The sequence below is a fragment of the Canis lupus genome, chromosome 8 (assembly GCF_011100685.1).
Source record: "Canis lupus familiaris isolate Mischka breed German Shepherd chromosome 8, alternate assembly UU_Cfam_GSD_1.0, whole genome shotgun sequence".
NCBI classification, from domain to species: Eukaryota; Metazoa; Chordata; class Mammalia; order Carnivora; family Canidae; genus Canis; species Canis lupus.
In genome coordinates, this window is record NC_049229.1 from 32,115,729 (window position 1) to 32,404,086 (window position 288,358).

General features: G+C 40.1%; 1 protein-coding gene, 1 long non-coding RNA gene, 1 other non-coding gene and 1 pseudogene across 4 annotated transcripts; all 4 read left to right on the plus strand.

Annotated features, from left to right (window-relative positions):
• Positions 1–16,552: 16,552 nt before the first annotated feature.
• Positions 16,553–17,118, plus strand: LOC100687828 (annotated as a pseudogene).
• A 7,422-nt stretch (positions 17,119–24,540) lies between these two features.
• Positions 24,541–201,942, plus strand: PELI2 (pellino E3 ubiquitin protein ligase family member 2). Of its 2 annotated transcripts, XM_038544799.1 has the most exons (6): positions 24,541–24,684; positions 77,903–78,032; positions 179,399–179,500; positions 189,163–189,360; positions 195,555–195,743; positions 201,268–201,942. In XM_038544799.1, exons 1-6 carry the CDS (start codon positions 24,608–24,610, stop codon positions 201,832–201,834), a joined length of 1,263 nt encoding a protein of 420 aa, XP_038400727.1. In that variant the 5' UTR covers positions 24,541–24,607; the 3' UTR covers positions 201,835–201,942. The 2 variants fall into 2 exon arrangements, with proteins under 2 accessions (XP_038400727.1, XP_038400729.1); XM_038544801.1 differs by lacking the exons at positions 24,541–24,684; positions 77,903–78,032 and adding an exon at positions 141,223–141,277.
• Positions 201,943–254,234: 52,292 nt separating this feature from the next.
• LOC111097220 lies at positions 254,235–264,102 on the plus strand. Its single transcript, XR_005362876.1, has 5 exons — positions 254,235–254,305; positions 256,746–256,921; positions 257,917–258,055; positions 259,397–259,465; positions 263,882–264,102. It is a non-coding gene; the product is annotated as an uncharacterized LOC111097220 (long non-coding RNA).
• A 3,257-nt stretch (positions 264,103–267,359) lies between these two features.
• On the plus strand, positions 267,360–267,467 carry LOC119873173. Its single transcript, XR_005363954.1, has one exon. It is a non-coding gene; the product is annotated as a U6 spliceosomal RNA (small nuclear RNA).
• The last annotated feature ends 20,891 nt before the right edge of the window (positions 267,468–288,358 follow it).

The window sequence follows — 288,358 nt, forward strand, 5'->3', positions numbered from 1 at the left end:
CCTAGGCTCAGTACTGATTACACGTTACTTCATTAGTTATCATCAGAATCCTGGGTGGTATCCACTATTATTATTGCCCCCCTTTAACTACTAAAACTTAACAAGGCTAAATAACTTGCTTGGCTTAATCAACTGTCAAGTAGGAGATAGGAGAGTTGAACCTCCATCTATTTGATTCACAAGTATGAGCACATAATCGCTATATTTCCCTGTCTCTGTATAGAACATTGCTGCACTATTTTATAGAATCGCATGATGGGGAAGGGAGTGCCAATGGCCACCATGGGCCACCTGAGTCAGTCATTTGAAAGTCTTTTCAATAACATCCCCAGCTTCTTATAAAAAATTTCCTCTTTGACATTCAATTTAAATTCCCCATACTGTCCTTTCAAACTCCTAGCTGTCATGTCCTTCCCCCTGCACAATTAGAAGCACAATCAATGTGACCCTCTTGCTTCTTCAAAGAAAATAAAAGTAAAGGTGTGTCTTATAGTCTTCAAATCTCCTTAATTAGCATCACCTAGCTCCCATCCAGCTGTGGATGAACGCCTTCACATTGTCTCATTGGCGTACCTTCCTGTGATGGTGGAGAACCTGTGGTTCTCCAAAGCCTGGACTCCTCAACCAAGTGACTTTAAATACTATGGTGCAAACCACTGAGAAGAATGTGTAAGTCCTCTCTCAATGTCCTCACATAAATAAGTTTTCTTTTCAAATACTGCAACATGGAATTTATACTTCAAATGTTTTTGCTGAATACAGGATTTCCTAGTCCTGATGGATTAAAGGGAAAATGCTAATTTTTTTGAAGCTGTATTTCTGTATTTGAAAGAGTGAGGTGGGGAGGGGTGGAGGGAGCGGGAGAGAGAACCTTTAGCAGCCCAGCCCAGCCCAGCACAGAGCCCCACACGGGGCTCAATCCCATGACCCTGAGATTACTACCTGAGCTGAAACCAAGAGTCAGATGCTTAACTGACTGTGCCACCCAGGTGCCCCGAAAATGCTATTTTAAAGACTTACTTTTCTGATATCTACAACTTTTTACGTTCCCTCGTTTCTCTCCCGACACCCCATCCCATCAAGATTTCTTAATGGCTTTATTCTCCACAATACTGCTTTTAAATCGAATGCACACTTTGTAGTAACAAGAGCTAAAGAGTGATGTGTGTACTGGATTGATTTTTCAGTTTCTTTTCAAGAGAAACTAAGAAAGCTTGGCTCAAAAGAAGGGCAAAGAAATAGAACATTGTGACATTTCTCTCTCAACACTCAGTGCTTAGTTTTGGTTCCTTATTTTTTCCATCTTTGACTCTTAGTACACATTTCAGACTATAGCCTTACCTGGGCTTGACCTGTCAGTCTTGGCCAGTCTCCAGTGAATTCTGTTTCTGTGACATAATATTAGAAAAATGAAAGTACTTTGTCATCTCAAGCACTAGCAAAGTGTGCCGTTTCCTTCTCTTATAACCCTCTCTCTCCCGTCTTTCTCTCCTACTTCATTAAGTTTCAGAGCAGCTAAGTTTTCATTTTAAACGAAGCTCCCTCAAGTCCAGAGAAAATAAAATGAATAGATAAATGATGTCTGTCTTTCCATGATGGCTTTATCCGTTTAAAGAGCCACAGGAAGCTTCAGGTTGCATTTCCATCTCATGAAAAATGGTATAATTTTTTTTTGTAGCTGTGTCACAAGTTCCTCTAAATTTAAATATGTGGGACATGGAGAATCCAGAGTTAGATTTTCTGGCTGATTTCTATAGCAACTGGAATATAGTGCTAGATACAGGGGAGCCCCTCAATAAATACGTGCCAATTTCAGCACCTCTCAGCCTTACAAAGACGCTGGAGCATTTGAGCAGTTCCGAATGGATGTAGATGAGAAAGACAAGTATACAAAGGCAAGAGTGATGCGTTGTTGCTGGTATCTTAGGCGCCTGGAGCGTCCATAGCTTATGAGCATGTGAGCTGATGTCATCTACTGATTGCTGTGGAAAATTTAAGGGAGGTCTTAGTGAATCCACTATGGAGAAAATGCTTCCACGACATACTGAAGTATATGACTGGAAACATAATCGCTATTGAAAATTAGAGGATGGGGAACTGTGACCGCAATTTGGTAATAATCATTTAATTAAAAAATATGTGTAAGCACAGAGCACGATGATGGAATTAACAGCACTACTAAAGTGTGCATTCACAAATTAGAGACGGGCCAAGATATGGTATTGGCTGAGCCTGGACAAAGGAGCATGCATGGAAAGGGAAGTAGGAAAACCATAAAAATGATGTTTTTATGTTTTATAGTGTGTCGGGCAGCCTTGCTTCCTTCCCTCTTCTCTCGGAGTCAGCCACGATGTGACAGCCAGGACTCAGGGGCCCTGTGTTCTGCAGACACAGTAGCAGAGGAAGGGAAGTAGAAGGAACCAGAGAAATGTTTCTGCCAGTCAAAAACACGTTGGAACCATAGGCTTCCCTTTTAAAATAGAACGAACAGCAATCTAGAAACTGATGGTGTAGAAAGGCACAGAAGCAACTGTTGGAGTCCTAGGTCTCTGACAAGGGCAAGTTACTGTACCTTTCTTAGTGTCAGATTCTTCACCTGTCAAGGTGAAATCAGGTATCTGCTTCTTCACTCCTTGGGAAGAGTCATTAAAATCATGGACAGGGAAGTACCCCATGCTCAGTGGGCCTCAGGAGTATGGTGGTTGGGTGGGGTTGCTGGAGATACTCATTTCCTGGGGCTGCCATAAAAAAAATATCATAAACTGGGTGACTTTGAACAACAGAAACATATTCTCACATAGTTCTAGAGGCCAGAAGTCAAAAATCAAGGGGTCAATGGGTCACGCTCCCTCCGAAGGCTCTAGGGGAGAAGCTTACCTTGCTTCATTCAGCTTCTGGTGGATGCAGGTGTTCTCTGGCTTGTGGCTGCCTCACTCCAATCTCTGGCTCTGTCTTCCCTATCTTCTTCTCTTGTAAAGTTACATATCATTTGAGATCGGGCCCATTCAGGTAATGCAGGGGGACTCTCATCTCAAGATCCCTCAGGTGCTTATGCCACAAAGACCTTTATCCCAAATAAGGTCCCATGTACAGCTAGTGGGGGTTAGGACTTGGACGTATTTTGCAGGGTGGGCCACAGTCCAACCTACTGCACTACATTTCTAAGTCCCAAGACTTATTGGTCATTTATAGCTTACTGTGAGTTAGTCTAACCAGAGAACAAATGTCCATAAAGAATAATGAGTGTTGCTCTGCTGAAGACTGAGGGAAAGTCTCTTGGAGCTTGGGACATTTGGGGGGCAGGACATGAGAGTGGAGTACTGCTGAGCATGGTGGGACATCGAGGATCCTGGCACTGAGAGAAGGGGTGCAGGGGAAAAAAACTGAATAAAAGGTGAAAGACAAAGTTCACCTTCCTTACATTCATTCCTAGGGCCCTTGGTATGTTGCTGCTGTGTGCAGCCAACAAAATCAGTTCGGTGCTGCTTTGGCACACGTGGGCCACCCGGGTGTTAGGTCTGGCCTGTGACACGAATATGAAATGAGATACACTGTTCTCCCTGAAGAACAGGCATACCTTGAAATCAGGTGTACAACCCCTGTGGCCTATGTGCATGCAATTAGTAGGCTGTCAGGAGAGTTCCTTGCTCTGGTGAACAGAAGTAAGGGTGTATCTGGATTCCTGAGCCTGTGGGAGGATGCTTTCTCTTGGTCCATGCATTCCCACTGCCTAATCCTGCTGGGAGCTGCAGCTGACACATGGCACCTCTTAAACCAGTAATGCATGACCCAGGTAGGGGCCTGAGCTCGGCAGAGTCCATCAGCAGGGTCTTAGGTGCTCTCCAGGAGTACTTTAATGGGCTTGGATGGCTGTGCCTATTCCTAACACTCCTGGAATAACTGAATTCCAAAGAACATCTTAGGGCGAGGGATCTGGGGTCTCAAGTTCTTTGTTGTAATATCTCTGATAGATACTCATTTTTTCTATGTAATAGCTAAAATGGAGCAAACATTTAGTAGTACTCTAGGCATCATTCTATCCCTATGATGCATTATTTCTTTAACTCTCATAAGAATCTTGCAAGGTAGGCATATTATTGTCTCCACTTTTAAAGTTAAGAGATTATTGACCAGAGAATTTAAGTAACTTGCCCAAAGTCACACAGCTAGTAGGTGGAGGAGCCAGAAGTCAAATCCCAATGTCTCTGAGAGCAAAGCTCTTGCCACACAAACCATAGACTCTGGGGGTGAGAGAGGCAAGCCGTTTCCATGTTAGGAAGTAAGGACGGCTCCACGCAAAAAGCTTCTTAAAAGAAGAAAGGCTTGGAGACCTAAGAAATGAAACTGGAGAATTTTCAGACCATGTGGCAGGTACAGTTCCATCGCTCCTCATCACCCTAGCCATCATCGCTGTCAGCCCACAGCCTCCTTCAAACACTGAAGGGACAAATGGGGCCACCCTCAAGAAGGTGGCAGAAGCTGACAGTGTGACACACACACACACAACAGGACAGATGGTTGTTCGTAGGAAAGCTGCCTTTAAGAAATGGGATTCTGTGTCCTTATTTCACACAGTGCAAACCCTGTCTTTGTCTTGCCTCGCTATCTAGCTACAAGTACCACAACTTTTTTTTCTTTTTTTTTTTAATTTTTATTTATTTATGATAGTCACAGAGAGAGAAGAGAGAGAGGCAGAGACACAGGCAGAGGGAGAAGCAGGCTCCATGCACCAGGAGCCCTACGCGGGATTCGATCCCGGGTCTCCAGGATCGCGCCCTGGGCCAAAGGCAGGCGCCAAACCGCTGCGCCACTCAGGGATCCCGTACCACAACTTTTGACTGGGACACTGGCCCCAGCAAGGTGACACTCGCTGCCCGTGGTGGAGAGCTGGTGAGCAGGAATGCAGGCGCCTGTGGGAGTGCGCGTCGGTAGAGACCCTTTGGCCATTTTAACAAGTTGCTGTGAGTAATTCTGAATCTGAGAGCACTCGCTATTTAAAATGCTCAGCAATAATTGAATACAGCTGTTTGAACATTTCTAAATGATTTCGATTTCAGAGTTAGGAAACACCAGAAAGATTTTGTTGCTCCAATTACAAAAAAGGAATTTTTTCTAGGGAACTTTAGTTCTAGAAAAACAATTGGACACGTGTTGGGGGAGGGAAACCACATCAACCTTTTTGACATATAATGTATAATCACTGGTTCCAGGCCTTGCCCGTCAACTCATAAAAATATATATAATTTGAGATGCCTATTTTTCAAGTTCCTCCCATGAATTAGTATGAAGAAGACCATATTTTATGTTCATCAAAAAATAATTTTTCTCGCATGTTGACTCCAGAAAAGCTTTAAAATAATGGAACTTTCTCCTTGGAAGAAAGTGTATAGTTAGCTACATAATAAAAACTATCTCAAAATATAGCAGCTTAAAACAACAACATGTTTAATACGGTCGCAGGTTCTCGGGATCAGGAATTTGGATAGGGCGCAAAAGGGTTGTGTTGTTTCTGCTCCGTGGTGTGTGAGATCTCAGCTAAGAAGGCTTGAAACCAGAGGGCACCATCAAGGCTGGAGGCTGGAATCCTCCCTCCAGCTTTGCTGCCGCATCGGGCACCTGCGCTAAGCTGACTTAGTGAGAGCTGACAGGAGCACCTCTGTGTCCTCTCCGTGTGGTTTGGCTTCCTCACAGCATGGCAGCCTGGACCCCAAGGTGAGTGTTCCAGCAAACAAAGCAGAAGTGGACTCACCTGTCGTGACCCCTACTGGCACTCCCACCATACTCCCTTGGCCAAAGTGGTAAAAGGCCCACCCAGATTCAAGGAGAGGGGGACTTCTCCTGCCAATGGAGAAGTGACAGGTCACATCAGAGAAGAGCCTGAGAAGTGGGACTTATTACCTTAGTCATCTTCGGAAAAATACCATCTGCCCTAAGAATAAAAAATGCCACAGTGGTTCAAAATGCACATCACCCTGAGTTGACAACTGGAGAGAATACCTTACCTGGAATAAGCTCCTTGAAGGAATATATGTTTTTTATCCAGGACACAGTTAACAACAATGATAATAATGATAGTGACTAAATTTTCACTGCATACCAAGCATTTTCCCAAGTGTCTGTATTAATTCAGTTCATCCTCAGTGGAAACTGGGTTTACAAAGAGGTTAAGTAACTAGCCCAAAGTTACACAGCTAGACGTCAATAAAACCAGGCCTTGAGCCCTGGCAGTTCAGCTCCACTTGCTGTGTGCTTTAACCACTCCACTGTGTTGCCTCCCCAGTCCAATGGGAGAAATAAGTAAAGTGAAATGAAAAGTAAACCATTGGGCAGCCCGGGTGGCTCAGCGGTTTAGCGCCTGCCTTTGGCCCAGGGTGTGACCCTGGAGACCCAGGATCAAGTCCCATGTTGGGCTCCCTGCATGGAGCCTGCTTCTCCCTCTGCCTGTGTCTCTGCCTCTCTTTATCTGTGTCTCTCCCATGACTAAATAAATAAAATCTTAAAAAAAAAAAAAAAAAAGAAAAGAAAAGTAAACCATACTTTGATGCCTGTTTCTAGGCCATGCTAGGGAATGGGGACCAGGATTTATTGATTGGCCAGCCCACCCCATGCCAGGTATTAGGCACCACATACTCCTTCTCTTGATTCTCACAGTGACCTTGTGAAGCAGGTATTACTACTGTCATCTTACTGAAGAATTATTTGGAGGTTCAGAGATGTGAAGTAACTTGCTCAAAGTCACAGAGCCCGCAAATGGTGGCCCCAGAATTCAGATTTATTAATTAATTTACTTAATTTGTTGTTTTTTTTCATCTTTCTATAGCTACAGTCTACCTACTCTCAAAGGTTTTTGCATCCGGGTCCATTTGAATCCTAGCTAAAATATTCACTATGGAGTGTTTTGTTTCTCAGTAAAATGGCATTTGGAGGACGTAACTGAATGATTCAGAGCAGCTAAAAATCCCTTAGTTTGATTATGGAGCTTGGGGACCAGTACTGCCACATTTGTGTTTATCTTTATGAATTCCTACTGGACATGAACCATGACTTTTATCTTAAATAATAAGCCTGCATTCTGGAAGGATTTTTTTTTTTCTAAGAGTATGCTTTATCGAATACCTGACATTTTCAAGAATTTATCTTTTGCCCTATCAGACCATTAAGTGAGCAGTAACTGCTCTGAAAAGGCCTGTGTTTGACTTGGTCTTCAGCTATAATTTGAGAGGCACTCAACCATAACATCATGATTATTAAGCACTTAGGGAGGACTGTGCATCTGCAAGATGCTTTCTAAATATTTTCTCGTCTTGTGTTTTTCCCCTCCAAGTCTCCAGTACTAATCGTGCTGGGGCCCTTAATGGGTTCTAGGAGGGTTTCCTGAACTGCTGTGGAAGAAAGAGGTGATTCAATGTTGGAATCCGTAGATATTTGTATATCTACTTTATTCTACTAATGTGACTGACAGCTTCAGCTCTTGTGCCAGATTGCACTCTTTTGACTTGCTTTCTACGCGGACAACTAATGTTTTAACTCACTCTCGGTCTGTGGATTCAGCGGGTTATGACATTTGCCCTTTTCTTCAACAACAAAAATAGCATGAAATACATCATGACTTGAAGACTGGCTCTACGTGTTCCAGGGCTAGGGCTTAGCAGACTTTCCTAGGCTTTACCCACAAAGCAAGTGGAGGGGTTTCGGTTATAATGCTCTTATCAAGTTATAAGGACATTATTTGGAATCACATCTGTTCCTAATGGGATAGAATTTAAACTGATGACAAGAGAACAAGGAGATGTCACAAAGTTCTTAAATAGTTACTGAATTCATCAACACAACATTCAGACATCACTACAAAGAGGAAGCTAATGAGTGAATGATGTCTCTTATGTCATATAAAAGGATATAAAAGCCATTTGGATGTATTTATTTTAGTTCACTTTCTAGTACAAAAGCTCTTTGACAAGGAGCCAAGCCTTTTTCATCTTAGTGTTTGGTTAGTGCCTAGCACATAGTACATTTTTAATTGATGTCTGTTGACTTGTTCAGAATTACCTCAGAAACTTACTCACAAGACTTTGTTTAAACTTGGAAGCCCTTGCCAGAGAAACTCAGGCAAGTGAGAGCTGGATTTTTTGCATGTACCTCAACCCCACCCCCCAACTCTCCAGGCCAGTGCTCTCCATATGAAATCATCCCTAGCACTCAGTGGACTAAGGTATGTTATATAATAACTGTAATTTACTCATAGTCCTCCTGGAAACCTTATTTATAACTCACCTAATCTCCTGGGGGCTTCAGAACTGTGCACAGTACTTAGCACATATAGTGGACACTCAATATAATTTGCTGAATGACTGCAATGACTGAATCATCCATCTTATTAGAAAAAGCTTTCCTATTAAGTTACATCCTGGTCACAGAAGTTACTCATCAAATCCCATTTCGGATGAAACTGCTGTTCTTTGCAAATACGTAAGATATGCATGCTCTGGTGCTTGCTTTCAGTTTTTTTTCAGGGAGCACTAGAAGAGGTGGAGTCCATCCCCTTTTGTCTTTTGAGGACTATTAAACACAGTCTTCGTCCAGATTGAAAGCATGCATGCAAGAAACAATTATCTTCATCTCATTACAAGAAAAAGAAATACACTCGAGCTAGTAGAAATAAAGAGGAATTTATTATAAGGGTCTGAAGAAATTTTTGAATCTGATGATATGGCCAGGGACTCAGGGGAACTCAAATATCTACAGGCAGGTTAGTTTTCTTGGTCTTTCTCAGAATCTTGTCTTTACTTCTCTTTGCATGTCAATTCTATCTTCCCCGTGGAAATCAGCCTCTCCTACAGGCCTTTTGGGGTCTGCTTTCCCGTGACTTCAGATGCATTTAACTTTTATGTTAGTTATGTTTTTAATTTGGCCAAGAAACCAATTCCATTGCAAAGTTTGTATGACCTTATGGCTCTAGAGCCTAAAATGTAGATGATTTGGTCTCTGTTTCAATTTACAAAATTTCTAGGATAATTTGAACTGGTTAGCTCGAGTCATGTGACCACTCCTGGTCCAATTGCCAAGAGGATGAGTCATACCCCTTTAGGGCTGTTGGCAGGAAAGTTCTCCAAAAAGGGGTGTGGGCAAGAGAAAATAATGGATATATCTAGATCAAGAATCTTCAAAAATGTCCCTGAAAATCTGTCTTTGGAAGAAGGAGATGCTTTTGTTTAGGTTAATTGTCATGACAACATTTAAACTAAAAATGATGAAAATTCATTCTTATTCTTTGTACCTAATACTATACTTTTTATTGCTAAAATACATCTTCATCTCTGAATCTGCTATTTTTCTCCCACAAATTATCTTTAGAGATAATTTGGTGAACCCTGGCCTTGTAGGTCCTAAGTTAGAAGCCAAATAATAAAGATAAATCCTTCAAACATTTCTTGTTGCTTCTAGCAGTTTCATTTGTAATAATCATTTGGTCTAAATTAAAGTGAGGTTGGAGCTAGTGGAAATCAAACTCTAGGAAAAGGATTGTAAAAGCTGGGGACACTTTTGAAGCTTAAGTAGATAAAAGAGATTGTAAGTAGCCTTAAATCTTTATCTGATAACTTACTCATTTAAAAGTCTGCTTTCTTCAAAACTAACACATGAATTTATTGAAGAACCAACTTTGTACAATATGGATAATCTTATGTATCAAAAATTAAAATAAAGACTGACTAGAAATGATTGTAAATTTGAAAATTAAAAAGTTATTTTAATGCTGTAATTTTAATTTAGTTGTGTAAAATGTATAATGTTAATACCCTGTTACCAAGAGCTTGCTTCAGGTCAGCCCCAAATATCCCACCTGCATTAGACATATTTTTGGTAACTGCCAACCCATAGTAGCTTCTAGTGAGGCTAACTCTACTTGAAAGAGAGAGTGAGAGCCATTGGCAAGTCATGTTTTCTATCATTTGATTCCTTCTTATCACCACAGCTGACTGGACCAGGAGAGACCACCCAGCCTAAGGCTGAGCTGCAATCCTATTACCTCCCTCAGGAATGTGAACTAGGGAATGCCAAGGAAAGGGATTCAGGAAATATTATTAGGAGCAGAAGCTGAATTATTATAACATGGAGGGACTTGATTTCCAATGTGCTCTGCAAAAAGTCGAAGTGGGAAGAAATAGGAGTTAGCAGAGGAAACCCACCTAGACAGAGAATGAGAAACGTAGTAACACATTAGAAATCAAGGGCCTTCTGAAGGATCTACCCTATAGCTGCCCCAATTTTGCCTTTAACCCATGTGGAGACTTAGAACAAAATCTCCTTTTTTCTTGGAGTATCACGAGCGGCTCTCTGCTTCTTGTAACTCAAAAGACCAAACTTTAACACCATCTTATCCTGGGTTCATTTAAAAAGGCCAAAGGCTGCCAACTTACATTAGACCATGAAACTTGATAATTTGATATTTATTACACTGACATTGATCCTTTCAATAATGAAATTTGAGCAAATTGAGGGTTAGCAGCCCTGCAAAGCATTTTAATGTTGGCCTGCTTTCTCAGAGCAACAAGCTTGGACCTCTCCCTCACCCATGCTGATGTAGGCAAACTTAACCCACTGGCTGCAGTAGTCCCTCTGGCAGCTGGGGCAGAAGTGATGTGGGAGAAAGCTGGATATTCCAGTCCTTCTGTAATAATGAGGAGAGCAGACAGCTCATCCATCCACAGCGGAGTATGTGTGTGTGTGTGTGTGTGTGTGTGTGTGTGCGTGCACATGCATTCACATGCATGGTGTCAAGGCAGTACAGCAGTAAGCAAAGATTGAGCCTCTAATCACTGGTATCCACCAGGAAAGAAATGGCTCCCTTGCATGCTCAGGGAGAGAATTGGGTACCTGAAATGACCTCAAGAACTTTAAGCTCTTATTGGAGGGTTGACCAGGACAGGTTATGACCCCCTGCCCCCAAACCATGGTATATTGTGAATAGGGATCTTTGGCCCTGTGCTTTTGGTCACTTTAGGACAGGGAAATATATCCAGTTAGTTAAATGGTTCTACATGCTAAAGCATATGTATGACACAAACTGCTGATGACTGTAGACGTATAAAAAGACATTCAGCCAATTCCAAGAGGTATAAATTAAAATATTTTAAATTCAAGAAGTAACTACAGGACACCATAGCATATTGCATGGATTCTGGAATTAGATATCTTGTGTCTAAAATAAAGTGCCACTGCTTACTACCTGTATAACCCTGGTTAAGACACTTACATTCTCTATATCTCAATTTCTTCATCTATATTATGGGGATCATGATCTTTCTCATCTGGTTATTGTAAGGATTAAATATGTTAATTTGCATAAAGCCTGTACAACAGTGCTTGGCACATAAGAGAGTCTCAGTCCATCTTATTTTTTTTCCCCATCTTATTATTAGTACCTACTGCACTTTGAGACTAAGGCTTAGATGAGATACTTATTGAAGCCCATATGATGATCAGCCACAAAGTTCCTGTTTGACATTGGCTTCTTTTTTAACACTAAAAAACCCCCCAAACTTTGCATTTCTCATGATTCTGTGGAAGAAGTGTGATATTACCCATATTTATCTTTAATTATAGGTGGAGAATGCTAAAGAATGAAAAGTGAAATTTTATACTAAAGTGATGTTCCTCTCTAAATTTGCCTTTTTTTTTTTTTTTTTGTCATTGAGCTGTTCCGACTTCACTGTCATTCTCTCTGCAATAACACACAAGAGTAGAATCCCTTGGCAGCCCTCCAGGCAGCGTATGCCCTTCAGATGCTCTAGAACCACACCACTCAAACAATCCCAGGACTCATCACAAGGTCTGGCACCTAGTAGACACTCACTGTCTATTTACTTATTTTAAGTGATTGAATGTCAATATCTCTCCTGCCATGTTGACCCCATCCCCTCTTGTCTCAAAATCTTCAGCAGGATTTTTTCCAAGTTTGAATTATTCATCCTGCATTTCAAATCTTCAGAGATCTCACCTGGGATGAACTTCCTTCTCTCCTTTTATGCAGTTGGCTGCTTTCACTATTCCTTGCCTACTCTAGTTAATGTGTCTTCTTTGCCTGTGTTCTTCTTACTCATTTTTTAATCTCACATGTACTAAATATAACTCTTTCATATTTTAACATTTTGTTTACACTCAAATGTTTCTGCTCTCTTTCCATTGGAATGATAGTTGTAAGAGACAATTGGAGGTATTTCCCTAGCTCACATCCTGCCTTCTCACCTGCTTCTATAGCATCTGTGTTAGAACTTCATGACCAGCACACTACAGCCCTAGTGATGGGAACAAGGGTGGTTTGGGATTTTGTTTGAAGCCACTAAGTTTTTTTTGAGGTATTTTGTTTTGCACTAATAGATAGCTCGTATATCATTCTCCTCAAAAGTTGCTGAATAAAATCTCTAATTGTGAATGAAAGAACATGCTTCGAGCTATAGACATTTCAACGTAATATCCATATGATTTTATTATAAAAAGATTATGGAATGCAAGAAACTTCTCTATTGAATATGATGTATAGTAGCAAACATATGGTGAGTCTATGATAAATGCCAGAAAGATGATGAATTTTAAAATGCCTAGAGAAGGAGGGGAGGGCAAGGGATTTGATTTTTTAAGATTTTTTCTTTTTACTTGCTTTCAGCATCATAGACAAGGACCAGTTAATAAAATGCTTAATGTGTAATAAAATGTTCATTATTTCATAGAAGAAGTAAATGTGGTTAGTTTGGTGAAGATTTTTTGCTTCCCTGTTGTGTATTTATGGCTTGTTTTTGGTCAACTGCAGGTCTTTCTGGCATGTTGACTCTTGCTAATCACAACATAAAGATTGAGTACAACAAGAGGGGAAAGACCCCCTCACTTAAGTGACCACTGACCAAGCAAAGAGAAAGGCCGATAGGACCTTCAAGTTACCAGGTGGGTGGATTTACACTTTTGATTTTGTGGGTCTTAAAGTGTTTAATTTCCCCTTTACTGTAAATAAGCTGCAACCTTGGTTTATATTCTCTCAAAAGATGTCATTTTGCCTTATTATTTAGCTGAGGGGAGTAGTTATAACTTCTACCTGTTATCTGTGCTCCTTGCTACTTTAACTATTGACTGTGGAGGTCAGTCCCATCTGTGCTGAGCTGTCTGGATCAGCATGCCCTTGGCTTTTTCATGTGAACTGGCATGCGGTAGTGGAGATTAGGTCATTCTGCTTCATGTGTTGACTCTGCAGCTAATCATATCACATATGCAACTATAATAAAAAATTTAGACTTAGCTTTCTGATATCAGCTGATCTTTTAGTACTCTCTCCTAATCATGCCCCTGTATAGAACCTTACAGTTTAGAAAGCATTCTCATTTGGATTAATTTCTTATTTAGATTCTAAAGTTCTAGTTGCTACAACTGGAACATCTCACAGTAAGCAGGAAAGCCACAGATTGTGCAGACTCAGCCAACCAGAGTCCCTACCCTCCCTCTCTGTCCCTTGTTTCAGGATTAGATATTTATCTCCCAAATGCGGGCCCCTGGGATTCCTGGTTCCATGCTGTCTTACGTGTCTTCTTGTTAGGTGAAAGGAGGTAGCTATAGAATACTGTGTTTCCATTTCTGGGTACTCTATCATTAGCTGTGTCTATAATGGTGCCTTAGAATGAGAGGTCCTGGGGCACCCAGGTGACTCGGTTAAGTGTCTGCCTTCGGCTCAGGTCATGATCTCAGGGGATCGAGCTCCACATCGGGCTCCCTGCTTGGTGAGGAGTCTGCTTCTTTCTCTTCCTCTCTCCCTGCTTGTGCTTTCTCTCAAATAAATAAATAAAATCTTTTAAAAAAAGAATAATAGGTCCTAAGTAAATATTTATTAAATTGACTTATTATTATTGGGCTGCACAGAACAAGTACAGGAAGCTTTTAACACATTTATTGACTCATCTTTATTTAATATTTCCACATCGTCCCTTCCACAAAATTCTTCCTGTAGTTTTATTCAAAAAAAATGACAACACTGTACATGTTTTCATGCTTTGCAGCACACAAGTTACTGTCACATGCATTATCCCATTTGATTTTCTCAAAAAACCTTGAGAGATATATAGGCAGGCAATGATCGTTCCTATTTCGCAGATGGGATAAGTAAGGCAGGAATAAAGGAATTTGTGATGTGGGGATCCCTGGGTGGCGCAGAGGTTTGGCGCCTACCTTTGGCCCAGGGCGCGATCCGGGAGACCCGGGATCGAATCCCACGTCGGGCTCCCTGCATGGAGCCTGCTTCTCCCTCTGCCTATGTCTCTGCCTCTCTCTCTCTCTCTCTGTGTGACTATCATAAATAAATAAATAAATAATTAAAAAAATATATTAAAAAAAAAAAGGAATTTGTGATGTGGTACTGAGCTCTCTGGCCACTAAACTAGCCCTTTGTCTACTCTTTTTAGATGCTTTTCTTCTGCTTCAGTGTAACCTCTGTCCTTGTGTCCCTTTCTCAGTGGTGATTGACAGCAGGGAGGCTCTCTTCTGGGGCTATCTCACGGCTACAAGTTCCCTTCATTATTTGTAGTTACTCTGGCCTTGGGCTGAGAATGACAAAATAAATTCTTTTATTCAAAAATCATTTATACTGTAGCTTCTAAAATGTGTACCTTGATTTTGCATTTTATGGTCTTATGATATCTATGTAGGTAACATTATTAGTTGATTTTGTTTTTCACCATTTCAACAACCATATCCAACTCTCCAGAGATGTACAGTATCAAGGAGGAGCAGATCGGGGCAGCCCCGGTGGCACAGCGGTTTAGCGCCGCCTGTAGCCCAGGGCATGATCCTGGAGTCCCGGGATTGAGTCCCATGTCGGGCTCTCTGCATGGAGCCTGTTTCTCCCTCTGCCTGTGTCTCTGCCTCTCTCTCTCTCTCTCTGAATAAATAAATAAAATCTTAAAAAGAAAAAAAAAAGGAGGAGCAGATCAAATGTTCACATCATTATCCTGATACCCTGCGTCATCTGGCTTCTACCCATGACTTCAACTTTATTTCATAACCCTTTCCTGCTCATTCAGTAAGCTCAAACATCAGGGAGTTAGTTCCCCCCCCTCCTAAGATAAGTCAAACTAATTTCTACCTGAGGGCATTTGTCCTTGTACCTTATAGATGGAATATCATTGTTCCTGCAGGTCTCCCACAGATCTTGCACCAGGGGCTTTGTCTTCTCATTCAGGTATCTGCTCAAAGGCCTCCTTACAGAGGCCTTTCCTGGTCTTCTTGTTAACTGAAAGGAGGTAGCTATAGAATACTGTGCTTCCATTTCTGGGTGCTTTCTTAAATATTATTCACACAAATATATACAAAGAATAGCACTGGAAACTTACACAAGAAATTGACAACAGTGGTTTCCACTGAGAAGAATGACAGTGGGATGGATGACGGATTAAAACATTTTTCACTCTTTTGTATTATTTGGATTGTTTACTACCTGTATGTGTTACTTATTACAATAATTAGAGCCTCTTTAAAATAATGAGAAAAAGGAACACCTGGGTGGCTCAGTGGTTGAGCATCTGCGTTTGGCTCAGGGTGTGATTCTGGGGTCCCCAATCGAGTCCTGCATCCGGTCCTCGCAGGGAGCCTGCTTCTCCCTCTGCCTGTGTCTCTGCCTCTCTCTGTGTCTTTCATGAATAAATAAATAAAATCTTAAAAAAAAAAAAGAATGAGGAAAAAAAAGAGCTCATTGGATTGTCTAAACCTAGTGAATTGGAAATGTAATAGGAATTTAATAATTCACTTAGATTCGGTAATTCAATTGTACAGGTACTGGTGAGATGCATCTTGCTTAAAAGCAGCTCACCTGACAAAAAGCTAAAATTTTATTGACCACAAGCTCCATATGACCCAACAACATGGCATAAAAAGTGACTACTTCCACCCAACAATAGCAGAATGCACATTTCTCAAGTACAAATGGAACATTATCCAGGATAGATCACAGATTAGATAACAAAACAAAGCTTAACAAATTTAAGGAGAGTGGAGTCATGCTCACATCTTTGCTGACCACAGTGGAATAAAACTAGAAATCAGTAGCAAATAAAATTAGAAATTCACAAATATTTGGAAATTGAAGACATATTCTTGAACAATCAATGGGGCAAAAAAGAAATCGAAAGGGAAATTACGAAATATCTTGAGACAGATGAAAATAAAAGTACCATATACCAAAATTTACAGGATGTAGCAAAAATAGTACTAAGAGAGAACTTTTATAATGATAAATGCCTACCCTAAAAAAGACATAGAATCTTAAATGAGCAACCTAATTCTACACCCCCAGGAACTAAAAAACAAAGAACAAAGTCAGAGGAAGGCAATAAAGATTAGAGCAGAAATAAACAAAAAAGAAAATAGAAAAATCAACAAAACTGAGAGTTGGTGTTTTGAAAACATCAATGAAATTAACAAGTTTTTAGCTAGACTAGCTAAGAAAAAAAAGAGAAAGACTCAAATAAATTAGAAATAAAAAAAGAGGCTCTTCCCCTGAGTGGCCTGAGGTGGTCTGAAAATGGTTCGCTACTCGCCGGACTCAGAAAACCCTACAAAATCATGAAAATCGAGAGTTTCAAACTTTCATGTTCACTTTAAGAACATATGTGAAACTGCCCAGGCCATCAAGGGTATGCATATCCAAAAAACCACCAAGTATCTGAAAGATGTCACTTTGCAGAAGTGGTGTGTGCCATTCCATCGCTACAGTGATAGGGCGATAGGGTTGGTAGGTGTGCTCAGGCTAAACAATGGGGCTGGACACAGGGTCGGTGGCCCAAGAAGAGTGCTGAATTTTTACTGCACATGCTTAAAAATGCAGAGAATAATGGTGAACTTAAGGGTTTAGTTGTAGATTCTCTGGTCATTGAGCACATCCAGGTGAACAAGGCCCCCAAGATGCGATGTAGAACTTACAGGGCTCATGGCCGGATCCACCCACACATGAGCTCTCCCTGACACATCGAGATGATTCTTACTGAAAAAGAGCAGATTGTTCCTAAACCAGAAGAGGAGGTTGCATAGAAGAAAAAGATATCCCAGAAGAAACAGAAGAAACAAAAACTTATGGCCCGGGAATAAATTCTGCAGAGCATAAATGCAAATAAAAAATAAATGAATAAAATAAAAGAGACATTATTATCACTTCTTCAGAAATAAAAAGGATTATGAGAGTACTAAGAATAATGGTATATCAACAAACAGGATAACCTAAAAGCAATGGACAAATTTCTAGAAACAAGTAACTTACCAAGATTGAATTGTGAAGAAATAGAAAATCTGAATGGACCAAAACTACTATGGAGGTTGAATTAATAATCAAAACCCTCCAACAAAGCAAATTCTAGGAAGATGGCTTCACTGGTAGATTCCACTAAACATTTAAAGAATTAAAGCCAATTCTTCTCAAACTCTTCCAAAAAAAAAAAAAAAAATGAACAAAAGGAAGCATCATTATCTTGATTCCAAACTCATTTTATGAAACCAGATACTAAAGCTAGAAAAAGACACTATTAGAGAACTACAGGCCAATGTCCCAGATGAATATAGATGAAGAAATACTCAACAAAATACTAGCAAACTGAACTCAACAGCACATTAAAAGGATTACGCACCATGACCAGGTGAGATCTATTCCTAGGATACAAGGATCATTCAATACCAGATTAGCAAAACAAAGGATAAAAATCTCATGATACCCTCATGAAGAAAAAGCATCTGACACCCTTTCTTGATTAAAAAAAAAAGCCAGAAATGAAAAGAAAATAACTCAATGTAAGAAAGATCATGTATGAAAAGTTTACAGCTAACATCATGGTGAAAAATGGAAAGTTTTCCTCTAAGATCAGGAACAAGACAAGGATGCCCACTTTTGCCACTCCTATTCAACATAGTACTGCAAATTCTGGCCAGAACAATTAGGCAAGAAAAAGAAATAAAAGGCAACCAAGTTGGAAAAGAAGTAAAATTATCTCTGCTCATGGGTGACATGACCATATATGTTGACACACATAAAAATTCTACCAAAAGAGCTGTTAGAAGAAATAAAAGAATTCAGTAAAGTTGTAGGATATAAAATCAGTATGCCAAAATTAGGTGTGTTTCTATGCACCAACAATGAGCTATCTGAAAAGGATGCTGAGGAAACTGCCATTTACAGTAGCAATCAGAAAGAATAAAATACTTAGGAATAAACATAACCAAGGAGACAAGAGTTTTACACTGAAAACTAGAAAACATTGGTGAAAGAAAGGAGAGAAGGCACAAATACAGGGAAAGACATCCCCGGTTCATGAATTAGAAGACTTAATATTGTTAAAATGTCCATACTACACAAAACAATCTATAGATTTAATGCAATCTATCAAAATCCCAATGGTATTTTTTTTATAGAATAGAAGAAACAGTTTTAAAATTCATATGGAGGGCAGCCTGGGTGGCTCAGTGGTTTAGCACCGCCTTCAGCACGGGGCGTGATCCTGGAGTCCCGGGATTGAGTCCCATGTCGGGCTACCTGCGTGGAGCCTGCTTCTCCCTCTGCCTATGTCTCTGTCTCTGTCTCTGTCTCTCTCTCTTTGTGTGTGTTTCTCATGAATAAAGAAATAAAATCTTTAAAAAAATAAAATAAAATAAAATTCATATGGAACCATAAAGAACCCCACCCCCAAATAGCCAAAACAATCTTGAACAAGCTGTTGGTCTCATACTTCCTGATTTCAAAACATATTAGAAAGCTACAGTAATCAAGACAGTATGCCACCGGCATAAAGATAGACGTATAGACCAATGGAACAGGTTCCAGAAACAAACTTACACAAATATGGCCAACTGATCTTTGACAAAGGTGCTAGAAATACACAATGGTAAAGGATGGCCTCTTCAATCAGTGGTGCTGGGAAAACTGGATATCAACATGAAAAAGAATGAAATTGGACCCTTGTCTTACATCATACAAAAAAATCAACTAAAAATGGATCAGAGACTTGAACATAAGACCTGAAACTGTAAAAACACTAGAAGAAAACAAAGGGGAAATGTTTTATGATATTGGTCTTGGCAATGATTTCTTGGATTTGACACCAAAAAGCACCAGCAACAAAAGCAAAAATAGACAGATGGGATTGCATCAAACTAAAAAGCTGTTGCCCAGCAAAGGAAGTAACGCTATAAAAAGGCAACCTATAGAATGGGAGAAAATATTTGAGAAGGAGTTAATATCTGAAAAGCATAAAAAACTCCTATAACTCAATAGCAAAAAAAAAAAAAAAAAAAAAGGAAAGAAATAACCCAATTTCAAAGTGGGCAAAGGAACTGAACTGATATTTCTCCAAAGAAGATAAATAAATACAACTGCTACAAGAAAAGATGTTGAACATCACTAATTATTAGGGAAATGCAAATCAAAACCACAATGCATATCTCACACCTGTTAGGTTGTTCATTATCAAGAAACCCCCAGAAAATGGCAAATGTTGAGGAGGATGTAGAGAAATGAGAACCTTTGTACCCTGCTAATGGGAATTGAAAATGGTGTTGCCATTATGGAAAATAAAATGGAATTTCCTCAAAAAACTAAAAATAGAACTACCATATGATCTAGCAGTCTGACTTCCAGGTATTTACTCAAAATAGCTGCAATCAGGATCTGGAAGAGAGTTGCACTTCCCCGTTTCAAGCAGCAATCTTCACAATAGCCAAGTAGCGAGGACACCCTGAGTGGCCACTGACACATGAATCGATTTTTAAAAATGTAGTATACATACACGATGAATATTATTCAACCATAAAAAGAAGGAAATCCTGTTATGCTATGTCATAAGTAAGCCCTGCTAAAAAATAAGCCAGTCACAGAAGTAGAAATAATGCATGATTCCACTTAGATGAGGCATCGAAAATTGTCAGACTCACAGAAGTAGAAGGTGCCCCGGTGATTGCCAGGGCCTCGAGGAGGGAGAAATAAGGAGTTGCTCTGAGTAGAAGGCTTCAGTCACGCCAGATGAAGAAGTGGCGGAGAAGAGTTTAGAGTTAACAATACTGTACTGGGCCCTGAATTTGTCAAGGGCAACTCTCATGTTTGGCATTTTTTACCACAATAAAAAAAAAAAAAGTGAATGAACTTCACAATAGTAATCAAAGAAATGCAAATAAAAAATTATCACCTGTCACATTAGAAAGGGTTTAAAATGCTAGTGAGAGTTCCCTGAGGCAGGCTCTCTCATTTACTGCTAGTTACAGTGTAAATTGGCAGGCATAACCGTTTTGAAAAACACTTTGGAAATATGCATCAAAGGGTCTTAAAAGTGTTTATACCCTTTGATGTAATAATTTTACTTGTAGGACTCTCTTCTCGTGCAATAATAGCAAATGTAAATATGTTTGTTATTTATAAGACCAAAATTTAGAAATCTTCCCAATGTTTCACGAAAGAGGAATGGTTAATAGATGTTGACATTTATGATGAAACAACAAACATGTTTATGAAGTTTATTGACAAGAGAATAATATATTCTCACAATATATTAATATATTATGAAAGTTAATAACATATATAACATCATGAATATTACATATTATATAACATATAGATAATATTACTATATATTATTAATATAATAAAAGGGAGGATAAACTGTATAAAGGGTGATTACACATGATATTATCACTACTATGTAAAAAATTAAAAATAAAAAAGATGAAGGAAATCCACAAAAAATGTTATATAGGGATATTTCTGGGTAATGAGACTAGGGATGACTTAAGATTTTAAAAATATATTTATTATATAAATACTTTATGTTAACTATTTATATATTTTATATGTATTTTAAGATATATTTATATATAATTTTAAAATGAAATGTGATTTAAAGTTTCTTGAGGAAAAAAAGACCAGTTTGTCCAAACATACATTTTCTAAAGTCTTACTCTTTAAAAGCCTTTGCAAACATAACCATGTAAGGTAGAATGTAATAACCAAAAATTAGATTCTTCATTCTAGAAATACTGGAAGGTATGTAATTGGCTTTATTCAAGATATGGTTAAGACAGGCAAAGTTCTAAACGTTTTCATTTTAACTTAAAAGAGGTAGACATAACAGGGAGAGAAATCAAGAGATAGCCTTACATTATTTATTTGTGCCAAAAACATATGGCCTTTGGTAGCCCAAGAGATAGCATCAACTCCCTCTGGGATGCTGTGGGTGGGTCATCCTCTCCAGGAGAGTGGTTTAGGAGAGATATAAATGGAATGGTAGGCAGGGAGGGAATGGGAGGATCTGCCCTGGCAGTTAGGTCACTCAAACCCACCGTGGTTTGCAGTGGATTGGCAGATGGCACAGCCAGATTGTCCCACCAGCCTGAAGCTACTAACTAAAACAATTATATTCAAGAAGAGATAAATTCATGCTACAATCAGATTCCTAATATTAACTAGGGATGGTAGGGGTAATATTCTAATTGACTTAAGTTGTGAGCAGAAAACTAAAAAGGGATGGGTAGAGAAAGGTGCAAGCTGCCTTCTAAAGGGACATTAGTCACTGACTCTCTGAAGAAGTTAAATTTATGCCCCACCACTCTGCTCCCCCTCCCAGCCCTGCCATTTGATGCCACTTAAAGGTGTTCTTTTACTTATACTCCTAAATGTTTCTTGAAATCAGAGAATGTAAATTTGGGGAACTTGAGCCCAATGTAGAAAACAGACATAGTTTTAGTGGCCCCGTGCTGTGTTTAAAACAGACAAACCTGAATGAGTTGTTTGACAGTTCAAAATTGGGAGATTTGGCATAAATTTCAGGATTCGGGCTTTTTAAAAAGTTAAAGTTAGCAGTAGTGAGCTGTTACTGTCACATGGTAACCATTTGCTGGCGATGAGTGGCTGGTGCTCATTTTAGATGGCACTGGCTCACCAATTTGCCACAGTCCCCACTCAGCCCGTGTGCTCACTTGGATTTCAATTCCTGGTCTCTGTATACATTCCTGAGGCTTTTAGGTCTCAGAGTGATTTACAAAACTGGTCTGCCAGCCCTGAACTGCCTACAATAAAAGTATCCCCTGATTAAAAAAACAAAACAAAACAAAACTCATTCAAAGCAACACTTCCTAAATAATTCTGATAAAGACAGAGCTGATTCAGAACCATAAACATGCTCGAAGACATGCTGGGAGGACAGAAAGAGAGCACTGCCCCTCTGAAAGTCAGGGGCGCCATGGGCAGGCAGCTAGAATGGAGAACCTGCAAAGACTGGGACATCCTATGGGAAACTCTCAGCCTAGCGTTTGGAATACTTAGTAGGAGGTTAATAAATATTTGTTTCTATCTTCCTAAGAGCAGATGCAGAGCACAGCAAGGAGGAAATGGAGCCAGAATAGTGTAATGCAATGCACAAAAGCACAGCATGCCAAGAGAGAAGGAGGGAGGAGGTAATTGTAGCCCAGGGAGCAGTAGCGGCAACAGAACAAGCCTAGAGAAGTTAGAATGACAGAGCCAAGTACTATAATAACAGGGGACTGCGTAACCACGGCATGATTCTGATAGATCTTTGCTAGACACACATCTATATGGCAAGTAGAAGCAGAGCGTACGTAGATAAGGTAACGTTAATCAAACAGAAAATTCAGACAGAAATTCATATCAAAAGACAAGTGAAGAGAAAACATTCAACTCGTTAGTGAAGGATTGTGGGTTAAAACTACAACAGAATATATATTTAAAAATACAGAGAATATATGCAACATGCAAAATAGCTGCATTTCGTTGAAGTATAGGGTTTCTATACTTAGCTGAAACAAGTTAATGGTTTAAATTTTTTTTGTGTGTTTGGCTTACCAACCATGCGGCTAGAGTTATTCTGAAATAATTTATTTCTAAAGTCACAATTTAAAAAAATCAGTTAATAACTGAAGCAAAATTTTCTGAAGCATCATGTCACTATAGTAATAACCTGTCAGAGAATGTTGGGCAAAGGGTGTTGAACCGCAGGATGGAAGGTTGCAGATGTAATTATTATTTTTTTTCTAGCCCTTTCCTTAGGGTCATGGCTAATCAACCAGTCACTGTTTATACATAGGGTAGCTTTTGCAGTATTTATTTCTCTAAATATGTAACAGTCTTGGGAGGCAGTGACTGCCATTAATACGTCGTTTCTAGCATGTTATGAGTCCTTAATAAATGGTAAAACAATAAAATCTTGCATGATGAAAAACCACGGTCAGTATATCTATTATATTCTGAACCATTTTATCTTTTTTTTTTTTTTTTAAATTATTCGTGGGAGACAGAAACACAGGCTCCATGCAGAAGCCAGAAGTGGGACTCGATCCCACAACTCTAAAATCACACCCCAGACGGAAGGCAGGTGCCAAACCGCTAAGCCACCCAGGGACCCCTTGCTCTAAGCCATTTTAAAGTAATAACTATTTAGCAAAGCATTATAAGCAGACACTGCATTGAGTCAATTACCATAATAAAGGAACATTTCTAGTCACTAAAAAAGTTCACCCAGGTAATTTCCTCTTAACTTCTTAGGGAGATGAGAGAAGGTATGGGAAGAGTGTATGGAGTGTGAATTAAAAACAACTTTTTTTTAATTATTATTATTTTAAATCCCGTGGAACCCTGCTGCTCACAAATCGGGTAGCAACATCCTATACACTGGCGGGGTGTTCCAATGCCTTCAAAGCTCAAAACACCCTGTAAGGCGGCGGCAACGAGCCAACTGTCCAGAGTCCTAGAGGTCTTCAAGCTTCGGAGGACCGGGTTTTGGAAGAGGAGGCGCCCGGGGCTGGGCTCCTCGGCGCGGTGACGCGGGCAAGGCAGACGGGCTGCGACCCCGGGAGGAAGTTCTCTCCGGGCCTCTGACCACCCGCACTACCGGGCTAGGCTCGGGGACCCGGACTCCTGAGTTTCCGGGATCCCCCGCGGCCTTGGGCTGCAAGGGCTGGGGACCCTGTGCTGCAAGTTTGGGGAAGGAAACGAGAGAGAGCGAGAGAGAGAGAGAAAATAGAGCTGCTCCTTTAAGAACTTCCCTTCCCTTTTACTCTATGTTTACATAACACGGGGCCGATCCCCCGCGGGGCCCGAGGGGGCGGGGCGGGGGGCCGCGGGGCTCCCACCTGCCCGCGCGCCTGCGGGGCGGCTCTGCGCTCCTGCCCCCGCCCCTCCCCCTCCCCCTCCCCCGCCCCGCCCCGCCCCGCCCCCGCCCCTCCCGCGCTCGCGTGCCCCCTCCCCTCTCCCGCGGCGGGGCTCCGGCGGCGGCGGCGGCGGCGGCGGCGGCGCTCGGCGCGGGCAGGTCCCCCTGCTGCCCGGTCCCGTTTGTTGCCGAGTCCGGCTCGGAGCGGCAGCGGCAGCGGCAGCGGCGCGCGGAGCTCCCGGGAGCCCGGCGGGGGCCGCCGCACCGCCACGACGGAGCAGCCCCGGGACTGGCCGCCCCGCGCCCCCTTCGCCGCGGTGCCCTTCCCCGGCGCGCTCACCCCCTTCTCAGGATGGGATTGTAGCGGCGGCGCGGACTCGGCGGGGATCGCGGCGGAGGCGGCGGCGGCGGCGGCGGCGGAGGCGGCGGCCGACCGGGGCTCCATGTTTTCCCCCGGCCAGGAGGAGCCCTGCGCCCCCAATAAGGAGCCGGTGAAATACGGGGAGCTGGTGGTACTGGGGTGAGTGCCGACATCGCCCACCGCGGGAGCCCGCATCCCCGCGCGGGGCCGGAGCGGTGCTCGGCCGCTCTCCGAGGGACGCTGGGGGGCCGGGGGCCCGCGCGCGGGGATGCGGGGATGCGGGGACCGGCGGAGCGCGGCGGCCGGGGGCAGGCGCTGTGGCAGGCAGTGTGGCGCCCCCGCGCCCCGGGGCGCTGCGCTCGGGGACCGGGTCCTCGTCCGGACCGGGCGGCGGCGGCGGGGAGAACCCTCGTTCCACTTCCCGCGCGCCCTGGGTCGGGGCGGGGGCGGGGGCCGGGGCCGGGGCCGGGGGAGACCCCTCAGTTGGCGAAGCTGAAAGGCCGGTGGGGCCGGGTCCCCGGGGGCCCCCTGCCCGGCGGACGGCGACCCCGGGTCCCGGAGCTCGGCGCGGTGGGCGTCCGCGGGCGGCGCTCTGCATCTCGTTACGGTGACCGCCGTGGGCAGCCGCAGCCCGGGGGCAGTGAACTGTCTGTGACCCGGGCGGGCAGGCGGGCCCCGGGCTCCGCGGCGGCGGTGTCCGGGAGGGGGCAGGGACGCGGCTGCGCGGGCCGGGGCCGCGGGGGCGCTGGGGGCGCGGGGGGCGCGGGGGGCGCGCGGGGCCGCATCCCCACCGTCCCGGGCCGCGGCCTCGCCGAGGTCCTCCTGGCGGCGGGGAGCTCGCCCGCCTCGGCTCCCTCTCCGCCTGTGAAAACCACATTTTGAAGATAGTAATTATCTACAATCGTTAAACGGCAGCAATTAGAGACTTCATCTACTTCCTGAGTTTCCTTGTGACATTTCTATTGTTTACCCTTAATAAGCCGGGAAAGAGGCTTCGCAGGATTAAAACCGGATAAAGTGGGCAGTGAAAGGGGAGCAGCAGCATGGGGAGGAGGGAGATGCAGGAACACTCGGGAGAGGGAGCAACTTGGATTGAGTTTTTGGAGAAGAAAGCATTATTTTCCGCTTCGGGATGTGTCACTCCTGGGATCCCGCGCTTTTGTCCTCCGTTCAAAGACTTGTATTCAGACGGTCATGGGTGCTGATAGGTAGGCTTAGCCCACGTCCCAGGAGCCGAGGATATGGACAGACTCAGGGAACTCTGAAAACCGTGTTTTGATGACTGAATACCTTGAAGTAAGTGCAGACTGAAAAATAACTTGGAAGAGAGGAATTTTTAAGGGAAGCTTCCAGACACAGTACAGCTGGAAGTTGTCTAGTTCTCCTCACTTTGTTGCTACAGCATTAAGGGGAGTGTGATTGGAAATCTCATTACCTATTTTGAGGTTTGCAGATAAGCGGTTTTTCTCACCTGCGTGGTAATTGCACTGAAAAGACAGATGTCAGGGTTCCCTGGAAGGAGAGCTGGGTGACAGGGGAAAAGCAGGAGGTGAGCCTGTCTTATGTAACCTCAACCCAACCTAATTTTGTGGAGTTTGGTTTTGTTTGTGTGTCTGGCTTCAAAGTATGTTTAACATACTTTGTGAACCTGACACGAGAGATTAATTTATGCCAGAACCTTATTTCATTATTTCCTTTTGAGGAAATCATTGTTGAGATGTTTCAGAAAAGCAGTGTGCGAGTGGGCCTGGAGAGGTTTTGTGTTTATAGCTGGAAGTGCAGGGCGTTGCAAAGCTGTGGAAGGGATTTATTTATACCCAGGATTGTCCTGGTATCACAGGCTTACTCCGAAGTAGGCTGTGTAATTACATTGCTCATTGCATGTGCTTTGTCCTTGACTGGGTGGCTTTCCAGGAGACACTTAAGTGTGACATAGTTGGCACTTTCATATTTGGGGGCCAGACACTGAGCAGTTATTTGTGCACGTAATATGTGCCAGCACTGCTGAGGCACTGAGGATCCAGCAGTGAGCAAGGAGCTTTCATTTTAGTGTGGAGTGGTAGTCATGAGCAGAGAGAAACATGTAAACAAATGAATAATACATGGCAATCTCAGGTGTTGCTAGGTTCTCAACAGAAGGTGGTTAACTTAGGGAATGTCTGCCCTAGATGGGTATTGCTTTCTTTAGCTGGCGTTCCAGGCAGGTCTCTCTGAGGAAGTGAAATGTGAGCTGACATCAGACCGCTGAGAAGATACTGGTCAGATTATTGAATACTTGAGAAGAATTGTGGTCTTTTTTCTTTTCCCTTTTTTTTTTTTTTTTGAGAGTAGATTTCAGACTTTCTAGAAATATTGGACACATTGAAGAATGCTGGGGAAAGAGTGAATAAATAGGTAGACTTAAAAGAGACCCTTACTAATTTGTTTCCTACCCTCAGGACTTGAGGAGGCAATGCCCTCCCTCTTAAAACAACAATAACAATCAAATAATTAATATCGACTTTGCATATCTGATCACCTGGGACATAATATTGATAGAGAATTTCTAGTAGGTTTTATTGATAAAATTAATCTTGACATCTAAGAATGGCCAATACTGATGCTGATACAAGCTTTTTCTTTTTTTTTTTTAACTTGTGTAACTACCTTTCTGTTCTCTTCTAAATTTCTTTTTTTCCCCTCTTCTATTTTTTTTTCTCTTCTAAATTTCATAGTTAGAATTTTAGAAATCCTGGGGAGCAGACTGAGGAACTATATATATACATATAGTATATTTGCCTATATATGCATATATATGTATTGTGAAGAGCTATATATGTATTACGTCTATATCCGCATGCAGATATATGTCTTTTCATGCATTCTACAATGTTAAGGGAATTGCCAGGTAGTTAGGATGTTAGTAGGGTCATCACCTTCTCAGTGGATTAGTGGAATTTCATTATTTCTGGATTCCAGTCAGTGAATGTATCATGCCACAACCCTTTGTTGTACCCATTATGTAATTCAAGGTCGAGAAAATGACTGGTCTAACTGTCAGGTCTTTCTTGCTATTCATTTTAAAGCTGGCTGATGTGTTAAAGTTGGGAAGACGTGTCTGGATTTGAGAGGGAGTTCAGTATAGTGGGGAGAGCATAAAGGAACAATCAGGAGACCCAGACTAAATCTCTGCTTTCTTGCCAACTAGCTTTATGACTTTGTCTTAGTCTCTTACTTTGTCTCTGTTTCTTTGGAGGTAATGAAATATGATTGGGTTCAGTAATCTTTAAGGGCCCTTCCAAGTCTATACCCTGTGATACTACTGCTCCTTGGCTCAAATATGGAAAATGCAGTTTACATTCTGTTAATACTCTTAAGGTGATGGTGTTAGGATTCTAATGAGAATGGTCTTTAAATAGCAGAAAAGACCAATGCAGTTACTTTTTTTGAAATAAATATGTACAAAACAGGCTTTTTTAAAAAAAGTTGTAATGATATGCATATATTTGGCTCATTGGTGTCCAGTTATATGTGAAGGCATTCAAATTTGCTAAAACTTTCTGTTCTAAACTTAAGAAAGGCACAAATGTTTTACAACTAAGCTAAATAGGCTGGAAAAGCCAGCTTAAGAAAGAGATCATCTGGATGAGATTTTCAAAGTGAAGGGGCCTGAGAGGTCCTAGTTGTACCTTTAGCCCTTTTATTTTACTGATGAAGAAGAAACTGAGGCTCCTGGAAGGAAAGAGATTTGTTCAGGTTCACAGTTGAGCTGGATCACCGGGTCACTGTTCCCCACTTTAGAGCAGATTCCAGTGATGCTGTTAGCTCCTCAAAGCTTCAGATTTTTTGTAACTTGCATGGGGGGCGCTGAATCCCTTTCTGGATTCAATCTGAGCATGCAGCTCTCTTGCTGACTAATGGCCCATCATAGGTTTTTGGAAAAATATTGCTTACTTTTAGTTCCCCTCACCTCACAGTTGAGTGGATAATACATTATACAAAGCTTTATTTTTAATTTGATGCTTCACCAAATGTATTTTTATTGGCTCTCCCAAACAGGATCTTCAGATGGAATTCAGGAAATCCTTAAACTGGGTTGGGGAGGAAAATAAAGGTCTATTTTCCCTATAGTCAGAGTGAAATTTAGCAATTGCACTCAATTATGAGCATAGGCAACAAATAGAACTGCTGCTAGATTTGCTATTTACCACATTAATACAGAATTGCTTATATTATTGTGTCATAACTTAAAACTATCTTGATAACTAAGCATAATTATTTTTACTTGTAATTCTTTGTATTTTATATTATGCATTTAAACCTTTTTTTTTTTTTTTTTTTGAGAAGGGTTCAGTAGGCTTTACCAGACTGCCAAAGGGATTCTTGGCACAAAGATGGGTTAAAAACCTCTACAAATGAATGCTTATCAGTATGACTGAAAATGAAGTATTTTAGTGGAAATTGATCAAGGTCTTCAAAAGACTAAAAGGTCAGGATTGGTGGTGGGGGAACCTACCTTTTTTCCTTTGGATGGTGCAGCATTCTATCAGATAGGACAAGACTGTTGCTTGAAGAGTTTATGGTCTTTTCTTTTTTAAACAAGCAGCTCCCGATTTCTATATGCTGTTTTTGTTTTAACCTTGGCACTTTGCCTTGACTACCCCTCCCTTTGGTAGTAATAAGAAACCTTAAAATATACCCTAATACTTTTCCTTTTCTCATCCTCCTCTCTAATTTGGGCCCAAAGACTTCAAACACTGGTATCCTTTATAGACTAAAAGGTCTTTGAACTTTTTTTTCTTATAAAAAACAAAATCTTTACTGTCACTCGGCATGTGGGGTGATCTGAAGAGCTCAGATCTGTTTGTGTGGATGAAGTATCTAATTCTGTAGGCTATTAATGGTCATGATGTTACTAGCTTTGGGTTGCTATATTTTCCTTTACTAACTTTAGCCTTGTTTGGAGTATGTGGCTGTCTATGTGGTTTCTTGTCTGACTTTCTCAGATTTATTTGTTTCTCTCTTTGACACATCAAGACTGACAGCTTCATTAGGACTTTTCATTTCTGGTTGTATTTCATCATGTGATCCATATTTGGGGATGCTTAATATAAACAAAGCTAAAACCAGGTTGGTTCGGGTCCTAGCAACTTTACCAAACATATTTTGTTCAAGAGATAAAGCACACACCCACAAAACACTAACCCCCCCTCCCCCCACATCCCAGTTGCTGTATTTGAGGGAGAGCAATCTTGTCACACTGGGGCAATGATTTTGTATCTGCTGTCAGGAATCAGCAGCATAGCGTCCAGAAAATAAGTTATGTGGGGCTGTTGGTTGGCTTTTGAATGGAGACAACAGCAGCTTGGTGGATCTCGTTGGTGTGAGAAAAATAACTGAAAAGGAAATTTGAATGTTGTTTGACTTAAGATTTCTCCTGGGATGTGCAGAGCCTATTTTATAAAAAGAAAAGTGAAGCTAAGAATGATTCAGTTATTAGTTCTCACTGAGCTTATTGTCGTCTTTGGCTTCTGGAAAATAAAATGATAAGAGCAGAAGGTACTTCATATTTTTTAGCTTTGTCTAAATCAGCAATTCTCAACCACTCTCAAACTACCTCATACATAATGATCAATTTTGAGTTACATGTCCAGTAATTTATGACAAGTAATCAAATGTTGATCTTTCAAATGATTCTGAGATGCCCCTTTAATAATGTCCATTTTCACCCACTTGCATTCTGATGTTTTCTCAAGTAGGAGAGAAAGGGGTGGAGCTAGGTCAGGCAAGCCAGGAATGTATTCATTCAACAAATATTTATTGGGTGTCTACTCTTCCAGACACAGAGAAGTTAGGACAATCACATTCCCTGCCCTCGTGAACTGCTATCTTATTCTTGTCACAGCTCCTCAGTGACAATCCAGTGTATAGTGGATTTATTTATTCTACAAATATTTGAGCATCTCCTGGCATAGGGTGCGGTGCTTGGCACCAAGGGATAGTGCTGAACAAGACTGGTACGGTCCCTGCCACTTTCGAGCCTGTAGTCCAGTTAGAGAGATAGAAAACAACCTATAGAATGTAGGGTCACCTAACACTGTGCCTGGATGAGAATAAGATGGCCGGGAGCAGGTAAAAGGGAAAGAGAGTTCTAGGCAGAGGACACCCAGTGTTCCATGACCCAGAGGTAAGTGAGTGTGCATGCTCCTTTGAGGAGCAGAGAAAAGCCCTGCGTGGCCAGGAAGAGTGATTGAATTAAATAAGTGAGCCATGAGGAGGGGCGCAGGTCATAATGAACTTATAAATCATTGGAAAGATTTTTGGATTTTATCCTAAGGGCGTGGGAGACCAGAGTAGGGTTTTTAGCTCTGAAAGGAGAGTGGGGAAGGTACTTCTATGAAGGGTGATGCAGCCTAGGTCAAAGGAAAAAGAGGTGGAGGGAAAGGCAGAGGCCAGAGCCCCCAGGAGACAGGCAAGGAGGGAACAGTGTGAGCCAGCAAGCAGCTGTTTTAGTTCCAGATTCTGGTTCCTGTCCCTCCTGAAACCTAGTTGCACCCCCTGTCCAGAGCTCTGTGTGTTTGGCCATTTGTGCAGTGCCTGCTCCGGCATTGTCACATACAGAAGCCGATGAGACAGACAACACTTCACCGGGGGGGTTGGGGGAAGAGGGGGGCTTACCTTTTAGGGGAGGGGTGGGCTGTGTACCCGAGTCAGCAAACAGATAGCTGAAACGTGTCATTTCAGAGGGTGCTATGAGGAAAATAAAGCAGGACAAGGGGGAGAGAGTGAGTGAGGGGGTGGGGTAGGGGACTAGCAGGGTAAAGAGCCAGGGACCGGGCAGTGGGAGGCCCTGGTAGGCTGAATAATCAGGGGCGGCTTTTCCAAGAAAATAATCCCGTGTCCTCCGAGAGAGCCCACCTTGTTCAATTTTTATTTACTTTTTTTTTGTTTAAGCCACACTGAGTGGGTTCCGCTCTTACAGCCAGAGCATTATATTAGCGAAGGAGGCAGAGTACATAAACACATAACCGAAGGGAAAATAGAAGTGTAAACAAACACAGGACCTATATTTAACATCCCTAGAGACAAACGTGGTTCAGTCCACTGTGCTCCTGCCGTGTGCCCAGAGTGGTGGTCGCGTTCCTCTAGGCTTCGTTGAACTGCTCTGGTTTCCCCGTGACGCTGGCCGCTGCAGGGCGGGGACCCTGACTTGGCCCTACCTCGGGGTGTCAGGCGCACCTTTCCAGGTGCACAGGAGGCACGCACCGAGTACCTGGCAGGAGTGGGTTTGTGTGGCGCGCTCCAGTGCCCCTCTCGGCACAGAGGAGCCCCGGGGCTCAGTGAATGGTTTTGGATATGGAAGCATCGCACCAGTTCTGTAGCACAGCTGCGGTTTTGTCAACAATCCTCCCAACCTTAAGGGCCCCAGTGAAAGGCTCCCTGCTGTGACACTAAACACGGACTTTACCGACATCAGATATTCCAGTTTCAACTTTTGTTTGTTTTTCTTTTTGTCAGTCACCTAACAGTCATTTTGTCACCTGCAGAAAGTTCTGCCTTGAAGGGAAGCCGGCCATCTGTTCTGATTCCACCAGCTGCTCCGAGCTGCATTGCAGTGTGCCATGGTGGCGTTGAAAGGCTGTGGTCATTAGTGCCTGTTAATGATGGCTGGAAATGCTATGGAATACAAGCCTCTTGGATGAAAAACCTAATAAATATGCATCAGGGGTATTTTCAGCGTCAGGTTTAAGACTATTGCAAGTCATTCTCGATTGAGGTTTTATTTCCAGCCGTCCACAAAATGCATCTCACTCTCAAACATTTAACTCTGTTCATTCCCTGCTTTTGTGCTCATGCAGGCTCTCTTTTTAGGATAAGAATCATTATTCCAAGCTTTGTGCTTCCATTCTAATTGGTACTGGCTTAACAGAATCCAACCAAGCAGGCCGTTGTGTGTTTGGCTTCTAGGCTATTGGTGTGAAACTCCTGTTTACTATTATCAGGGGCCTCCTTTCCCGTCTACCCCTGGAATTCTAGTGCTTCGTGCTATGTGGTTATAGAACATTCTTTTGACAATCAGAATTTGGGATGTGTGAACAATTAGGGTCTCTGAGGTACTTGATTGATGAACTGATTACCTTAAGGAAAGGCCCTTTCTACACAGGGACCATAGACACAAAGGAGTGTGCTTCACACCAGATCCCAGAATTTGACACAGACCAGATCTGTGCCAGAGTACATTAGATTACACTGTAGTTTGGGTACTTTTGTTATTACATGCCTGTGGATAGAATTCAGAATGGAATTTGTACTTTTGCCTAGTAGCTATTTATCAGTTATATGGGAAAGTTATAGTACAGATAACTGTGCTATTTGTCAGCACTTTATACTTCTCAGTATATTTTTTCACATGCCTGAACTATTTCCACTTGATAAACATTTGTTGGTTTGACCTTGAAATTGTCCAGTGGGAGAATTGTCACCTTGTAGCCATGTTGTTGAGACAGACACAACCCTACTTTCCCAGTGGTCTTGTAGTCAGTTGGCAATCAGGTAAGAGAACTTGGGGTTTTGACTTCATCCTGTGTTCTTCCCCTGTAGTCTTCAAATATAGCCCATAGGCGTTCCCTGTGTGTCCGTGTGTGTTTGTGTGTGTGTGTACGTGCACTGGACCTCCCATCAGGAGGCATATCCCTGCCCCCTTGAATCTGGGCAGCTTTTGTGATTTGCTCTGACCTGCCCATGTGAGGGAAGTGACACTTAGTGACTTTTGGATGTTGCCTTAAGGGGTGTTTGTTGTGGCCCATGTTTTTGTCCTCTGTGTTAGTTGGCTAGAGCTGCCATAACAAAATACCACAGATTTGGCGTCTTCAACAATAGAAGTTTATTTTCTCATGGTTCTGAAAGCTGGACGTCCAAGATCAAGGTGTTGGCAGGTTGGGTTTCTCCTGAGTCCTCCCTGCTTGGCCTACAGACGCTGTCTCTCCGTGTCCTCAGCTGGCCTTTTTCTCGGTGTGCCCACCCCTGATGGCCCTTCCCTTTGGTTTTAAGGACACCAGGCACATTGGGTTACAGCCCACCCATATGACCTGATTTCACCTTCATTACCACTTTAAAGACCCTCTCTCCACATACAGTCACATTCTGAGGTGTCCTAGGGGTTAGGACTTCAATATATCAATTCAGTCTATAATATCTGCTTAGAAGACAGCCTTTAGATGAAGTCCTACTGCCCTGCTGGAGAGACTGGCCCTAGCAGGTGAAAGATTGCAAGAGAAGAGGCCTCCCAGCTGAGGCGGCTGACCTGGGATTGAAGTTGTTTTAGATCCTTCAGCCCATCAAGCTGCCCGGGCCGCTACATGGAGCAGAGGTGAGCCGATTCTCCCAAGTTTTGCATATGAAGGAACCGTGGGTGTCTGTTGTTTTAAGCCACTATGTGTTGAGGTGTGTCCTTACACAGCAGTGGACAATTCAGATACCACCATACTCCACGGCATGTGATTCTGCTGTCAGACCTGACAGACTGATAGGAAATAATTCACTGAGCCTTTGTTGAGTTTTTTTTGTTTCCTACAGGTTATTGATTATTTTAATAAGCACAATTTCAGCCTTTTAGATGAGTTATTCCAGACACTAAGCATTGTACGGTCTGAAAATCTTAGCTAACGCATTTGCGGAATAACTTTATCATGTGTAAGTCATCTCCGAGTCTCTCTGCATTCGTTAATCTCCATAATCAATATTATCTCCTGAAATTCATTGAGAGCACGGCAGGTGAAGAATGGCCCAGCTTAGCTGAGAAGCACGCTTCTGGTACGCTCGAACATAAGTCGCTTTAACCCAGGGAGCTAATGCATGACACAGATTTTTAGGCTTTTAAAGGCCACCTGACATGAAATAATAGAACCCATAGAGATTTGAGTAGGGGAGGTAATCTGTACCAGTATCCTGCAGGTACCAGCCGATGGATGGGCCAGAAGAATGTTTTAACACTGCAGTTGGGTGGTGAGATGACAGGATGAAGAGCTCATTTGTGTCAGATGTACCTGTCTGTGGCTGTCAGCAGTAAGAAGGAAGCATCGTTCCTGAAGTACTTTACAGGTCTCATTCGCACCACGGAGATGGATTATGTGCGGGGGGAGAGGCAAGCAGAGGCAGCCGAGCTGCCCGCCACCTGCACTGTTCTCACACCACCACACATGTAGCATCCCCCAGTTACCACCTCCAACCGAGCACCTTGCCGTGAAGAGAGAGAAAAAGAGATTCCTTAAAAAAAAAAAAAAGAAGACTTTATTTATTCATCAGAGACACAAAGACACAGGCAGAGGGAGAAGCAGACTCCCTGCAGGGAGCCTGATGCGGACTTGATCCCAGGACCCTGGGATCATGCCCTGAGCCAAAGGCAGACACTCAACCACTGAGCCACCCAAGTGCCCCAAGAAAAACAGAGTCCTGTAGTAAAGTGAATATAACTTCTTGAATTTCCCTAAATTCTCTTTAGGGAACTTTAACATTTGCCATTTTTAATCAGAGGACCTAAAACATATAAAATGCAGAGTTTTGCATTCAAAATGTATAAATTCAATGTAAAAGGATTTTTAAAAAAAGATTTTATTTATTCATGAGAGACGGACAAGAAGAGGCAGAGACACAGCCAGAGGGAGACGCAGGCTCCCTGAGGGGGGAGCTTGATGCAAGATTTGGTCCCAGGATCCTGGGATCATGACCTGAGCCAAAGGCAGATACTCAACCACTGAGCCACTCAGGCATCCTTGTACAAGGAATTTAAGTAAAGTTCTAAATGATCTGTTTTATAGAAACAATATAATCCAGTGGCTTTTAAAGCTTACCACTACACTAAGACTTTTGGGGTACCAAATTGAGAGATAGATGTGTTTTATCTCATGTATCCTCTGTGTATGTTTAATTAAAAATAGGAGCCACTGTACACGCTAGAGATTAAAGCACTGACAGACACACTAAGTATCAGCCACACAGGAGGGCTGAGTTGATGCTGCTGTTATTGCTGTTTTGATGCTGCTGCTGTTCTCACATGTAGGAACCCACATAAGCAATGCCCTCTAGGGGCATACAATCTGAGGTCAAGATGCATAACTTAGCAACAAACCACACTTGGTGTAGAGGGGGGCTGGATGGAGGCAACTGTTATTTCCAGTGCACTGGGTGCTGGATTCTGTTAGGGGTTTTGCTTGATCTGTCCCAGGAATTAGATTTTATTATTCGGAAAGGGAAGTGAGGCTCCAGTTCCAGTCATTCACCTCATCAGTGCTGGGTCCTAATTTGAACGTAGGTATGTATGTATTGCTTAGAAGCTTCTTTCTCTCTGCCAAGGTGAAGGTCAGAGACGTGTGTATTCCTGAAAGATGGGGAAGGATACCCTGGAGCAGGTGGCCTCAGAGTGGAGTTTTGAAGGGTGACCTGGTGTTTTATAGGGCAATAGTAGTAAAGACATGGGGTGTTTGGCTGGAGGCTAAGGTGCTTGAGGAAGGAGAACTGTCAGCGCATCAGCAGCTAAGGATGCAATGGGTAATAGCTGAGTGGTCCCTGCCTTCATGGAGCTCATAGCCTGGCACAAAGGACGGACTTTAACCAGATGAAGCCTGGCAGGTGCAGGCAGGAGATGCAGGGTTTCATGGGGCGGTAGCGCAGGGTAGAAACCTGGGATGTGTTAGGAGGGAAGGATTCCATTTAGGCTGAGATGAGGAGGGGAGTAGGAATTAGCTGAGAGTCACAGGGGGAGAGTGTTGTGTCTAAGATACATTTAGAAGCTGAGTGACATCTGGCGAGTTTGGAAATTGGGGGGTTGGATGGCCAGTGTGATGAGAGAGACGTGAGAGGAAGGTCCCCTTAGGGGCCCTGTGAAGATTTCAGGCCTCTGGGATTGGGAAGCCTTGGCATTTGGGGAGGTAGTGCTTGTGGAGCTGGCAGGCAGTTTCAGTCTTCTGAGCAGTTGTCTTAACTAATTCTCGGGACTGGTTGGATCTCTACTGGATCTGCATTTTCTCTTGTAGATCATGTCCCCCCTCCTTGTCTCCAAGGGACAGTGGCTCCCACCAGGTCTAGCGATGAGGCATAGTGGTGATGGATAAAGTGATCATTCATTCACGTACTAGTGTGTTTGGGAAACTTACGCAGGACCCATGAATGTGTTGGGGCCGGACCCCACCGGTCGGAGCAGATCCAGATCCTTTAGACACTCAGCCTGCTGTCCTCTGGAGCCACTTTCCCTGAACCCAAGGTTGGCATGCCTCGCACATCGATCACCGGGTAGAGAGGACGCACAGCCCATGGCCCTCCTTTCCCTGCCCCGGGGGGGCTGCGTGTGCTAACCTTGCGGTGAATCCCTGGGGCTCGGCTGGCTCTGGCTGAGCCGTGCCGACAGCAGAAGTGTGGGCACAGGTGGGACCAGCATGGCCCATAGAGCAGCGCCTCTCCTGTTGCCAGGAGAGGGGAGCAGAGCAGATTCCTGTCCTTGTAGTCCATGTGAGGTGTCTGCCGTCTGGCCTGTTTGCTTCCCGTTGCTCCTACATCAGCTTCTGCCTCACCTACAGGGCGCTCTGCTGCTTTTGAGTTGAAATGGAGATCCCCTATCAGAACTGGGTGTTGTTCTGTATGTTGGCAAATTGAACACCAATAAAAAATAAATTTATTATTAAAAAAAAAAGAACCACCATTTAAAATCATCATTAAAGAGGGAGCATTAGCGTCTGAGCTTTCGCTTTTTTTTCTGCATGGATGAGGAAATTCCAACTAGGCTGTTGCTTCTCAGCCACAGGTTCTGTTTCTTTGGCGCACAGAAGTGCGCAGAGGGCCTGTGCATCCGACGTGGTGGTGATGTCTCACTGCCAGGTCCTGTGCAAAGTGCTGCTCATGCATTTAAGTTCTGACCAAGGCAGATGGGTGCCATCACTAATCATTTCATAGATGAAGAACTTGAGCCATGCATGCCCGCCAAGATGCTTGTCTGGCATCACTGGACTATCGTGTGACTGAGCTCTGACTCAAACCCAGGCCTGACTCCAACACCCTTGTTTGTAAATCCTGTCTCTCTCGTGTGTGTGTGTGTGTGTGTGTGTGTGCACGTGTGCGCATGCAGTTTTGCATCTTTATTTTTTAGACAAACCCTTTCCATACGGCATATTCTCATTAAACACAGTGACTCAGAACCTCACTCATTTAATGAGGTCACTAGTGAGGTTAAATGTGTTTTTTTTTTTGAATGTTTACAACTTATATGAACCTTTTTTGGGGGAAATTGCTTACATATGTGCTTTGCCCACTCATGTATTATGTTCCTAGTTCGCTTAAAAAAAAAAAAGTATGCGATCTCTAGGGAATAAAACACGAATCCTCCTATCTGCCACCTTATTTACCTGAATATATTACAGTTATGTTCAAGAAAGACCTGCTTTATAATCTGCAATAATTCCAAGTTCATTTCTCTAGTCTTGAAACCACTTTGTCGAGTTATTCCTCCTTCCTTGAGAAAAGCTCTATAACCTCCTTGGTTGTGGCATGTGCTCCTGAAGGCTTTTTTTCTTTTGCTGTTGGTGATAACAGGCTAGCATTTACACTTTGTTTATAGCTTGGAAAGGGGGCTTCAAGCTCTTGCCCTCTCAAGTAAAGGTCTGTCTTTGCTTATTTTTTTTTTAAGATTTTATTTATTTATTCATGAGACACACACACACACACACACACACACACACAGAGGCAGAGACATAGGCAGAAGGAGAAGCAGGCTCCCTCTGGGGAGCCTGATGCAGGACTTGATCCCAGGACCCCGGGATCACCACCTGAGCCAAAGGCAGACGCTCAACCACTGAAGCACCCGGGCATCCATCTGTCTTTGCTTAGACACTAAAGTCGCTGCACGTTGATGTTTCCTTCCCTGCTTGCCAGTCTTCCTGTTAGTATCGATTCAGGGAAAAGACTTGGTGGCTTCCCTGCTGTCTCCTCTCTATCAGTACCTCATATCATGCTTCTAGGGCGGCCCTGGGGTAGCTCATCTGAGAAGCATCGGGCAGCAGCAGTCCAGGAAAAGTGCCTTTTATTTGCTATTCTAGGTGTTAACTTGGACCAGATGCCAACTTTAAGGCTTTGATGAAACTGTTGGCTTAGACCCTTCTGGAAGCTGGTGTAGCTTTACACTGTATGTACTGTTTCAACCTTCCTGTGAGGGTGGTTAGCCTGTTTGGTCCCAGACGTGGTAAGGTGCATATGACCTAGAGTTTCTGAAAACAGTGTTCTTAACTAGCAGGCATCCTAGGATACCAGGTGGTAAAATACAAAAGGACAAATATAGCATCTTGATAAGCAATATTATGTATTATATGGGGGGAACCAGACACTTGGAAGTGTTGCAGGAAAGTAATTCAATCAGGAGGTCCTGATAATGTAATAAACCACACAAGGGTGAAACTCATGGTTTACACTCACTAGAACGCCCTTCAGTAGAATTTATCGGCTTATGGTGGTGGTCTGCCCATGTTCTGTGGTTTTAAATATTAAATAACACAACTCACTTTTTTCCCCAGGCAGAGAGAAGACACCACCAACTTTCATCACCTCAATCATTTGTGTGCCCTCCTTTCCACTGCATCCCCCACCCAGAGCTCTTATGTGAGGTTATTAGTTGGAAGTCCTGTGCCCAATACTTAAGTGTACAGACTTCGTGTTGTATAAGAAATAAAACTGCTCCTCGATTGTGCCAAGTACAGTTGGTACTGTGGTGACAGGCCTTCAGGCTGTCCTCTGAGGGACCCCTGTGGAAGAGGAAGGAAGAGGAGAACCTGGCTCTACTCTGAATCCATGCTTCAGGGGCAGCTGTGCAGAGTTGCTCCTTCTTTGGGAGGTAGCAAGGGGCTGAGCAGGGGGCTTTCCCTTAGCTTTCTCCTTGCTGCTGCACCGTTCACTGACTGCAGGAGATAGTGAGAACTTGGGGTCCCTTGCATGGTGTGGGAGGCTTGCCATACTCCATTTCAGCAGGACTCTGAGGATGGGATGTTGTCTCCATCAGAGAAATGGGGAAGCAGAGATGATGGGAGATCCTGCCCTGAGCCTGCACAGCCAGGAAAGGATTGGGAAGCTCAGGAATTAGAACCCAGATTTCAGATTCTCCTCCAAAAGCTCGTGTGTCTATACCACTTGTCCAAGCCTATAACCCACATTACCATGGTCGGTAAGAACCTTTAATAACCATGCAAAGGGTTACATTAAGGATGTAACTCTTCTTGCTTGCATTAGGGTTCTGAAGTTGTGGTTATAATGGAAATGCTGGCGAGTTCTCCCAGGACCCCATGGGAAGGGATAGACAATGGTGGAGGCGACAACTCTGCAGGGAGCCAGCCCCTCCTTGCTGCTTGCTGCTTAGCCTGCTTACCCTTCCCTTTCTGCTCTTCCCTCACAGGGAAAGGGTCAGAGGATGCCTCCCTGTTTTTCCTGTTACCTCTGCCCAGATCAAGTTCAGACAATGGAGCTCCACTCCCCCCGGAGAAGGGCTCTGCGTGGCTCCTTAAGTTCATCTGAAGTGAATCTTTCTCTGATCTAAGTTTGTTTTTTTTTTAATCCACTTGAATACTCACCGTTTTAGTTAACATGAATCACATACTCTTTGATTTTGCCTGGGTAATTACTTCACCCCCATTTCTCCTAGGGTTAAGCCAGTTTTAAGTTTGTGTCATAGATTCTCATAATTTAGACATTAGCATCTAATCATTGATACCAGTCGTTATGCTTTCCTCCACTGATAAACTTGTAAATGCAGATTTTTTTTTTAAGGCAGACCATTATATTCAGGTAAAGTGGAATTAATCTTAAAAGCCTTGTGCTAAAATTATATATAAAGAGTATTAATGAAAAATTTGGAAGAAGGAAGAAAAATCATCCATATGCTAATATTATGTTTTGTGCAGTCACATCTAGTCATTGTTCACATACAAAAATATTTTACGTGCTTCATTTTATACATGGTGTATGTGCTGCTTTAGAAGAGTAGCTAACTCACTTTTGTTTTAAGGGAATTTGATGACTGCTGGGAAAACATTTAAAGTAAGCCACATCTATTTTTTCTTGACCAGGCCAGTTATTTGCGAATGGGTTATCTAACATAAATTCTGTAGGTTTGTTTTTTTGATGGGGAGGTTGTTGCAGAATGAGGAATTGCCATGTGATTTCTAAGGCCTCTGTTTTAAGGAAGTATATGGGAGGAGAAGAAGTGTTATTCACTGTTTGAGATCTTTAAAACGTCTCTGGAAGACTGGTATGCTAAGGGCAGGACTTCTGCAAATAAGTTTCTTAGGAGCTTAGAGAAAAGGACACTTTGAAGGACACTAAATCCTACACGTGTTGCCTGGTCAAGCCCAAGATTACTTATTTCCTTGCCCTTGAGGCCTACCTTCTGGCTTTTTCTCCTGAACTTTGTTCCCCCTCTTTTTCACTTGTGCTTTTGCTCTGGCATTCCTGGTCACCTGCTAGGATTTAGTTCAGGTGTTGCCTCCAGCATGCTCCCCTCTCTGACTTCTCCTCTTCTCTCTAGCAGGGAGCAGTTATTTCTAGTGCATTCTCTTTGCTTTCTTAAGGAGTCCCCCTCTCCCCTTCTGGGGCCATGGCCTTAGCTGCACTCTTTCCTAGCACTTTAGCACCTCGTGGAGCACCTGGCAACTTGGTGGATGGTGCAGGGTGTGGATGAATAAATGCTGGGCTGGAAATGTGAACATTCTAAGATGAATGGCCACTTCCCCCTTTGTTCCGGTGTGAGTTTTAAAGAATGGATTATTCACTTTATTTTTTTTTAAAGATTTTTATTTATTCAGAAAGAGAGAGAGACACACACACACAGGCAGAGGGAGAAGCAAGATCCACACAGGGAGCCTGACGTGGGACCCAATCCCCAGTCTCCAGGATCACGCCCTGGGCTGAAGGCAGCGCTAAACCGCTGAGCCACCGGGGGCTGCCTGGATTATTCACTTTAAAATAGGCACTGGGACACCTGGGTGGCTCAGCAGTTGAGCATCTGCCTTCAGCTCAGGGCGTGATCCCAGGATTTGGGATCAAGTCCCACATCGGGCTCCCTGCATGGAGCCTGCTTCTCCCTCTGCCTATGTCTCTACCTCTCTCTCTGCATCTCTCATGAAAAAATAAATAAATCTTAAAAAAAATGGGAAGAAATATTCCCCAAAATCAAAAAATAAAATAAAATAAAATAAAATAGGCACTTCTTGGAGAGGATGTGGAGAAAGGGGAACCCTCTAGCACTGTTGGTGGGAATGTGAACTGGTGCAGCCACTCTGGAAAACTGTGTGGAGGGCCTCAAAGAGTTAAAAATAGATCTGCCCTACGACCCAGCAATTGCACAGATACAGATGCAGTGAAAGACTGAGACACCTGCACCCCAATGTTTATAGCAGCAATGTCCACAATAGCCAAACTGTGGAAGGAGCCTCGGTGTCCATCGACAGATGAATGGATAAAGAAGCTGTGGTCTATGTATACAATGGAATATTCCTCAGCCATTAGAAACGACGAATACCCACCATTTGCTTCGACATGGATGGAACTGGAGGGTATTATGCTGAGTGAAGTAAGTCAGTCGGAGAAGGACAAACATTATATGGTCTCATTCATTTGGGGAATATAAAAATAGTGAAAGGGAATAAAGGGAAGGAGAGAAAATGAGTGAAAATATCAGTGAGGGAGACAAAACATGAGAGACATCCTAACTCTGGGAAACGAACAAGGGGTGGTGGAAGGGGAGGTGGGTGGGGAGTTTGGGGTGACTGGGTGACAGGCACTGAGGGGGGCACTTGACGGGATGAGCATGGGGTGTTATGCTATATTTTGGCAAATCGAACTCCAATAAAAAAAACTAAAAAAAAATAAAATGGGGACTTAGCTTATTTGTATTTCTTTCATTGGTTCCCAAAAAATGTTCACCTGTTTGCCTCTCCCCAAGGTAAATTGCAGAGTTCCTAGTCATTTTGAAAATGGACCGTTTGGGCCCCAAGAGGAGATGGTGGCGAATTTAAAATTTTCCTTTTAAACTTTAAAAAAGATAAGGGGTTAAAGTGGGGGAGCATCGGGAGGTGGTCCAAAGCTGATAGTAATTTCAGCTTTAAGCCATCTTTGTATGTAGTATTAAAAACCTGATGAAAAGAAAAAAAATCTCCCTAGAAAAGTAAAAAAATCCAAGCATATTTTGACAGTGATAAACCTTTATTTTTACTCAAAAATTAGTTGCTCTGGTTTCTTATCTTTCCACTCTAAAGTCACAGATAAATATTCTTTCCATTATGTTTTCCTGATACTTATCCCAGCTGGTTTTTGTGTTTGTATGCTGGCTATTTGTGTGCTTTTTCACCTGTATCTTTAACTTTCCAGCTCCTTTCCTTTGACTTTTTTTTTTCTTTCTCAGAGCTTTATGCTTGTGTATGGGATGTCTGCTGTTTAGCCAATTTCAACGTGTTCTTTTCTCATGTTCTTACAAACATACTTGGCTGTTTGTTGACTTTTCCCCTCCATCACGCCACTCTGAGTACAGCTTGTTAAATATTTGAAGCAAGACAGCTGGGGTACTCTGGAAGCCAACTTGAGTTTATTTTTTCATTCCTTTTATTTTTTAAAAAAATCAGCATCATGAGGAACCAGAGATCATGCCATTAAACGGCTTCTTTTTACTAGAAAGGGTTGTGTATGGCAGAGGTTGTGTATGGCAGAGCTGTCTTCTCCGGCTGCCTCTCCTCCTGCCTCCCTGCTCCCAACTTGTACAGTTTACCACCCTGCCCGATTCAGTCTATAGGAGCCTCACATGAGTATTCTTTTTCCATTCCCACTCAAGTTCTTATAAGGACCGTAGTAGATAATGAAATGTCTAAAATTCAGGTTATTCAGGGGATTGATAGCAAATAAAAAGGGAGATGTGATATTAAAAAAATTACATATGTATTGGAGAGAAGTTTAGTGGCATAAATTATTTTGAATTAAGGTCCTTATTCTTTGTGGGGTATCTGCAGCCCTAAAGCTGTATTCTAAGTATAAAATATACCTGGATTTGATTCTGTAAACATGTGTGCCCTCATGACTTGCCAACAAGTAGAAGGGAAATGGTCTGTTTCTTTCTTCGTGTGCACAAATCCTTGGGAGCAAGCTGCAGTCCATATGATTTGTGAGTTGTGGTTTTGTAAAGTGGCTTAATGAATTTGTTCATTTAATTTTGATTGGATTACAATAAGAGACTGTATGGTATTTGGCTGATTATTTTTGCCTTGCAGATTTTCTTTCATTATGGGCACCTGCTCTCAATAAAAAATGATACCAAAATTGCAGGTATTTTGTCAATATGAGAAATGTTCAGGGATGGTCGCCCAGAGATCTTGGTGGAATGTTGGTGGTTGATGAGTCCATTTGTTACTGAAGATCTGTCTAAAGTGAGATTTCTCCAAAAGCTGACATTTTGGGCCTTGTGTAATAAATGTATTAGCTACACATGGTTACTATTATTAAATTGAAAACAGTCTTTCTGATAAAAAATATTTCAAAAGCTGGAACTTGTGTCTATTCTGGACCAGAAGTAAAGGGATAAAAAAAAAAAGGGGGTTAAAAAAAAAGACTAACAAAATGCTGCATTTTCTGCTCACTAGGAACATTTAGTCAAGTGTTTGATGTTAGCTTTATGCTATAAAGATCTCAGTTAAGCATAATGCTTCAGAAGTGGCATACTTAAAGACCATGGGGGCTTAGGTTAACTTGTAAGTTAAGTAGAAATCTCTGCAGAGGACTAAAAAAAAACAATCACCATTCTGCTTTTCCAAATACAATATATGGGGTCTGCTTGACTCTTTATTTGATGGGTTAGGCTTGCCTTGTTGATCCTTTTGAATTAGTAATCATTGAATAACAGTGTTCATTTATAAGGAAAAAAAATGGGACCCAGGGAAATCCTCTGAAAATCTTTTGCAAATATTTTAGCCCATAAATAAAAAATTGTGTTATAGGTAACTTGGCTCTCTAAGGGCAGGTTGCAGGGAAGGCATTTGTGTTGGCCGAGGGCTTCACTGGTACACTTAGGTTCTGCCCATTTGGGGTTTTCAGTATCTCCCAGTGGGGATTGGGGGGTGGGGATGGTAGACTGTTGAGGTCCATAGCTTCTTTGGTCCTGCCCAGAGGCTCTGGATTTAGATAGTGTAGCCACAAAATAGACATGTCTGCCAGTGAAGCATATAATTTAGAAACTAACCCTGCTAACTGCCAAATTATATTTTTAATCTTTTAAACTGGTGGTTCCTCTTGAAGCATTGGGCTCTCAAGAAAGACGTAAAATCAAGGTTTTAGCTGGGGAGAATTGGGATCAGTGCACAGCTAGAGGTGCCCTATGTGATCTCTCCTCTCTCAGGGCTGCTCAGTGAGTGGGATGCCTTTTGTTCAAATAAGAATAAAAATAATTGACTACTTCAGCCCACTGACCTTGCTAATTGTGACATCCTCTAATGTAATTTACTGAGTGCCAAGTGTTTTTAATTGGTCTATAAAGCATGGAGTTCATACGGGACACCTGCCAATGGTGTCTGGCGTTGAATGCATGTCTTTCTTGTTCTTGTCTTTTCCTTCTCCTTCCCTCCCCCTTCTCCCTCTTCTTGTTTTATGTGTGCGTTCTGAGATCATTCCTTTACTGGGAGACGTTGGCAGTTTGCCTTGGGCTGCTTCCCCTATGAGTGTCATGGGAAGAGCCCACCACTGTAGAGTTAGTCTTTTTTTCCAGCTCCCCCTTGGAAAGCTGCTTCACTCTTCTTGCCTTTTGGAAAGAGGTGACCACTTGTTCTGGGCTGCTCTTACAACAGCTGGGAAGGTTTGGTTGGGTGTCAGCACAATAAAGTGAATTTCACCCACTAAGTAGAAACTTGTTTTCATTGACTTACTGTTCTAGAGGTGAGGGCATCCAGTGTACACTGAAGAGTCCAGAATGGGGTGAGTAACCTCTTGGAAGAAGAAGTTTATGGCTTTTCATTAACATAAGAATCCTGTAGTAACTTTTCTTTCCTTGGGAGAGACTTAGGTGTGCATAATAAGATGATTTTCTCAGTGTACAACGTAAGAAATCTCTTTTCTGTTGTTGGAGTGGGCATAAGATAAAGCTTTTGGAGCCACATGACCATTCTGTCATTGCTTGGTATCTGGATTCAAGTTGGGGAAAAGAATGAAAACCTAAGCTGCCTAGAGCTTAGTAGGCCATTGGTCTGTGGCTGGCACCACAGCCTTTTTTCCAGGTTCCCCCAAGGGTATCCCGACCCTGACTCCTTATCACCCCAGAATGCTGCTGTGAAAGTCTCAGGTTTGGTTCTAATGCTGAAGATGAGGCACACGTGTAGAAAAGGTGGTTTGTGCACACTTCCCCTTTGTAGGGTATTAAGTGATAGAGTTGATGAAAAGCTGCTACTTAGACTCTTGTGTGCTCTAACTTTATTATCGGTTGCTTTAAACAAGATTGTGATTGAATTTGAGCCTGATGGTTTGAATTTAAGATCTTAAACTGTTCTGAGTTTAAGTTGCTGATGTGCTTTATTTGGGCAGTTAAACAGATTCATCTTTGCAGAAGAGTTCAGAAAACTGTAAGAGTGATGCTTAGATCATTCTCCTACAAATGTGACTTGATTCCAAACATTTTGATCTTTTTTTATTTGAAGGTTTTATTCATCTATTTGAGAGAATGAGAGGGAGGGAGAGAGAACACGAGCGGGGATAGGGGGGTGCTGAGTGACAAGCAGACTCCTTGCCCCTGTCTAGTGGGGATCTCTATGCAGGGCTTGATCCCAGAACCTTAAGGTCATGACCTGAGCCGAAGTCAGATGTTTAACTGACTGAGCTACCCAGGCACCCCGCCCCCCCCCCCCCCCCCCCCCCGCCGCACAGTTCAGTCTTGAAGTGGGGGACCACAGGCTAATCTCTGCTGGGCTGCAGCTTACTGCCTACCATCCCTTCTTTTTACCTGTGCAATTTCAGAGAGGCTCCATGATGTGTGTTTTGGAGGGCAGCCTTGAATTGCAGCCTTCCCTGCATATGGTTGGCGGGGGATGCTGCTCTGCTCACTCAAGTGCTCCTGACCCTCAGAGAGGACTCCTGCCTGCCCCTCCACCCCAGCTCATCCCTCTGGGTCTCCATGACAGCTCCCAGGCAGCCTGTGTCTGCTGTGTGCTCACCAAAGCGTTACAATGCTCAGAAAATTGCTTTTCCCAAGAACTGGCTGTTTTGTTTGGAGTAGTCCCTTTTTTTTTTTTTTTTTGAGGAGGTAAAGGTAATGTCAGGAGTATTCTTTAGAAATTATACACCCAGTTAGTAAAAAGTGCTAAGTCCCAAAAAGTGTTTTTTTTATATGGGTTTTGACACAAAGCATCTTATATTGGGAGTTTCAGTCCTATCATGGAAATAGCAAAAGCCATTTTTAAGGATTTGAATATTCCCTCTCCTTGAAGTCACCCACAACTTTCTGAGCAATTGCAGGTGGTTCTGTTTGTTGTCTTTCATAGATGGAAAAATATTCAAGAATTCTATAGCATCTGTACAGGAAAAGACAGATGACAGTTGCTTAATAGGAATACTATATAATTGAGTATTTACAAATTTGAATCTGTAAAGTTCTGAAACAAAAGTTTCAAGAAACTTTGTTTTTTTTTATATATATTTTTATTTTATTTATGATAGGCACACAGAGAGAAGAGGCAGAGACACAGGCAGAGGGAGAAGCAGGCTCCATGCACCAGAAGCCCGACGTGGGATTCGATTCCGGGTCTCCAGGATCGGGCCCTGGGCCAAAGGCAGGCACTAAACCGCTGCGCCACCCAGGGATCCCCAAGAAACTTTGTAAAGCAATCTATTTGGCATGCTTAAAAAGTCCTCTTTATTGGAGATGTGTGAATAATTGTGGAATATTAAAATTGTAAAGATTTGATCCCAAGTTAATAGCATTTAGTTTATTTCCGACTAATTGGTGGCATAGCTGAAAGAGCTAGTGAGCAAATTGTTTTCAAAATAATTGTCCATCTAGTGATGTCTTTATTGTTCATTCATGCAACTTGTTTGAAGTCTTAGTAGCATGATGATGGAAGTACTTAGTTCATGTTGAAACAATTATTTCTCCTGTGTTATTGGTGTGTTTGTTTTCTCAGGTGCCTTTTCCCAGCCTGGTTTTCACTTCTCTCCTGCTGACAAAGTCGAACATGTGGAGTGGTGGGCGGGGCAGGGAGATGGGGGAAGGATGGGGGTTACAAAAGTAATTCAACTTGGTCTGCCCACGGGGAGCTGGAGGGGTTTTCAGAATGTGGGCAATAGGCTGGCAGGGACAGCTGGGTGGAGGTGGACTCATTGGATAAGCCACAGAATCCTTCATTATGTGCCCATACGCCTTGCTTCTTGGACACCCTCAACGATAGGGCATTAGGTATCTGCTTATTTTCCTTGGTTTGGTGTTGGCTGGTGGGGTAGTGGAGGCTGGGAAGGGAGACAGATGGGCCAGGAAGGCGGAGTGGGAGGGGAGAGGGTCGGAGCAGAGCACCCTGGGGCTGCCTTACAGAGGGGGATTGAAAAGTACTGGGTTTTCTTTGTATTTGGTAGTTTGGAGATTTAATTGTCTTCTACCAATTTTCATCACAGTTTCATAATTAGTCTATCTGTATTCTGTGTGAGAGTGCTTCTTTCCTAAGTGTACCCTGTAGGTTTAAGTTCAGCACCATTAGGGCAGCCCGGGTGGCTCAGCCGTTTAGCACCACCTTCAGCCCAGGGCCTGATCCTGGAGACCCGGGATCGAGTCCCACGTCAGGCTCCCTGCTCTGCCTCTCTCTGTGTGTCTCTCATGAATAAATAAAATCTTAAAAAAAAAAAAACAAGTTCAGCACCATTAAAGTTCATTTCTTATCGAACCAACTCCTTTTCTCCTACCTGTCCCTCCTGCACCCTGTTAATGTTCCTTTTTGTCCTCTCTTTGGGTATGATGATATTTTGCTTTATTTTTATTTTTATTTTAAGTTTACTTTTGAGTCAAGCACCTGAAGGCCTGTGTGTGTGTTTTATGCTCACTGCCTCTTTTGTTTCAGCTTGCCATTGTTACTGTTCTTCTAAGTTGCAAAAACTTTTTAAAAATTTTCTAAGAATATAATTCTGATAACCAGTGAGCCTCCATAGCACAGATGAAGCATAGAGAAACTAGAGCTAATAGGGACAATGATCCGATCCCACACCTCTCCCAGTCAGCAAGCTTTCTAGTTGCTAAAATTGGGTTCCTTTTTTTAGAAAGGGTGGTGCACACAACATCCTTATTAAGGTAGGAGAGGTGGGATTTTCATATTCGAGGCTTGTCATTGGTAGGGCATTTCATTGCTGTGTAAATTGGCTTTCATCAGAAACGAGTGAAAACAGGCCTTTCTTCCTTTCCCTTTCTGTTTCCTTCCTTGTTAACATGTTAGCGTGTGTCTGAATGAAATGAAAATACAACCGTGTTGCTTATGGGTAAATCATGCATCATGCCTCAAACATGTGGCTGACTGGGGTGACTCTGTAAAGTTGGTGACTTTACAGAACTGATGCATCTTTCCCATTAATGTCTTTGGGACCTGTAAAGAATAGTTAAGAACACTCCCCTCTCTGCAAAACACACACAAACTCCTTCCTCCAATCCCAGATATCCATTTAAAATAAATTTAAAACCATTTAAATGGTTGCTTTAAATGAACCATTTGGGTATATTCTTATTAGGTGCAAATCTAATTTTTCAAAAGTAGTAAAAGCAACAGCAAATGTAACAGTATTGTATCTTTATAGTGAAGTCTAAAAAGAAAAGCATGTTGAATTTAAGCAAATCTTTGAAAATGACTCCTTTGAAGTTATGAGCATTTCTGGGTAAAGATTATTGTATTAAAGGGTTCTGTGCAGACACAGCACAGCCCTCAGCAGATCGCTAACCTTTAAGAGGGTCTTTGTCAGCCTCTCCTTATCAACTGACCACAGGAAAAGAGAATGTTCAAGGCTTAAAATTTTAGTTTTTAACCTGATGCCAAGGACTTGGTATTTTGAGTTGGAAATTTTGGTTCAGCTGCAAGACAGGGAAAATTTGATGTTAGAACTGGAGTTGAATGGGGTCTAGTGGGCACACGGACAGTTGATTTCTTACCAGGAGATGACTGTTCTTTCCTAGGTGGGAGGGAAGGCCAGGAGAATGGGCAGATGCTTGGAGCTTGCCAGGTTTGCTGGCCAGAGCATATAGAAGTGGATGCAGCTGCTGAGTGTCTTCTTTCTCTTTCTTCTCATACCTCCCACTTGAGTAGTCCTATCAACTGAAGTGCACATGACTTCAGTAACAGAAAAACCATAGTCGTTGCTGATTTGGTGGCTACCCAAGAGGCTGCTGGCAAGGCTTGGCCCATTAGGCAGGGATGGCAGTTGCATAGTACTATTTCCCTGTAAGTCAGGGCTTCCCTTGGATGAGATAAAAGTAAAAAATTTTTTTTCCCCTGTTTGGTTTGTTCTCTTTAAGTTTTGAGACCGTTTGACCTAAAGCAGTGCAAGTTTAAGGTATACAGAATAATCCGTTGACTTTAGATACATTGCAAAATGGTGACCACAATAAATTCAGTTACCACCAATCCTCTCCTCTAAAAGCACAACTTGTTTTAATCAGTGTAAGAGTGATAATCTGATTGAGAAATGAAAATTTTTAATACTTCTCAGGCATTGTCTACTATGTGTATAGACCTGGAAAACTAAATGTGGAATACCTGTTAAGCCAAAGTCTTGCGTGAACCTTCAGTGCTCTTGCTTCAGAAATGTGTGTGAATGACCAGTTAAACGCAAATAAACACTCATTTCCCTGGTAGGCTAAGATATTTTCTGAGGTGGAATTTGCCTCAGTCCATATTCATGGATTTGAGGGATTTATTATAAGGAAGATGCTTTGTAGCGTTGTATCAAGGCATTGGCAAAGCTTTAGCAAACTCGGGACATATTGCTCATAGCCATTCAGTACAGTATCAGCGTAGTTCTGCCCTTTCCCAGTTCCAGAGAGTTCTTTTGTGAACAATGATGTCTAACGTGGACCTGAACTTGTCCATCTCTCATCAGTGGCCTTTGAAATAAGAGGTAGCTGTGGGCTCGTGTGCAGAACCTCAGCTATCGATAGTGGCCTTTGTTCTACCTTTAACATTTTTGCTCATGCTTTAAAGTTAAAATAAATCCAAGTTTTCTTCAGGTAAATAAGCAATAAATTACCTACTTACAGATCTTGGGGTGAAACTGGGGCAGGCTACACCTTTTTTTTTTTTTTTTTTTTTTTTTTAAAGATTCTATTTGTTCATGACAGACACAGAGAGGCAGAGGGAGAAGCAGGCTCTCTACTCGAAGCCCAATGTGAGACTTGATCCCTTCTCTAGTTAAGAGAGATTCAACTTTAGAAACATTTGGAGTGTGTTTCATATAGCACCACTTCCTCCCAAATTGGAAAATGAAATTTCTGTTCTTTACCTGAGCAATGTTCTTAGAAGAAAGGTTTATAATAGGAAATCCCAAGGTTACTAGAAATGTAAGGGTAGAGCAGTGGCAAATTGAGGTACCTCATGTCTTGTCTTGTCTTTTCTTTTCCTTTCCTTTTCTTTTCTTTTCTTTCTTCTTTCTTTCTTTCTTTCTTTCTTTCTTTCTTTCTTTCTTTCTTTCTTTCTTTCTTTCTTTTTCTTTCTTTTCTTTCTTTTCTTTCTTTCTTTCTCTTTCTTTCTCTTTCTTTTTACAAGTGCCTTTTCTTTAACTTGTTCACTGTGGAAGATGTGGAAAACAGACCTCTATGTGAAGGGAGAAGGAAAGTACTCACAGGCTCCATCACACGAGACTGCCTCCTTCTCCATCCCTTCCTGCCCCTTTGTAGGGCTTACCCCCAGGGCAGCGGGCGGCCAGCAGGAGTTGGATCTGCCTGTCACATAACCTACACTGTTTGGTGGCTTCTCAGGCCCTGGTGATCTGGCATATGCTGCTGTATTCTCTCTCTCACCCTGATCTGTCACAACATCCTGTGACCTATATTCTTGTTTGTATTTATTTTATATCTGTTTATTGGGTTTTGTCTCCCTCCCTAGAATGTGAGCTCTGAGAAGCAGGAGGACCGTGGCACAGTAGGATCCTATCGCTGGCAAATGCCTGGAATATTGTCGGGGCTAATTAGAAATTTATTAAGGAATAAATGAATCGATGGATCTTTCAGGTCCTTCTCTTTGCGTTCTTCTAAAGACCATAATTACATATATATTTGTCCTTTACAGAATTCTCAGTTCAGTTCCTTTTTTACAGATTAGTAGTTTTGTTTTCATTTTTAAATGAAGAGATTAAGATTATAATGGCATACTTAAAAAATGTAAGATTGACAGTTTTTAGTAAAAATAAGAGTTTAGTCTTCCTCTCTCTCTCTCTCTCTCTCTTTCTATATATATATATATATATAATTGGAGTTCAATTTGCCAACATATAGCATAACACTCAGTCTTCCTCTTAAGTTAGATCTAGACTACTGCACTACATTTAAAACTTTTTAAAAATATGGGGCCAGATTTAGATTTATTTTTGAACCACAGCTCTTCTTTGAATAATTTTAATCTTCTACAAAATCTGCAAAAATAGTAGAGTTCATGTACATCCTTTACCCTGCTTCCTCTAATGCTATCATAACCATAGAACAATGATAAAACCCAGAAACTAACACTGGTACAATACTGGGAAACTATAGACCTTATAGGTACTTCATTAGATTTCCCCTAAGTGCCTGTTTTCTAGGATTCAGTCCAGGATCTTCCATTGTATTAGCCATCTTATCTTGTCTCCTTGATCTCCTTCAGTCTGTGACAGTTCCAAAACCTTTTGTGACCATGAATCTTTTGAAGATTACTGGTCAGGTATTTTATACATTGTCTCTCCACTGGGCTTGGCCTGGTGTATTCTTATGATCAGACTGAGGCTAGAGGCTATGCAGTTGAGAAGCACATGGAAGTAACGTGTGAGGGTAGCATGTATCCAGAATACATGAAGATGAAACGTCTTCCCTTGATCATTTGGCCAAGGTGATGCAGGATTTCTCCTCTGTAAAGTTGCTTTTTCCTTTTTAATTGATAAATATCTCCAGGGAGATACTTTGAGACTAGTTTTTGTGTTTTTCCTTAAACTTTTGCTCCCTGATTTTTGGAGTATCCGTCAGTGAATTTTGCCTGCCATGGTTATAGCTGTGATTTTGGCCTAAGTATTTCCTTCATTCCTTTTACATTTCCTAATTGGAATTCTTTTGTGAAGAAGAGTTGTCCCTCCTCCATTTATGTATTTCTTGTTCATACCAGAATGAATTATGGATATCATAATGGGTTACAATGCACAATTATTACTGTTTTTTTTTTTTTTTCCTCCATTTGTTCCAGCTCTGGTGATCGAGAGCTCCTTCAAATGGACTCCTATGTCCTTTTGATATGTGCACCCTTGTCAAGCCCTTTCTTCTTTTCTGACACTACAGATGTTTCCTGCTTATCTTGATTTTTTTTCTCTGCTCCAGCCCTGGAATCTACCACTTTTCGAAGGAACCTTGTGTTCTTTCATTGGAGAATGATGTTTAGAAATTAAGACCTGGGTGTTAAGTAAGCTCAATGATAGTGGCCTGTCATTGCTCCAAGGCCCTCTCAGTAGACAGAGTGAGGAAAACTCGGTATATACTAACCTACACTTGCATATACTTCTCTTTCTACATTCGTGTAAATATATCAAGTGTTAGTTTGTACTAACGCCTGAGTCCAGTCCAAGACCACACACTGTACATTCTAGGCTTCCCTCTTCTTTCTTTTTTTAAAGATTGATTGATTTTAGGCGGAGGAGGGGCAGAGGGAGAGAGAAACCCAAGGGGACTCCAGGCTGAGTGCCAAGCCCAAAGCAGAGCTTGATCCTAGGAGCCTAAGATCATGACCTGAGCAAGCAAGAGTCAGACGCTTAGCTGACTGTGCCACCCAGGCACCCCAACTCCTCTCTTGTTTCTAATTCCTCTCATAGGCAATGAGAAACCTGATTCCTTTTGTCCACAGTGTATCCGGTATTTGTTCAGTCCAATTATATCCTTGAGGGCTCAACCAGAGAGACAGAACTTGTAGAAGGCCTATTAAAAGATTTGTGGCAAGGAATCGTCTCCTGTGATTGTGGGGGTTGGTGCGGCACGGCTGGAATCCAATGGGCAGGCTGGTGCTCTCAATGGGGCAGCTGACACTGCTGTCCATAGACACAATATCTTCAGGGAAGCCTTAGCTTTGTTCCTAAGGCCTTTCCACTGATTGAACCAGTCCACACAGATTATCTAGGATAATTGTCCTTACTTAAGATCACATGTGGGGGGATCCCTGGGTGGCTCAGAGGTTTAGCGCCTGCCTTTGGCCCAGGGTGCGATCCTGGAGACCCAGGATGGAGTCCCGTGTACCCGCGTCGGGCTCCCTGCATGGGGCCTGCTTCTCCCTCTGCCTCTCTCTCTCTCTCTCTCTCTCTCTGCCTATTTATCATGAATAAATAAATAAATCTTTAAAAAAAAATCACATGTGTATGGGTTTCAATCACATCTCAACAATATCTTCCCAACAACACCTAGAGAAGCATTTGAATAAGGAATTGTTGTCTAGTGGAATTGATGTACAAAACTGACCATCATACCTCCTAAGTGAATGAAGCAGTTACAGAATTGCTAACCCATACCTTTGATGAGAAACAGATCGTTTGATTTTTTTAAAAGCCCTATTTCCTATGTAAAATTTATAGATAATGAGTATAGAATAGCAATTGTCAATCTCCACTTATCCCTGTTGTTTATAATCTTGTCTGTTACCTTCCTCGCTGGACCTCAGTGGACCTCACTGGACCTTCCTCAGTCTTGCCCTGTGTTCCCAAGACTTGGTATGGTTACTGGTACAGTGACTTGCTGTTGAATAAACAAAATGAATAAAAATCATCCATCCTAATATTTCTTTATCACCAACTTTCCCCTTTGCCACTTGTTTCCCTTAAGCAAGAGGAACAAAGCTGTAATATCCAGCTTGGAAGGGGGCAGAAAGAGACCACAAGATGGATTTTGGGTTAAATCCTGGATTCCAAGGAAATGTTTGACAAACATGGTCTTTACTTTTGGGTTTATACTGAAATAGTTCACTGAAAGACCAAACTCCACTTTCTCAGAATCCCTGCTTTCTTTCTCTTTCTTTTTACAAGTGCCTTTTCTTTAACTTGTTCACTGTGGAAGATTCCTCCACTCCTTCTCCCACCCCTTCTACAATTTCTGTGTGGTTAGTTTCTCTACCTTGGAGAAAAGGCTACCTTCCAATGGTTTGAAGCTTCAAAATAGATTAGTTCAGGGTATTATCAAACAGTAGCAATTCCACTTATTTGCTGTTTTGAAGTCCTAGCATAACACAAATTGTCATCTCTTCAATCCTGTCTTTTGAGTGTTTTTCCTATGCCAGACTTTGGGCTATACAGAGGAAAAGATAAGGACTCTGCTACTAAAGCATACATATTCTAGTGTTGTTTTTCTGACTTCAGTAATGCACGCTTGCGTTTCAAAGGGGAAAAAAATTTATCTGGCATCCCCGGTGTTACATTACTTTTGTAATGTTACTTACATATGTACAACTATGTCACTAGGAATAAACTTATATCTCCTACTGCCAATTTTTGATGAACTATAAAACTAGAGGGTCCCTGAAATCCAAATTAACTGCATTAATTTGACATGACCAATGATATTGTTTTGCTAATGCAAAAGCACCATTTGTGATACAAAATACTGCATTGACTCATAAGGGCCAAGGCTTTTGAATTTGGCATGCCTCTACTGCCATGGCATGACTCAGACTTCCCACCAGCAATTTGCTCTTGGAACTACAGAAATCTTTGTTCTGGATTTCATTTGGCCTTCTATTGACCCAAATGCATCATCTGCATAGTAGGTCTGCCTCTGTTGGTTTCTCATTAGCGCCAAACAATTCAAGTGATAATAGTTTGCCCCATCTTGATTCTAAATACAGAACAAGTCAGGATGCTGGAAAAGAAGATAGAAAATCCATTGCTTGATCCAGACCCCTAAGAAAATGTACATGAATCCCTGTTGGAGAAACAGTGGTTTAGTAAAGAGAGTTGTGCAAGCATAGTTACCATGTGATGACTTGGTGCTGTACTGGAGTTGTGTTTGAGGTGCCCAGGGTGGTGGACAAGGTGTTGGCATTTGGGGCAAAACTTGAAGGATGAGAAGGAGCTAGAGACTGAGCAGCATGGGAGACTATAGGGGCAAGGTGGCGTGGGTGATTCAGTACTGTTGGGATGTAATGTGTTTTGAAGTTCTAACAGCATCCTTACAGAATTCTGGTGTTTACATGCCGAGAGAAATTTCCGTTGTTTTGTATAACACTCTAGGATTAAAGTCTTCATTTTTCTGTGGATGAGTAGTCTCTTTTTTACAGCTTGAGCTATAATTTCTATCCCATTCCATTTACCTATTTCAGCATACAGTTCATTGGTTCTGAAGTTTGTATATTCACTTACAAATTCATCACTACAATCCAGTTGCAGAACATTTCCATCATCCTATAGTGTTCCCTCATGCCAGTGTAGTGAATTCCTCCCGCCCCTAGCTCCAGGCAACCACCAGTCTGAATTGTCTCTAATTTTGCCACTTCTAGAGATTTCATATCAATAGGATCATATAGTATGGAGTCTCTTGTGTCTGGCCTGTTACATTTAAGTTTTGGAGCTTCATCCTTCTTGTAGTATGTCAGCACCTCATTCCTTTTCATGACCAAATGACGTTCCATTGTGTGGATGTACTGTGTTTTACCCATTTACCAGTTGATGGGCGGACACTTGGATTGCTTTGGATTTTTGGCTATTATGAATAATGTGGTTATGGACATTTGCTTGCAAGTCTTTACATGGACCTAGGTTTTAGTTTTTTTTTGGTAGATACTTAGTGGAATTATTGGATATAAGAAGTATGTGTTTAATTCCTTTTTAAGAAACTGCCAAGCTGTTTTTTCAGAGATCCTGTACTGTCTTACTGAGTGTCTGGTCTTATTGGCAACAAGTGATCATGTATATGGGGCAGAGGGAAGAAAGGATGTGAAAATCAGTGTGGTGGGATGGGTTGCTGCTCTATCTCCTGCTAGGTGGTCTGAATTCCCACAGCACCACTGAGTTGTGCAGGATGGCATTCAGAGGATCTTGCTTTTTTTTCTGTTCGATGTTTTTCTCTTTATGAGCTCTGGTTTCATGTGAACTTACTGTCTGACATGGGAATGTGGGAAAAATACCCATTTGATCTCCATCTGGGTTAAAACAACACCCTCCTGTCTGTCTGCCTTATGATGGAATAGTCTGGCTTAGATTTGAGAAAGTTCAGGAGAAGCCAGCAATGCAGAGGAGGACACGTGGATACTGAAGTGTGTGGTTTAGGTGTGTGTTGAAAAGGAAAACTAGAGTATCTTTCCTCAGTCCTTCCCAGTGCAGTGTTTTGACCACAGCATTAAAAGTGTGACAGGTTGTCTTGGAATCAGATTTGGTACGAGACTGGATGTTTTATGTGTAAATAGCCTGCAAACACAGGGGTTGAGGTTTAATGTTTTAATAGCATTAGATGGGAAGTACAGATTACTGCATACCTTTCAGTCACAGTAGAAAGTTCACCAAGATTGGTGTATCTCTTCCCCTTAAATCTGCTGCCTTCCCCTGGACTTCCTGTCTGTAATTGGCGTCACAAGCCATGATGCCAACCGGGACCTAGAAATCAGCCCAAATGCTTCCCTCCCACATGCTGTGGGTCAGGAAATTTCCAACTTTTCCTTTATTCGGACTCCTCTTTGCTGTCCCTGCCAGGTCTGTTGCCTCTTGATTCCTTTACTTTTCTCCATTTCAGTCCTTCCAACATTCTGTTGCTTCTGGAAAGATCTGTTAGCAATAAAAAGCAACTTATGTGACCCTGTTAGGATTTGTGTAAAATGTGTGTGGTGAGGATGAAGTGTAAATGTTCGATGGTGTGCAAGGGCCTTCATGGTGGGGGGCCCCCGTCTGCTTCAAGCTCCCCAAGTACATCCCACAGCCTCGTGGAACGGCTCAGGGCTGCTCAGATGTCCCTGCATCTCTGGAGCTTCCAGCCTTTGCAGATCCTGCTCTGGTTGTTGGGGAGACCCATCCTTCCCCACCTTTTTCCACTCTGAACCTTGAAGTTCATTCTTCCAAGACTTCACGTAGGTGCCCAGGCTACCCAAAACCTTTCTAGATGTCTTTACCTTCCTCCTCCTGCTCCGCCCCTCTCTTCCTGTCACCTCCCTGCACTTTTACACGCCTCTTTATGGGATGTGGTCCCACAGTACTGTAATCAGCTGTCAGCTGCTCTGTCCCCCACCTGGACTGGGCTATGTACTCCTTGGTAGCAGGGAGTGCTCTTAAGTTCAAGACTCTGGCATCTAGTACAGTGCGTGGCACCAGGGATGGAATCAGTAAGGACTTGCAGATAAGATGCTGAGGAGTCTGAGTGAAAGGTGGGTGGGAGCAGTAGATACTGTGGGAAGTGAGAAGCCATCCGTGAGAGCACTGGGAGGAGGCAGGATAGGTCTCTGTGCCTTTCAGGTAGGTTTAGACCCAAGCCCACCTGCTGATTGAAAGAGCTTGATAAACAATACTACATCCTTCTGTTGTTTCAATAATTCAGAAGCCCTCATGCTCAGAAACTCTAGGATTATATTTTACCAAATCCTTTGTACTAGGATTTAAGTTTTTTTTTTTTTTCCCATTAGCTGTAGTATATGCATGGATCCTTCTGTGAAGGTAAATAAACATTTAAACTGGCACTGTAATAAAATTGAAACAAGAGTTGCGAAGTTTGATGCCAAAATTTATGAACCTATTAAGTAAGCTTTAAACCACATACCCATAATTATTGAAAAGTGAGGGCTTTGCATATAAGGTACTTCTTTCCTGTTTAAATTTCTCTTCATGTATAGTTCTGCTTCATTCTAGTTAGCTATTCTGGCCAGTGCAGTTCATTCTTTATCCTTTTTTATTTCTACGACTTGCCAAGTGTAATCACATGTGGAATTAGGCTTTATAAAATAATACCTGCCTGAAGGAGCCTGGGAGCCCATGAAGACAATGCTATGAGGGTAGAAATGTAAGCATATATCTCCTCACCAAGTTTTTCTCCATTTGGCTTCAATAGTTTCAGTTTCCTTGGAGATCGGAGCTCACCTTTTCCTTTTCAACTGTATTACAATTGTGAAAAATCTTTTTGTCCTTCTGCTAGATTAATTTTTACTCAATCTTCGGGAGTGTATTGCCTCCGTTCATTTCCAGATTATATCATTTTCTCATACCTTTGCAGCATCTGTGAATAAAGTGCTCAGATCTCTATTTAAAATATTGTATACATTAGGTTTCTCTTGGTATAAGAGCTCAAGAATCTTTCAGAAGACAATACAAATATTTTGTTATTTTTATTTAGTTATTTAATTATTTTATTTATTTATTCATGAGAGACACACACAGAGACTGAGAGAGAGAGAGAGAGAGAGGCAGAGACACAGGCAGAGGGAGAAGCAGACTCCATGCAGAGTGCCCGACGTGGGACTCGATCCTGGGACTCCAGGATTATGTGCTGGGCTGAAGGCAGGCACTAAACTACTGAGCCACCCAGGTGTCCCCTATTTTATTATTTTTAAAGGACATTTAATGTCTTTCCTCTCATGTACAGGACATACTCCCCCACCCCCGCCCCGCCCCGCCTTCTTCCTTTCTCGGTGGTAGTGGGAGACTTCACAGATATAACTTTTTCTGCTGGCCTTAGCTATGTTGTGGACAAGATCAACGACTTTTCTAGCAAAGTGTGCGATAGATATTACCAATATTAAGAGGAAACTTTAGTAATTTAGGTCTCTTGCTACCTTCCTTCTTGAGGCAGGTGTAAGGATAAATAAGGTAAAGTACTTTGACCTTCTCAAAAGCAAAAAAAGTTTGAAGAGAAAATACTATGGGGATTATGTCACTGATGAAAAGCACTATGTAAGTGTCAAGTGTGTCTTGTGGTTAACATGCAGATCCAGTGTTAGCTGCCAAAACGCCATCTTGAAGGAAATGATTTCCCTATGTACAGCCAAAGTAAAAAATTCAAACAGAGTTTGAGAATGAAGATGTATTTTAATCAGTGCCATCGTATGTTGATCCAATGTAGTCTTATAATTGACCGCATTGCCTTTTACCCTTTCAGGGTGTTTTGTTTTGTTTTGTTTTTTTTACCATTTTAAAATCTATTCAGTAGTCACTACCTTTTTCAGGTTAGACTCTTTATCTGATGCAAGACTGAGCGGTGGAGTATTTTTTAATGAATTTTGGGAGTAAAGATTTTACATCAATAAGAATGTTTAGGGATGCCTGGGTGGCTCAGTGGTTGAGCATCTGCCTTTGGCTCGGGGAGTGATCCCAGAGTCCTCGGATCGAGTCCTGCATTGGGCTTCCTGCATGGAGCCTGCTTCTCCCTCTGCCTGTGTCTCTGTCTCTCTCTGTGTCTCTCGTGAATAAATAAATAAAATCTTTAAAAAAAATAAGAATGTTTAAATATCTGTTTATACATTTTGAGGTATTTACAGTACTTGAAAACCATCTTACCACCTTTTATTTTCACCATTCTAAATATCTAAAAGGCTGTCAGGTAGGAAAGGGGAAGCTTCCTTTGTATTGTTTGGAAAGGCCTGATCCAGTCACTGGGTAGACACAGGAAGGAAGCCCCCAGTTTAACTTAAGGAAGACGTTTCAGAGATCCCTGGGTGGCGCAGCGGTTTGGCGCCTGCCTTTGGCCCAAAATGATCCTGGAGACCCGGGATCGAATCCCCACATCAGGTTCCTGTTGCTTCTCCCTCTGCCTGTGTCTCTGCCTCTCTCTCTCTCTGTGTGACTATCATAAATAAATAAAAAAAATTAAAAAAAAAACTTAGCTGTGGATAGATTAAAAAAAAAAAAAAGAAGACGTTTCAGTAGAAACCTGGCCTTCCCTGGTGCCACATCCCAGCAGTGGGTGGCTTGCGGCCTGCTGTCTCAAACAGCAGCGTGCACTTTTGCCAGCAAGGGAGAGGCTGGGCCAAGCAAATGCCCAAGGTTGCTTCAAACTTTGCAGATAAGACTGAAGTCTAAGGAGATTCAGTGAGATTACCTTTTGGACATTAAGAATTTAAGAAAATGAGAGGTGCAGGCACTTTTGTCCTGTTGACAGCTGGAGCGTAGGAAGGGTGCAGTGGGATGGAAGGGGGCTCTTGGGTGCTGCCGGCTGGTACGCTGTGGCGGTGCGGTGAGGTGCACACTCGCGGTGCCACATGCAGCATCTTGGAAGCATCTTTGTAACTCAGAGAGCAATCGCAGGGGCTTAAGGGCGCACAGCCCTTGCCGGCACAGTTCCTTCTGTTTATCCTTGCCCTCATCTTCCATTTCCTGGGTGAATTTGTACTGCCTATCCAATGCATCGCCCAGCAGTTTTCTTCTCTGTAAACTCTTCAGACTCTTGTTTATATTTACGTCATGCCTAGCCGGGCCAGGTGCTCCATCTTCGGTTACTCCCTTAGCACTAAAAGCAGGCCTGATTTAGAACAACACTCTGTATTGTAAATGGTGTACCTTTCTCAGGGGACTGCACTTGCTAGAACATGTTTCATGAACTTGACCATACCTCAACTAATGGGATGTACCTGTTCAGCTAGGACTTAATCAGTGTGTTCAGATTTTTCACCCCAGCTGTGCCACCTCTCAGCTCTGTAATTGTGGGCAGGTTGCTTAACCAGTGCCTCAGTTTCTCCTCTATTAGATGAGGATATTAACAAGCTCCCTCCCCTCTAAGTTTTTAAGAAGATTAAGTGAGTTAGTAAATGTACAGTGCTTAGGATAGTGTCAAGTAAGCATTTAGTAAGTTATAGCTGTTACCTGGATCAAAGCCGAGAATCGAATAATTAAGAAACAAACTACTAGTAGAGTTTAAGAAAATGGAACAAGTTTGAGGCTAAAACCAAAATGATACTTAAAGATACTCCAAAATATTCCCTAAAATAACATAACTGAAATCTAATAGGTGCTTCCTTTCTTGAAATAGCCCCCGATCGGGCTGTAGTTCATGGTGACTGTAGTTCATAGGGTCATTCAGGAGGCCTAGTTCCTTTTGTTTTCTGACTCAGAGTTGATGTCAACATAGTACAGGCTGTCCTATTTCCCATCTGTGTTCTAGCCCTTAGGGAAGAGAATGGTCGGGGAAAGTGGTCTCAACTGTAAGAGGAGCTGGAAATTGTAGACGTCATTCATGGTCCTATTCCATTGCCTCAAACAGTCACCCGACCATACCCAGCTGTAAGGGAAACCAAAGGGGTTCTAGCTATGCCACTGAATGGCTGAGAGACTTTGGGTAAGTTGCTTACCCACTCTGTGCCTCTGTTGTGGTCTTTAAGATGGGGGGTATCTGTGTCATCAGATTGTAGGCGGGATTACATTAAGTTAACATATGTAGATCATTCAGGACAGTGCCTGGCACAAAGGAACCATTATATACATGGCAATGATTGCGATTATCTCACTAAAAGGAAGAAGGGAGAATGAATGTTGAGGGACAACTGGTTTCCTGCATGGGAGGAAAAAACCAGAGCCTGGGGTTCTCTGGCTGCCCTCATTACGAGAGGTTTCTGGATGGCCAGAACTTCATTGTAATTACTGTAGGTCCCAGGAACCTGGATGCTCCTGTCCTGTGCAGGTCTTGTTTAGACCTCTGTTGGATCAGTCATGAGAAAGGTTTAGGAGCTATGTTTATGGTTTTGGCCTCCCCACTTTTCATTTCTAGTTCCTCCTTTACTGTAGCTTGTCATCAATTGTTATTAACTTACCAAGGAAGTAAATTAAAGGAAACCTTGCATTTGTAACCATATTAACTTAGAATTTTAACATTCATTCTCTCATAGCAGATGTAGTAGTAAAATGATGGCTATAAAATGAAGTTTCCTCTACTGAAATAGATTCCTAATTGATGTCAATTAGAAAATGTGTATTAATGGAAAGGCAGTATACAATGCAGTGGCTTGTAACTCCTGCTATTTTCTCTAAGCCATCCTTTGCATTGGTAATAACCCTAAGCAGTGTGACACATCTACACACCTATCTTGGCAGCTCCCAAACTGGAGAGCACAGTTCCAGGAAATAGTTATGTACATACCATGACTGCGGGACCTGAGGCCCAGTAAATTGGGGAAAATACTGTTTGTTGTCTGTTCCACTTGGAGATTCACAGGGCATGTTAGCATATCAAAAGCTGTGAGAAGGATGACAGCAGAAAAGCCTGCTTAATTTTCTTTGTCAAATGAACCAAACTGCTTTCAAAATGAACTTTTGGATTTCTTGGCTTGCTATAAGTATTCTGGAAGACCTGGTTCTGTATGTACGAGTTTTGGGAGTATGGGAATCTTGATCTGCCTCAAAGTTTAATATACAGCCAAGTTCTAATTCTATGAGTTGCCTGCAATTCCTGCTTTTGCTTGTTATCAGGGTGTAAATAGCAAGCCTAATTCCCTATTCATTTGCAGAGAAAGTAGCAGGAAAATGGCCACATGTGAGAGAAAGGAAAGCTTGTTGCCTGATAGTGGTGCTGAATGTTCTTCTCAAATTAGTTAATCCAGGAGATTTCAGATTTAAAATCTTCAAAGGACTATGTCAGTAGGCCCTAGAGACCAATTTTGTACTCTAATGATAATCAAATTTTTATCTTACATAATTTAAGATTCTACATAACAGAATTAAGCATATATGTCACAATATCTATAGTAGAAGTAGAGAACTTAATTTCTTACGAAATACAAGAATGATAGGTGCAAAGACCTTTTCGTAGGTAATAAGCTTCCCAAACTATGGAAAAACCAAATTCTACTTGTATGCCAGAAATATCTGTGCACAAGTGGTATTTGTGAATGTAGCCATTTAACAATTTAAGATCCCTCGTGGCCTTCTACTGAGCATAAATTTAAATCTTCCCATCCTCAGGGTTGATTTATTTAAAAAATTTTTTAAATTTCTGGGTCCTGTTTCAGATTCTAAATTGATCAGTACTGTGCAATTAGAAATAAAAATGAGGCTACCTTATTTCATATATGCTTTTTAAATGTTTAATTCTGATCTTAGTGTATGTGCTGCTGAAGCGAACACAATAATTCTGATTTTAAAAATATGTTCAACACAGGCCTTTGGGAGATACAGAAAAATATAAAATTACATAATTATACTGTCTAACCATCACCACTTAATATATTGGTGTGTTTCAGTTTTTTCTATGAATATTAAATACTCTGACCATATTAAAGGTACATTTTGTATTGTTTTTATAATCCTTTTTCACTGCTATTAAAATTTTTTAGTAAATACAATTTTATCGTCTAGAATTACAGGATCTACTTAATCCATTATTACGGAATATTTAGGCTATTTGCAGTTTTGCCATTATAAATAATGACATCATTAACATCTTTGTGCATAAAATTCACATATCAAAATAAAGTCCCGAGAATAGATCTCCCAAAATAGAATTAGATATCAGCTTTTTTCCTTCTAAAAACATTTACCTATTAAAGATATTAAGTTTTTGTCAAATTATTGCCAATATTCTAGCTTTGAATAAGTAATCTTAAAATTTTTGATATGCAGAATTTCAGATTTTTACATATTTAAGTGTACCAGTCCTTTTTTATTTTGTAATTTTTTTCCACTGTTTTTAAAAAGATTTTGTTTGAGAGAGAGTGAGAGTGAGTGGGGGGGGGGGGGCAGGGGGGGGGGATGGACCCAGAGTGGGCACTGAGCTGAGGGACCCTGTGATCATCACCTGAGCTGAAACCAAGAGTTGGTCCCTTAACTGACTGAGCCATCCAGGCGCCCCACCACTGTTTTAGAACATTATTTTTCATATCCCTGATTCAGTGATCAACTTTGTTTAGTTTTGACTGTTGTTCACATTTATCTCTTGTGTATTTCAGAATTTTGTGGTAGAAGTTAGGCTGTAGCTCTAAACATTTTTCTTTCTCTTAGTTGGTTTCCTTACACAATTGATTGAATAATCCAATTTCTTTCCTATTGACTAGCTGTCCTTTCTTCTATTTCCTACATAGTCAAGGTTCTATTTCTGGAATATCTCTTCTGTTCCATTGGTTGGTGGTTCTTGTTCTCAAGTAATACATTGTTTTAATTATTATAACAATAACGCTTAGTTCTAGATCTTTTCCTACAATTAATACCCCTTATTTCTAATTCAAAGTTTTTAGTTAGGCAAGGACTTTTAGAATAGTGTTTATAAAAATGGTAATAGTAAGCATCCTTATTCCTGTTTTTTTTTTTCTTATTCCCGGTTTTTAATAAAAATGCTTTTACTATTTTACCTTTAAGTAATTGTGGGAAGGAAATATTCTTCTTGGCTCTTTAAAAACATTAATCTGGACTAAAGAAGTTTATCAAATGCCTTTTTGGTATCTGTATGAAGTCTTTATTTGGAAGTTGTTTATAAAGTGAATTTTTATAAGTGAATCATACTTTGTGAGAACTTACATCGCACATTCCAGAGTGTGTCCCTAGAGAAAATGCTTAGACCTCAAGCAAAATACATTTTATGATGTCAGAATCATTCCTTTCCCTCAAAGACAGTAGGACATTTTCTTAATTACCGGATAGAAAAACCTCTTCTTCAAGAAGAAAGATGGAGTTTGAGAATGTGTTCTAGATGCTGGCGTTATTCTGAGAAATTCTCAGAAACAGTATCCAAAAACTTTAAATTCTAGAAATCCTGAGGGCTGAATTTGAACTAGGGTTCAGGATCCTACCAAATGGCTAGGTGCCTTGAAGATGCTTCTTGATTTGACTTGTTTGAGCATCTGTTCCAGCACTGTCCAGTCAAATTTTCTGGGCTGATGGAATGGTTCTATAGCCCTGCTATCCACTTTAGTAGCTACTGGCCACATCTGACTATTGAGGACTTGAAATGTGGCTAGTTCTTCTTCAGGAAGAACTGAATTTTTAATTTAAGTTCAGTTAAAATTTAAATAGTTACATGTGGGGGCTCCTGGGTGGCTCAGTCAGTTAAGTGTCCAACTCTTGGTTTCAGGTCAGGTTGTGATCTCAGGGTCATGAGATCAAGCCCTATGTTGGGCTCTGTGCTCAGTGTTGGGGGCTGAGGGATCTGCTTGAGATTCTCTCCCTCTCTCTCTGCCTCCCCCCCCCCCCCCCCCCCGTACACTTGCTTTCTGTCTCTAAAATAAATAAATAAATCTTAATAAATAGCTGCATGTGGCAAGTGGCTACTCTGTTGGATAATACAGATTTATACAACAAATCCATGTATATCTGAGGTCAGTCATAGCTCTCAAACTGTGCCTCTCTGAATATGGCTGGGAATTTCCTAAGAATTCTTTTATTTCAAGAATTTTTAAATTGAGAGATTTGTGAAGGAAATCTGTATGTTCTGATTTCTGAATTCTTGATAGGATACTCCCTGTATTCAGATTATATACCTGGCTGTTGATGGACTTAGTATACATTTAAAAAATAATCTATTTGTGGTCTTTGACAAGTTACTGTATTCGTGGTGAGCGTGAAATATTTTTTCCCTTTGTATTTGGTGGGTTAATATGCCAAACCAAAATTAACTTCTAGATCATATGCTTCTGTAGCACTGAAGGTTGATAGTTAGAAAAATCATTTACTACAGCTACTCAGAAACCCTTTTGTGTAATTGACCTGATTCACCTCCTACTTCTGCTGTTACAAAATGTGGTTTTAGAGTACACTTCCGTTTTTTGAAGTAAACTTGATTTTGTGTATATTCTAATATTTTCTAATTTGTATTTCAACTATTATACATAGGTCTTCTAGGAATAAAAGAATCTTTAGAAAAGTCATGTGAAAGGATATGAATTCATGTAGCCTCAATATGCACAATGCATGTGAAGACATCACTGACTTTATGCTTTGTAACTCATTGAAGTATTTGTATTTGGTGTAAACCCTGCCCTCTCCTCCCCCTCCTCCTCCCCATTCTGTCATGGGTACTTGATTAAAGTGAATATATTTATAACCATCTTGAATGTAGTTGTTACACACTGTATCAATTATATATCTCTTAATTTGTCAGGGTATTGCCCAGCAAGTTTTCAAAAGTTGGATTTGCTTGCTCTGACACGTCTATATTTCTAGGAATTTCTAAGTTGCGTGTGTTTATGCCAAAGGTTTACAATAAACATTGGTAAAGGTTACATTAGTGTGATTCTTTTTAGAAGAAATTTTGAAAAAGGAAAAAACATTTGAAGTAATTATTTTAGTAGTTAGGAATAGCTATAACTTCTGAGACGGAGGAGATTCCAATGCTAGTTTCAATTTCAAGCTTTAACAATTTGGGCTAGTAATAAAATCTTTGTACCTCAAGTTCTTTATTTGAAATGCCCATAGCTTTAACACATGTTAGATGGTGGGCCTAGTGCTAGTTTTAGATGTTCCCTTTTTTGGCAACCTTTTGAGATGCTCACTCTTTAGAGGCCTCTTACTATGGTGGAAATTGAATATAGACAGATTTAAAAGACTCAGTGCTTTGCCAAATAGACACAAAAGAATTAGGATAAAATTACTAAATTTGATTTCTTTCTTTTTTTTTTTTTTTAGAGAGAGAGACTAAGACCTTATTACACATATTACACATGTAGCTTTCTTGAGGGACCACAGTTTTTAATTGACACAATTTATTGAAAACAAGACCTACAATTTAATATTTTATCCCTCCCTTTTTTTTTCCTCCCTTTTTAAAGAGTATACACATTTAAAAAAAATCAATTTTTCTTAAAATTTTCTTTAAAAAGGGCACATTTGGAATTCTAATCTCTTTCCTTCAGAATGGAAGTCTTTATATATAAAACTTTGGGTGTATATATATATAGAATGTTTTCTGTGTCTTTTAGACCAAAGTCTTTAGGTACTGAGGAAGCTACTTATGTTAATTTGCTTTTGAAAATCAGAGCATTATTTCATTTTTGCCCTATAATGCTATGTTACAAATCATCCCCAAACTCTGTTTTTTTTTATTTATTGTTTTTAAAATATTATTATTCATAAGAGACACAGAGAGAGGCAGAGACATAGGTAGAGGGAGAAATAGGCTCCTGATGGGGAGCCTGATGCGGGACTTGATCCTAGGACCCTGGGATCAGGATCTGAGCCAAAGGCAGACGCTCAACCACTGAGTCACCCAGGTGCCCCCCAAACTCTGACTTATAAAACAACAGTGAGGTGTGCCTAGGTGGCTCAGCCAGTTAGGCAGAGAACCTGCTTCTCCCTCTCCCTCTGCCTGCCACTCTGCCTAATATGTTCTCTGTCAAATAAAATCTTACAAAACAAACAGTGATTTATTCTCATGAGTTGGTGTGTTGGTTGAGACAACTCTGATTTAGGCAGTGATGGAATGGCTTTGCTTCATGCTGCCTTTATGTGGTTTGGATCTTCAGAAGTGTCTCTCCTCCTTGGTAGGCCAGCTGGTACATAGTCTTCCTGTGGCCATGTCAGAGGTGCCAAAGGACAATCCCAACTACCAAGCATATCTCAAGCCCCTGCTTGCATTGTACTTGTTAACATCCCATTGGCCCAACCCAAAATCCAGGGCAAGGACATTAACTGGAGATATAAAGTCATGAATGGCTCAGAGCATATCTTCAAGGAGGAGTGAAGAACTGGGACCAGTATTTTAGTCTACCATATACAATTTATATACCTGATCATCTTAGCTTAGGTAATAAGAAGCTAAAACGAGCAAATGTTAAAGTGATAAAGAAGGAACATTTGGGATTTGGTCTGTTTTTCAAAATGGTTGAAGATATGAAGAAGTGTAAGATTGTACTAATTCAAGAATAAGGTAAATTTTTATTTGCTAGAGAGAGAACACATATGCGCACTCACACAAGCAAGGGGAGCAGGAGAGGGAGAGCCTGAGCAGGGAGCCTGATGTAGGACTTGATCCCAGGACCTCAGGATCATGACCTGAACTGAAGGCAGACACTTAAGTAACTGAGCCACCCAGATACCTCAAGACTAAGATAAATCTTTTCATGGTTATCTTCACCTAATGAAGTAAACAAGAGATTCTCTGCCATAAAGCATTGAGATTAATACACATTAATTGGAGGTGTTTTGGACTGCTGGAGCCAATGGCAGAATAAAAGAAGTAGTCTTAGATGTTGTGAGGGTAACATAAACAGCTTTCTCTATTCCTTATGCTTTGTATATCTTTAAGTATTCAGTGAAAAATGCTCTGCTATTGGCCCCCCAGCAATGCTTAAAAATCAAAGATTCAATACAGTAAAAATTTTTTTAAAAAGTCTTATGTGATTTAGTGATGGTACCAATTTGAAATGAAAAAGGGCAGAGGAAAGACTTCAATTGAGCAAATGGCTAAGTATGAGATGATAATGTTCTTTTCATAAACCGTTCCTTTGTTTTTTAGAGAGACTGGGTTTGCTTCGCAGCAAGTTCATTTTCTTTTGAATGGCCTGGTTGGAGGAAGAAGTCCCTAAAGAGGTGTCACCCTCTTCCTAGGAATTGAATAAATGTCAGAAAGGAGCAATGGCTCAAGGGTCAATGTAGGTGTGGCACTAGTGAAGGTGGGATCCCCACCTCTCCTGAGCTCTGCTCCCAGCACACTGCAGCAGAATCCAAACTAGAATATCAGGCCTTCCTCCTTGATGGGGAAGGACAGTAAGCTTCTGAGAAGTTCAGGGACTTGTGCAAAGTCCTCTCTGGGATTGGATGCAGGGCCAGGATGGTTCTCCCTGTACTTCCTACTGGATGGGGGGCTGGGTGAGAGTGTGTGGGTGTACAAACCCCGGAGGAACAGCCTGAAGTTTCCTTGTGTGGGGGTAGTACTGTGTTTCTGAGAAAAACTTTTTAGTATTTCACCTTGGGAAATATTTTGGCATGGAAAGAAAAAAGAAAAAAAAAAACCCTCAAGATAAGAAAAAGGGCAACCTGAAAATACAACTACCCAGAAGATGTGGGAGGCTTTGGAAGTGTGGTGGCTTCAAAAGCCAGGAGTTTCCATAACAGCCACAACCTTCATGTTCCTGAGCCAGGACAACAGGTTTTTGCTGGGTGAAATGCCTTCCCTGTCCATACATACTCGGAATGCTTGAAAGAGGCTTTGGGAATCTTCTTAAAGTTGAATTTATAATGTTGGGTTACTCTCTTTGTAGTTGAAGAAACAGGCCCGTCTTGGGTCCGTTCCCAGCACCGGGTAGGAAAGAGTTGGAGCAGAAACTCCTGCGTCCTGATCCTGTACTATTGTCATTATCCCTACACTAATACGGTGACTGTTACTGAGCCCCTCCTCAGTTTTAGGTACCAGGAAGAAGTAGAGAGACTTAGGCAAATACAAAGGAAACTTTTTGAAAAATCATCCAGTCAAAATGGTGTAAGACTAAGGGAAAATTAACTTGTACCATCCTCCAGGTCTGGTAGAGCAGACCACCCCCTTTTCCTTTTTTTTATTGGAGTTAGATTTGCCAACATATAGTATAACACCCAGTGCTCATCCCTCAAGTGCCCCCCTCAGTGCCCATCACCCAAGTCACCCCCAACCCCTGCCCACCTCCCTTCCACTACTCCTTGTTCGTTTCCCAGAGTTAGGAGTCTCTCATGCTCTGTCACCCTCATTGATATTTCTCATTTTCTCTCCTTTCCCCTATAGTCCCTTTCATATATTCCCCAAATGAATGAGACCATATAATGTTTGTCCTTCTCTGATTGACTTACTTCACTCAGCATTATACCCTCCAGGTCCATCCACATCGAAGCAAATGGTGGGTATTTGTCATTTCTAATGGCTGAGTAATATTCCATTGTATACATAGACCATATCTTCTTTATCCATTCAGCTGTCGATGGACACCGAGGCTCCTTCCACAGTTTGGCTATTGTGGACATTGCTGCTATAAACATTGGGGTACAGGTCCCGGCATTTCATTGCATCTGTATCTTTGGGGTAAATCCCCAGCAGTGCAATTGCTGGGTCGTAGGGCAGGTCTATTTTTAACTCTTTGAGGAACCTCCACACAGTTTTCCAGAGTGGCTGCACTAGTTCACATTTCCACCCACAGTACAAGAGGGTTCCCCTTTCTCCACATCCTCTCCAACATTTGTTGTTTCCTGTTTTGTTAATTTGCCCCATTCTCACTGGTGTGAGGTGGTATCTCATTGTGGTTTTGATTTGTATTTCCCTGATGGCAAGTGAATGACAGGCCCAGGCCCAGAGGGCAACAGCAGTCTCTGGACTCTTACAGGTCACAATGAACATGTGAAATCTAAGCAGAGGAGTGACAATAGTAGGCAGTACTTTAAAGGATTAACTGGGTGGAATAGAGCAAAAAAGGACAACCACATCTCACAGAAGGGTTGGAGAGGCTTAAGGCCACAAAGCAAATATCTCCCCTTGGACTGAGCAAGTTCCTCTGGATTCGTTCCTTCTGTAAAACCTCACCAGCACCCAGTAAATACAGTTTTTGCTTAAACAAACAAACAAAAAGCCCCACATTTTCTCATGTGCTTGTTGGCCATGTCTGTGTCTTCCTCTGTGAAATTTCTGTTCATGTCTTTTGCCCATTTCATGAGAGCAGACCACTCTTAAGGTTCCACGACTCAGAACCCCCATGAAGGGCATGTGGCAAGGTGTGCTGCTGCGTCCTGGTTCAACCCTTAATATTCAGATTTATTTTTTCACATTGTTTTCTAACTCCCTTTCTTTAGTTTGTCAAAATTGTATAATTTTGTTACCTTGTCTGCCTTCACTTCACTCTCCCAAGAGGCAAGATATCTTGTCAGTATCCTTAGCTGGTGGCCCTGGGTCCTGGCTTACCTCATGAGCTGCATTCCTGAGAGAATATAGTGTTTTCATATTGATTGGACCTTAAGTAGCTACTTGAAGCAAAGACTATTTCCAACCAGGAATGGGACATTGAGAATTCTCATTTTAAGGCCAAGCCCAGGAAAATTTTCTGAATGAACTGATGTTTAAAAAGCTGCAGCAGGTAATCACCCGAGGGGATAGACTGTTTTGGTGCTGCCATACTTATTTTTTTGGTGAGAAATGAAGGTTTATTTATGAAACTCTACACTATGCAGCATTTGTTAGGTGCAGAGGAATATACACTGTTGGGTCCCAGGGTTTTGTCTGGGACCCATTTGGGCGAGGCAAGTCCAGATGTGTTGTGACAGAGTAAATGATGAGTTGGGGCTGCCATAATGTCAAGCTGGTGTCAGGCACTTGGTGGCTTATGTGCGTTTTCTTACAGTTGCACTAGTGCTTTCACTCTCCTGGTGAGCTGGTGTGCACTGTGTTGAGGCAGGTGCCATGCTGCAGGAGTTTACTAGACTTTCTTTACATCTTGTCTGTAGTGTCACTGACTTGTTCATCTGCAGCGTACAGTTTACTTTGGTTACAGCAGTTGTTTGCAATTTATCTGTGCAAGTGACAGAAATGTTGCTTTTGAGAGAGAGCAGAATGTTCAGACTGCAGTGGGAAGCCAGGCTGCCTCTGGAACATGGTCCTGGGATGTTATACCCCACATCCTCTTTCCCATGGTCACGTGGATGCTGCTTCAAGTTCAGGCTGGTTAAGATCAACTGTGATGCCTCTAGAATGTGACAGGGAGCCCCCAGCACACCTCTCTTGCTGTTTCCTATAGAAAATTCTTTCTGACAAATGCACTTTCAGGTGGCAGGCATCCTCTCATGCCTTGAATTTAAAAATTGTCAGTATCTTCTGGAAAGAATGACATTTGGAGTCAGACAAAGCAGATGTGGATTTGGTTCTGTCTGCCCTTTCCTGGTAGGACAAATTTGTGTGTGTATTTTAACCATTTATGCTTGTTACCTGCCCACTGAGAGTGCTAATGCCTCCCTCAGAGGGTTTCTTGTCACATAGTAAGTGCACAGCAAATGCTAGTGAAAACGTGAACTCTGAATTTTAAACCAGGAAAAACCCTTCACTTGTGATGTTTCTTATACAGGTTTTTCATTGTTATTTGTGGCATCCAGATACCTTTACTGTTAAGACCAACTAGTTGTCCTGCATATGCGAACAGTTAAATTTTCATCGCACACTTACTGAATAAGTGGATGTTTTTAAGGTCTCCGAAATTTTTTTAAAGATAGGAAGCTTGAAAAGCAACTTACGGGTTTGCATCAGAATACCCCTGTTCAACTAAAACAGGTATCAGCAGCATTTGGAAATATTTCTACATACTTATTGGCTGAAGAGCTTGCCAGGCCAGGGAAGCCTTTCTGACCTTTCTTGGAATGATAACTTTTTGCCTTTGTAGGCCAGATCCCACCTTTGGACTCTATTCTACTATATGAGAGATGACCCTTCTCTCTTGTCATGTGGTCATCCTGGGCAGGTATCAGGTCCTGGGGGTGGACGGGACGTTTTGTGGGGGAAGCTGGGCTCGATGGGAAGGCAGGAGGTAGGAGGGGAGGATTCTGTGATCCTGTTCAGGAAGAGCTGTGCTTGACAGATCAGGGGACCAAGACAAGGCTGTGATTAGGGAGAAGGGAGTATTAGGGCTTGTTCTAAGCACCTATTCCTCTGTAACCAATTACCCCCACATAGTGGCTTGAAACAGCAACCATTCTTATCTCCTGTGCCATTCTGTGGGTTAGGAATTTGGACAGTGCTCAACTGGACAGTTTTTCTGCCCCACATGGTATCATGGTCACTTGGTAACAGTCAGCTGGGGGATAGGTTGGTCTGGAAGGTTCAAGACTGTTCACATGACTGATGCCTTAATGGGGTGGTTGGAAAGGCTGCGTTCAGTTGAGCCTGCTGCCCAGAGCACCTACATATGGCCTCCCCCACGTTGTGGTCCTGAATCTCTTCTGTGGCAATTCAAACCTCACCAAAAACCGAGGCAGAAACTGCAAGGCTTCATCAGACTTGGCTCTGAAAGTCTCAGAACATCACTTCCTCTACCTCCTGTCAATAAGTGAGTCACTAAGGCCAGCCCAAATGTAGAGAGAGGGGAATTAGACTCCCCTCTCCCTGGGAGAAGCTCTGGGCCTCTGTGGTCCTCTCTGATCTGCCATGCTGATATGAGAGCCAGTGGGAAACTTTCAGGGTGGGGTGGAGGTTGGACAAGGTGGCTGCATGACACATGGTCTTTGATTTGGGGCAAAGATAAAATGATAGTGAATTGAAGTGTCTAAGAGTATCAGAAGCAGTACAGTGGGTGAGGAGCACTCTGCTGAGATTCTCAGCCATGAGGAGAAGATGAAATGGGAGGGGAGGTTCAGAGGGAGACCCAGGGGTTGGGGCTGGCTTGTGTTTACTTGGAGATGGGTGAGGTCCCCAATGACCCAGATTTTTCCAGATTATGGTAATATATTTTTGTTCTATGAACTGGCCTTTTAACTGCTTAAACACTGTTAATTCTCTTGTCTTTAGTGATAGAACTTTCTCCTGTTCCTGGCCTGTGACTAAGAAGGGGTTATTTTCTTTAAATGGTTGCAATTTCTAGGGTCTCTTTATTTTTCTAGGGTCACTTCTTTATTCTGCACTTTTTCTGGCTTATCCCATTTGCACTCATGATTTCAGCTGCCACACTTGTATTGTAAAAGCACCCAGGTCTGTAAGTTCTCTTGCCTCCTGGATGTCTTTCCCTGTATATCCCTGTAATTCCTATTCAGCTTCCTAATAATTCTTTCCCCCTTCCCTAGGCCAGAAGCCTGTATGCCATTACCTTTCTCTCTCCCTCCACTCTGTGCAGCCAATCAAGTCTCCGAGTACTATTGATAATTTGTCTTTAAAACCAGGGTGCTCGACCATAGCTGCAGGAGCACATCCCTGTGGAACTCTGACAACATGCACACTTGGAGCCCTGTACCAGAACTACAGACTCAGAATCTCTTGAGACTTAGGCATGCATAGTTTTGTAAAGCTTCCCAGGAGATTTGGATGCTCCCCTAGCACTGTAAACAACTCTCTGAAATTTTTGTTTGATCTTCTAACTCCTTTCCTTGCTGTTTTGGTTGAGGCTGGTGATGTTTCCTGTAGCTATCAGGACAAATTGCCACCAGTGTGGTAGCTCAACACAGCAGAATTGATTCTCAGGGTTCTGGAGGCCTCAAGTCTGGAAGCACAGTGCTGCCAAGCCATGCTGTCTCTGGGGGCCCTGAGGGCCCGAGTCCTTCCTTGCTTCTTCCCACTCCTGGGGGCTCCAGGCGTTCCTTGGGTCGTGATTGTCAACTTCCAGTTTTGCCTGTGTCCACATCGTCCTCTCTTCTCCCTGTGTGTCTATTCTAAAGACCCTTGTTATTGAATTCGGGGCCCTCCAGTAATGTAGGATGATTTCCTCTCCAGAGCTTTAACTACATATCAAAGACCCTTTTTCCAAAGGATCTAGGATATGGACAAGTCTATTTGGGGGCCGCCATTCAACCCACACTTCCTCTATTGTTTGGCTAGTTCTCCCATCTGTTCATTGTGACTCTCATCTGGGTGTCTACTCTTCACTGTGCTGCCTTAGCGATTACTTTATGTCCAGTTGTGTTGGTCTGTTGCTTCAATGTTACTGGCTCCCCGTTCTCCTTAGGGTAAAAAGCCATGCCCTCATGGAATGCCAGGCTCCTGTTGTAACCTGGCCCCTACCTTTTACCCTCCTGGCCCTCTAATTCTCTCCCATTGAACTTGATGTTCCCACAGTACTGAACTACCCTTGGTTCATACTGTTGCCCTACATTCCCATTTAGTCTTGTTCACATTTCAAGACCATTGACTCTTCCATGAAGCTCTCCCTAATAATGGCTCTTCCCATGTGCTTTGTGCATTAGTACATCTTGTCACATACGGGTCTTATCACACTTGTTCTTATGCCTTTCTCTGCTTTCAAGTGTAGAGATCTGAAAGCCAGGAAGCTGATACTCATCACGGTAGCTCTAGTACTTGGCATTATTAATATTGAATGAATGACCATGTAGCTTAACCTAATTAGAAACTTGACTCATTGTGACACTGGTTTTTCCACTGTTACCTTAATTATTTCCAATAGGATTTTTCACTGATCATTGTTTAGCTGTATTGAGCAAGTAGGTAGTGGGTATGTAGACTGACATATTGTTTGCTTATCCTTAACATTTGCTTCTGTGCTCAGGCAACTTAACAAGTTTTGCAAATGTTGAGGTGACACTAGTTTTTGTGGATCCCTCCCCTTTATATTAGATAGGACTTTGGGGTGTTAGGTAGCAGAAAGCAACCTGAGCTAGCTGAAACCAAAAAGGATTTCATGAACAAGGGTCAGCATACAACTGGGCCAAGAGAAGCCCTAAGGATCCTGTTCCTTTCTTGTGGCTTGTCTCTGCTCATCTGCTTCATTCCTCACTTCTCTGCTGCTTCATCACCTAACAGGTTGTGACATCCCCACAGTTGGTGCACTTACACAGCTCTGGCCATTTACAGAGACTGGCTGCTTTTCTCTCAGTCCCAATTTTGTGTTTTCTGCGATGAGCATGTCTTTGGCCCCTGTGGGCCAGATGTCCAACTCCAGCCACTCAGCTCCAGTGTGATTTGGAGGGTGCCGGCCTGGCCATTTCATTCACACGTGGTGCTGGGGCTCACCTGAGGGGGTTATGAGATGGGTTCCTGAAAAGGGAGTGTAGTTGGGAGTGGATCCCTAAAAAGCTTCTGATTCACTCTAGTGGGTTAGATCTTATCAACCAGCAGCATGTAGTTGAAAGATGCAGCAGGGAGCCGGGTAGGTGGGAGAGGCACAGGAAACCCTGCCGGATCTTGTACTGTTTGCCTCTAGGCCTCAGCAGTGAAAATATTCCTCTGAATTGTTGAGAGTCCTAGCTTTAATTGATTTACATATGTTTCTCTTAATACAGGATGTTCATCTTGATTTAAGTGATCTGGGAATATATTAAAACAAAGTGGGTTTATGATGGTGGTTTACTCATGGCTACGTTCATTATAGTAGCGCTCGCTCACAAATATGTGTAAGAAAACAGTGCCTGTTTTGATCTTGCCTCAGAAAAAGGAGACTTGAAATAAATCATCTCTGTATTCTAGAGACACTTTTATTTAGTTGATGTTCTTTTGTGATGGAAATGGGAGCAGATTAAAAACACAGCAGGAATAACTTCAAGTGATAATTTAAATCCATTGCCAAACTGTAGCTACCAAATTATAAAACAAAAAATCCCTTTGTTCTGACTTTTACTGTTCCTGAGCCTCTGGGCCCCCTTGCAGGCCATACTGGATACCATGTTCTGGGTGTGACTCAACCAGAGGCAGAGCAAGACTTTCAGGAGAGGAACGAGTCACCAGATGTGGGCTTGGGTGTTCTGAGGGAGCTGTCCTATTTATGCACAATTTAAAAGATTCCCCTCCCTTCTTGTTGTTCTCTTTAAAAGAACTTCTCCTATGAAGGTGATAGAGAACAGTCCTGTGAGTATGGCAACAAGAGACATTGGTCAGAACATACAGGGACCCATTAATCCAGAGTTAGAAATACAATTGAAAACAGAAACACTAACTGTAGTCCCGCATTCCTTTTAAACACTGGTATTAGGTTAAGATACTAATGTGGGAAATCTGTGTAAGGACATTGTTTTCCAGATGACTTTTTAAGTTATTTCACAGTCTGGACTAAAACTCCTCTTTTTTTACTTCTGGGCCTCTCTCTGGGCAACCTTCTTGTGAAGTCCTATTTTAGCTTTAATTTTCACTAGAGATTTTTGCTCACCTGACAGTTTAAAGGTTCAAATAGAAATGAGAATGAATGTGGAGAATTCAGAACTTTAAAGACTGCAAGTAACTAAATTTGGTCTTCTTACAAATAAAGATCCTAAAGACATTAACATGATTTGGGAGTGAGAGATGAGGTTTAATTAGTATGCTATTTTCTAACTAGTTCATTTAAAAATATTTCTTGAGTGTTTCTCTGGGGTCCATTAGAACAACGCTTGCTAAATTGAGCCAGCACTAATACAGCCTCTGCAGAATTCTCATTTGCTTATTTATACTGTCTCTTTCCAGAAAGATTTGAAGAGTCTGACTTTATAGAATAGGAAACCTATAATTACTTTGTACATCACTCTTAAATTAAGTTTCTGGAAGTGATTTGAATTTCATTACAGCTAAAGCCTGTTTTGTAGTCCGTTTATTCTACAAGGGGTGTTTAGTGGGCAATTTCTTGTGACCATCCCTGTCTTTTCCCTCATTCCATCTTATTTTTTTAAAACCTTAAAAATCTACAAATAAATGAATTTTCATCTTTCTTTGTAGGTACAATGGTGCTTTACCTAATGGAGACCGAGGCCGGAGGAAAAGCAGATTTGCTCTTTATAAGCGGCCAAAGGCGAATGGAGTCAAACCCAGCACGGTCCATGTGATCTCCACGCCGCAAGCGTCCAAGGTAGGTGGCTCCTGCAGCATGGGGAAGGCCTTGGCAGTTGGTGACTCGTGCTTACTTGTCTTGGCTGCTCTTTTCTTTCAGCCTCTTTTCTTTTCTTCTTGGCGGGAAAGTTTCTTGATCATTGGGGCCATATAGTTTTTGGTTGTGAAGGGTTGTTCCGGGCTTTGTGTGTTTAGCTGCATCCCTGGCTTGGACCCCCTAGATGCCAGTAGCACATCATCCCCACCCCCAGCTGCCACTGTTGTTCGGGCAACCAAACAGATCTCCGGAATTGCCACATGTCCCCTGAGTGGTGGTGTGGGCAGACCCTCCCCTCCAGCCCCTGCTGCCCATGATGGACCACTGCTTGGAATATAGTAGAACCAATATGTGTCAATTTAGAATAGTTGTGGTAGAAAGATAAATGATGTTCTTTATCCTAAAGGGTTTTGGTATTAAGTCTTAGTATAAACCTCATTAAGATTTGTTATCTTCCTTCTATTTATTGAGTAGTCATTTTCACATAATCTCTATGTACATGGAATTGAATTTGGGTAATTATTGGAAAGATTGGAAGTAAACAGAGCTAAGTACCACAAGAAGTTTACTATATTTCCTCTCATAGGTTTGAAATATATAAAATGTTATTTTTTATGACTACTTTACTTTCTGATTATATAAAGGGGGAAAAACCCTGAGTTTCCATTCTGGTTGATATGTTCTACTTATTTAGATATGACAATTTTGTAATTAAATTAACATGTAACATAGTTTCCTTTTCTAGAAAAATTATATTCACCTGAAATATTTCATATGATGCATTGGCTATACATGTTTATCATAATGGGTTTGGACCATCTGGAATAAATAAGACTTGATTCCCATTTTTACTGAAAACCCATGTTTCAAAGAAATGAATAACTTTAAGGAAGCATGCATGGTATTTATATTCAGTCTTAGAAACAGATCACCTTGGTCAATGTTTTCTATTAAAAAAAAAACAAAACAAAACTCCTGTTGCTGTTTCTGAAGCAGCACCATGGAAAAAGTTTGCTAGAATGTACCAATTAAGATTGTCTTGTATTAATGAGGAAAAGGTTAGATCCAAAAATATCAAACACCAAGGAAACAGGAAAGACTAATATTGAGCAGCCAAGTTTTTGTCTGGAGAAAGGGAAATAAAGTAAGTTCTGGAAATGGAAGGACGCTCAATAGGGAAAACAAAGGAAATGAGCTTTGCAAAGATTCTGAGAAAAGGGGAAGTGAAGTAACAATATTGGAAGGTTAAGGAAGTAGGAGAAATATTTTATAGTCCACAAATATTTGGAGAATACCAAGATGAAAGTTTTTAAGCATGTGATAAGTGCCAGAAATATTCTGATATTACAGACCTGGTCGTCACATTTGTCTGTGTATGGACATTCATTTTTTCATCCTTTAGCTCTCTACCTTTACTTTCCGTAAACCTAGATTTTATATTGACACAATGCCTTACAATATTTAAAAACATTTTTTATAGAAACCTTTGAATACTCAGGCTGCATGTTGTGATAGAATGTGAAATCTGGTTGGAATCTGAAATACATCTTTCCTGTAGCTACTATCAGAAAATCAGTGGCTTTTTCCCTGATTCATTACCTACCTCCATGGGCTCCAGTTTTAGCTTTTTATAAAACTTTAACCTCTTATACCTAGATTTTACCTGAAGTTGTTTGAATTATAAACCTTCTGGTCTAAATCTGTGTTTATGGTCTACATGACTAGTAGTCAGGAAATTGGTTTTCAGTTTTGTAAGCTGGGAAAAACCTATATTCTCGGGGCCTCTTGTTTCTTCCTATACAAAATGAATGAGTTGGCTGTAGACAGGAACTGTGCTGAATCAGGCAAGATATTTAGGTTATAAGCAACAAATGATTCTGGCTTAAGAAAAAAAAGAGCAAAAATGGAGAAATTATTAAAGGTTAGATAGTAAGAACAGCTCAGAGAGAACCAGAGTACCAGCAGGGGTTAATGTGGATATTCTTGAAAGGGTGTTGTGAAGTGACTTGGCTCCAACTACCTTCTGTTTCTCTTAGAGGTTTTTAATGGTCAGGAAAGGGAATGTGCTAGGCCTGGCTGGTCCATCAGCTATGACTAAGGGGGAAGAGTAGACCAGATAAACTTCCTGTGCGCTGGTCAGCTAGCCCTTACCGCCTTTCCCTTACACATCCTACCCATCCTGGAACCTGTACATGAGGACCTCCTGCAGTTTTCCATACTACCGAGCACCTTGGTCACAGATTCCTCACTCCGGGTCAGCTGTGCCCTGCCCCTCCTGCTGCCACCTGCTCTGTTGAACCCCAGACAAAGTCTCATATACATTTACTTAACCTTTCCTTCAAATGTTCCTCCTCCTGCCTCACCTTAACTGAATGCTGATTTCTTTTTTTTCATCGATATAGTCTTTTTCATCTTTTTTTCCTCCATCTCTCCAGTTTATGGAACTAGAAATGATTTTGTTCTGTTTCCATTTCCGTCCATTCTTTAACCCTACATTATTGGCACAAGCCGCCTCTTCCCCTGCTTCTCTTGACCTCCCTGACCTGCAGTCTACTCTTCTGCATATTTTTGTGACTCCATACCTTGTCCCATCTGTTTCCCCCAACCCTTGTTAAACCATATGTTGGCATCCGTGGGTCCTAATACTTGAACTCTTCCAATTTGACTGTCACTTCACTTTTCCCACTGGTCTAGTGTATCTTAGTTCACTGTCACTTGAAAGTGGCCATAGTCTGCAGTACATTCTACTTATATAGGCTTTCTTATCTAAAGACCTTTAGTCCTTTAGGCTGTCCTTGGGATGGTTGTTAGCTCACTCGGGTTTTCCAGTTACATGTTGACTTCACCCTGGATTCCCTTTCTCGGATACCTGTTGGCACCCTTCTTTGTGAGTGCCCACCTCTGGGCCCATCCTAGGCCCCGCTGGCTTGTTTTTACTCCATTTTTGCTCACCCCATTTCCTGTCAGAATGCCAGGTTATGTGATGTACTTGGCAAAAGCTGTTGGACCTGAATCAGCAGTGGTTTTTCCGCTCTGGAATTTCTGATTCTGCAATATGGGTAATGAAAGGGTCATCTTCAATTTTGGACTTGTAAACGGGAGACCTAGGAAGGTGGATGTGGCTACCATTGTTAGTCAGAAGACCAAGTGCTCATATTCTACGTTGTTTTTTCCCTCTGCCCCACAACCTGGGAGCATACCAAGGTATACCCCTTTGCTGGAAAATGGGGCATCTTAGTCTTCATGCCTGCCATTGTCCACGCAAAGTCAGATGAGGATGGTGATTGTGTGCTACTGTTGTGTAATCTTAGTTTGTGTCATCTCTACTCATGTGTGATTTGCTCTTGAAATAGTAATACTCAGATATTACACTTATGATATAATGTGTTTAAAGAAAACCTAAAGTAAAACCTCTTTTTACTTCTGGCAGTTCTGTTTCATAGACTTGAATATTTAGCAGTTTATTTACCATTTGTTTATTCAACAACTGTTTATCTAGCACTAGGGGCCAAGCCTCATGCTAGGGGTTGGATATACTGCAGTGTGCAAACTTTGCTTGGAACAAATTATCTAGTGAGGAGGCAAACAGTTCTCATGCAAACACATGCTTAACTGCATGTTGTGAAAAATGCAGGGCAGGAGAGGACAACAGAGCTATGAGAACAGGGGGTGAGGGCTTGGATTGGGAAGACGGCGAAAGTGCTCTGAGGGTATGGTATGTGTGTGCTTCGAGGTGAGGGGTTAGGAGTTAGCCAGGCTAGTAGGGAGATCTGGAACAGAGCTTTGGGGTTTTTTCCTAAAAGGAAACCTTGAAGAGTGATAAGTGGTGGACGTGGCATAACAGGACTGAGAATTTAAGTCTATTTTTGTTTGTTCATTTCCTTTTAAGGCTGTGGGGCAACTGTTTTGCTCCTGACCAGTAAATAGGATGGTGGTGGCAATGGTGACTGTTCTGGTAGCAACGTGGTTTAAATTTAGCAACATCACTGAGGAGAACACTTCATCATGGTTTTCCCTTCTAGGCTGTGCTTTATTGAAATCTCCTTTTTTGGGCATTTTTACTTCTCAAAAGTGACTGAGTCTCACTTTGTTCCAGTTGGCATATTTCAGAATGGAAAATATCAGTGGTCTTGGAGTGACAGTTTAGAGAGAAATTATAACTGTTTAGTGGGATTGTTGCAACCAGGACTGCCCTCGAGCTGTTCCCACTGTAGTGGCTCTCCTAGTTGATATGGACACTCTTCTTTATCAATGCATAATTCAGTAGTAACTGAGAAGTGGTAATATAAATTTCAGTGTAAACTCATTCATTCAAGCTAATTTTGTAGGTTCTACTGTGGTCTGCTTTTGAAGTACTGTCTGCCCAGTCTGGGTCTTGGTGCAATGGGTGGCCTGTCTGCTGCACAGTCATTCTAAAGCTGTAGCCTTCTGTGCTTTGGAGTCCTGTTTATCATTATACTCAGACTATTTAATGCAGTTTTTAAATAGCCTTTTTTTTTTAGGTTAACTTTGTTTTCTTTCATTGTTAATGGACTAATTCTTGGGTTCCTGGTATCTGGTGTTTTTGATGTTTGTAAATTCAAGAAATTCCTTTTATTATAAAGGGGCAACAAAGTTTGGATAAGTTTTATCCTTTTAGATACCATAAATGTGAATATTCTGAATCTATCAGAAAAAATTAGTAATAAACTGCAGTCCACAATATCTTTGGGTACTATACAGAAATACCAACCTAAGGTAATTTGTATTTATAGAATGGAATCCATCTTAATGATTTTTAACAAAATATAAACATAAACGACCTAACTTTATACCTCAGGGAACTAGAAATGGAACAACAGACTAAACCCAGAGTTAGTAGAAGGGAAGAAACAACAAAGATCCATGCAAAAACACAGGGAGAAAAAAAAAGCCAGTAGAAAAGATCAACAAAACTAAAAGCTGGTTTTTTGAGGAGATAAAGACAACTCTTTAGACCCACCAAGAAGAGAGGACTCAAAATTAGACATTACAATTGCTACCACACTAATAGAAAGGATCGTAAGAGATAACTGTGAACAGTTATATGCCAACAAATTGATTAATGTAGAAGAAATGGATAAATTTCTAGAAACACACAACCTGCTGAGACTAAATCATGAGGAAATTGAAACTCTGAACAGACAGGCCCCCCCTAGTTACTAGTAAGGAGGTTGTTTGGGGGTTTGATTGCTAATTGAACGTACAGGACCAGAAATTCTACCAGACATTTAAAGGAGAGTTAATACAAGTTCTTCTCACATTCTTCCAAAAAATTGAGGAGGGAATATGTCAAACTCCTTTTATAAGGCCAGCGGTACCCTGATACCAAAACCAGACAAGGAAAATACAAGAGAAGAAAATTAGGTGCCAATATCCCCGATTGAACATAAATGTAAAAATTCTTAAAATATCAACAAATCAAATTCAGTAGCACAATAAAGAATCATACACCATGCTCAAGTGGGATTTATTCCTGGGATGTGAGAATGATTCAACATCTACAAATCTGTGTGATATATACTACATTGACAATATGAGAGTAAGAATCCTATGATCATCTCAACAGATTAAGGAAGAACATTCAAAATTCAACATTCACTTCGGATTTAAAAAATCATCAGTAAACTGGGAACAGAAGAAATGTACTTCAACATAATAAAGACTATGTGTGACAAGCCCACAGCTAACTTCATGGCCAATGTTGAAAAACTGAAGTCTTTTCCTCTAAAATCAGGAACAAGACCAGGATGCCCACTCTGGCCACTTTTGTTCAATATAGTACTAGAAGTTCTAGGCAGAGCAGTTAGGCATGAAAAAGAAATAGTCATCTAAATTTGGGAAGGGTCTATTTGCAGATGACCTAATATCACATATAGGAAACCCAAAAGACGACGCCCAAAACTGTTAGAATATCATACAGTTTTCAGTGGACATATCTTTTACCTCCCTATAAACATATTCCTATTTTATTCTTTCTCCTGTAATTGTGAATGAGAATTAATTTCTGAGTTTGTTACTGATTTTTGTGTACTGATTTTGTATCTTGCAACTTTACTGAATGTAAATTAGTGCAGTCCCTGTAAAAAACAGTATAGAGGTTCCCCCAAACTAAAAATAGAACTACCAGTATGATCCAGCTATCCCACTTCTGAGTATATAACAAAGGAAATGAAAACTGCATCTCAAAGAGATACCTGTACTCTCATGTTCATTGCGGCACTCTGTACAGTAGCCAATATGGGATCAACCCAGTGTCTGTCAGCAGTTTGGTTATAAAGATATGGTACATAGTTGACTCTTGAACCACATGGGTGTTAGGAGTACCAACCGCTCCCACCACCAGCCACACTTGAAAATCTTCATAAAAATTTTGACTCCCTTGAAACTTTACTAATAGCCTATAGCTAACTTGAAGCCTTACTGATAACATAAACAGTCAATGAACCCCAAGTTGTATATGTATTATATACTATATTCTTAAAAGTAAATTGGAGAAAAAAAAAGTTAAAATCCTAAGGAAGAGAAATTACATTTACAGTACTGTACCATATTAAAAAAAAATCTGTATGAGTGAACCCACACAGTTCAGTTCAAACTTATGTTGAAGTGCCAACTGTATATGTATATACACTGTAATATTGTTGAACCGTGAGAAAGGACATCCTACCATTTACAACAATCTAAATGGATCTTGAGGGGATTATGCTAAGTGAAATAAGTCAGAGAGAAAGATAAATAGTACGCATCATTTAAATCTGGAATCTAAAAACCTGAACCTCTAGAAACTGACTGAAATGATGGTGCCAGGGGCCAAAGGATTGAGGATATGGGGAGATGCTGGTCAAAGTATATGTATACTTAAGAAACCTCCAGTTATAATTTGAATAAGGTTTGAAGATCTTATGTACAGCATGGTGATCATAGTTAATAAAACTGGCTTATATACTGAAAGTTAAAAGTAGATTTGAAACATTCTTACCACAAAAAGGAAACGGTAATTATGTGACCTTATGGAGGCATCTGCTAAGGATATGGTGGTAGCCATTTTGCAATATAGAAGTGTATCAAGTTAACATACTGTGTGTCTTACACTGAATGTTCTATGTCAAATATATCTCAAAGCTGGAAAAAGTATCAACCTAATTTTCAAAAAAAAATGGAAATCACTCTGAAAAACATTTTATCAAAAAGTATTGCTAAAGCAGAGGAAAAAGTATTTGAGATACCAACAACATACTGCATAGTTTAAAATAATTTTATGATTTAGTGTTTATTGAGACTTTAAAAAATAGCTCTTATCTGAATGTACCATGGCAGTTTAGAGTTACAGTCTTGATTGTTACAAAACATACATTAGATGATAGAACAACTTCATAGAAAGCTCATAAATCAGGGCAGTAAAATTTCAGTCATTATTGACAAAGCCCCAGCCATTTCACATAGAAATGATTTAACAATTTGCTTAAAATACAATATTCAAGACTTTGAAGATAGGTGATGGTTTTTTATTTCATGGAGCTAGACAGAACAAAGTCTGAAATATATTAAACTTTACTGTCACTCAAGAAAAATGGTTTCAGTGAGATGGGCAGCTTGTGGCATTATTGATGCAAACTCAGTTTGGAAGTCGAAGACCTGAATATTCACTTTAATAGAAACTGAGATAGCATTTAGATGATTAAATACTTTAAGAGCTTTGGCTTTATTACATGCTGTTCTAACCTTTCTTATTTCTCTGGTTTTAGAAGAAAAAAATTTCAGTTATTAAAATGGATAGATTTACTTGACAAATGAGTGATAGAATATATAAAATCAAAAATGGAAAACTGTGACAGAGAAGCAGAGCATAATTAGAGAAACACACTTGAAATACAGCAAAATATTCCTAGAGAAAAAACTATTAAATTATCCAAGTTACATGAAAATACCTATTTAATATTGAATCTGAAGAATATAACTAACTTTTAATTAATTAATCTTTGGAATTTGACCAACTAATGTTTTCAAAGCACATAGATCAAAGGTGAACAAAATTTTATAAAAGTAAGCTAGATAATTGAATAGGGCAGTCCAATAAGTGGTTTTCATGGCTTAGGTAATAATAGAAATACTGACTATAAAAATCATTATTTGGGACTAGAAAAATATTAAACTTAATGGATACTTGTTCAACCAAAGGTAGTAGTAGGTTTACCATGAGCAATATTATGTTACAGGAAAATCTCTATATCAAGACTCCATTTATTCATTGGCTCTCAATTAAATGGGGGAAGTTATTGGAAGAGTTTAGTTTGTCATATGAAATACTAGCTCTGACATTGCTTAGTTGTGATCGTGACGTCAAGGAAAGGATCATACCATTAGTATCTAATGATTAACGTATGACTTGGAAATATATTAGCACGGTCTGGTGAATGATTGGCACTCTAACTTGCAGCATCATTTGAGGACAGTTTTATATTATTTATAGCTCATGTTATTCAGACCATGGAATGTTTTACAATTTTTGACTCCTTATACTTATTATAATTCTGATTGTTAAATATTAGCACTCCTAACATGAATAATCTTTACAAATCTATCGAGGTGTTTATCTCATTTTATGATTTATATCATAGAAGCTTTAACATCCAGAATTGGTTATTAACTACTATATTTCTATAAATTTTGGCTAACCAATAGTTTTATGGTTTTCTAAGGTTTTTGATGGTTTTGCCATTGCAAATAGTGTAAGTTTGGTAATTTGTGAGCTGTTCTTTCCCCGTTTTTGTTTTAGTTTTGACTTCTGTTCACAAAGTAAACAGTAGCCTTTCTTCTGTAAGGACACTTTCTTTCAAATCCCCTAAATGTTGACATCTCTACTGCTGTGTTTAAGCTAGACAGTTTGACTTATACTGGTTGAAGATCTTAAACAGTAATTGTTTATCGCCATTCCCCCATTCAGATTTGTGTGAGAGGCTTTAAGATAGGTTTTAAGATACTTTATAGTATTCTTAAGATTAAACTTTGAGGTATGATTCGCACTAAATAATCCCAGAAATCTGAAGTTGATTCAAAACATCACATTTTTCTTAGTCTCTGCTATTAATGCAGGTGGGCACTAACATTTTTGTTTTCTTTTATTCTTCTAATATATATTTTCATCATCAAGCACTAACAATGAATGGTGTGTGTGTGTGTGTGTGTGTGTGTGTGTGTCTACAAAATAATCACAAGGTCATTGCTGTTGTCTTTCATATTCATCGATATTTAATCTGTCTCTGCTGCATGGTATGGGCAGAAGAATTACTGTTTCCTCCCAGAAGATATTTGTCTTTTACGTACTTATGATGTAGTTGGCAGCATGATACTCCCTCCCCACCAAAGATGCCCCTGCCTTAATGTCTGGGACCTGTGACTACTCTCACTCACATGGCAGAGGGGACTTTGCATATGGAACTGAAGTCATGGAACTTAAAACAGGAGGGTTCCACGGGGGCCACGCCATTACTCCAAGATCATCACAAGAGTCCTTAACAGTGGAAGAAGAAGGAAGCAGACTCACGAGAATGTGCAGGAAGGAAAGGTAGGAAAGTTTGAAGCATGAGCGGGACTCTACCTGCTATTTGTTGCTTTGAAATTAGAGCCAGGGGCTCTGAACCAATGATCTCAGGCTGCCTCTAGAAGCCGAGAATGGCTCTGGCAGTAGCAAGGAAACCAGGACCTCTGCCCTGTCGTCACATGGAACTCTGTCTGCTAACAACCTGAATATCCCTGGAAACCTTCTTCCCTAGAGCCTCGTCGAGGAACACAGCCCCACTGTCCCCTTGATTTCAGCCTCCTGGGGCTCGGCAGAGAAACCGGCCAAGCATGTGATCCAGCAGGTCCTGAGATAACAGATCTGTGGAGCTGCTAAGTTTTGTGGTAATTTGTGACAGTAGCACGAGAAAACTAGTATATACTACTGTGGGAAATTAAATGCAAAATACCATGTTTTACTGAGAAGCCCTTGACCTTGTATTGGGCGAAATGAAAAGCTGGGGAAGCCCTCCTGGCACTGGGAGGCAAGAAGAGAGGGTTTTTTTTTTTTTTTTAATTTATTTATTCATGAGAGACACACAGAGAGAGAGACACACACAAGCAGAGGGAGAAGCAGGCTCCATGCAGGAGCCTGACGTGGGACTTGATCCCAGGTCTCCAGGATCAGGCCCTAGGCTGAAGGCAGGTGCTAAATGGCTGAGCCTACCCGGGCTGCCTGAAGAGAGGGTTTTGTTTCTTTTCTTTAGTTCTCTTGGATCCACGAGGAAGAGACTTGTTGGAAAGCTTGACTCCGGCACTCAATAACTTAATTATCAGTGTAATTATCTGCTTTACTGACATATAATAATTTTACTATTGACTTGATTCATGTATTAGTTGGAAAAATCATATTTAATTTGTGTTGTCCTTAAAGCACACTTTTATTAAAGAGTTGCTTTTAACATGCCAGTGTGGGAGAATACTTGTGTTTATCCTTATAATTATGCTATTACTCAGACTTACTTGAATTATGACTGATTCGGGCACTTCTGCTCATCCCGTCTTTCCCTGGAGGAAGAGCATCTTTTGCCTGTAGCATTCCTTTTTAGAAACCTGGAATGTGGAAGTTGGAAGGAACCTTCTGCCTTCTGACTCTTCACTTTACACACGAGGGACTTGCAGCTCTGAGAAGCCCAATAAGTGGTGTCGGGTCACGCAGCCGGATGTGGTGCCCAGGACCGGAGACTATTAGGCTGTTGCTGTAGGGAGCAGGTGGAGAGGGCACTGAAGGACAGGAACCAAGCTGAATATTTGCTCCTGATCCTCTTACCTGCCAGGAGTGCGGCTTGGAAAGTCCATTTACTTCTAAACTAGGAATGCTGTAATGAAAAAATGAATGAAGAGGACATTTGGTAGTAAAAGTGGAAGTTGCTTTGTCAACTTAATGATTATTAGCACTGTTAGGATAAGCTATCCAGTGTGGGATCCAGCTCTCTGGAGAGAGCCCTCTACAAAAGGCACAGAAATGGAAGCTTACATTTAATAGCTGGTTTGTTTGAAGTGGTACTTACAACAGCACGTAGTGGAAACTACATCAAAATAAATTCTGTGCAGCTGAAAAGCAGTCATGACCTTGGAGGGAGGGTCACGGAGGTATCATCCACTGTCTGCAATTTGCTGGTGGCGTCTTTTGTTACACCTTTGCCTTTCACACTGAAGTGTGCTGTTGACCTCTTTTGTGAAAAAGTACTTCAACCCCTTTGAAGTCCTATGCTGCTGACTGACTCGCAGAGATACCTACTTACAAGTTCTTTATTGATCACACCCACATCGGGGTGAGGCCTGAATAAAGCGGCTTCAAGAAACTTTGGTGTTTTTTTTTTTCCTTACGGAAGTTGAGTTAAAGGGAGCTTAGTGGAGCCTGGCCGCAGGAGCTCTCTGATAGATAAGCTCATTCTTGCTTTGTTCTTCATCCTTATTTTGCTGCCAGGTGAGCCCTGTGAAACTGGCTCTGTATTCTCTCACATGGCAGAGGGAATGTGACACTAGTGTCCACATAGTCCTGACATTCCAGATAAATTCCCTGGGTGGCCATATTTTTCCTCCCCTGCTCCTTTGATATTCTCATCTCTTAGAATGTACTCTAACCTTGAATACTAACCTATACTCCCACCATCCTCTAAAATATGGCCTAGATGTCCTTTCACCTAGGAACTCTCTCTGATATTCCTCTCTCCTAGTGAAAAAGTCCTTTTGTGAACTCCTAAAGTTCAAAATGTGTATGTGTGTGTGTGTCTCCACAAGTGCCCTACACTGTTAAAAAGTTGCTGGTGTACTGTCTTGTCATGCTAGGAAAGTAAGTCCCTGGAAGACAGATCTGTCCTGTCTATTCCCAGTGCCCAGCCCAGGTTGCAGAATGAGTAGCCAAATGCTGTGGCCTGCCTTGGGCATAGGGTGGGACAGCTGGTTGTTCTAATGGGTCAGTAACTAATGTGTTGGTATTCTGCAAGCCCACGTCCCCAGGTCTGTTTAGATTGCAGGCACATTTAGTAAATTAAAAATTGTTTCTAAATTTTTCCTATTATAAATAATGTGATAACTTGCTCTGTATAAAAACTTGTGTTAATTTCTGATCTTTTTTTCCTTCCAGTCTAAGGAATCACATATTTGAGAATTTAAGGGAAAAATTGTTTGTTTTTTTTAGTTTATCTATTCATTTAAGGAATCTCTACACCCAACGTGAGGCTTAAACCCATGACCCTGAGATCAAGAGTCACACGCTCCTCCGACCAAACCAGCCAGGCGCCCCATTAATAAGTTTTATAAATTATAAAAATAAGAATGAAATGAAAGTGTGGGTCTTAGAGTTTCAACTTCCTAAATTCCCAATTTTCCCCATTTACTATCTGTAGATTTGGGCAAAATACTTTTCTCACATTAACTCACATTCCAATTTTTTATAAAACAGATTTATGTCCATATAGGCCAACTTATCCTACAGTAATAAACAACTCCTGAATCTCCGTGGATTTATGGCAGCACAGCATATTTATTATTTGTGTTTCATGTCCATTGTGGATGCTAGCACAGGAGCAGGGTTCATAATGGGAATTCAGGGATCTAGATAGAGAGTACATCTTGACTTCTATTTCAAAGATTGTGGGAAGAGGTAAGAGAATACAGCTTTTACAACATCTGCCTAGAGGTGACATACATATTTCACTGGCTAAAACAAGTCTTCTGACTGAGTTCAAAGGTTGGGATGCATAATCCTTTGGCAGAGAGAGGCATCAAAGATTTGCAAATGGTAGTGCAGTGTGCCTCCAGGTCATGCATGGCTCATGAAAGGAAATACTTGGGAATGTATCACACATAGCTAGTACATGGTGGCAACTGATGAATGTGAGCTCCTATTAGTGATTGGTTTCTCTGGGAAGTATTAATTGTCTGTTAGAAGATATAAATGGGCTTAGGATATAATTGACACCTAACATCCAGAGTAAATTATTGGCAATTTGATTATATTAAAAAAGCCTTACTTAAAATGTACTGATAAATGGTGTTGGGAAAATTGGACAGCCACATGCAGAAGAATGAAACTGGACTATTCTCTCACACCATACACAAAGATAAACTCAAAATGATTGAAAGATCTAAATGTGAGACTAGATTCCATCAAAATCCTAGAGGAGAACACAGGCAACAATCTTTATGAACTTGGCCACAAACTTCTTAACAAGACACAATGATGAAGGCAAGAGAAACAAAAGCAGTAATAAACTATTGGGACTTCATCAAGATAAAAAGCTTCTGCACAGTATAGGAAATAGTCAACAAAGCTAAAAGTCAACCTACAGAATGGGAGAAGATATTTGCAAACTACATATCAGATTAAGGGGGTAGTATCAAGATCTATAAAGAACTTATCGAACTCAACACCCAAGAAACAAACAATCCAGTCAAGAAATGGGCAGAAGAAAAAAAAAAAAAAGAAATGGGCAGAAGACATAAACAGACCTTTCTCCAAAGAAGACCTACACATGGCCAACAAGCACATGAAAAAATGCTCCACATCACTTGCCATCAGGGAAATAAAAATCAAAACCACAATGAGATACCACTTTACATTGGTGAGAACGGCTAAAATTAACAAGGCAGGAAACAACAAGTGTTGACGAGGATATGGAGAAAGGGGACTCCTCTTGCATTGTTGGTGGGAATGTGAACTGGTACAGCCACTCTGGAAAACAGTGTGGAGGTTCCTCAAGAAGTTAAAAATAAGCTACCCTACAACCCAGCAATTGCACTACTGGGTATTTATCCCAAAGATACAGATGTAGTAAAATGGTGGGACCCCTGCACCCCAATGTTGATAGCAGCAATGTCCACAATTGCTGCTATGTGAAAGGAGCTGTGATGTTCTCAACAGATGAATGAATAACGAAGATGTACACACACACACACACACACACACACACACAGGAATATTACTCAGCCATCAGAAAGGATAAGTAACTACCATTTACATTGATGTGGATGGAACTGGAGGGTATTATGCTGGGTGAAATAAGTCAGTTGTAGAAAGACAATTATATGGTCTTACCCATATATGGAATATAAGAAATAGTGAGAAGGACTATAAGGGAAAGGAGAGAAACTGAGTGGGGGAAAATTAAGGAGGAAGACAAACTATGAAAGATCCCTAACTTTGGGAAACAAAGGGTTGCAGAAAGGGAGGTGGGTGGGGGCTGGGGTAACTGGGTGACAGGCACTAAGAAGGGCACATGATGAGATGAGCACCAGGTATTATACTATATGTCGGCAAATTGAATTTAAATAAAAATAACTTCTATATCACTGGGTTGGGAAGACTAAACAGTGTACTGCACATAATCTGTATACTATTAAAAAAATGCACTGATACATCAAAGAAAACTCTGAAGCTTTGTGATTTGAATACAGCTTTTCTCTGTAAACTTACAATTTTAAATTTATATTTTCTTTAGATCTCAGTCACAAAGTTTTAATGAATAGTTTTTGAGTTTTGACCTGACTAACTTTGAAGACTAGTCTATTTCCTTACCAGAAAACTTATCAATTACAACATTTTGATAAGCCATCCTTATGTCAAAATGCATCTGTCCCGAATCCATTTTGGTTCCTCATGCAATCTTCAGACTGCCAACATTCATTTCATTCTTTGCTTTTTGAACAAAGGAGTAGTTTTGTATTTTTTCAACGTAGAGTTAAATCTTTGTTTCATATGAATGGTTTAGATTAGAAAACCCCTTTTAAGTCTTTCCATGGTGCCTGCTCGACACTAACACAAATATCGGGATTTTTCCCCCAACACTTAGAAAAAATTATTTTACTCTACAATCCCGTATAATAAATCCAAGAATGTGATTTTTAATTTTTTTAAAAAAGATTTTATTTATTTATGAGAGATACAAAGAGAGAGAGGCAGAGACACAGGCAGAGGGAGAAGCAGGCTCCATGCAGGGAGCCCGATGTGGGACTCGATCCCGGGTCTCCAGGATCAGGCCCTGGTCTGAAGGCGGCGCTAAACCGCTGAGCCACCCGGGCTGCCCTGATTGTTATATTTTATATAAATAGGATCTGTAGTGGGCACACTTTTGGTTTCTTTCATTAGAATTATGTTTGTGAATGAAATATCCCATATTAGATATGTTTGTTCACTGCTATATAGTATTCTGTTATATGAATATTCTCTTACTCAGTGTGCATTGAAATGTTAATCACACTAAAATATCAGTTGTTTTTGTAAATGAAAGAGTTTTTTTAGGTTAACTGTTTCACTTTCAGATGTGAAATCAAAATAAACAGAATAGCTACCAACGTCCACATTTAGAGCTTGCAGCAGTTGAAAACATAGCTACCTATTATACAAGTAAAAAATGTATCCTCAGTTTGAAAATTGGTTGGCCTGCTGAAGCAGTAATGATCTTATAGAATTGGATATTTGGGTGAAGAACTCTTAAGTTAATGCTAAATTTTTAATGTTGTGGTGTGTTGTTTTTCTCTCAAAAAACAAAAACAAACCAAGACATACCCATTGTAACATAGGGCCTGCATCCCAGAGTCTCCTCCATTTTCACATTTATCACAGAGAGGCTGCCCTTCTGAGGGGTGTTGCTGGTACCCAGGAGGACCTTCTCTCTCTGCCTCTGCCCCCTTCCATGCCTGTGAGATTAGACAGGCAACATGAATTCCCCTTGGAGTCACTACCCCACTGTAACCTTCAAAATTTGGCAACCCAAAATGTAATTTTGAGAACAGTTCTACTTGAGCTGTGATATAAAATCAGGTTTTGTTTTTTTAATAAGCTCTGAATCTGGTTGCTTTCTCTTCTTTCTTTCTTTTAAAAGAATATAGCCTGTTTATTTTTGTTTAGTGGGGGAAAGGATTTTTGTTTGCTCTTGAAACATTGAACAAAGGTTTTAATACCAATTTACTGATTTTTTTCCACTTAGTTCTTTATTATGCTGATGTAGTTCTAGTTCTGTGTGTTTCTTTTTAAAAATATTTATGAAAGGGAATTTTGCGTTGTGCATACATCAGAGCAGGAAGATAAAATTTTTTGATTTTGTATCAATTTAGTAACTCTAAGTTGGTGTTTGTTGGAAAAAGATTTTTTTAAATTGAAGTATAGTCACAATGTCACTTTAGTTTCAGGTGTACAGCATAGTAGATAAATTTATGCCTTATGCTATGTCCATCACAAATATAGCTACCATCTGCCCCATTACATCATTATTACAGTATCATAGACTGTATTTCTTATGCTCTATTTTTTATTCCCATGACTTTTTCATTCCATAACTGGAAATGTATATCTCTGACTCACCTGCACTCATTTTGCCCATTTCCCAGCCCCTTCCTCTCTGACAATTCCTCAGTTCTTTGTATTTATGGATCTGTTTTTACCTTTTTTTGTTTTTTAGATTTTACATATAAATGAAATCATGATATTTGTCTTTCTCATATTGACATAGCATAATACCATCTAAGTCCATCCATCTTGTCACAAATGGCAAGATCTCATTCTTTTTCATGGCCAAGTAATATTCCATTATATGAGCATGTGTATACACACACCACGTTATGTATCCATTCATCTATCAATGGACACTTAAGTTGTTTCCATATCTTGGTTATTGTAAATAATGCTGGAATAAACATAGGGACACCTATATCTCTTTGAATTAGTGTTCTTGTTTTATTTGGGTAAATGCCTCATAGGCATGCATTACTAGATCATATGGTAATTTTGTTAGTTTTTTAAAGGACCTCCATACCATTTTCCACAGTGACTGCCAATTTCCATTCCCACCGACAGTGCAAGAGGGTTCCTTTTTTCTCCACATCCTCGCCAACACTTGTTTCTTATGTTTCTGATTTTAGCCATTCTGACAGGTGTAAGATGATACCTTATTGGGTTTTGATTTTGCATTTCTCTGATTAGTGATGTTGAACAGGTTTTTGCTTGTTTGTCATCTACAGGTCTTGTTCGGAAGAATGTTCAGGTCCTCTGCTCATTTTTTAATCAGGTTGTGTTTTTGGTGTTGAGTTGTAAAAGTTCTTTATATGTTTTGGGTACTCACTCTTTATTGGATATACCATATGCAAATATCTTCTCCAATGCAGTAGGTTGCTTTTTTGTTTTGTTGATGGTTTCCTTTGCTGTACAAAGCTTGTGTGAGTGTGTGTGTGTGTGTGTGTAGTCCCAGTGGTTTATTTTTGCTTTTGTTTCCCTTGCCTTAGGGAGACCTACTTAGAAAAATGTTGCTAAGGCATATGTTAAAGATTGGTGCCTATGTTTTTTTTTTTCTAGGATTTGTACGGTTTCATGCCTTATATTTAGATCTTTAATTGATTTTGAGTTTATCATGTATTTTATGAGAAAGTGATTCCTTTTGTTTTGTTTTGGTTTGGTTTTTTTGCATATTGCTGTCCCTATTTCCCCAGCACCATTTATTGAAGAGATGGTCTCTTCCCCCACTGTATGTTCTTGCCTCCTATGTTGTAGATCAATTGACCTGTACGTGTAGGTTTATTTCTGGTCTGTCTCTTCTGTTATCTATGTGCCTGTTTTTGTGCAGTGTTATACTGTTTTGGTTACTACAGTCTTGTAGTATATCTTGAAATCTGGGCTTGTGAGCTCTCCAGCTTTGTTCTTCTTAAGATTGCTTTGGATTTTTGGGATCTTCTGTGATTCCGTATAAGCTATAGTATTCCAGTTCTTGAAAAAATACAGGTATTTTGACAGGGATTGCATTGATTCTGTAGGTTGCTTTGGGCAGAGTGGACATTTTAACATTCTTACCATCTGTGAGCATAGAATATCTTTTCATTTGTGCCATCTTCAACTTCTTTCATCAGTGTTTTATAGTTTTCAGTGTACAGATTCTTTACCTCTTTGGTGAGGTTTGTTACTGGGAGTTCTTTTTGGAGCAATTGTAAATAGATCTATTAATTTCTCTCTGCTACTTTGTTATTAGTGTGTAGAAACACATCCACTCTCTGTGTTTCTTGTCCTTCATTCTTTACACTGAATCAAAGCAAACAGTGGTAAAGGGAGAAAGATTAAGAAGTTTATGAATACTAATTTTAGATCACGATTTCTTGACTTCAGCCCTATTGACAGTGTGGTCTGATTATTCATTTTTATGAGGCAGCACTGTAGAATTGTAGAATGTTCAGCAGTATCCCTGGCCTCTAGCCACTTAATGGTAAGAGTATCCCCTCCTCCCAGTTGTGACCACCAGAGCTGTCCCCAGATATTGCTGAATGTTCTTTTGGCAGGAGGGATGACCCTAATGATGACTACGGATTTAGACTCCTGAGTCTGGTCAGTATGTCACATGATTCAGAGTGCAGGCTCTGGAGTGAGAGTCCCAGAGTTGACATCCCAGCTCTTCTTTGGCCACGTGACAGTGACGCTATTTTCCTCTTGTAGTGATGAAAAGTAATATTCATCTTCTAGGTTGGAGTGAGTGAGTTAATACCTGTAAAGTTCTTAGCATTTAGAATGGCACCTGGCATGCTGCAAATGCTGAGTAAAGGCTAACCCATAGCTATTGATACTGCTTATAAAAACATTGGGTATCCTATTACATCTTTCTTTTTGCTTATTTTTTCACTGGGTCACAGAATAGAGACCTAGGGGGGAATCATAATTGAGTAAGGGTTTCAACAAATTAATTTCTTTTTAAAAAGCTGTATTGCCAGGTGCTGTGGCTGGCAGCAGCAAGGCGATGAGTGCATAACAGACTCTCCTGACAAGTTCCCTTTCCTTCAGTGATCGTGTGCTGCTTAGCAGAAACCATTGTGTAAAATCGGGCTTGGTGGAGGTAGAGGGGGATACCTTGCACACTGACTATCTTTGGCCTAGATTAAGAACTGCTCTCTGTTCTGGTCTCTGTCCCAAGCCTCTCTCTTCCTCGGGTTGGAAACACATTTAGACCTTCTGTCCCCAGCCCAGGATGGAGCATGGTAGAAAGGCTTCCAGATAGAAGTGTGGGCTGGAAGGGATGTGTTTCTTTTCCGTTACTCTAGTCAGCTGAAGCCCCCCTGCCTTAAATTTCACCCATTATCTAATCTGACACAGACAAATTCATCTTGCCAAAGTCTTGATTGTGGCAGTGGTTGCTAATTCCATAGAATAAAAAAAGCAGTGTAGGGGGCCAGGGTGGGTCAAGGGTGGGGGGAGAGTAGGGGCTTAGATGGGGGGAAGGAGCAGGAGAGATTTTTGTGGAGGAAAAAAATTTCTCTACAATCTGAGAATGGAAAAAGACGGAGTTGTAAACAAATATGTAGTTATACATACTAGAAGGGACTTGAAACAATTTAAATACCCAGAATAGCTGCTTGGATGATACATGCAATTGAATTGTACGGTTTATAGGTTTTTAAAAAAACCATTCATTAATCCCAAATGTGTTAATGACAGATGTTCTCTTAACATCTTATTGAGTCTGAGTCTTAAAAATACACTTTTGATTTAAAAAAATGGGAATTTTCAAAAACTTAAAATTTTAAATTTTAACAAAATATCTTTTTCAATTTAAAACTTCAAGTTAATATATAATTTTAAAAGGCAAGTCAGCTTCCTGTTTTGCCAAAGAGTATATAATTTCCCCCTGATTATGATACCATTTTTCTGTAACATTAGGAAGACTCTAGGACTACCTGGTCACACTATTCCTAGGAGGAAAACTGAGGCCTAGAGTTACAAGACCTTTCTAGAATTGCTCAGCTATCTTGAGCCTAAGGTTCTTAATTGTTAGATTTCTATTGGATTTTAATTTGATTTGAGAAATTAAATTTTTTACCACCTTGTTCTTTTTTTCTTAGTAAAGCAGTCATGGTTTCTGAACACTGTGGACTCTTAGGTGGTAAAAACACTTACAAGAACCACAGCTGAATGTAAGATCCTTGCATTGCGTGGAGTATGGGGTACTGACCATGAGTACTCCCCCCGTGGTAATAGCGTTTCTCCAGTGACTCTCTGCCCCTCCCTACTAGAGTAGTATCTCTGTTCCTGAAGCATCTTCCTTCCATCCTACTTGCTTCTGAACTTCCTGTCTTTGGCTCTAGTCTATCACCACCTACCCTGTAGTCCAAATGAGAACCTAACTTTTCCTTCCTCTGATACCTAGGCACCTCCCCCAAGAGCCTGCACAATGTACATCTACATTGACCCCATGCTCCCCTCCTTCCCATCTCTGTTGCCAGTCCCTGGTGCTGATGTTTGCAGTGGGTCTTGAATGGTTGGATGGATGAAGCCCTAACAGTTTTTCCTTTACTCTAGGCCATAGACTCTTCATACCTCTTAGATGCCACTGAAGTGCTAAAATGCTTTTAAGGTGATAAGCGCTGTGTCTTCCATAATGCGGTGTCTGTCCAGTGCCTCACCTCACCCAGCTGAAAGCTCCGTCATACACAGCAGCAGGCCCCATTTTCAGAGAATGGCTTATGAAGTCTTTCATAGACTGGCCCCCGTGCCTTTCCAGCTTCCTTTTCTCCTCATTGAAAATGGAATCAGTTGGGAATTATAAGGGATTAGGACATTAAGATCTTGGCGTTCATGCATGTGAAACTGAGGACTGTGTGTTGGTCCTGTTGTTAGAATTTGGGGCTAGCTGTGTAAAATTCATGTAGCCCTGCCCCTTATGTATGGTGACAGCCATAAAATGCAGGGGAGCTCACTTCCCACTGATAAGGGGGTAAATCCGAAGCTATAAACTGGATGATAATTAAATTAATGTTTTTCTTTGATGCAAGTTTCTCCAGTCAATACAAAATATTCAGGTACCCATGTAGGTTCAAGGATGCATGCAAGCCAGGAATAAATAGTCTATAAAAGGAACAGTGTTCCTTTCTGATATTCCTCATAACCTGTCCTTGTAAAAATACCCTGTAACCATCCTAGTGAAAAGGGGACCCCCTGCTCAGAATAAAATCTACCCCCGGCTAAGTCTCCTGTGGCTCAGTCTTCACACTGTGTCTTTGTTTCTTACCATTTCACCAGTGCCTTGTTTTCTAGTAGGGCTTGGTGATACCAACACTCCAGCGCTGCTCCTACCAGGAAAGAGTTGTGCTTTACCATCCACATGTAGTATTCTCCTGAGGTGCCATTTCTCTTTTTTGGGTGATGCTTTTTTGGATCATCCATTCTCCCCTCGCTCACAGCTGGTTTGAGGCCGAAGCAGTTTTCAAAAGCATCTGTTCACTAAGGAAGCTCTGAAGCTAGTCGGGCATTTTAATGGCCATAAAACAGAATTACTGTGTGAAAGACCTTTCAGCAATTTAGCTAAAGGCTTTCAAAGCAGTGGAGACATTTTCACTTATGAAAATTGGCATTAAAGAAACGTGGTGGAGATACCTTTCATCTAAATGCCACCACCTTCTATGTTAAATAATACAGACCACTCATCAGAGGAAACTTCCCCACCTTCACTGTTTTAGTTTATATTAAACCATTTCTTAGATTTTAGAGTGCTTCCACAGAGATCCTTTGGTTATTTAATATGAATCAGACCCATTGCCATCTACAGATTCAATTTAATAGGAATACCTATTAAAAATCCAGTGGCATTTTCACAGAAAGAATAAACCTGAAACTTGCATGGAACCACAAAAGACTCTACTCTAACCAAGGCAATCATGAGGAGGAAGCACAAAGCTGGAGGGACCATGCTTATTGATTTTAAACTATATTTCAAAACTGTAACAATCAAAGCGGGATGGTTTTGGCATAAAAAACAGACACCTAGACCAATGGAACAGAGTAGAGAGCCCAAGAATAAACCCACACATATGTTGTCAATTTATGACGAATGAGCCAAGAATAATCAATAGGAAAAGATGTTCTCTTCAATAAATGGTATTGGAAAAATTGGACAATCACATGCAAGAGAATAAGACTATCTTAAACCATACACAAAAATCAAAATGTATTTGAGACTTACATGGAAGTCCTGGAACCATAAAACTCGTAGAAAACACGGAGGGGTGGTAAGCTTCTTTACATCAGTCTTGGTGATGATTTCTTGAATTTGACACCAAAAGCAAAGGCAACAAAAGTGAAATAAACAAGTGGGATTACATAACTAAAACGCCTCTGTACAGCAGAAGAAACCATCAACAAAATGAAAAGGCAACCTACAGAGTGGGAGAAAATATTTGCAAATTATTTCTAAGGAGTTAATATCCAACATACATAAAGAATTCAAACAACTTTTAGCAGAAAACAAGCTGATTTAAAAATGAACAGAGATACTGCATAGACACTTTTCCAAAGAAGGTATCCAAATGGCCAATGGGTCCATGAAAAGATGCTTGACATCACTAGTCATCAGGGAAATGCCAATGAAAACCACAGTGACATACCACCTTAAGCCTTAAGCCTATCCTCAAAAAAGATAAGTGTTTGCAAGTATGTGGAGAAAAGGGAACTCTTATGTACTGTTGGTAGAAATGTAAATTGGTGTAGCCACTATGGAAAACTATATGGAGGTTTCTCAAAATTAAGAATAGAGCTATCGGGCAGCCCGGGTGGCTCAGTGGTTTAGCGCTGCCTTCAGCCCAGGGCGTGATCCTGGAGACCTGGGATCGAGTCCCATGTCGGGCTCCCTGCATGGAGCCTGCTTCTCCCTCTGACTGTGTCTCTGCCTCTCATTCTCTCTCTGTGTCTCTATGAATGAATAAATAAAATCTTTAAAAAAAAAAAAAAGAATAGAGCTATCATATGATCTAGCAATTCCATTTATGGGTGTATATGCAAAGGAAATGAAAACAGGATTTCAAAGAGATACCTGCACTCCCATGTTATCTGAAACACCATTCACAATAGCCAAGATGTGGAAAGAACCAAAGTTACCTGTCAATAGATGAATCAGTAAAGAAAATACACACACACACACACACACACACACATATATACACGCTATAAAATATTACTCGGCCATGAAAAAAGGGACATCCTGACATTTATGACCACATAGATGGGCCTTGACATTTATACAGAGTGAAATAAGTCCAAAAGACAGATAGTATATGGTATAACTTATACGTAAAATCTAAAAAACCTAAACTAGAAACGGAGACTAGAACAATAGTTATCATCTGGAAGGTGAGAGAAATAGGGAGATGTTGGTGAAAGGCACAAATATCTAGTTATAAGTGCTGGGGATCTAGCATACAGCATAGTGATTATAGTTAATAATACTTTATTATGGAAAAGACTACCAGGAAAGAGGGAGTAATCTTATATATTCTCATCCCCAAAAAGTTGTGGTGATGACCTGGTATGCTGGAGGTGTGAGCTACAGCTATGGTAATAATCCTTTTGCAGTATATGTGTATCAAATCAACATGTACGTCTTACACGATGTTATGTCAGTCGAACCTCAGTAAGCTGGGAAGGAATATGAATCACCTGTCAAAAGATTGGTCTGTCCAGCAGGCAGTTTTGAACACCATTCCTAGTGGCTGAGGAGTGGTGCAAGCTGCACTTTGCACATGTAGTTGTCAGGCAGGCTGTGCATGGAGCCTCTAACAAGAGAGCACCATTTCCACTGAGTATATTCCCAACTGGCAGAACAGATCTTTTGACTCTAAAATGTCAGTTCAGGATTGCTAGGGGTGGGAGTGGGAGGAGAGCCGGCTAGAATTAAGCATTTCTTCAACTTAGTAGATAAAAGAGGATATCAAAATGCTTAACATATTAGCTGTGATTTTTAAATACAATTTTCAGGATGTCAGAGGTCCAATGAATAGAATTCATGCCAAGTGAACTTAAAAAGCTAGAGCAAGAAAAAAAAAAAAAAAAGCTAGAGCAAGATATTCCTTAAGAGTAATTTCCCTCCTTAAAATAACTAGACCTCTTTACTTCCTAAAGTATTTTTTGGGGAGGTACAAATTGTAAACCCTGAAACTCCTGTGTTTGGTATTGATTTCTGAAGAAAGTTCTTCTCAGTCTGCATTTATGGAGGAATTTGAGCCACAGAAAACGTTTCAGTCCTCAGTATTGTACTTCCAGTGATGGGACCCTAATCATGTCACTGACCCTGGGTTGGTGATTTTTGTTGGAAAACCTGTGATCTTCTACTTCAAACAAACTGTGTGTGGATTCCTCGCAGGTGTGACTGCAAAGACACAGTCTTCACCCTCATGCTTCGCCCATCCCTTCCTCTCTCTACTGTACATTACTGCCTGTTTGCAAGGTCATCAGTAGCACCATTTTTAAATCATTGTTTTGAACCTTGGAAGGACTTTTTCATTTTTATTTCTAAAACGTCAGTCAATTTTTTTGCCTGATAGGTGAAGGCTGGAATTTGTTAATTTCCTGGCATTTATTAAATCTCTAATGTTGAGATATTTTGCCTATTTTTAAATCACATTGTTTGACATTTTTACATATGTGATCTATATAACAAAGAGGTCTTAAAATTTTTGTCTTTTGACTCTGTTCACCCTATTGGAGGTTTTTTCCTAACCTTGATTTAATCATGTGTGGGATTGTTTCACTTATGATTTATGTTTCCTGTTTTGCTTAGGAAATACTCTGTCCCAAGGTTGACATATCTTATACTTTTTTCAAAAATTTTTTTATTTTGTTTTTTTAATTTAGATTTTTCTTCTATTTGAATTTTATTTTTTAATTAATATCAATTGACATCTCCTTCATGCCAAGCACTGGGCTCTGTACCGATGAGTAAATCTTGATCTCTTCACTAATGGAGCTTCTGGTGACAGAGGCAGGTAGGGAGTAAGTGACCAAACAAATACATAACTTTCCTCTCTGCCCAGTGCTGTCAAGGAAACCATGATGGAGAATACTATATGATCCAGGGACACAAACATAAGTTAGGCTAAGTTATGAAGGGGTACATCAGAGTTAGCTTTCTGGGGGAAGTGGGGAGTATCACCCTGAGGCAGATTTGAGGATTCACAAGTACAGAGTTGGAGCCTGGAATAAAATGATGTCCAGAACTATTAGATCCTTCATGTCTTGGTAAGGGGCCTTGATTTTAATCTAGGTGCACTAGAAAGCTGTTGAGGGGTTTAGGGAAAGATGTATGAAGGAAGAGAGTGTTTAGATTTTGATATGGAGGATAGGCTAGAAGCAGAGAAACCAGATTGGAGGCTACTATAATAGGCTAGATGAGAGATGAGTGGCTTAGACTGGCATAATATCACACATAAATGAACTATTGTTCATTTTATGTGTCACCCTGGCTCTGGGGCCCAGATACGTGGCCAAACATATAGAATGATGTCTTTTGAGGATGTTTTTGGAGATTAACATTTTAATCCATGAACTCTGAGTAACAGACCTTTATGGTACTGGTGGGCCTCATCTAATCAGTTGAAAGTCTGAATAGAACAAAAGACTGGTCTCCTTGAACGAGATGGAATTATGTAGTAGCCAACTAGATAGCCTTCAGATTTGAACTGTAGCATGAGCTTTCCCTGGCTTCTGGCTTGTAGGCTCATCCTACAGATTTTGGACTTGCCAGCCTCTCTAATAACATGAGTCAATTCCTTCAAACACAAAAACAAAAAGCCAAAACTTTCTGTATGTACACACTCACGCACACACACACCTGGGTTCTCTTTCTTTGGACAACCCTGATTGATACAACAGAGGTGGTGACAGTGGAAATACAGAAAAGTGAACATATTTTTGAAGAGAGACAGTAGAGGAGAGGAACAAATTATAATTGAATAGATGGTGATGTTGTCCATGGAAATGAAGGCAATAGAGAAGAACCAAGGGAGGGAGAAATTCAAGAATTTGATGTGGTACCTGTTTAGATGAAAGGGTTATGAGTGGAAGGGTCAAGGATACAAATTGGAGATAGGATTCTGGCACTCAGCAATATAGTGAGGGGTGGATGATACAGGGCTGAGCACTAGAGAACCCCACCCACTTCAGGGGTAGACTGACAGGGAGTGACCGGAAACCTGGGGGAACCAAGAGCTTGAAAGAAAGTAGCTGACGCCAGACGCCGCTGCGTGGTACCAGAAGATGAAGGTTAATGAGACGTGACTGTTGGGTTTGACGGATTGCTGATTTAGTTCACTGACTAAAGCAAAGTTGGTGGAGTAGTGGGAGCACAGTCAGGAATGGAGCATTCAGAGTGAAATGCAGCTGGAGAAGGGAAGAACACACCTGTGGCAACTCCTCGGCTGCACAGTGACGGGAAACCGCAAAACCAGGGGAGGAATAGTTGAGGATTTGGGGCTCAGAGGGATTTCACTTTTATACTTTCACTATGGATAATAGGAATGTATGTTCACATGCTGGATGATCCAGGAACATGAAAGATTGAAGATGACGACAGAGAACGTGTAGTAACTGAAGGAACAGGTCATTGGGCAAGTGGGCATATTTGTTGCTGGTGAGCATGAAGGAGCTCCCATGTAATGGATTTTGTTCTCCAATAAAAGGGATTGGGGAAGTAAGGAGGGAGTGTGAAGAAAGAGGTAGGAGGCAGAGTGGGGAAGAAAGTTAACTCCAGAAACAGAAGAGCTAGGATGGTGTTGAAAGCCCCCTTGAGAGTTGAGACTGATCTGGTCTGTGTTTTTCCACTGGTAATGTTCTGCTGCAGCTGGGAAGCAATTTGGGTTATCGTCCGACAGACAGGACAGAGAGGGGGAGGGTTTTTACAGGAGAGACAAAAGTGATGGATGAAATTTCAGTTTGATGAAAAGGATGTTTAACTACCAACATCCACGAACTGTGGTGAAGGAATGTGATGAGGTCATTTATGTAGTATGAGGTTAGGGGTCCACCTGAATTATTTTCAGGAGAAGCACTTGTGCCCCAACCCTTTATTGAAGAGTCCATCCTTTTTTCCCTGACTTTCTTGCCACTCTTACTATACGTTGACTTTCCACGTAATCCTGGGAGCCCTCTGTGGTTGTCTGTTCTATTCTTCACATCTCTCTGCCTTTTGCTATGTAGACATACTGTTTCATTATGGGGCATAACAGGGTCTGTGTCCTTTGCGGGCACTTGAAGTAGTTTCTCCAGAGCTACAACCTGGAATGGAGTTGCGTGGTAAGATGGAAGGTCGTCCTCTGTGTCACTATTTCTAAATTGTTTAAGATGTCTGTAGCATTTTATGCTCCTACCAGCAAGATGAGTTTCTGTTTCTCTATCCTCTTACGAATACTTGATGTTACCACTTAACATTTTGGGGAGAGCACTTTGTTGACCTTACTCCAACATGCTGGAGGTCAGAAGTGAAAAGGTTTCAGATTTTAATGTAGTTAGATAAATCTGCTTCTTCCCCTCTCCTCGCTTATATTATAGCCTGTGCTTTTGAGTCTCTTGGTTTTTTTAAAAAAGATTTTATTTATTCATGAGAGACACAGAGAGAGAGGCAGAGACATAGGCAGAGGGAGAAGCATGCTCCTTGCAGGGAGCCCGACATGGGATATGATCCCAGGACCCTGGGTGGGATCACACCCTGAGCCAAAGGCAGAAGCTCAACCACTGAGCCACCCAGGTGCCCCTTTGTGTCTCTTATTTAAATAATCTTTTCCTATGCTTGTGTCACAGACATTGTTTCTGATATTTTTAAAAATTTTTATTTGAATTCCAATTAACATAGTGTAATATTAGTTTCAGGTGTACATTTAGTGATTCAGCAGTTTCATGCAACACCCAGGGATCATCACAAGTGTGCTACCTAATCCATATCACCTATTTCACCCTTCGCCCACCCACCTCCCCTCTGGTAATCAGTTTCTCTATAGATGAGTCTGTTTCTTGGTTTGCCTTTTTTCCCTCTATGATCATTTATTTTGTTTCTTAAATTTCACATATGAGTGAAATATGGTATTTGTCTTTCTTTGACTTATTTTGCTTAACATACTCTCTACCTCCATCCAGGTTGTTGCAAATGGCAAGACTTCACTCTTTTTGATGGCTGAGTAATATTCAATTTACACACATATATATTTGTGTGTGTGTGTGTGTATCTTTATTCATCAGTTGATGAACATTTGGGTTCTCTCCTAATTTGGCTATTGTTGATAATGCTGCTGGAAATACTGGGGCAGATGTGTCCATTCAAATTAGCGTTTTTGTATTGTTTGGGTAAATATCATGTAATACAATTGCTGGGTGATGTGGTAGTTTTGTTTTTAACTTTTGAGGAACCTCCATACTATTTTCCAGAGTGGCTGCACCAGTTTACATTCCCACCCACAGTACAAGTGGGTTCCTCTTTCTCTACATCCTCACCAATACTCGTTTCCTGTGTTGTCAGTTTTAGCCATTCTGATGTTGTGAAGTGATACCTCATTGTAGTTTTGACTTCTGATACCCTTTTAATCTGTTTTAAGTGAAGTTTTGCTTTTTGTGGTTAGGACTTTAAACCAGAATTTATTTTGTGTAAGTCGTAAGCTAAGTAAATATCCACGAGTGTTCTTTCCTTGTCAATAACCAATTTTCTCTGCGCTTTCCCTGGTTAACTTTTTTAGTCATATACTAAATTCCTATATAAATATGTGGACCCAAACCTATAAATTTCTCTTCTCTTCCATTGGTCTGTTTATTCCTGTACCAATACCAACTATTTTTTAATTACTACCCCTTTATGATAAACCCTAATGTTTGGTAAGGTAAGACCCACTCACCTTGTTCTTCAGAAGTGTCTTCACTATTTTTGGCTTTCTTCCACATGAATTCTAAGGATCAGATTGCCATATCCCATCAAAAGGCACATTAGAGTTTTGATGGCAATTGCATGTAATTTATAGATTAATTTGGGGTGAAAGTTATACAGTTGAATCTTCCTGTAATCATTCATATCTATAATTATGTCCGCCATTTTATTCCTAATATTGCACATTTTGTCCTCTTTTTTTTAGGTGTACTTCATTTTACTTGTATTTTCAAAAAGTTAGATTTTGACTTTTCTACTGTTGCTTATTTTCATAAATTTCATTAATTTTAATTCATCTCTCTTCTTACTGTAATTCTGTAAACAAACAACAGTTTTATTACTGTCATGTGTGAGCCAGAGTTTCTATCTTGCTGCTCAAGGCTTTTCTCCTGAGGGCAGTCACATGATGTTTCTGAGTCATCTTTAGTGACTGTCCTGAGTCTCTCCACATATCCGTGTTTGGAAACTGAATGTCTCCGTTCTGCTTGGGCTCTAATAGAAGCCACTTACTTCTGTTCCATTTTTGTGTTTATACAAGAGCTAGATTAGTCTGGGTCATTTCTTCTCTTCCTGTGTTGCTGCTGGGGTGGAATCCAGCTAAAGAACTGGAACTGAGAGGATGAAAGTATCCAATAATCACAGATGGTAGATTCCCAAACGTAATTAGAAACCATTCCTTATTATCAGGAATATTAAAATAGAAGATTTAAAATGTGCTAATTAAATCTACCCAATGCTGCTTGGTTCTTCCTGTTGATTTCTCAGGGTGTGGCTAGCAATGAACCAAGGTTTATAACTGGCAAATATGAATGAAATCCCATTATAAATGGGCTTAATGGCCAGCTTGACATATTTATTCTGATTAAACACAAGCCCAACTGGTTGCATACAGAGATAGAAGTTGTTTTGGTAAATTAAAATATGTGAACATATGTGATAAACCAATCTCTCAACTACTTCTCTAGTCTATATAATTTGCACTCAGCTTATTGAGATCCAGGGATTTAATTCTGTACTACAGTTTCTGTTTATGATCCTGCCTTACACACAGGTGGTACCTGATAAATCTTTGCTTACTTAAGGTTGACTGTGAGTGGTCACAGTTTACCTTCACTGTGGGAACCTGCCCTACGTGTGTGGCAGCCCTTGGTGGACAAGAGGTTTGTGTAGAGTTTAGGTTTCCTGGCCAGCAGCAGTTTAAGTGGTTAACGAAGAGTTTGTATAAAACCGGGAAGAATGACTTAAAGCCAGAATTCAAGACCTTAATATAAATGTTTATATTCTTCATTATCTAGTTCATAATTCACTTTCCAAATATTTATTGTTTTTATTTCTTTTTTTTAAAGATTTATTTTTATTTATTTATGATAGACAGAGAGAGAGAGAGAGAGAGGCAGAGGGAGACAGCAGGCTCTATGCAAGGAGCCTGACATGGGATTCCATCCCAGGTCTCCAGGATCATGCCCTGGGCTGAAGGCGGCGCTAAACCACTGAGCCACCTGGGCTGCCCTATTGTTTTTATTTCTTGAGAGAAACAAAATGTAGTTCTAGCTACTTTTCTTTGCTACTATGGTACTACACATCCATGGTAATAATTAGAGCTCAAATATAGAGTGGTGCCAGATATTGTTAAGAACTTTTCATAGATTTCCTTGTTTCCCTTCTAAGTTTCACAATGTAGGATTTTTATCATCTCCTTTCTTCAGATGAAGAATCTGAGGTTAGGGACCTCCCCAAGACCACACAAATGGTGAGAAATAGAGACTCAAACCTGGTTGATGGCCAAGCCTGCTTTCATAATGACCATATATTCTATTGTTACCATATAGGTGTTAACCTTAAAAATTGTCAGCTATCTTAGCCCCAAAGAAATGGTTTTATCCTCAGAATAGCAGAGACTTGCAGTTCAGGACATGCATACTATTGCAAGACCATAAGCATGTGTCGAGCACAGAGGAGAAGAATATGCTTCTCTACAGGAGCCAGGAGGCATGGAGGGGGAGTGGGAGGAGCTCTTAGAAAACAAAAAGTCCTTTGGAGTAAACTGGGAGTTCAGAGTGTAATGGCTTTTCATTGACTGAAATTGAGACAGTCTCTCCTTGGCAGGACTGTTGCTAGGCAAGAAGAAAACCTTCCTCCTGACTATTAGGGTAGTAGAGTAGTTACCAGTTTGCAAGACTTTCAGCGTATTTCTCTTCTTGGGTCTACAATTGACCAGCGGTAGGGTGTGAGAGCTCTCCCTTCTGGCCTCCTGATTCTATTTTAAATGAGGTGGTTTTCTTTCTTTTCACATAGGGTACCATCCAGAATTGGAAGTGATGACTAAGAAGGAAAGAAATATTATTAAAAGATGGTGAAATAATCAATAAAACCAACACTGAATTCAACCATGAATACCATCCTATGTGTTGAAATCTTGGAAATTAGATTTTCAGAACGTTGATGATTTTAAGTGAACAGCCTACCGTTCAGGCAAAGATGATTCTTGAAAAAAGAGTGAGTGAGCTCCTAACTCAGATCTCTCCTTATTAAAGTTCCCATTAGATTAATTTTTAATGTTGTAGCAGGCTTTAGCAGAAGACCTCTCAGCATTTTCATTGATTATCTTAACGTTTGCATTACAAACAATCTGATTGTTTGGCTCACAGATTATTGCCTGGTCCAGAGGCTATTGATCATTATTAAAAGAAACCATCTAGGGAATTCACAAGTATGTTTAGATTTCATAGGTCTCCTTTTTTAAATCAAAAAGACATACACAGTCCTCTTTATTCTTAAAATACAACTAATCAATACCTAAAACACCAAATAAAATAACTTGAATCTTCAGTCTTTAGATGTAAATCCAAGGCAGAGCACTGGCCTCTGAATTCAGAGGTCTGGAACTTGTTCCCTGCTTGGGACTCCAAATAAATGATTCACTCTCTGAGCCTTAGTAGGAAGCCTTAAAATGAAACTCTAAGTTGGTCCTGTTTCCATGCAGTTCCTCACATTTCATTGTTCCCTCAAAGGATGATTCTGGATTTGCTGGTTGTTTTTCCATGAGAGTGTTCCTTAGGAGAAATATAGAAAATACAGAGAAAGGTAAACTGAAACCTGTAAGAGATATTTTTCATTTTTCTTTAAGTAGGCTTGCAAGGCACCTTCTACTTAATGTAAGATAGTGTTTCATCCCAGTCCTGGATGATAATGTATCCAGTGGTGAAAGTAACTCAGGAATGGTCTAGGGATTTAAAAAAGTACAGCGGTGCCATTCTGCTTTTAAGTTTGCATTCCTGTGTACAGTGTATTTTGCATGCATTCAACCAACATTTATTAAAGGGCTACTATATAAGTGTTATTTAAGAAAAATACTTCTCCCTCTATAATTTGGTCAAATAGTATTGTAAGATTCCACCTGAAACCATTTAGTTCTTATAAAGCTCTTATCCACTTAAATTGCAGAGTACCATGAAGTGATGCTTCTGAGCTACTACTAAATGTGTCTCCACTATTTTAGTGGGTGGCTCAGTTGCAACGGTGATTTACTGAGATGTGGTTAGGAATGTTTGCCCAAGAATTCAACTGGCTGATTATTTACAATAGTCCCATGAACCCATGGTCAACCAGTACATATTCTTTTTTCTACGAAAGCTGAATTTTTATTACTGAGTCATTTTAAACTTCAAACAGGCTTCTTAACCTTATAATACTAATATTCACTGTAATGGCAAAAATGTGTGGCATATTTACTATGCGTTAGCTATGGTTCTAAATATTATTAACTCAGCCTGACCACCCAATGAGGGTAAGTTTTTTTAGCCCTATTTTACAGATGGAGAAACTGAGACAGAGGCACATGAATTATAACCTGCCAATGTCAAACAGCTAGTAGGTGCCCAGGCTTCTTTTTTTAAATTATTTTTTATTTGACATTTGACATGTTATATTTTATAAATTTAAGGTGTATAGAGTATTACTTTGATACATTTATATATTGTAATATGATTTCCTTTGGGGTAATAATTATCACTCCAAAGCTCATACTTTCAACCAACTTAAAATTATCCAATTGGGACCATATAAGGTAATTTTATGAAGAAATTCTCCATTATTGTCACTGAATAAAAATGGGGATGACTGTAAAAATGGAAGGGAAAGGTAGCTAGAAGGAAGCAAAGAAATTTGTTTTAGGAAATTTTGCCTAAAATATAAAAATAATCTGCAGTTAATTTTTTTTCTTTTTGCTTAGATTTTAGTTTTTCTAGAATGGCTTTATACCCCCTCTCTCCCATAGAAGTATAAATCTGCCATTTGCACCATCTGTGCATTTACCTGTCCTGTGTTTTTTAGTGGAGGTGATCCTCCTGGAACCTACCCTGGTTAGCTTTACTCCAAACTCATTGCTGGCCAGGCCTGCTCACAGCACACTCACATCTGCTTGCTCTGCCCTGTGTCTCTCATTAGGGGATTTATTGAGTGTCTGATGCTTGATTGTCTGTTCTCGTGTAAGGCTGGATGAAATCTGGGTATTGAGGAGGGGATAGAGGCTTCTGTAGTGTGGGGCTTAACTGCATTATTGATCAAGCTGGGGACATGGTCATGTCTTCAGGGGGATGTGTCTTCTGATGTGATGGAATGGGAAATAAGCAACGTGTTGTCTGAGACCTGTTCTTGACATCATCTTCACCTGAATCTGGTCATTAAAAAACAGCCAGAAAAATCCAGATCATGGGCATTTTACAAACCCCTGGCCTGGACTCTTCAGAAATATGTATCATGGAAGACCACATACAGCTGCGGTGAGATCAGTCCTTGTCCTAGTCGACCTTGACTCCGGCATAAGGCCATATAAGTTTATGGATGTCTCTGAAAGAGATTATTACGACCATGTATAATGGAAAGTGACTTTATAGCCAAGTCTTCTGAAAAAAGATTAGTAGGTAACCGTGCTAAGTGGGGAGCTGGATAGATGGGTGGAGAATGAAGAAAAAAGCTAGTGCCGGGGGACCTTGTAGCAAGAGAGGATGATGGCGATCCTGCCTCTGGAAAGGGCTTGGTGTAGAGATCTGAGCCACAAGCAGGGCTCAGCTCCCAGAAGGACTTGTCAGCCCCAAATATCAGGCATTTGAGGGTTTTCAGCAGGGGACTGATGGAATCAAATTTCCAGTTAGAACAGTCACACTGGCCATGGTTTGGCATTTTGGATGTGATTAATGATTTCTCAGGTTCATGAATACCTGAAGGCCAGTAAGAAGCCCTTGTGGCAGCAAGTTTTTGATGGAATCAGTGGCAGTGAAGGTAGAAGTGGAAAGTTGAGTGGAATGGGCCAGAAGCAGGTTAGTGGATGCTCACATCAGTCCTTAGATTGGTTGGCAGGTGGGAGAGTGCAGGACAGGGTAACTCCTGAGCCTCTGACTTGAGGACATGGATGGATAGCCTGAATCCTGGCAGACCAGGGTCCTTTTGATTTGGAAATGATTTCAGTTTGAGATATGCTGAATTTGAGGCATTTGGAAGATCCATAGCACTGGTGTTGAGAAGGCTATAACATATATGTATGGGTCTGGAACTCAGAAGTGAGGTTTGGGCAAGATCAGGGAGTCATTGGCATAAAGAAGGCATTTGGTATAGGAGAATATGCCCCTGTGAGGAGAGCTTCTAGACTGATAAGGAGACTGGGTGTATTTGAAGGGTCTGCTAGAGAAGGAGAAGTCTGTGGTAAAAGGTCCAGAGTCTGGGAAAAGAACTTGGCAGCCTTTAAGCCTACGGAGTAGGCAACGGGCTGCAAAGAGAGGACTGGAACATCCCCCTGAGAGTTACTGTGAGGGTCCCAGGGGACCTTAATGATTCACTTTCACTGGACCGTGGCAAGTAGGGGCTGGTAGTGGTATAGACTACAGGTGAGGTGGTAGGAAGGGGGCCACATAGAGCAGGCCTAGGACACTCATGGCTTGTGAATAGGAGATGAGAGTTTGAGGGATTTTGGAGTGGAGAGTGGAGTCAAAAAAGGCTTACTTTTATTGTTTTTAATACAGAAGAGTCTTGAACATGTTTTAATGTGACAATCTTGAGCCTGTGGGGAAGGGGATATTACAAATGTAGGGTGGGTAACTGGGAAGATCCTAGAGAAGGCAGGAGGTGTGGCTGAGCAAGCATAAACTCTTCCTCCATTGTAACAGGAAGCACCAGGGACGCTGGAAAGTGTGGATAAAGGGGCTGACTCAATGGGAAATTCAAAAGGATATTCACAAAGCAAAACCATTCGGTGGTTGATAAAAGTAAATAAAGTATTTGACCTTCACATGATGTGCACGTGGCGGGGTTGGGGGTGCGGAGGGTAGATGTGGCGAGTGCCCCTGGCCAGCGCAGTGCCACTCTGTGGAGGTGCTGCAGGCTGGCCACCATGGGAGGTCCTGGCTGGACACTGGCTTAGGGTTAAGAAGTCATTGAGAGAAGGAGGGGAGTGGTTAATTCAGTGCAGGTGAGATAAAAGGCTATTCTAAGAATCATTGGTGTTTAAGAGGGTAATTGCAGAATTGGGTTTTTGTTTTCCTGTGAACCAATCAGTAACCATTATTTTGCTGCATGAAAAGACCACAGATAACCTACCAAAGAGCAGCTAGCTTGCAAGCAAATGCTCCCCAGCAGGAAGCGTGGCTGCTATTGAGAAGCTTACTCTCCTTTGCAAAGGTTGAGTACTGAAATGACACACCTCATTTACTGGGGTATTTACAGTAGGAAGGTGACCTAATTAGAACAAATGGTAACTTCAGAAACTTCTAGTCATCCGATTGCAGGGTCAATGCCTCAAATTACTTCCCTTTACTTGATTGAAACGGATTAGTTCTGACTTACTACCAGAGTTAATTGGAGAAAAATAAAAGTTGTATCAGAATGCTGGTTTGCATATCACCTTTCCGGTTACCCTCTCAAAAAGGATTTTTTTTTTAAGTAATCCTTAGTTGACGAAACAAGCTCTTCTGTTTGTCCTGGTCTTACACCGTTCTTCACTGAATGGATCATACTCTGACCTTTGAAGAGCTTCCTTCTGGTTGAACGTCATTCCAAGTCCTCCAGTAATACGTTGTCATTTCAGAATTCAGTAACTGACTGCTTCCCTTTGCCAGGCTGGGTGTGATCTATTTCCAGTATTTCCTTACAGTCTGTTTTCCTACTGGGTGCACTCATAGAGGACACAGAGTGGTTTCCCATCAGATGTTTAGAATAACATAAAAATCCTGGAACACATCACCAGCCCACATGGTATCTAAGACTTCTCTCGGCTGTCCTCAAACATTTTCTTTGTTTCCTGCTGTTCAGTGTTTTATCAATCTAATACCAATTTCCCTCTCCATTTACGACTCCCCAACACTGGCTGTTAACCTTTGATATGGAACTCTGTCAAGTGGTTTCTGAAATTCCAGGATCACTGCCACTCCATTGATTAAACTCGTCAGTACTGTCCTCTGAGGGCTTCGCTGGGCACCATGTGTGGTTGACTGCGTGCCCGAAAGCACACTGGCTATGCCTAATCAAAATGTGCTCCACAAGTTGATAACATGGGCCTATTGTTTTCAGTGATTGCATGGCTTTTGAATTGTGAGTCTACAGTGAAATCCTGGGAAGACGGTGGAAATTAATGACAAAAATTACCACCCAAGAGCAGAGCAAACATAGGGTTTTAAGATTCATTAACTGCATTGTTTCTCATTGCCCTTCGATACCTGCTAAAATCACTAGACCTTAATAAATAAAAGAACACTTTACATGTTGTCAGCGAGGCCAGTAGAGCAAAAAATTACTGAATCTGTGTAAACCCTAGCATTGTTGTCATTGTCATTATATCAAAATCAGAATGGCTTCCACAGTTGGCTCCTAACTGTGTCATAGTCACCGTGCTAAGAACTTTATATACATGATCTCAATCATCACAGCAGAGATTTTTTTTTGAGTAACTATATTCCAGGTACTGTGGTAGATACTGGGGATATTATGTTCACTATTCTCCAGGAATTGATAGTTTAATAGATCCCAGCAAGAAAATCAGAAGTCCCACTAGAACATGATATTGCTGGGATGCATCAAGAAAAGGAACTAATTTTCTGGCAGGTTTATTTGCTTTCGGTAGGTTATATTTTCATGAAAACACAGTGTCACACTGTGTGGATAAAGCACAGGTAAGCTTGAATGCCACCTAGACCCAGTGAGGGGAAGGATGGTGCAGTTGCTAGCAAGAGAGGGATGGTGTGTCGTCACTGTGGTAGACTTCAGTGCTGGGCAGCAGTGAGGACAGCAGAGGCCTTTCATGTATGGCTAGAGGGTAGAGAAGCCTCTCCATTGGCAGGACCCACTAGTAAAGAGCAGTGGCCTCAACTAGGCATGCACCTTGCACCATGCAACCTTCGCACTGGGTAAAGTCTGGATCCTTGTCCAGATTATAGGCACATAGGGATTGTTGAGAATTCAGGACTGGGACTCACAAGCAGACCTAAAACTCCTCTTTTTCAGACATACAGACAATGAAAGCCAGATGTCTCTGGCATGACAGGCATGGCACTAGCACCTAAATTCGGCATGCTGTTAGCAAGTTGCATTAGTCAGCTTCAGGGAGGGAGCTTTAACAGTTGAGTCAGTTTGGTGAACAAATAATCACTCTTGAGCATTTGCCAGGATGAGAAGAAGGCACCAGTAGGGCAGGGATCCTCAGGAGCTCCTTACTAAAGCTCCCTTACCCTAACATGTACAGGTGCTGTGCACGTGCGGAGCAGCACCACCTAATCCCGTTTGAGGGAGTTAGGGCTTTCCAGAGGAGATGACATCTAAAACCTGAAAGATAAAATGATGGGGAGGTATGGTGGGGGAAGGGGGGTTGGGGGTGGGGAGATGACTATTGAGGGCTAGCAAAATCTGCTCCAGAACGAGAAATCTTTTCATTTGCCTGGAAGGTACAGGAGAGAGTAGGAGGCTGTGGAGCTTCTATTGTTTTTGTCTTTGTCTTTGCACTTAGGGAGCAAAGCAGTGGTGGGTAAAGCTCCTGGCACCTTAGCATGAGGCAGGCCCTGGCTGAGACAGTACTCTTGTTCTTCATTGCCACAAAGCACCTGCAACTTAAAAAGAAAATGCAGTGTCATTTGAGGTTATAAATATATTTACTAAATCTCAACCCTTAATACACATCTTTTTATGATGCGTGCCAAAATAGGCCGTACACATAAAGCACTTTGGCCACCTAGCACAGTAGGCTAGTTTCTCTGGGAGAGCACTTATGAGGCTGTTTGACTTGCAAGGGGAGCTGGCCACTCTCAGCAGCATTACAGGTCAGAATGACCTGTAAATGTAGTTATTCAGACTTGGGTACTTGGTACCCATTTTCTAAAGGAACACTATAGGGTGTTTTTGTTGCATGTGTTAAAATTCAAGGTTTCAAGCCAAAATTAGGGTTTGGAAAATCTTGTGTGGCTACTGAGGCTGGACTTTTCTGATGAGCTTTGATTAGGGATATTTATTAATAGTGACAATATGACAAATACAATGTGTCAACATTTGGAAGCTCTACAGAACTCAATGAACTAGTATGTCTCAAATGACTGTGCACGAAGTCACCTATATAAGTCACATTACATATATTACTCAGACATAGTTAAAAGAGCTAAAGTAATGTTAGATCAGTGGATTTAACAGAGTAAGAAAATCTCATTGATAGGATTTCAGATTCAATGTTGCAACCTTCAAGAAATGACTAGTTGTTGATTTTTGGTGTTGTATCATAGTAAGTGTAACAATGGGGGCACTGGGTGGCTCACTCGGTTAAGCATCTGCTTTCAACTCAGGTTTGTAATCCCAGGACCAAGCCTGGTATCAGGCTCCCTGCTGAGGGAGGGCGCAGGGAGCAGGGAGAAGCAGGGAGCCTGCTTCTCTCTCTTTCTGCCCCTCACCCCTGCTCATACTCTCTCCCTCTCTCAAAATCTTTTTTAAAAAAGTGTAATGTATTGTAACTATCATAGGATGAATGTCTTGTTCAGAGCACTGTAAGGTATATAGGAGTGAAATGTCATCAAATGATTTGGGCAAAGAAAAAACACACTTACATGAAGGAAGGGGGTGCATGTGGTAAAAATAGTTAATTGGTAAATCTCAGTGAAGGATCTACATCTGTAGATAATCACTATACTGTTCTTAAAAGTTTGTTCTAATATTGTACTAGTTTTTAAAACAACTTACATAACTTTGAAGTTTTTTTCAAAATAAAGTGTTGTGGAAAAATAACTCAGGATTAAAGTGAATCAAAGGTTCAGAAAGTCTCCTTAGAATATAGAACAGAAAAATAAGTGATGGAAATTAAGCAGGTAAAAAATAAAAAGAGGATCCATCTGGAAAGTCTAATATTCAATTAGTATGAATCTTCCAGAGATTAAGCAAACTGGAAAGAAAAGAGTTATCAACGGAATAATGGGATAAAATGAGATAAAAGGTCCCAGAACTGGTGATGGATCTTGAGATCGTATACTCACACTGAGTACGCAGTGCTGTGGTGAAACAAAAGCCACTTCAAGGCATGTTATTGTAATATGCAGTATGCCAGAGATAAAGAATGCTAATAGCTCCCAGAGAGAAAAATCATCACCTGTACAGGTCAAGGAATTAGAAAGACCTTGGCCTTTGCATCAGTAACACAATGAAGCAATATCTTCAAAATTGTGAATGCGAATGATTCCCAGCCTAAAGTTCTACTTCCTCTTGAACTTCTTTCTAGATATGGAGACATTTTCAAATATGAAAAGTTGTAAAAATTTAACTGCTTGTGTACCCTTTCTCATGAAGCTAAGAAAGGTTGTACTCTATATCTAAATGAGGGAGTAAATAAAGGAGTGCACAGGATCTAGGTAATTTCCAGTAGAAGATAAAGACAAAGGGGTCTCCCAGGAAGATAAAGGGAATCCCAGGGTGGCAACTGTGGAGCAGGTCTAGAGAATACTCCATCCAGGTGGGAGCAAAAGATTGAAGATTTATAAGGGAGAATATCCAAGAAAAAAACTTGGATCCAGTGAGTGATACATAGGACTACATTGAGAGAATTCTAGACTTCTAAGGGAGAATCGAGGGATTAATTAATGATCAACACAAAATAAATCAAAAGATAAAGCTTTAGGTGAAATAACAAGTTGAACAAAGAAAAATTTAACCATAGTTCACTACAAGGGCTCAGTTCTGAACAGTGTTAATATAGTTAAAATAATACCAACAGTGTATATTGATTTAACCAAAAATTATAGTATAGCTCTCCTCGGAGAATGAAAAGAATGTGTCCTGTTGATGAGGGGAAAGGGGAATGGAGAAGAAGGAATGATCAGTCTGTAGACAACATCTGAAATTGGAAGATGCGCTGCTTAAAATTACAAAAGAAATCAATCCACCACAAGAGTTGAAGTGGTTTCTCTGGCTGGGATGGAGAAATCAGTCTGGAAGGAAGGGGGAGTGAGGCAGGCCTTTTGTGCCTCACTGTAGACCTTGTAGAATGATTTAGACAATGTACATGTACTTTTTAAATAAAAATTTTTAGAAGGGTGGGTAGCTAGAGACCAATAGGAAGGCCTTTGATGAATTGCAGAAACAAATATTATAGAATTATCAAATGAAAAAGTAGAAATAGGGGTTTGTAACAGATTGGTTCACATTTAAGATTTCCAGCCATAAAGAGACGAGGGAGGCCAGAGAATGGCCTTGAGAGCGGGTTGATTACAGGAAAGTCTGCAGTTGATGAGGTCAAAGAATTGGAAAGGTTTCATCTGATCACCAAGTGCATGGATAGTTGCCCACAGTGGCAGCAGGATTTGGGGTACCAGCAGACAGTACCCGGGGTGAGTCTTCAGCCTGAAGCCTGTGGTCAATAAGTAGAGAGACTAGGACTGGACTTCACTACTTCCACCTGACCTGTGGCTGGGCGTCTTCGGAGTTTTCCCTCCATGTAAATGAAAAATGAACCTTTTTCTCTCTAATTAAAAATAATTGGAATAAACTGCTGTTGCTCTTGGTGGCATTGCTCATTTCCTTGGTCGTAAGGAACCGCCAGGAGTTTTTGGGTACAGTTCACCCTTTCTGAGAGTATTACATATGCAAGATTTCTAAACCATTCAGCAGCTTTTTTTTAGCCTGCCTGTTACGATGCTTGATCCTGCAACACCGAGAGAAGATCATATATGATATAAGAGAAGATCAAAACCTCAGGTCTGTGAGCATTTGCCCCATTACCTCTGCCCTTTTGTGGTAATGGGGAAGGCAGCCTTCAGCCCTGTAGCAACTCTAGCTTGTTACTGTGCATGTGCCCAGTTGCCTAGTTGCTGACTGACTGGCTCTGGCCACTGGGAAGGTTGTCATGGGGTCAGGAGGTGATTAGGTGGTTTTTGGTTGGGAGGTGGACCTCTGGGTTGAGATGTTGTAATATCGCCATAGCCTGTCATCACCTATAAAGCATACCATCATGTCGCCACCTCTTCTTGCTGACATCCACAGGCTGGGTCAAATGCCCACATAGGACGTAGTATGCCCCTCTTATACAGCACCTTGTATTTTGTGTTGTACATATTTTCAGATAAGTTTTCCAACCTTGTTAGAGTACATAAAATATTCTAATGTGCATTTCTTCAGCTCTAAACATAGTACGTGGCATGTAGCGAGAAATAAATAGATTTGGGGTGGATAATTTAGTGACTACAAATAAGATAGGTATTTGATTGGTACTAAAGTTCTAGAGAAATTTTGTTATAAAAATATTAAACAGGGACACCTGAGTGGCACATTCAGTTAAGCATCTACTCTTGATCTCAGCTCAAGGTCTTGATCTTAGGGTTGTGAGTTCAAGCCCCGCATTGGGCTCCATGCTGAGTGTGGAGCCTACTCAAAATAATAATAGTAACAATAATAAAAATATTAAACGTGGTGTGTCGTGTTTACTACTTCTAGCTGGTGAAGTTGCTAAATGACTGAATTCCAGGTCGGTGGTCAGGTAAGGATACTATTAAAAAGGCTCTTTAAATTTTTTTCCCCCACAGATCTAGCTAAGTCATTTCTTTTCCTTGTTTAAAGAGGGAAAACACCTACTACCAAAACTTCCAATCCATAGAAATTCATACAGATTGGCTCTCTTCAGGAGTGGAAGTATGATTCTGTAGACATTGAAATCGGTGATCTCAAGGCAAATAGCTTGACCCAGACACCGTTTGCCGTAGGCATGCCCTGCTCTCTTCCTTGTCAGGTTGGGCCCCTGGCCGCCGAGGGACAGCCTCTGTGTCTGCAACCCTGACCCCACATACGTGTAGCTGAGCTCCCACGGGAGAATTAGAAGACACGACATACGAGATGAGGGAAGAGGTGGCCGGTGACAGGCTTTCTGAGGACAACTGAAGCTTCTTGATGCTGCCTTATTGACCTGCTTTTGGAGGAAAAGGGTTCTGACTCTGAAGTGTTCTGTCATGGTTCCGCAGTGGGACAGCTCCACTGCCAAGCTCATGCAGGCAACATCTGACACTGTTGTAGAGAACAGTACACTTCACCATAACCCTGCCTCTTACCTGCAAGTGTTCTGGAGGCTGGAAAGGACAGGAATACGGGTTCTCGTTGCCAGTCTGGGCATGTACTTGAGCTGAGCATGCAGTAGCAGGGAGGCAGGAGTCATGACTACGAAGTCAAGCTGAGGCCAAGGGCCAGATGCAGCAGAGGTGCTGGGGATAAAGAGGGATAAAGGTGGGTCAGGAGTTAGTCAGGAGGTTTGAGATCTATGCGTGCCCCAGGTGCCTTTTTTGGGAGCCTGTCTTAAAAGTGGATGGTAGGGTTCCCTAACCTGACCCGTAGCTTGCCCAGTCATTGCCCTTCACTCTTTTTGCTGACTCAGGTTCATCTTTAGAATTATTTCTAAACCAGAAAACGATTGTATGGGCAGACTGCCTAGAGTAGCAGATTATAAAGAACAGGAACTCTTTGGGAGTTGCCTTGAGAGACATCCTTATCATTTCCTCAGGAAGTAGAGAAACCAACTAGGGGAGGATAAAGGATATCTTTTCTCCTCTAACACATGTGGATGAAGTTATAGTTTGTAACGTCAGGAATTACCTGTATTTCTTTTCTGCATCCTACCTTTTGGGTCCAGGCAAGGGTTTGCTCAGTAGAGTCAGAGGGAGATCCAGAAGGGAATTAGCTTGTTGGAAGTACCAGGAGCAGCACACTTGCAAGGCATAGAGGTCAGGGTGAGGTTAGTCTGGGAAGGCTGGGGGTGAGCCCCCGGGACTGCTGAGGGCAGGTCCCTGGAAGAGATTGCAGAGAGTAAGTGGAAAAGACCTGAGGTTGGAGTAGCAGTGGGACTGTGGTCCCTAAGAAGTTTCACAGTTTGACAATGAAGGGAAGACTTTTGGTGGTTTTAGGATAGAGGGGGAAAAACATGTTAGGGGATGAAGTAAATAAGTCAGTGGCCTGAAAAGGGGATTGAAGCACTAAGAGCAGGGCTGAGTGAGCATTATTGATCATAAGTAGGAAGATACCAGCAAAAAGCCTAGTAGGTTTATTTAGTTTTTCTCTTGGAGGAACGTATCAATCTTCTGATGACAAATAGCTACCTCCTACGGTGGTAATGTTTAATGACTCATTGATAAGGCTTGTCCTAATGTCACTATGATGAAATTTGATGAAACTCAGAGATCCCAAATTAGGATCCACCGGGAAGTAAAAGTAAGTTCTTAAATGAATTGGGATGCAGAGCCGGAACACTTCTCTTGCTTTCTCACCTTAGCTCAGGGATTAGGGAAGCTAGCCAGTGAGATGGGAGTCTAATACCTCTGTTACAGGCATGGAGTTTGGGGGTGGGGGAGGTATAAGAAGGGGTAAGAGGGTATTAAGCCTTATGCTGTGACTCTGACAGGTGCCAGGGATGAGTTTGGGACAAGAAAGGATGCTGTTTTTTTTCTCTGAATTTATCTGTGTTGATGGCACTCACCAGTTGGATTGACTGGGTTTGGAGGCAGTTTTTGAAATATCCACACATGATAACATGCCTTTGTGCACTGCTTTTTATAGAATATCCTTATTTTCAGTTTCTCTTTCTAGTTCTCCTGAGCATGTTCACTGGGATGAATTTTATCCAGTGGTTTCTTCTTGATTTGTCCTCTTGGTAGGAAGAGGGTTGAGGTCTATGTGTCCTAAAAGGAACTGAACTTGGGGTGATTTGCACTTATATGTCAGCAGCTTTGGAGGGGGCCAGTGAACATGGCAACCTCTGGAATTCTGAAGATGGACAGGCAACTTGTTTTGGTGGAACACTTACATATTTTCCATCCATAAAATGTTCAGACTTGGAGGGACACAAGTAGCATTTTGAAGTTCAGTATTTGGTTAGTGGGAGAGAAAGTTGGGGGGGTAGACTTGGTGGGGGCACGTTTAGGGGAGACTTTGAGAATGTGATGAATGCAACACAGAGGGGGTGCCTTTCAGGTCAAAACCTTCCCTCCCACCTATAGCATATCAGGGAGCTAGATGAGGTGCTGGGATAGATGGGCCAAGACAGTGTGACCCTCCAGGTTCACAGCCAGAGGAGAAATGGTCAAGGAGATGACCAATGTGGTGCTGTGTTACCTGCTTTGGTAGGAGAGCTCATCGTTGAAAATGATTGCATGGGGTTAGTGCTCTTCTTGGACATCTTCCTTTTCTTGATTTTCTTTTCTTTTTTTCTCTTTGAGATGCTAAGAATTTTAGTAATTGTTTTATTTAAACCTCTATTTTGAAAATTTAAAGTTACTAGTCTCATAGTTGATGAGTAATTTGAGAAAAGGAGGTATCCGTAAGTAATATGTATGTGCTTTTCGCTTCACCTCACAATGCCAGCACATCTCATTCACGAATCGCATAATTGTAATTATCTATGTACTAGTCTCACTTGGTAATCTAGATGATGCTAAAATAGATCTTCATCAGTTTTGTTTATTTTAAGACTCAGCAATTGTAATTGTTCTTATCCTCAGAAGAATATTTAGTCAATAGTAAATCTATAGTGATAGACTTTGGTGTGTTGTGCAGACTAAATCCTTTTCATGGAGCATAAAGTGTTTTCAGGAGAGGGCATTTGAGGATAGATTACTCCCATACTGTTGCTGTAGCAAAACAGCACACAAAAAACCCAGCTGAAGGGAAATGTAGCTGATTGCATTGTTAGGGAATACACTTTGGGTGTTCTTTTCACACAGAGTTTGGGTTTCCTCAAATAGGCGGGTGGAAGGAAACAATACTTGTTTTCTAGATTTAAGATTTATTTATAGCTTTTGAAAAACGTAAGTTCATGAACCAAGACTAAAAGAATTAGAAAAAAAATAAGTCAGTTGTTGAAAATCCCCGTTTGGTGTTAAGCTGTAATAATATTATTAATTAAAGTCTCCATTTTGGTAGCAGAACACAAGAGTTAGGGACCATTCTCTTTTCAAAAAACTGAGTCTTAAGAAAGAATCAGAGTCTTGAAATGTAGCCCAGTTCTGCAAATAAAAATTTTAATTGAACTCACAGTTGTTTAATTACACCTGTCAGGTCTTGTCACTATCACCAGTGGTGTGGAATTTAGGTAGTTCATGTTTGTGAGCATCTGTCAGGAGCTTAAAACATATATAACGTGGCTGCAAAGTAATGGCACTGCAGTGGCTTCTAGAAATCCTGCAGCTTTATTGTGTAGTCCTACTTCATGTTGTGAGGATGCTTTGGAATGTATATCACATTCATACTAATGTTATAATTATATTTTTATATGGGAAATATGTGTCAACACTACTCGGAAACTTGCTTAATCTGCCTTATATTTTGCAAAACTGTCATCTCTAAGCTTCCAAGGTAGTGTTTAATGTTGCTTCTTTGTTTAATCAGCATTATGGAGAAATAAAAACAAAACTGTGTGCAATTGCTTTCATGTGCATATGAAAGAATTCACCTTTATTTGGCTTGTGGCTGGGGGATGGGGTGGAGACCATCCAGGGCCTTGGAATGGCCGTCAGTTGCACTGGTTTGGTTGTAGAATAACAAACTTATTCTTTGTGAAGGCTCCTTTCTGTTTTGTCTTCAGCCTTCTGAGCCAGTTGTGGACTTATGCTATGCTCAATCTCGTTCTCTAGATTCATTTCCAAGCTTATTACAACAGTATATTGAACTACTTGTTCAGCCGAGTGTGAGCTGGTCCTGTAGGATATTCAGACAGGGCTTTTATTCTGTAAAGAACATATTCATGCCCAAGGAGACCTACATGGGCGGTTTTGTGCCGCAAACATGGTAGCTCCTGAAGGCAGATAGTTCACATAATTGGTCTCATTTTTTCCAAGTGTATAATTCTCTGTCTTGGTTGCAGTGTCTTGAGTTTTCATACATTTGATGGTAGTTTTTCAATGAACGCTGGTAGGCAGTTACAGACCCATCGTGCTTGCATTCATTTTAATCTCATTCAGAGGGGAGAAAGGAACAAAACTCCGCGGGCAGGGGCCCTGTTCAGAGCTCCATTGCTATCAGGATTCATGTCATCAGGGCTCAGTTTTCTGGCTCCTCTGAAAAAGCTAACTCGGTTTCTTGAGGCTTTTACTTACCCGGCAGACAGCTGGCTCTTTGCCATGAGCTGTTGACAGTTATTGCTTCTCCGGAGGCTGATTAGCATGCATTGTTACAAGGTCCCTAAGAATAATTTTGCTTACCTATATAATAATTTAAGAATTTAATCATTTCCAAACATGTCCTAAGTTATTCAGTCCTTTGTCAGCATCTCAATTCAGTTCTAGAAATTCTTTTTTTTTCTTTTCTTATTTTTTTAGCATTCACTGTGGGCATAATAGTGTGTTAAATACATTAAGGAAAGTGTTTCCAAATAGGTTGTTTTTTCTAATAATAGAATGCTTTACATTCTTGTGCTGCTCTATGGCTTCGCACACATCTCATTTGATGGTAATAATAGTTCTGTGAAGCAGAAACAGAATTGGCGTGTCTTCCCCTTTTCACAGATAAGGAAACTGAGGCCTTGGAAAGGCGGGAGTTTATGCAGGTGCACATAGCTCATAAGCGTTGCAGGCCGGTCTGCCCTGTGAGCCTGATGCATGAGGTCAGTGTTCTGTGGCCCTCATAGGAGGAGGGCTCCTCTGGCTTTGAAGGGAGGGCAACCCATATGGCCAGAGGCCCACTGGCCACCCTTTCTAAGAATGACATCCAGGCAGGGTTCATTCTCTCCCCTACCTTACTGTGTCAGGAAGCCTTTCAAATCAGGCCATTTTGACACTTTTATTAAACAAAACATTTGATATCCTCTTCTCTCCACACTGAAAGCTAGACCTATACTTTATCATGCGAAACACAAAAAAACTCAAAATCCATGTAATAGAAAAAGGCAACTTATTTTCATTGTTGTCTAACCTTTGAGATTTTAACATTTTGTCAGGCATCTGTTCCCTTCTGCTGTCGTTATTTTGATCCAGTGTGGCATTATTTTTCCTTGGCTGGTTTGCCTCCCCCGTGGCCTGCCCTTTACCAGGGCTTATCACGATCTCCCGTATCTGTTGGGAAACACTGTGTGCTCACCGTCCTGCTCGGCTGGCTAATACAGACTACTGTTTAAGGGTCATTTGCCAGGCAAGCACTTTGCTGGGAACGCTGCACACAGTATCTCATGTCATTCCTCCTAGATCCCCTCGCAGTGGGTATTCCAGCCTATTTTATAGGTGACAAGCGGGAGGGTGCTGAAGAGCCCTGCTCAGTCGCACACAGGGAGAGGGGACAGTGCCGAGATCGGGGCCCTGTATTGTCGGGCTCTGTGGCTGGCGGTCTCCTACATCCATAGAGGTTCTGTCCCTGCCTTTGGCACTTTCAGTACTTGGGCCCGCCTATTTCCTGGGACATCTCCTTTCAGAGAACGTAATCAGTTTTTTGGTTGGTTTGTTTTTTTAAATAGCTGTAGCTTTTGCACTTAAAGATTTTAATCTTATTTTTCTGTTCTGATATTCAATAAAGAAAAAATGAATCTAGTGTTTATAAGGGAAGAAGTTCACTTTCTTATTTATACTTTTATGGTTATAGAGCAGAGAAGTCACTCCAGGTGGATCTTGTGATAATAAAAATGATTGGTGTGGAAACCAACATTGCTATTTCTTTAATTGTTGCCATTTTGGACATATTCGAGGACTGCGTAGAAACCTTCTGTTGCATAGAAGTTAACATTTTGTGCCAAATTTTAGGGCTAATTTATTGCTGCCTACTCTTCTACCTCCCAGATGTTCTCCTTTATTGTTCCCTAGAGATGGAAATGTTATTCTGCTTTGTCTTTGTGGGTAATACATTTAGAATATCAGATCCAAGACACTCTGGCAGGGGGCAGGGGGCAAGAATGTGGGTGGGGAAGAGGTGGAGGAGAGGGAGAGAGGATTTGATTTGCCAAGAAGATTACAGACTAAGCTACAGAAAGCTATTGGTCTGAAGCTGGTGTGTCTGTAGAGAGCACTATGGTTCACAGACGCAGAAGATTTGGACAAAATGAAATGTGATGAGAGTTCTCAAAGCTGATGATCACGTTGCAGGTGGGCCTGAGACGTGATGTGCGTAGGAAGGCCACAGGCGACATTCCAATACTGCTCTTGCCTGGACTTTATAATGAGCCCTGGACTCGTTGGGTTTACTTGGGCATGGCCAGGTCAATTTCTTGTTCTTTCTTCACCTTCTTTTCCTACAAAGAGAAGGTGTCTTCACACCCAGGCCATGTTGAGTACCCTTGACTGTTAATTCTGAGGTTCTTTTTTTCATTAATGTTGACTTGCCTGAAGTTAACTTTTCAACTCTTCACTTTCTAGTTGCTGTTGCCGTTTAGTCCCTTCTCCTCTATCATCCTGTCCTCTCCCAGGAACTGCAAGATGGTTCATTTTGCCTCTCAGCACCTGGCCAGGGCAGCTGTATCTCACCTTCTGCAGCAGCCTCTCCATCACACTCCCAAGGGCCGGATGGTCAGGACCAGTGAGGAAGGGTGGCTCAGGCCCAGGGAGCTGCCACACGCTCACAGCAAGAGGCTCCTGAGCTCTGCTCCCAGGGCTCCCTTGTTGTTTGTAGATCATTTTTAACTGACTGGTCATTCCATTTTCATTTCTGTAGCTGATTTAAAAACAGAAAATTAGATGGGGAAAATTGCACTTAGGTTAGTAAACTAAAAAGCGACATACCATACGTTCATCTTACTCAGCTAGACTCATTTATTTCTACATGTTTATAACTTGCCCCATTCCACAAAGGATTCGAGACTGCTGACATCCTCACAGAAAGGGTCCCTTGTTATGCCTTTAATGGATACAGGCTCCTTAAAGAAGCTCCGGATTGAAAAAACTCATGCTGCAGTACAGATAACTTAAGCGTTCTGCTCACACTTTTTTATTGCTCTATTAATGCTTACCATGGGAATCCTATCACAGGCCGTCCAGGTAAACAGTAAGCAAACGACAGACAACCGAGAAGTTTCCTATTTCACCAAACATGTTTCTTATCTGCAAGCTGCAGACATTTAACTATAGCTGGTTTCTCACTTCTGCTGTCTTCAGAAGGCACTGAACGAGAGGCGCGCCACTGGTGGGTCCCAGCCGCTGACACCCAGTGACAGAGTGCGCTCACCAGTGCCAGGGGGACGGCACTGGGCCACCCCTTGAGAATAATGGTTTACCTCTATGGCTTTAAAATCAGATTAATCTCATTTGTGAAAAAGATGCATGGGCAGGGGAATGTTCTGCTGTTTGACACACAGATAGCACTCTGGCTGGAAGTTGTATTTGGGGGCAAAATAACTAAAATCAAAATGATAGTTTTGAAGAAGCATAGTTATAAGACACAGCATGTGTGTACAGTTTTCTTCTGAAAGAAAGATTTTTCACCCTGCAGAAAATACCCGGAAACCAAGCTGTACCTACCATGTGTGTGTGTAACAGTTTGTATGAAAGGACAATACCATAGGATTCCAGCACTACCTGCTGACTGTGCCAAACCATGAGATGAAACAATCGGTGCATTTGCTCTTCTGGTTTGACTTTAAGAACATGGCAATGCAAAGGAGAAGGAGGGGGAGGGGGATCGGCCCCGTGATAGAAGAGGACAGGGTGGTGTAGCAAAGCTTGAAAATCCAAGTCTTCACATAAATAGTTGGTAGAGAGGTGCCACTAGGGTGAGGAGGAGCTGAAGAAGGTATGCATGCAAACAGGGAAGAAGTCAATGAAATGTCACCCTGTGGTGCCAGCCTTGGTGATTCGGGTGCAGAATCCAGTAGAGACCTCTGGAGAATCTATGCAAGCTGCAAAGCTCAAGTTACACAGCTAATACACGTTTTCAGAGTTTTCTGAAACACAGAATTCTGCATTGGTAAGGGAGCCGTGCTGGAGATGAGGTTTGTGTAAGCCACTTGATGCATCAGGTGGATGGTTGGGCCCAGCGTGGGTCTGTGACCCCTATAGCAGAAGCCCACCTGGGACCAGGCGCCTGCCCCAAGCTGGCTACAACCTCCAGGAAGCTGAAGCTGCCTTCACAGGCCACCCCTGAGACTACTGATACTGTTCCTTCAAAGAGCAAACGCCACATGGAACAGTGAGTTTCAAGGAGGAAAGGAAAGACCTACTGAAGGAGAATCTGGCTCTGAGACCATAAAAGCAGCAGCTCAGGGGACCTGGATAAAAAGAGAAAAGACAGGGAATATAAGGGAAGGGAGAAGAAATGTGTGGGAAATATCAGAAAGGGAGACAGAACATAAAGACTCATAACTCTGGGAAACGAACTAGGGGTGGTGGAAGGGGAGGAAAAGGGGGGTGGGGGTGAATGGGTGACGGGCACTGAGGGGGGCACTTGACGGGATGAGCACTGGGTGTTATTCTGTATGTTGGTAAATTGAACACCAATAAAAAATAAATTTATTTTAAAAAAAGGCAAATTAAAAGGAGGTCACTGGAGGGTCATGTGGGGAATGTGGAAACAGGCACACATGTTTTCAGTGCCCTGCTCTCTACCTACCCACAGTGCTTAAGAACAGTCATTTCATTGTATAAAGCAAATGACAGAAAACTGTTAGCCAAATCCCAAATTGGGATGGAGTGTCTGCTCCATCTAAAATGTCTCTAATGGGATCCCTGGGTGGCGCACTGGTTTAGCGCCTGCCTTTGGCCCAGGGCGCGATCCTGGAGACCTGGGATCGAATACCACGTGGGGCTCCCGGTGCATGGAGCCTGCTTTTCCCTCTGCCTATGTCTCTGCCTCTCTCTCTCTCTCTCTTTCTCTCTCTCTGTGACTATCATAAATAAATAAAAATTAAAAAAAAAAACTTTAAAATGTCTCTAATGCCAGGATGACGAGGCCTTTCATGACTAGAGGGATAAGTCTGAAATGCAAACCCACAGATGCCCCAGGCCCTATTTTTAAGTCCCCCTTCCTTTTCCTTTTGTGCAGAAAAGCAGAGGAAACATACATTGGAGGAAGCCTTCAGCTATGTGAAATCCTCAGTGGATGGGGAGATTCCACATAGATGAGTTTTTATAAATAGTTGATGGTATAACCATTCACATTTTATTTAAACCTCCTTTGGGGTGGTTATGCCCTCCCTGGAGGCCAGGCATTCTTGTTTCCTTTTTTCTTTTTTTAATAAAAGAGAGGTAACCATGTTCAGCTGATAAATTATGAAAAGCTTAACATATCCTGATAACATGTGGCACCTAACAGGAGGAACTCAAAGTCCCTGCTTCATCCCTCCCACAAAGAGAATACAGAGCAGGAATTCACTGGCTAGAATCACAGTTATTTTGTACTAAGGTCTGTTTCCTCTGTGCATGATGATCCGAGGTTGCTATCCTTATTTTTAGTTTGCTACTGCTTTTGCATTTTTCTATCTCCTTTACCTTAACTTTTAAAAAATGTTTACTGAGCTCCTGCTGTATTATGCTAGAAGCTTTTATGTGTGTCACCTTGTTTTATCTTCTTAGCAAGATGTCCCTCTCATTGGTTTGCATATGTATGGCTTAATTAAAGACATTTTGCAGGTGTGATTTTTTTTTTCAATTTTCAACAATCATTTTGCCAGATATGGATCAGAAGCAGGAAGACTTCATTCTCTTAATTTGTCTAAGGTAGATTTCCCTCCCATCACTATTAAAAAGTATTTGCGTTGCTGGGGAAAGTCAGCATTGAATGGCATTTTAGAAGGTAAGAATAAAAACATCTGATACTTCGTTGGAGCTCACCCTGTGACTATGTGCCAGGCACTCTTCAAAACCCTTTATTCATTTACTTCAGTTAAAACTGCTCTATTGAAAAAAAAAACTGCTCTATTGGACGTAAAGAGAAGCTCTTTGTCCATGAGAAAAGGCATACTAATAATATTATACTAGTAATATTATGCCTTAAAATGAAATATCTTTATCGATGATTCTAAAAGAATTAGTTTTGATGAAAGAACTCTTTTTAGTTGACAGTGATGGTGGGTCTAAGGGGGCAGGAAGCAGAGCCAACCCAGGTCCACACAAGAAAAAGTGGTGCCCTTGCTGAGCAGAAGCTGTCCCTGTGGCACAAGCGTGGTGATGGATAGTGCTTTTGTGCAAAATAGAGAAAAGCCTCCCTCTCTCTGGTAGAGACATAGCCCATCATCCGGGTGTGTGGCTCAGGGAGTGCTGCAGGCTGGATGTTAACCCCTGCTGCTTTCTGGTGCATTGCACAACCTGGCCTAGCTCTGCCCATGTGTCTTTGGAGAGGCAGCAGCAATGTTGATAGAGAAAAGGCAGAGAACGCATGTAGGAGAGAACATGTCCAGGTTGAAATGAGAGATGGTGAACCGGTAAACAATCAAAAGAATTACTTCAGAGTATGGGTGGAGAAGAACGGTTATGGCCCACCTCTGCTTGAGGCAGGCAAGGCAGTTTGGTCCTCTTAGTGACCCCTGTTGCTCGTGGCCCCATTCATGTTTAGACCCACAGCCAAAACCCAAAGGATGGCTCTGCAAAACCCAGGAAAATCCCACTGCCCTTACAGCCACCTTGCCATCAGGGAACCTTTCCTTCCTTAACTTTAAATCCTTTCTCTGGTCTAAATTTCTCTTAACTGCTGAGTTTAAATACAGAACTTGCTGCGGGGGAAGGGGCGGGGAGGGAGAGAGGCGGCTTATTCTTAGGCTCCTAAGGCTTTCAGGAGTAAAGGAATTAGACTGGAGGAATAATGAGACATGCGTTGGAGCCTTGACAGTCCCTTGATTCATATGTGGGCATCTCCAAAACTGATTCCCTGCCCCTTAGTTTTCTTCAGCCCAGAGGTGGTGAGAGCTGACCCTTGGTCTTTGAAGAATGGCCTGGTCTCTACTCCCAAATTATCTTCTTCTCCTCTGGATTGCAGATGTGCAGAGAAATGCCAAAATTGTGGGTTGGATGCAGTTCTAATGATAGGAAAGCAAAATATGGAAGCAGTTGTGGATTGGATGTGGAGAAAGGACTATATTGTTGTGAAAGAGCCTATTTATATTTATAAATTGGACACACATCTTTTAAAGAAAGAGAGCATGCATGGGGTGGGGGCGGGGGGGGGGGTGGCAGAGAGAGAATCTTGAGCAGACTCCATTCCCAGCATGGAGCCTGATTCAGGTCTCAATATCATGACCTGAGCTGAAATCAAGAGTCAGACACTTAGCCAACTGAGCCACCCAGGAGCCCCTTGGATATACATCTTATTTTCCTTTTCATACTAGAAGATGTTTGATCATATATTAATTTAATTGAAGGCCAGATGAATATTTTGATACTACATGTAGTAACTTCCCAAAGTTGCAGAAGGATGAAAGAAATCACAGTAGGGTCTTTTTTCTTTTTCATGTTTGAAAGTTATTCTGATTTCAGAAGAATTGAGTGCTATTTGCTGAAATTCCAGAAAGAAATTAATTAATTTGCCTGTCTGTATCCTATGATACCTGTTTTCCTCCACCCGTCTCCCATTTTGGCAAATGTAGATGTATGAGGATGGTGAAATCAATGTACATTAGGGTATATTTCTGAGAAAAATATCTTCATAGTCAGCAAAATACTGGGGCAATATGAATTGATCTTATGTGGGAATGTTAATGAACATGACTTTTAAAAGGAGAAAAGGGGGTTAATGAATGTGTATATACACTTTAATAAAAGTTCTGGTTCAGAACTCAGAACAGATTTGAAACTCAGCAGGTTTGGAAAAGAATACACGGGTGGTTTAGACGTTCATTTGTTCATTCAAATGGACTGGTTTCATGTAAAGAGCTCCATGTTCAGTTAGTGGAATACTTCAGTAATTTAATATTGCTTTCAAGTGTAGGGACTGGTAATTTATTTATTTTTGGGGGGGGGGAGGGACTGGTAATTTAGATTGAGGGTCAAGTAAATTCTCTGCTTTGGCATTCATTTACTTAATCTGTCTCAAATCTCATATCCTACCAGGTGGTGACTATGACTTGATGTGTTTTTAAGTTGGAAATCTCCTAACTTGGAAAGCCCACTGCTCTCTTGCCCTCTAGTGGCTTTTTGAAAACTCATTAATAGTTCATTCTGAAACAGCTGTTGAAATAGTTGCTCTTGAGAAAGGGTCAATCTGTTCAAAGTTCAGTAGGGATAGAATTCCTACAATATAATACCATGGGTTTTGCATCTTTCTCTTGTAGAAACAGGAGCTCACAGACAAGTTCCACCAACTATAATGTATCAGAATTTTGTTTTAGTTAACCCATAGAAGCAACTCAGAATCTAGATAATACATGTATTTTATGTGTAATAGTTTAATTTTTCTATATGTATAAATGGAATGAGAAGGTTTTGCTACACTTGTGCAGGGCTTATTGTATTACTGTATTATAAGAAGGTAATCTTTGGACTTGGGAGACTCATGAAAATGTCAGTACATAAAGTGAGTCAAAGTGTAACAACCTTGCTCGCCTGCACACACTCCTCTCTGTTCACTGCGGCTGCCTTCTCTGGGTTCCCTGGCACTCTGTACATAATCCTGTGCTAGCAGCAGTCACGTAGCTCTATAACCACTGGCCTGCCAGTTGGTGTCTCACTGGGTGCTCTAATTTGAAGGTCTTGGTATGTGTAGATATCTCTGTCTTTGGTGTATGTGTGTGCCCAGAGCTTACCATGAGACCGGGTGCTTAGTACATGGAGAATGAACTAATGTACACATGCCTGTGTAATCAGCATAACAGGTAAAGGGGACCAATGAGAATGGAGGTGTGGCCATGGGAAACAGAAAAAATAAGACCTGTCCAAGAATCCTGAGCAGTGATATGAATTTGAGAGCTCCAAAGAGCCAGGCTGCATTGGGCATTAGGCTGCTATTAGTAGAACAGTTTTGAAGCAGGGCAGAGAGGCTAGTTACTCCAGAAATCCAGGCATCAGAGAGTTCATAGTGAGCACCGGGTGTGGGGGGAGGTAAACGCCAACAAAGAGTAGTGCCCTCAAGGCTACTCCCGCTGGAGGAGAACCAGCATTACAGTGAGACCCTGCATGAGGCTCATGACGCACGGAGCCTCCCCTGGAACTCCGAGTGGTGTGAGGTGGGGTCTATAACTGTGACCCGAACTGGACGGGCTTCCAGTGAGGTTCTGTGCTACTGGGGTGAGTGATGGAAGCTCAGGTAGTCCTCCAGCAGGCACGGCAGCACAGCTACAGTGAGAGAGGAGAAGATGCTGTGATCACAGCTCCAAACTCTTACCTTCTCAGGAGAGCTTTTGCCTACCTTGGTTCTTTGCTGTTTTTCTTGTCCTAAAGGAGGCAGAAGCTACCAAAGAGCACTGAGGAGAACCTGTCCTGAGAAACCCTTCTAAACTTGGGGCAGCTGCCACACCACTTCCCCCACACCTGCCCTTCAGTGGTCCAGCACTTCTCTGGGAGAGAAGGGGACTCCTCCTGGCTCCCCTCGTCCCCATTCCAGTGTCTAGGATCTCTGTGGAAGCTGAGGCACAGAGAGGTTATGAACCTTGCCCAAGGCCGTTCAGCTAATACACTCTGAGTCCTGGATTTGAACTCAGTCTGATTTTGGGATCTGTGCTTATAACAGTCTGCACTCCTTTGCCAGCGTAGGCACTGATTGCCCTAAGCAGTGTTGCCAGGGGAAGACTCAGCATTAACATCTGCCTCCAGGGCACCTGGGTGGCTCAGTGGTTGGGCGTCTGCCTTTGGCTTAGGTCGTGGTCCTGGGGTCCTGGGATCGAGTCCTGCATCAGGTTCCCCACAGGGAGCCTGCTTCTCCCTCTGCCTTTGTTTCTGTCTGTCTCTGTCTCTCTGTCTCTCATGAATAAATAAATAAAATATTTAAAAAAAAATAAAATCTGCCTCCAGCCAAGGTCAGATGCGCAGAGTTAACTCTCTCACTTCCTCTGCTCATCTGGTGTAGATTTGGCCCACCTGTCTCATCTCGTTCTGACAGTCTCTGGGCCAGCCTTCCTGGCCCTGGTTCCCTGCTTCCCATACTCCTGTGCAGGAGTGCACAGTCCCATGTGAGTACTCCATTCCTTCTGCCTTTCCCCCTTGCCCACCTCACTGTGTATCAGTCTGGGGCCAGCGTGCTGTGGCCACCTTATGCTTGCTGTCCACCAGACTCCCTTGATTCAAGATCATTTGGGGCAAAAAGGTGCTTTGTTTTTTCCTGATAGCAATTCATGACACAAAAGCAGGAGAAGATAACATTGTGCTTTTTTCTAATCCACCTGGATGGATTTCAAACCATATTTTCTAAGTAAATATACAGGTAATTATATATACTTAAAATTCTAATCAATTCTAATCATTACATGTTTGCACTAAAATTACTTAATTAATTCCCAATTTAACTACCCCCTAGACTTAGTTGCACTGGCATTCATGTAAAGATGACATTCTGTGACTATTAACTTCCTAAGTGTTCCTTTTCATTCATTTTACTGAAGGAAAAAAAAAAAACAACCTCTCTAGGGCTCAATATTACAATATAGTAGTGTCTTATTTTGCCTGTTTTAGGCATAGTTGTAAAATCCTGGTAGAGTAAGGAGAGTGCCCTGGTGGAATTGAGGGCTCAGCGGTAGCAGTGACAGATTAGATCCATATAAGGGAATTGATCACATACACAAGTACACCAAGGATAATGGGAGTACATTGACTAGTATTTAGTGAACTTTATATCTTAACTCAAGTTACCAGCATCTTAAAAGATCATGTTTGGTGAAAATCAGATTTTACAGAACAGATACATTAGGAGGGATTATCCACACTATAAAATGACTCGCCACAGTATTCTTTTAAATGAAAGCCCCCCAGGGCTCTCAAATGTGATTCCTGTATAAAAACTTAAATGTCTGTGGAAATTTTCAGGATTGCAACCTGTTGTAAAAATGAAAATGTACCACCTGTCATTAGCTATATTTTATTTTTATTTATAAACCTTACCTGCAAAGATTTCAGAGATGCACCAATCTGGCATTTGTCTCATACCATTCCTCTTTTATATTAAGATCATTATCCTGTTTTTTCTTCTATTTCCATAGTAGTTCAGCCCAGGAGCCATTAGGTAGGATGGGGCAAAGGAGCCTTCTGTGTGGTGGGAAGAGGGGTGTGAGCCATGCTGGTCCAGCTGTGGTGAGGAGGGTGTCATACTAGGAGGGTAGCCCATGGCCCAGTTTCGGGTGAGGAGGACAGCCTGGTGTGGGTGTCAGAGCCTGAGAGGAGTGAGATGGGTGACCTGGATGGAATGGTGTGTGACAGTATTCCCTATCCAGAGTGGTCAAGCCCAGGTAGAGTAAGGAGAGTGCCCTAGTGGAATCGGGGGCTCAGCGGTAGCAGTAACAGATTAGATCCATAGAAGGGGATTGATCACATACACAAGTACACTGAGGATAATGGGAGCCAGATTTGACTTCCAAGAACAAATTACAAACATGGAAAGGGAGAAAATTAAAGTGAACACTGTGGTGTTAGATTAGAATTGGAGATTACAGTACAAATTCATGAATTTCAATGAATACAGACCTGCAGAAACAAAGAGCATCTGTGTAGGCAAGTGTAGTCTCGCTGTATTCACGACAGCTTGGGCACAGCAACACACCAGGGGCAGTGAACCCATCCAGCATGCAGACCTTGGCTGCTAAATACCATTCTCTACTGAAAGGAACCAGGGCTCCCTGGAGAACTATCCCTGATTCTGATTCTGGGGTCTGGCGAGGGAAAGTACAAGATGAGCCTGAGCATCATGTTGTACAAAAAGAGTAAGGAAGTGGGGCACCTGGAGGGCTCAGTGGTTGAGCATCTGCCTTCGGCTCAGGTCGTGATCCTGGGTCCTGGGATCGAGTCCCACATTGGGCTCCCCGGAGGGAGCCTGCTTCTCCCTCTGCCTGTGTGTCTCTGCCTCTTTCTCTGTGTCTCTCATGAATAATAAAATAAAATCTTAAAAAAAGTAAGGAAGTGCTTAGAAATGAGACACATGTTAGAGAGACTCAAAAGCCAGACTGGCAAATCTGGACAGTTAAGCATCCAATCAAACAGTGAAGCTCCCAAAAGAAACACAAATCCAAACTGTGAAGTGAACCTGTGCCGTTACTAGCAATGTAACTAAAGCAGAGAGTTACCTCAGCGTTGCTTCTGAGGGTTTAAAATAATTTCTTACTCCTAATATATATAGCACAGCTTTTTAATAATTTGTTCTAGATTGAAGGTCATGTCTTCACTGAACCCCTCCCCACAATCCTGGAAAACTGTTATAAGGAATTCTAGAGATGACAACAATTGTATGTAAAACATAACATTTTTGTTTAAAATTGGCCTTTAAACATTTCTAGTTTGACAGAGACACCGTTTTTATGCTTGTTAGTCACGGTGATTTTCCTTGCTGTGGTCTATGCACTCTGTTTCCAGCATCATGTAACCACTTGTTAATGTCTCTCTGGGAATCTCTGAGTAGATCCATACGTTTTGGAAAGGAAAAGACTAATAAGCAACCGAAAAATCAGACTTCTATATTTTATATCTAAAAAAAAAACCTGATTTTTTTCTAAGCATGCCTGTTAATATCCTTAATTTTCATTTTTTCCTTTATTTTTATTTTGTTCACAGTTTATCTTATTTTTGTAACTACGTGACTGAAATGGTAACTTCTTGTATTGTAAGAAAATACAGAATTATAAATTTTTAGAAAACCAGACTTAAAGAATTTGACCTACTAAATTTACCTTGAGTCTAGATTTGAAAAGCAAAACCATGTCAGACCCGAGAGTATTTTCCTGACAAGTAGCGAAACTGGAAATTAAAGTGAAGCAGGCAATGGAGAATGGAGGTGGTTTGGGATGCGTAGAGCATGTGATTTGGATGCGGGCCCACGTAGAGATGGACAGGTTGTGGAGTGTTTGCAGGGGCCTTTCGTTGCTCAGATTTGGGGGGGATGAGGATTTGGGGGATGAGGATTTGATATGGGGGATGAGGATATGACCATGTAAACCTTTGTCTTCCCATCATTTCGCTCCCTTTTTTGAGAGTGTCAAAGAAAATTAAGACACGACTTCAAAAAATATACCTGAAAAAAAAAAATCTCTACCTCAAAATTTTGGTAGTTAACATTCCTTTCCTATAACCTCCTAAAAAAATACAAACAGAACCCTCATGTTGTAGTGAATGAAATGTTACATGGTCCACGAATAGTTAATAATACCAAGACCTTAAGAAAAAAGCATATCCCCCCAAATATTTGGGGACTTTAAAAGGAATCTTCAGAAATTCTTAGAGGAAGACTGAGAACCCTTAATATGATCTCGAAATTTGCCTGAATCTCTAAAATGACACTATGGCCTCTGATAAGGCTTACTGCTTTAGGATTTTTGTATAATCATCTCCTGTGCTCTAAGGGGCCTTTTCCCAAAAAGGAATCTGATCTTTGCTCAAAGGTAACATGAATATTTGCTTTTGTTTCCCAGCAGTTGATAATTTCCTGCATTCACTGAGTAAATACTAGTGGGTCCTTGCAGGTGTTTAATCTGACCCTTCTTCTCTTTCCTTGAATAGAATACTCTGCATTCTATTCTAATGATGACTACAAAACAGAAGATTGCAAGGGTGGTTATTGTGTTGTAGTTATTATTCTTCTAAACTCAGTACTAGAGCTGGGTCAGATAAGGTTGGCAGGGGATGGGAATTGTGTGAAGACATCACTGAGGTCTCCATTCTTGCACCTTCAGCCCAGATGTGTGCCACCTAGGTTTCTGAAACCCCAGATCCCCTTGCCAGCTGTCATCTCTCTACCCTAGAAGGTTGGCCTATCTGTGTCACTTAGCTGACATTTTAGAGCCAGATCTAGAGCCCCTAGGCAGCCTGTGTACTAACTGCCCTAGACTCAGATTGCCAGCCCTGCTTTGGCCACCTGTGTGCAGGGCCAGGTCCCGTGGATTCCTGCAGTCCAAGCTTGGCTGCTCAGGCGATGATAATATAAGCAGTACTTGTTCATGGAAGATTGTGCTCATGGCAGATTGAAGTCTTGCAGCCTTATGAAAGGATGAAAGATGACTGTTTTTATTTCTTAATGGCATTTTTAATATATAAGCACCTCCCCTACAGAAGAGAACTTGTCTGCCCAGTTTTCTTGTTGGCTCATACTATGCTTGCTTATAAACCATGGGGAAGACAGTGAAGGGAGAGGCAGCTCTGCATACATTCAGGCACAAAGGCATATCGTGTCTCTGGATATTGGAGTTAGGTCTCTACTGTGAGTTTACTTGATTTGGTTTGATTAGCTTTGCAAATACAAGGAGTCAATTTTAGGAAGTAGTATGTTAGTCCTTAGAATTTGGTTCTGCTTCTGTTTTGGTGCTAGTGGGATATTGAAAGAGGTTGCACTAGGAGCTGTAGCTGGATTACCTTTTAAACATGAACATTTTGACAGGTGTGAAGTTTTAGTTTAACATTTGTTCCTATGGGTAATGCATCAAGCAGAGTCTCCTAAACCTACTTTTATTCATCCCTCTGACTCATTACCATCAACTATGAGGCTAATAGTAGTCTCAATAAAAGGAATCATCTGAGCCAATCCTGGGTCCCATATATCTAGCAGCATCAAATACCTTCTTATGTGAGGTCGTTGAAGCCAGTGGAATGAAAATGATGTTGTCCTTTGATGCTTTTGCCTGGCATGTGTTCTATAGATGCACATTAGCACCAAAGTGTAAAGCTAAGGAGAGAACACTGGGCTCCACTGAGAATCAAAGAGAAAAGAATACAGATGCTTTGTTACTTTAAACCTTGGTTAACCTCTCCATTTTGTAGTGGCTCTTCCCAGTGTTTAATTTTGATTTAGTCCCACGTTCAATAGCTGAAGACTCTGACTTGGAACCCATGTTGCTAGGACTGTTTCCCATCTTTTCCTCAATTGCTTTTTGCGGTAAAAGTGACACATGAATTTAGAATAGAGCATTCCTCTTTCCAAGGGGCAATATCTGGTGCAGAGTTCATGTATCATTTAACAAATTTTGTGTTTGTTGAGATTTTTTAGGTGTAAACTTCTTTTGTGAAGTTAATAGAATTAAATTTTTAGAGTTTATAAATTTGACCACTTTTATCTATGCAACTGTGTTTCAAAATAAGCTTACTTGGGATTGACTTAAAACACATTTACAGCGCAGCCCGGGTGGCTCAGCGGTTTAGCGCCGCCTTCAGTCCAGGGCGAGATCCTGGAGACCCGGAATCGAGTCCCATGTCAGGCTCTCAGCATGGAGCCTGCTTCTCACGCTGCCTGTGTCTCTGCCTCTGTGTGTGTGTGTGTGTCTCCATGAATGAATGAATGAATGAATGAATGAATGAATGAATGAATGAATGAATAAATAAATAAATAAATAAATCTTAAAAAAACACATTTACATAGGCATGTGTATTCAAATACCTAGCACTGTTCTATCTACAGGTCTTTGTGCAGAGATCAGTTGTAGTCTAATAAATATCGAGAAGAGACTTATTCTCAGGGTTTAATTATTCTTTACATGTTAACTTTTACACAACTCTAGTAATGAGATGCTTTTGAAGAATGAATGGGATTTCACTTATCCGGAATTCTAGGCAGCTTTGGATATTGTGTGTGTGATGCATGTTTATACGTCTTCTGTCTCCATTCAGGTTTTGATAAATGCAGTAGCTAAAGCTTTTACAGTTCTTTTACTCTCTGTTGTTTTTACTGGCTCTTACTCATGGTGCCTTGCTTTTGTGTATATTTTTGTTTCGTTTTGACAATGAGTTCATATTTCTTAGATTTTATACAGAATTATCTGCAACCAGAGTTGAAGGTGAGGTCCCCTACAATTGCCCTTGCTTCTCCCAGGTGACTGGAATCATTTTCTACCCCTGGGGCCCCTGGAAATTCAACTCTCAACTTCTTTCTGGCTGCAAACTTGCATAAGATCTGGCTTGTGGTTCTGAATTCTTGGGAGTGCAGGGATCTTCCCCCCTTCACTTAGCACCAAAATTTGAATTAAGGTGATTGTCTTTGCAGTCCTGAGATGTCTAGTTCTAGTTCTCCCAAACACGGAGGGTGTGGTCCTTTGGGGTTGTATCCTATTTAGATGTTCCACCTACAGTGGGCCCTGAGTTGAGGTGTTTGCTTTTTATTTTTTTTCCTGTCTGTAACCATCAAGAGACTGTGCAAACAAAAGCTAAAGTCCACCCAATACAGCAAATACGCCCAAGGCAGAAACCATTTTGACTCCCTTGCTTAGCTCTTATGATTTCTGCCTTCACTTAATTTTTGGCTTCTAATATTCCTTAATAACTAGATAACTTATATCTAGTTACTTATTTTTAATGTTTCAGCCAAAATTTTTAGTTCTCAATGAGGATAGGTCAGAGTACCTACTTGGACAGATGCCCAGAAATGGAAGTCCTCAGTTCTTAAAACTGCTTTAAACCTTTCTCTATTTAGCCAACTTCCCACCACAAGGGCTGGCATCCCTTTTACAGCATTCATGTCAGAGAGGCATCCAGACCCCACTTTAATATCCAGTGCTCACTACGTGTTCAGAATCCCATTCTAGTCAGACAACTTTGATTTTAGATCTTTTTTTTTTTTTTCTTGCGTGGAACTAAATTCTAGTTCCTTTTAATTCTCCTGGTTGTTTGATATTCCCCTTGAAGCAACATAAGATAAATCTCCCCTTTCCATGTGGCTTGACTTGAAATCTCCATCCAACATCAGGATTGCTGATGATTCCCTCTATTTGGTATCCAGTTTGTCAGCTCCTCAGGTACTGCATATTTAGAGCTGCATTAAATATTCCAGATAATGGCCTGACTACGTCCAAGTGTGTGGACTGCTTAAATACTTCTGTCTGTGCTCCCTGGCTTTCCCTAGTAGCTCTGTCACATGCTTCATTACAGTTCACTGAGCTAATAATAGATTCTCCCCACCCACTGCCTCCTCCTCCCACCCCCCAGCCTGATCTTCATGTCAACTATTTGAAGCTAGATCCTATTCATCCTGAAATTATGGATAATGGTGCATTTTAGAAAGGTAAATGATGCACTGCTATCTGATTCCTTTTTGGAACTGGCATATTAAGCCCCAATATGATTCTGCTTATCTTTGCTTAAGAATAATTTCCTTTAATACAAAATCGTCTAGAATCTCAGACTCCTAAATTGTTAGTTTGGAAACCTAGCACTTTCACTTGATAGGTTGCCAATCAGCTCTGACTGCAGAAATTGATAGTTATTCAGTTATACTTAATAACGAAATCTATTGAATTAATAATATACCTCTTGCAGTTACAGTGACTCTTGAAAGCTATTTTACCAAGGAATTTCATTTACTATCCTTAATTTAAGGAAAGAAATTAAAGTTGTTAAAGTCTCATTTTATCCAACATTTGATGTCAATTGCCATTTTATATTGACTACATTAATTAGGTTTCCTGCTGATTTCAGTCTTGTAGTATGTAATATATCAAAAGATCTATTAGTTATAATTTAGGCTCTTGGTATAAATATTTCTCGATGGCTGTCCTGGCAGTGGTTAGTACAGTGCTCTTAACTCATCCCTACAATCATTTTGCTCCTCTTCTCAAAATAAAACCTTTGTCCTTCTTTTTTCTGTTGTGATTTCCTCACTTTTGACTGTGAAGCTCACTAGTTTTGTATAGACTTATTGTGATTATGTTTACAACAGAACTGTTCTAAATTTCAAATAAATTCTAATCAGTTACTAAGATGATTCCCGAATTTAATTGTACAGGGATGTAAAGCATGTACCTGAAAGCCAGGCAGTTTCAGTGAACATATTTGACAAAGATATTAACCAGGAGGATTTGTGGGTTAAAGTTATTTTGAGGTTCACATGAAAAGATTTATTCAGTGAACTAGGAAGAAAAAAAAATCCTTGCCTGGCCATAAAAGATATTGAAGTGTAACAAGATAGGGAGGTAGCTAAAAACTTCCTTGAAGTCATTAAAACAACTCAAGCAGTAAATGAAACATGCTTTATTATTAGTGGTTAAAAATATTTTTTCATTGATTTTTTTATTGGAAGCATGAATAAACTGTAAATCATATTACATATGTTTTGGAGAGGACTTTTTATGCTAACGTTTATTAGGGACCTGGAGATATTATTTTAAAGTATAAATCCATCTTAATAAAGGGGCTGAAATCATGGAAAACATTAGTTATTAAACCACAGATGATATGTACTGTCTCCCTTGGTCTGTATAGTTTTAAAACTGTATAATAGTTGTGTTTATTAGTTTTAGATAATCTGGAAAAATAAGGATACTTAAACATTATTTCTTAAATTTGAGAATAGGGAAATATCTTCAAGTATCTGCTTTTAAAAATTCTTGATGCATTTTGTGAGAGGAAGCTTGCCTTTATTTAAATCATTTGAGTTTGATAGACCTGACAAAAGAGAACTGACTTTATGAAAGAATGAACAAGAGTGCTGTAATGCTCTTTGCTTAAGCATGCTCTAGACTTTTACTTTTAAACCTGCCTCTATTGGTACTAATAACAACATATTTGTAGAGTACTTTCCTGTTTCTTTTACTTGATTTCCTCAGAATTCTGAGAGGCAAAGTAAACATCATTTATTATATATGTGTGATGTACATACACATACAGAGGACAGTACTGTATTTCCACCTAACAAATGAAACCAGACTCAGCCAAGTGGAAAGGACCTGAACCTGTTACAAAGTTAGTAGAGGACCTAGACTAACCAAGTTGAGTGCTCTGTGGAGCGCCCCCACACCCAACACTGTGTAGCTGTGGAGAGAAACTACCCCTTCTCAGCACCTGTGATTTGTGAAGCCCTCTAGAAGAACAGTCAGCTGGTCCCATTTCTTAATAGAAATGACAAGGAGGATGAGGCATGTAGAATAGACAGTGAAAGAAATACTTATCAGTAGCAGAGAGAGGTGGGATTTGGATAAGAGGATCTGGAGTCAAACTCTGTTCCTGCTGCTGGTGAACCAGCAATAGCAGCAAGTCTCTGGATGCCTCTAAACTTCTAATTCTTTATCTGTTAAGACCTTTGGGTTAGATCATGAAGGCCTTATAAGCTCTATTAAGGATCTGGAAAGTTAATTCAAGGGCAGGGAGATGCCCCAGAAGTATTTAAGCAGGGATATGAACTGATCAGATTTGTTTTAGGAAAGTTACTCTGGGTGAAGTGTGGAGGGTAAGACTCAAGGTAGGGGGGCCTGTTAGAGCAATCCAGTGGTGAGATGGTGGGACCTGGCAGTGCAGATGGAGAGAGGTGGACAGATTTCAGAGATATGTAAGAAGCAGTCTTGGCTACCTCAGTAAATGTGAACAGGTATGGGGTGGAGGGAGAGGGAAGATACCAAGATGATGCTGAAGAGTGTGGACAAGCTTTTAGTGATGTTGGTTAGAACAGTTTCATTAGAGTAATGGAGATTAATGCCACATTCTAGACAAGTGATGAGTGAAAGAGGCAATGATATGGAGGCTGTGCAAGAAGACGACTCTTGGAAGATATTCGGTCTACAAGGTGTTGGGACAATACAGCGTAATAAGTGGAGGGGAGAAGAGGACCAAGAAGGGGTTTTAAAATGAGTGAGTGCTAAGCGTGTTTGAATGCTAGCTTAAGGAGGCAGTAAAGAATATAGGGAGAAGATACAGAAGAGGAGATTAGTGGATAAAGAGATTTTGATACTCAGCAAGAGGAGGTTTCTAGCACTCAAGTGGAATAGGTGGTCTTGGGTGAACTCACATCTCTGAAACAGTGTGATTATGGAGAGGAACCCAAGTCCTAGAGTCTAGCTACTGGGAACTGAATCTTGCCTCTACTTCATGAGACCCAGTTTCCTTCTCTGCAAAATGGGCCACTTACAGCAATAAGACAGTTGCTATTATTCCTATTACTGTTATTAATTATTACTATAATTATTAATTTCTTATTAATTTTATTAATATTCTATTTTTACTTACAGTTTTAAATCAATACGTATTTCTTTAAAATAATAAGAAAGCATAAACCATCAGGCCTTTTTTCAAAGTTGCTATTGTTGACCTTCATGGTTGGGAACTGCCATGTTAGAACTTCCTATGGATGATCTGTCTCAACATGAATAATAGCATCATTTGTACCATGCAGCTGTTCTGTGAAATTCTTAAGATTCTAACATATTCCACTTATTAGAAAGCTTTGGAGTTATTTTTTTTAAATAACTATAATTTTTTTACTTTTAAAATTAATATAAAACATATATTGTACCAGGAGGGAAAATATATTGTACCTACTGGCAGAGGGGGAGGCACAAGAACAAGATTGTGAGAAACGTTTCATGCCATGGCACAGTGTGCTTTTTCCAGACATGTAATTTGGGCTAATAGTATATGTAAGGCCAGGTATGTCGACTATTTTCTTGGGGAGTTTGGAAGCTATGAGAGAAGGGGTGGGCATATTTTTTTATAGAGAATCTGGGGCCCTCTTGGGAGAGAAGAGACTAGGTATATCTCTTACTCTCTGACAGTATGGGCGAGGCGTGCTTGAATAATGACCAAGGCCCATAACCATCGTGAGGAAGAATAAATCTGGCTCTAGGGCACATCCGTCTTCTCTTTTGGGAGCATAGCTGAGAGCAGGAAAGCGGTACATTATTGAAAACAGGGGAATAGTGAACACTCATGTGCCAAATAGTAAGATCGTCAACTGCCTTCCCTCACTGGGCTCCTGAAACACTGGAAGCTGGATCAATAATATCAGCCAGAAGATTCGAGCATTCTTCTCTGAGGAAACCAACTAGACCTAGAGGAAAAGACTTTAAAAATATCAAAGTTTTAAAATTCTGACCCTTTAGTGAAACATACGGGACTCTTGAGTGCTCAAAATTAGTCCTGAAAGAGAGAAAGAACTGGAAGCTAAATATTTGCTAGCCAAAGGTTAAAGCAGCTTTCAGTGATAGGAAAATGAAAGTGGAAGAAATCTCCGAGAAGATAGAACAATGGAAAAGAGGAGAATATTGGGTATCCATTCAGGAATCCAACACCCAACTAATGGAAAGAAAATGTAGCAGGGAGAAAGTTACAAAGACATAATTGGGAAAAATACATATGCCTCCGGATTCACAGGGCCCAACAAGTCTAGGCTTATCCTGTCCTTGCATTTGGTCTAGGTTCACTGCACCTACTCGTAGACATGGACAGTTAAATACCCTTGAGGCACAAGAGTGGGGAGGGCAGATAAACATCTGTGCTATCATGGAGTTTACATCCTACTGGAATTACATTAAAACTGAGAAATGACTCACATATGGTACTTTACTGGGAAATTTCAGAACACCAGGGATAAAGGGAAGATAGTAAAATTTTCCAGGAGGAGAAAATCAGGTTATACTTAAAAGATCGGAACTCAAATAGCATGGAACTTCTCAATAATAGTGACATGCTACTTATGAGGAATTCCAGCCTGTAGTTCTATACCCAGCCAAACTATCAAGTGTGAAAGTAGAACAAAGACATTTTTAGATAAACAAGGATTAAAAATGTTACCTGCTGGCTTGTGCTGCACAACAATGAAGGAGTAAGATAAAGAGGAAGGTGTGTTCCAGGAAACAAGAGCTCCAACACAAGAAGAAAGCAAAGGGGATCCCCAGGAGGGTGAGAGGACACACAGTTGTACAGTGGTCCTGGAGGTCAACCTGCCTAGGTAGATAGGGGCTGTGTGTGAGGTGTGTGGAAGTCAGGAGGAATCACAGGGAAATTAGCTGGTGGGATTCTGCAGAGAGGGGTTTTACTGTCATGTCAGAAAGTTTGGGGATGAACTAATGATAGGAAAATAGAAGACAGAGCAAGCATAGACAAAGTTATAATGAATTCCAGGAGAGACAGTTATTAAGGATAGAAATGTGCTCGTGGTATACTGCAGACTCAGCTGTAAACATTATATATAGTCTAACCTTGGAAATAGTGAATATCAATTTAATTAAATTAATTATTTTAATTTTATTTTAATTCATAAAAATACTTATTATGAGAGGGGAGTCAGCATGAGAAAGCTAAAGGCTTACCTTATAAAATAGGATGTCAAACTAACAATTGAAAAATGAAGAAAGAATAATTTAGAAGGTTATGTAATACTAAACCAACTTGCCAAGGAATTTTGTATAATTTCGACCCCAATGTGACTTAAGGCACAGGATGGAAAGTGGTCTCTCAACCCCTTGGCTGTTGACTTCTATAACGATTCCATCTCTAAGGGAGATGAGATGGCTTTGTTGCAGTGAGGTCCCTGAAGGAAGCTATGCTATCCAGGACTTCTTAGGCAAGCTTGTTTTAACCTCCTCCTCCTAAGGCATATCCTTGGGTTATGAGAACTGCATCATTGCAGTATAGGAGGAGTATAGTATGGAAGAATACAGGTTCTCATGCTGGACTGCCTGGTCCCAAATTCTGATTCTTTGTGACCTTGGGCAAGTGAGGCCACACCTTAGTTTCCCCATCTATAAAATGAGGGTATAATAATACTTTCTTTTAAAGGTGACTGTGAAGAGTCGATCAATTAGTATATGTGATATCTTTCAGCTAGCACATGGCACATCATAAGCATACAGCAGAACATTATTTTATTCATCTTTTGATTTTTCACTACTACTCTTTTGTTTTCAGTTCATAAAAATGGATCAGTAATTCAGAAGTGGTTCACTGAAGTATAAAAGAAGTGACAAAAATAGGAATAAAATGCTGCAGCTCAAAATAACATCATAAACATAGTGAGCAGAAACCCAGTATAATTATAGAATATGAATCTTAATGTCCAGGAACCAGTGAACCTGCCAGATTGGTAATTTCACTCAAGTAACAGAAAAAGAAAAATTTTAAATAGAAAGTACCATGGGATGCCTGATGGTTCAGCAGTTAAGCTTTGCTTTTAGCTCAGGTTGTGATTTCGGGGTCCTGGGATCGAGTCCCCACATCAGGCTCCCTGAGGGGAGCCTGTTTTGTTTTGGGGTTTGTTTTTTTTGGATAGAGGCAAGGCCTGATATAGCTTTTACCCCCTGCCTGACACATGCAGGGGATTTCATGAAGACTTGTTCACCAAGTGGCTGTCTCGCTCTCTGGACGATTCCAGTGGGCGAGAATCCTTTTACATACCATCTAGGGGTCTTTGGGTTTTTCTTCCCTTTGTTTTGTTTTGTTTTGTTTTGTTTCTTTGTTTTCTTCTCCCTATATCTATGTGTTTCCCTCTCTCTCTCTCTCTCTGTCTCTCATGAATAAATAAATAAAATCTTTTTTTTAAAAAAAAGAAAATACCACAATGACTCTCTGAAAATTGGATTTTACTTGGCATGTGATTTGTTTGTCCGTAGTCTCCAGTGCTTTTTCTGTTGTGAAACGTTGTCAAATAATGGCATGAAACCCTTACCACTTTTGAGTCATTTTCAGGCAAAGTGCAGTGGCCTTTCTAGTAAACTAGTTGAGTCTTCCTAGATCAAGTAGAAAGTAATGTTTTCCAGGGAGAAATTGATGAATTTTGTCACCAAGGGCCCAGAATAGAACAAAACCTCAGAAGCATCATTCAAAATTGGATTCATCATAGCAAAGGCAGATTTGCTGGGAAGTTTGCAACATCAACCTCAGAGCTGATGAGAACATCCTCAGAGGGAAAGAGGGACAAGCTTTTGGCAAAATCCCTTTATCAAATGCTGCTGTTGCTTGTCACATAATGTCAGTGGTATGAAGTGTGAGGAAGCAGTTACGTGTGTGAAAGAACTGTTGAAATCACTGATGTGCAGGGTATGAGTCAGCCTTTTGCATACATCCGATAACACAGATCAGGGAGAAATATTCAATGACTTTTCAGTGAAAACCTTTGCTTCAGAAGGGGAGGTGTCGTTTTGGGGGGTTTTTTAGTTACTTATTTTGTGAGCAGTGATGTCAATCAAAAGGTTCCTTGACATGCCTAATTACAGAGCACCAGCTGAGCAAGCAGCCAGGAAGATGTCGCTCTACAAATGCTTATCCACATGCCACTTTTCCCACTGAGAAGGTGATGAAAGTTCCATCATTGAATGTGTATTCTCTATTGGGCAGTATGAGGAAATAGTCAGCAAATAAACATCCCAGCCTTTCCATGTTAAATTTTGCTAGCTGTTGAGATCTTTCTGAAATAAGACATGAAATATTTCTTCATGGCCATGTATGAGCAAAAACCATTTCTGTGCTATCTCTTGGCTTAGGTAGCATATAGCATAAGTATTTTTCTCTCTTTTCATTTAATCTGTCTCTTTCTGGTCCATGACAGAAATAAGATACTGAGAATTTTTGAAAACTAGATGATGCTTCTGATGACTTGCTCACTAAGAATTTGGCTCTCTATTCGAATATGCTGATTTTCATCAAGAAAGCAATGATATGTTGGGCATATGTAAAAATCTGCAGCAAGTTGAAACCTTCTATGTCGCAGCTTTTATGGATGACTTAGGTTCTGGCAGATGCCAAGGGAAACCTTTGATGAGAAGTTTCTCCATAATGTCTGGATTCATCCTTCATATGAATGCCTGTACTGCTGAATGGAAGAAGACATTGCCACAGTCCCGGCTGTCGGGATAGCACAATGAGCTACAATTTTCTAACTTACTTAAACTAAAATATATTAATCATAGATTTGTATCTGGACTATTGCTCAAGCTAAATGTGTCATTGAGCCCAGATGTAAGAATGTGCTGATACAGAATACTTACTAATTTTAAAAATGTTTTATTGATATTCAAAAATATGAATATATGAATTTTTATTACAGAAAATTATCTGCATGTGTACCATATGCCCACTGAGTGAACTCATAGTTGGAAAAATTTGAGCCTACTGCCTTGGAAGTTGGAGAGCTCTTCTGGCCTGGTGTTCAGTCTATATTATTCAAACTGTACAGGCACATTTTCTTCCTTTAGAAACTATTTTTTCATTTGTAAAAATTAAAATATTAGGCAGTTACACTGGTAAAAGTATCAATACTTAGCCAATAGATGTTTTGAACTGGCTAGATCCTTTGAATGTCATAGAGCCTATAAATCCTAAAGGAATAGACTTCAGGAATATCTAGTCCATTCTTCCTTAATGGACACAAATCTCCCCTGCAGCACACCTGCAGCATTCTCTTTGAACTTCCCTAGTGGAGCAAGCAGAGGATATGAAGCTTGCTCTAACCAGGTAAGGATAGCAGGTCTTGTGCTGGGCAATTCAGTTCCATTTTCAACCGCTATAACACTTTATATATTACACAAATATGATTCCTGTAACTTTTTTTAAAGATTTTATTTATTTATTCATGAGAGGCACAAGAGCGAGGCAAAGACACAGGCAGAGGGAGAAGCAGGTTCCCCACAAGGAGCTTGATGCAGGACTCGATCCTGGACTCCAGGATCACACTCTGAGCCAAAGGCAGATACTCAATCACTGAGCCACCTAGGTATCCCTCCTGTAACTTTTATATAGTGGTTTTGGTTCTGCCCATCAAAGCCAAACAGAAGAAAACCTAATTTTTCTTTTCAATCAATAGTCCTTCAATTATTTAGAGTTCAGCACTCATCTTTTACCTTTTTATTTTTATTTATTTTTATTTTTTTAATCATCTTTTACTAAGATACCACTTGTAGGGCACATTGCTCCAATTAAACTCTTCTTCATGTCAATTTCTTCTCTCCTTCTTTCTTCTAGCCCCTCTGTGGTTCTGCCTTCAAGTACTGCATAGGACAGTTGTGATCTACCTGTTGATCAGAATGTTTTATTTGGTATGTAGCAAGCAGTGTTTACTAAGGCAGGCCAACTGTGTGTCAGGAAGTGTGGGCTTGGCACGGTCCTGTATTTTTAAACCCATATGACTTTGCAAGGAGGTTCAATGATTGACAGTACACTGATAAGGACCTGGGGACTCAGATCTTAAGTAAATTGTTCAGGGTAACTTACCCAGGAAGTAACAGAGTGGGGTCTCCCACCCCCTTTTATTATTTCATTACACCATTGACTCCTCTTGCATACCCTTTCTCACACTGCCTCAGCCACATTTTTCTTTTTTGAATAAAAATGTATTACATGTTTTCTGAAAACTTTTAAACTGTGTAGAATATATGAAGAAAACTCTTCCCCTCCCCAGTAACTATGTTGGTAGTGTGAAATGTGACTGCCTTTTCACATTCTTGCTCCACCATTTACCTTCTGTACCTACATAAAATGGAGATCTGTACTTGTTTCACTATAAAGATTGAACTAGTTAATATATATAAAGGATGTATAGAATGGTGTCTGGTATATAGATCTCAAATGTTAGTTGCTCTTATGCATTTAAACACATGAACACGTGCACATTCATAGGTAAGTGAAAATACATATATGGTCAGCTAATATTTAACAAGGAAGCCAAGAGTACTTGATGGGGAAAGGGTGTAGTCTTTTCAATAAATGGTGTTGGAGAACTGAATCTTCATGCAGAAGAAGGAAATTGGACTCCTGACATTTCCACTCAAAAACATTAACTCAAAATGAATTAACGACTTAAAAGTAAGACTTGAAACTATACAAGTCCTAGAAGGAAACAGGGAGAAAGCTCCTTGACATGGTCTTGGGAACAAATTTTTGAATGTGACACCAGAAGTACAAGCCACAAAAGCAAACTGGTGAGACTACATCAAACGAAAAAAATTTCTGCATGGCAAAAGAAACAGTCAATAAAATGAAGAGGCAACTATGAAATATGAGGAAAATATTTGTAAACCATATATCAAAGGGTTAATCTAAAAAATATATGTGAAACTCCTAAAACTCAAAAGCAAGAAGACTAATAATCCAATTTTTAAAAAGGCAGAGGACCTGAATAGACCTTTTTCCCAAAGAATTCATACACATGGCCAACAGGCACGTTAGAGGAGTACTCTATATCACTAATCATCACAGAAATGCAAATCAAAACCACAGAAATAACACCTCACACTTGTTAGAATACCTATCATCAAAAAGACAGAGGATATAATAAATGTTGGCACAGATGTTCAGAAAAGGGAACCCTTGTACATTTTTGGTGGGAATGTAAATGGAGCCAATCATTGAAAACGATATGGAGGTTCCTCAAAAAATTAGAACTACCATGTGATTCAGCAATCCCACTTTTGGCTGTATTTCTGAAGCTGCAGCATTATTTACCATAGTCAAGACATGGAAACAACCTAAGTGTCCATCAATAGATGAATGGACAAAGATGATGTGATATATACATACACACAATGGAATAATATCCTTAAAAAAGGAAATTATGCAATATGAAACAACATAGATGAACCTGGAGGTTATTATGTTAAGTGAAATATCCTTTATTGTAGAATCTTTTAAAAACACCAAACTTCTAGAAACAGTTGAATGGTGGTCTCAGGGCATGGGAACTGGATGGAAGATGTTGGTCAAAGGGTACAACTTCTGGTTACAAGATGAATAAGTTCTGAGGGTCTGACATGCACCATGGTAATAATTAGTTAACAGTATATACTTGAAAGTTGATAAGGGAGTAGATCTTAAACGTTCTAAAAAAAAGTTATGGGAGGTGATAAGTAATGTATGGCAATCACTTCATAATATATGTGTGTCCAATCACATTGTACACCTTAAATTTGCACAGTATTATATGTCAGTTATATCTGAATAAAAGCTGAGAGGAAAAATAGATCTTCCTCACACTAGGCTAAGGAAATTTTTCCTGTTTTCCAAAAAGAAAAAGGTTAATAGTTTAGATAGGTGGGGAAAAAAAATTAGTATGCTTAAAAATAGGTCAGAATAAAAATAAATAATAGAAAAAATATTTTTAAGTTTCATCAACCCAAACTGAAGCCTAAAATGGGTGAGGGCGAGCGAGAGGTACAGGCTTCCAGTTATGGAATGAATAAATCACAGGAATAAAAGACACAGCTTAAGAAATACAGTCAGTAATATTGGAATAGTGCTGGTGGTGACAGATGGGAGCTACACTTGTGAACGTAGCATAAGGCATAAACTTATCGAATCTGTTGTACACCTGAAACTAATGTAACATTGTGTGTCAACCATATTCAAATTTTAAAAATTAAGAAGAAAATGAAGTGTAAAGAATTACTTAAAACAGAAATATACCACAAGTAGGACAAATAGAAAACAAGTAAGATGGTAAATAAGACACAACTACATATAAATATCTATAATGAATTAAAGGTCAGTGGTCTAGACATTCTGAATTTTTAAAGAAATGTACATATATATATGGAATTCTTTTAAAAAGGGGGGACAGTCTATATATAATATCTTCTACCTACTTTTATTACCTAAAATTTATCATACACATTCTTCCAAATCATTATATTTCAGCCCAGTATAGTTTTTTTTAATGGGCTGCAAAATATACTATAGACAGTTAGTTTGTGTAACTATTCCCTTGTTAATGGATGTTTAGGTTGTCTATGTGCTGTTACAAATAGTGGTGTCGTATATCTTTACTTATGAGGCTTGATTGTCTGAACCTACACACAGAAATTTACATTTATTCTTTAAAAATGTTTTATCTCATTAGATCTGGCCTGTTTTTTGTAACAGATTGTCATTGGATAGATTTTGACCTTCTTACCCAGTAGGTTCACTGTCTTTGGTTTTACATTTTTTTGTGACCAACCTATTTTTCCTTGACATCTTGAAAATTATGGGTTAAAAAAGGTTAAATTCAGAGTTTAGGGCATAATTCTGTAATTTCTGCCAGAGGGATCCTGTTGGGCTGAAAGTGATATTTTAGGTATAATTATTCACCTAGATATAAATCTACTTAAGGTAATTATCTTCTAACTGTATTTCTTTTTTTGTATGTACAAAAACATCACTGCAGACCTTGTCAGGTGCCTTCATGGAATTTTGTTAAGTAGTCATTTAATGAGTAGTCTTTGCTACCCAGTCTGGAAGGATGATACTTTATATTTGGGAAAACTTGAAATATAAACAACAGATGTCTGTAGTTTGGGAAGTGTCTAAAAATGCCCAGTTTTATTGCACACACACACATTATGAGTGCTATTTTGATTCCCTTAGGCTAACTGCCACGTAACTGGCATCAGTGTTGATGCTCCATTGGGAAATTGTTTAGCAAGATGAAATTTAATATAATCGGTTAAAATATATTTTCAGAATATTGGGTTGACTTGAACCATTAAAAGTGGTTGCATGAATATGAAGTAGACTACAAAAATAATTTTCAATGTCTACTATGGTAACTATTGTGCAGTGAATGTGGCATATGAGCCAATTAAATATGTGGTTTTATCAAACATAGTAAACAATGAGAACATTAGCTTATGTGCATATTCTTATTCATTCTTCAACTTCCAAAAATTTAGAGATTGAAATAACCACGTACATCACCTCAGTGGAGGCTTTCAAGAACTCTGATGTAGGATACAGATCACGATTCTCATTTTTTTAGTTGAACGAAGCGAAGCACGGGGAAGTGAAATAACTGCCTGCGAGAAGGAGTGTGTCTTTCTGATTTTCAGGAGAGCCCCGGAAATTTTCAAGGCACAAGTGGCCTTTAACCAGACTTTGACATCTTGCTATGGGATGAGTGTGAAAGGCAGCTTCCAGAGCAATGAGCCAAGGTAGACAGGCATGGAAGAACCAGGAGGGTTTGGAAAGTAGAAGGGAGGCTAGTGTCTGGCACATAATGGGAGATTGGACCAAAACGGTAATGTGAGGCCAAATCCAATGGGGTGTTGAATGCCACGCTCAGGAATTGGAGCTTGACTCTGTACCAGTGGAGGAAGGAAGGGACTCTTGTCACATCAGAAGCAGCGTACAGAGCAGGGAGGATTGTGGCTGCTACCAATTCCAAGTTTCAGTGCCCGTAGTGAAGGACGGTCATGCCAGCCATCTGTGCTTGCTATCCTATTTTGTAAGGGTTTTCCTGAGCAAATGCCTCATAAGCATGATTAACCACCGATTCAAAGGTAAATTTTATTTGCGGTCTTCTCTCCCGGTGGTCGCCTTGACCTCTATTCATGCTTCTGGTGATTGGGCCTTTCACACAAAGGTTGGAGTACTTTCATCAGTTCACCTCCATAGTAGTTCTGTGACTTGGCCGTAGGAGATGTATTATTTGGTGCTCAGAAATACTTATTGGTTTCAAAAGATTGATATGGGTATCGTTTTTTTTTAATAATTTATTTTTTATTGGTGTTCAATTTGCCAACATACAGAATAACACCCAGTGCTCATCCCGTCAAGTGCCCCCCCTCAGTGCCCATCACCCGTTCACCCCCACCCCCCGCCCTCCTCCCCTTCCACCACCCCTAGTTCGTTTCCCAGAGTTAGGAGTCTTCATGTTCTGTCTCCCTTTCTGATATTTCCTACCCATTTCTTCTCCCTTCCCTTCTATTCCCTTTCACTATTATTTATATTCCCCAAATGAATGAGACCATATAATGTTTGTCCTTCTCCGATTGACTTACTTCACTCAGCATAATACCCTCCGGTTCCATCCACTTGAAGCAAATGGTGGGTATTTGTCATTTCTAATGGCTGAGTAATATTCCATTGTATACATAAACCACATCTTCTTTATCCATTCATCTTTCGATGGTATGGGGATCTTTTACTTTCCAGAACTTCACATAGGAGAAGTCTAAGCTTAAGGAATTCACGTCCATCAAAATTCAAACAACACTGAGCATTTACTCTGAGCTAGGCACCTCTGGGAAAAGGGAAAAAACAACAACAACAACAAAAAAAAGACTGAGTCCTCTGGGCAGTTAATGGTCCCTGTCCTTTCTGGTAACACTTAATGATGTTGTGCATTGGTCTGTTTGGCCCTGATCACATTGTTTGGTTATTCTTCTTTGCAAGCATTGTCCCCATTGCTGTGAATGCCTTCCGTTTCATATGTTCTGTCTAAATCCTGTGACTTCAGCATCCTGCTCAAGGACTTCTTCCCAGAATCCTTACACAACTATTCCAAGCTGCGGTCAGCTTAATTCCATGAATCCTTCTGGAGTAATCCATCAGGTGCCAGGTCTGATGTGAGAACTTAGGGGCAAGGACTGTGCCGAACTCAGTCTTTGTGGCCTCAGTACTGAGCCTGGTGACAGGCACATGGCAGGGGCTCTAGAAAGTCTTGTAAGGAATTAAAGCGCTTATGTTCCATTGAGGAGGCACTACGTGAGCCGGCATTTAGGGTAGCATATGTAGCCTGTGTGTTCATTTCTGCAGTGATGCTGAGACGGTAGAGGCTGGAAACAGCAGTTAGGAGTGACTCTTGTACTGCTGTGTCCCATTAGAGTGTGTGCGATGACTGAGGTCGCTGAGTGCCTGCCATGGTCAACAGTTGTTCTGAGCCCTGTGGTTATGTGAGCCTTGATGTCATTAAAAAGCTTTTGAGATGGAGGAAGCATTTTTTGGGAGATATATTTGACTTCTGTCAACACACTGGATTTAGAGGGGTGTTTCCTACAGGGAGTGATGCAGGTATTCTCTGATTATTCTCTAAGGCACCCGTGTCTCCTTCATGTGTAGGTTTTAGAAAACCCTGTCTTCCTTTCTGAGGACGCTTTAAGCAGGGGTATATCCTATCCCTCCTGTAATACTGTGTGCTGTGCCTCAGTCTTGGCTTCTGGCTTATTTCCAGCAGCAGCCAGCATTGGCAGGGCTTGTGGGGCAGTTGTGATGTCCTGGGAGGAACTGAATGGAAAGCCTGGGGCATCCTGGAAACACTTCCACTTGCTGAGGGTTGTCAGACTTAAGCCAGAAGATATGGATGGTTTCTTAAGTTAGGTTCTCTAGAAATAAAGCCTGTGTGAGCACTTTATTGAGGAGTTGTTGTCAGGAAAAACCAGTAAAGAAGCATGGAAACCAGGAGAGAGCAGAGGAGAAGCTGAGGGATTGTGCTTCTAGCTGAAGTCTGGCCTCCATCTGGTCCCCCGAGAGCACTGAAGATGGGACCACGCAGTTGCCCCACTTGAGGCCAGGGCTTGGCCTTTTTAGTAAGTTGTGGGCTGCAGGATGCCTTTGGGGGAAAGCATACTTTCCATGCTTTCAGAAAGCATACATTTCTGAACTAAGCTGTCCAAGGCACCTTCCCTAGAAAAGGGTTTAGTTATGAACCCTTAGTAGCCAACATGCACTTGCCACTCTCCACCTCAGGGGTGACAGGTGCACAGGATGGTGTGGAGGGTTGCCAACAGAGGCACTCTTTGTAAATAGTTAACCAACATTTGTGTTCCTTAACCTCGTTCACAGGCAGGGAGGTGGAGTGGCTTATGCATGTTCTCACAACTGTAGCTAGTGCGCTTGTAATTATGCCTGCCGGTTTGACTCCACACCCTGCTTTAGTCCCACCATGTCCTGCACCTTCTGCAATTGTTAAGCCAAACCAAGACACAAATTTTTGACACCCACAACTCCTGGGAAGAGACCTCCAGGCATTAATGATGGGAGACCATTAGATGTAAAATTTTAAGTGTGGTAATTGTTTAAAGCTGGCATCGCGTATCAGGATGAGTTGTTAAAGCTCTGGGGTTGCTACATCACCAGCGGCCATATGCGAGATACTTTAGTTCAGTCTATGATCATCCTGTATCTCCTGTCTAGAGTGACAGGACACCATGAGATTTCAAACATTGTGTAGCATGATTCTCTTGGGTTTTTTTCATAGTGAGACCTAAGTGGATCATGAGGTAGAACTTTGACAATTTTTAATTAATTTGAGAATAACACAAAGTAATATCTCAGGCATCTAGTGTGCTTGAGAGGATAAGGTATTATGATTTAGTTATATATTTGGCAAATGTTGGAGTGCTTTCTGTACCAGACATTGTGCTGGCTAGACAGTAAGGGGCTGGCAATTTATAGATAATAAGTAAATAACATAGCACAGATATGCAGATACTGTAACGGTAGCCAGACTTGAAAAAAGATGTGTATTCAGGTCTTTAAAATTATTTTGAGTTAATAGTAGCACAGTCTTGTCTTAAAGTAAGATTTCCAAAAGCAAAGATGTTCCTACATCGTGTTCATTAATATGACCAAGTCTTTATTGGAACACTTACATATAAAGTACTATAATGCAAGACCCATCGTTTGCCAAGTCAACAAGTTTTAAAAGAAGTCTTAGGAAAATAGAACTATAACATTTATATAAACCAACATCTAACGTATAACATATTATAACATGTGTATTGATGGTCATAGTGGAGTTAGTTTGGGTTGGGTAAGGTCAAAAATATTCACTTCAAAATAAAAATTAATTAGAAATGTCAGAAGCCAGGTGTGATTCTGGAGAAGGGGTATCAGAAAACATTTATTGAAATTTCACTGAATATATATGTACATGAAATTTAATTTGTCCTTTGATCTTTTAGCAAAGATTGTATGTTAAAACTGAATCTCTTTTATTTATTTAATACAAGTTATGGTTGGAACACACAAAAACTTTAGAACTTCTTGAGAAATAACTAATATATAGAATAAATGAAATGACTAGTTAATCTAACCTGTAAACTTCTTAAATAACAAAAAATTTGATCGCAGGTAGATTTCAGACAGATATCCCTTCCTTCCTCCCATATGCTGATAAATATAGGCCATACCTTTTAAAGTGGCAGGTTTCGAGGACATATATTCTGTTTCTCAAGGTAGCCTTCCATCCTCAGATTCATACTAGTGTATGCTGCTCAAAAGTGCCAGATGCCTGCATTATTATATATTATTTACTTTGACAGACAATAAATTTAGTCCTTTTCCTTTCAAAATATGCATATGAATGTTTATCTTTTTCTTTGCATTTGTACATAGGATCTTATTTTAATAATATATAGTGGATATGGAGGACAAATAGGATACTATTTAACCAAAATTAGCTTTATAACAAGTATCTTTTTTACTGAGAGAAGGTACCTACCAAGTCAAAGAATAGATGTACACAGTTGTCTCATTAGGTAGTTGTGTGCAAAGCACTCTTCTAGGTCCTGGAGATAAAAGCAATGAACAATATCCAGTTCCTACCCTCTTAGGGCTTGTTCTCTAATGTGAACTGGGAAGAAGTTAGGAAACAAAATAACAAATGACAGTTTTTATTAAGTGCTCAGAAGAAAATAAAATGGGATTAGAGAGAACTAGATTGGAGTACTACTTCATATGTCCCTAGGAGTGATATAATTCAGGAAGTTGAATTAAGTTTCAAGCATACTAGCTCTCTACCACCACCTGCGCTCCCACCACGAGATTTTTCTAAATTTGTGCAAAACAGAGTTCTGTTTCTACTTGTGAAGAATTAACTACTTCAGAAATTCCCTGCTGCTTCCTCCTGTAAACAACTAGAACTTGGACAAAATATATTGAATAACTGTTTGCAGACATTGTACAACAAGCAGAGATCTCTAAGAAAAGGTAAATAAATGAGGCAAGATCCCCACTCCATCTTACTACCTAAAGGCAGGTTCTAGGCTCAAGCACAGGAATAATGAGCCAAACTGCCCTGTGATCTCATTGAGTTGAGCCAGAGATTACAGTGGAGGCAGCTAGAATTTGTGAAGGAGAGTACCAGAGATAAGGGGCTTCACAGGGAGAAAACTCTGGATAGCTGCAGAGGATGCCTCTTAAGGTATTGGCTAATTTCTGCTTTGCCCCTGTGTGGGTAAACTCTAGGGTATGAGAAGAACCACTGGGAATCCAAAGGTCAGTTGATTTCTGTAGCTCACAAGGGGCTGGGGTTTAGTTTATGTTCCCACCTGAAGAGTGGAAAGACCTCAGAATGCGAGGGAAATAGATAATACTCTTCTGTAGGCTTTATCCTAAGTAATGAGGTTGAATTATTCCTAAATCAAAGTGTCCCCTGGTTGTGCCCTAACAAAGGCTTAAAAGCAAGCGTTAAGAGAGAAAAACTGATCTGAAATAACTTTAACTGCCTGCCAGAAAAGTCTAACACCCTAAACAAAATCCAGTACCCTAAACCATAAAATTAATAGTGTCTAGCATCCAATCAAAAATTGTCAGAAATGCAAAAAAAAGGGGTAAGATATGAATAATTACTGAGGGGGGAAATAAGCAATAGAAACAAACTCAGAAATACAGATGGGATTAACAGACACAGGGTAAAACAACTGCTGTGGTTACATCCTCTGTGGTCAAGAGTGTAGAAGAAAACATGAGCATGTTGAAGAGAGACATGAAAGTACAAAAAGATTCAACTGAAATATCCAAAGGTGAAGCCCTGAGGTCACAGCAGATTAGGAACCAAAGAAAAAAAGGTTAGTGAAAAGACATAGTAGAAAGTAGAAAGCTCAGAGAAAAGACTGAAAAAAAAAAAAAAGTGAAGAACCACAGTTGACTGTGGAAAAATAACCAGTCTCAAGTATGTGTAGTTAATGTCCTAGAAAAATAGGAATAGAAGAGGAAAGAAAGAATGGTCAAAAATTTTCCAAATTTGATGAAAATGATAAATCCAGTATCTAAGACACTCAGCTAGCCCCAAAAAGAAGAAACATAAGGAACATCACAGTAAGACACACTGATTGCAATCAAATGGCTAAAAGCCAACAATAAAAAACTCTTGAAAGCATCCAGAGAAAAAAAGAGGCAATATGCAGAGAGGAACAGAGGATGAAAAAAATATATCAGAAATGCTGCTTGGGAGAAGACAATGGACCTTTACCAGAAGGGAGGTATAGAAGCAGAGAGAATAGGAAGGCTGTCAACCTTAGATTTCTGTATTTCAAAAATGAAAATTAAGGGGTGCCTGGGTAGCTTAGTCATTTAAGCATTCCATCTTGATTTCAGCTCAGATCATGATCTCAAGGTCATGAGATCAAGCCCCACATTGGGCTCCATGCTCTGCATAAAATCTACTTGAGATTCTATCCCTCTCCCTCTGCCCCTTCTCTAAAATAATAAATATTTTTTAAAAATAAAAATAATGACCTATTTGAAAGAAAGCTGAAAATATTACCAGCAAAGTGGCACAACAAGAAATATTAAAGATTTTCAAGCAGAAAAAAAAAAAAACAACCAATACTAGATGGAAATTTGGATTTACACAAAGTACCCCAGACACAATAAAAATGAGAATAAATATAAAAGGTCTTATTTTTTAATTCTCTAAGATGATTAATTGGTTAGAGCAAAATGAATACTAATGTTATGGGGCTTATAACATGACAGTAACATGAATGTAACATCCAGGGCAGGAGAGAAGAAACTGTAAGATTCTTATGTTGTTTATCCCAAGCATGCAGGGTTGGCTCATCATTCAAAAATCAATGTCATTCACCCTCATCTGCTGACTAGAATGAAAATCATATGAGCATTGCAAAAGGTGCACAAACAGCATTTGATAAACTAAACACTTAATTCATGATGAAATCTCTAAAAGGAAAGCCCTAACTTGATAAAGGATATATCTACAAAAGACGACAAATAGGTAATTATATGTAATGGTAAAGGACCTGAATGCTGTTCTCCCCTAGATTGGGACCCAGAAAAGCATGTTTGCCCTACTAGCAACATAGACTAATACAACAAGGAAAAGCAATAAAATGCATACAATTTGGAGATAGGCAGAGAAGCGAATCTATTTTTATTCTCAGACCATAAGGTTGTCCATGTAGAAAATCCTACAGTGGATACAAGGGGAAAAATTTTTTTAAACCTCAAACTAATAAATAGATTTAGTAGATTGTCTGCAAAGAGTCATGAAGGCACCATTTGGGATGATGAAACTTTTCTAAATCTTGAAGAAATAGTTCCATGCATGACTCTTCCTTTGTGCAAGTCCTCAAACTATGCCTTAAAATTGGTGAATTTTATTCAAAGTAAATTATCCTTAAAGCTGATCGTAAAGTAGGCAAAACATTTTTATTTTGAGGTCTGATGTGGCTCATGTGAGTAAATAGTATGATGAGTACCTCAAGAAGCTAATTCAATCTTATGCTGAAGTGATACAAACAGAATTGTTGGCTCATTCTAATCAGCCCATGTAGATTGCAGTGTTCTGTTATGGAGACTTCAGAATGAATGTAGATGGATATAGATCTGTGTTCAGAATAGGATAACCCAGGAGAATAAAAGGATTTGGAGCTAGGAGTTTTCAAGAAAATTGGAAGGAATGGGAGGTGTTCCACCAAAAGAAGGAAGTATTGGAGGTGAAGTCCAAACCATTTTATCTGGGTATTTAAAGGACTCTTGTATGGGAAGGAATTGGGTTTTTCCCCCAAATGTTCTGGCTACAGAAAGATAGGTTTCTACCAACTGCAAAGCTTCTCAGACTGTTCAGTCTGGGAAGTTTTTTAGACTGGATGATATTGGCAAGAATGGTGTGCTGTCAAGGAGATGCTAGAAACTTCTGAAGAATGTGCCTCAATTTCAACTTGTGTTAATACTTTTTAATTGGGTACTGTGATTGCACTCATGACCTAAATTCACTGGCCTCTCTGATTTCTCCTGCTTAATCCCTCTGCCCCAACAATTTTGTTTATGACTTGCTTTTATAATTCATTCTTACAAGTTCAGCTTACGTGATACCATACTTTCTCACCTCACTTATGTTCCTTTCTTTCTAATGACTGAAAGAGGGTTTGGTTGGTGCCAACTACATCACTTTCAGAGGGATTTACAAAACAATTTCATAAATTATAAGTGATTGTGAAAGTTTATATGCTTTTCTTCCCCACCCCACCCCCCAAATTTGGAAATTCTTTTGTAAGAGAACAAACAAACAAACATAAATCAGTCAGAGAAAGACAAATACCATATGATTTCATTCATATGTGGAATTTAAGAAACAGATGAACATAGGGGAAGGGAAGGAAAAATAAGATAAACAGGGAGGCAGACCATAAGCGACTCCTAACTCTAGGAAACAAACTGAAGGCCTCTGGAGGGGGGAGGTGGGTATGGGATGTGGTCACTGGGTGATGGGCATCAAGGAGGGCACTTGATATGATGCGCACTGGATGTTATACGCAATTGATGAGTCACTGAACTCTGCCTCTGAAACTAATATACTATATGTTAATTAAGTTGAATTAAAAAGATTTTTAAAAACCAGTTATAATGAAGAGAGGATGTGGTGCATTTGTAGACTCACCTGTTTGCTAAGCAAATTACTTATCCTCTCCAAGTCCATTTCCTTGTTTTACAAAATGGGGATAATTATATCTACATCATAGTTGTGTGGATCAGAAGATTAAGTACTCTACCTTGAAAGAGCACTATCGATGCAAAAATAATTGCTAATTTAGTTATGAAGGTACAGATGTTTACCTTATTTTATAAATCTGTTTTGAATTTATTTTTAGTTACACTTGTATCCAAGCAGAGTATTTTGTGCATGTAGATTACTAATCGAACTAACTTAACATATAAATATGTAGGTGAAGAGTGCTCACTTCTCAGGTACCGTAAATGAGACTTGTCTGCTCTGGTCTCACATAGTACTCTTGAAGTTGCTTTGATAGGTGACATTCTTAGGCCTTACCATTCAAAACAGGTTCCATCCACTAAATAGCAACACATTTATTTGTCAAACTTCTGTACATTCTCTTTCCAAAAAATACTACAGGCAGGGCAGGCCTATTTTAAGCAGCAAGCTACAGGCAGAGTTCTAAGGCAGATCTGTTTTTTCATGTGTCTTCCTTTAGCAAGATAGCAAGTATGAGAACACAGCATTAACCACAGTCATTTTAGCTGCAGTTCTCGGAGTTCTGTTCCACAGCATCGCCCAAGGAATAAGCCACTGTGTTATCTACTGCATGGATAGACTTTTTAATCAATAGTAATCATCTTTATGACTTAATAACCAAATCAGATCTGAAACCCCACCACACTTGTTATCAAGCTGTTTTACTTTCCTATTGATGGTTTGATAATGTGTAAATTGATTATCTATAGACTTTTCACATTAGACTATTTTCGTTGAGATATCCCTTACCCTCATTCTTATCTTTCAGTCCTTAATTTCTCAAGGAATATAAACCTTAATAAACAGCTGAAGTTGGGAAGGGGGTGATAAATATAATTCTTCTCCATACATAGAATATATTCTTACAATGGAAAATGGCATTTAAAAATCTGTGCCACTTCTTTCCTCATTTACCAGATCTGTAAGGTTTTAGAGTGCACCTAAGGACTAGGTTAGTTGTGGTAGGGCTTAGCCTCACCCTAAATGTCTCGCTCCTGATTGGACATTCTTTCCACTGTCATTTTACATCCTACTGCTCTTGTCATAACAACTTGATACTTTGTTACATGACATCCCTGATTGCTTTGGATGACATTCTCAACAGATATTGCCAGGATGTAAAAGTTTTAAGATAGGATATACACAGAGCAAAGCCTTTTTGTATACAATACCTTTTATTCCATTTTTTGGTAGTGACTCATTTCATCTGCAGTTGGTCAGAAGGTCCCTGCACTACTTTAGATGCTTTGATTCCTTTGCCTGAGTCTTTCATAATCCGGTGACTCGAGATTTCTTCACTTAATCCAGACTTCTTTTAAGTATACAGCCAACAGACAAAGATTGATGAACACGCAAGAATTTAAGACACAGAATTTTTAAGAGCCCTCACTGAAGAAATTACCAAAAGACAGATTTCAGCCAAACAAGGAGGTAAATGGAAAATCTGTGGCAAAAAGACTGGCATCTCAGCATCAAATTCAGTGTGCTAAAACAAAAGAGATAGTGATTGCCACAGAATGTCAATGTCATAAATTCTGACAATGCAGAAATAATAAATAATAGGTGAGAGGAAGAATAAAAGAGGTGAGAGCTAGTACATGCATGCTAATTATCTTCAGATTTTACTGCTGGGAGACAAAAACTATCACTTAAAGCTAGAAGTATACTTAATGGTTAAAAAGCAATAAACATTGTAAAATCAAAAGTGTTTGGGAGGATGGTAGAGAGGTAATTAGAATATTCTTGTTTATCATTGCTTTCATTAGAGTTAGTGAGCACAACCATGTTTATATAGTTGTATACATAAAAGTAACCACAAGAATAGAAATATAACCCGTCTAAGTAATCATATAAAATAAAGAACATAAGGCAAAAAAGTACAGACCATAATGTGAAAGATTTTTTTAAATGACACTACAGATGCTGAGAAATTGAAATTTTTTAAAAAATCATTTACAATAGCATTTAAGAATATAAAATAGTTGATCCTCATTATTCACAGATTCTATATTTGCAAATTTACTTAGTAAAATTTATTTGTAACCTCAAAATCCATATGTGTAGCACTTTTCCAGTTATTTGTAGGCATGAACAGCATGGTGAAAACTTTGAGTTGCCAGCTGAAGTTGAAAAAGGTTTCAATCTGCCTTTTTATTTCAGCTCTCATATTGTAAACAATTATTTCTAAGAAATATGTATTAGACAAGGTGTCTTTAAACAGAAAAACATATAAAACATAAAAGGTTATGTTTTGATCAACTGACAAAAATGTAGTGACCAGAAGCTCACAAGAACCTACCTTTGTCCTAGGTACTCACTAATTCATTGTTGGAAACCATTCTATAGTATGTACCACAAATAATGAGAATCAACTATACTCAGGGATGAATCTAATGAAACATGTGCAGTACTTCTACACATAAAACTAAAACAACTTGCTGAGAGAAGTACCATATCTCTAAATAAATGGAGAGAAACACCATATTTGTAGTTCAGAAAACTCAGTATTGTGTCAATTCTTCCCTAAATTATTTGTAAATTCAACACAATCCCAATCAAAAGTCCAGTAGGCTTGCTTTTTGTTTTTCTTTTCTTTCTTTTTTTTTTTTTAGAAATTGACAAGCTGATTCTAAAATTAATTTGAAAGTACAGAAACCTAAAAACAAAAATAGTTTTGAAAAAGAACCAGTATCAAAACACTTGTGCTAACTGATTTCAAGACTTTTTTTTTTACAGCTACAAGAATCAAGACAGTCTGATACTGATGTAAAGAAACGTAAATAGATCAACAGAATAGAGTCCAGAAACTGACCCACACATATATGTTGATTTTCAACAAAGGCGCAAAGGCAATCAGTTGAAAAAGACAGCCTTTTAAACAGATGGTGCTGGACCACTTGGATATCCATATGTAAACATGTGATTCTTGATCCATACTTTTTATCAGATCAAACATTAGATCAAAATGGATGATAAATCTAAATCTAAAACTTCTAAAAGGAAACGTAGGAGAAAAACTTTTGTGATTTTGGATTAGACAAAGATTTCTTAGATTCAAAAGCATAATTTATAAAAGAACAAATTAGATGTGAAAACTACGAACTTCTGCTCTTTGGAAGAAACTGTTCAGGGAAAGAAAAGATGAGCTACAGAGTGGGGGGAAATATTTGCAAGTCATCCATCTGGTAAAGGATTTGTATTCAGAATATATTTAAAAAATCCTCAAAACTCAGTAAGAAAACCTGATTTTTAAAAATCTGTGAAAGAGTTGAACACTTTGCAGAGAAGATAGAGATGGCAATTAGCACATGAAAAGATTCTCAATGTCATTTAGGAAATACAAATTAACACCACAATGAGCTATCACTACAGACTCCATAAGGATGACTAAAATCAAAAGATGACCATGCCAGGGGTTGGCAGAATGTGGAGCAGCTGGAACCTGCATTCATTGCTGATTGGAGTGCAAAATGCTACAATCAACTTGAAAAATGATTTGGCAGTTTCTTAAACATATCCTGGGGTGCCTGAGTGGTCAGTCAGTTGAGCATCCCACTCTTGGTTCCCACTCAGGTCATGATCTCAGGATCCTGTAATCTGGCAGCATTGGGCTCTGCATTCAGCCAAGGAATTCCCTTGCGGATTATTCTCTCCCTTTCCCTCTTCCCCTCCCACCCCACTCATGCACACTCAAATCGGCTCTCTCTCTCTCTCCTTCTTCTCCTCTCTCAGATATTATTCATTGTTTTTTACTTATGAGTACTTTATAAATAACATTGTATCCTTTGTTAACAATGCAGTGTTGACAGTAGTTATTAATCATATCTGACTTACTATAAATGTTCTTTCCTGATAACTTCTTTAAATTAATAAACTTTACTTTTAGAACAACAACCAAAAAAAACTATACTATGTGTCCAGCTATTCTACTGGTAGATATTTACCCAAGAGAAATGAAAGTATATGTTGATACAAGCATGTCTACATAAAGGTTCATAACAGCTTTATTTGCAGTAGCCAAAAACCAGAACTATAATGTCCATCAACAAATAAATTGTATGAACAAATTGTAGTATATCCTTAAAAGGAAATACTACTTCACAATAAGAAGTAATGAACTGTTGATATGTACAGCAACATGAATGAATCTCAAAATCATGATGCTAAATAAAAAAAGCCAGACCTCCCCCCAAAATATATAATTTATGATTCCATTTCTAGAAAATTCTAGAAAATGCAAACTAGTCTGTAATGGCAGAAAACAGTTAATTGACTGCCTGGGCATGAGGAAGGGGCTGGAAGGGAAGACTGAATTACAGAGAAACATGGTGAGGCAACTTCTGTGGATTATGGAAATGTACATTATTTTGATTATGATGGTTTTATAGGTATATTAACATGTCAAGACTTATTAAATTATACATTTTAAGTAGATGCAATTTATTGTATCTCAATTTTACCTCAGTAAAGCTGTTTTTAATAAGATAGTAGTAGCAATACAAGCAGAAAATATAGCATATATCATGTACTTATCAATAAATATAAATGTTCTAAACCTACCTATTAAAAGAATTGGATCACATAGGAAAAACAGTCGCAGGCTGTGTATAAGATACATTTAATACAAAGTGGCTTAGATCAAGGGTAAAATTATGGAGAAGAACATACCAATGAAATGCAAAGAAAGCAGAAGTTAAAATCTTATAGAGTGAATTCATGGTAAAAGTATTAAGTCAAAGAAGGGCTCTATATAATGAAAAGGAGTGCAATCGAATGATAATCTAAGAGCTTTGATTATGTATCAAATGACATCATTTCCTTAAAACATACAGGCAATACATGGAAAAAGAAACAAATTTTGTGTGATATGTATGTAATATGACCTTTTATGCTGAAAATAGAAACTGTTTTCTTTATAAACACCATTTGGACAAGTTGTTCAAGTAATATTTTTGAACCTAAAAGGCAAAATCATACACATGCTAAAAAAAAATAGAAAATTATCTGCTTTATTTGAGAGTGAGGAAAGCCTTGCTAATTATGAGGTAAACTCTGGAAACCATAAAAACAAAAATTTCACTGTATAAACTTGTAAAAAAGAAAAAATGCCCTAGCATTTTGAAAAAAAAAAAAAAAAGGCAAAAAAAAAAGAAAACCCACCTTAAATCAAAACTCAAATGAGTAGGGAAATTTGGATTTATATTGCCAACAATGGGAGTAATCTCTTTAATATATAAAGAGTACCTACAAAGCAATAAGAAAAATACTTAAGATTCCAAAGAGTAATGGGCAAAGGATGTAAGTGGTTCATGATAAAGAAAAAGAGAGGACTTCTGAGACATTTTAAAACATGTTTAGCCTCATTCATAATAGTAGAAATACTCAGTGAAAGCACAGTGGCATTATTTTTCACATATCTGACAGTAGACACTATAGCAACTCCCTATATTGGTGAGGGTGGGGAAAACACACTCTCCTATATATCTGGTAAGAATTTAAATTGGTTTAACTTCTATGAAAAGTAACTTGACAATAACTTTGAATATTCATATACCATTTAATCCAGTAATTTTTTTCTAGGAATTTATCATATAGATCTATCCCCCTATATGCAAAATGAATACATGGATATTTAATACAACATTGCTTGCAAAATAGGAAAAAAATATTAAACATATTAGAAAAGTCAGGCTATGTCTATACATCAAAAAGGATGAGACAGCACTAGTAGCTAAGCACTGTGTATAGTATGCTATCATTTTTTAAAATATATCTACTATGTTAGTATAGGCAAAGATTTTCCCCTGGAAGGATACACAAGAAATGGATAATAGCACGTCTCCCTATGCTCGAGGACAAGAATTGGAAGGGCATGCTATTCATTGGTAACATTTGGTACTTTGTGCATATATTACCTAATTAAAAATATTTTTTGCCTTACAAATGAGTCAAGAACCTGGAGGACCTTATACAATTAAATTTATTCAGTAGAGATTATGAATATTTCAGTAATAAATATAGCTGAATATAATAATTATTACATGTTGGGCCCTGTACTTTACAAACATCTGAGTTTTTCCAACAATGTTTTGAGGTAGTAGTAGTATTTTACAGGTAAAAAAAAATAGATTCAGAATATGGCCCAAGGACATGCAGATAATAAGGGCCTTTTAAAAAGTTGACTTGAATTAGGATTGAGAAGTGACATCTAAATACACACACAAACTTCCCCCAAAAGCATTTGTGGATGGCTTATGTGTGGTGGTAGGTACACATGTTAGGTACCTGTATGTTTTCTTATACTTCCAAGGAAAGACAAGCCATTGCCTTACTCAGAAGTTTGCTTATTAGGAGGCTGCACATCTTGAAAATACCAGCTGCCAAGTTAAATGTCATCTTTTGAGAGTAAATATTTTCATATTTCTGTATAACTATGATGTGGCCTTATTGAACTGGTTTTCTTCCAGAATGAAAAGGAGGTTCTTCAGTAGATGGACAAATTTTAAATCTAGGCCAAGCCTTAAAATTAAAAATCAAAGTAAAATGACAGGAAAATTTGAAATGTTACCCCTCCCCCTTTTAGCCTGACATCTTTTATTTTTTTATTATTTTTTTAAAGATTTTATTGGTTTATTCATGAGAGACGGGGGGCGGGGGGGTGGCGGTGCAGAGATACAGGCAGAAGGAAAAGCAGGCTCCATGCATGGAGCCTGACATGGGACTGGATCCCGGGTCTCCAGTATCACGCCCCAGGCTCAAGGCAGCACTAAACCGCAGAGCCACTGGGGCTGCCCCTAGCCTGACATCTTTTAAATGAGGACTTTTGCTTCTATCACTATAAATAATCAATAAGGTTTTGTATGTTGAGCAAGGGTAAATTTAAGCCTTTTTATTTTTCATTACTCAAGGGATCTTTTTGATGGTTGATAAACTGACCTACATATTAACATAATTATATGGTGTATCTTTGGGTATCTTAGTACAAAGTCGCTTCATACCAGTTTCAGTTTATAGGCATCTGGAAGTTTGCCTGCCCATGGCAACAAATTGGGGCTTGCATTACTACTGACTCACTGTAACACATGGTCTGTGGTGGATACCTATGTATTTTTTATCCTCTTTAGAAATAAGATAAACCTTAGGGCTTTTCCAGTTTTATTGAGCTATAATTGACATACAGCATTGTGTAAATTTAAGGAGTACAGCATAATAATTTGACTTACATGTGCTGTGGAATGATACATGAATGAAGGTATACCTTGTTTTACCCAGTAAATGACATTATTTAAAAAGAAGTATGTAAATGTGGGACGCCTGGGTGGCTCAGTGGTTGAGCATCTGCCTTTGACTCAGGTCCTGATCCCGGGGTCTTGGGATCAAGTCCTGCATCAGGCTCTCCACAGGAAGCCTGCTTCTCCCTCTGCCTGTGTCTCTGCCCCCCTCTGTGTGTCTCTCATGAATAAATAAATAAAATCTTAAAAAAAAAATCAAGTAGTATGTAAATGTAATTACTGAACAATGAATCTTTCTCACCTTAGTCATTTGCAAGATGCTTTGTTTTTCCTTATAATTTATGTTTATTCAGGTCTGTTCTTTCAATTAGCTTTGTTTCCTGTGGCAAGTAGCTTCTATGTCTGCAAATACTCAGATAAGTAAACATATGTTGCAGCATATTCATGTGCAATCTTTAGAGCACTGTCCATGGACTAATTAAATATCTCTCTATAAGTGTACCAACTCCTGTTCCTATATGAGACTGCAGTTAGGGATCGCTGTCTGTCTTAAGGTATATGGCAGTAAGAAATCCCATCTTTGTTTTAATTTTCACTGAAATACTTGGCATTTGCAAGAACATTGCATCTTTGTTTCTTCCCATGCTCCTCCTTGTTCGCATCTAGAACTGGTCAAATGCAAAAACACTGCTTTTTTGAAGAATGCATTTTTTGAAGGTCAGTTTCTCCCAGGGTGGTCCCCATTGTCCTCCACCTTACCATGGATGAGGTGGTCCTTGCTGTGGGGGTGACCCTAGTTACCCCGTAGTTCTGACATCTGCCGTGTACATTGAGATCAGTGAAGCTCCAGGGCATTGCCTTGCACTTGCGGGACTGCATCCTCCTTTGTGGTAGCTGCTCCCCAATATATGTGGAAAGATGTCTGTAGGGTCTGCGGTTAAACATTGCACTTTAAAAGTCACCATTAGAAATAGGCTGTCACTTAACGGGGACTAGTGCCCAGAATGCGCTTGGCAATGTGAGCATGTTTGGGGTACCAGTGTGTGACCTCACCACATTTCTGTGTGGGAAAACTGCACTTCAGCCCTATTTCCCAAAAGAGAGGAGACAAGACTACTAATAAAAGAGGAGATTGCACATTAGGTAGGCTAGTGGGTTCTAAAGATACCTATTATGTGAACAAATCCTTACAGACTGGAATCTGACCTTTTCTCTTGTTCAGTACTTTGTGATAAGGTGTAGCAGAAGCAGTAACCTTGCTGGGACAGCAGTGACTTTTCTGGACCCAGGACCAACACTTGTAAAATGACCAAATCGAGACACAAAGCCCTTAAGTATCTTGTCCAGATGGTGAGTGGGAACTTGTCATGATCCATACTGTCAGCCATGCAAGATACTGCCTGAATGGAAGGCTGATGTGAAAAGATAGGAGTCCTTGCCCTTGGGGAGCTTTTCATCTAACATAAATGTTAGAATTCCTTCAGGACAGGTGCCCACAAGGCATGTAAGAATGTCCCTCTCCAGCTCTGGCCCTTGGCTGTTCATGTTTTCTGAACTCTATCTGGGATCCTCTCCTGTGACTGGGCCCCCTGACCAAATCCATCTTCCTTGTAATTAGGAGTGACTCCAAATTAGAAACAGGTTCTCCTCAAATGTTCATATCTCTTCTGGCATCTGTGTCTGCTGGATTGATTGACCATGTCCTCCCAGCCCACGTCCAGCCTGTGCATGCAGTACATTCTCTGCCAAGGTTCATCCAGTAGCTCAAAGAGCTGATCCTAGAGCGGTGTAGGGGTGGCTCAATGCCAAGTTCAAAGCCATTGCCTCTAACAAACTGGCTTATCTTTTTTATTTATTGAGTGAAACACTGTTGATTTTGATGAAATCCAAATTTGCACCTTGCAACTTTCTGATCGTACCCATGATTCAGGCACTCATTTGAAATATGGCTCTTGGAAAAGACAGACTATTTTAAAGAGTGTGTTCATGCAAAATAAATTATGAATTCCTTTAGCCACCTCTTCTCTTTAGAAATAGCACTCATACATATTTTATACATAAATTGACAAGGATGGCAGAGACCTCATCTTCCCTGTAGCAATTTGAGCCAGACTGATTGAGGATTTATTGCCTAATTATACTTGTCAGCCTGACATAAAAGTCATTAGTTCTGGAAAAACATGTTTGTCATACCGGGATTATCTCTAATTAATACAGTCAATATCGAACATATATTTAAAGCCAAACAGAATCGTAATCTCCAAAGCATATGTTACAGAGTACAGTGAACTGATGGTAAACCCCTTCGGGTCGTGAAGCGGTGCTCTAAGAGCAAGTTTGTGTTTGAGAAGAGAAAATGCCATGTTGGACTTCATTTCCCCCTTTTGAAAACAGTGAGATCAGTGCTACTGGCATTAACTCACTCTGCTGATGAATTATGAAGAGAACTAAAGTGGTCATGTAATTTGGCAGTAGTTGGTGAGCGACTGTACCAGAATTCAAACCTGGCGTCCAGCGTGTGGTTTATTCAACCTCAGAATCCATTGACCAATTTGATCTCTGCAGTGTCCACACATGGTCTTATTTTTGTTTCCTAAAGCACATGTGCACTTGGAACTCAGCAGGATAAACCAGGCAGTCCAATGTGGCAACCATCTAGCATGAATGGCTGCTTCTGCCCGAGGTCTAGGTATCAATAGCTGTTGCACTGAGGTAATGCAGTGCTGGGCATCTATCCTCCCGGGGCAGCCATCATGTGCCCATAGACACTGATACCCTCTGGTGCCCTGCCACACTGCCCCAGCATCCTTGTGGACACACTGCTCTGGATGATGAAACTGCTGCACAGCTCACAGCAGACGCATTCATTTGCTCATGCATGGGCATGTCTCTGCCATGAGCATAAATACAAGGAGTTGGTTTTGGACAGAAAAAGTTCAGTTCATTGGCCCTATTCAGTCCTACCCCAAAACAGTTTCCAGTATGTTTTTCCATACCAATTAAAATGTTGCTTCTACAGCAATACGCCCTGTCATAGAATACTTGTGTTTAGTAGCGCGAACGGCTGTGAGAGGTCAGTGTAGTTCTTTATCCATTTGATCAGGTCATTTGTTCAGTAATCATTTTGCAGAGTTATTGATTAAAATATTAACTTAAAAATTAGAACTAACTGTTAAAGTAGCTGAAAATAAACTTGCTGTAAACATGCAGAGTAATTGACCAGGGAGCCTATACTTACTCTATGATGCCTCGTTAAAGAGTGCTGAGTCATGGACATCTAGAAGGCTGTTTCTTGGTGGAAACCAGGCTCCTAGGTTTCTTGGCAGAACCCAGAAGACAAAGGCATGACTGGCTTCCCAAGTAGAGTGTACAGGACATTTCCTAGGACTGTTCCCATTGGGTGGGCTGTTGGAGCATCTCTGACTTCTTCCTGAGATGATCTGTTGGAAACTAAAGGAGGGGGTGCAGTGAACAGTATCAGAGAATACTACCATCTTTGGATCCATGGTGGCAAAGCTCTTCAAAGCAGCTCTGTGTAAATTTGAGTTTATTTGGGAAAAGTTCCTTTAGTGTGTAAGCCACTCCAGGTGTCTAGCCTTCTCTTTGGAGAGGCAAACACAACACTAATTATATCTACTATGGAGGAGACTCAGCAGGGTGCTGCTATTTCCAAAAGCAGTCATTTGATTTAATCAGACACTGTGTGGCCCTGGAGCAGTAAGTGCAGTCCTGTCATAGTTGGCATCCAGGATGTCTAGATAAGAGAGATCATTAAACTCTTGAATCTTGGTTCTAAGACACATTAATAGAAAAATGAGATGTGGATTTGAAGAATTTTGTTTCATTTGTAACTCAGACACACACATACACGCCAAACACTATATTCCCTTAAACAAGGTTGACTCTAGTAATGCATGTCCCCATTGGTATACATAATACTCGCAGTTTGCCAAAGTCTGGCTTCCTAGTATCTTACCTAACTAGTTTTTTTTTTTTCCTGGCTCTGTAGTATCTCTTCTCTTACTGGTGGAAGGCCTGAAAATTGCCCGTGTGACATGCTCAGTGGCTTTGCCTCCTCAGAGAATGCTTTGAATGCCTTACAGATTCCTTTTATGTTTTCATCTATGAATATTATTTTAAATACTAATATAAAACTTTGTTTATACCTCCTTCAACAACTGAAGATTATCACAGTAAAAGTACATATTTGCTCAAAACACAGACAGCGGCCTCTTAGCCTGCGTTCAGGGACACATGAAACTGTCATGAGAGATATAACTGCTGCTGTGTGTGGAGGCACTGTGCCACCCACTGTGGCCCTACACCTAATCCCATGCCCGTGGATAGAGGTAAGGGGGACGGGACACACAGACACCCATAATGTCTGAAGTGAGTTACAGAAGACAGGAAAAATGCTTGGACACCAATAGGTCTTGAAAACTGAGTCCAGTTGTCTTTTGCTGCTATAGTAAACTTAGTAGCTTATATTAACTCCTCTAGGGAATAAATCCGTTTTGCCCAACAACTATTTTGTATTCGAGGAGGAAGCCTGAAATGTTACACACTGTTTGCTCTACTCATATTTGATTTTTGCCTTGATGCAGTAAAATCCATGTTCCTCGCTTTCATTATGGTAATAGTGTTCATTGTGTATGGACAGCAGTGGCAAGAGAAGGCTCTCTGAAGTATGGGTAGCTGGGAACATGATTGTGGCATTGACTGAAATAGGAAATCAGGAGTAGAAGAAGTTAGGGCCAAACAATATAGTGATGCTTTAGATTATAAGTAACAAAATACTCGACCCAAAGCAGCCTAACACCCTCATTTTTCTCTCAGAAAAAGTCCAGAGCAGGTATTTCCAGATGTGGTTCAACTCAAAGATGCCAGGGCTTCGTCCACTTCCCTGAGAGCCTTCTGACCTTCCTCTCATGTGCTAGATGGCCACATCCACTCCAGACATCCCAGTCATATGTCAGGAGAGGATCTCTCCTGGTGGCTCCCATCCCCAGGATGACCACTCCAGATTTCTCCTGAGTTCCCCTGGTAGGGTGGGGTCAGATTTCCATGTGTTTTCCTTCAGAGCCTAGGAGAACTGGTATTGGCATTTTCAGGCTTTTTCATGGGAAGCCAGCTCAGCGAGTAGGGAGAAAGGCATTAGGTAGGTAACCAACGATGTCTGTCACAGTAATGAATTCCATTTTCTTTCCCTCCACAGTTGATAAAGGCTCACTTAGCAGCCTTATAGAGCTTGAATTAGACAGGCTAAGTCATAACTGTAATAAATTAGTATTTTCTAGAAGCCAGTTAGTTTCTCAGTGGGCTTTTGCCTTCTATTCTGTGATTGAGAGCTGATCCCACTGCTTCCTAACAAATTAAAGATTTGATTATTTTCCTCTTACTTTTACAATTTGAATGAAAGCTCTGTGGCTGCCAGGAAGACGTTATCTGTCCTATTATGCATCTGCAGGATTGCCTTTCTGGTATCATTCCATATTCTGTATCTCTTTATATGCTTTTGTATATGTACCTACCACGTTATAGGAGCAGGAACATTCTATAGACATTATGAGCCATGTTTGTTTTAGAGTCTGGGAGCTCAGAAAACTCCCTGACATTTAGTCTGAGTTGAACCAGGACAACCAATTCCAGCTCCCCTGAGTGGCAGAGGTTGGCTGAGCTGAGCCAAGTCTGTGACACAAGTAAAGCTAAGAAAGGAAGAAACTGTCTTGGCTCAGAAGGGGCCTTGTTTGCGCAACTGGGGTTGCAGGGTGGTGCCCATAAGGTTTCTCTCTCTCTCTCTTTCTCTTTCTCTCTCTCTGTAATGTATATACTTGAACATTATATCCAGAATACCTGCAGTGGTTGACTATCTAAGCTGGATAAAACTGGAATCCTTTATTTTGTGGATCTGTAATTGTCCAACTATGATATTTTTAACCCAATAAAAATCACATGCAATACATTGAAGCTGAGGTGTCATTTGTGGGTACCTTTGTGAACAAAAAAGGAGGGGAGGGAAGACCCGAGGAAGGAAGCTCCCAATCTCATCTTCTGTCTGTAGCAGCTCATTCAGTCCTCCGCCACTGGTGGCATGCCTACTGTGCCCCTAGTGCTGGGGACGGAAGAACAGATAGAGGTACTGCCAGTGCTGTGAGAGGCAGTCAGCCTCCCTGCCCCCTCAGCACGGTAGAGAAGCAGATACGGACATCAGCGCTGTCCACCAGGCAAGCTAGTTGGGCTGGTTTTCCCTACAATTTTAAAGTGCCTAGTTTCTAAGTTTGAGTTGGTGTAATAAAAATTACATTATGTTACAGTAATTGTGTTTGAATTACATTATAGTGAGTAGCAAGAGAAGGCCTTACCTGCTCTCCTATATGATATTTCAGAAATAGATTTCAAAGCAACTTGTTACCTTGGGGAAATTTTTATTTCTGAAATACCTCCAATGATCAACTCAAGTCAGTGAATCTGTCATTTACTAGAATTTGAATTTCCAAAAGTTATATTTTAAATCTTTGCAGGGTTGTTGAAAAATGAGTACTTCTAACGAGAGTATAATCCCTTACATACTTGCCCAGAAAGAAAGCAAAAAGGGATTTCAAGCTTAGGCTGTCTTCGAATTCCCCCCAGCTAACCAAATCTGGCCCTACTCTTGGCTTTAATATGCAGACAAGGTCACTGTGGGCCCAGTTTATGTCATCAAGGGCAGTCTGCATCTCTCCATTTGTTTCTGAGGATGCCGTCAATGGCCTCAGGTGGCCTGGTTTTGACTGCCACCTTTTGCTCCAAATCCCAGTCCTGGCTTAACTCCCAGTCTTCTCAGGGCCAGCTCGTCAAGGTGCTTCTCCTCCCTGTGGGTGCAGCCTGTCCCGCCGCCAGCACTCAGGACTCAGTATGGGAAGGCCTGTTCTCCTGGCTTGGCACTCACAGAGGGAAAATCAGCTAGAACTGGAAGCAATGGAGAGGTGGATGTCAATCCAATTCTGAAGTTCCTTGGCCATCCCTGCCACAGGGGAGTATATTACCAGCTGGCTCAGAGCCATTCACCACCCTCTGGGACTTGTTTTCTCCCTGCAGAATCGCTTTTCCAACTTCTCCATCTTCCCTACATCCAGAAGCTTCCAGAACACATCCTGCCAATGGTACTTTCTTAGTCAAAAAGTCTCAGAGAAAACATTTCCCTGACCCCAAAGTGTTCACCTTTCCTAATCTTGGTCATTCACATGTAGCCACATACAAAGCAGGCAGAAATTTGAAATTATAAACTTTGAGTGAGCTCAATATTCAGAGCGTCCTAGATCAGGCATTCAAGGAAGGCTTCAGAGCCCCTGTGCTTTCCTCCCTGATTGGGAGTGGCCATACAGGGGTCAGCCTAGGTTGTGTGCTCTCCTGTCCTGGAAGCAGTTCCTGGGTATGACTTTCTCTATCAGTAGACTTTTTCATATATTGTGTGGGCTTCTAATAACCTGAGTCACAAGAGTAGTTTGAAGGAAACATGTCAGAAGAATTGGGTCCACTAACAACTTAGGGCCTGTAAGTTGGCAATTTCTGGTGTTTTCTGAAGTGCTATGGAAGTGTCTATGGGGGTCCCATGCCCAGGGCTGTGCCAGGTTGTGGGGTGAGCACAGCAAGTCCTCCCGCAGCATTAGTTTCCCAGCAAATTTGGCAGTATGTAAATGTTAAAACCAGCCAGCATATTATGGAGGAGAATACAGAATTTACAATAATTTTACGGTAAAATATTTTAATATGAGAGCTTCACTGCAGGGTGCTCCAAGGTTCCAGATGTCTCCAAGGTTCAGGTGACTTTCTTCTAGTTAAGGCAACTTTGATGGAAATTTAAGAAACACTGTACTTAAGAAAGTACAATCATACAAAAGTGTGTAACATTTTAAAGGGAGTTCTGTTATGGCACTTAGTAACTCCTTATTTTACAGATAATTGGTGAGGTACAGGCATTTCTTATTTTATGTGATATACGTGTCATGAAAGTTATGTTCCAAGTCGTAATATTTGTAAATTGAATACTTGTAAATGCAATAGACACTTTTTAAGGAAACCTAAAATTAGTTTATAAATAATTACTCACTGAATCTTAGTTTTATATGTTTGAATTTAATAAAATTATTTTCCTTAAAGTGAAGGGAAAATAATTCACTTAACTATAATATAAGCATCCATTTATCTTGAAAATAGCTATTAGTTTGGCTTTCAAAAAATGTCACTTATATCAATACCATTGAATTTGTCTGATTCAGACCAATGAAAATTTAAGACTATTTTTGTTCGTGGATTTAAGTAGTCTAAGAAGTCTTTTTTAGATTTCTGGCCATATTAAATATTGAAATTATTTCTAATACTTGTATTGTCTTAATGAAGCACGTAGAACAAAACAGTTCAGTCACGAAGTTCCTCAGGGCAGATGATTAAATAACCATGAGATTAACCAGGCTAACTTCAAAGTTGATTTGGAATGTTGTATTACTTTTTGCTCTAAGCAATTATATTAGTCAAATATAAATGTTCAGAGTACATTTTCATTAACATGCTTTGTATGTCCAGCTACTTCCAAATGCTTTCTTGGTCTTCATACAGTGTCATTATTCAATAAATGTTTAATAGAAAGGCTCATTAAAGTTTTATTTATTATACTTAATGCAAAAGAGTAGAAATGAAGATAAATTAAGTTGAAGTGAAATGGATAAAATGTAATTGAAATAATTTGGAGTACCATTTAAATAAACTTCTTCATTAATTTGGAAGTATTAAAAGTGTGTGACCACAACTTAAGATGTGTTCAAATATATCACTATGGAGAAAATAAGAATATTGTATTACTGGCTTCTAGCTTCTTTGAAAAAGACTATTAGCTTTAATCTAAAGATAGAAGATAAAATTAACTTAGCTTCCTTATTTATTAATTTAGCAAATGTCTGAGTTCAGCAACTACTTATACTTTCTTCTACATCTTATTTAAATCTTATATGATTATAACTGGCTAGCCTAATGTATAGAAATACTTGTAGAACATTTATATTTTTTTTACATTTACATTTTTTAATGACTTTTTTTACTAGATTATAATCTCTTGCATGGGGAAAATATAAAAAATGTCATTGACTTAACTAACTGCTGTAGTGTTGAAATAAATTTAAATTTTTTTAATCCTATTAATCTAAAAATTCAATCAGTGAGTTAAGATAATATGGAGAAAGTATATGTTTTTCCAGAAAAATCAAGTCTGGCAAATTAGTAAATTAGCTTTGATTTGACTTAAATATTGTTCATACTAAGAGTATTGGGTAAAACCAGAATTGTGACTGTTAGCTTCTCTGTAATTCGGGGCACAGCACAGTGAGAGGCTCTGACTTTTTTTTCTTTTTTTAAGATTTTATTTATTTAGAGAAAGAGAGGTGACTAGGGGAGGGCCAGAGGAAAAAAAAATCCTCGAGCAGACTCCCCACTGAACATAGAGACCCGAGGTGTGGGGCTTGATCTCAGGACCCTGAGACCATGACCTGAACCAAAATCAGGAGTCAGTGGCTCAGTCAATTGTCCCCAGGCTCCCCAGGGACAGGCTCTGACTTTAAAAAAAAAAAAAAAAAAAAGTTGGCTTGTATTGGTTTTGCTGGTAGGTGATGTTTGTTAACTATAAGCAGAATTGTGGTTAAGTTGTTGAAATGAGATTTTATTGAATTTTTATATGTTTTTATTTCATTATTAGGCTATCAGCTGCAAAGGTCAACACAGCATATCGTACACTCTATCAAGGAATCAGACTGTGGTGGTGGAGTACACTCATGACAAAGATACGGATATGTTTCAGGTAACATCTTTGTTTTTCTTCTGAATGTGGTATAATTAACATAACGTCAGCTTTAGGTGTACAATGTAATGGTTCCGTATTTTGTGCCTATTGCAAAGTAATCATCACAGAAGTCTAGTAATTTTTGCCACCACACATAGTTACAAAGCCTTTTCCCTTGGGATGAGAGTGTTTAAGATCCACTCTCCTAGCTACTTTCACATATACTGTGCAGTAATATTTACCATAGACACTAAGATGTACTTGACATCCCCGTGACACATTCTTTTTCTTTTCTTTTCTTCATGGATGTTTTAGCACACTTTCCTTCAGTTCTGTATTCTGATATGTAATCAGAACTAGCACAGTAGCGTTTGGTAATGTACAAGGGGAAGAGGTGAGGATAACATAAAAACGAATTCTTATTTGATTTTTGAAAGACTAAGGGGAAAAAAAGCCCTTAATTTTAAAACTACAGACAGAAATTATAAAAGCTACATTCCTAGGTCTCAATGCAATAAAAATACGCATTAATCACAATAATAAAAATTTTTCAAAACCAACCACTTTGAAAAGCCAACATGTTTAAAATATTTCTTAAATAATACTTGAATCAGAAAGGACATTGATACTGCAATTTTGGGGCCTTTTTAAAAATTACTATGGGAACATTATGTAGCAAAATTCTTGAGATGTGACTGCATACTCAGAAGAAAAATATAAAATCTGAAGTGCTTTCATGATAGGAGAAGGGAGGAACAAGGAACTAAACATTGGTCTCCTTTAAAACTGACAGGAAATACAGAACAGGTTCATGACTAGTTTTAGTGGTAGATAATAGCCCAGAAATACACCAAAAGAAAGCAGAAGGAAGGAGATAATAGAAAAAAAAGTCATCAATTTAAGAAGATAATTAATAGTATATATAAGATTTGGTACTTTAAAACAATAGAAAATTAAAATTAAGGCTAATAGAGGAAAAAAGCAAAGTCAAATTGGGAACTATGCGGCTTTGCATTTCTTTATGGAATGTTAAATTATTAAATAAATGATAATGAAACAGGTGTCAAAACAGTATCCTAGATAATAACATCAAAAAGGGGGAAAAAGGGGAGGGAATAAGTAGCTCTGAAAAATAAGAAAATATGCCCAAGCTAGCTTCTAAAAAGAGAAATGTAAATTTACATCACACAGAGATCTGATTTTTCACTTACTAGATTGACAAAAGCCCAAATCTTTTTGTCAGAGATATGGGGAAACCCTCTCCTACTCCTATAAATTGGTATGACCTCTGTGGGGCGGTGATTTGGAAATACTTGTGAAAAATGAAAAATGCTTACGCTCTTTGACTTGGCTCTTCTCTTTCTAAAGCTCTTCTATTTCTAGAGATTTACCCTAGAGATAGCCCTGCATACATGCAGAATGACATTTTTACCAAGTCATTGCTCAAAGCAAGGTTTAATAGCAAAAGATTGCAAACAACCTGAATGTCCTTCAGTACGGGACCAGTTCCGTAAATTCAGATACAGCCATACAGTGGCAGGCAGCCTCCAAGGCTGTAAAACAGAATAAGAAAAAGCTCCATGTATGGACGTGGAAAGAGCTCCAAACATATTTAATGAATTAAATATTAACATTATTATATTGAATCACTGATAATATATTCAATTAAGATTACTTAATCTTAAATGTTAATACATTTAAGTTATTAAATATATTAAATATTAAACAATATATTAGTTATTAAATATTAGCATAGTTAAATGATTTAAATAATGCTTACATGCATTCAGAGTCTCCAAGAGGATAAATAAGACATTATTAAAGTGGTTGCCTCTGTTGGGAAGAGGGTTGGGCAGGTGGTACATAGGGAGGTATTTCACACTATGATTTTTGAACCATGTGAATGTGTTAGCTATTTTTTAAAAAGTTAAACAGGGGCGCCTGGGTGGCTCAGTTAGTTAAGTATCTGCCTTCAGTTCAGGTCATGATCTCAGGGTCCTGGGATTGAGCCCCACGTCAGACTCCCTGCTCAGAGTGGAGCCTGCTTCTACCTCTCTGTCTACCCCTCTCTTGTGCTCTTTCTCAAATAAATAAAATCCTTAAAATTTTTTTAATTAAAGATTTAAAAAGCTAAACAACCCCAGAGTCATAGTCATAGATGTAGACCCAGTTATTTAAGTGCCTCAAAAGTAAGATTTATTATATTTAGGCAAAATACTAACAGTGGTTTTACTCTTCATGCCATCCTATTTTATAATACTTTAACTTTTTTTCTCTTCTCATTCTACCAGAGGAAAAAATCTCTTCCTAAAAAAGTAAATGCATATACTTCCCTGCTGATAACTTTATAGAACTTGATTATACATTTTAATACTTTCCCAAAATTATAAATGTACTTGCATGATTTTTTAAAGATTTTAAAATTTTTATTTTATTTACTTATTTGAGAGAGAGAGGGCTCATGAGCATGAGAGAGAGAGAGAGAGAGAGAGAGAGAGAGCACAAGCAGGGGAAAAGGGGTAGAGGAAGAAGCAGACTCCCTGCTGAGCAAGGAGCCCGATATGGAACTCTATCCCAGGATCTGGAGATCATGACCTGAGCTGAAGGCAGACACTTAACCAACTGAGCCACCCAGGTGCCCCACTTACAAGAATTTTTACATAGGAAGTTTTTTACACATTTTACCTTAGAGAGTAGATGCTCAGTACCAAAAAAAGTGCAGCAAGAAAATTTTACAATTGTTGGTGGTACATTTTTTACCACTTTAAAGTCAACATGTCACTGTGGTGGCACCTGTGATTTCATCACTGTTCTTTAGTGACATGTTGTGACAGAGATGACATATTTTTCACTATTGTACAATCACATTCCACTCACATTGCTCACTTTCTTCCTTCTCATCTCTGCAAATGCAGAATGAATGAAAGATTCATGAGAAGCTTAACATGAGATCTATCCTCTTGACAAATTAAGTGCACAATACGGTATTTTTACCATAGAGACAGTGTTCTGCAGCAGATCTCTGGAATTTCTTCATGCTGCGGAGCTGAAACTTTATACGCATTGAATAATAATTCCCATTTCTCTGCACTCCCAACCCCTGGCAACCATGATGCTATGGTTCCTATTTGACTGTTTTAGGTACCTCACGTAATTGGGATCATGCCGTATTGGTAATGTCCTTTCGCTTCATCCATGTTGTGGCATGTGGCAGGATTTCCTCCTTTTTAAGGCTGAATAATATCCCACTGGGTGTTCATACCACATTTTTTTATTCCTTCACTCACCAATGGACATTTAGGTTATTTCTATAGGTGGCTGTTGTAAATAATGCTGCAGTGAACATGGGGAGCAGATATCTCTTTGAGATTCTGATCTCAGGTTTTTTTCTGATAAATACCCAGGAACAGGACTGCTGAATCACATGGCAGTTTTATTTTTAATCTTTTAAGGAAACTCCATCCTGTTACAAACTTTGAAATGCTTTCTGCATACTTCCCATCTTGTCACATAGAATATTTGAAAGGCTCAATATTTAATAAAAGTAAATTTTTACTACTTCATCAAAAGCATACTTCAGTGAAACTGGCATTATTTTTTTTTTAAGATTTTATTTATTTATTCATGAGAGACACAGAGAGAGAGGCAGGCAGAGACATAGGCAGAGGGAGAAGCAGGCTCCCATGCAGGGAGCCCGATGTGGGACTCGATCCTAGGGCTGTGGGATCATGCACTGAGCCGAAGGCAGATGCTCAACTGCTGAGCCACCTAGGCGTCCCAAAACTGGCATTATTTTTAACTGGAAGTGCCTGCCAGTGAAGAATACAGTGGCCATTAGTACAGTTTGGTGCCACTGTTTTGATTCCTACTAAAGCACATGATTGCCTTAGCACTGTTAGAATAAATGTCAGCACCGTGGATAAGGCAAATGGCATGTTTGTATTATTATGAAAGCAATTTTGGCTTCATGGATTTGGTCCTTTAGAAAAGGTCTCGGGGACCCTCGGAGGTTCATAGACCACATTGAGAAATACTAAATTAAACTAACCTCTTAAATTTCATAGCTAAGAAATCTGGGTTTTTGAAAGGAAAGGTAACCAAGGCGTTAGTAGCAGAAGTAAGATTTATGTCTCTTGAGCTCTGTGTTCCTATGTAGTACGAGGTCAACCTCTTTAAATGAAGCATGGTAATTCAACAAGGATTTATAGCTTTACTAAGAAAACATAACACATTTGTCATTCTTACTCAAATAATCTGATTCCACTTGCAAAATAACTAGACATATTGGAGGATTAATATCAGGTCACTCGAAGCAGAGTAAAATTAAGCAGCTCTTAGGAGGCCCTGAAAAATCAAGCTTGTTTTAATTTTTTTCTTCCTTTTGCAAGCTTTTATGTCACCAACCTATGATTGAAAAAGTTACTGAGCATAAAGCACTGTAGCATTCCTCTTTCTCAAGCGCAGACCTTGGTGTTGAGGGCTGTTCATTGCAGCCATTATCCATTAAAATGATTTCTAGGTTAATTGAGCATTTAAAGTGGAGCATCAGACTTAGCCAGAGTAGGGCCTTGTGCTGCCTTCCCTACAGTGGAAACAGATAGTAGGCTCAGAACTCAGAAGTATTGTCACCTAAGGGAAAAAAATACCAATTTGATCTGAATTTAAGAGATGGGTTAAGGGTTAAAGATGGGTAAAGGGTGAGTTAATATAGCAACAATTTCATAGTAGTTATTTTCTAGAACAGGTATAAATAAAGGAATGAGAAAAGAATGTAGCTTCTGAGAATGTAAAATAGATAAAAAGAGTTTATCAAGTGACAAAAATGTCTTGCAGGGCCCCCAAAGGGACGTGTGTTGTGTGATGCCAAATGCATCCTGATCCTTTGGGTAAAGAAACCAATGAGGCCTCAGAGATTGCCTTCTCATAGTCTTCAAGCCAGGGTGCTGGCAGACCTTATGGTTTTGGTTTTTGTTTGGTTAGTTTTTCATTTAGTTCCATTTATAGTACTTCTAGATAGTAATGTTTTATCAGCATCCACCTAGGTGAGAAAAGTGTTAAAGAATATCTGCTTTTTAAACATTTATTTCTTAAAAGATGATACGTGTGTCTCTCTCACAGGGTACCAGGTCCCTGTCATAATCCTCCCACTTATCAATTTCACTTCTTGAGCACCTACTATGTATCAGATACTCATCTAGTTACTGGAGGTAGGCAGCCCAGACTCCCATCTCATGGAGCCCACATTCTAGAAGAGGCAAACAGGCCACAAATAAGGCAGGAGCAACAGCAAGTGCCAAGGCCCTAAGGCAGGAGCAGGATGAAGGAGGAGGACAGTGAAATGAGATGAGCTTGGGGAGGTGGGGCCCTTAGGCCAAGTAAGAAATTGGAATTTTAAGCAAGGGAGAGGTATAATCTGATTTATGTTTCTTAGAGATATCTTCAAGTGCTGTCTAGACAAGAATGGAAACCTCATGTGTGAAAACAGGGAGACCAGTTTGGAGACTAAGGTAATGCAATCCAAGGAAGGGCTGCTGGCAGTGAGAACTAAGGTGGGGAGACATGGAAGGATGGAAGCTGTATTTGGGGGGAGTGTTGACAGGCAGGGTTAAACATAGGTGTGAAGGAGAGTAAAGAATCAAGAATAATTCTTCAGTATTGATTTTTAGCTTGAGCAAAGTGGATGCCAGTTGTTGACACGGGGAATCTAGGGGGTTGAAGAGGAATCCAGATTCTGTTTGGAACATGTTACATTTTGATATGCTTATTAGACTTCTGAATGGATATTGGCAATGCTGGTCTGAAGTTCTGGGTAGAGATCAGGGCTTTTTGGCTAATAATGGGATTAGACAAGATTACCTAGGGAAGAATCAGAAAACAAAGGGAAAGGGGCTATTTGCCAACTAGCCTGTAAGAGTTTCATTATTCCAATAGCAGATACAGGTATGCCAGGATATCCTGGCTGATGATAAGCCCTGGAAACCTCCGCAAGAGCCGTGTCAGTAGAGCCCTGTGGTAGAAACTCTGCTGGTGCAGGCTGAGGAGAGAAGTTAAGGAGATGAGTAAGGAAATGGGAGAGTAGTAACTAGTGAGGTTTTTCAAGAAGTATTGCCTCTAAGTGAATCAGAGAAATGGGGCTGTAGTTTGAGAGCTTGTTCTTAAGTGAAGGAATGTATTTTTAAAGATGAGGAACTAGGGCAGCCCTGGTGGCGCAGCGGTTTAGCGCCGCCTGCAGCCCGGGGTGTGATCCTGGAGACCCGGGGTTGAGTCCCATATCAGGCTCCCTGCATGGAGCCTGCTTCTCCCTCTGCCTGTGTCTCTGCCTCTCTCTCTCTGTGTGTGACATCATAAATAAATAAAAATTAAAAACAAAAAAAAAGATGAGGAACTAGTCTAAAACAATGCTACTCAAAGTGTGCGCAACCAAGCAGCCAAGGGTCTGTTAACAGTACAGAATGAACTGAGTAGGAAATCGAGAGGAAGAGTTTGGAAACTTTTACATCACTTTTTATAGAACCTTGAAACATCCAAGCAGATGATCATTTTTCTAATATTCATTTTTATTGTACTTTTGAAAAGTATTGGTGACAACTTCAATTTAAAAAACAAATTGGTCCTTTTATCAGAGTCACAAAGTTTGAGAAGCTCCAGAATGTGTTTGATAGCTGATGATTAGATCTAGTAGTAGTAGAGAGAGAAATTGATGATTGGCAGGGGTGAGGCGGGGAACAGTGTCAGGAACAAAATCCTTGGGAAGGAAAGACTATTGAGACCCCAGGCATCGGTAGGGAGATTTGGAGAGGAGCAGCAATATTCCATCCTCATCATAGGAGGGAAGTCAGAAAGAAAATAAGGTTACAGTTGCAGGGACAGGAGTACCATTGGTACAGGAAAGGTGAGAGGGAGGCCCTTCCAGGTGCTTCCATGCCATCTTACCTGTTACCGACTAGACTGGCAGACAACCAGACAAACCAAAACTTCTCTCATGTCTGTAAAATTTAAAGTGCTGAGTGATGTTGTGTCATTGGTGTCAGTAAAATCCTCCCTATGGCTATTATGTGAATATCAGCCCTGTACAATTATCAGATGAAATTCAGAAACATCTTGGCTTGTCTACATGACTGCCCTTCAGAGAATGTAAGGTTGATCCAATACCCAAAAGGATGGGTTCCAAGTTTTTGCACATGGGGTGAGTTTTCAGTAGGAAAGTGGCTTAGGTTTTTTTTTTTTTTTTTCTGGCAAAAGTAACATGAGGTTTGTATCTGAAAGTATAAAATTATACTGGCACACTACAGGTTAGATGTCAGTGGAATTGAATTGATAAACAAATCAAACGTGACCAGTCAGATAAGTATCATGACTTGAAATAATCGATCCTAGCAGTATGTTTCAGTTGGAATAAAATGTCATGTTTTATAGTCAATTTCAGTTAACTCATCAAGACATTAATTTAATACATTGGGATTAAATCAAAATGGCCTTTCCTGAAGAGAGTAATCTTTGTCGACAGTAACAGTTGTGTGACATTCTACCTAGAGCGTGGTTTTAGCTTTGAGCTTAAAGAGTCTTTGCCCTCTTCCATGGAGGCGACAGAAATTATGTCAGAGACTGTCTTTGTGAGAGCTCTAGGCAATTTTAGAACTTTCCACATTTCACTCCTGAGCTTCATTGGAATAAAGGTTCAGGACAAGTTTATTTCTGAGTTTAGAGTAGCCTTTGTTATTTTTTTATTCTTCTCTGTATTTTTGAAATATTTTACAATAAGTATTTGTTACTTTTCTAGTTTAAAAACATTTTTAAAGTGAAATAAGTCAAAGACAAATACTGTATGATATCACTTATATGTGGAATCTAAAGAAAAAAAACGACAACCATAGAAACCAGAGACTAGAATGGTAGTTAACCACCGGCTGAGGGCATGGGGAAGGTAGAGAGGTATTGGTCACATAGCTGTAAGATGAACAGGTTCTGGGGATCTAGTGTACAGCATGGTAATCATAGTTAATAATATTGTGTTGTATACTTGAAAGTAGCTAAGAGAATAGCTTTAAAAAAAAAGGCTTAAAAAAAAAACACTCTGAATCAGAGCTTCTGAGTCACATACCCAGCTTTTAAATGAATTTAGCTGAGGGAAGACTCTGAACTTTAGAAAGATGAATTGATAAGATTTGTAATATCGCTTTAGATTTTTATGTTGCATTTTTTAACAAGTTATATGTTTTCTAAACCTGAAAGGCATACATTCAGGCAATATGCATCTATTCACAATGATGAGTTTCAGGGAACCCAGAGGTTTAGTTTATTCTAGATACATTTCATTAGAACAAGAAATTAAGGGTTGTAAAAAAAAAAAGGAGAGAGGAGGAAGAGAGAGAGAAAATAGATGTCTGTTGTCTGTTGGTTTAATAGAGATAGTCTATGCATGAAAATATGTGACATTTACAAAAGAAATTTAATAATTTTCCAGGAAGCAAACAGAGCTAAATGATGCAAGAAAATATATATTTGTTCACTTTTATTTCTTTAGATGAAAAATATATTAAATCTTATGTTTTAGACAGAATTTTGAGATCAGGATAAAGATACCTAAGAAATTGACTGTTGGGGGTCTTCTGTATATACATCTGGGGGGTTTATGTGTTTCTCCCCTCGTCAGCTTCTGAATCAGAGTCACTAGTGTTAGGAAAGAACATTAACATTCTATTTAGTGACAAGTGATTTATTTACATATAAATGATTTTAATTTAAAAAGTCTCTGGTATATAAATAACATATATCACTGTTTTCTGGTCAGAGGTTCATAAAACAGCATTACATAAATGTTTTAATATTTTGTCTTGAGGATTTTTTTGTTGTGTAAACAAACACTTAACTCTTCCCAGTTCACAGGACAGAACAGTACCTATCTTACTTGCATTTATTGATTATGGAAACCTTTTTAGAACTGTAAGATCCTCCTAATGAAATATATTCTTTCTGGAAGCATTTAATCTTACCAAGGAAAGCAAGTCAACATAATATTATTGGCAACTTCTTAGACTTTCCCAAGAGAGATTTTTTTTTTAAATCCAAAATTGAAATGTTAAGATCAGTTTTTTAAATCTTTAATCTGACTGCATCCCAAACCTGGGGTTGACTTGTATTGCCCTTCACATCATTGTCATTTACAGTGAATAATAGCAACAGGCATTTGATCTATGTCTGGGTTAGGGCTAGTCTTGTTCCATGCCATGTGTCACTGGTGGATTTACTTAGTGGGGAAAACCAATACCTGCTGCTGGGCAAGAGTTCTTTTGTTTGTTGTCTTTCTTTAAAATCCTGTTTTTCTCCAGCTGGAAATAGGGGGGTAAGGAGGGTGGGGTAGAGAATAATTTACTATTAAAGTAATATTTTCACCTGATCCCAGAGATACAGTCTGTTGGGAGGCAAGCTCTAATGTTTTTCTCCAGAATAAAAAAAAAAAAATTTAGCTTTTCTCTTACTATTTAAAATCTGGTGATTAGTTAACTATAATATCTCCCATAGTTAAACAAGGAAAGGGACAGCTAAATTTTTTTTCATTAAATTCTTACCCTCAGAGCAGAGATAACAAATGTTAAAGAGATCCGGAACATTCATCCCATGTGAGCAAAATATGGTGACATATTTTTCAAATAAATCATGAGTACATTTGATTTATTTAGGTGGGCAGGTCAACAGAAAGCCCTATCGACTTCGTTGTTACAGACACAATTTCTGGCAGTCAGAACAACGATGAGGCCCAGATTACACAAAGCACCATATCCAGGTTTGCCTGCAGGATCGTCTGTGACAGGAATGAACCGTACACTGCACGGATATTCGCAGCCGGATTCGACTCTTCCAAAAACATATTTCTTGGAGTAAGTACTATTACTAAGTACATTGTTTCAAGAAAAACAGCCCTTTATTATCAGATAAAACATTTGAATGTGGCCAAAACTTTGCTTTCCACAATGCTTCTAGTTAGAGTTGGAGATTTTAGTCTTCAGATATGGAATTTGAGAGGTTGCTATTAAGAAACTAAAAATAACTATGTCATTACTTGATACTTGTTCTGTTTGCTGTATTATAATATGTAGAGTAATTACTTTTTAAAAAATACATATTGACATCACGCTTAATGTATTTATAGTAGATTTAAGAGGGGTTATTTCAGTAGGAAAAATAAATGGTCAAATCTACATAGAGTTCAAAAGAAAAAGTGACATTCATTCATTCAAAAAATTTTTATTGGGTTTTTTCTGGATTCCACGCCTGGTGTTATGGATGCACTATCACAGAGAACAGAACAGACTAAAAATCTCTGGCTTCATAAGGTTTCCATGTAAATGAAATCCAGAAGTTTTAGTGAATATCCAGTTTTAATATAGTTTTTTTTTTTTTAACCAGGATGTTTTTTCAGGGAAAAAAATACAAAATGGCCTTTAAAAAAATACCCTAAACAATAATAAAAATGTATCCTTTCATGTTAACAAGGGGCCCCATGGAAGACAGCTCCAGGGTTGGGTAATTCAGTGGTTCTGTGACATCTAAGAAAGCAGATTCCTTCTGTCTTGCCCCCTACCTCCCTGGACAGATCAGCTTCCTCAGGCTGCCCTAGGGATGAGAGATGGCTCTTGCACTTCCATGCATCTACTGTCACGTGATGACTTCCAGCTGAAGAGGCAGCCCAGCGGCACTATTTCTTCCTTATCTCTCTTTATTGTTTTTTAATTTACTTTTTGTAATTGAATAAATTTGACACATAACATTGTATAAGTGTAAGGTATACAGTCATGTTACCTTGATATGTGTTGTAAAATGATTGCTGGTATAGCATTATTTACCACATTGTGCAATTATAGTACAATAACATGGTCTATACTTGTAATATGGTGCATTAGATCTCTATGGCTGCTTCACTGCTCATTACAAGCTTGTACCCTTAAACACCATCAATCTTATCACTCTACCCCTATGCCCCCACCCACCCACCCCATCCCCGGTAACTATCATTTTATTTTTCTCTGTTTTTCATAGGCTTAACTTTTTTAGATTCCACATACAAGTAACATCATATAATACATATTTTCTCTGACTTAACTTGCTTAGCATAATGTGCTCAATCAAGGTCCATCCATGTTGTTGCAAATGGAAGGCCATCCTCCTTTCTCATGGGTAACTCATATGTACAGTGTCTTTTTTATCCATTCATTCATTGATGGGCATTGGGGTGGCTTTCATGTCTTGGCTGTTGGGAATAATACAGTAAACATGGAAGTGCATATATCTCATTGAAACCCTGTTTTCAGTTCCTTTGAGTATGTGCCCTAAAGTGGAAATGCTGGATCATATGGTAATTATTTTTTTATTTTTTGGCTATTTTGAGTGTTCTGTGGTTGCACACAAAGTTTAGGATTATGTCTTCTATTTCTGTGAAGAATTCTTTTTAATGTTTCGATGGAGATTGTGTTGAATCTATAGGTGGATTTGGGTAGTATGGCCATTTTAACAATAGTCTTCTGATTCATAAGCATGGGTTATCTTTCCATTTGTCTGTGTCTTCAATGTATTGCAAAGTTTTGTCCTTTTCATTGTATGGATCTTACACTTCCTTGGTGAAATTTATTCCTAAGTATTTTACTATTTTTGATGCTGTTCTGAATGGGATAGTTTTCTTTATATGTTTTTCAGATGCTTCATCATTAGTGTAAAGGAATGCAACTTATTTCTCTGTTGGATTTTTGTCCTGCCACTTTACTGAAACCTTTAATTTCAACAGCTTTTTGACTAACTCTTCACGATTCTCAATATATAACATCATATCATTAGCAAATAGTGACAGTTTTACTTCTTTCTTTCAGGTTTGTATGCCATTTACTTCTTTATCTTGCTAATTGCTCTGGCTAGGACTTCTAGCACTATTTTAAATAGGTATGGTGAGAGTGGGCATCTTTGTCCTGTTTCTGATCTTAAAGGAAACATCTGCAGTTTTTATTCACTGAGTATGACATTAGCTGTGTGTTTCCACATATTTGTAGATCTTCTCACTTTCCTTTCATTGTTACTTTCTAGTTTCATACCATTGTGATCAGGGAAGATAATTGATATGATTTTAGTCTTCTTAAACTTGCTAAAATTTGTTTTGTGGCCTATCATATCTCTCCTGGAGAATGTTCCAGTGCACTTGAGAAAATGTGTTCTGCTACCATTGGATAGAATGTTCTGTATATGTCTGTTGAGTCCATTGCTCAAAAGTGTGGTTCAATTCCAGTGTTTCCTTGTTGATTGTCTGAAATATCTATCCATTGATGACAGTGGGGTATTGAAGTCCTTTACAATTATTATACTGTAGTCCGTTTCTCTTTTAGATCTGTTATTATTTGCTTAATATAATTTGCTACTTGGATATTGGGTACATATATATTTACAATCATTATATTTCTTGATGTACTGACCCCATTATGATTATGCAATGACTTTGTCCCTTGTTACCCTTTTTGGCTTGAAATCTGTTTGTCTGATATAAATATTGGCTATACCAATCCTCTTTTGGATTCTCTTTGCTTGGAATATCATCTTCCATACTTTCATATTGAGCCCTATGTTGTCTTTAAAGCTGAGATGAATCTCCTGTAGGGCAGCATATAGTTATCTTTTGTTGTTGTTTTTTAAATCCTTCCAGCCACTCTATGCCTTTTGGTAAGTTCAGTGCATTTACATTTAGTTTGATTATTGATATGAAGGACTTATTACTGTCATGGTCTCTTTTGCCTTCTGGCTATTTTGTCTCTCCATTGTTTCTTTTTCCTTCCATTTCTTTTTTTTTTTTTAATTTTTATTTATTTATGATAGTCACACAGAGAGAGAGAGAGAGGCAGAGACACAGGCAGAGGGAGAAGCAGGCTCCATGCACTGGGAGCCCAATGTGGGATTCGATCCCGGGTCTCCAGGATTGCGCCCTGGGCCAAAGGCAGGCGCTAAACCGCTGCGCCACCCAGGGATCCCTTTCCTTCCATTTCTATCTATATTTGTACATTGGTGGTTTCCCATGGTGCATCTTGCTCAATTTCCCCTGCTTTTAATGTTTTGTCTCTGCTCTAGATTTTTGCTTTGTGGTTATCATGAACTTTACATAGAACAACTCATAGATAAAATAGTCCTTCTGCTGATAACAATTAATCTTCATTTGCCTATGAAGAATCCATCCTTTAACTTTTTTCCTTTTATATTTTTGATGTCACAAATTATCTCTTTTTATGCTGTGATTTTGTTACCACATTGTAGTAGCTGTAGTTATTTTTTACGTCTGCTATAGGTATTTTTAATGTCTTTGCCTTTAACCTTTCTACTCTAATTGAGAATTTATTTTTTTTATAATTGAGAGTTTAATGTACTATTATAAAGAGTTACAGCTTCTAATTCTATCACTTTTATCAGAGTTTTATGTACTTCTGTCTTTTCATTTTAGCTTGAAGATCTCCTTTCAACACTTCTTATAAGGCAGGTCTGGGGTGGTGAACTCCCTCAGCTCCTGTGTGTCTGGGAAGCCTTTAATTCTCCATATCTGAAGCATAACTTTGCTGGGTAGAATATTCTTGGCTGGCTGTTTTTATCTGAGAAATTGAATAGCCTGATGGGGATTCCTTTGTAGGTTACTGTCTTCCCCCTCCCCCAGCTGCCTTTAAAATTTTATCATTGACTCTTAATAATTTTTTAAAAGATGTATTTATTCACAAGAGACACAGAGAGAGGCAAAGACATAGGCAGAGGGAGAATCAGGCTCCCCAGGGGGAACCTGATGTGGGACTCAATACCAAGACCCCAGGATCAGGACCAGAACCAAAGGCAAGACACTCAACCACTGAGCCACCCAGGTGCCCTGACTCTTAATAGTTTAAATGTAATGTGTCTTAAAGAAGATCTTGCATGGAGAATAATAAGGTGTTCTGTTAGCTTCATGGACTTTGTATATCCAGTTCTTTCCTCAAGTTTTAGAAGTTCTCAGGAATTATTTCTTTAAATATGCTTTCTGCCCTTTTCTCCCTCTCTTCTCCTTCTAGAAAATCCATTATTCTTATGTTGGCTTTTCTAATGAAGGTGGCTAGCTCTTGTAGTGTGTCTTCACTTCTTAAATCTTACTTCTCTCTTCTGTTCCACATGAATCATTTCTATATTCTAGTCTTCCAGCTTGCCAATTCTCTCTCCCATCTGATCTGCTGTATTTCCAGTGCATTCTAGTGCATTCTTCATGTCATTTATTGAGTTCTTCAGACCCAGAACTTGTTTGGTTCTTTTTTAGAATTTTATTGCCTTGGGTAAAGTATTCCTTCTGCTTGTTCATTTTATTTCTGAGGTCATTGTATTGCCTTTCTGAGTTTTCTTGTATCTCATTAAATTTCTTCATAACAGCTGTTTTCAATTCTTTATCAATAGAATGTCCATGAAATATTCATGCAGTATTCCATGTCTTTGGATTCAGTTGCTGGAAAACTGTCATTTTCTTTTTGTGATACTGTATTACTGTGATTTTTTTCATGGTGTTTGATTAAAAGTGCCTCTGTCCTCACATTTGAAGTAGGGAACACCCTATTTAGGCAAGTTTCTGTTTACTTTGATTCTAACAGTTCAGCAGGTTGGTAGTTAGGGGCCTTTCTTTTATCTTCCAGAAGGTGGTGCTATAGCACAAATTTTTGGTTTCTCTTATTGGGTAGAGGTAGGGGCTGACTTTTCACTGAGGTTGGGAGTGGGCTCCAAGGGAAAAGGAGTGAGGAGATGCAGCAGATTTGGGGGAGGTGTGTACTTCGCTCTTGGGGCTTTGATGTACCCACAGTCTGGTAGTGGGATCCTCAATTTGGGGCGGGAGGTGGAGGTGGTCCCAGAAGTCCATGGACCAGAACCCTGGGGCAGACAACAGGAGACACTTCCCTGAAGTTCTCTTTGCCTACTTCCCTTCCCCCATTCACTGCAGTCTTTCCTCCAAGATGGCAATGAATCCTTCCATTTATGGAACATACATAGAGCAGACACCACCACCCCACACTCACCTCCTTCACCCTCCACCTCCTTTGTCAGAAAAGGTCACACTATCCCCCTACCCACTGGCCACTGCCTTTGCCACCTCTGGCTCCCCAGCAACCCACCTTCACTGCCTCCTCTGGGATACAGTGCACCCAATTTCAGGGGCATAGATGTATGGATTTCAGGTGATCTGGATGCTGTGCAGCTGTGCTCTTTTTTTGTTACAGATGTCTGGTTGTAAATCCAAGAGGCTAGAAAAAAAGGAATGATCCATGCCACTGGGAGACTGATGTCACTCTTTCTTTCCATTCTCTTTTTAGAACAAAGGAACCTTACCGGGAAGATTAGCAGAAGACCCAGTCATGTCTCATTGGCCAGAGCTCAGTCACTGGCAAGAGGGCTTATCCTAATCAGAATTTATCCCTGGGTCATGTGAGCAATAGCTGGCTCTGTCACCAAGAAAGAGGAATCACTGACACAGGCATCCAAGAGTGTTTGTCCTGCCATTATATCAGGCTGTCTTTACCTTCCATCCTTGAGGATATTTATGAAGAGATACTGGCCACAACTTGTTAGCCTAACATTTGTAAAAATTTTGTATGTTTAGTAAAAATTCCTTTTTTCCCCCCTACCTTCTATATACTTCCCAGGTAATGATTACATATAAAGCACTAATACAAAAGAGGCAAAAGCATTGCACAAATAGAACTGAAGAACACATACTAGATTCCTGGAATCTCCCAGGGGCAAAGCGGGGATGGGGTGGGTAAAAGAATCTCTGAGGAAAGGGCCCAGGCATCAGGTTCTTTTTCTTTAAAGCTCCCAAGATGAATATAATGCATATCCAATGATAAATCATTCATACATTTTAGCACTTTCATGTTATCAGAATAATTGCATATTTTATCCTTCTGATTATTAGCTTTAAATAGAAAATGAAAATTCATCACTTTCTTCTGTCTGCCCATACTGGATATTTTAAAGAGATTCTGGAATCCCTTCATTTTGAACATAATCTTAGCATGCTTTTTCTGTTCTATGGTATGTTCTCCAGGAAAAGGCAGCAAAATGGAAAAACCCTGATGGCCACATGGATGGGCTCACTACAAATGGCGTCCTCGTGATGCATCCCCGAGGGGGCTTCACTGAGGAGTCCCAGCCTGGGATCTGGCGTGAGATCTCTGTCTGTGGAGACGTGTACACCTTGCGAGAAACAAGGTCGGCCCAGCAAAGAGGAAAGCTGGTGAGTGGTCTTCACTTTGGAAAATGCACCACACTACAAAAGCCTAGCTCAAGGATTATCATTTTTCTTCCCTAAAATCCAGAACTTTTGTGCAGGTACAGTGCTATGGACCATTGGCCCAGGAAAATGAGAATTCCATAAGCCCCTGAAAATGCTAGGGAGATGGGCTTATTTCCTGCCATGGTGAAGCTTTTCCCATAGTAGAAGAAAATGACCTTTTTGCTCCTTACTACCTTAATAGCAAATCTTTTATTATATGCTTCACTACAAAATTCCACTTAAATTCATTTTAAGGACAACCTTATTTTTAGCGTAAAACTTTAGTAATTTGGAAAAATGCTGAGCCATCTAAGACTAATTAGTAAAAATTATGGATTACAGAATTATTTACTAGACTTTCTGGAACTAAAAGATAATTAAGTTAGCTTTTTTTCCTTGAATTCATAGTAAGAAATTAATATATAATTCCATATATAATTCACCAAAATCATAAAATTCTTTATTTGAAATCATTCATAGAGGGCATTGACTTGGCATGTTAATATTTTCCTATAAATATCCCTGCTTATTCCAAATGGCCTAAAGCAGTTGGCTTTTAAACTCTTTCTTTTGTGGAGAATAATTATAAGCCCTTAAATGGGAAATTTGGGGTGTCTAACCTTGCCATACCTGTGTAGCACAGCGCCAGAAGTTTCTGAGTAAACTTTCAACTCCAGTGCTTTTAATTAATCAGTAGATAGAAGCTAGAATAAGAACGAACGAATGTTTTCTTCAGAACCCGCCTAGAAAAGCATAAGAGTAATCTAGCATTTTTCAGCAAGATGATAACCAGCTATAACTGAGATGGAGAAAGAAGATGGAGGTTGGGTAGGGGGGCGGAGGGGATTCATACTAACCTGGTTTGCTAGACTCTACTCGATGTTTGTTTGTAGGGAACTATTATTTTTATTTGTATTTCACACCATTACTGAGCTACAAGTACAGCTTCTGCATTTTACAATAAAGCCCAATATTAGAGCACCCTGGCCAAGTAAACATGAGAAATGTTTTCTAAGAAAGACCAGAGAAAACACAATAACTTCTGTTTAAACATTTTTCAAGAGACTGTAAATAGGGAACAGAATGTGAAAGCAGTTTTTTCCAAACAACTTTGTTTCTGATCATTGGATAACTTTATACAAAACTGCCCTAGTTTGGCTGACTTGGTGATCTGTCATTATGATGGCAAGAGTAGAAGTCAGTATAAATGGTTGCTGGGTACAGGCGTGTTAACATTTCAGAGACCTCGGCTAATGAGATCTGAGCAGCTTTGTCAGGGAAGTGGAATCGTGCCCATTTTATGGATGAGGAAGGTACAGCATAGAGAGGTTAAATATTGTCCAGGGCCCCAGAATTCAAAGGTGGCAGCAGATGGGATTAAAACACCGTCCTCCCCGACTAAAAGTCTGGATTCTGAGCTGCCAGTGGGTATCATCTTGTGAGGAGCAGCACCTGGCCCTCACCTGGGATGGTTTACACCAGAACATTCGCTGGAATGCACAAAGGGCTTGTCTGTCTCCAAGGGCACATTTATAGAATGAGTTTCTTGCCTCTGCTCAGTGATTGTACAGTGACCCAGCTCAGGCAGCCGTGTGTGCCAGAGAAGGGGGCAGTGCTCCTAAGAAGAACTCCAAAAATAGCCTGTATTCATGGGCTGTATTAAATCTCAACTAATTTTGAAGTTAGTCCCTGTAAGAGACCCTTAGATCTGCCCAGAATTGTGCTGTACTGTTCGTTTGTGTACAACTGGCCTGGCCTACAGCAAAGGTTTCTGAGTTCCCATCAGTCTGATTTTGCACTATGGGAGACACTGAGGGTGTGAGAGGACCTAGCTTCCCTGCAACACCCCTTGTTAGCCAGGAGAAGTTTGTCAGGTGAACACCTGGGGATTCTTTGAGCTTATGTTTTCATTAATGGCTCTAGTTCTATACATGTGGCTGGTAGCATTGATGTAAATTGTCTGGAGATGAGATTAGGAAACGGTCTCTGGCAGTACTCTACGTTTGCAACACACAAATGTGGAGAATAAAGTAGAAGATAGAAGGTTTTATATTAATAATATACCTTGGCATTTAATGTGAATCTACGTACTGATATGTTAACAACTGCCATGGTTTCTTATCACAGCAGTCTTTGTCCATGATCAACATAATTAATTAAACGTGGGGGAAATGTCCTTTCAGGAGCTGAACCCCCTGAATAAATAGGCGAATAGACTTTGAATTATATCCTATTCCTTTATCTAGTTGGTAACATTTATAATTCTGCTCTTAGGTGTGAGTGTACTAGAGACCTTTCTATTCCACTAGATCTATACTAGATCTATAGATATAATGTATCAAATTATATTTGGGGGTATTTAATTAAACTATATTGGCCCTGTAAAATTTAGTGTGAGTTAAGTTAATTTTAGGAGCTCTAAACATAACCATAGTGTTACATACTATGGTACTAGTTACATATTAGTTACATACTAGGCTCTACTAAGTGCTTCATATTAAGGCACCCAAGCATTGCTCAAAGCTACCCAATGAGATCAGCCATTTTACAATCACTTTTTCTACTAATATTTGGTGCTTTTAAAGAAGGGGCTGCTTTCTCATTGAAGGCAAACTTTCGAAGTGGCACCAAGTGAGACTTGAATGTTGAGTGGGAGTGCCAGGCCACAACGTGGACCTGGGGTGGGGCATGCAGCGCTGTGCTGCAGAATTCTAGGCAGAGGTCGCTCACACACAGGCCAGTGGACAATCCAGCCAAGCGCGTGCAAGGACCCCATCTCAGACCAGAGCAGCCCTCTTCACTGTAAGAAAGATCTGTGGCCTCATGGTCAATGACCTTTTAAGTGTGTTAAGTTTGGGTGTGATCCTGAGGGCAGTGGAGAGCCAGCAAAGACCTTTGAGCCAGAGAATGACGAAATTTCTCTTTGGCCCATACCTCTGCTGCCCCTCACAAGTTCGCCCCCTCCCACCTCCCCTAGCCTTGCAGGGATGTGGCCCAGTTCTGTCCCCGGGCCTCTCTGCCCTCCTGAGACCCTGCCTGAGCAGTGTCATCCACTCCTGGGGCTTCAGCCTGATGCTGCTAAGTCCCAAACGTGCTTCTCTAAGCCAGATCTGCAGTCGTGTGGCTCCTGTGCACAACCGTGGCCCACCCTCTGCAGGACCCTTGGATTCCACACATCTGAAACTGAACCACCTGTCATTTCCCCCCAAATCTGCCATTTCTCCTATATTCCTGGTCTCTGGAAAGCTGCCTCTTATGCAGACAAAGCCAGAGACATTGATCTGTCTTCCTCAGATCAGGAGCAAGTCCTCAACATTTCTTAGCTGTCTTGGCTGTTGCCGCTGGTAGTCACTGCCTGCAGTGTACCCACCCTCTGCCTGGAGAAAGAACTCCCACGGTCTCCCCCACCTCCAGTCTTAAACTCATCCAATCCATCCTCCACACTTCTGAAGTGACCTTTTAGAAAGGCAAATCTGTTCTTTTATAGCTGCTTAAAACTCTGCATTGATTCCCTCTGGGCACGGGAGGCCAGCCAGGACGCCAGCCTGAGGCTCCCGTCCAGCTGGTGGGTGGCCTGTGGAACTCCTGCTGCTCCCTCTACGTGCATGCTGTTTGGCCTTTGCATCCATCCCTCTTTCTGAAGTGTCTTCTCTTCCACCCCCCAGTTCCTGATAACTTTCTCAAATCCCTATTTAAGGAAAAGCCTTCTTAGAAAGCATTTCTGATCTTCTACCATCAAAGTAATAGTAGCAAACATTTGCATAAGTGCCCACTGCATGCCAGACATGGTTCTGAGAACTTTATTAGCATTCCTCATCCCCTTGTCCAGTTTTACAGAAGAGGAAACAGAGGCACAGGCAGCTGAAGTAATGGCCCCAGGTTAGAGCTAGTGTGTGACAGAACCAGGGTGCACAGCAAGGCCACAGGCTGCATAGTCCATGCTCTTGACCCCGGTGGTGATACGGCCTCCTGTGATGATATTAGCTAACACTTTACTGACCTTCACTGGCTCCTGGCTCTGGCACGTTTGCTTCCCACTATGAAAAAAAAAGACGTCTCTTCAGTGTGGGTCGAGCAGCTTTATTCCCTCCAGGCCTTAAAGTACACCTGGCACATGGAGGCAGGGGTTGGATTCCCACGTGACATGTCTTAGAGCTTCTCATCAGCTGTCTTGTAAGCAGTTGGTGCCTAGTGTGCTATCCTTATAAAAGTGAAGGCTTTTTCTGATTGAGTTATTTCGCTTAGCATAATACCCTCCAGTTCCATCCACATAGATGTGAATGATAAGATTTCATCCTTTCTGATGGCTGAGCAATATTCCATTTTCTCAGTCTGTTCATCTGTCGATAGACATCTTGGCTCTTTCCAGTTTGGCTGTTGTGGACATTGCTGCTGTAAACATTGGGGTGCAGATGCCTCTTTGGATCACTACATTTGTATCTTTGGGGTAAATACCTAGTAGTGCAATTGCTGGGAAGAAACCAGAGAGGAAGACCAACCATGAGAGACTCTTAATCCTAGGAAACAAACTGAGGGTTGCTGGAGGGGAGATGGGTGGGGGATGGGTCACTGGGTGATGGGCATTAAGGAGGGCAAGTGATGTGATGAGCACTGGCTATTATTTGCAACTGATGAATCACCGAACTCTACCTCTGAAACTAAAGATGTTCTATATGTTGGCTAACTGAATTCAAATTTTTTTAAAAAAATAAAAGCTACTGGGGGGATCGCTGGGTGGCTCAGTGGTTTGGCCCCTGCCTTTGGCCCAGGGCCCGATCCTGGAGTCCTGGGATTGAGTCCCGGCGTCAGGCTCCCGGCATGGAGCCTGCTTCTTCCTCCTCCTGTGTCTCTGCCGCTCTCTCTCTATATATATCATTCATAAATAAATAAATTAAATAAATAAATAAATAATAGATAGACAGATAGATCTTTAAAAAAAAAAAAAAAGAAAAGAAAAGAAAGCTAATGGCGAACGCTTCTGCTCCAAACGTAGAAATGCAGGACAAACAATAGAGTGCGTGAAGCTAAGGATCACCAGGCATCATTTGGGCCGCTCTGCTGCAGTAATTATGGCAGTGTCCCCCAGCGACCTGGGTCGGCTCTGGTCACAAGGAGCCTGGGCTGGTGGGACGCGTCCTGTCCGTTAGGAGATCAAGGAGCAATAGTGTTACTTACAGAAGACAACTGAAAAATCTTAAGATTTGTGAAGTTGGTGCAAAATAACCCCTAGAGTCATTGTCCACGTAAAGCCAGGTGAATCTGTGCTTAGGGCTTTGGGAGTATGGCATGTCCAGATCCTACCCAGTGTTCCGCGAGGACACCAGCAGGACGGGGATGTGGGGGGCAGGCGGGTGCCTGGAGCCCTTCGGGGAGGCAGGGGGGTGAGCTGCCCGCCCGTGTTCGCTTGAAAGAGGATTTGTATTTTGAGAGAAAAGAACCCCAGAGTGATGTACAAAGCCTGCCTGTCTGTCCCCACGCGCCGCAGGTGGAGAGCGAGACCAACGTGCTGCAGGACGGCTCCCTCATCGACCTGTGCGGGGCCACGCTGCTCTGGAGGACGGCCGACGGCCTCTTCCACACGCCCACGCAGAAGCACATCGAGGCGCTGCGGCAGGAGATCAACGCGGCGCGGCCGCAGTGCCCCGTGGGCCTCAACACCCTGGCCTTCCCCAGCATCAGCAGGAAGGAGGTGGTGGAGGAGAAGCAGCCCTGGGCCTACCTGAGCTGCGGCCACGTGCACGGCTACCACAACTGGGGCCACCGCAGCGACGCGGAGGCCAACGAGCGGGAGTGCCCCATGTGCAGGACTGTGGGCCCCTACGTGCCGCTCTGGCTGGGCTGCGAGGCGGGCTTCTACGTGGACGCGGGCCCGCCCACGCACGCCTTCACCCCGTGCGGACACGTGTGCTCCGAGAAGTCGGCCAAGTACTGGGCGCAGATCCCGCTGCCGCACGGGACACACGCCTTCCACGCCGCCTGCCCCTTCTGCGCCACGCAGCTCGGCGGGGAGCACAACTGCATCAGGCTCATCTTCCAGGGCCCGGTGGACTGACCGGGCCCTCGGCGACTGGGTGAACGAGTTACTGTGAAGCTTTTTTGCCACTAACTCTAGATTTTACCTTTTTTATGATGCTGTTTAGTAAGGGGAGGGGGGCCTGAGGCTGGGGGCCGGGGGGTGGGGGGCAGAGGAGGTGGGCGCGGCCAGACCCGGGGGGGCGGGGGCCTCGGAGCGGCGTGTCACCTGCGGGGCGTGTCACCTGCGGGGCGGCGGGGGCGCCGGGGGCGGCGGGGAGCCCCGCAGAGCTTCGTGACCGTGGCGTTTCAGGAGCCGCGCTTCGAGTGTCACCCTGGCTTCTGAAACCGTGTTTTTGTTGTTTTTGGTTTTTTCCTTTGTTAACTTGGACATGACCTTGAATCCCAGTTCACGAATGTGGAAGAAAGAAGGTGTCGGTGCCCAGAAATAGCTGCCCCGCGCCCGGCTGCGGCGGTAAAGGGGGGGGGGGGGGGGGGCTGGGCGGGAGACCGCGGGCGCAGCGGGTCCTTCTGAGGCCCTGCGTGGTCAGATTTTTCTTTTCTGGGCAAAGAAGATGCCTACGCTGCCCTGTGCTTTGGTTTTGTTTGCTTTGGTGGAATTCAATGACTTTATCCACAAGAGTCATCAAATACCTTGGCATCTCATAGAAATCTCCGCGACCTTTCAGTCCGCCTTTCCCTAACGTCCGTGTAAGATGGTCCCGTCCCCGACACCCCTCGTCCACGGCCAGCGCTGTGGGGTTGATTAAAATGCAGCAACCCCCATTCATTAACCGAGGGTGATGATTGCAGCGGTCAACGGGGGCCTGGTTACCCAGGTACCAGAACATCAGGTTTATTTACGTATTGGATTGTTTAAGGCTTACTATTAAAAAGAAGATTTTACTCTGTAAAACCACTTGTTGGGTTTCTTCCTTAAGAAGGCCAAAATTCTGGGAGCCTGAAAGCTAACAGCTCACCACGAAGCAGTCGTTCTGGTTCACTCCCTCACTGCCATCTGTCACCCTCTCCCGCAGCTTACAGAGCCCTGAAGTTTCGAAAATGTTTGCAAATCAAACTAAATTTAAATGTGATCATTAGATATACACAACACCAAGTGGTACATCTGCAGAGATAATTTGAAATTCCTGATTTCAAGAGAGCAAATGAGTGTTTACTGAGGAATAATTAAATCAGAATTTCATATGAGCACCAACCATCCTTCTGTTAGTTCCTATTCATTTTGAATCATTCTCAGATGCTCATTCTCCGCCCTCGGTACCTAGAGTGTCGCTGCTCCCAGAAGGTAAAGACTCCTTAGGACAGGAGAGCGCCACAGCTGGCCTGCATGAAGTAGATCCCTGCCACACGGAGCAAGTATTTATTTAAACTAACATCCTCTGAAGTTGACCATTACAGATCCATGCTACATTTTAACCTTTGTTAGGGGTATGGAATTTATAGGATTCTCACATACTGTACTCATACTTGAATGTCTTTCCATGTTTTGCCTACTGGCAAATACGTTGCCCTATTTTCAGTTGTTCTAACACATTTTGAATGTCTCTTTTCCTGAAAGTGATTAGATTACCCTTGATCGCTGCTACTTAATTTGACCTAACACCTAAAAAGTTCAGCTTCTCAGTTAACAAAAAAAAACAAAAAAAAACAAAACAAACTTTACTTTTCAAAGGAGATGATCGTTGAAAAGGAGACATTTTTGTTTTGGTAATTTTTAAATGATGTGGAAATCCAACAATAGTCCTCTTATTGATCACTTACTCTATTCTTTAGGTAATTTCGTTTTCTTTTTGTCTGCAGGTAATGTAAGTCATAATGTATCAAATGCCTTTTTATGCAGCCTCTGTCTCCAAGGATTAGCTTTCACTCAATCGTGCAAAGGAGGCAATAGTCCCTTTTCTTGCTGTATGGCTAGGTGGGTTGAGGAGTCTTGATACCCTAAAAGTATCTTGTACGGTCAGTGGCCTTGCATCTAGAAGGGCTGGATTTTCCCTATCAGAGACATTTCTGGAAAGTTATGATCTGTCATGTTCCACTTCAAGGACTATAATACTTCAGGGTCTAGCAGTTTTACGTGCAACACATGCCCCAAAATAAAATGCCAATGTGAAACTTTTTTTTTTTTTTTTTTACTTTCAGTAAAGTGAGATGGCTAAGTCAAAGTTAAACTTGGGGTAATAAATTCTAAGCTCTTGGAAGGAGTAACAGGCGAACTACCCTGTGTCTGCATCACATCTTTGATGTCCAAGTGAGGTCCTAAGGACCAGCAGAGAGGTGGCAAGTCTGCACAAAGGCAGCCATGCTCCTCTTGTTCCCTTCTAGTAAGATCTGCTTAGAATTTGGAGTAATGAGTTGTTTTCTCCAGAGGTGAGAGCAGTTCAGTTTGTGAGAATAAAGAACTCTGGCTCAATGAAGTAATACAGTTCAGAAAAAGTAATTGCTCAGAGGTTACTTCTGTTTTTGTCTTGCTTGCTACCAGATTGGGGTCAGGGTGGGGGGTCCCTCTCCCCCAGGTATATATATATATAGGAAACTGCTGACAATTATCCTGATCTTGGCCTGACCAAAATGCCTTTTGTGAATAGATCACCAGAAGTAAAACCCCAATGATGTATTTCCATAGTTAATTTTTTTCAATTGTCAGTATACTATTTAAAAAAAAAATGGATGGGATACAACTCAATATTTTTCTAGTCTGGAATTTTTTTATTAATAATCGGTGCTGTCGGGTCATGCATGCTGCAGCTCAATGTTTCCCTTATTTGGTTTCACTTTTTGCAAAAAGGGCTACAGTTCACACTGCAGAGTAAGTATTAAACTTTCTGGTCCCCCCCCCAACTGTGGCCCAAAAGAATTAAAATCTTTTAATATAAATAGCATATTTATCATTCCTCAATAGTTAATTATAGAGTTTGGTACCTTTGTGCCTCAGGGAAGCCACGTGATATAACTGGTTATAGAATTTCAGGGTTAGGGTTTAAAGAAAGGAGAAAGCCATTGGGAAAATGGGCTCCATTAAGGAGACTAATGAATCTGGATGCAGAAATATGCCAGGAACTGGCATACACATGATTGTAATAGAATTTATTTCCAGTATCAATAGGGAAATCTTAAGTTATTGCATATACTGTATTAGGAAAGTTGAGAACTCTTCATAAAGCTTCAATTGCTTTATTTTTGCTTACATAAAACTCAAACCCCTGGTTTTTGGAGCTCAGTATTGTTATTTGGGCACTTTTGAAAGTTAAAGGGAGCATGTTTTCTTCTTTTCTCATAGGTTACAGAATTGTTACCTGCAGTTCTATGATTTTGATCAACTTTTTAAAAGCCATTCTGTGCTTTGGATTGGTGTGAAAGGATGTATGATCGATCATAGCAGTCTTCGTCCTGGCTACAAGCTAGTTATCTTCAGGCAGTTTTGTCTTGTAACAGTGGAATTTCTGATAGGCAAACCACAGAACCTTGATTTTAAGCCAGATCCAGCTCCATTCCCTTGGCAGGCGATCTTCTATCCCCATAGTTTAGCCTTCATGGGCTGAGGGTATGAAGTTCCTCCTCCAGTGCTGGAAATAGAGCATAGCTCTGTTATCGTTTCTTTATGACCCAAAGGCCAACGAGACAGCTCCAGGATTTTTTTTTAGAAGAACGTGTAAGCATTACTAAAGTAGTAAAAAAATAAAAAAAATAAAAATAAAAGGTTCAGTGTTTCTTTTCAGTGAAACTTATATCTTCTCAAGTTTTTGCCCTCATGAAAAAGCCCTAGAGGAAGATAGGAAAAAGCAAATATTTTTCCAGTTCTACTTAACCATTTCTAAACAAAAATACACTTGATGAAAGGGAAATTATTTCTTCTTAGCTGAGATGACAGATTGTTTCTCTGTATTAAATAGTCTAGAAGTTAAGGAGTGGTCATATTTACCATGTATAGTGTTACAAGCAGTTAAATTTTATGGATATATTTGTAAAGCTGTTCTTTTATATTTCATGTCAAATTGAAAAGTTTATTTCTTCACTATTGTACCTGTGGAAATACAAGCCATTTTACAGGAAAAAAATCTTCAAAAATTATTAAATGGATCTCAGTATGTTTCTGAGTTGTTGTCTTCAGACTCTGTGGCTGTCTGGGGTTCATCAGGACATTTAATACAAAGTTGATACAAAAGTAGACTTGATTTTTGCATTTCTCAAACTTCCAAGTTGATCCCAAATACTTGAGCTTACTGTATGCTGTTCCACACAATACATATTTAAATCTGATTTTGAAAACCCTGTTAATTTTTTTTATTAAAGAATTCCATTGGTGCTTAAATCTAACTTCCAGGAGAATTTAACAAGACTCATAGAATAGATTTTCTTCATGCTGATTTTAGTCATATGGCTTCTTTAGCAGCAATCTTCATTCACTTTTAACAACACAAGGATTATGGGTAAGCCTTCAAGCCTTAAACTTTCACAAGAATATAGATATATTTGATGGCTTCTCACCACTGATATTTAAGGAGACTTAATATTTTTGAGGGAAATGGATTTTTCATTTCCCAGAAGAAAATACACATTTACATGGGCTTTTATTTCAGGAGTTAAAGTTGATAAAGTATTGGAACACTTAAGATTCCATGTAAAGTAAGATGGGTTTTAGAAAACCCTAGCCACTTATGATTGTGAGATACATCCCATTTGATAAGGATGCCAAGAGTATTCAATGAGAAAAGAACAGTGTTTTCAACAAATGGAACTGAGCTAACTAGCCAAATACAAAAGAATGATGTTATATCCCTACCTCACACAGTACACCAAAATTAACTCAAAATGGATCAGAGTGCTGATGCTATAGAATTCTTAGAAGAAAATAGTAAACCTTTGTGACCTTGGATCAATCAGTGATTTCTTAAATATGCCAAAAACACAAAAATAAATTGGGCTTTAAATTTTTAAATGTTTTCTTCCCCCCCCCCCATATTCATCTGTCAAAGTAAAAAGACAAACCATAAAATAGAATTTCAAAATCATAGAGTCGTATCCAGAATATGTGAAGAACTCATAACAACAATAAGAAGAACCCAGCTAAAAAATGGGAAGATATCTACTCAAATCTTTGGACCAAAGAGGATCTAGAAATAACTAATAAGCACATAAAGAAGATTCCCATCCCCAGGCATCAGAGAATTGCAAGTTAAAGCAAGTAGGTACCACTTATATATACCCACTATGTTGGCTAAAATAAGACAGTAACAAGTGTTGACAATGTGCTGGAAAACTGAAACCCTCATACACTGTGCAGAGGATTGTAAGATAGTACATACAACCACTTTGGAATAATATGGCAGTTCCTCATAAGGTAAAATATACAATTGCCATTTGACTCCTAGATATGTACCAAAGAGAACTGAAAACACGTTCACACACAAACTTACACATGAATGTTTATAGCATCATTATTCATAGTAGTAAGTGTAAACAACCCAAAAGTCCATCTGATGAATGAACAAGATTTATCCATATAAAGAAAGATTTAGCTATATTATCAAGTACTGATATGAATGAACTTTGAAAACATGCCAAGTGAAATAAGCCACAAAAGACCATATATTGTATTGTCAGAAAATAGGCAAGTTCATGAAGCAGAACATAGATTAATAATTGATAGGCACTGAGCAGAGAGAGGAATTATGGAGTGATTACTACATTATTACTCTCATGATTACATGAAAATGTTCTAAACTTACATAATGGTGATGGTTGCACAACTCTGATATACTAAACAAGTCTTACACTTCGGAAGAGTGACTTTCAATGTCTGAATTATACCTCATAACTGATTTTTTTAAAAGATACGTACTATTCAGAGATGTTAAGAGTGTGAGAAATTTGTATACTAGAATTTTTTTTTCTAAGATTTATTTATTTATGACAGAGAGAGAGGCAGAGACACAGGAGGGAGAAGCAGGTTCCATGTAGGGAGCCCGACGTGGGACTCGATCCTGGGACTCCAGGATCACACCCTGGGCCAAAGGCAGGCGCCAAACCGCTGAGCCACCCAGGGATCCCTATGTATCCTAGAATTTAAATACAGCACCTTAATCTTATTGCTTCACATAAAAATATTCAGGATCCTCCCATGCCCACCTTGAGACATTTTCCAAAGTCTTAAAACACAACTTATTCCTTTCCCTCACTTCCACTTGCCATTAGATAAAGAAGAACACAGAACCCCACTAAGATTAGAAGAGACCTTTGTATTCTTAAGGATGGACTGTGTTTTTTGCTGTTAGGATGAAAAAATAGAATAGTATTTCTTAAAGAAATAGAATGTTATTCTAAGGCCTCAAAATCTACTTTCTTTAAAAAGTGTTTTTTGGGAGCACCTGGGTAGCTCAGCTCTTGATTTTGGCTGAGGTCATGATCTCAGGGTCATGAGATCAGCCCCATTGGCCTTCACGCTCAGCATGGAGTCTGCTCAAGATTTTCCCTCTCCCCCTCTCCCCCGCCCCTCCCCATCGCCCCTGCTCACTTGTCCATGCACGTGCATGCACCCTCTCTCTCTCTTCTCCCAAGTCTTTGTTTAAAAAGATTAAGTGAAGGCAGCCCCGGTGGCTTAGCGGTTTAGCACTGCCTTCAGCCCAGGGCACGATCCTGGAGACCAGGGATCAAGTCCCACGTCAGGCTCCCTGTATGGAGCCTGCTTCTCCCTCTGCCTGTGTCTCTGCCTCTCTCTGTGTGTCTCTAATAAATAAATAAAATCTTAAAAAAAAAAAAAAAAAGATTAAGTGAAAACTCTTAAAATAAAGAGGGCCACCATAAAAAAATTTAAAATCTGAGAAGCATGAAGAATAAAACCTATTCCTCTACCATTCAAAGATAAACTATTAGTATCTAGAGCTATCTCTTTCTGAACTTAAAAAAAAGAGCTTTGTGACTTCAGTTTTATCCTGGTTATTTAATTACAAAGACTGACACAAATTTTGAAATGTGAATTTTGGGGACAGAGGAAAAATGATTGGTATACATGTAGTGGGTTTCTCAGTAAACAACTACAAAAGGAAGCTATCTCTTCTAAAGCACAAAATGTGTTCAAGGTTGGCAGAATGTGGCCATGAAATCATCCTTGGCTTAGGGCTGCCAAAGCTGTAAGGAGAAAATGGTTTTCAAGCTATTGTGTCCCCCTAAACACCCATTGCCAATTATGGGACATGCTTTAGAATGTTCAAATGGACCATTCTTAAGCATTCCTTCTTTTCTTTGTCTTCTAAACCGGTTCTAGTTGAAGAATAGAGTTATTAGTTAAAAAAAAATTAAAATAGATCCTTGCTTGCCTATTTCCAGGTTCAGATTTGAGGTTACATCAGAGTGCCATGGGGTGTTTGTTGCAAATGCAGATGCTTTAGCAGCATCTACAAAGGCTGGTGATGTTCTTGTTTTCTAGGTCATTTCTAGGTTTTTACACTTTGGACAACCTAGATGATTCTGCAAGCAATGCATGTTCCAGGCTTTAGGAACTTTCTTCAACTACATGGTTATATGAATCATCTACCTCTGTGGTGCAAGTTACTGAATCCCCATTTGTGTGTATTGTATTTTGGCTGACCCAATGTGGTCTCCTGGAAACTTGAAATTTATGGCCCAAATGGAAATGGGAATGGATAATCTAGCCAGTCCAGTGTTCTTCCTACCTCATGATTCTACCTTCCATTTTCTCTTATGTGAATAGAACAGACTCAACTCCATTATGTCTTTTTAAAACCTCCATGCCCTATTCTTTATAACTGGTTTCTTTAGCTCATGCCTTAAACCATTTCCACTTTACAGGGAAAATCTCTAGAAATTCTCAAATTCATTAGAGGGATTTCAGGGTTAAAGATGAGATTTATAAACAATTATGAGAACTTGCTGAGTTCTCGAAATTGTTATTAAACATGATGGAAACTTGCCATGTATCAGCAAAGTGGTTGTCATCACAGCACATTTCACAGGCTTTCGGTTTCTACATCTAGTGATGTATTTCTAATAAAAGTTGCAAAGGGAATCTTTTTTTATAGTTTGATTTCTGCATGTATTCTGGAAGTGTTCTGCTAACTCCATTCATTGGGTTAAGTGGATGGGCAAGTATATCCTCATCTATAAAACAAAAATGATAATAGTGCTTCTATTCCTTAGAGATGTGAAGGTAACATACTTAATGATTATGGTATATAATGGGTGCTCAGTAAATAATAATGGTTTTTACTTCTCCCTTGCAGAAATATCTCTCAACCTGTAATCTTTAGAAATTAAGTCACAGAAAATTTTCTGTAAAAAAAGTTCATATACCATGATACCATATATAGAAAACCCTAAAGACTCTACCAAAAAACTATTAGAATAAATGAATTCAGTAAAGTTGAAGATACAAATATATACCAATCTGTTGCATTTCTATATAATAATTTCTATATACTAACTTAATTATTTACAATAAATTGAAATTTAATAAACAATCTCATTTCACAATAGCACACATGCAAAAAGAATTAAATACCTATGAAGAAAACATAACCAAAAAGGTGAAAGGTTATCTAAAAACTACAACACTGATGACAGAAATTGAAGGAAACATAAACAAACAGAAAGATATTCCATACTCATGGATTAAAATAACAAATAGTATTAAAATCCCCATATTACCCAAAGCAATCTACACATTTAATGCAATCCCTATCAAAACAGTATTTTCCACAAAACTAGAATGAATAATCCTAAGATTTGTATAGAACCACAAAAGACCTCAAATAGCCAAAGCAAACTTGAAAAAGAATAAAACTGGAGATATTGTAATCCCAGAATTGAAGGTACATTACAAAGCTATAGTGCTTAACAGTATGGTACTGGCACAAAAATAGACACAAAGATCAACAGAACCGAATAGAGAGCCCAGAAAAAAACCATGATTAGATGGTCAATTAATCCACAAATATAAGTGGAGGCAAGTATATACAATGGGAAAAAATTCTCTTCAACACATGGTATTGAGAAAACTGGACAGCTACATGCAAAAGAATGAAAGTGGATCACTTACACAATACACAGAAAGTCAAAATGGATTAAGGACCTACATGTGAGACCTGAAACCATAAAAATCCTAGAAGAGAGAACAGGCAAATTTTTTTTTGATATCAGCTGTAACCACTTTTCTAGATATCACTTCTGAGATGAAGGCAACAAAAGGAAAAATAAATTCTTGGAACTACATCAAAATAAAAAGCTTCTGGACAGCAAAGGAAACAAGCAACAAAACTAAAATACAACCTACTGAATAGGAGAAGATATTTTCAAATGACACATCCAATAATGGGTTAGTTTCTAAAATATACAAAGAACTTATACAACTCAACAGTCAAAAAACAAATAATCTAATTTAAAAATGGGCAAAAGATGTGGGCAGACATTTCTCCAAAAAGACATATAACAGGCAACAGACACATGAAAAGATGCTCAACATCAATCATTAGGGAAGTGTAAATCAAAACTACAATGAGATATCACTTCACACCTGTCAGAATGGCTACTATAAAAAAAATAAATAACAAGTGTTGGTAAGGATGTGGGGAAAAAAAAAGAACCCTTGTTCATTGTTGATGGGAATGCAAGCTAGTATAGACTGGAAGACACAATGAAAGTTCCTCAAAAAAATAAAAACAGAACTTCACTTTGATCCAGTAATCACATTGGATTATCCAAAGAAAATGAAAACATTAATTTGAAGGGATATATGCACCCCTATCTATGTTCATTGCAGCATTAGTTCCTATAGCCAAGTCATGAAAGCTGCTAAAGTGTCCAATAATAAATGACTGGATTAAAGTAGTGGTATAGGGACCATGGAATATTACTCAGCCATTATAAAGAATGAAATCTTGCCATTTGCAGCAATATTGAAGGACCTCAAGAGTATGATGATAAGTGAAATAAGTTAGAAAAAGATAAATACCATATGATTTCACTCATACGTGGAATTAAAGAGACAAAACAAATGAACAACAACAACAACAAAGACAAACCAAAACACAGATGATTACCAAAGGGGAAGTGGTTGGGGAAGCAGGTGAAATAGGTGAGGGGATTAGGAGTTCACTTATCTTGATGAACACTCAGTAATATATAGAATTGTTGAATTACTATATTGTTCACCTAAAATGAATATGACACTCTATGCTAACCATACTGAAATTAAAATTTAAATAAATAAATAGAGTTGGGCCAAGATGTGGGTGGGCAGGGGGAAGGTCATTTTTAACCTTATAACCTTGGAAAATAATCTAATACATCCCAAATTTATTTGACCACAGATTCCCCTCTTTCCTCATATAATGTATTTTACTTTCTTGGGGAATGCTGTAATTAGGAGGCCTTAGCATTTTGGGCCTATTGCCACACATTCTCAAAATTATTTTTTTAAATGAAACAAATGAGCATGAACCCAAATCACTGATAATCATATAATTCTAAATGCTAATATTTAAGTATACTATTTGTTGATATGTACAGCTCTGTATCACAGCCTCTATACCTTAAAACATTTTAATGATGACCATTTAATATTTGCTATATATTTTCATAAAGTAAAATTATACTTGTGACTGTATATTTGAGAATAAGTCTACTGACAAGTATGCACTGCCTTTTCAGTTGGTAGATGTTTCTCTATCTTTTTTTTTTTTTGATGTTTCTCATTTTTAAGTGTATTTGTTTTTGATAGTCTCAAAGTCCTATTTATTAGGATTAGTTTATTCACTTACCCACTGAGATACCAAGCTGGATTATCACCCCTTGTTGCGGATGGAAAGCATCAGGAAGCTTGACTGGTTCTCCTGTTAGTTTCTTGTATAGAGCAGGAGCAAGAACTCACTGAAAAGGCTGCAACCTATGCTATGAAATCCAACAAACTAGCCAGATTTCAATCTCTGCCACCCACCAAGATTTCCATTGGATGAGAACTCCTTAGTTACACTTGATTATAGTTCAATTAAAAAAAAAATTATTTGAGAGAGGAGAGCAGGGGCAGAGGGAGAGAATCCTCAAGCAGACTCCCTGCTGAGTGTGGTACTCTAGGCCAGGCTTGATCTAAGGACCCTGAGATCATGACCTGAGCCAAAATCAAGAGTTGGACATTTAACCAACTGAGCCACCCAGGCACCCCAATTATAGTTCAATATTTTTTAAAAGATTTTATTTATGAGAGACATAGAGAGAGAGGTAAAGACATAGGCAGAGGGAGAAGCAGACTCCCTGTGGGGAGCCTGATGCAGGACTGGATCCTAGGACCAGGATCCCAACCTGAGTCAAAGGCAGATGCTCAACCACTGAGCCACCCAGGTGCCCCTAGTTCAGTTTTTAATAGATTTGATTGTTTTCTTGTATTCCTAAATCTGTAAGATGAAATATGCTTTAGAAAATAAAAGTTTTAATGATGACCTCAGTCTGAATCAGCATGATTGAAATTAGAAAACCTAAGGCAACGTGGATAGAGGAAAGAGCATTGAGTTTGGTGTCAGTTTCTGGTAACTGTGTGACTTCTAATTGTGTGATCTCATGCAAGTTGCTTAATCTTTCTGCCTCTTTTTCCCATGAGAGATGATGAAATTAGACTAAAATGATCATGTGTCAAGTCACAAAAATAAGTCTCAATTTAATAGACTGAGAAAATTATACTAAATATCTTCTCCTACCACAACAAAATGAAACTAAAACAAAATAATAGCAGAAGGGAAAGTGGAAACTTCACGATAATGTGGAAATTAAATAGCATACTCTTGAGCAATCATTATGTCAAAGGATAAACTAATAAGGAAATTAGAAATTATCTTAAGACAAGTGAAAACAAAACTACAGCATATCAAAGCTTACATATTAAAAGGGAAATTCATAGCATTAAGTTCATATATCAAAAAAGAAGGAAGATTTCAAATAAATTAGCTTTATACCTCACAGAGCTAGAAAAAGAAAAACCAAGTCAAAAATTAGAAGGAAGAAAATTACAAATGCAGGGAGAAACAAAATAGAAATATTTTTAAAATAGAAAAAATTCACAAAGTTTTTTTGAAGAGATCAACAAAATTGACAAATCCTTAACCAAACTAAGAAAAAAGAGTGCAAACTCAAAATTAGAATGATGAGCTATTACAACTGAGGACACAGAAATAAAAAGAATCATGATAGACAACTATGAACAATATACACCAATAAATTTGGTAAACTAGAAGAAATGGATAAATTCCTGGAAACATAGGACCTACTTGGGATCCCTGGGTGGCTCAGTCGTTTAGTGCCTGCCTTCGGCCCAGGGCATGATCCTGGAGACCCGGGATTGAGTCCCACATTGGGATCCCTGCATGGAGCCTGCTTCTCCCTCTGCCTCTCTCTCTCTTTGTATCTCTCATGGATAAATAAATAAAAATCTTAAAAAAAAAAAAAAATAGGACCTACCAAAACTAAATCATGACTATAAGTATAAAGCCTAAACAGACCCATAACTATTATAGAGATTGGAACTTTAATTTAAAAATCTGCCAACAAAGAAGAGCCCAGGACTAGAAGGTTTCATTGGTGTTATTCTACCAAACATTTAAAGAATTAAGGTCAATCCTTCTCAAAGTCTTCACAAAAATTGATAAGGAGGGAAACTTTCCAAATTCATTTTATGAGGCCAGTATTACTTTGATACCAAAGCTGGAAAAAGAAAAGAAAACTCTTTTCTTTCCTCAAAAAAATAGTAGCAAGCTAAATTCAACAGTACATTGAAAGGATTATACACCATGACCAAGTAAGATTTATCTCTGGGTTGCAAGAATGATTCAATATATAAAAATGTGATATTCTACATCCTAAGAATAAAGGATAAAAATCACAATTGTCTCAATAGAAGCAGAAAAACTATTTGCTCAAATTCAACGTCAATTCTTGATTACAACTCTAAAAAGACTAGGAATAGAAGGAAAATAACTCAACAAAATAAAAGCCACATATTAAAAGCACAAAGAAAGCATACTGCTGAAAACTTGAAAGGTTTTCCTCTAAAACAAGGAACAAGGCAAGGACTCCACTCTCACCATTTCTGTTTAACGCTGTACTAGTAGTGCTAGCTAGAGCAATTAAACAAGAGAAAGAAATAAAAGCCATCCAATTGGAAAGGAAGTAAAACAATGTTTGCAGGTGATATATACAGAAAAACACAAGAACCCATTAAAAAACTATTATAACTAATATAATTAATAAGCGAATTCAGCAAAGTTGCAGGATACAAAGCATGTTTCTGGAGTTTCTATTCAAGAGCAATGTAGGAAGACTCTGAAATCATCTCCTCCATGGAACACACCAAATTGTCCTATATATAGGACAAGAAGAAATACTAGAGGCTGACTGAATAACTACTAAACACCAAAGATAGAACAACAAAGGAGCAAGGAAGATAGAGACACAGTAACAAAGGGAACCCCCCACTGCCAACACTGTGAATTGTAGTGAGGAGGGATAGTACTGAGGGACCAGGAACAGATCCCTCTGTCCTTGGGCACAAAAAGAAAGCCATGGTTTAAAAGAGCAACTGGTCAAAGGAACGTTCCTTTGTATAGGAGACAGCATCAGAACTCTGCCATGCAGCAGAGGTGCTGCAGGACTGCTCTCTTGGTCAGAGAAAGTGAAGAATGACGTGGTTTATGTTCCCATCCCACCATAAAAGCCCAGACCAAAGCAGCGTCTGGACACTCAAATGGGCATGTCTTGTTGTCTCAGTGAGTTCATGACCTCAGCTAGAGTCCAAAAGCCCACACCACCCCCTCACACTGAAACACAGAAAAAAGACTAGAGTTTAAAAGGGAAAGGGCTGAGCAGCAGTAGGAATGCTCTCTCTCCCTCCACCTTAAAAGCCCAGAGCAGAGCAGGGTCTGGCTCACAGAAAGCTTGCAACCTCAGGAAGCCCAGAATGCACAAGCCCACAAGCCCACCGCAGCTTCCCTTTGGTGTTGGGACATAGAAAACAAACCGCGGACTTTTTCTGTGTTTGTAATTTTTAATTTATTCTTTTCCTTTTTAAAAATGTTCTTGTTTTACAATTTTTGTTTTCTTCTTTTGCACCTAAAATCTTATTTTATTATTTTCTTTTTTATTATTTTTTCTTCTTTCTGTAAAATGCTGTGGTTTAAAAGAGTAACTAGTATATATAACCACAGATCCAGCCAGCCAGCAAGTCACCAAACAGAGTTTGCATAGAGGTCACCATACACAAGACCACTCCTTCAAGTTCAGGAGAAGTAGCTGTTCCATGTAATCCATAGAAATAAACGCAGAAAGTTAAGCAAAATGTGAAGACAGAGGAGTATGTTCAGAAAGAAAAAGACAAAAACTCAGAAAAGAACTAACAGAGACAGATGAGGAATATGCCTGATAAAGAATTTAAAGTAAAAAAAAAAGAATTTAAAGTAATGATCATAAAGATACTTACCAGGCTTGAAAGAAAAGAGTGAAGAACTCAGACTTTCAATACAGGGAGAAAATATTAGAAAGAACCAGGACTGAAGAATACAATAACCGAAATAAACACCCTAGAGGGGAACAACAGATTAGCAGATGCAGAACTTATCAGTGACCTGGAAGACAGGGTATCAGAAAGCACACAAACTGAATAGCAAAAACAGAAAATATTTTTTTTTAATGAGAATAGATTAAGAGATCTCTTTGACATCAAGTCAAACATTCACATTATAGAGGTCCCAGAAGAAGAGAGAAAGGTATAGAAAACTTATTTGAAGAAATAATAACTGAGGGCAGCCCAGTTGGCTCAGCAGTTTAGCACTGCCTTCAGCCCAGGGCATGATCCTAGAGTCCCAGGATCAAGTCCCATGTCGGGCTCTCTTCATGGAGCCTGCTTCTCCTTCTGCCTATGTTTCTGCCCCTCTCTCTGTGTCTCTCATGAATAAATAAATAAATAATCTTTAAGAAAAAAAATAAAGAAATAGTAACTGAAAACTTCTCCAAGTCCAAGAAACAGAGTTCCATACAAGATGAACCCAAGGAGGTACATAATAATTAAAATGACAAATGTTAAAGAGAGACTCTTAAAAGCAGCAAGAAAAGAACAAAGTGACCTACAAGGGAAAACCTATAAGGCTATCAGCTTATTTTTCAGCAGAAATTTGGCAGCCCAGAAGGGAATTGGATAATATATTCGAAGTGCAGTAAGGGAAAAAACCTACAACCAAGCATACTCTATCAGCAATTTTTCAGATTCGAAGTATTGATAAAAAGTTTCCCAAACAAAAGGAGTGTGTCACCACTAAACTAGCCTTACAAGAATGTTAAGAAGACTTTTTTAACATGGAAAAGAAATGGCCATAATTAGACATAAGAAAACTATAAACAAAAAAAAAGTAAAATATGGCCACATATACATAAAACTTGGAGAAGGAAGTAAAAAAGGATAGGAAAAAGATTTTCTTTTTCTATTTTTTTAATGTGTCTGAACTTAAATGACCATCAAATTAATATAGCCTGCTATTTACTTGGTAAGTTATATATGAACCTCATGCTAACCACAAACCCAAAGCCTGTGATACCTACACAAAAAATAAAGAAATCCAAACAAAACACTATACTCAATCACAAGGAGCTAGAAAATAAGGGAACAAAGGAGAACTACAAAAAGAACCAGCTAATATAATATATTTTTTAAATGGCAATAAGTCATACCTATCAATAATTACTTTGAATGTAAATGAACTAAATGCTCCAATCAGAAGGCGGTAGCAGAATGGGATATATATATATATCCCATCTATGTGCTGTCTATAAGAAACTCATTTTAGACCTAAAGATATCTGCAGATTGAAAGTGAGAGGATGGAGAAACATCTATCATGGAAATGAATGTCAAAAGAAAGCTAGAGGAGCAATACTTATTTTGGACAAACAAGACTATTTCTTTAAATATTTTATTTATTTATTCATGAGAGACACAGAGAGAAAGGCAGAGACATAGGCAGAAGGAGCAGCAGGCTCCATGCAGGAAGCCTGATGTGGGACTCAGTCCCAGGACTTGGATCATGACCCAAGCCAAAGGCAAGCACTCAACCACTGAGCCACCCAGGCTTCCCTGGACAAACTGGACTTTAAAACAAAGCTTGTAACAAAAGACAAAGAAGGACACTATATGATAATAAGGAAGAAAATCCAACAAGAAGATACAACAATTGTAAATATTTATGCACCCAACTTAAGAGCACCTGAACACCTAAAATAATTAATAACAAACAAAGGAACTAATTGATAATAATACAATAGCAGGGGACATTAACACCCCACTTACATCAATGGACAGATCATCTAAACAAAATGAAAAAGGAAACAATGGCTTTGAATGATACACTGGAACAGATGGATTTAATAGATATATTCAGAACATTCCATCCTAAAACAGCAGAATGTACATTCTTTTCAAGTGTACATGGAACATTCTCCAGAATATATTACATATTAAACCATAAAATAAGATTTAATAAATTTAAGATGGAAATCTCACTATGCATTTGTTCTGACCACAATAGTATGAAACTGGAAATGAATCACAAGAAAAAAAGCTAGTGGGATGCCTGGGTGGCTCGGCGGTTGAGCATCTGCCTTTGGCTCAGGGCGTGATTCCAGAGTCCTGGGATCAAGTCCCACGTTGGGCTTCCTGCATGGAACCTGCTTCTCCCTCTGCCTGTGTCTCTGCCTCTCTCTCTGTGTGTCTCTCATGAATAAATAAATAAAATCTTTTTTTTTAATAAAAAGGAAAAAGGCTAGAAAAAAACCCACAAACACATGGAGACTAAATGTGATACTAAACCAATGGGTCAATGAAGCAATCAAAGAAATACACAGAGACACATAAACATGAAAACACAAGGGTCTAAAATCTTTAGTGAAAGCACTTCTAAGAAAAAATATATAGCAATACAGATCTACCTCGAGAAACTGAAAGCTCAAATAATCTAACCTTATGCCTAAAGGAACAAGAAAACAAAGAAAAAACAAAGCCCTAGGTGAGTAGAAAAAAAGGAAATAAGATCAGAACAGAAATAAAGGATGTAGACACTAAGAAGCAAGACAAAAAAAATCAATGAAACCAAAGAATTCTTTGAAATGATAAACAAAATTGACAAATCCTAGGAGAGGTAGGATTGACAGCAGAGTAGGAGGACCCTAGGCTCATTTTATCCCATGAATACAAGTAGATAACTATCAAATCATCCTAAATACTCCAGAAATTGACCTGAAGATGGAGAGACAGACTTCACAACTAAAGGAAGAGAAGAGGCCACACTGAAGAAGGTAGGAAGTACAGTGACATGGTTTAGAGGAGAAAAGGATCCTGGCTGCTCCAGAGGCCAGGGAGCCAGGGTCATAGAGAAGGGCAAGAGAGAAAGAATCACACAGGGGAACACACAAGGAACATGTTTCTCCACAGCAAAATGAGAGGGGCTGGGTCTCCAAAGTTCTTACAACCAGCAGGGCTTAAAGCCTGGAGTTTTAAAGGTCAGCAGGCTTGTCTGGGATACAGCCCAACAACCCTTGGGCATAGAGTGTGGAAACAGCCATCTGAAGAGTGCCTGGGGCACACAATGGGGAAATCATTTGCTTTTCTCAGAGTGTGTCCCTGAGAAGCAGTATTCATTGATATACCTCTCCAGGGACAAAGGAGATGGCTCAGGCCATTTCCCTCCCCTGCCCTTCAACAACAAAAAATAGAGCCACCTGAGGGAAGCAGTGCAATGTAGTCACTAGCTGCCTACCTTCCACTAAGCCCTGTCTCCTTATGCTCCAGTGGAAATGCCTTTTTCACTCACATTTATTTCAGTCCCAGGGTGGCAGGCCCCTCCCCTAAAAGAGCAGCACAAACCCCTGCCCACAACATGTCTCTCAAACAGAGAGTTTTGCAGGGCCTCAGTTCCAGTGAGGGTGATGAGGTCTAATTTCACAAGCAAGCCAAAGTAGTTAAAATTCACCACATTTAGGCCAGGGACAAAACATTGCTCACAGCAGAAAAGGAGAGCCTCTGCAGCAACTGGCCTGAGGAATAGAACAGTCAGAGCACAACAGCAGAGGGCATGCAACACACACTGGAGGCACGCCCTGAAGCACTGGGCCTTGAGCACTATAGGACCTCTTTGTCAGAATGCCATTACTTTTGGGAGCAGGAGACATAACTGCCTTTTCTAACAGCAGAAAGCAGAGACTTAGACAAAATGAGAAGACAGAGGAATTTATCCCAAAAGAAAGAACAAGATAAGGCCGTGGCCAGAGATCTAAATGAAACAGAGATAAGTGACATACCTGATAACAAGGATACTCACTAGGCTTGAGGAAAGAATGAAAGACATCAGCCCTTACCACAGAGATAAAAGGGTTAAAGAATCAGAGATGAACAGTGCAATCAATGAGATTAGAAACACACTTGATACCCTGAACAACAGGCTGGAAGAAGCAGAGGGATGAATTAATGCCTAGAAGACAACTAATAAAAAGCAATGAAGCCAAACAAAAGAGAGAATTATGTGAAACAGAAATAGATTTCATGAACTCAGTGACTCTTTCAAATGTAATAACATTTGTATTATAGAAATCTCAGAAGGAGAAGAGAGAGAAAGGAGACAGAAAATTTTATTTGAAGAAATAATTGCTGAAAACTTCCCTAAGCTGGGGAAAGAAACAGACATCCAGATCCAGGAGGCACAGAAAACTCCCATCAAAATTAACAAAAGCAAGCTCACACTAAGACATATTATAATTAAATTTGCAAAAATAGTGATAAATAAGAATAAGAAAAATCTTAAAAGCAGCAAGACAAAAAAAGTCATTAGCTTACAAAGGAAAACCCATAAGACTAGCAGGAAATTTCTCAACAGAAACTTGGCAAGCCAGAAGAAAAGGGCCTGATATATTCAAATTGCTAAATGGGAAAAATCTGCAGCCAAGAATACTCTATCCAGCAAGGCTATTATTCAGAATAGGAGATATAAAGAGCATCCCAGATAAACAAAAACTAAAGGAGCTTGTAGGCACTAAGCCAGCACTGCAAGAAATATTAAAGGGGACACTTTGAATAGAAAGGAAAGACCAACAGCGACAGTATAAAAGGCAGGAAACATAAAGCAGTAAAAATGAATATTTTGGTTTAAAGAAATCAGTCAAGGAACTCCTAAAAGGATATAAAATGTAATAACATATACTTAAAATGTATAGAGGAGGAGAGAAAAGATTGGGTTCAAACTTAAACAACTATCAACTTAATACAGACTGCTATATGGAGAAGAGGTAATGGTATGAGGATAACCTAAGAGGTAACCTAATGGTAACTATATACCAAAAAGCACTAATATACATGCAAAGAATAAAAAGAAAGAAATCCACATATATATTACTAAAGAAAGCCAGCAAGCCATGAAAGAGAGAAAGACAAGAAAGAATCAGAGAAAATCTCCAGAAGCAACAACAAATAAAATGACAATAAATACATATCAATATTTATTGAGAATATAAATGATCTAAATGTTCCAATAAGAAGACATAGGGTTTCAGAATGGATAAAAAACAAGACCTATCTATATGCTGCCTACAAGGACTCATTTTAGACCTAAAGACACTTGCAGATTGAAAGTGTGGGGATAGAGAAACATCTATCATGCAAAAGGATGTCAAAAGAAAGCCAGAGTACCAATGCTTATATTGGACAAACTAAACTTTAAAACAAAGACTGTAACAAGAAACAAAGACACTATATAATAATAAAGGGAAAAACTCAACAAGAAGATACAACAATTTTAAATATTTATACATCCAACATAGGAACACCCAAACACCTAAAACAGTTAATAACAAACATAAAGGAACTAATAGATTATAATACAATAATTGTAGGGGACTTTAAGACCCCATTTACATCAGTAGATCATCTAAGCAGAATATCAACAAGGAAACAATGGCTTTGACTGACACACCGGAACGGATGGATTTAACAGATATATTCAGAACATTCCATTCTAAAACAGCAGAATACACATTCAAATGCACACGGAACGTTCTCTAGAGTAGATCACATATAAGGCCACAAACAGGACTCAATAAATACAAGAAGATTGAAGTCATACTATGTGCCTTTTTTCACCACAACATTATGAAACTAGAAATCAATCACAAGAAAAAGTCTGAAAAGACCAAAAATATGTGGAGGTTAAATAGCATGTTACTAAACAATGAATGGGAAATAAAAGCAGAAATTAAAAAGTAGATGGAAACAAATGAAAATGAAAACACAATAGTCCAAAACCTTTGGGGTGCAGCAAAAGCAGTTCTTTTTTTTTTTTTTTTTTTTTTTAATTTATTTATGATAGTCACACAGAGAGAGAGAGAAAGAGAGGCAGAGACATAGGCAGAGGGAAAAGCAGGCTCCATACACCAGGAGCCTGACATGGGATTCAATCCCAGGTCTCCAGGATCGCGCCCTGGGCCAAAGGCAGGCGCCAAACCGCTACGCCACCCAGGGATCCCAGCAAAAGCAGTTCTAAAAGGGAATTTGGTGGGGCTTTTGTTTTATTTTGTTTTGTTTTGTTTTTACCACTACAGGCCTACCTCAAGAAGCAGGAAAAATCTCAAATAAACAAACTGACCTTACATGTAAAGGAGCTAGAAAGAGAACAAACAAAACCCCAAACCAGCAGAAGGAAAGAAATAATAAAGGTAGGGGCAGAAATAAATAATATGGAAACTAAACAAACAAACAAACAACAAACCAATATAACAGATCAAGGAAACCAGGAGCTGGTTCTTTAAAAAAATTTAATAAAATTGATAAACTTCCAGCCAGACTTACAAAAAAGAAAAGAGAAAGGACCCAAATAAAATCGCAAACAAGAGACTAGAAATAATTACAAGGGAATTCTATGAAAAACTATATGCTAACAAATTGGCCAATCTAGAAGAAATGGATAAATTCCTAGAAACATATAACCTACCAAAACTGAAACAGAAGAAATAGAAAACTTTAACAGACTGATAACCAGGAAAGAAACTGAATCAGTAATCAAAAAGCTCCTCAAAAAACAAAAGTCCAGGACCAGATGGCTTTACAGGAAAATTCTACCAAACATTTTTTTAAAAAATATTTATTTATTTACTTATGATAGACATAGAGAGAGAGAGAGAGAGAGGCAGAGACACAGGAGGAGGGAGAAGCAGGCTCCATGCCAGGAGCCCGACATGGAACTCGATCCCGGGATTCCAGAATCACGCCCTGGGCCAAAGGCAGGCGCCAAACCGCTGAGCCACCCAGGGATCCTCTACCAAACATTTAAAGGGAAGTTAATAACTATTCTTCTCAAACTACTCCAAAAAATAAAAGAAAGAAAACTTCCAAATTCATTCTATGGGGTCAGCAATATCCTCATACCAAAACCAGATAAAGATACCACACACACACACACACACACACACACACACACACACACAAAAGAATTACAGACCAATACTTCTGATGAACATAAATGCAAAACTCAACAAAATACTAGCAAACAGAATCCAACAATACATTAAAAAAAATCGTTCCCCACAATCAAGTAGGATTTATTCCTGGGCTACAAGGGTGGTTCAATATTTGCAGATCAATCAATATGATACATCACTTTAATAAAAGAAAGGATAAGAATCATATGATCATTTCTATAGATACAGAAAAAGCATGCAACAATGTAAAAAAACCCATTCATAATAAAAAGCCCTCAACAACAGGTTTAGAGGGAACAAACCTTAACATAATAAAGACCATATGTGAAAAACCCAGAGCTAATATCCTAAATTGGGAAAAACAGAGCCCTTCCCCTAAAGTCAGACAGGCCAAAGAGGTCTATTCTCACCACTTTTATTCAACATAGTACTGGAAGTCCTAGCCACAGCAATCCGACAACAAAAAGAAATAAAAGGCACCCAAATTGGTAAGGAAGAAGTAAAACTTTCACTGATTGCAGATGACATGATACTATATGAGGGAAACCTGAAAGATTTCACAAAACAATTGCTAGAACTGATACATGGATTCAGTAAAGTTGCAGGATACAAAATCCATGTACAGAAACCTGTGGCATTTTTATACACCAATTCTGAAGCAGAAGAAAGAGAAATTAAGGAATCTATTGCATACATAATTGCACCAAAAATAGTGACATGCAAAAATAGTAAGATACCTAGGAATAAACCTAACCAAAGACATGAAAGACCTGTACTCTGAAAACCATAAAACACTGGTGAAAGAAATTGAAGATGGAACAAAGAAATGGAAAGACATTCCATGCTCATAGATAAGAAAAAGTATTATTAAAATGTCTATACTACTCAAACCAATCTATACACTTAATGCAAACCCTATCAAAATAACAGCATTTTTTCACAAAGCTAGAACAAATTATCCTAAAATTGGTATGGAAACATGAAAGACTCTGAATAGCCAAAGCAATCTTAAAGCAAAGCAAAGCAAAGCAGGAAGCATCGTAATTCTAAACTTCAAGTTGCATTACAAAGCTGTAGCAATCAAAACAGTATGGAACTGACACAAAAATAGGCATAGATCAATGGAACATGATAGAAAACCCAGAAATGAACCCACAAATATATGGTCAATTAATCTTTGACAATGCAGGAAAGAATATCCAATAGGAAAAAAGATAATCGTTTCAACAAATGGTGTTGGGAAAACTGGACAGTGACATGCAAAAGAATGAAACTAGACCACTTTCTTATACCATGTGCAAAAATAAATTCAAAATGGATTAAAAGACCTAAATGTGAAACATGAAAGTCCTTGAAGGGAGCATAGGCAGTAATTTCTCTAGCACCAGCCATAGCAACCTTTTTTCTAGATAGGCCCCCTTAGACAAGGCAAATAAAAGCAAAAATAAATTAATGGGACTACATCAAAAAGAGGCTTCTGCATAGTGAAGGAAACAGTCAACAAAGCTGAAAGGCAACCTACTGAATGGTGAAGATATTTGCATATGACATATCTGATAAATGGTTAGTATCCAAAACATATAAAGAACTTCTAAAACTCAACACCCAAAAACCAAATAATCCAATTAAAAAATGGGCAAAAGACATGAACAGACATTTCTCCAAAGAAGACACTACAGGTGGCCAACAGACACATGAAGAGATGTTCATCATCACTATCAGAGAAATGCAAATCAAAACTACATTAAGATATCACCTCACACCTGTCAGAGGGACTAAAATCAACAACAAAAGAAATACCAGGTGTTGGTGAGGCCATAGAGGAAAAGGAAGGCTTCTGCACTAGTGGTGGGAACGGAAACTTTTGCAGCCACTGTGGAAAACAGTATGGAGGTTCCTCAAAAAATTTAAAATAGAATTATCATATAGTCCAGTAATTTCACTACTGGGTATTTTCCCAAAGAATACAAAAACGCTAATTCTAAAAGATACATGCATCCCTATGTCTGTAGCAGTATTATCTACAATAGCCAAATCATGGAAGCAACCCAGGTGTCCACCTATAGATGAATGGATAAAGAAGAGGAGGCATATATACATACAATGGAATATTACTCAGTCATAAAAAAAGAATGAAATCTTTTGCAATGACATAGATGTAGCTAGAGAGTATAATGCAAAGTGAAATAAGTCAGTCAGAGAAAGATAAATACCATGCCATTTCATTCATATGAAATTTAAGAAACAAAAACAAATGAGCAAAAAGGGAAAAAGAGGCAAACAAGAAACAGACTCTCAACGGAGAACAAACTAACTGATGGTTATCAGAGGGAAGGTGGATGAAGGGATGGGTTAAATAGGTGATGGGGATTAAGAGCTGTGCATGTGATGAACCCTGGAATTGTTGAATCAGTATATTGTACACCTGAAACTAATAAAACATTATTCTAACTGGAATTAAAATAAAAACTTGAAAAAATTAAAATACATTTTAAAATAAAAACCTTCATTCCAAAAAAATCAGTTGTGTTATTATACATTAACAATGAACTGTCTGGAAAGGAAATTAGAAAAACAATCCCATTCATAATAGTAGAAAAATAATAAAATATTTAGGAATAAACTAAGGAGTTGCAATGTTTTTATACTGAAAACTAAAAATATTCATAAAATAAACAAGACACAAACAAATGGAAAAGACATCCTGCATTCATGGTTTGGAAGGATATTGTTAAAATGTTTATACTTCCCAAAGCAATCTACAGATTCAATGCAATCCCCATCAAAATTCCAAAGTCACTTTGTACAGAAATAGAAAAGTCAATCTACAATTCATAAGGAACCACAAAAGACTATGAATAGCCAAGTCAATCCTAAGAAAGAACAAAACTGGAAGCATGACACTTCCAGATTCGAAAATACATTTTACAAAGTTTTAATAATCAGAACAGTATGGTACCTTCATAACAAGACCTATAAACCAATGGAACAGGGATCCCTGGGTGGCTCAGCGGTTTAGCGCCTGCCTTTGGCTCAGGGCATGATCCTGAAATCCCAGGATCGAGTCCCACATCGGGCTACCTGCATGGAGCCTGCTTCTGCCTCTGCCTGTGTCTCTGCCTCTCTTCTCTCTGTCTTTCATGAATAAATAAAATCTTAAAAAAAATAAAAATAAAAATAAACCAATGGAACAGAATAGAGAGCCCAGAAATCAATCCAATATATACATGATCAACTAATTTCAACAAGGATTCCAAGAATACACAATAGGGAAAGGATGGTCTCTTCAACTACTTGGTGTCAGGAAAACTGGATATTTACATGTAAATGAATGAAATTAGATGATACCTTACCCCATACACAAAAATCAACTCAAACTGGGTTAAAGAGTTAAATGATGGGGCACTTGGGTGGCTCAGTTGGTCAAGTGTCCAACTCTTGGTTTCAGCTCAGGTCATGATCTCAAGCTCATAAGATAAGCCCTCCATCAGGCTCAGCATGGAATCTGAGATTCTTTCTTACACTCTTTTTGCCTCTGTCTCTCCCCTGCTCATGCTCATGAATGTGCACTTGCTCTCTCTCAAATAAATAAATAACATCTTTTTTTAAAAAAGACTTAAATAAAAGACTTGAAACTGTAAAAATTTTCAGAAGCAAGCATAGGGGATAATCTTCATGATATTGGCTTTGATAATGATTTCATGGACACGACCCCAAAAGCACAATTAATAAAAACTTAGGCAAGTGAGACTACATCAAACTGGAAAGCTTCTGCACAGCAAAGGAAACAACAGAATGAAAAATGTAACCTACAGAATGAGAGAAAGTATTTGCAAGCCATACATTTGATAAGGGGTTAACCTGTGAAATATATAGAGAATTCACACAACTCAGTGAGAAAAAATAATCTAATTTAAAAATGGGTTGAGGACATGAACAGACATTTCTCCAAAGATGACATACAAATGGCCAACAGGTACATGAGAAAATGATCTTCATCCCTAATCAAGGAAATGCAAATCAAACTACACTGAGATATCAGCTCACACCTGTCAGAATGGCTAAAATCAACAGCACAAGATACAACAGGTGTTGGCGAGGATGTGGAGAAAGGCGAACCCTCTTGCACTGTTGGTGAGAATACAAACTGGTGTAGCCACTCTGGAAAACAGTATGGAGTTTCCTCAAAAAGTTAGAAACAGAACTACCCTATGATTCAGCAATTCCACTACTAGGTATTTTATCCCCAAAATACAAAAATACTAACTCAAAAGAATACACATTCCTTGATGTGTATAGCAGCATAAAATAGCCAAATTATGGAAATAGCCCAAGAGTCAATTGAATGTTGAATGGATAAAAAAGATGTGAGATATATAATGGAATATTACTCAGCTATCAAAAAGGATGAAATCTTGTCATTTGCATCTTGTCAATGACATAGATTGAGCTATAGAGTATAATGCTTAGCAAAATAATTCCTTCAGAGAAAGACAAATACCATATGATTTTGCTCATATGGAATTTAAGAAACAAAACAAACAAGGGGGTGGGGGGAGAGAGATGCAAACCAAGAAATAGACTACTAACTCTAGATAGCAAGCTGATGTTTACCAGAGGGGAGGTGGAGGGATGAGTGAAATGGGTGAAAGGGATTAAGGAGGGCACTTGGGTTGAGCACCAGGTGTTGTATGGAAGTGTTGAATCACTATATTGTACATCTGAAACTAATGTTACACTGTATGTTAACTGGAATTTGAATAAAAACTTGAAAAACATAATAAGATATCATGTCATTCCTGTCAGAATGACTATTATCCAAAAAATAACTGCCACCCAGAGGTGTTGGCAAGGATGTGGAGAAACTGGAACCTTTACATACTGTCAGTGGAAATGCAAAATGGTACAGCCTATATGGAAAACAGTATAAAAGTTCCTCAAAACATTAAGAAGTAGGACTAGGATGTGATCCAGCAATATCGCTTCTATGTATATATCCAAAAGAAATAAAATCAGAATCTCGAATGGATATTAGCACTCCCATTTACTGTAGCAGTATTCACAATAGCTAAGATGTGGAAGTGACCCACATGTCCACTGACAGATGAATAGATAATGTGGTGTATACACACAATGGAATATTATTTAGCCTTAAAATGGAAGGAAATGCTATAATATGTGACAACATGGATGGACCTTGAGGGCATTATGCTAAGTGAAATAAGCCTAACCCAGAAAGACCAGCACTACATGATTCTACTTATATAAAGTATCCAGAATAGTCTAATTCATAAAATTAAAGACTGTAATGGTGGTTACTAAGGGCTAGAGATGGAAGGAGATATGGGGAATTATTAACCAACAGATATGACGCTTTAGTTAAATAAGATGAATATGTCTTTTAACACCATAGACAGAAAGACACTTGAAACAAATTAAAGATCTGACATATAAAAATCCTAAAAGAGGGATGCCTGGGTGGCTCAGTGGTTATGCGTCTGCCTTCAGCCCAGGGTGCGACCTGGAGTCCCAGGGTTTAGTCTCACATTGGACTCCCCGCATGGAGCCTGCTTCTCCCTCTACCTGTGTCTCTGCCTCTCTCACTGTGTGTCTCTCATGAATAAATAAATAAAATATTTTTTAAAAATCCTAAAAGAGAACACAGGCAATAATTGTTCTGACATTAGTCATAGAAATATTTTTTCTAGATATGTCTCCTAAGGCAAGGGAAACAAAAGCAAAAGGCCAGCTATTGGCACTACCTCAAAATAAAAAGCTTTTGCACAGTGAAGGAAACCATCAATGAAACAAAAAGGCATCATATTGGATGGGAGAAGATATCTGCAAATGATATATCTGATAAGGAGTTAGTATCCAAAATATATAAGGAATTATACAACACCAAAAGAAAATCCAATGAAAAAATGTGCAGAGGAACTGAACATTTTCCTAAAGAAGACATACAGATGGCCAATAGACATGTGAAAAGACACTCAACATCATTCATCATCAAGGAAATGCAAATCAAAACCACCCTGAGATATCATTTCACACCTGTTAGAATGGGTAAAATAAAAAACACAAAAACAAGTGTTGGCGAGAATGTGGGGGAATAAAGGAACCCTTGTACATTATTGGTGGGAATGTAAATTGCTACAACCACTGTGGAAAACAGTATGGAAGTTCCTCAAAAAGTTAAATAGAAATACCATATGGTCCAATTCCACTACTGGATATTAACCCAAAGAGAAAAAAAAAACACACTAATTCAAAAAGATATTTGCATCCCTGTGTTTCTTGTAGTAATCACAAGAGACAACCCAAATGTCCGTCAAATAGATGAATGGATAAGGACAACGTGGTATACATACATGCACATGGACACACACACACACACACAGAAATATTATGCAGCCGTAGAAAAAGTGAGTGTGCTATTTGAGACAACATGGAAGAACCTAATGAAATAAGACTGAGAAAGACAAACATGTGATTAGACTCAGTAGTGGCATCTAAACAAAATGAACCAAAAGCAGAAGCAGACCTGTAAATATAGAGAACAAACTGATGGTTGCCAGAGGGGAGAGGGAGAGAGATTTGGGCAAATGGGGCGAAGGGAAGTGGAAGATTCAGGCTTCCAGTTATGGAATGAATAAATCCTGGGAACAAAAGGCACAGCATAGGGAACACAGTCAGTGATATTGTAACAGTGCTGTGTGGAGACAGATGGCAGCTACATTTGTGGTGAACATAGCATAATGTATAAACTTGTCAAATAACTCTGTTGTACACCTGAAACTACTATAACACTGTGTGTCAACCACACTCAAATAAAAACAATGAATATGCTCTAGAGAGCTGTACAACATTGTACCTATGGTCAACAATACGTATACTTAAAATTTTAAGATAGATCTCATGTTAAGTGTTCTAATCACAATAAATTTTTTTAAAAAAGAAATTGGACTAAAATCAATGGCTTTCAGATTGTAGATATATGTGTACAACACTTTTCAAAAAATCAAATAACATCTCATGAAGTTTTCTAATATGTAAGTATATAAAAGCAGTATTTTAGTGGCATAAGTTTTCTAAGCTTAAACGGGTAAAATTACTCAAATGAGAAAAAAAGATAAAATCTGGGGTTATGTAAAATAGTTATAATCATATGAGCCTCATCAATTTTCCTGTTTCACTGGGAAAGAAAACTTCAATCTTAATACTCTTTCATTCAAACCAGAAGCTTAAAAGAGAATAGAAAATGTTTTCAAAGTCAAATCACTAACGATGACAGCCATTCTTAGAAATCTGTCAGACAAAAATTACCTACTAAATACAAAACCATGCATAGTATTATATCTTGCATAATATATACGTGTAGGCAGCACCAACTGAGCTGCATTTTTGTTACAGGTCCAAATTTAAAAGAAAACAACAATTATATTCATGGGAAACTAATGTTGGTTGCATCCCATGTACATTACACGCACAGCACCAGGAGCTTGCATTCCACAAGTGACCTGACATACCACATACTACAATGTAATTTGCAATCCATTAATTTGGAGCTTCTGATAATCCACACAATCAAATTCTGTCTGTCAAACCCTTTCTTTTCCTCCTAAAGTAATGAAGACACAAAGGAAAACTAAACTTCAAAAAGACTGAGCATGGTAGAAATGTCAATTAAAAACAAATTAAATATTTAACTATGTATATATTACTCTATATGTACATGCAGTGCTGATATATATACATTATTCATTCTTTACAATAAAATTTTAATCTATACTTCAAGGTAGTTTAATTTGTATAGTAGTCAAACTGTCACGTACATAAATACTCTGGACCACTTATCCTTGTAACAAAAGTTGTTCCTCATCCTAAATAACTCTTCTTGTGGAAGCTCCCTTATGTGACCTCTATTTCACCTTCTTACAGAATTGTAAAGGACAGGTGAGGCCAGGCAGGGAGAGACAGGTAGGGGGCTACATAACCAGGCTCACAGAAATCCCACAGGTGGAGAAATGTTATAGACAAGATATTAACCAGAGAGAAGGGAACAAAACAAATCTACCTAGTTTGTTCTAAATATAGAGGAGATATTTGCCTGATAGTTATAAATCCAATTTGTTCATTCTAAATATAGATGGAATATTTTCTTGATATTTACAAATCTACCTTGTTTGTCTTAAATGTTATAGACAAGATATTTACCAGGTTCCTTTGGCAGTTTTCTGTAAAAGACCAACCATAACAGCCCTCTGTGGTAACCTATTCAGGACCCCTCTCACTCTAGAGGGTTCCTTTTCTTTCCTTTTCTGTTCTTTCACTTAATAACCTTTCACTTCACTTCACTTCACCCTTTTGTCCACAACTCTGTGGGACAAGAACCCTGCAACATTACCACCACTATTCTCCATCCCTTCCATGGAACATGCTAAGGGATGCCCCTAGTACTTTCAAACCCCCTACTAACTTGCTATCCCCTACTAACTTTAAACCCTTTAAGACTGTCAAGACTTCTGCTGGTTTCTCCCTCTCTGGTTTCCTACAGTCCTCTGTCCAAAGATCAAAGTCTCAGGCTCTAACTCTAGATCCCAAATCTGCAAATGCCCCAGGGTAAAAGAAGCTGCAGATCAATAGCTCACCTCTCTGTGCTTCTACTCTCTTCAAGGTATAGACCTGTCTAGTTGTGATAGGTGGACATCAGCTGCCCTCTGATGCCTTTAATAGAATTTAAAATTTTTTCTTATGTTTTATATTATGGCCTTTCTAGTTATTCTTGGTGGGGGCGTTAGTCGGCTGCATGACACCTACAAAGGGACAGGAGTCCTAAGCCTGTATATGAGGCCACAGAACAAGAGTTTTGTTCAACCATGCAGCTTTTGTTTATCTAGTTTCTATTTCAGGACCCTAGGAAGTTCTTCTTTGCTCAAAAAGTTAATGTTCCTCAAGTTTTGAGAAAACACATACCAAAGTTCTACTTTCTATCCTTTTACTTTCAAATGATATTTACTTACAAAAATATTTAATCATGGCATTTAATGATTCTACCTTAAATGTGTCATCCAGTAAGGATCTGTTAATTCAACCTTATTTTAATAGGGTTTGTAGACTGACTTGAAGTTGACTAGAATTTATTTTGGGGGGATGCATCTTCTACCTCTCTCTTTTGAAGGAGCCATTGTGCATGGAAATGGAGAGATGGTCCAGGCTTTGCAGCTCGGTCAGGAGAGGTGCTCAGTATTAGTCTGAGGTTTTTAAGTCAGTAATTCTGGTCACTTGTGCATAAAGAGCCAGTGACCCCAACTGTTTCCAAATACCTGGCTTTACAGAAAATATCTTATCATCCTTAGTAAGCTGTCTCAGCAATTGGCCTTCTGAGGCCAGGGCAACATAAGGCTAGGCAAAGCTGAGACTAATGGGAGAACAGCCTTCCCCAAATCACAGAATTGAGGACTCATAAAGGTGTCTGATGGACTTGCTCCTTGGCTAAAGTCAACTTACCTTGGACCTTGAGGAAACCAGAGTGTATGTCAGTTCCCATTAAGTGAGGAAAAATGCTTATGGAAATAGTACCATCTCATTCTAGATCTACATCCTTCTCTCCTTGCCCTGTTTGCCCTGTCACTTATGAACCATCTGAAAGGCATAGATCCCCCTGAGATCACAAGGTCCTCTTGAGAGAGGATAATTGTATTCTCTCCATAGATCGTCCCTCTATTTGAAAAGCAAACCTCTCGTCACTGCACTGCACAGCATCTAGAGGTTACAAACCATGCCACTATTTTTAGTGTGTCCTTGTGCTTCTCTGTGATGAGTCAGCATATTTAAAATACTTGGCGTATCTCAGGGAAAAAGATACACTTAATATACAGGTAATCTTGCTAGCATTCTAATTACAAGGTAAAGAGTTGCTCCCTTTCTTAGCTGTCCTCAGCTTCCCAGAGATGTTTGGGCTGCATCCCGTCCCTGGTAGTGCTACTGCTCATTCCAGAAGCAACAACCAGGGGTGCCTGGGTAAGTCAGTAGTGTAAGTGTCCAGCTCAGATCCTGATCTCAGGGTTGTGAGATCAAACCTGTGTGAAGCTCTGTGTTCAGCAGGGAGTCTGCTTGGGATTCTCTTCCTCTGCTTCCCCCGCCCCCCACTGCTTGAGCCCTCACTCTCTCTCTCTCAGATAAAGAAATAAATCTTAAAAAAAAAAAAATCAACAGCCAAAGCAGATGCAAGGGAGATGCACAAGGGAAATGCACTGGTGCTTATATATTCAAGGAGCTAAAATAGCAACAGCTGTGGCAATTGCAGGATTTTGACAGGTAATCAAGTAACTAAGTGCCACAAGCAGGATTTGACAATTCTACAAGGGCCTGGGATAGAGGGCAGTGAGAGCTTGAGCTTCTAGGGGAATCTTCCCTATAATCAGTGAAAATGTAAACCCAGTGAGTGTACCCCACTAAGCACAACAGATTTTCCAGCTTTCAATTCCCACCTCTGAAGAGTAGTAGTATTCTTTCTCATAACATTTGGCTCTCTTAGAAATATTTACCCTCTATACTGCAGTTCACCTATGTATTTTGAGTTGAATTCACCGCCGGTTTACTAACGTTTTTCAAGAGACTTACATACTTCTGAAAAGATGGGCGTTCTCCAGGCGTTCTCCTAAATAGGGTGCCTATTTAGGGTGAGAGCTGATAGGTAGCATTTCTTCTGAAATGTTCTTCCTGAATCTAAAAGCCAGTGATTCTCAGATTCTCCTGTAAAGGGTGATGGTACAGGAAGGTCAGTAATTATCATCCAGACTGAGAAGACACTTTAAGACCAAAAAACAATACAAGCCACTCCATACTTTTTACAGAGTTGCAAGCAGGGTAACTTACTGACAAGGGGGGAATCCAGCAGACAAACAACCAAAACCCCATAACTCCTCTTCGCCCGGTCAGGCGTTTAACCCCAGCTTTTATAGAGTGAGGGGCATGGTGATGAGGTCACAGGGTAGTTATCTAAAGTGGCACCCTTATAGCCCAGAGCCTGCCCAAATTATTCAAACTCTGCAATTCTGGGTTTGTACAAACTTGACTACCCTACCTCACCCAGTCCTTCCCACAGAAACCACAATAGAGCCCTGGGGCCATGCTTTTCCTGACACTCCTTTTGCTTTCTGACTTACCTGGGTGCTTATCCCACGTGGTGCTGCATGGAGCTGCATGCTCACTCCTCTTGGGCATTGTAAGTAATAAACTCTTCTTTCAAAGTCCATTGTCTTTATGTCTGTCATCTTACCATACTTGATTAAGACAGATTCCGAATACACTTTAAGACACTTCCAGACCACAAACAATAGGGTTGAGGAATAATATGCTAAGAAAAAAATACTCCCAAAATTGAAGTGGAAGTAAAAATATGAGAAGAGGAAAACCTTTGCATGTAGTATGCTGATATCATTTGTTATTCATTGTCTTTCTCTAGTTGTGTGTGGGAAAGAAGTTGCCTAAATCCAACCATATACGTGGAACGATGGAATTCCTGTAGGAATAAATGTTCATTTGCTTTAGGGTACTGAGTTTTAACAAAATTATGGACAGTATAAATATTAGGAGAAATAATCTCCAATATAATCCTTAGCAATTCAGCAATTAATTAAATCTCATCAAAACATGTTCAAACTTGGACCAGTTTTTTTGTTTGTTTTTGTTTTTCATTTTCTCCTTTTATTTTCAAGAAGCTTCTCAGTGATTTCTCTTGCCAAATTTTAAAATACCAAGTCCCTGGGTTAGATGTAACATACCCATGTATAAAATTAAGCGTCAAAAGAAATGCCTAATTAAAATGGCTTTTGGGAGTAAAGAATGAAGTGGGAAATGTGGTGAGGACATCAGAAGACCTGTAAGGATTCGCAGTGTACACATGCAAGGGAGCGTGTCCACAGGGGCCACTACAGGGACGAGATGGAAAACACAGCTTCTCAAGTGGATTCTGCATAGAGATTCTGTGCATTGGAAGGGGGGTGAGACAATTTATAGACCAAGGAAGACCTGGACAAAATGATCCATTTTGGGAGGAATCATTTGTGCTGAAGCCATGAACACTTCCTGGAGAGCTATTTGAGGAGGCAGATGTTTAGATAATATATTGCTGCTTTGCATTTCTATAACACCTTCCATCTAAGAGCTGCGGAGTGTAACACAAACATTAACTAATAAATTAAGCCTTGTGGCACCTCTGCATGATCGATAGGCATAATAGCCATTTTTATAGCGTGCGAAAGGCAGCACCCTGCTCAAAGGTGTTTGAAGTCATTTACCCAAGGTCATGAAGGGGGAAAAAATGACAAACTTTCAAAATGGAGTGCCAATTCTCCTCACACTCACATAATGTGTTTTTTCTCACTTGGCAGGTCAGCAACTTCAAGAGTATGTTCTTTTCTGTGGGACACTGAGGTGCTAGAAGAGGATGCAGTGCATACCCTGGTTTCCCCTGATTTGCTTCAGGAGATATCTCTTTAATTTAAGTGGGAGATGGTTTGAAAATATTGTCTTGGATCAAAGCCTTCCTTCTTTCTCTCTGGTTTACCCAGGAATTAATTTGTTTGCTAATGCTGGTCGCTTTCCTGGGATGATGGTGACCTTTAGCTTTGGAGTTACGTGCTCGTGTTGCTTAATCTGATTATGGAAGGGACTTAAAATATTACAAGAATATCAAACAACCCCAACACATCTGTGTAGGTATTAATGTAATTATTTTTATTGCTATTTTAATTTCTGAAAAATCCAGAAAATTGTCATTGAAAGTAGAGTGTGACGTCTCAACAACAACAACAGCAACAACAAAACACAACAACAACAACAACAACAACAAAAACCAGGGTCAATCCTTAAGAAAATCTAATGGACTTGTCAATAAAATCTTCCTAAAGGCTACTCACTGCATTATCATTATCACAAGTTTGGTATAGTAACAACTTGTTGCATATTTGTATTGTCTTTTTCCTCTTTCTCTTGATGATTCATGTAATTTCTCCAGTAGAATAATCAAGCAGAGGGAAAACAAAGCAAGGAAACCAAATATAAATCCCTGGTGCTCACAAACTCTTGGAAAGAAGATGGCCACCACTGTTACACAAAGTTATAGGGGTTTCTACATGTTTTCTTTTTCCTATTGCAAGAAATAGGAGCTTTTTTTCCTCAATGAAGCAAGACATGATTTGCTCATCACTGGATAACAGCTTCCTTTCTTCTCCAGACACTGTCCTGCAGCAGCATTAGCACTCACATAGTCTAAGATCATCATTCATCATGTTAACAAATTACATTTAGTCAGTGCTTTGCATCACTCCACATGTCCCCACCCCACTTTCTCCCCAGTTATCACAACATCTCAAATGCAGGCACTGACTAGGATACGGTGAAGTGACAGGGCCAGGAAGGACCTAGTCACCTGATGTCTACAGTGTGCTGAGGGCACTGGAAACCCAGGTGTGGAGGCAGGCATGCTGGATGCAAACCCTAGCTCTGGGAACTGGTCATCCCAAGAAATTCTGTCACACATTGCCCTGGTCATCTCAATGAGTGGGTACTTATCCAAATGAGGGAGTGTGGGCAGCCTGGGTGGCTCAGTGGTTTAGCGCCACGTTCAGCTCAGGTCATAATCCTGGAGTCCCGGAATCGAGTCCCACGTCGGGCTCCCTGGATGGAGCCTGCTTCTCCCTCTGCCTGTGTCTCTGCCTCTCTCTCTTTGTCTCTCATTAATAAATAAATAAAATAAAATCTTTAAGAAACAAAAAAAAAAAAAAAAGAGGGAGTGTGCATGTTTGGGGGAGGGAGCAATGAATGCCCATAATTTAGGAGGAAAGAAAACTACCCTATGTGGTTCTGATACAGCCATGTGGGAGGCTGGTTGAAACCATCCTTACAGACTACATAGATTTTTTTAAAGCATAGTTTGTCCTAGAGTTAGGGTATAAGTAGGCCTTGGTGTACAGTCAAATTGCCAGGGTCAAAGGAAAGGAAGTGAAGAAGGGCAAGTTGGTGAAAACAGCACATGGGTCAACCTGAGCCTGAGCCACTGCTCCACAGGTAAGGGTGCATTTTTGCACTTACAGTTGCCATAATTTTTTCAGAACTCTCTTGTATATCAAGCCTGATAAAAGAAGAATTAAAGATCTTTCTGGAAGATTCTGAAAAAGTCCTGGCAGAGGGAATAAAATAATTTCTCAGCACCGGGCTCTGTGGTTTGACCTTTGGAACCTGGCCCTGGCCAGTTTGAGGCTCATTTGCCTGACTCAAATAATAAAGGTAGGGTTGGCTGAAGTGATGTGCCTACTGTGCACACCCTCATCATTAAGGTTTTTAGGGAAAATACAGTCTCTTCTTTAGCAGGTTGTACTACATCCTTTGAAGCAGCCATAAAAAAAAAAAAAAAAAAAGAGCACATGAATGCAGTCCTTCTGATCTTCTAGGGAATCTGTGTATTGTGACAGGAAAGAAAACTATTTCTTAATCATTTGAACCCCTGCTTGACTGAGGATTGGCAGGATTGGGTGATTTCATGACAACAGAGGAAGATTTGTGGCTAAAAACAGCTAAAATTGTCACGTGAAACCATCAACAAAATAAAAGGCAACCTACTGAACGGGAGAAAATATTTGCAAATCATGTACTTGGTAAAGGGTAAATGTCCAAAATATACAAATAACTCATGCAACTGAATAGCAACAAAACAAAAAACAACTGATTCAAAAACAAGTAAAAGAACTGAGTAGACGTGTTTCCAAAGAAGACATACACATCATCAGCAGGTACGTGAAAAGATGCTCAACATCACTTATCATCAGGGAAGTGCAAATCAAAACTACAATGAGATATCACCTCACCCCTGCTAGGATGGTTATTATTAAAAAGATAACAGGTAAGTGTTGGTGAAGATGTGGAAAGAAGGGATCCTTTGTTCACTATTGGTGGGAATGTACATTGATGCAGCAACTATGGAAAACAGTATGGAGGTTCCTCAGAATATTAAAACTAAAACTACCATAGGATCTAGCAATCCTATTTCCAGGTACATATCCAAAAGAATTAAAATCGGGATCTCAAAAAGATATCTGCATTCTATATTCATTGCAACCTTATTCACAATAGTCAAAATATGAAAACAACTTAAATGCTTACCAACGAGTGAAAGATACACTATTTTTCACATGGACTTTGAGGCCATTATGCTAAGTGAAATAAGTCAGGCAGAGAAAATGGTGCATGGTATCACTTATATGTGACATTTTTTTAAAAAAGCCAAATTCATAGAAATAGAGAAGAAGTTGTCAGGTGCTGGGAGGGGAAGGGGGAAATAGGGAGAAGTCAGTAAAAGGGTACAAACTTATAGCTAGAAGATGAATAAGATTGCAGATCTAATGTAAAACATGATTACTATAGTTGATAACAACATACTGTATTCTGAAATTTGCTAAGGGAGTTGAACTTAAATGTTCTCACCCTCAAAGATAAATATGTGAGGTGATAAATGCATTAATTAACTCAATGGGGAGAATCCTTTCACAAGGAATACATATATCAAATGACCATAATGTACACTTTAAATGTTTTACAATTTTATGTGTCAATTATACCTCAGTAAAGCAGAAGTAAAGTAAAATTAGATTTTAAAAAATTCTCACTTGGTTAAAAAAACAATTTGATTTCCATTTTGACTTTGACTTCCAAGTATTATTTGACAATGTGGAGGGAATGGAAAATTTTCTCTTTGTATTATCATTCATATTACAAACCTCAGAAGTTAACACAGGTAATTTAAGTGGAAAAAGAATTTACTAGAATTTTTATTGCAGAATTCACAGAAGGGCTGGAGAAATCAGGAAAATGGGCAGGTACCAGAGGAGACAAGACCTCAGAGCTGTCCATGACTGGTGAAGATGCTACCCCTGGAGCGTAACCTTGTCATTCACCGCCTCTCCTCTCATCTCCATGGGAGATCTGGATGAACCTGCATCTTTGGGTCCCTCCCTTAAGATTTAGAGTTGTGGGCATGAGCATGCTACTGGATGCTTTCCAATTAGTCTATTCGCCAACTTTCAGAGAGCAGTTGAAGGAACACCTGCCACTCTTCAGCTTCCATCTTGAGATCTCTCCAAAGTAGAATGGGTATTCACATGTTAAGCTGAACACCACAAATGTCTGCCACAATCCACCACATTCTTGACTGCTTAGAAAATTCCCACCATACTTTGCAGCTCATTCTGTATTCTCTTTCTCTCTCTCTAAATATATATATATGTGTGTGTGTGTGTGTATATATATATATATATATGCATATATATAAAGTTATATATATATATATATAACTTTAGATAGGTAGGTAGATATCACTCTTTTTTAAAATAAAGAAAGCTTGATACACTTTTTATTGTGGTATAATATATATAACATGAAGTTTACCACTTTAACTATTTCTAAGTGTATAATTCAATGTCATTAAGTACATTTACAATGTTGTATAATGTTTAAATCAAACACAAATGGAGACCAGACTTGAAATTTCCCTGAGAAGACTAAACCAGTTTAGTCATACAAGTAAAACTTAATTTAGTTTATTTTGCAAGACAAGTGAGGCTACCTTGACCTGGGCCACTTGTTGTTTATGCATCTGAAAATCATAAGCAAAACTTAAATCATTCCCCAAAATTGACATGAGGTAATCACTATCCAGTTCCCCTTTCATTGAAGAGAATTCCAATGTAGTAACCAATCACTCTGAAGAATAAACAGTCACTGCCTCCACTCTATGTAAGCTGCTTTATAACAATATACCTCTGAGCCTCATTCCATATTTTGGTTTGAGTGCTCCCAGTTTGTGAACTTTTTGTTGTCGTTGTTGTTTATTTTGTTTTGGGTATGTGCATAGTAAACTCTTACTAATTACTACTTCAGTGATTTATTGGCTTTACTATAGGGTTTTTGTCTTGTTTTGTTTTAACTTTTGACAGTAACTCACCACTATCTATACCAAGCTAATTTTAGCCACAGTTATTTCACTGGTGAATGTGGTCAGAGGAGACCAGGGGTAGTTTAGTGGGCCAGGATGGAAAGGGATCCAATACAAGCAGAGATGCCTGGCTGTATCTTCTCCCACCACACCACCACACTGTCGCAGCTGACAAATGACGTTTACACAACAACAAAGCTTTCATTACTGCTGTGGCTTAGTAGCACATGGCTACTGGTCTGTGCTGAAAAGTAGACTGTTCCAAAACCTTTCAGTTGAAGTGTGGCCACTTCATTTCACATGGAGGTCCCTTCCCAGCTCCCATTATCTGTTTCATAAATAACTCCCCAGTGCCAAGTTAGGAAGTTGATAAATCCTTTTTGTGAGTCAACTCCTAATAAAGGAAATTGTTTCCAGTGTAACCCCAATAAAAACTGGAACTGTCTTGGTAATTAAGAAGCTATTTACTCTATTTGCCAATATGTTATCTGTAACGGCATTCTAGACACACTCACCACATTTAACATCACCTAAGAAGAGAGTCCTTCTCTGGTGCCCACTCTTGCCACTGATTTTGTATTCCAATGCCAATTCCAATGCCACTGACTTTGTATAGGAGCCCTGTCCCATCCAGTGTTTGCCTTCACTGCAAGTGGCATAAGGCAGGAGCAGCACTATTGACAATGGCCGTGCAATTGACCCCACTGTTGCTAACGTTTTGGAATTCTAAAAGCTAAATAATTTAGATTCCTGCCTGTAATAATGTCCTCGAGATTATTACGGTTCTTGTTCACATTTCCTGACCCCATTAGGCAAGATACCCGCTCAGTAAATGGATTTTATAATCCATCAGTTTTCATAAACGTATTTTAAATAGAGAAACTGGGACTCATGCGAACGAAAGGAGGGAAAACTGTTTCAGGGAATCCAGATTCAATATAATTTGAATAAGGTGAGGAAGAATGTAAAGAATTACACAAAAAGGCTAAAAAAGTTTTCATCAGTTGTGCCCCACTTCACAAAAGGGGGGAAATGAAAGTTGATGGTCAGCCATCTGATCTCCATTATGTGATCAGCAGCTGTGGACGGGTTGAGTGCTCAGCGTCTGATAAGTTCCAGGCCTGAATGCACAGAGGTATTGGGAAGGGAAAGTGTGCCTGCAGGTTGTGAGTTTGGTTCCATTTGCTTCTGTATTGTCCCAGGTTGGTAATTGGCCTGTAACACTGAGCTGAGGGTAGGTTCGAACCTAAGGATTACACAGAATCCTTCCCTTGGGGGAAGCACCTGCTTCCTGCCATTCAGAAGCAATGATTCCACTTTCTCTTCAAGCTCCTCGTTTTATGACAGCATCATCTCTATGCATTCTCTTCCCATTTCCTACTCTACTGAGAATCAACTATAGAGTGGGGAATTGGCAATTTTAGGAAGGTTTGAAATGAAATCTTTTACGCCTTTTTTGCTATCTGTTTTTCCTGCATATGGTGAAAGTTGGTAAACAGAATTACAGGGGGCTTATGTCACAGATTGACTCAGTTTCTGATGCTGGTATCTCCTCAAATTGTTTGTCTTCTCGTTTCTAAACTCTTGCCCAGGAAGTTACAGAATTACAACATGATGAGTTACCATGGCAACCCCTATACATTATCTGTTAAAGATTCCAGACCCACAGAGCCTAATTTGATTGTAGAGATTTCAATTAATGATTTCTATGTTTGTGTAATAACACATTTTAAAATTAATTAATTGTAAACAGAAAAAAGGTAGTCAAATTAGTTTTGATTAAAAGATAGTGCACTTAATTAGATATGCTGCTTCAATTTATGTTGCTCAGACAATTGGGTCTTAACCAAATTTTTACTGCTAAAAGACTGGTCCTTTTGTAACAGGCTGTAATACTCTCATGGGAAGTTCATTACTAGGAAAATATAGAAGAGTTGGCCTTGCCACACTGGTATTTGTTTTCTTGTTGTCTAAGGATACTATCAATGATTGGTAAATAATGAGCTTTATCAAGGAAGAGGTGCATTTGAATTTTAATATGCCTTTGGAGAGAAACTTTAGGGATAGTGCATAAACCACTTTTATTCTGCTTGCCCTTGATTGGCAAATATTTGCTTGTTAAATGAGTTACTGCATGGAGGGCACTTAGTACAGTGCCTGGCTCTTTGTGAGTGCTCAATGAATTCTCATCATCATTGTTTGCCTTTTTGTGATGATTCCAGTATAAAGGGCTTGAGTATCCTGGCTTCCTTACCTTGTTGAGCTTATGTGTTCTGAGCACAGTTAGGTCTTACTCTTGACTTTCTCTGCCGTGAGCTCTTGATTTAAGTGTTCCACATGCCCTCTGACCTTTAAGTTTGGATGGCTTTAAAAAGATTTTTTTGTTTCAGAAAAATTTAGAAAGAAGCATTTCATAGCATCTTGGGTTGCAATCTAATTTGGTGATTGAGGGCAGCCCCGGTGGCGCAGCGGTTTAGCGCCGCCTGCAGCCCGGGGCATGATCCTGGAGACCCTGGATCGAGTCCCACATCGGGCTCCCTGCATGGAGCCTGCTTCTCCCTCTGCCTGTGTCTCTGCCTCTCTCTCCCTCTGTGTCTCTCTCATGAGTGGATAAATAAAACCTTTAAAAAAAAAAAAAAAAGAAAAGTTAATTTGGTGATTGATGTGAACATAACTTGGGTTGAGAGATTGCTATTAGAGGAATCTTCACCATCTTAAAGAAGCAATAAGGATGTTACATCATAGTGTGCTTAGCTTCTAAAACTTTTTTTCTAAGTGCCCTCCAGAGCTGCTGGCATCTGCCCCACGGCCTCTATCCAAAAATGGTTTGAAGTGGTAAAGCATATAACCAGAGAGTAAGGATGCTATGGTGGAAGAATTTTCTACTGAAAGGGCAGGCAGTTCTGAAAAGGGCATTAGTCTGGGAGAAATAAAGGTTGAAATGACCAAAGACAGCAACTCAGCTGTCCTCTTGTGGCACAAATGGGAAGAACCACCAAAAAATAGATTCCCATGATTCATATTTTCCTGGGGTAGAGTCCCCCATCCCTCTCTTACCTCTGGCTCAAGGTACCTCCTCAATCTCTGACACCCCCTAGATGGCCTATTCCCTTTCCCCAGGAACCTCTATACCTCCATCAAGAAGGAGTCAGATTCTAACTCCTTCCTATGACTTACAACTTGAGTAATGCCTTTGTGCTTCAACCAGTCTTTGTTGGTGTTTTCCTCTTCTTAGGTGTGGTAAACTCTGGAGGAAGATAGGTCCAAGACATTGATGAATGGAAGCACTCCAATTCTAGACCAGTCTTACCGCCTAAGGGAGCTACAGCTAAAGGTAAATGGAGAAACATTAATTTATTTTTTCTTAGAGTCAGAAGCCTAATTTCATCTCAAAGAAAGAATGTTTCTTCCAAAGCTATGACTTCGGTCTTTATCTTCTCATGTGATAGACCCCATCGCTTTGACCCTCTTTTGCCCCTGAGCTCTACTACCTCTTTAGAGAAACCACTTAATTGTGAATGGCTGTTCTCCTTTTCATTCCTAGGTGTGGTGGAGCTTGTTATAATGTACCACTTTAGACTGTTGTATCCCCTGGCAGTGGTCATGGTGGAGAGGGGAAATGGAAAGAAGGGGAAGTGGCAAGAAAGTGATTTCCAATTCATCCCATCATGAGAGCTACACAGAAAAAATAGCCCTTTTGGCCTTGAGTGCTGAGGGGGGTAGGTATTGTAGATAATGGGGCACTCTATGTATACAGAGCTATGCCCACAACACAACAGGTGCTCCATGACTCTTTCCTCTTGAAGTTTAACTACCTTCTTGGACTCTGATTGCTCCTTAGTATCTCTAGAAAAAAGAATAGTTGGAAAACAAAAAAAGGAGGATAATATGGTTTTCACTGACTTTTAAAAACAAGGAGATGTTAATTTTCTCAAAGACTTTTGATGCATCTTAATGGTTTAATCATGGAAATGAATACAATGCATTTAAATGTTTTCCTATTCTTTTTAAAATGTAAATCTTATTTTATTTAAATCCATTTAATTAACATATAATGTATGATTGCTTTCAGAGGTAGAGGTCAGTGATTCATGAGTCTTATATAATACCCAGTGCTCATTATGTCATGAGCCCTCCTTCATGCCCATCACCCAGTTACCACATCCCCCCACTCCCCTTCTTCCAGCAACTCTCAGTTTGTTCCCTATGATTAAGAATCTCTTACGGTTTGTCTCCCTCTCTGATTTTGTCTTGTTTTATATTTTCCTCTCTTCTCCTATTTCACTTAGCATAATAACCTCTAGTTCTATCCACATCTTTGCAAATGGCAAGGTTTCATTTTTTGATGGCTAAGTAATATTCCATTGTATTTATATACCACATCTTTGTCCATTCATCTGTTGATGGACATCTGGGCTTTTTCCATAGTTTGGCTATTGCGGACACTGCTGGTATAAACATTGAGGTTCAGGTACCTGTTTGGAACACTACATTTGTATCTTTAGGGTAAATACCCATTAGTGGAATTGCTGGGTCATAGGGCAGCTCTATTTTCAACTTTTTGAGGAATCTACATACTCTTTTCCAGAGTGGCCGCAACAGCTTGCATTCCCACCAACAGTGCAAGATGAGCTCCCTTCCTCTGAATCCTGACCAACGTCTGTCATTTCCTGATTTGTTCATTTTAGCCATTCTGACTGGTGTGAGGTGGTATCTCATTGCGGTTTTGATTTGTATTTCCCTGATGCTGAGTTATGTTGAACATTTTTTTTGTATATCTATTGGTCATTTGTATGTTTTCTTTGGAGAAATATCTGTTCATGTCTTATCCTCATTTCTTGATTGGATTATCTGTTCTTTGAGTGTTGAGTTTGATAAGTTCTCTATAGATTTTGGATACTAGTCCTTTATCTGGTATGTCATTTGCAAATATCTTCTCCCATTTTGTCAGTAGTCTTTTGGTTTTATCAACTGTTTCTTTTGCTGTGCAAAAGCTTTTTATCTGGATGAAGTCCCAATAGTTCATTTTTGCCTTTGTGTCCCTTGCCTTTGGAGATATGTCTAGTAAGAAGTTGCCATGGCCGAGGTCACAAAGGTTGCTGCCTGTATTATCCCCTAGGATTTTGATGGATTCCTGTCTCACATTTAGGTCTTTCATCCATCTTGAGTCTATTTTTGAATGTGGTGTGAGGAAATGATCCAGCTGCATTTTTCTGCATGTGGCTATCCAATTTTCCCAACACCATTTGTTGAAGAGACTGTCTTTTTCCATTGAATGTTCTTTCCTGATTCGTCAAAGATTAGTTGATCGTAGAGTTGAGGATCCATTTCTGGGTTCTCTGTTCCATTGATCTATGTGTCTGTTTCTGTGCCAGTCCCATTCTGTCTTGATGATTGCAGGTTTGTGATACAGCTTGAAGTCTGGAGTTGTGATGTCACCATTTTCAACATTCTTTTGGCTATTTGGGTTTTTTTCTGGATCCATACAAGTTTTAGGATTATTTGTTCCAACTCTCTGAAATAAGTTGATGGTATTTTGATAGGGATTGCATTGAATGTATAGATTGCTCTAGGTAGCAGAGACATTTTAACAATATTTGTTCTTCCAATCCATGAGCATGTAATGTTTTTCCATTTCTTTGTGTCTTCCTCAATTTTTTTCATGAGTATTCTGTAGTTTTCTGTGTAAAACTCCTTCGCCTCTGGTTAGGTTTATTCCTAGGTATCGCATGGTCCATGAAATTAAGAAAGAGTTTTAAAAATTCATGGAAGCAAATGAAAATGAAAACATAACTGTTCAAAGCTTTGGGGATGCAGCAAAGGCAGTCCTAAGAGGAAAGTATATAGTAATGCAAGACTTTCTCAAGAAACACGGAGGTCTCAAATATACAACCTAATCTTACATCTAAAGGAGCTGTAGAAAGAACAGCAAATAAAACCTAATCCCAGGAGGAGAAGAGAAATAATAAAGACTAGAGCAGGAATCATAGAGATAGAAACCAAAAGAACAATAGAACAGATCAATGAAATTAGGAGCTGGTTCTTTGAAAGAATTAATAAGATTGATAAACCCCTGGCCAGACTCATCAAAAAGAAAAGAGAAAGGATCCAAATAAATGAAAGAGGAGAGACCACAACCAACATTGAAGAAATACAAAGAATTTTAAGAACATATTATGAGCAACTATATGCTAACGAATTAGGCAATCTGGAAGAAATGGATGCATTCCTAGAGATATATAAACTATCAAAACTGAAACAGGAAGAAATAGAAAACTTGAACAGACCTATAACCAGCAAGGAAATTGAAGTAGTAATAAAAAATCTCCCAACAAGCAAGAGTCCAGAGTCAGATGGTTTCCCAGAGGGAATTCTACCAAACATGTAAAGAATTAATACTGGGACGCCTGGGTGGCTAAGTGGTTGAGTGTCTGCCTTTGACTCAGGGCGTGATCCCGGAGTCCCCGGATCAAGTCCCACATCGGGCTCCCCTCAGGGACCCTGATTCTCCCTCTACCTATGTCTCTGCCTCTCTCTGTGTATCTCTCATGAATGCATGAATGAGTGAATGAATGAATGAATGAATAAATAAATAAATAAATAAATAAATAAATAATTTTTTTTAAAAAGGAATTAATACTAATTCTTCTGGAGCTGTTTCAAAAATAGAAATGGAAAGAAAACTTCCAAACTGTTTCTATGAGGCCAGCATTACCTTGATCCCAAAACCAGACAAAGCCCCTACCAAAAAGGAGAAATACAGACCAATATCCCTGATGAACATGGGTGCAAAAATTCTCACCAAAATACTAGCCAATAGGATCCAACATACTTTAAAGGGATTATTCACCACGACCTAGTGGGATTTATTCCTGGGCTACAAGGGTAATTCAACATCCACAAATCAATCAGATAACACTACATTAATAAAAGAAAGGACAAGAACCATATGATCCTTTCAATAGATACAGAAAAAGCATTTGACAAAGTATAGCATCCTTTATTGATTAACACTCCTTACAGTGTAGGGATAGAGGGAACATATTTCAATATCATAAAAGCCATATATAAAAAGCCCACAGTGAATATTATTCTCAATGGGGAAAAACTGAAAGCTTTCTCCCTATGGTCAGGAACACAGCAGGGATGTGCCACTATCACCACTGCTGTTCAACATACTGTTAGAAGTCCTAGCTTCAGCAGACAACAAAAAAGAAGTAGAAGGCATACAAATTGGCAAAGAAGAAGTCAAACACTTACTCTTTGCAGATGAAATGATACTCTATATGGAAAACTCAGTATTTTCCTATTCTTTTTTTTTATGAGAAAGAAATTTTTTTTATTGGAGTTCAATTTGTCAACATATAGCATATTACCCAGTGCTCATCCCATCAAGTCCCCCCCTCAATGCCTGTCACCCAGTCACCCCAACCCTCCACCCATCTCCCTTTCCACTACCCCTTGTTCATTTCCCAGAGTTAGGAGTCTCTCATGCTCTGTCACCCTCACTGATATTTTCACTCATTTTCTCTCCTTTCCCCTTTATTCCCTTTCACTATTTTATATATTCCCCAAATGAATGAGACCATATAATGTTTGTCCTCCTCCAATTGACTTACTTCACTCAGCATAATACCCTCCAGTTCCATCCACTCCGAAACAAATGGTGGGTATTTGTTGTTTCTAATGGCTGAGTAATATTCCATTGTATACATAGACCACATCGTCTTTATCCATTCATCTGTCGATGGACACCGAGGCTCCTTCCACAGTTTGGCTATTGTGGCCATTGCTGCTATAAACATCGGGGTGCAGGCGTCTCAGTCTTCCACTGCATCTGTATCTTTGGGGTAAATCCCCAGCAGTGCAATTGCTGGGTCGTAGGGCAGGTCTATTTTTAACTCTTTGAGGAACCTCCACACAGTTTTCCAGAGTGGCTGCACCAGTTCACATTCCCACCAACAGTGCAAGAGGGTTCCCCTTTCTCCACATCCTCTCCAGCATTTGTTGTTTCCTGTCTTGTTAATTTGCCCCATTCTCACTGGTGTGAGGTGGTATCTCATTGTGGTTTTGATTTGTATTTCCCTGATGGCCAGTGATGCGGAGCATTTTCTCATGTGCTTGTTGGCCATGTCTATGTCTTCCTCTGTGAAATTTCTATTCATGTTTTTTGCCCATTTCATGATTGGATTGTTTGTTTCTTTGCTGTTGAGTTTAATAAGTTCTTTATAGATCTTAGATACTAGCCCTTTATCTGATGTGTCATTTGCAAATATCTTCTCCCATTCTGTAGGTTGTCTTTTAGTTTTGTTGACTGTTTCTTTTGCTGTGCAGAAGCTTTTTTTCTTGATTAAGTCCCTATAATTCATTTTTGCTTTTGTTTCTCTTGCCTTCATAGATGTATTTTGCAAGAAGTTGCTGTGGCCAATTTCAAAAAGGGTGTTACCTGTGCTCTCCTCTAGGATTTTGATGGATTCTTGTCTCACATTTAGATCTTTCATCCATTTAGTTTATCTTTGTGTATGGTGAAAGAGAGTGGTCTAGTTTCATTCTTCTGCACATGGCTGTCCAATTTTCCCAGAACCATTTATTGAAGAGACTGTCTTTTTTCCAGTGGATAGTCTTTCCTGCTTTGTCAAATATTAGTTGGCCATAGAGTTAAGGGTCCATTTCTGGATTCTCTATTCTGTTCCATTGATCTATGTGTCTGTTTTTGTGCCAGTACCACACTGTCTTGATGACCACAGCTTTGTAGTACAACCTGAAATCTGGCATTGTGATGCCCCCGGCTCTGGTTTTCTTTTTTAATATTCCCCTGGCTATTCAGGGTCTTTTCTGATTCCACACAAATCTTAAGATGATTTGTTTTAACTCTCTGAAGAAAGTCCATGGTATTTTGATAGGGATTGCATTAAATGTGTAAATTTAATTTACCTAGGTTTATTCCTAGGTATCCTATGCTTTTGGGTGCAATTGTAAATGGGATTGACTCCTTAATTTCTCTTTCCTCAGTCTCATAGTATTTTCCTATTCTTAAATTCATCTTTATCTTTGACTTGTATCTGTTGACAGAATGATTTTCACCACCATTAGGAAACATAAGACCATGGGGAAAGCAACAACGTGTCATGTGCTAATAGGTGAAGATGGGATACATGAGAAGCATCTCATTTTAAAAAGTAAAATATATTCAATCTGTATGATCTATATCTTAGCAGTTACTAGAAAGTGTTTATTCAGTGTGTCTCTGATTTTGGCCCTTGGAAAGGTACCAAATAGAAGCTAACTCCAAACTCTACTCTTCTAAGATCTTGCAAGCAAAGCTGACTCTATTGGTGGCTATGCTGTGTCCTGTATGACACTATGTGTCCTGTATTACACATAAATTATATGGTTGAATAAAACAAGACAACTGCAGAGGGAACTCAAAATCTCCCACCCAGTTCAGCTTGTCTGTTCAGCCCCATCTATTCTTATTGATGGATTACTTTCAGAAGGTCCAGCACAGCCTGGTCCACAGATCCTTACCCTCAACCTCAGCCACATCCGTGTGGGGGGGAAGACATTCCTGTGTCAGCCCCATTCCAAGCTTAAGTGTGATGGAGAATTAGCCAGATGGAATCTATGACTCAGCCTGCCAGACCTTCCTCTCCAACATCTACTCCACATGGGAACTGACTGGGGCCAAGGACTAGGCATCAGCATCCTAGCTCTATATCAGCTTAGAGCCAAGTAGAAAAAGGGCTGGTAGCCCAACTGAGAGATAGTGTGGCAGATGGAGCCATTTTGTTCCTTAATTAACATAACAGCTGCAAGCAATCTCTCCACTTGCCCCATAATCTTACCAACAACATTGGTAGGTTCTCCATGTGTTTGTTGGCTATGTGTGCTGTGTATTTCCAATAATTGATAACATATGATTTTTGTCCCTAGGCACAGAGCATGCTTTATTCTGCATATTCATTTAAAAAGAATTTTTAAGACTTTGTATATGTCAGATGTTCTGCAGATGCAAAATCATCTTCTGGTATTGAACTATATCCAAGAATTTTTATCTGCCTTTATCATAGCATGGTAAGAAAGATTTATGGAAAGTTTTGGGCTTGGTGGCTTAGAGTTTTCTGGTTTCTTCTAATTTGTTTACTTTTAAAAGGCAAACTGTAAATATTAGTGGTAATTGTGTGCTGAGTGGAGTTGCATTCCTACACCTACCTCAGAAAGATTATACTAATCCAGAGGCCAGAAATCAGCTGAACTTCTAACTAACCAATTCCTGAAGTTTTGAAGGAAAGTTTCTAAGAGTGCTTTGTGGTTTAAATGGCGTATTCCTTTTTTTTTTAATAAATTTTTATTTATTTATGATAGTCACACAATGAGAGAGAGAGAGAGAGAGAGAGAGAGGCAGAGACACGGGCAGAGGGAGAAGCAGGCTCCATGCACCGGGAGCCCGACGTGGGATTCGATCCCGGGTCTCCAGGATCGCGCCCTGGGCCAAAGGCAGGCGCCAAACCGCTGCACCACCCAGGGATCCCTAAATGGTGTATTCCTTCTGAAATTTGATTCTAACTCTTTGAAAAAATGAAAGTATCTATGTGTAACATCATCTGTTATATCATATATAATATATAGAATGCAGATAACTGTTTAAGACAGGTCACCAAATTGTACCTAGCATGTAAGAGGCATTGAGTAAGGACTTGATAAGCTAAAGGCAATATGCCTACACTTAATAGGGTCCGAGTTGATCCTGTGCAGGGGTCTGTGTAGCTAGCGAATGTGGCCAATTACAGCCCACAGAAGCAGATCACCAAAATGGACAGCACTCTACAACATGTTGAAAATGTCTACAAGCATGTGACAATGCTTTTTTCACTTGAGAAATTCTTATAAATCAAGTGAAATCAGCTACGTAAGTATTTCTTGTATGACTTTTACCCTTTCTTCTATAAACTCTAAGCAGGCCAGGACTCAAGTGTCCCACAGCATTCCCCTGTTGGGGTTAGCCAGAGGGGTTGGCTGGCTACAGTGGAATTTGGTCCAGAGAGCCTCTGCAGCATCCTCCTCCAGCCCAAATGTCAGGAAAGCAGAAACAGGCACACTTAGTCTAGGGCCCAGAAAGTGTTCATCTTGCAGCTCAGAGGTTGCTGTAGAAGGTGCCAAGAAGGTGAAAGAGGGGTTTGCAATTGTGGATGGTGGTCTCCAAATATTGAAAAATGAGGAGAGGGGATAGGAGCCTGGGTGTGGATGGTCCCCAGAGGAAATCTCCCTAGCAAGTAGCCATGCAAGACAATTAAAGTTCTATTAATAATAATAACTAACATCCATGGAACTCTTGTCAAGTGTCAAACACTAAACCAATCTCCTAATTCTCATAGCAAAGGGTGAGGTAGATACTGCTAATACCTTCATTCTACATTTATTTTTCACAGAATGATAAAGTCACTTGTCCACAACATACTATTAGGGAGGTTTCAAAATCAGATAATTGGACTCAAACATGGACCTATTAATACTCTGGTAAAGTACCTTTTCATGAATAAGATGATAAGAAAATAGCTCATAAGATCTTACTTTGACAGCATAGCCACAGGTCTCTTCACCACCCCAGACACTTCTAAGCTGTGCCCCAGCACAGGGTCCATCTACAGCTGACCACATCACCTTGAGAAAACCCCAAACCCTCACAAATTGAGGGCAGTCACACCATGATACCCATTCTCCCTGCATGAGCCATTGGATCTCCAGACTGTGTTCCTTCCTGCTCCCTTGTGTGTGTCTCCCTCCAGCCTTTGCACACACCATAGCACCCTTTCCTTCCAGGACTGTCTTTTCTTGCTCTTCACATACAACCAAATCCCCCCTCCTTGAGATCCGTGAAATTTTCCTTGGTCAATGCCAGCCATGACTTCTGGTTTTTCAATCCTGTATGCATCTGTCTACTCGAATATTTACTGGTATGCTCTCAGCATCAAGTTATAAAAAATCCATATTAAATGGGATTTACAGCAAAATGGTTGGTTCATATTCCTGGAAGTCTACATTGGGAGCCAATATTTGGGTTGCTTAGTCCAGGTGCTCAAGCTCTGTTTTTTTGTGATTCTGTTGACTTTGCCCTGCTCTATATGTTGGCTTCATCCTTACTCAAGGAAAGATGGAAATAAAGAGAATCAATTCTGGAAGTGGGAGAGTGAACTCTTTCAGAGTCCTCCAGAAAGCTTCACATTGGTCTTATTTGAGTGGCACACTTGGTCTGGAGCCAACCATCAGTACCAGGGTGGAACTAAACCGTGAAATTATTCTGTGGAATTACCACAGAGGTGTGAATGAGTTGGCATATCATGATATATTCCTCTGCTCACATGCACACTCCACTGTCTCAGCAGATTTACTTACAAATCACAAGTTCAAAAATAAAATTATTAACAATTTCAAGATGGTGATAGCAGAGCATTTAACCAAGCACAGAGCCCTTCTAAGCATGAGGCCCTATGTGCCTGTACAGGTCACATGTCCATGAAACTGGTCCTGGTTGAGTAGTAACCTAAACAAAATCAGGGTTTTGTTAGAAAGGAGGGCATCTAGATTGAATTCCCAATCAACATTACTCAGTTGTCATTATCTTGCCTTGGTAGATGAGGACTTGGATACTCCAAGATGGCATCTATATAGTCATAAAGCCGAAATTCAAACTCAGAGCAGCCTACAAAAACTAATGCTACCCCTAGTCTCAAATTGATAAAGTGTTTCGGGACTGCTCTCTGTCTCCTGAGATCTGTGCTCCAGTGGATTTTCACAGACTAAAAATCTACACTCCTGGGTCCTTGGCCGAAAATAACTGGAATTCTCATGAACACAGACACTTCATAATGGTTTCTAGGGAGAACCGTTTAGTGTGGGTTTATTTATTTAATATGTTATCACTGCTCCTATTGTTAGGAGGTGGGCATAAAAGAAAGATAGATTCAAATATGACATTAAGGGAAGCCAGTAAAAGCCTCTGCTAAGGGGAAATCAGATACGAACTGTTTGAATTGTTTATCTCATTTTTGAAACACGCTCACTTTTTAAATGCTTGGGCCTTAAATCTGGAGGTTCTGCTTCTCCTTCTCTATGCTCATGAGTTTCTAGGCACACTGCTGTAGGGGTATATTTCTGAGAATGACACTCAAGTACCGGGAAGGAAATGATGAATGAGTAGACATTATTTTGGCAATGCGGTTTTCAGACAGGGGCTGCAAGAGAATATATTTTCGGGTGCTTCTGTTGGTATTTAACTTGGAGACTGTATATACAGTAAATCAGGAAGGCCGATAATACAGTGCAGAGGGGCATGTTTTATGTATGGTTCTGACGGCATCCAATGGCTGCCTCAGTGGGAGGGGTGTGGATTTATGGTCGCACACTTGCAGGTGGTGGCAGCTAATATGTGGCACGGCTCTCTGTCTACGTCTGGGAGTATTTATTTTGTGGTTCATCCTGAGGTAAAGGAAAAGTGTAAGGCAAACTATGGACTTTTGGACTCAAGAAATGCAACTAATGTGAAGATTGCATAGCTTTCCAAGGATGGAGAGAGTGCTTATATACAACACACTTGTTCATAGGTCTTTCCAAGGCTGTTTCTTGCGGCAGTAGCACACAGCAGGGGTAGGGGTTTTTTTGGACTCTCTGATAGTTCACTCATTTTATCCATAGGTCAGGGCTGTCTTATCACCAGACACAGTGGCTGGGGCCCATGACACTTTTAGGGGCCCACTGAAATGTTTTAATTTTAATTTCTTTTAAAATCTGAAGAAAAAAATAAATGTAATAGGAATGCATGTATCATGATGGATCCAGCATAGATTATACTTGTCTTTATACCAATGAGGTTGTCAAATATTTTTAAGGTTTTTTTTTTTTTTTTTTTTTTTTTTTTTTCAATACAGGAAGGAGTCCATAAGGATCAAATTGCCTCAGGCCCATGAAAGTCATAATGTGTCTCTGTGATCAAGGTAACACTTTTTCCCTCTTTCCAGGCAAGCACCAGAGAAGGCCCATGCATCTGGTATTTTGTGAGGGTGAGCTGTTCCTGGTCTGGAACAGTCTCTCAAAAACCTCAGGGTGGGATTGGGGCATTTATACACTGGGACCCTTAGCCCAGCAGGAAGGTTCCCACAACCTTGCCTCTGTTTGCATGCCACCTTACCCGTAACCAGGCTCAATAGTTTTCAGATGATTTTGGGGGGCATCCCTCCAATTTAGCAGTTTCCTGGGCTTTGGGGAACAAAGTTCCACAAATAGGGTAGAGCGGGGAGTGGAGAGGATGGGCTCCATACACGCTGAATTTATTTCCTCACAGTCCTGGTGGCAAGAAGTCCACAGCAAGGAGCCAGCAGGGTCAGTTCTTCCTGAAGGTCATGATGAAAACTCTCTTTGATTCCTCTCTTCTAGCTCCTGATGGCTTGCTGGCAATCTCTGGTGGCCCTTGATTATAAAAGATGACCCTCATAGGGTAACCTCTGCCGTTGCCTTCACATGGTCTCCTCTCTGGGGGCATCATGCTTGTGTCCAAATTTTCCTTTTGTAGAAGGACAATAGTCATTGGATCAGGAACTCACCCTACTCCTCTATGACTTGTCTTGACTAATTATATCCACCATGACCCTGTTCCCCAAGAAGGCCACATTCTGGGCTGCTGGAAATTGGAATTCCAGTATGTGGATTTTGAGGGGAAATAATTGAGCCCATAGCAGCAGTTCACACTGACCTGTGTCTCAGTATGGGCCTTGAGTGAAAGCCTCTTCTGCCTGAAATCCCACAAAAGCAGCTCAGTAGGAGTCACCTGCAAATCTTTCATTTTACCTTCTCCCAACTTCCATCTCAAGACTGGTGTGTGCACCCTCACATCCAGGAGTGTAATCAGGGACTCTTGTGCTTTGTGTCAGCTGAGGATTAAGGGAAAATGAGAGGGGGTCTCCAACATACTCCTCTCCCCCAAAACCTGCTTTTCTGCAAGAAGAAGATGGTAGAGTGAGCCACAGAGATAAGGTGAGACAGGAGGTCACCAGACATGAGCACAGAGCAGGAGGGGGAAGACAGGACCAGGGCCAATGAGCTTTATCTGATGGTCTCTGTGTCAGAGGGGAGGATCCATTGCAGGCAGGGTCCGGAACATAGATGCTGAGTCTGAAAGGCGGGGGGTGGCTGAGGGGTTTGGAGGACTGGCATCGAGCCCGGGCTGCGTAGGAAGCATTGAATAGTTCAGCAAAGCAGCTGTGGGCATTAGACATTTTCCTTCATCAGCAGTGCAAGCCCCCAAGACTCAAGTCATCTTTGCACAAATATCACACTGTGCAGGAGTGGGCGAGGTGGAAAAAGAATAGACTCAGGAGTTACACGGACCTGCATGTAAATGCCAAATTCTGAGTCTGTTTGGCTTTAGGCAAATTGCTTTACCTTTCTGGCTGCGAGTTCCAATACCTGTAAAATGGGGATAACAGCAACAATAACAGGTTGTTTGGGAGACTAGGTATGGCTCTATGAAGCACCTCATAGAGTCCGGGAACATGATAGGTGCTCAAGAGTCACAGGGATGAGACAATCTTGTACTGACAAAATGCCAGCATCATTGAGACAGGTTCTGTGCATGAAGTTGAAACCACAGCTTAAACTTCCAGGGCTGGTTCTTTAGTTCTGGGCTGAAAGTACACACACCAGGTCTGAGTATTGTCTCTGGGCTACAATTGCTTTAAAACAAGTGAATAAAAAAAAGAATTAAAAAAAAAAAAAACAAGTGAATATAGGAAAAGGGAACCCTGGGGATCCCTGGGTGGCTCAGTGGTTTAGCGCCTGCCTTCGGCCCAGGGTGTGATCTTGGAGTCCCTGGATTGAGTCCCATGTCAGGCTTCTGTATGGAGCCTGCTTCTCCCTCTGCCTGTGTCTCTGCCAATCTCTCTCTCTCTCTCTCTCTCTCTCTCTCATGAATAAATAAATAAAATTAAAAAAAAAAAAAAGAAAGAAAAGAAAAGGGAACCAGGATTGCACTGGACAGTGCATTCATTATTGACGGTTAGTGCCCAGGCACCTTGACTTGTGCTGTGCCTTCCTTCAAAAGTGAGTGAAAAAGATGGGGCGCCTGGGTGGCTCAGTCACTGAAGTGTCTGGCTGTTGATTTCAGCTCAGGCTGTGATCTCAGGGTGGCGGGATCAAGCCCTATGTCAGGCTCTGCCCTGGGCATGGAGTCTGCTTAAGATTCTCCCTCTCCCTCTGTCCCTCCCCCCACCTCTCTCTCTTTCTCCCCCTCTCTAAAACAACAACAAAAAAGTGAGTGAAAAAGAAATTATAATAATAAACCTTTATATGGTGTTTAATGATTGTCATGTCTTGTTCTTTATATAATCCCTGTAACAACCTTGTAGAGTGAGTGCTAATGTTATATTCTCATTTTTGCAGATGAGAACAGTTAAAGCACAAGAACACAGAGGCAAAGTCTGGTTATAGAGTACTTGGTCAGAGCCACTACACTCTATTTCCTCATAACCTGTACTCCCTCTCCACTGTGAGTCTACTGAAGCAGGGTGCATGTGTCTGTGTGTTGGGTGTCAGAGGGCACTGGCAAGAAGGCAAGGGTGAGTAATTTCATTTCAGCTGTTCTGCTTTTTGTAGAACTTGTCCCTTGAAGGATATCAGTACAGGAAATGAATAAAGAGGGGTTTCAAAACAAAATTGAGACCAAGATAGCTCGAGTCTTGTGCATGTTTGATAGATAAGCCCTCAGAGTAATAAGTTTGTTGGTAACAGACTTCTCTGCCTGGAATATAAAGTGCTCCGGCACTTACAAATAATAGCGATGCAACTCATTTTGTGAACTATATTGTGGCCATCTGCTCAAATACCTCCCTTCTTTTTCCTATGTTATAATGGCATGTCAACTCTATGGGCCATTATGTAACCATTAAAAGTGGTGATTTGTAGGGGTGCCTGGGTGGTTTAGTCAGTCGAATTTGGCTTTGGTCACAATCTCAGGATGGTGAGACCAAGTCCCGCATCCAGCTCCACACTGGATGTAGAGCCTGCTTACGATTCTCTTTCCCTCTCCTTCCCTCTGCTCCCTCCCCTGCTCATGCATGCGCACTCTCTTTCTCCAAGTGTGGGGGGGGGGAACTTGTAACCTTTCAAAGGTAAAATGTATAATAGTATGGAAAATGTTCACAATATAACATTGAGCAAAATAGTTGCATGTAAAATATGTATACATGAGGACAAGAACCCAAAGGATTTGGAAAAGGAAAATTGTTTCCCCAAGTTGCAGACTTATTAAAAAAGTTTCAGTTACTTCTAAAAAATGCAAATAAAGCAAGATGTTTACCTTGTGCCATCAATTGCAAGCATAATACATACATATAGACTCATAGATTTGTGGAGCTGGCAAGATCTCTAAGATTGATAAAAATAGCTGTTAAAATGGCAGAGATTATACTGGATGCTGGAAAACTTATTATAGGATAAGTAATGTGCTCTCCTTATCCTGTTTGAAATTTCTAAGTGGTTGGAGAACTTGAGAGGAAGGAGGAGATGAAGATAAAGAGATGATCTTTTCCTTTAAAATGTTATCTCACACTAGGTACCGAGAAGAAATGAGCAGCCTCAAATCCTTTGAGGAAGGAAGCAGAACATAAATAACAAATAAAATATGGACTAAATGAAATATTACTTAAGAAATCTCCCCAGATACATTTTTTGATGAACCTGAAATCTTTTAGGTATTTTTAGTTCTTCATTTTCTTCACTAACTTAAAGTCTTATTTGCCCTTGTTGCTTTTTTCCTACCTTTAGTTTATTCACTGAATGATTTGCTGTCAGCTTTGGGCACTCGAGGTTTCCTGGAGTGAAATGAATTTTTTATAATTCAGCTCTTTTATTAACATGGGTTTTTAAAGGTGGATATTGCAAATAAAAAGAGTATTTTTTTAAGTGCAATGCCATTTTGCACCTGTTCTTCATTTGCTCTGTTGGTCTGGGTCAGCTGAGATTCCAATGCATCTTCAGTATTGATGCATCAAAGAACTTGAAGAAACTAATCAACTGCCTTCATCCCGTAGAAAGTATAGGTCATTAACACAAGCTAATTTTCCCCATTTCAAAATGTTATAACATAGAAAAGGAAATGAAAATGAAATGACTTAGGGATGCTTGGGTGGCTCAGTGATTGAGCGTCTGCCTTTGGCTCAGGGCATGATGCGGGGTCCTGGGATCAAGTGCTGTATCAGGTTCCCCACAGGGAGCCTACCTCTTCCTCTGCCTATGTCTCTGGCTTCTCTCTGTGTGTCTCTCATGAATAAATAAATAAAAATCTTTAAAAAAAGAAAGAAGGGCGATCCTGGTGGCGCAGTGGCTTAGCGCTGCCTGCAGCCTGAGGTGTGATCCTGGAGACCCGGGATCGAGTTCCATGTCGAGCTCCCTGCATGGAGCCTGCTTCTCCCTCTGCCTGTGTCTCTGCCTCTCTTTCTCTCTGTGTCTCTCATGAATAAATAAATAAAATCTTAAAAAAAAAAAGAACCCAGGAGTTCTGTTTACCAGCCTACTCCTTTAAAAATAAAAAAATAAAAAAAATTTTAAAAAGAAAGAAAATGAAATGACTTAGAGTAAGTCCAGTCAGTCCAAGACTAATTTCCATGTAAGGTAATCTCTTAGGCTAGGTTAGAACTGGACAAATTAATTGTCTTTCAATTCTTAGAGGTCAAATCCAGCATATTCCTGATGATTCCTGTGGCCAAAATCCCTGGAACCAGTGATGGGTTTCCCAATTCTCCTTAAAGACTTTGATACTAAGGAGATCCCTTGAGAAATCAGTGTAAATGATGTGTGACACTAGAGAGAAAAAGCAATGAACTTGGAACAGACAGACTTGCTAAGAAGGTCCAAAATGAACGCAGCATTCCTAAATAAAAATATTCCTGAATACTGGGATCAAGGAGCAGGTCCCAGGGGAGAAGAAAAAAAGGATTTTGAAAATGTGTTGGAGTTTCCACTAGTATAGCCATCAGTTTGACAATGACTAGGCTTGTCCCTAGTTGACTTATGCTGTCGCTCCTGTCCTCAAGGTGCCTTTGGGGGAGTGTGTCTACCAGTGTCCGCATCACCTGGAGTCCTGCCACAAATGCAGAGAGACTGTGAGTGGATTTTTGTCTGCCTGTTCACTTGTATTTCCCTCATGTCTTTAACAGGGCCCAGCACACATAATTGCTGGATGAATTAATTTCTCCAGCCCAATCCAAAATCACTGAATTAAACTCTCTGGAGGCAGGTCCCACCAATCTGCATTTTAATAGGATCTCCAGGTGGTTCTTAGGCACAGTGAAGTGTGAGAACCATTCCTCTACTGGGCATTGATGATGACCAGTACACTATTAGGCTGAGTGGTTCCCCTGAATACACCACAAAAAAATCTAGAAGATTAAGATAAAGGAATAGCCATTCCTTGGTTTCTACTATGGCAACAACTATTCCCGGACATTGTAGAAAACATTTGCACCCATTATCTCTGAGTGTTTGAGTGTTCGGTTAGACAGTTACTCTTGTCCCCATTTTACAAGGGGGGAAACCTGAACGCGTGCCAGGCCAAATAATGAACAAACTAGGAATCAAAACTGGCTCCACCAGACGGAGGTTAGGAAATTCTTCTAGTTGCTTGGGCAAAAGGCCCCACATAAATCCCCTGCATTATTATTCCCAACACTTTGCACAGTATTAGATCACTTTCCTATAATCACTCCATTCTCTTTTATGAGGCTTGAGGTTTAATTGGAGTTTCCAATAAGAGATTTTATGTGTTTAATGGATTTTAGTGTAATAATCAAGGGTCTGGAATGCTAGTCAGAAAGCTAGCTGACTTTTAATGAAGCTGCACTTGGGGAAGCAGATTTTTAAAAAGACATCACAAGTCTACACTGTAGAAGCAGATATGCAAATATTTAGGGGGAAAAATATGTAAGGTGTCTAGTTACTTCTAAAACCTCGGATGCTGACAGGCATGTGTATTCCAACATCCAATGCTAGAATAGTGTAACTCATGTTAGAAATTTGAATTTGGGATCTTCCAGCACAATTGTTGGGAAGGACTCAGGGGGGTAGCAATGGGATGTTTAGACAGTTTCACCCATCTGGCACCCCCAAAAGCCCTGGGACTAGGCTCACTTTCCTTTCCCCAGTGCTCCCTCCTGACCCCCACTGGCCCCTGCCCCATGCAGAACAGAAGGTGGGATTTCCAGCTTCCCTTATTGCACCCCTTCTTTGCAGTCCCCAAAACATGCACCCGCTCATTTCCTTTTATTTACTTAAGGCTTTACTTCTCATCTGGGCACCACAAGAAAAATGAGATTAACAAAAAGAACAAGAAATGAGGAAGTTAAATATTATGGGAAATCTTATATTTATAGCTACATCAGAGCTTTTTTCCCAGGAAATTTTATGGCACATTGCTCGCTAGGCATTTCCTTACATTCCCAGCACTCTTGGGACTATTTTAAATACCAGACGAGCACTCTTACCACAGAGAAATATTAAGTTTAATATACTCAGAATACTATATAGTCCATATCTCAAACCCTAAGTGCTTGGTCTACACATAGAAACCAACAATTCATAAGTGACCTCACCCACAACCAATGACTTTTTGACTTTCCTGAGGTGGGACTGTGACACAATGATCCACTTTGCTTCTCCATCCAAGCCACATAGCTTTTGGTCCTGGAACTTCTCTGATTCTCTGTACCTTTTACTAAAATGTAAATGATGCCAACCACCCTATTTCTATACTCATTTTTCTAGACTTTGTGATCAGTGGTTCTCAAACTCGAATGTGCATGAAAGACACCTAAAGTACGCATAAAGAATTTGGCTTCTCAGTCCCCAATTTCACAAATTAATTCCATAAACCACAGTGGGGCCCAGAAACTGGAATCTGCATTTGTAAAAGTTCCGAGGTGATTCTGAAGAGTGTTCATGGAGCAGCAGAATGCTAGATCCTGCTTGGAGAAGCTCAGTGCCCTTTCCTACCTTGGTTGGACACTTGGACCACAGCTACCACCTTGCAAAACATGAATGAGTCACTGGGTCACTCCCTGGTGCCCTTTTCATTCCATGGCTACTCAAGTTCCTTTGGGTAGAGTTTTGGGCTTGTAGATGAAGAATTCTTCCTTGCGTATGATCTCCAAAACTTCCTTTCTGTCAGCTGCAGAACACCCTGTATTAATAAGGAGCATTAATTAAGCTCTTCAGGGGCACCTGAGTGGCTCAGTTGGTTGGGCGTCAGCCTTTGGCTCAGGTCATAATCCTGGAGTCTCATCTGTTTCTCCCCCTCCCTCTGCCTTGTGTGCTCATTCTCTCTCGTGTGCTCATTCTCTCTCTCTTAAATAATAAAATCTTTAAAAAATAAATAAATAAAGCTCTTCACCTATCCTGGAAGGCCTCAGTTGTTTCAATAGGTTGTTGTTTAACTTGCCAGCCATATTGGCTCACAATTTCAGGTTATGGGACTCAGTTTCTTCCTAACCTGTTGTTCTAGTGGTTCTCAAATTTGGATAGACCCCCAAATCATCTGCATAGCCTGTTAAAATAGGGTGCCAAGCTTAATCCAAGCCTACAGAGTCTATGGTATCTATGCCAGAGACTCTGTGATTCTTTAATTGATAAACTCTACTAGGGGTTCAGGTGCCACTGACACTGAGAATCATTGCATTAACCAGTTAGTCTCAAATGTCAAATGTATCAGGATCACCTGGAGGACTCATTTAAGCAAATCACTGGGTCCTATCTTCCAAGCTCTGGTTTAGTAGATCTGGGTGCAGCCCGAGAATTGGGATTTCTCTCAAGTTCACCAGTGATTCTAGTATTTATGGTCCAGGATCCACATTTAAAGAATCACTAAGTGACTATCTGGGCTGAGTCATATTCAGAGCCATGTGGCACCATTATCTCAAATATCTGGTGGCCGTAAAACAGCTTATCTAGACAAATACTTCCACTGAAACCCATGAATTTTTACATCCAGCCTAAGAGGGCATTTTGTTCTCAGATCCCCAGCAGAGTACCAGAGGTGGTTGAAGGTATCATTTCTCTAGGTTCTTTGTGGTGTCTCCATAACTCATCTTGGCTATGGCAATAACAGACTCAAGTGGAGTGTTAGCCCTCACCTTTGCTAACTCTACTATGTTGTCCAGTTCAGGCTCAGCCCTTTAGTCAATCCTTGGTCACTCAAGACACTTCCTCAAAAACGGAACCCTTCCTCCCATTCCCTTCTTCCCTTCCCTCCAACACTCAATAGAGTTGCAAAAGGCATTGTTTGGTAAGGCTGACTTTACAGGTTGTCTCATAGGAAGATGGAGATGACATCACACAGTGCTCAGAAATCACATTAAAATCTCCACCTTAGCTCTCTCCTTCTCCCATCTGTCCTCCCCATCCTTCACCAGTCTTTTCTGTCTCTTTCTTCCTCTTACTATGTACGATAAACAGGTAACCTCGGTGCCAAGGTGCCTCCCCCCGCCTGAGTCAATCCAACAACTCTATCTTCCCTCAGTAACGAAGAGCTCTTCTTTAGGAGCCTTTCTCTTTAGAAGTCAGGAGGAGATTGTTAAAAATCTCTCTCTGTCCCCGCCTCCACCCTACCCTGCCACAGAGAACTGAGACAATTGAGGGGAATCACAACAAAAGTTAGAGTGGTGAACAGAGGCCATTGATAGAGAGTACTCACAAAGCTCAAATTGCCAAGGACAGAAGTGGCACCTGTCGACTGGGGGCCTTTTGTGTGACTCTTGCTCTGGCCCCATTTTGGAAGTTATTTTCCCGCTCCAAGCACAGCAAGGATCTCTAAGACCACTGGAGACTGAATGTAGAAGGCTGTTCAGGTGGGCTGTCTCCCTGAACCAGACTTCATAAGCAGTTATTCCGTAAGTCGTCTCTCTCCTGCCCTTGTGGAATTTCTCTGTCCTTGAGGACCTTCAATGATCTAAAACTCAGAAGGACCTAAAACTGTTGAGAAGTATTGAAAAGAAAAAAAAGAAAATATATTAAACCTAGCAGCTAAAATACGCACTTTCGATGTTTTGCATGGGCTTAAAGTTATTCAAGCTAGCATACGATGGTCACCAACCGAACTATTAATGTGATCGTGCACACAGCCACTCTCCTTCCCCTGTCCCTTTAGTTGTTAAAGGCGTCCAGCTGCAGAGTCTCACTCCTTGTGGGCCAGTGCCATTGTAGACTTGGAGTTGTATCTTCCCTATTTGCTCTGCCCTATTTTATAGACATCAGTGGTCTTTAAATTTACTAATGAAGATGAATGCAAGTTTCAGTGAGATTGCCATCACTGGCTGATTATTTATCAATATGTTTCAAGCAGGGATTGATTCCAAGATCACAAAGAAAGCAGAAATATAGACATATGGTTGAAATTCATCTTTAAATTCTAATAACTCTGACTAAAGACTTTACTGCTATGTCCATTCCCCTGCTGGGTAAGTGAAATACTTTCTCACAGTGGGAAATGTTTCCCACTAAGGTTAACTTTCTTTTTTCTCGTCTCCTAGAAGTGTTAACCAGCTGGACCTCTGTTTAACAACTTCTGTGAAGTATTGTGCTCTGAAAGCCTGCTTGATGGATGGAGCTGTCAGCATATCCTCAATCCAGAGATGAGGAGGACACTGCCTGCCTATCACCTCTATAAATCAGATGAATAAAAATTAGTCACAAGCTAGGCCCAGGGATGCTGTCTCATTTTAGTATTCTTCATAGATCATAATCTTTGAAATGCGCTCAGGGAAAAAAATTACTTTAACGTTGCTTTGCTTTAAAGAATTAGCATTGATTTACCCTATGGGAGAACTGCTCATGAGCAGGACATGGGAAAATCCGTACTATACGCACAGAAGTGCCCTCTGCTCTGTGGAATAATATCTGTCAGGGGTGTTGGAGGTCCGATCTGAAGTGCAGCAAGGGAGATATGAGAGGAAGTATCAACACCAGAGGGCAACTGGGCAGAGTGGGCGGGGCAGAGGTGAGAGGTCAAAAAGAGACAACAAAGGGTGCCCAGGAAAGAAGGAAGCCCTTCCTTGTCCATCAGAGATAATTACTTCCACAGTTCCTAGCATATTTCTTTACACATCTGCCTACTTGCTTCCATGTCAATTTTGGTGGACTCTGAATCCCTTGATAGCAGATCTGAGACCTGTTCATCTCTGTGGTCCCAGGTCCCCTGTCCTGAGGCCCTGTAAGGCACTTGGTATGGGATCAATGTAGAAATAAATGGGTTCAGGTACTTTAACAAAATAATTATGGTAAGTCTGGATGAGAAAAGAACTCCACAGCCCAGCGGAAATACATAGAAAACATTATCCAGATTATGAATATGTAAAAAGGAATTACGAGGTGTAAACTGCACCAATAAATATGGACTCTCATACTTCTCAGCTGAAAAAACAAAATCTATACATTGCAAACAGATGCTGTGAGTGTATATATCAAGTTCTTCAATGGGCAAGAAAGTATCAATCTACGTTTTTCTAGGTCATCACACTTACTACTTTGATCTGCTTCAAGCTGGCATTTGTGGAATTGGTATTCTTTCCCATTTCCCAAGGAAGGGACATGATGGCCATTGTCCCTTCCTTGGGACTTGGGGCAGTTTTAAGCCAACTGTGATGTGGCTTCTAGTTCTGCCTGGTCCTACTATGTTCATATTACTTAACACTTTAGGGTCTCAGCTTCTCCATCTGTAAAATGTAAATGGCAAGACGTGTGCCTTGGCTGCTAAGCAAGACTTGAATAAAAAGTAAAATGTTGTCAGGGAAGTCTGGAAGGCATTTACATGGCACAGGGGTAAAAATAGCCAAAAGGCAGATAAATGCAGTCAAATATTTTGTCATTTGTGTTGCCTTAAAATTTTCACTACTCTTCATGAAAATGGAAAGATGTCCTTTTACAGGGTGACAGCTGCTGTTGGTTGCAGGAAGCTGCTGTCTGCTACTGATAAACAAATGACAACTTGCCCTGAATGGATCCATAGACAGCCTGAAGCTGATTTGTGATTAATTTTTTTGCTGGTTTATTTATTTTATTTAGACCACTGAAAAAGGTTTGGCTGGAGCGCATATATTTCCCTCTTGACCAAATCCTTTTGGTGTTTTGAAAACTTTCCAAGTGAGAAAATGAACCCTTTTACCAGCTAGAGTCAGATGCTCAAAACACAAGATAAAAATAGCTGCTTGGGAAGCCTACCGCACTGCCTTGCTCTGCCCCCAGGATGGTTAACCCCTCAGAGGGCCTTGCCTTGCAATGAGCTATCTCCCCTGGCTTTTACTAGAGCTAGTCCTTCTCACTTTTCATTTGGGATGTCCTTGTTATGACCCATGCAAAGTTGCTATGATTATGGGAAAGAAAGTTGGGTGTGATCCAAATGACAAAGTGCTCTTTCCAAACCATCTGTGTTGAGGTGTTTTCCTCATTGAAAGGATCAATTCTGGGATTTAACTCTCCCTATTTCTAATAGTAGCTTGTGCATTTGCTTCTCTTTCCTGGGCAATTTAGTAAATCTGATTAATCAATATGCCATTTGTAATAACAACAAAGATAACATTGTTGATATTAAAAGCTAACATTCAATGAATAGAGGCCAGCCACTTTACATGAATATGTAAATATCATTCCATTTAATCCTCATAACAAATTCATGAAATAGATGCTATTAATAGTCCCCTCCCTACCTATACAGATAGGGAAAATGAAGCTCAGAGAAGCAGTGTGACTGCTCCCAAATCCCATGGCTTGAAAATGGCAGGCAAGAATTTAAACACGGGGCTGTCTTTCCAGAATCTAAGTCCTTAGCCAGTGCGCCATGCCAACCAAGTGGTGTCAGGCATGGCATCCCTCAGGGCCATCAGGACTGCAATTCTGGATCTTGATCACTCCCAACATAACCTATTAATGTTATGATTTCAAATAAATTATTTGAAGGTGAAGCTTGATTAAATGTGAAGCCTTAACTGCATGATGCAGTCAGGAAGTACGAAGTTCAGGTAGCTAAACATCTAGCACCCAGGCTTCCTGGAGAGCCACAACTCCTTACTGGCTTTGAAAAGGGACACACAGGGGGGATCCCTGGGTGGCGCAGCGGTTTGGTGCCTGCCTTTGGCCCAGGGCGTGATCCTGGAGACCCGGGATCGAATCCCACATCGGGATCCCTGCATGGAGCCCACTTCTCCCTCTGCCTGTGTCTCTGCCTCTCTCTCTCTCTGTGACTATCGTGAATAAATAAATAAATAAAAATCTTAAAAAAAAAAAAAAGAAGGAAAAGGGACACACATTAAGATGAATATGGTCCTGGGAGTCAGCATGGCTGGCTTTATTCTTACTTGTTCTGAAATTTGCTATGCATTTTGGATTCTCATTCAATATCTCTGGGGCTATATTTTATTTTTCTTGAAGTTGAGGGTTGGGGGTAAGTGTGGGTTAATCAAGCAGCCCAGCTGGCAGGAAATTTACAATTCAGTAGAGGGATTAAAGTGCCTTAATCCTGTGATGGGACACAAGTTCACAGTCAACTAAGATTCAGGATGCTTTTTCTCAGATAGCACTCAGTCTAGTCTTTGCTTGTTTGAAGGGAGACATCAAAGCTAAAAGGATAAGGCTACCTTTGGAAGATCTAGAAAGACTGGAAATCATTTACAAATCAGGCCACCCAAGGTTGAAGGCAAGAGCTGGTTTTACTTGGATGGTGGTGGATGAGAGTTCATGAAAAGGTGGCCCGCCCTTCCTCCAACTTGAGAAACCAGTGAGCTGTGGAGCAGGTACCAGTGATTGGTGTGCAGACTGCAGAAGTGGCATAGTGACTTTATCAGTCTTTGGGGATCATTCCTTCTGTCAGTGTAATCCTTGAGAAAGGTAGGTGTCTTTCAGGGTCCCACAAAGAAAACTCAAACCATTGGGTTCATCTAAACAGTCTTATCTAAATTTAAAAGTAAAAAATAGAAAACAAGTATTTGGCTGGTTATCAAATAAATACTAACATTAGTGCTCGCTTCGGCAGCACATATACTAAAATTGGAACGATACAGAGAAGATTAGCATGGCCCCTGCGCAAGGATGACACGCAAATAAATACTAACATTATAAAAAATAAATTCACAGGGTACTGAAGGTTATAGTAAGGGAGTCTGACAACTTTCATTCCATTCTCTTTCTTGGTCAATCCAAGATGGCAGTGTTTCTGGTGATTTAAAATTCTCTAAAATCTTAAACTCTGGGAAGTTTTCTTGTATTGTTTTAAAATATAACTATCCCTCTAATTTTCTACTTTATCTTTCTTAAAGTCTTCTGAGTGGAATGTTGGAGTTCCTACATTAATCTGTAATGTTTATTGTTTATTCTCATCTTTTGCATTTCTCTGTGTAATGATTGTCTTCCAAGTGATATCTTTCCAAACCTTCTAAGAAGTAATTTTAGTTTAGTAATTATACTTTAAATTTCTAAGACTATTTCTTGTTCTATCATTATTCCTTTTTAATAGCAGCATATTCTTGATTTATGGATGCAAAATTCCCTCAGCACTACAAGCATACTTTTTTGAATTTTCAAAAGGTACAGTGTTTGTTTGATTCATTGGTAATAATTTGGACCCTTTGGTAGAGGACAAGAGAATAAATTTTGCCAGGAGAGGGTATGTCATGAAGTAAAGGGAGTTGGGGGACTGGGAATTGGGGAAAGCTTGAGTAAGGCCAGGGTCAGGAACAAATGAGATGGCTTTGAGATAGGGCCTTGAACATCTAGGAGTTGATGTTAGAAACGTTGTCTAAGAAGGGAGAGATACTGCCAGTAGAGAAAAATTATGTTATAAGTGGCATTTTATATCCAGGGGTTGCCTCAATTTCAATGATGTATCAGTACAAATATAAACAGCCATATAAATACTGAGTACTTTCTGTGTTCCAAGCACTGTACTGAGTGCTTTATACATATTATCTCATATAATCCTTATAACAAGCCAAGGAGGTAGGTGTGCTTGGGATGGCCTATTGACATTTAATATCACTGACATCTCTTTCTATGTACCATCCTATATCACTGGTTTAGGAAACCTAAAGACTACATTTCTTGGATTCCCTTGAAGCTAAGGTTCAACAAGTGATGAGGAGCGATGGCTCAAGAATTGGTAGGAGGGGTGACTATTTGCCTGCTTTCGTTGGTGCTAGCAAAAAAAGTCAGATGGATATGTCTGCCACAGAAAATGCCACATTTCAGTGTCTGGTCACCAGGTTTACGGGAAAGAGAAGCAGCAGTGGCTGCAGCACACATCTTCATGGCCTCTGGACTTCAGCAAGGGTGGTATGCTCTGGAAGTCTATGGTCCATTGGTGTCTCCCCAGACTTCTGCTGCACCAGTCCATTCTATGATATTGTGAACACTATTTTCCTGTATTAGACCTATTTCTGCTTAAAATACCTAGAATGTCTTTCTGCATTAAACTCATATACACTATTACCATTTCCATTTTCTAGATGAAGCAAATGAAGCTCATAAAAATTAAGTAACACACCAAAGGTTACCCAACTATTAAGTGGTAGTGCTGGATTTGAACTTAGGGTATCAGACTCCAAGGCCTATGTGCTTAATCACTACATCTTATTGTCTTTTGTTCTCCATCTGAAATTAGCCCAAACTAAGGTAGACTGTTCAGTTCTTAATATTCAAAGGTAATCCTAAGACTGGTCCACCATCAATAGAATATATGTTTTCAAGATGAATGGGTCAGAACTATGGTTACTGGTTTTACCAAGGTCAAACTTTTGCCCTGATCTCATTAATCAATGTACTCTCTGAATGAGGTAACTCAAATTCCTCAAATCACTCTTACAGCTCTGAGTTTTCTAGATCTTAAAAAGTAAGTTTAGTTAACTTTGTATGATCTATGCAGGGAGGTAAATGGGAGCCTCCAGATTTTTCTGAAAATTGAAATAATGGGAATGCTCCTGATTCTGAAAATAGGAAACTTCTAAAATTTTCATATTTCCATAACCCACCCTCACTGATAACTTTATTAAAATATGAGTAAAAGTGAAATATCCCCGAGGCGAGCCAATGATGAAGAAGATATGTTTTGAGAATTTATACTTTCCAGGTCAGTAACAGTTTATTACTATACAGATATTTGTCATTTTGTGAGAAATGGTGGCTATTATACATTTGTTTGACTCAAGTATAACAGCAGCTAGGTTATCTACCATAATTAAAAGGAATTTCAGTCCATCAAATAAGCTCAGCTCCCTCCTGTGATTCTTTAGTCTTGTGGAGAAGAGAGTGCTGGAAGTTTGTGCAAATAGGCATCTCATTTTAGATGGAAATACTTTGCTCCTGGAGTAATGCACTCATGATTCTGTGTACATTTGTGCTGCTGAGCTCAGGAAAGCCTAGGGATTACCTAGCTGGTGCTCTTAAGCCATGCATCCATTGTTCTAAGCACACACTAAAATCACAGACATTCCAATTCAGATTGCAAGGAGCAAGGTAAAACCATTGTAATTGAGATGTGCACTAAAGTCTGATGTAGCAGAAATCACTAATGGGTATGATGGAAGATACCTGAAGAGTTCTGGTTGTTTTCAAGCACTTAAACTATTAATCTAGTCTGGATGGACTGAGAGCACCCAAGATCTAATTGAAAATGGTTGGGATTAGGGACACCATGTGGTATCACATGGGGACCTGTGTTGATTCATACAATGGAGGAAGGAGGGAGAGTGAGATTCATGTAGGATAAGAGGGTTAGAATAATACACTCAATTAGGTACTTTATAAAAATCAATTTCACAGGCATACCTAACTATACCTGAACATCACTCCAGTTGGACCAAGAAAATTATCTTTAATCAGAAAATCATTCAAGAGCATCAAATAGTCATATCACGGCCAGGTATTTATATGTGGAGGAGCCCTAAATATAGTCATTGTAAACTTCCATTGGTCAGCGGTCTGGTAAGTATAGCAAATGTATTCAAATAATTCATTCAAAGATCAAATAAGATCTAAGAAAGATATTAAACCCATCTTCAGTTTAAAAGGGTATTTTAAAATCTGAGTTTGGGGTCTCAGGATAATAGGCTCATTGTGAACTTAAGAAAAAACAATATGCACTTTTCCCTGGGAATATGTTGTGTTTTCCCAAAAAGGAGTTAAAGGAACCCTCCAACTCAGGTACACTCTGAGGATACATTTTTATCTTGTGTTTCTGAGCAATCTTTTTTTTTTTTTGCCAGACTCTTTTGCTTCTGTGAAACACAGCTAAGGACTTGATAGGCAACAAAAGAGGCCTCAGCAAAGTAATGTTCACAAAGTCCAGGCTCTCAAGGTCATGCACTTTACCTACAAATGGATCTCTTGGTGCTAAGCGGAGCCTCTTCACTCTCACTTTGCTCACAAATCAATGAGCTTGATTATCTAATTATAAAACAGACTGGAGGCAGCAATTGGAAGGGATGGCCAGGTAGCAACTACTGATGTCAGCTGAAACACAGGAGTGGAAATAAACACTATAAAATGTAGAAATAAGAATTCAAAGAGCACAGTGGACTGAGATCATTTTACACACTGGAAAACAGCCAGTACCTCAAATTCCTTGAATGAACTCCAAGGACGTATATTACATTCTAGCTTAATCATGTTTATAAGGACAGCCTCAAGGTACCAAGGAAGTGTTTTGAATTCTCTTTTATACAATACAGGAAAGAGCGAAGCACATTTTTAGAGGGTTACCATCCAGAAAGACAAAAACTAAAATTGGCGATTGAAGACATAACATCTTGATTTATTTGAGACTCTTTACATATCCAGATGAATTTATTTCCTGTAAGTATCCCATAGCCAGTGTTTTAGTATGTAAGATTTTACTCGGGAGAAAGAAAAATAAAAAGGCTTATTATCTACTCATGGCTAAAAGGTTTGTGTATACATAAAACAATAATGGGATATGCCACATTAACTGGTGCACCTCTGGGCAGATGAGGCAGATATACTGCACCTCCAAGCCACTGTCACCAGCCACAGCCTGCTTGGTGGCTGCCACTAATAAACCAAAGCCACCAGACTTCAGAACATTGTCTCCCAGGGGCCTGACCTACTGCTGCCTACCATTCCAATGCCAGCTTGGCCTTCCTATGTGCAGACATTTTTTTCAATAAATATACCTACAATACTGTAAGTGTAAAAAATAAATCAATAAAAGGTACGTGTATATACAACCATATGTTAGTAAATTTTGTCAACATATGTGTGTACATATATAAGCATATAACATTGTCATACTGTTTAAAGTGAGTACATATGGGTGTGTATGTGTGGTCATGCCAAATCTTTCTGTGATCAGAAGATTTTTTTACAAGTATGTAGGTTTAGATCTTACGAACTGGTGAGACTTTCAGTTTTGCCATTATTTAATAATGCGGGCTAAGTGTACATCTCCTGTTTATCATAGCTTCTCCTTGCCCATTAGGAAATTGTGTTTTTCTCATATGTTTAAGATTTTTCAAATATTCTAGACATAAGCCCCAGGAAATAAAGTATATAATTTTTGAAGTGTATTTTAATGATAGATTTCCCAGACTTGAAGACCTAGAACTGAGATATAGGGCAATAATCATAGTAATAATATAAAATGTTGAATGACTTGGCCATTTTTGAAGCGTTTTCACCCATATGTTCCATTTGGTTGATATGGTCTTAAGTCTTTTTAACTCTATAGCAGTTAACCCTCTTTGTTTTCAGAAGCTGGGTCATTCACTCTTTGGTTAAAATCTCACAATCTAGATTTGGCTGATGTGTCCATGTGATGTCATTTAACATATTCTTCTATTCCCTGTAATTTTAAGTTTACATCTAAAGGCTTGGTTAGATTCAAATTCAGTTTTTTCAAAGGATACTTCATAGGTAGGTCTACCTATAATGAATCTCATGGGAAAGCTCCTAATGTCTGCCTGTCTTTCCATTAATGCTGTTAAGATTGATCAGTCAAATCAGGTATTGTCAACTTGATCCATCCATTATAAAATTCCCCATCAAGATTTTACCTAATTCTTTGAGCAGTCATTTATCATTGTCTAGAATAGGCCCATTGTTTCACTGGGTGTTCCAAAATGGTAATTATCTAATTCCACTATTCTTCATGCATTTATTAGCTGGAACTCTGAAGAAAAGCTTGCCCTTGTCAACTAGTTGGAAGCTGTAAAATACATTTAATACAGGAAAAAACAGGAGAGCTATAAAGCCCATGTTTTTACTGCCATGCTATCCTGGAAAAAAATACTGCTTTCCTGGAGGGGTGATCTGATAGATCAGGCCTGGCAGTAGAAGCCTCGGCACAATGGAGGTTCTCCTTGTCAGGTCCCAAGAGAATCTATCCAGAATGAGGTAGGATCCCTGGTGGGAGATGGAAAAGACAGGGCTCAACTCCAGGGAGAGAAAACTGACAATGTTTAGTCAGGCTTTCAGGTGTAATTCAGGAGGCTAATGCAGTTCTAGAACCAGAGAATGTTGGAGAAACAGAACAGAGACCCAGGAATATGGACCAGGCACAGTAGGTGTGGCTAAAAGAGGAAGAACATCAATGACAGGGTCTAGGGTCTTAACTCAATCAGAAAGGAAACTGCCAACTTGTGGCTGGGCTCCTTGGAGGGCCCTGGGGAGTCAATCTGGGACTGATCCCTGGTGTTATGGGACATGTTTGAAAAGTGCCTGCATTTGGATGGTTGAAGGAGTGTGCTATCCAACCTACATCCCGAGATAACTATGCCTCAGCTGGTATAGTACCACATGGACCCTAACAGAAACTCCACCCCCCTTCTGTGGAGAACAGAACAGAAAGACCCTGATTTCCAAAGGGACTCAACAAGAAGAAATGGGGCCAGTGCTGACTTCATATGGCCAAGGTATTCACCCCTAGTTCCAACAGTGCCACCGGGTCAGTGAACCCTCCACCATGTTTTTGCGCACATCTCACACTACTCCCATCACAATCACAATCACATAAATTCTCCAGAAAGTGGGTTCGAGGTGTCCCAGTCATGCATAATTTGTAATGCAAAGAATTGCCAGGGCCTATGCCCAGATACTCAGTCCCTGACTTTCCCTCCTTCTGGTGGCTTTCAGAGAACCATACCTGCTGTTCTATTGAGGAACAGAGGAACTGACTGCTAAAAACCAAACCACTCCAGCCAGTTAAATAATTTTTTTTCTTCCCGCTGCATTACTTACACACAAGAGCACTGAGAATTATTTTTAGACTTAAAAATAGCAGTTTGCTGGTGCTTGCCATCCAATTTGTAACAGATTTCCAGAGATTAACACTTGCAAGGTTTTTGGCCACGTTTAATCACAAAAATAATTCGGTATTCCGACAATACTCTCAGCTAGGAGGATAAAAATAGCAATGCAATCTGGTTGGGTGAGTCTCGGCCACAGGGCTTTGCTCCTCAGTTGCTGTTTTAATGTTGTTATAAAATTGCTGTCCTTTTCTAAGGGCATGTGTTTGCCACGCAGCATATGAGGGTGGTACAGTATCTGATGTGCTGTTAGGCTTGACAACCCCCTCAGCATACTCAAAACGAGATCCTTCCACAGAGCAAATGAAGAGAGTAATTGTGTCTAGTTATTTTACAACTGAAAAGCTATATAGTACATGCTTTAAAAAAATTACTTTTGATAAGAAGTATGTCAGTAAGTGAAAACTGCTCCATGACAGCCATCTGGGACTTGGCTTATCTTTTCTGGTGGAGTGGCCTCTAACCAACCCCTAAAAAGGGAAAGAAGCCCCAGGAGTCAGTGAATAAAACATTACATGTCAACCTCCACCCTGATTTTTTTTTTTCTAGTGTAATGCCAGTGGTCTAGATCTGCCAATACCAAGCTGTAGTGTCCCACAGGAAATACACGTCACTACCATCCGTTTGTATTGGTCATCCTATGAAGAGTTGATTTTGGACTCTAGAAATTACAACATTGCTGGGTCTCCTGTTTCTGTGGTAGATTTCTGTGATAGGAAGCATGAAGATGGTATCATCCATGGCTGTCTACAGGGAGAAGGTGTGAGAGTTCTATTTCTCTCTTGAACAAAACCCACTCTGCTGCTTTTGCAGTATCTCAAATGATGGCCTGCTCATTGCTCTCCTTGTGTTATTCTCTGGATGAAGGTATCGGTAGCAGAACTCCTGAAACTATAACACTTGACAATCATCATCCCAGGAAGATACATTCTTAGAGCTCACGCTAGGATTAAAAATCAAAATACAAAAAGGAAAAAACAAACAAACAAAAAAAAACCCACTAAAATACACATGAGCATTCTGGCCCCTTCAAAGGCAAGTGAATCAGACATCTCTGGGAGAATCACTGGCTCCTACCAGAGTCCTCTGTAGCCCTCTGTCTCTTCCTTCATGCTTTCTTTTCTGACATCTTTTTCATAGAGCCTAACTAATAACCCAGGTGACAACAAGCTCAAACTTTTCTGATTTTCCAGGATATATATTTTCTTAACTAATCAATCATATTATGTTTTATGTTGACTGACATGGTTTTTCATAAAATCATGGCATTGTAGAGTGGAAAAAAAGTTAAAGAACATCTAGTTCAGCATTTAGCCAAAGTGTAATCTGGGAAACTCTAAGAAGAGAATGTTATGGAGACAAGAGTTCCATAATCGTATTAGTTTTCTAGGGCCGCCATAATCAAATCCCACAGACTGGGTGGCTTAAACAATAAACATTTATTTTCTCACAGTTCTAAAAATGAGAAATCTGGGATTGAGTTGTCAGCAAGGTTGGTCCTTTTGAGGCCTCACTCTGACTGGCAGACAGCCATCTTTCCCTGTGTCTTCATATTGTCTTCATATTGTCTTCCCTCTGTGTGGTGCCCATGTTCTAATTGCCTCTTGTTTTGAATACCAGTAATATTGGATTAGGGCCCACTCTAAAGACCTGACTCCAGACTCTCAGGAACTTTTCAGCTGCCTCAGACCTCACTGACACAACAAAATCAGGAACACCTTCTTTATCTCCACCTCTGAAACTTTCACGATCTCTCTTCTTTGCCACTTTCTCAGAACCTTATTGTGTGTTGTCACTACACCTCTTGCTAGTCCTTATAATCCTCTTACTTTTCTAGGCTTTTCCTGCCATTCCAATCCAACATCAAAAATGCTAGAGGAACTTGTCTGGCAAAGATAAACTCTCCTCAGGGGCGAGAGTGCATAGAAGGAGACTGTAACAGTGATGGCAGGTTACTCCTGGTCAGCGTGAGAACCACTCTTGTGGTGGCTTCAAGCCTTGCCTCCCTGCCTCCCAGCCTTTCTTCCTTTCTCTGTATGTGTCTTAACCCTGTGGGTTGTGGGGACAGCCCTCATTGCTTATTTTAACATAAAGATTCCACAAACTGGGACAGAAAAACTAGGAGTGTCCTCTGGCCTCTACCTTTTGCAGAATGTCCCTGGCTCTCAGATTCCACAGCTGGTAACTCCATTTACCTCACAGCCATCAGGAGTGGCAGTCATTTATGGTAGCACACCTCTCTGAAGTGGAAATGTCAAAAGTGTCACTGATAGTGATGATTCACATAAGTCAGAACACTTGCAGAATACTTGCTCATCTCAGGCCCTAAACGCACTGCTCACGGCTGTGCTCTGTTTCCAAGGCTCTTTTGCCCACACATTTCAATTTCAGAGCTATATCAGGGAGACTAAAGGCATAAGGATAAATATGACAACTTCCAGATGAGAGTGGCCAATTTCAGTCTTCTCTGGAACATCATCTGTGCGGAGTACCCAGCACTTGGCTGTTTGGCTTTAAAGGTCTCCTCCCAGAAGACAAGCTTTTAAATCAGTAGGATTCATTCACACTCCTTGTAGCTGACATATGAAAGAGCTTTGGAGAACCCAGCCCTGAGCCCTTGCGATTTAGTCTCAGCTTTTCCCATCTCTTCTGCGCCATCACTGCAATTACCCCGGGACTTTGACAGGTTAGTCTTGTCTCATGCTCCTGGCCCTAAACATGCCCTGCTTGGAAGTGAAGGCAAAGCTGGGCTCCCCTTTTCTCCCTTGGCAAGTTCCTCAAGCCTGATTAGCCTTTAGTCTCTGGCTCTGCTTCCAGCTCTTCTGGTCACCGCCTTGTTCAACAAGGCCCTAGCCCCTGGTCTTCATCCTGGCCATACTTTCTCTGGGTTCCTCTCAAACACAAGAATAGGAAACATCTCCAAAGTTTGGAAGCCAGAAATAATCTTACTTTCCTAAGCTCCAAAGAATTTTCCTTTGGACTTGTGAGAGGAAGCCCTGGAGCTGTGGTACTGTTTCCCATGGTGCCTGGGTTGATGATTAAAGGCTTTGGAGAGTAAGTACTCTCAGACACGTGACTCAGGTGATCAGGGTGGCATGTTGCCTGCTCAGGGTCACCTGGGAAATCTGCACAGATAGATCATATAAAAATGTCCAGGAGGATGATTTTGCCACACAAGGATTTCTTCTCTTCCCATTTTTAATGCATTTTTAGATATGAAATATCAGACATAGTAAATAAACCTGAAGATATTAAATGAAAGAGAAAATTGGCTTTTAAAATCTCGGCATTAAAAAAAACTCGCAACAGTATACATTGTTCCTTCCAAAAGAACCAGTCTTTGAATGATTCTTATCTCCAGTGATTTTTTTTATTGAAGACATTTCTGATTTGTTATTTTAATGGGCTTTCTGAAATCAGATGTGATGCTCATTATTCTTGCATGGTTGTTTTATTCTTGCATTTCTCAAACAAACAAGGGAGCCAGGGGACCTAGAGATGCTAATCATTCTATAACCCTCGCACCGTGACAGCCAGGCTTTCAACTCCAATATGGAAATGGTCATGAAAATACAGCACTGAGGCCTGATTGAGGGTCCTCCTGGTCACTGGATAAATACTAAAGCAAAGCTTATCTATATTTAGATCAATTCTACAGCAACGGATTGTTTCTTCAGCCAATGTGCATAACAAGGCTTCACTGTAGATATGGGTTAGCAGGGACAGCACGGATGTGAAAAACAACAGAAACAGATGTCCAGGGGATTGGCTTTCTTTTTTTTCTCCTTAATTCAATAATTTCCATTTATTAGTTGCAAGTATACACCCAGCTTGGGGCTGTGAGTATTGTTCTAAGGGAAAAAATGTGTGATCATCAATGTACGTGCTCCCCACCCCATCTTTCAGATTTACCACCCGCTACCTTTATCCCTTTGATGACATGTGCACCGACTCCTCCTGATCTGGCCAGCAATGGTGGGAGAGATTTCTGATCAGCATATGAATTAGACTAGGACCCAACATCTAGAGAAGCATCTGGGGCCTGAAAGAGGCTCTTGGTGAATTGGTGTGGACCATCCATGGAAGCAAGGGCTGAATGAAGCACTTCAAGAACAAGTTCAGCTAAAAAGGAAATCAAAGAATTCTGGTTGGTCTGGTGAACAGTCAGTTCCCAATTCTTAGTACAGTCACTCCAGTTACTCCTCTTTCTCCTCTTTTCCTATCTGTCTGCCCCCTCCCCAATCTCCCAATTTCCCAGTGTTCTTATTCAATTGCACTTCGCTAAATATTTGTGTTTATCTATACCTCTGAAGCAAGGCTTATTCTTGTAGCTAAACTCATGAGTATCTTATCCATCCACAGTGGAGGAGAGAGCAGAACAAAGGGGAAAGAAAGAGAGTGGCTCCTAAATTGTGTGGCTGCTGTTCAAACAGTTGGAGGCACCTAGACTCAAATCCATGCTCTGCCTTTTATTAGCTGAGTGATTCTGGGAAATGTACTAGATATCTCTGAGCCTTGGTTGCCTCATTTGCAAACTGGGCCTAAGAAGACCTAAATTTCAGGGTTGTAGAAAGGGTTAGAGATAGTGTGTATGTTCTTAGCTCATAGTAGATGTTGAGGGGATAGCTGCTTTCAATATTTTACGTGGACAGTTATATTATAGTTTGACGTTCTGCTTTTCTCATCTAACTCTATAACATGAACATCCCCCCATGTTCTTCAAAACTCATTGTAAACATCATTTTTATTTTTTTTTTATTTTTTTTTTATTGGTGTTCAATTTACTAACATACAGAATAACACCCAGTGCCCGTCACCCATTCACTCCCACCCCCCGCCCTCCTCCCCTTCTACCACCCCTAGTTCGTTTCCCAGAGTTAGCAGTCTTTACGTTCTGTCTCCCTTTCTGATATTTCCCACACATTTCTTCTCCCTTCCCTTATTTTCCCTTTCACTATTATTTATATTCCCCAAATGAATGAGAACATATAATGTTTGTCCTTCTCCGACTGACTTACTTCACTCAGCATAATACCCTCCAGTTCCATCCACGTTGAAGCAAATGGTGGGTATTTGTCATTTCTAATAGCTGAGTAATATTCCATTGTATACATAAACCACATCTTCTTTATCCATTCATCTTTCGTTGGACACCGAGGCTCCTTCCACAGTTTGGCTATAGTGGCCATTGCTGCTAGAAACATCGGGGTGCAGGTGTCCCGGCGTTTCATTGCATTTGTATCTTTGGGGTAAATCCCCAACAGTGCAATTGCTGGGTCGTAGGGCAGGTATATTTTTAACTGTTTGAGGAACCTCCACACAGTTTTCCAGAGTGGCTGCACCAGTTCACATTCCCACCAACAGTGTAAGAGGGTTCCCTTTTCTCCGCATCCTCTCCAACATTTGTTGTTTCCTGCCTTGTTAATTTTCCCCATTCTCACTGGTGTGAGGTGGTATCTCACTGTGGTTTTGATTTGTATTTCCCTGATGGCAAGTGATGCAGAGCATTTTCTCATATGCATGTTGGCCATGTCTATGTCTTCCTCTGTGAGATTTCTGTTCATGTCTTTTGCCCATTTCATGATTGGATTGTTTGTTTCTTTGGTGTTGAGTTTAATAAGTTCTTTATAGATCTTGGAAACTAGCCCTTTATCTGATATGTCATTTGCAAATATCTTCTCCCATTCTGTAGGTTGTCTTTGAGTTTTGTTGACTGTATCCTTTGCTGTGCAAAAGCTTCTTATCTTGATGAAGTCCCAATAGTTCATTTTTGCTTTTGTTTCTTTTGCCTTCGTGGATGTATCTTGCAAGAAGTTACTATGGCCGAGTTCAAAAAGGGTGTTGCCTGTGTTCTTCTCTAGGATTTTGATGGAATCTTGTCTCACATTTAGATCTTTCATCCATTTTGAGTTTATCTTTGTGTATGGTGAAAGAGAGTGGTCTAGTTTCATTCTTCTGCATGTGGATGTCCAATTTTCCCAGCACCATTTATTGAAGAGACTGTCTTTCTTCCAATGGATAGTCTTTCCTCCTTTATCGAATATTAGTTGCCCATAAAGTTCAGGGTCCACTTCTGGATTCTCTATTCTGTTCCACTGATCTATGTGTCTGTTTTTGTGCCAGTACCACACTGTCTTGATGACCACAGCTTTGTAGTACAACCTGAAATCTGGCATTGTGATGCCCCCAGATATGGTTTTCTTTTTTAAAATTCCCCTGGCTATTCGGGGTCTTTTCTGATTCCACACAAATCTTAAAATAATTTGTTCTAACTCTCTGAAGAAAGTCCATGGTATTTTGATAGGGATTGCATTAAACGTGTATATTGCCCTGGGTAACATTGACATTTTCACAATATTAATTCTGCCAATCCATGAGCATGGAATATTTTTCCATCTCTTTGTGTCTTCCTCAATTTCTTTCAGAAGTGTTCTATAGTTTTGAGGGTATAGATCCTTTACATCTTTGGTGAGGTTTATTCCTAGGTATCTTATGCTTTTGGGTGCAATTGTAAATGGGATTGACTCCTTAATTTCTCTTTCTTCAGTCTCATTGTTAGTGTATAGAAATGCCACTGACTTCTGGGCATTGATTTTGTATCCTGCCACGCTACCGAATTGCTGTATGAGTTCTAGCAATCTTGGGGTGGAGACTTTTGGGTTTTCTATGTAGAGTATCATGTCATCGGTGAAGAGGGAGAGTTTGACTTCTTCTTTGCCAATTTGAATGCCTTTAATGTCTTTTTGTTGTCTGATTGCTGAGGCTAGGACTTCCAGTACTATGTTGAATAGCAGTGGTGAGAGTGGACATCCCTGTCTTGTTCCTGATCTTAGGGGAAAGGCTCCCAGTGCTTCCCCATTGAGAATGATATTTGCTGTGGGCTTTTCATAGATGGCTTTTAAGATGTCGAGGAATGTTCCCTCTATCCCTACACTCTGAAGAGTTTTGATCAGGAATGGATGCTGTATTTTGTCAAATGCTTTCTCTGCATCCAATGAGAGGATCATATGGTTCTTGGTTTTTCTCTTGCTGATATGATGAATCACATTGATTGTTTTACGGGTGTTGAACCAGCCTTGTGTCCCAGGGATAAATCCTACTTGGTCATGGTGAATAATTTTCTTAATGTATTGTTGGATCCTATTGGCCAGTATCTTGTTGAGAATTTTTGCATCCATGTTCATCAGGGATATTGGTCTGTAATTCTCCTTTTTGGCGGGGTCTTTGTCTGGCTTTGGAATTAAGGTGATGCTGGCTTCATAGAACGAATTTGGAAGTACTCCATCTCTTTCTATCTTTCCAAACAGCTTTAGGAGAATAGGTATGATTTCTTCTTTAAACGTTTGATAAAATTCTCCTGGGAAGCCATCTGGCCCTGGACTCTTGTGTCTTGGGAGGTTTTTTATGACTGCTTCAATTTCCTCCCTGGTTATTGGCCTGTTCAGGTTTTCTATTTCTTCCTGTTCCAGTTTTGGTAGTTTGTGGCTTTCCAGGAATGCGTCCATTTCTTAAACATCATTTTTTAATGCTTGCAAGTAGTTCATCAAAAGGATTAAATGTAATTATATGAGCTTTCTCTATTATTGGGCCCAGAAACTTTTTTCTTTTTCTTTTTTCTTTTCTATTATGGTGGATGCTACAGTGAATGTCTTTGAGCTTAAAGCATTACCTGTGTTTAGGTGTACTTTTCATGGGCTTTGATCCCAGAAGTAGAATTGCTATGTCAAAGGGAATGGACACTTATAAGCATCTTGATATATTGTGCCAAATACCTTCCAGAACACCTACCAGCCATGGGTATGGCCTGCCCCCTATACCTTTGACAGCTATGACAGACCATAGGTTGGTTACCTACCCAAGAGCCATTATTTTCCCTTTTCCCTGTGGATAAAGCCTTGGTTTTTGCAGATGTCCCTGCTTCTTGTGGGACTAAATCTGGATTAGTCTAAACCAACCTTAATAATCTCATTTCTCTAGCCTGTGATTGGCTTAGAGGTGGGCATGTGACCCAGTCCTGGTTAATGAGGTTTATTGGGAATCTTTTTTCATCTTCAAAAAGAGACAAGGAAGAAACAGTCTCCCTTCTTTCACTGAACACTGTCAAGTCTACATATAACACTCAGAACCACACAGGGCTGGGGACAAAACCAGTGAAGGATGGAAGCTTGATGATGCTGTTGAACCCCTGAATGAATCCACATAGGAGACACCCTTTTTATAGACTGCTCTTCAAGTGAAATAATGTATTATACATATTGTTTAGGAACTTTGATTTGGTTGTTCTGTTACCACAGCCTAATAGCATGCTAGCTGGAACACCAGCAACATAATCATTAAAAACCTTTCCTGAATTAATTCACTCACAAAATCATCTTAGTTTTGTTTGAATTTGCTGTTCTTTACTGATGAGATTGCATGTTTTTTATTCATATATTTGTAAGTAATTTACATTGTCTTTTCTTAAGTGATCTGGAAAGATTTTTTTTTTTTTTAAGATCAATGGTTTTTGGAAGAGGATGATTTGCAGGCTGGACTAAGCAGGGTGTAAGCACTGAGGGACAGATAAGATCATGTTGAGACTGAGCCTCGAGGTGTCCAAGGAGCCCTTCTGCTTGTTTTCATACAAATATTACTTTAACTTGCAAGTATCTTCAACTCAATGAGATGGGCTTCTATCCAAAATATGGTAACGATGGAAGTCAATCTTTTCGGACTGTTGGTTTAGAGAAAACTAGACCCTGGGGAAGACTGTCTCTCAATAAGGAGACAGGAAGTCTGATGGATAGAAGAAAAGTCAGACTTGGAAAGGGGAAGGGAGGGTTAAGAGACAACACTCAATCACCAAGGACCTGCTCTACAGGAGCACAGAGAGCATTTCTCTCAGCTTGGTCCTGACTTTCTCAAGTTTGAGCTACAGTGGTTACCCTGTCCCCTGCTCCATATGGCTCCCTGATGTTTCTGCTCTAGCATAAGACCATTTTCTTTAGCTCTTCCATAAAGAGAACTGTTTTCAATTACTCTGGTTTTGAAATACATTTTGAATACAAGCGCTGGAGCAAGAGTCTCTGATTCATCTCTCAGAAAAGGTAACATATGAAAATGATTCACACTCTCTTTTTATTAGCACATTAAAGTCACAGAGTACTGAATCATCAATATTAAGGTAAGGTATCATGGTCAGGTAATTAGAAATTTAAATGGCTTGGGCTGAATAGGAGGTTTTCAATATTTTGAATAGTCGATGAATTCACGCTCAACTGAGAAATGCCCCAGATGAAGTCTTGCCAATGAGCATATGTATAATACATGGATAAGGTTGTTTTATAAAAGACTTATTGATTTTCTGGTCAAGGCTCTAGTAGCTTCCATCAAAGTCTTGTTCTAAACCATCATAAATTAACAGATCAATAGTTAATGGTACTGCTGGCCAAGTTTAAAGCCAAATAACTCAGATCCCAAGACAACTCGATTTTACTCATTTGTAATTCAGAGGCACTTTGGTAGACAAATTGATGTTTGTTTAGCCAATTTGTATATCCCAAGGTTCTCAGCCTGAACCTCTTTCATTAAGCCCACAAAGACCATCTGCAGATTGTGGCTCACTAATCCACAGCTTGCTTCTCTTTTGTTTGTGTGGAGACCTTTCATTACCAGAGTTCCTGCATTAGTGGCATCTCACAGGATTAGATATGATCATCTGCGGTAAGATCCTTAAGATTCTGACCAAATCAAAAAGTGGTCTCCATGCCAAAGTTGGGAGCAAGTGAAGAAGAGAATGTGTGTGTGAGAGAGGAAAAAAATAGAGTCTATTTTAAAAAGATATATAGGGTAGTTTGATGGGGTGTGATGTGATGTGTATATACATGCCATGTGCCTCTGTATGTGTTGGTGGGGGCATTTATACTACTTCATATTGCCTGTGACTTGTGCCCACTACTTGCTAATTTTTAAAAGAATATTGCTCTAGCTTTAATGTGAATTCTGTTGGAAGGAAGAGAATAGAGAAATAGATCATTTGTGTTTCTGGCTGCCTACTCTTTATATGTAAAATTATAAAATAAACAGGATCTAACAATAGTAGTTTCTTTGCTCACCCAAAGAGATCTTCCACTAAGCTCTGAATTATAAACGCCTCTGGCTTAAAGGAACTAGATAATGAATTAGGCTCACATGGGAAGAATGTAGAAGAAAGAGGCAAGATTAACTTTAATGAAGGGCACAGATTCAGCTAAATCTGTTGATGCTTGTCCATATAGGGTAATTTCTCACTTCTGGAGTAAATGGTGCTGGGGATTCAGATCTCACACTTGGGGGCATGAGCTTCTCTTTTCCTTCTCTAATTAACCTCTGGGTGGGCAATACCACTGTTCCTGCTCCTTTAGGTCAAAACCAGTCAATTCTTTAAGGCATACAATGTTGCTTTGGCCTTGGCCACTGCTCAGCTGTCTGGTAGGGCACAGTCATGGTGTCACTGGCTCATAAATCCTGAGGTTTCTACAGCCACTCTCTCTTGTCCAGTTCCAAACCACAGGAGTTTGCATTGGCATCCAATCTGCACAGCCACTACAACACCTGCATCAGACCCAGATTCCTGGGACCTACCACAGACCACTGAATCAGAATCTCTGCAAGCGGAGCCCAGGAATGTGCTTTTTAAAAATAATTTAAATTTTTAATTTTTCTCTACTTAGAGCAACACTAAATAACAAATAATAAACATAATGACAAGTGGGAGAAAGGCCATGGAAGAAAAGTTTTATATTTTAGTACTTTTAAAAGTTTTATGTTTTAGGGATCCCTGGGTGGCGCAGCGGTTTGGCGCCTGCCTTTGGCCCAGGGCGTGATCCTGGAGACCCGGGATCGAATCCCACATCGGGCTCCCGGTGCATGGAGCCTGCTTCTCCTTCTGCCTGTGTCTCTGCGCCTCTCTCTCTCTCTGTGACTATCATAAATAAATAAAAATTTTAAAAAAAAATAAAATAAAAGTTTTATGTTTTAGTACTCTCCCCCTACTTTTTTTTTTTTAATCAAATGTTTTATTTTAATTCCAGTAGAGTTAACGTATAGTGTTATATCAGCTTTGGGTATACAATACAGTGATTCAACAGTTCCATACATCACTCAGTGCTCATCATAAGTACACTCCTTAGTTCCCATGATCCATTTCACCCATCCCCCCACCCACTTCCTCCCTGGTAATAATCAGTTTGTTCTCAATTGTGAAGAGTCTGTTCCTTGGTTTGTCTCTCTCTCTCTCTCTCTCTCTCTTTTCCCTTAAATTCCACATATGAGTGAAATCATATAGTATTTGTTTCCCTCTAACTGACTTACTTCACTTAGCATTAAACCCTCTAGCTTCATCCATGATGCTGTAGTTGGCAAGATTTCACTCTTCTTTATGGCTGAATAATATTCTATTATATACATACACCACATCTAATTCATTCATTGGTGGACACCTGGGCTAACCCCATAACCTGGCTACGATAAATAATGCTGCAACAAATATAGGGGTGCATGTATCCCTGTGAATTTGTATTCCTGTAGTTCGATCACTGGTATAGGGTAGTTCTATTTTTAACAGTTAGAGGAAACGCCATACTGTTTTCCATAGTGGTGGCACCAGTTTGCCTTTCCACCAACAGTTCACAAGGTTTCCTTTTTCTCCATGACTTTGCCAAGATTTGTTTCTTCTGTTTTTGATAGTAGCCATTCAGATAGGTGTAGTACTGGTTTCAGGAGTAGAACTTAGTGATTCACCACTTACATATAACATTCAAGACTCATCCTAACAAGTGCCCTCCTTGATGCCAATCACCCATTTTGACAAGTGTAGTTTTGATATGCATTTCTCTGATGATGATGATGTTGAGCATCTCTTCATGTATCTGTTAGCCATCTGGATATCTTCTTTGGAAAAGTGTCTGTTCATGTCTTCTGCCCATTTCTTAACTGGATGTTTTTGGGTGTTGAGTTTGATAAGTTCTTTATTGATTTTGGGTACTAACCCTTTATCCAGTATGTCATTTGCAAATATTTTCTCTTCTCCCATTCCATGATTGCCCTGGGTAGTACAGATATTTTACCAATATTTGGTCTTTTAATCCATGAGCATGGAATATCTTTCCATTTCTTTGTGTCATCTTCAATTTCTTTCATCAATGTTCTATAGTTTTCAGAGTACAGGTTTTTCACCTCTTTGGTTAAGTTTATTCCTGGATATTTTATTATTTTTGGTACTATTATAAAAGGGATTGTTAATTTCACCCTCTGCTGTCTCATTATTAGTGTATAGAAATGCAAAGGATTTCTGTATATTGATTTTGTGTCCTGTGACTTTACTGGTTTATCAGTTCTAGTGTTTTTTTTTTTTTTTTTTTGGTGAAATCTTTAGGGTTTTCTACACATATTATCATAGTTTCACACACATACAGTATCACACATCACCTGCAAATAGTGAAAGTTTTACTCTTTCCTTACCAGTTGGATGCCTCTTATTTCTTTCTTTTGTCTGATTGTTGTGGCTAGGACTTTCAGTAATTTGTTGAATAAAAGTGGCAAGAATGGACAGCCTTGCCTTGTTCTGGACCTTAGTGGAAAAGCTCTCAGTTTTTCCTCATTGAGGATGATGTTCACTGGGGATTTTTCATACAGGGCCTTTATTATGTTGAGGTATGTTCCCTTTAGATTTACTACTTTGTTGAAGATTTTTATTATGAATGAATGTTGTGCTTTGTCAAATGCTTTCTCTTCATCTATTGAAATGATCATATGGTTCTTATCCTTTCTCTTAATGATGTGATGTATCACGTTGATTGATTTGTGAATATTGAACCAGCCTGGTATCCTGGAAATAAATCCCATTCGATCATTGTAAATGATTTTTTTTTTTTAAATATATTGTTGGATTTGGTTTGCTAGTATTTTCTTGAGGACTTTTGCATTGATGTTCTCAGAGCTATTGGCCTATAATTATCTTCTTTTGGGATTTTTTGTGCTTCTTGAGGTAGGCCTATATTGCTAAAAACTTTCCTCTTAGAACTGTTTTTGCTGCATCCCAAAGATTTTGGATCATTATGTTTACATTTTCATTTGTTTCTATGTAATTTTTTATATCTTCTTTGATTTCTTGACTGGCCTATTTATCACTTAGTAGTATGTTATTTAAGCTCCATCTATTTGTACTCCAGATTTTTGACAAGGGCCCCAGTGATTCTTACACTTAGCTAAATTTTTATGCTTAAAGGTTAAGAACTACTATCTCATAGGTTTTGTTTTCTTTTCTATTTCCAGCTAGAATCACCTTTGTGTTGAAAAAAAATTCCTTATAAAAAGAAAAATATTTTGATCAGGTTCTAGAGGCATTGATTATATTGGTGACATATGGGCTTTAATTGGACATCTGATGATGACTTAGAGTCTTGGCAAATTCAAATTAGACCCCAAGGAGAGCCACATTTGTCACTTCCACAATATCTGTTGGTGGTGGGCTATGTGCATCTGTTCTTCAAAAGATATTTCAATGGGCCAAGAGAGGAAATAGTGTCACAAGACAAAACAAACTACCAGTATATTAATTAATTCTCTGCTTTTAATATGCCCATGAAACTTTCCTCAGTGACTTTAATATTCTTTTTTTCTATGTATAGCCCTTAACCTAAAGAATAATGAACTTAATACATAGCAAATTCTTGATTCTTCACTTTGTGGATTTTCTAAATTTTTTATTCCAAGCTCAAAGTTTCCAGTGCTTAGAACCCTGCCATATTGCCATCTCCCAATTAGTTAAAGCTAAACATGACCAGAAAGGTACATCTGCTAGATATGTAAGGATTCCAGATTTTTGCTATAATTTTGGTTCAAATCTATGGTTTTCAATTAGGAGCTATTGATTATAATCATTGTTCATAAGTGTTGGATGAAAGATCTAGTTTTTTTATACATATTTCTGTTTTTGTTCCAATTTTAGTATGTGTACTGCCAAAGTGAGCACATGTTTTTGTTGTTATTCTCCTCCTTTCATAAAGATGATAATTTATGATGATTAGAAAGCGGTTCTTATCCAGAAATTATTTAAGCTATGTAAAGGGTTTTTGTTTTCCTGAAAGATAACTTCTCAAATTTTACCCAACACACAAGCGGGGGCTTTTTAAGAACATCACAATCAGATTTAAATCTCTCCACATGATTAGCTGGGAAGACATAGCTCCTTGGCCAGCATCTCCCTTGACCTCTTTGTTTCTGTTCCAACTTCATCCCTGGATGACCTGACATTTGTCACAGCTCCAGACTGAAAGACACTTCAACCATATATTCTCCTGCCCCCACGCCAACTCTACCCCTCAACTCTCCCAGCTAGATCCACCTGCCTCAAAGCAGAACCCCAAGGCCAAACCTGCTGACAGCTGACCCTCCTACCTCAGCACCATAACCCGGGTTCCCCCCACCACCACCTGCCCTCCGCTCTGACTTAACCTTGTAGACTCTAGTAGGACTTAATGCAGGCTTCTCTTTAACCATCTCTCTCTATGTATTATTAGCCTTTTGGTGAAGCATGATTCTTCTGGCATACCCTAAATATTTGTATTTAAATCCTCATCATATTTAAATTGCTCTTCTCAGCTAAGGTCAAATATTTTTGAGAACACACTGGTCTCTAATGACTGGAGTGACCATACAATTCATCATTCAAATCCAAATACT

What these genes read in the sequence shown, in the direction of transcription:
- PELI2 (XM_038544799.1), top strand. Translation starts at nt 24,608, where the DNA reads ATGTTTTCCCCCGGCCAGGAGGAGCCCTGCGCCCCCAATAAGGAGCCG. An exon ending in GGGGAGCTGGTGGTACTGGG is followed by an intron (nt 24,685 to 77,902) that starts GTGAGTGCCGAC and finishes CTTTCTTTGTAG; the next exon opens with GTACAATGGTGCTTTACCTA. An exon ending in CCACGCCGCAAGCGTCCAAG is followed by an intron (nt 78,033 to 179,398) that starts GTAGGTGGCTCC and finishes TTTCATTATTAG; the next exon opens with GCTATCAGCTGCAAAGGTCA.